The sequence below is a fragment of the Natator depressus genome, chromosome 20 (genome assembly GCF_965152275.1).
Source record: "Natator depressus isolate rNatDep1 chromosome 20, rNatDep2.hap1, whole genome shotgun sequence".
Classification (NCBI taxonomy): domain Eukaryota; kingdom Metazoa; phylum Chordata; order Testudines; family Cheloniidae; genus Natator; species Natator depressus.
In genome coordinates this window covers 20,159,056-20,447,413 of record NC_134253.1, presented here as the reverse complement: position 1 = coordinate 20,447,413, position 288,358 = coordinate 20,159,056, and the positions used below count along the sequence as shown (strand labels likewise).

Below are 288,358 nucleotides of genomic sequence, written 5' to 3'. Positions count from 1 at the left end.
ACAATCGATACCACACACCACAGACACAAGGAGCCAGGTGTACGCACACACAAGTGCTGTAACTACTGTGGCGGCTGCACGCAGGGCGATTTGATTTTGTAGTGTAGCCATGGCCTGTGTAACTCCCCCAACAGGGGAGAAGCATGAATTAGTGTAAAGTGCTGGGCCTGCCCTTTGAAACCAAACGAGCCATTGTGAAACATCCTTACTGATTGCCTCTGTTGTTAGATATTTCACTGCGTGTGTGTGTGTTCTCCCTGTGTGCTGCCCCAGCTTTGCGCAGACAGCCAGCACAGCAGACCTTGAGTGAACCGCCCAATGACCACAAGATCCGTTAAGGGACGAAGGCACCCGGCCAGGTTTATTGTTGACAAGGCATGGTAATAGCACCTGGCAGACTCTACGAGGATACTAAGACATGTATGCCTGTGACAATGGACGCAGCTCAGTGAATGGCGGGACTTTCCATTTCCCCCTTGGCTGGACAAACACATTCTCTCAGAGATACCCTGATACAAACAAGCTGCCCCTCTGACTTAGATACTGCCCTCTGACCTGGCTAGTTATTGTCCACTTTTTTGTACATGTTGGTTTGATTAAAACATTTGTATTTATTACTTTGTTATTTGACCTTATCTTTTAGGAGGGCTCAGTGTGTTCCTGTTATCCTTGGAGAATGTTTTTGTGCCATTCTTGATATTGTGGTTTTTGTACCACGCTTCTGGAATGTGTTTGTGTGAGTCCTTTGTGCCGAGCACTGTCCAGGACTGCACGTTTCTGCACGATCAGCGCTGGGCTGGCCAGATTCTGGGGACGTGCAAGTGGGCAGGGCCTGACGTTTGCTCACAGCAGGGAGAGGGGATACTGGGCTGGATGGGCCCTGTAGGAACCAGCCAGGCTGAGTTTCCTGCAGGGCAGAGGGAGGTGAGTGGGCCTCATTAGATACAGCCTGGGGGGCTGGCTGTGGTGAGGGGGGTCTCGGGCTTTGGGGGGGTTCTCTCCAACAGGCTGTCTCTGTGACTGATGCTGATCACACTACGCTGCCCCCTTCTTAAAGCCCAGCCCAGCCCAGCAGCTGGAGCCCACCCAGTAATTAGGAAATGTGATTTAATTTCAGGCAATGAAATGCCAGGAAAGTGGCGGGTGAGCCGGCTTTGGGCTGCGTGGTAAGATGATAAGCAGCATCACATGGGCTGGTTGCATAATTGTGAACTTGGCTCAGGCCGGTCGCCTTCCCCACCCCCCACCCAGCCCTGGAGGTTGGGGGCCGACTCTGGGGAGGGCTGGGGGACGAGATGCTGGGTCCCTGCCTGGGAGAAGGGGTGTGCGCTGGGCATCATTCTGGGATCGCTCAGACCCCAGCATGGCCAGGCCCAGGGCAGGGGACACCGGGCTGCAGTCCATACCCACAAGGGATGGGCAGGTTGGGGACAGGGCTAGCTCAGCCTGGGTTTGGTGAACTCCGATCTTTAGACAATATTTCCTCTAGGGCCAATTGGATGCACCCGTGCTGCCTACAGGGGGCACTGCCGCTGCATGGGGGTATCACCCACCCGCACCTCCTGCCTCCCACTTCCCCACCCCAAATCACCCCCTGGCCCCTCAACCCATCCACTGTATACAGCTTGCAGTTACTGTAAACCTCTCCCCCTCCCTGCTACCCCCATTGCCTCCCCCCAGCCCTGCTGTAAGCCCCCCAAGTCACCCTGCTCTGCCCCAAACAATCTCCCTCCAGCAGGGTCTGCATGCAGGTCTCTGCAGGATGAGCTCTTCTGCAAGCCTGGTGCAGCTTCACCTGTCCCTGGGTCTCAGCTCCACCCTAGTCATGATCCCCCCCAATCCAGGCTCAAAGGTCTTGGGGGCCCTGGCACAGCTGACACTGGGAGCTTATGCTCAAATAAATTGGTTAGTCTCTAAGGTGCCACAAGTACTTCTTTTCTTTTTCCAAACCCAAATGTATCCCATTGGCTACAAGGAGTTCCAAGCTGGGACAAGTTCACCTTGATGTCTTTCTCCAGCAGGCAGATGGTTGCAGAATCTCTCCTGGGTTGCAGAATCGCTCCTAGCCAGGGCTGGCTTTGATGCAGCAGCCTGGGGACGGTGCCCCATCCTAGCTGGGCAGGGCTCATGCCCTCCTTGCCTGGCCAATCCCATCGGGCTCCCCTTGAATATGTCCAGGACACGATGGCTGCAGCCCTGCAGCCGCTGTACAGCCATGGGCACAGTAGGCCTGTGTGTGGGTGTTCGTCTGGCTCCAGGGCTGGGGAGGGAGGAGGAGACCCGGGAAAGAGCAGCAGCAAGCCGTTCGCTGAGTAGACGGGACTGGGCTGGCAGCTCCAGGCGCGTTCCCAGCTCCGCGGAGAGGGACGTCAAGGCTGGCTGGACTGGGTCTGCGCTTCCCTCCGAGCCAGGCTCCGGGCAAAGCGTTGGTGACTGGGAGACCCAGCGTGTGTGTGATTACCCCAAACCTTCCTGCAGGCGCCGGGGGACTGGGTGGCACCTGGAAAGACCGTGGAGGTGTTTCCTTTGGGCCAGCTCCAGCCTGGCCAGGCTCCAAGCTCAGCGCTCCCCTGCCAGCCTCGTGAAGGGTCCTGGAGGAGCCAGAACACAGGGCAGGGGAGGAGAACGTAACCCTGCCGTGGGGCTGGGGCTGCTTTGCAGCCGAGGGTGGTGGGGGGCTGCGTGGGTGCTCCCGCATGGGCACTGCTGCCCGCCAGGGGACGGACGGCTGGGCCTGCACAAGGGGGCCTGTGTTTATAGCTGGCGCAGACACAAGCGCTAGCGCTGCACAGCAGCTCATGAGGATCTGACGGGCTCCATCCCCAGCCGCGCCCTGACGTGGCCCAGCTCTGTGCCTCAGTTTCCCCCTCTGTAGAACGGGAGGATAGCGACACCAACCCTCCGGCTGTCCCGCTGCAGGACTGGGCCCTTGGTGGCATGGTTCTGGAGGATAGCTTCATGCAGCCAGGGAAGGCTGGCATCAAGCTGTCTGTGTTTTCAAAGGCCCTCCAGCTCCCTCCCCTCCCCCTGCACTCTGGTGCGGATTACAGGGATCCCGGGGCGGTTGTTGATTGGGAACGCTTCCCAGCCGCTGCTCCAGGCCCAGAACACGGTGTGTTGGCTTTCAAACCTCGCACTGCATCTGTTAGCCTCTTAGAACGCCAAGACAAGAGCTGGGGAGGCAGCCAGGGCTGGAGCTCTTCTCCATGTTCCTTTCCCGGTGTGCCAACCAGACGGCTGCACCGTGTCACCGCCAGCAAGTTCCTTTCCCTTAACGCTCAGTGGAAACCCTTCCTGCTGCCCCTTGCCAGCCACGCCAGCGTCACACCCACAGACCCTGGTCGTCGGTGGGTGGGGATCCAACCTGGGGCCTCTGGAGCTTAGTGCATGAGCCTCTATTGCATGAGCTAAAAGCCCCCTGGCTGTTAGCGACGGCTGCAGAGCAGACTCATCTTCTCTCTCTCTCGAATGGTCTTGGTGCCACTCGATGGGACACAACACCACACCCAGAAGGCGCGTGGGTTACGTCAGCTGGCGGAGGATTAACTTCATATCCAGCTTCAGATCCCCGTCTTGGGCTTTGATTGATTGGGGAGGGGAGTCCCCAGGCATGCTGGGGTGGCTGGGAGGAAATCAAAAGGAGCTGTTTGTGCTGAATTGCCCCTCCCTCCCCCGTCACCCCACATTCTCCATCACAAACTCCGGGGCAGCAGCAGCTTCCAGTACACTGGGCTCCCCACAGCTCCCATCGGGGCAGACCTCGGCTGGGGCAGTTTGTCCCAGCCCTGTTCAGGGGCACAGCACATTCTCCAGCCCCGTTCCTGGAGCCGTGGTCACTGACACGAGCAGTGGATCTGCCCCAGTGACTTCAGTGCAGCTGTGGGACTCAGCGCTGCAGAACAGGAGGCCCTAGGTCACTAGCAGCTGAAGCGCCAGGGTGAACCCTGGGCCCGAAAGCCGCCCTGTATGACGTCCCCATCCGCTGTCCAGAGGAGAGCGCTTGCCCTGGCTCTGGGACTAGGGCTTTTAATCCGCTCCGAGTGGCTCCGTTCCCCAGCGGCGCAGGCTCGTTCCTACCAGAGGGGTTTATTGCAGTCTCTGTTTGCCTCCCGTTAACAGCAGGCGGGAGGGAGGCAGAAGCTAGGAATTGCACACCCGCCCCGCAAGGCAGGTCAGTCTTTCCCAGAGGCTTGGGGAGTGGCTCTCCTTTCACTTTGGCCCGTTCGCTCCATCTGATGCTGTTGTGGGCCGGATGTAAACCAAGCTGGCTGGGTTTCAGCCCAACACTCATTGCAGGGCCTCTTGGCGAGGCACCAAGTCCCAGGGTTAACCAGGGCGCCCTGGGGCTCCCAGCTCCCTGCACAAACAGCAAAATCTCATACCCAATGTGACGAAGTGGGACTGTTCTTAATGTTTCCTCTGAATAGTGTGGGGGTGCCTCGGTTTCCCCAGGCAGTTCTTAAGGATCTAGGTGGTGGGGTAAGGGTGTATGATCACTGCAGAGCCCTAGAGGGCAGGTGTGTGCAGGGGTCTGGACACAGAGAATGGCCGACACCCTGTTTCCTGGCAACTGATGGCCTGGGCCCTTCCCCCCTGCAAGGTGAGAGCTAAAGGGTTGGAGAACAAAGGAATCAGGTGCCCTCCTGGTCGGGGAAAGGGACAAAGCCCAGAGGAGGAGGGGCTGGAGGGAGTTTCAGTTTGGGGCTGGCTGGGACATGGAGTGAAGGGCAGATGTGGTTCTCTGGCTCACTGCCCCCCAAAATGGACCCCCCCCCAGCTGAAGGGTCCGGTTCTCTGCACCTACAAGCTCTGTATTAGACCATGTTCCTGTCGTCCAATAAACCTTCTGTTTTACTGCGGGAAGCAGCGCGGGGCGAGGGATGTGCTGGCCACGGCTTCCTGCAGCCCCCGTTGGCCTGCAGTGGGGATCCGCGATCGGCCAAACCTGCGGATGCGGCAGGTAAAAAAACTGGCCCGGCCCGCCAGGGGGCTAAACCTGGGGGGCTGCGTGCCAAACGTTGCCGACCCCGGTGCTACAGCAATCTCCCGTACAGCAATGGCTGTTACAAGACAGCATAATTTAGAACAACCCAGAGTCTAAAGCTCAGGTGTATTTGAGGATCTGGGCCAGTACTTGGCTGTTTCTATAGTAATGACCCCTGAGCAAGCAGTGTAATGTACATGCTTATCACTGAGCGTGTCCAGAGGCTGTACGTCCATCAGAATGACTAGATGTCCTGATGTGTAATAAAAACACTTCGAGTCATAAAAAATCAACCCAGCCTACTTTACAGGGCCTGATCCTTCTCTCCCTTACAGCATCTGAGCAGTAGGAGAATGGCTAATACGGGCCAGCGTTATGGTTGTTGTATTCTATTTATAAAAGTATAATACTGGCCAGTATTCTAGTTGCTGCATTGTGTTATAAAACAACAACAAAAATAGAAAAATAAAAAATACAAATTAATGTTTTGAATTAATTTAGGGAAAAGAATTTACAGCACAGTACAAGAATTTAAAACATTTAAAACATTCCTTTCTTTCTCTCCAGTATTATAGTCTCTCTTGTTCCAATTTTGGGTAGCGGGAGCGAGTAGTATAAGGGCCCTACCATCAATCAAACGTTAACCCCACCCCTTGGCCCCGTAAGCCCTGCACACGGGTCACTGGAAGTCCCACCTCATGGGAGTATTACTTCCAGGGTCAAGGCGGACACATGTCCGGAAGCAAGGTGTGTCATGTGACCCCTGTAAGAACTCCTCCCACTGTCCTCTGCTGATCAGGATGGATTTTGCCCCCACAGGAACGCCTCGAGAGAAGATTTGACCAATCAGGGGGAGTTACGGGGTTTGTGTGACCCTTCTAAGAACTCCTCCCACTGCCCTCTACCAATCAGGAGGGTTTTCAGCCGCTGGGGACCACCCCGAGAGGAGATTTGTCCAATTGGGGGGAATTCTGGGGCGGGGTGACCCATCAGGAAGTGGCTCGTGTGACCCCTCTAAGAACTCCTCCCACCAACCTCTACCAATCACGATGGGTTTTGGCCACATTGGACAGCCCCAAAAGGAGATTCAACCAAAATAGGGTGGGTTCTGGGACGGGGTCAACCGCCCAGAAGAGGGTCGTGTGACCCCTCTAAGGACTCCTTCCAACACCCTCTGCCAATCAGAGTGCAGCACCATCACCTCATAAGTCCCAGCGCTGGGAAGAGGAGGCCATCTCTTACCAAGAAGACGTGGTTTAGAAATTGTGGAAAGGCTGAGAGGAAACATGGACTCCTTTACCACCCCTGTGAGAACTTCAGACTTTGTTTTAGCCCCGAGGACCTTTGGAGTTGTGTGGAGAAAGCGCTACAGCAGCGACAGTTCTGAAGAGGATGAGAGAGAAGCCAGGGGGATTCCTTTGGCCCAGCCATTGATGGATATGCCAGAATCCGACCCTGAAGCCCAACCGCTCATGAGACACCCCGATGAGCATGGTGGCCTCTCATCATCTGCCACCCTGGAGGAGGAAGGCGATCATGGCTTGGGGGAGGCACTGGCAGACAAGGTGAATGGAAAAGACGTAGCTCAGGTAAATGAATGATTAAGAAGCGACGGTCGATGATTGGGTGTAATGGGGTTAGGAACCAGGGGTTGTGTAAATCTAAAAACAAGCAGTGGGAACTTACGCTTGTTTCTTGTCTGAAAATCTCTTGACAGCTTGACGATGCCTTTCCAGAGGACCCGGAGGCCCTGGACGGCGTTGCATCAAGCAGGAAAGGTGAACCAGGCCCGTCTTGTTTTTGCTCAACGCCGCTAGAAATTGTGGAAGATGACTCCGAGGAGGACGGCTAGGAGGAGTTTAGGAGGAGGCCTGGCATGGAACTCGCTGAGCCAGTGCCACGTCACGAGCGTAAAAATGTTATGCGGACTATTGTACGCGTTGCTGTTTATGCTGTTCTTCATCACTGTCTTAGGGAAAAGCTTTTTGAAAATTGTGAGGGCTGTGTCATAGATGCCCCAGCCCAATGGCACCATGACTGTGACTTGGACTTCAATGGCTAGAAACTGCAAGTTCTGGGGCCTGTGTGCTGAGCTGTGTTTGGAAAGCTTATTGAACACTATTATTGCCATAGGTTATGTTATGCAACGTCTGTGCCTAACCCAAGAACATTTAGCGCAAGGGGTGACCTTGAGAAATGCTGTGCAATTCAGTGGAGACCCTGACCGTGTTTTAAAGAAAATGTCCAAACCGGAAGATGCCTGCTTACAGCGTTACATTGACTGCCTGGTCCACACAAAAAGGGACAGAACCCTGCTTAAGAAAAAGACTATTTGTAAGAAATCTAAAAGGATTAATTGAGAGAATGATGAGGGGACAAACATGCAATATAAAACTTGGTCGCTGTACATTTTAAAAAATTGAATGAAAAGGGCTTTGTGATTATCTGTGTTTCTCTTAGAAGGTCTCTGGCCCTTAAGTGAGCTAAAAGTTTTTATGGAGCATCTGGGTTTGTTTTCAAGAAGCTGTATGATTTTTAAATTTAAAAAAATGGTTTGTGAGAACCTAGGTCTTGTGTCTTTGTGTAAAAGAGACCCATTTATAGCAAAAAGCTGTGAAGTGGGAGGGGAACAAATCCTAAAAATGTGTTTACAGTGTAACCCTTCTGCCCATCAGAGTTGGCCACAACAGGGGCTGGGTTCAGTATCTAGGAGTTCCATTCCAGTAACATGACGCAAAACCGGGTCAAGCCCCCACCAGTGGGGCACTGAAGCTCCCCTACAACAAGTTGAAATCACTGAATACTGTGTTAAGTAGTAGGGGGGCCTCAGAGCTGGGGCACCATGAACCCAAAGTGAATTCAGCTCTGCAGTCTGTAACCAACTCCTAATAGAATCAAAATTACCTCTGACATTACACAATGGAGAGAAAGTGTAATTGGTGTTTGGAGCCCTCAGAAGGAAGCTCACACCACTAGGCACAAACCTCCAAACTCTCTCAATTCACTGGCTTTTGGAATCCTTGTCCCTTGCCTAGCGAGTGCTACTTAGTTGATGGCGAGTCCCTCCGTCATAAAAGGCCAAGGACAGTTCCACTGTCCTTGATTCACATCATCAGGATAACAACACTTTATTCTTCCTGCCCCAAGAACAGAGAAACTGGGGATCCCACAGCAGCCAAAGTGACCATTTGGGCTCCTGTGGGCTCATGCTAGGTGGGGTGAGTCTCCTGTGCAAAGGAGATCAGCTCCTGAAGTCCTTTTCCACAACTCACCACCAGATGTCAGGGTAGAGCTCATCCTGCCTCTGCTTACAACACGAAAACAAAACAGGGATGGTTCAGACATGTGTTTGAGTACAATAGAGTTGACTCATCCTGTTGAACTGAATGGTTTTAACCACACCCCCACTGAATAGCGAAGGTAACTGTGATTCCTTACCCTTGTTGCTATAGGGATAAATTTGATGGGTGTGCACCCATAGTAAGGGAGGTGGGTGGGTGAGTTCGGATTAATATGAAATGAAATAAAACCTCAGGAATTCGCAGATGCTATTGGGCAGTTTAAATATAATCCCTGGAGTTGGTAGAGCACTACTGGACAGTGAAAATGACCCAGGAACTGGCAGAACTCTACTGGACAGTTTAAATATGACCCAGGAGTTGTTTGAATGCTATGGGTCACTCTTTCTAGCAATTCAAAGCCATTAAAAGTTTAAAATACTATATTTACCCAAAAAACCCAAAACAACCAACCAAAAAATCCCACCACACACACACACACACACACACACACACACACACACACACGGGTCTAACCCAAAACTGAAATGTTTGAAGGGTTCACAAATCTTCACCATGCTTTAGAACAATCATTTGCTCGAAAGACAAATTTTTAAAAGGTGTGGGTGCTTATTATGGTTGTGATACAACCATTTTATTTCAACCCCCCACCCTAAACTTTAAGCATGAAAGAAACATGTTTAAAAAACAAGCCCCAAAGACATTTACTGAGATCTGCAAAGGGTCCCCACTTGGAAATGGGTACAGTTACATTACGGATTGGTGATTTACTGTTTAATACTGTAAGAAGGCCCAACAGAAAAATGTGTTTTAACTAAAAGGAAAAAAATGTGGCCAAAAGCAGCTTGGTTGTGCAGACAGCTTAATTTGTTGGATCATACTAAAGAAGTTCTGAATTAAAATCACAAATGAGTTTGATTCCCCATAGTTTAAATTCCAGGGTATTACTAATTAAGAGGTCTCTTGGGTTTTGGTACTGTTTCTCTCCCTCGCCGTGTGAAAGTTGCAAGCTGCTAATTGTGTTGGTACATCCAAGACAGAGTCTGTTCTCAAAGCAATACTTTGTAACAACAGAAACAGCACACAGAGACTCCCCGCCCTTTTGTTGTATTTATCCGGCTTTGTTAACAATTGTGCTTTAAAATAGAGATAGAGGATGTATGTGGATGGATGCTTGGTGTGGATAATAACTGAATGATCAGGGAGGTGCCAGCCTAAGAATCCAGTGTCCGTCGGCCAAAGAAGGCGTCAACCAGAGGACCCCCGGAGGGCAGACTGGAATCCACCCAACAGCCTCAAGGATGGGAGAACCGAAGAACAAGACGGAGCCGTCAGGAATGTGCCATCTGCTGATTGATTCAGCAACAGCATGATGAAGCAATTCCCATTGGCTGGCATAGGAATAAATTCCTATAAAAATGGACTCTAGAAACGGAAAACTTTGGGGTCTGATTCTGCAAACCAACTTCCAGGAGCGTCAGATGTGCATCTGACAAGGCCCTGCTCCCTCCTCGTCTCCAGGTCACCTGGCCAGTGGCTTGGCATGAGCAACTCTAAGGCTGGTAACTCTGATAACAACTTTGCAGAACCTCTGTGTGTGTGTGTGTGTATGAATGAATGTGTGAATAAATATGAAATTGAATGGAATGTTATAGCTATAACTAACTGCTTACTATGATTCTTTCTGTATTCACAATAAATGTGGCATTTTGCCTTTTCCCTTTTAATAATATCCTGCTGGCTTTTACTTTATTGGTATAACAAATTCCCCCACCCCAGATCACAAAAGGGAATGTTAGGGAGGGGTGCCTAACATCCTTAAGTAGCTATTATTTGAGAGTCGTAGCGATCAAATCAACCTGCTAGCTCCTATTTTGAAGTCTGTTTGAAACAAAGGCTTAGGATGGTGTAAAAACCTCAGGTATTTTGGAGACTCTTTCAACAGAAACTCTCTTGAATGGCTGCTGGACTGCAAAAGGAGCCATGCTCCCTGTTTTTAACTCTGAAAATATATATTCTATTCTATCACTCGTTGGCCATGCTGTCTTAGTAAATAATGGTGCCTATGTTTCTTGCAGTGTGATCTGTTTAGCATGGAACCAGTCACTTTAAACTGCATTTCATCACCGGGCCAAGGTAAAAACCATTTTAACTGGAGTTTTGCTTAATAACTTCAGGTATTACACAGGTTGGATAGGGATTTGGGGGTAATACTAACTAACATTTTTGCTTGTTCTTTAATCCAAAGGCCCAAACACACATGGGGGTGGGGTGGGGGGCGCGCGTAACTTTCTGCAATTGGCTTTTAAATGCATGTGGGTTTATTGAAAAGTATTTTGTTGCAAACTGTGTTTTAAACTCTCTCTCTCTCTCTGTAAAAAAATAGGTAATTTTTTTTTAAAGTATATGGCTGCAAACTGATGGTAATGGTGTGTTTCAAACTAACAGGGTGTTTTTTTACTGTGCAAAATGTGTTTTAAACTGGATTTTAAAAGTTGATTTTAAAAGCAGTTTGGTTTTTATTTTGCAAAATGAGGTGTATTTAAAAAAATGTTTGCGGGTTTGTTGTTTTTTGTTTTAAAGTGGTAGAAATAAACTCAAAACTCCTCTTTGTTGTACAGCCTGAAATGGATTATTTTGTTTTAAAGCTCTGACTTTTTAAATAGAAAAACACCCTAATGAATATTTTATTTTTAAGTTTACAAGACAGTTTCATGTGATTTACAATAATAATAATCATAATAATATTGTCTGCTCCAGAGTACGGTCAAAACATGAGAGACCCTTAGACCAGAGGGTAAACAAGCTTAAAAGAAAAAGAAAAGAGACAGCTGAAAAGAAAAATTCACCAGATGGATGGATGAAGCCCAGTCAATATACTGTGTTTGTGAGGTTATGAGGTTTTGTATTTTAAGTAAATACATCGGTGTGGGTGAGAAAGATGGTAAAGTTAAGTTTTGTTATATGTTCCTTCCCCCCTAATCGGGTATGTGCAGTTCTCCTGACAATGCTGTAGTCAGAGCTACAGGGACACCTCCACCAGACCAGCCAAAGAACCAGAAATCTGCTTTGAGACCTTTAACAACTCAAAACAGCCCAAGAGTGCAGATGTAGCATCAGGGCAGTCCAAACCTCAAATACGTCAAACCCAAGGACAAAACCAAAGACTCTGGTAAAAACCAACCACGCAAACACAACTCCAGTTCCTCAGCGGCCACCTCCACACCAAGCCCTGAGAAAACCGTGAGTGAAAACGCCCACCTACGATGCTTCCTTCAGAAGACTGAGGGACGCTGTATCCTCGGAGGTTCTAAAAGAACGGTATTCTAAAAAGGTTTGGGGAAAATATGATGCTTCGTTCAGAATACCGGTGAATGGTGTATCTTCAGGGGGTCTAAAAGAAAGGAGGGCTGGAAAGCACATCAACAAAGCAAAAGCTTTGGTGGGTGACTTTTTGAAAAATACTTCAATTTTTGGCTCTGCGCAGGCGTGACTAGTCGTGGAAAGGGGCCTGGGTAAAAGGGGCACCTCAAGGATACACATCAGCTCAGGTGTAAACAAAAGGGGGGACAAACAAATGGCTGCCAAAAAGTTCCAGGCCAGGGTCGTTGTAAAAATTTTAAAAAGGGCTAAAGAGATAATGGAGAGGGAGGACAAAAAGAGACGCCCTCGACTGGAGGCTCTCAAACTGGCATGTCTGAAAATGGGGAGGTGGAATCAGACTCTCACACAGAGTCTGGTTTAGAAAATTCCCCAGAGGGCTCTCTAGAATGATGGGTCCCCATCTCCTCCCAATGACCCTCACAGAGGTGCCTCAGAGTCTGACTCTCAAATAGCACCTGATGTAGAAGATGCCGCTGATGGTCCCGTAGAGGAACCCCCAAGTAACCCTGAAAATGCAGAGGTGTGTATGGAGAGAGTGAGAAGTTGGCAACGTGAATTACCTAGATTTGGGGGGGTCGGTGTACTGTGAGGAATTTCATTTTGTCAATCTTGAGCAAATAAATTCAGCTCAGCAGGTTGTTGAAGCCATACACAGGGGGATACAGTTAGTTCTCCATGACGTTAATGGTAGGGTAGGCCCTGATGATTATGTTCAGTTACATTTAGAGAGCCGTAATTTAACTAACCCATTATTTTCGGTCTGAAGAACGAGGGATGAGCTGTCTGCTGAGGATTTCTTCAATCAGACCTCAAAGCTGCCACAGAGCAATAGAGTTGCATGTCAATGGGACATTGCACCTCGTTGTGACAGTTGTAAAAAAACAGGGGTGGGGGCCGCTCGTAGAGTTTTAAATTCTATCCTCAGTAGTCAAATCATCCATAAAAAAGAGACAATGTTTAGTAGACCTGACTTACACGGCTACCAATCTGTGTTTTGCGCGTGGGCTCTTGGCCGTCATGTCCGACCATAAACCTACGGACGCGGAATCGTTAGCGGGGGCAAGAAAGTTGCATGAGAAACTGGGCTGGTCAGATCAAAAAAAGATTATGCTCAGTGACGTAGCAATGTCTGAACAGCATTTAGGAGTCAACATACAGGTGGTGCTGTATGCGGAGAAAGGGGCTTTTTTTAAATGGGGGGGGGGCAGTTTACCCCAAGACTTATTTCATCCTGTTGCACGATGAGCATTACTATGGGGTTCTGGTTGTGAAAAAGTTGTTCAGAGCAAAAAATTATGGTGAGTTTTGCCCCACGGTGCACAGTCACGGCCACTCTTGCAGGTCCAGCTGCTGCCTCTGCTTGAGCGTAACATGCTCAGACAGCGTGGACGTGCAGCTGAGGTGTCCTCGCCGTAGACTGTATTGTCAGTCCAGAGAGCGTTTAGACAGACACATCGACTGGGAATCGACAGAACAAGCTGAATGCCTGTCTAAAACGTTGTGCAATAAGGGTCAGTCTTACGTGGACAAGCTGCACAGGTGTAAAGGGAGGCGCTGTAAGCAGGGTCAGGGTTTGATCACTGGTGATGTAGACGGTCACCTTGGTTTTATGGACAGCCTTAGAAAGCCCGAATCCTCAGAAAAGTGTATTTGTTATGATTCCAAACACACACAGGAGACTGGGTTGCACACTCCCAATTACATTTTTGCTATGTCCCTCAAGCCGGAAAAGTCCTGGGAATTTAAGGGTGATGAGTGTCTTTCTATGTTTGTTCAGACCTTTATTGGCAAAGAGTTCCGGGTCTACATGTTCCAGGCGCACAATTCCAAAGGTTACGATCCATACTTCATCATTAGACAGTTACTGAAGGAAAAGATGTGCCTAGAACTGATCACTCAGGGTAGTAAACTAATGTGTGTGGAAGTTAAGGCCCTGGGCATTCGTTTTCTAGACTCTTTAAACTCCTTGCCAATGAAGCTTGGTAAGCTCCCACAGGTGATGGAGTTTGAAGGGTGCAAAGGGTATTTTACACATCTTTTGAACACTTTAGAAAATCAAAATGACGTGGGGCCTATGCCCGGTGTGGAGCACTATGGTGTAGAAAGCATGATGCCCAGGGAAAAAGCAGAGTTTCTCGACTGGTAGCAGGCCCACAGGGAGGAGACGTTTGACTTGCAGAAAGAGCTCGCGTATTACTGTCAGCAGGATGTCAAAATTTTGAGACAGCCTTGTATCCTATACAGAAAAGAGATTATGAAAATGATGGAGAAGGGAGATCTAGTAGAGAGAGAACCTGGTAAATTCACCGAGATAAAACTGGGTATAGATCCATTCTGGTACATAGCACTGGCATCTGTCTGCATGGCTGTGTACAGGTTTATGTTTCTGGAGCCTAACACGGTAGCTCTTCTCCCTCCAGACAATGATCACAGGCAGAAAAAGATATTCGACCCCATCTGTTCAGTGGCTGTTGTATACCTCTCACAGAGAAACTATACAAATACGGCATGCTTTACAGGGTGGGGAACTACAGGTAGGTTCCTACTCTTTAGAGGGTTATGCCAGTGTTGACAGGGTACACACAGCCTTAGAGTTTAACGGGTGTTCTTTTCCACGCTTGTGCCACCTGTCATTGTGAAAAAGCACAAAACCCTATGACGGGGACAACTTTTGGGTTTCTTTATTACAAGACGCAGCTCAAGACCGACTATCTGAAACAACTTGGTTTTGTAGTGAGGACTCTTTGGGAGCAAGAGTGGGAAGTGAGGAAAGAAACAGACAGGGAGCTTGCAGGCATTTAAAATGAGCCCAGTTGCCCTAGCCTCTCCTGCCTAGGGATGCTCTTTTTGGGGGGAGGACAAACGCTATCCGCCTATATTACAAACTTAACTCCGGGGAAGAAATCCACTATTATGATTTTACCAGCTTCTACCCTTTTGTAAAGAAAACCAAAGAATACCCTATCGGACACCCCGATAGAGTTTATGACAAATTTGGACCCCTTGCAAATTATTTTGGAATTGCAAAAGTTAAAGAGTACCCCACACAAGGCTTCTTTTTCCCATTGTTACCTGTCAGAGTGGGTGGCAAACTTATGTTCCCGATATGCCGAACCTGTGCGGAAACCGAGCAGCAGGAGATGTGCATCCATACTGATGAGGAGAGGGCCATCCTGGGGACTTGGTGCACGGTGGAATTGAACGCAGCCATAGCGAAGGGGTACGCGGTGGCAAAAATATATGAAATCTGGCTTTTTAATGAAAAATCTGATGAACTCTTTTCAGAGTACATCAAATGACACCTCCGCCAAAAACAAGAGGCTTCAGGGTATCCCAGCTGGTGCACAGACGAAGAAAAGCAAAATAAGTACATGAACTATTTCTACCAGAAAGAAGGCGTGCGTTTGTGCCAACACAAGATCAGGTTTAACCCCGCTAAACACCAAATCGCTAAACTCTTTCTAAATTCCCTCACGAGCGAGATCCCGCCAGATCAACACATCACCGAGTTTGTGTCGGCAGGCCCGAAAACGTACGGGTATAAGCTGTCGGGAGGAAAGGCCTGTATGAAAGTCAAAAGTATTACCCTGAACTTGGCAAACTGTCAAAAGATCAACTTTGACAGTTTGAAAGATCTAGTCCTGGACTATTGCACAGGCCTGCGAGAAAACACCTCAAAAAAGAGAGAGGTGCAGCAGCCCTCTATCATAAGGAACAAAAATCAGTGGTAAATAGAGACCAAAACCCTTAAGAAAACACAGAAAGTCATTTACAACAAGAGGGTCCTAGGAGAAGGGTTTAAAACCCTGCCGTACGGATTTTAAAATGGATACGAGGTGGAAAAACCCCTTTTCTGCAATTCTCACAGGGCCTAGCAACAGTGGGAAAAGTTACTTTATAAAAAATGTGTTGGATAATGCCAAACAAAACATTGTCTGTTATGCCTGAGAATATTGGATAACATGGCTATAAAAAGCATTGCAAGATACACATGTCTGGGCTTGTTGAAACACATTTTGAGCAAGGCTAGGCATGCCCAAGAATTTAAATGTATTTTCTACAAAGTTCATCACCATCCGGTCGTTTTGCACTAAGTCATTAGAATACAATTTTAAAGTCCGGTCACAAGATAAACCCTTGCTCCGATGATGTCAGAAAAACACTCAGTGATAGCCGCAGGCGACAAAGCAGGGGTCTTGTAATTGTCTATTGTGAAACACAATGCCTGTGGCATTTTTGTTTAAAAATTTCATAATGCTTTTAGGAAACAACATGCTCTTCGGGGGGTGCCCGTATGAGTCTAAAAACTCTCCACAGTTACACTCCGCCAGACACAAGGCAAGCCAGTGTTCACCAGGTTGGTTGTGTGGATGCACGATACAAACCTAGGGGTCTCTGAGACAGCTTGTCGCCAGGGAGCCAAATCACAAGGGAACACATCTAAGAAATTCTCTTTTGTGTAAGGCACCTTGATAAGACACACGAGAGCTGCACGGTGTCCATGTTCACATATGGTCAAGCAGAACGTCTCTCCTCTGATTTCTCTCCATGATGTTGTCAAAAACCCCATGCACGATCAGATTGATGGTGATGGTTAAAGCCTTCCCAAAACGTATTTCTGCTCTCAGGTTCCCGGTTTGAATCAGGGAATAGTCATCGGCGCATTCCTGGTCGGGAGACAGGTCAAAGGCAAACAAGGTGTAACCCTGTGGAAACTCCTCACGGTCGATTAACAGAGAACGATCTGTCATGTGTTTACCAGTGTCTGTACCAGATTCATGTATTCTCTCACGCAGCATCCTGCCTCGAAGTCTGGTTGCAGAGGCTTGGTTGGTATCTGTTCACCAGCCACATACAAGGCCACAAAATTAATATCATAATGTTTAAAATGAAAGGGATTTTTAGTGTAACTTCCACTCAAGGCATAAGACAAAGCCTAGGACAAGCATTTTGGGTAACTGTCCCAAAAAACAGGTTCTCCTGGTTATTGACCCTGCTGCCCACGGGAATGCTAAACACTTTCATTCCCACACGGTCCACGGGATATTTAGCATTTGTGGTAAGCAGGGACTCCGCGTGCCCCAGACGAACGCTCAGGGCCACCCATACTTTCTTCACAAAAAGGGATGCTGATACAATGCGCAATTTAAAGCCTTCGGCTGCACTGCCCATTAAACAGAAAGCATCTTATCTGCGCGTCAGTTTAAATTTTCACATCCACTCCGTTCAACAAATGAGATGTATCTGTTCTGATCTGTCTTTATTTCAATGGTAATGGTATCGATGTGGTGTTTTCTGACAGGAACGTGATGAGGTTTATCGTAGGTGATGGTGACAAACTCATTGTTCCTTCCTCAGACAGGGACACAGCGTAACAGGGGAACAGAAAAGTCCCTCACAAACTGGTGTTCTGCAATATCTGTGTGCAGATACAAGGAATTAACTCCCCCTGTGATGTCTGCCCAGAAGGGGAATTTTTGGACGCTGCGCTTGGGGCCCAAACCTAGAATGTGAGCTAGCTCCCTGCTGGTAGAAAACATAAAAGTAAAATCAGCAGATTTAAGGCTAACTTTTCTACCCACAGGGTCATCGTTCATGACCACCTCAGGCGGTGGGGGATGACGAGCCACGGTACTGTTCATATGATCCAATCATTCGGGTATGGACGAGTAATAACCTCATCGTAGGATAAAACTCTATGCCATATCTTCAAAGGTGATTTCAAAAGGGGTGTCCTCGTTGATAGCGTTCCAGCTGTGCGGGTGTTGTATTTCCACTAACCCCACCTCCCACGCACCCGGGAGATCCAAGGGTTTAATTAGCTGTATTGTAAAGTTCGAGCTGGTGTTTTGAGGAAAAACTGCAGAGCTGGCATTGCTGGGCAAAGTCATGTAAAACCCGCTGTCGCTCATTTTTCGCTCCCTCAGTCTTTGCAGGAGGAATCTTTTTGTTTGTTTGTGTCTAAACGTCAGAATTGAGAAGCTTCCACCCAGCTGGTAAACTTATTGCCCCCCCCCCCCAGCAAACCATTTCACCAGTAGCTGCTTTTTTCTCCCTTTTCCTTTCTCCGCTAGAACTTTTTCGATCCTGCAAATCTTGTCTTGTTTGGGGTTTACTTTTTGTAAATCTTCAGGGTAAAAAGATCCAGTAACTGTCTCACCCTCGTAATCTTTTAATCGGTATAAAGGTCTCGGGCTCCTGGTTAAGGCTTCATCCACTATAAATATCTCATTGGTAAACGTCTGTTCACAACCTTTTTCAAAAGCTCCTTTGGTTTTAGATAGTCTCATGTGGTCGCCTTTTCTAAAAGGGGCAACAACCGGTTTTATTTTAAAACCGTCTCTATCAACCGGTTTCCATATCTTCAGAGAATTGGAAGGGTTAACATCAGCGGGTCTGGTACGTAGAGTTCTGTAAAAGCTCTGGTTGTAACTCTTCATAAAGTCAGGTAACAGGTCAATGTGGCGAAAGGCGTTATGGGCTGTAAAATATCGCCACATCCTCCACATCTTTTTCAAGTTCTGTTAAAATCGCTCCACAACCCCTGCTTTGACTTCATTATCAGTAACAAAAAGCGTTAACGCTGTGCCGTTTCAACAATCTGCTAAAAGGTTTGTTTCAAAATTCTTTCCACCGATTAGTTTGTCATTTTTGAGGCACGCGACCTTGGCAAGAAATAGCTTTAAAGGCCTTGGATTCCTCACCGCTCATCTTGTCTTTTAGGCCTAAGGCCCAGGCATATTTGGATAGAATGTCTATCACTGTTAAGATGTACTTAAAACCGCTGTTGTGTTTGGAGAAGCGGTGCATACGGACCAAATCTGCCTGCCATTGTGCGTCCACATCTGAAACAACGGTCCTGGTTCTTTTAAAACGTATTTGAGCTGGTTTGTGTAAAGTGTAAGCATCCTGGTGTGAAAGCCAAGCTCTTACCTGTCTTCTATTTAAAGTTTTAGGATGCTTTTTGGCCACTTGAAAAAGAAGATTGACCCCGTCAAAGCCCCCAACTTTCCTGGGGGTTTAACAGATTTTCTTTAACAGAGCTGTCTGTGGAGACATGACTGTTCCTGGGACCGTCTTTTACGAACACAAGTATGGAGGGGGACACGTTCATTCTGACACATTTAAATAAGTTTTATTAATCGCCTGGTTTAACACAATCTTTTACAGCCGCCTGAAACAAAGGACGCCATGATCCCTACCATGAGGGAGTCTGAGCTGGTTCATTCTTCCATTTTTGTCCTTTTCTGGATTTTCTTCTTGAGATCTGGGTCTCAGACAGGAGCAAAAACAGCTGATGCGCGATGGATTTACTCCCACAGGGCTACCGATGTGCAACTTCTCAAAGGCCTCTAGAAAGGCATCGTCGAGCTGTTGAGAGATTTTCAGACAAAAAACAGTGTAAGCACCCCACCCCACCCCACTGCCCCCACCCCACTGTTTTTAGATTTATGCAATGCCAGGTTGATTCCTAACCCCATTACACCCCCATGATCGACCGTCGCTTCTTAATCATTCATTTACCTGAGCGCCATCTTTCCCGTTCACCTTGTGACTCCCCCAAGCCACAATCGCCTTCCAACTTTAGGGCATGGACAATGAGAGGCTGTCACACTCATCGGGGTGCCTCACAAAGGTTTGGATTTTGGGGTCGGGTTCCGACGTATCCATCAACGGTTGAGTCAAAGGGCCCTCCTCGGAACCGTCACTGCCGTAGCGCTTTCTCCACACAACTCCAAAGGTCCTCGGAGCTAAAACAAAATCTGGAGGTCTCACGGGGTGGTAAAGGAGTCCATGTTTCCTTTCAGCCTTTCCACAATTTCTAAAACATGTCTTCTTGGTAAGAGATGGCATCCTCTGCCCAGCGCTGGGACTTATGGGGTGATGGTGCTGCACTCTGATTGGCAGAGGGTGTTGGGAGGAGTTCTTAGAGGGCTCACATGACCCTCTTCTGGACGGTTCACCCAATCCGAGAACCTGCCCCATTTTGGTCAAATCTCTTCTCGGGGCAGTCCTCTGCAGCCGAAACCCATCGCGATTGGTAGAAGGTGGTGGGAGGAGTTCTTAGAGGGGTCACACGAAGCACTCCCAGACGGGTCACTCCACCCCGGAACTCCCCCCAGTTGGTCAAATCTCCTCTCGGGGTGGTCCCCAGTGGCTCAAACCCCTCCTGATTGGTAGAGGGCGGTGGGAGGAATTCTTAGAGGGGTCACACAAACCACTTCCAGACAGATCACCCCACCTCGCAACTCCCCATGATTGGTCAAACCTCCTCTCGGGGTGGTCCCCAGTGGCTCAAACCCCTACTGACTGGTAGACAGTGGTGGGAGGAATTCTTAGAGGGGTCACACAAACCACTTCCAGACAGATCACCCCATCCCGCAACTCCCCATGATTGGTCAAACCTCCTCTCGGGGTGGTCCCCAGTGGCTCAAACCCCTACTGATTGGTAGATGGTGGTGGGAGGTATTCTTAGAGGGGTCACACGAACCACTTCCAGACAGGTCATCCTGCCCCGGAACTCCCCCGATTGGTCAAATCTTCTCTTGGGGCGTTCCTATCAGGGCAAACCCCATCCCGATTGGTAGAGGACAATGGGAGGAGTTCTTAGAGGGGTCACATGACACACGTTGCTTCCGGTCATTTGTCTGCCTTGACCCTGGAAGTAATACCTCATGGCTTGGGACTTCCAGTGACCGGTGGGCAAGGCTTACGAGGGCCAAGGGTGGGGTTAACGTTTGATTGACGGTAGGGCCTTATACTACTGGAGCGCCTTGTTCTCTTTGTCTCCCGCTTCATTCCCCAAGCACTCGGCCAGGACAGATGTCATTTAGGACCTCAGTTGCCACCAGCTGGACAGAGGGACTTGGGTCTTTCTAGAGGACCTGGAGAGCTGAAATGACAGAGGACAACATGTTAGTGTACAGACTGTCAAATCACAGCTAAGTGTGATCACAGAATCTTGAAGTACCAGAGCAGAATGATCACATGGTAAAATGTGAAACTGGGCTCAGTCCTTCTATTGGGATGGAAAATACATGAGAGATGAATATGCCTCACTTGTCACCTGTGCCTGAAATAGCTGGAGACTTACTACCTCTGAATACCACGCTACACAAGCTCTCCAATAGAAAGAAAGCTTTAGGTTCCTCCATTGGCTCCCTTCCGTGCTACCAACAAGCGGGGAGACCCTGACTTGACCAGAAAGTCATCCACTCTGCTGTAAATGGAAGAAGGTCCATTGTTTCAATAGCTTCCACTTTTCAGTTTATTTTCCATCTCTATTCAGGAGCCACGGTCTGAGCTCCAATAACCCTGGAATTGAACAGAGGCCAAGTCCAAGCTGCTTTGTGCAGGATGCAGGGCACCTACTGGAAGAAAAATTGCTGGTGGGAAATTTGGGGTAGCAGAAAGTGGCTACAATTTCTCCTCATCTGGGGAGTCCACAGAGAGCCAATAAAGCCCAAAGAGTGGATAGCACTGGCTGCGGAGGGGGCCTTGCCAGGACAACCAGGAGATGCACGGACTCACATCATACCCTCTGCAGCTGCCTCCTTCAGGGGAAATTAAAGCTGACTTTCTACTGGGCGAGAGTGAATTTGTCCCTTGATGTGTGGCTGATGCACTTTGCACCAGCGGTATCGGTTACTGCTGCTTGTCAGCTAAATTCCTTTAGAACTCACGGATGAGCAGAACTTCAGCTGTATTTATTACTTACACATCAGCAGATGTTCCAGGTCCAGCCATTTCATACGCTGCCTGTCTGTGTGTTCCAGGATGATGCCTAAATACACAATGGAAAACAAACAACAACAATAAAACCTTCCCTTGTTGAATGCAAAGTGATATTAGCAGCCCCTAGACAGGTCTTTGGCCTCTCCTACTGTGGGCCTAAGGGTGAGCTGTGGGCAAGAGGATGCTAGTGCAGTTTAGAGTCCACACTGAAGAGAATGAGAAAGACTTTTTTTTTTTTAAGAATGTTTACACAAAACCCATTTGCTTTAAAGAGTCTGTGTTCCTCTTGCCATTGCTGTCACTTATTGGAGACATACTAAGCTAGTGTCTTGGTCTAGTGGTCTGAGCAAAGGACTGGGGCCAGGAATAAGTGAGTTCTAAGCAGGGATCCCACAAGGTGACTGATAGGTGAGACTTAGGCCACAATGCCTGCCTGTCTCACCTGGGTATGCTTGGGAGAAGAGGGCACAGGGCCAAAGCGGAGGAACCTTTTGCCTCCTTGACAAGGTGGTGTGGCCAGGAACCTGAACAGCACGCGCTGAGGGCATGTGGGCTGCATGCCTCCCAATGATGAAGTAGTAGTGAAGAGCACTGAGCAACACTGTGGGTGGGTCTGCACTTTGAGCGAGGGGGATCACTCCCAGTTCAATGGGACAGGCCCACACTAGCTCGCACAGCGCTCGCATGCTAAAATTAGAATGTAGCTAAAGCAGCACGAGCAGTGGGAGGAGCTAGCCACCTTGAGAATCGACTTTGGGGTTTGGATGGGACATACTTGGGGTGGTTAAACCTCCTGCTGCTCCTGCCATCGCAGCTACTCTCTATTTTTAGCACTCAGGGCTAGTGCGGGTATGTCTCATCAAGCTGGGAATTAGACCCCCAGCTCCAAGTGTAAACATGCCCTATGAGACAGTGTCCCAGCCTCTACTACTAAATGACTGCACCGTGCTTTCCCTGCAACAATCCCAAAGCACTTTATAGCAAGTCATGATTTCCTCCGACCACCACACTGGAGAGGTAGGGATATTAACCTCCCCATTTATGTATGGGAAGCTGAGGCACAGAGAGATTAATGGCAGCTCAGTGCTGCACTGTGGGATTTTTTTCTCTCTCCCTCAATGGGAATACCAAAAGGGACACTGGGCATCATCTCTCACCAGCTAACTTGGCTGCAACTGCCCGGATTTCTTCCCAGCTGCTAAAGAAGTACGTGATGGTGCTTTTGTACAAGTTCTCCAGCAGCTCAGCATTCTCTTTGGCCTAGAGGAAATCAGGGACACATGAGCTCTCTCTGGCTAGAAGTGCCCTTTGACTGCCAGCACATGCTTTTACGAGCCACAGGTAAATCAGAGAAAGAACAGGTGACTGGGTGGACGTGGGAAAAATGGGGATCTGTGGCAGATTTACATTTCCCGTCACCCTCAGTCATATATCCCACTCTGACCGTTATTTCCATTACCCATCACACATCCCCCCCACACCTCTATACCACCACATGCCACTCCAGTCAAGAATCTCAGACACTTCAACAGCTCACTCACAAGGTGTCTGCAAATGTCCACCTGGAGCTCTTCAGGCTTCAGCTTGGCTGTGCCATCAAGGTGTTGATTCACGGCAGTTTGGAGCCTCTTCAGTCCCAAAAACGGGACACAGAGGTGAAACGTAGCTCTGCATTCCTGAAAAAAAGAAAGCGTGTCACACCATTTAATTGTTCCCTACTGAGCGCCTTGGTCATTCAAAGGGAACTCATCTGCTTGACTGCTCATCTATTCCAGGATAAAAAGGGATTCATCTGGATGTAATTGGCAGAAAACATGCAAGAATGACTAATAGAGGGGAGAGCTTCCACTGCAACCTGGAGGTAGCATCAATGTCTTTTTGGAACAGATCTACTTATGAAAGCTGCTTCACCAGGTCTCTCTTCTGTTCTGGGGAGGCAGGGGGCTGGGGTGCAGAGACAGACAGGAATAGAGAGCTGTCGGGCTCAGACCCATGACCTATCCTGGATTCTGGTGAGGCAGCCATGGAGCAACCTGGCGGGAACTGACTCAGCAGGAGGGCAATGAACTGAGGGGAGAATTTGGGCCTCCACAGCAGGCAGGAATAGCAGAGCTCCCCTGGCATTGGGAGGAAGATTCCTTTGGCTTAGTAAATAAGTCACTCTCGGTCTTACCACTGAAACCCTGGGGTTCGGGTCTTGCAGGTGAAGCAGAAGTGTGCCCCAGCTCTGTCTAACCTGCTCGGCGAAATAGCCCTTCCATTTTCTTTTGGTCAGGCGGGCCAGGATGCCAAACAGGACAAAGGACAATAAACGAAGAGCATCGTCCTCCTACAGCCAAGAAAGCCCCACAAGTTAGTAACTAAGGGACAATCACATCACGTACTTCGCACAGCCATCTCTTCTACGCTAAAGTCGAGGGATTCCAACTACAGCTAGTCGGAAACACTTTCATGAACTAATTTTTGATTCGAATTTGCTGATTCATCAAACTATTTTAGCGACAGTTCCATTTGGATGAAATTCCTCCAGAAGCCAGGCAGGGGTCCTTAGAAACCTGCCTGCTGTCTTGCCAGTGCACCCATTCAGCTCCTTGGAAGCCCATCTAGCAGGCTGACTGGGATCGTGGGCTTCCAAACCCCCAGCGTCTGGGACCCCAGCTCTCAAATTGGCAACTCCCTGGCACTTCTAGCTCCCACAGTTTCCTGGGTTCCCAGCACCGGGATAGTCTGAGAGCAGACTGCCCGGACCCAAGGCTTTCAATAGAGCTCGGCTGAGAATAGTCATTCTGTTTCACAAAGAGTTTTGAAGTTTGGGGAGAGGGATTCCCACAAATAGGAACAAAACCAAAATTTGAAATCTCAGAATTCTCTGCAAAATGGAATCATTCCAACCCTCTCATGTAAAAATGGTATAGAGCAGGCCCAACACTCTCTATTGTACCTTGGAACCCCCTTTTCATGGTTATCTAGCTACCTAATCTAGTATTCAGACTTTCTTTGAGGTTCTCAGTGGCAAGAAAGAAGAACAGAACAGAAGGGGGAGACTGTGGGAGCAGGGATGTCATCCCCATCCTCCTAATGTTCTCCTCCTCCGTAAAACACCTCTCTTCCCTGGGGCCGAAACATCTCTTCACTCTGACATGAGCAATGCCCAGGGAGTAAATGGAGTCTAATCAAGATCGGTTGAACTGGGGCTGGAGAGTTCTGGTCACATACGTTGTCAAAGTAGGTCCGGATCTGTTGGTGAGGTCTCTGAAGGAAGAACCTATGTCCTTCTCTTTCAGCTCCTTCAGGACTTTGGCCACTGCTTTCATGCTCTCGCCAATGACTTCAGAACTGAAAGGGTCACTTAAGGCCCTGATCAGTATGACCATAAGAAACTTCTTGTGCTTTTTCACCTGGACAAACATACGACATTAAAGAACACTTATCACTGATCACACTTCTAATACGTTTTCTTTAGCATTATGAAGCTGTGGGAATTTCATCTCCCCCTCCCACCCCCCGGGAGACCTATAGCTATATTTCAGACCAGGTTCCAGCTACAATGAGCCAAACTCGGGGCCATAATACACCTGTGTCATCCTATTATTAGATTCCTAGTTACTTAGATTCCAAGGCCAAAAGGAACCCTTGTGATTATCCGGTCTGACCTCCTGCATAACATTGAACTTCCCCGAAATAGACTCTGTTGGAACTAGAGTGTATCTTTTAGAAAAACGTTCAATCTTGATTTTAAATTTGCTAGTGACAGAGAATCCACTACAACCCTTGGTAAATTGTTCCAATGGTTAATTAAAATTACCATTAAAAATCAATGCCTTATTACCAGTCTGAATTAGTCTAGCTTCATTTTCCCCCATTGAATCTTCTTATCCCTTTGTTTGCTAATGGGAAGAACCCATTCTCAAAATGTGCTCCCCATGTGAGTAGTTCTAGACTGTCCTCAAGTCACTCCTTAACCTTCTCTTTGTAAAGCTAAATAGATTGAGCTCCCTGAGTCTATCACTAGAGGTATCTTTTCCAATCCTTTGAGAATTCTTGGGACTCTTCTCTGAATCCTCTCTAATTTATCAGCATCCTGCTTGAATTGTGGACACCTGATCTGGACACAGCAGTCCAGCAGTGCTCACATGAGCGTCATATTCAGAGGGAAAAGAACTTCTTTACTCTTAGTCAAGATTCCTCTCTTTATGCCTCTAAGGATCATTTCAGCCCTTTTGGCCACAACTTCGCATTGGGACACCTTATGCTCAACTGATTCTCTGCCATGACTCAAGTGGTTTTCAGCATCATTGCTTCTTGGGATAGAGTCTCTCATCCTGTAAGTATGGCCTGCATTTTTCGTTCCTAGATGGAGACATTTACACATGGTCATATTAAAGTGCACAGATTGTTTGCTTATGCCCAGCTTAGCAAAGGATCTAGCTTGCTCTGTATTGACTGCAAAGAGGTTACTCGGGTATGCGGGAGAGCAGAATTTGGCCTAGTGCATTGTGTGCAGCCTCTGTAAACTCCGAACAACTGTTTCCCTTGGTTTCTCTAGTTATGCTGCATTCTAGTCAGTATTCTCTCTTACCTTCTCAGGCGCCCCATAGACTAAATTTCCCAGGCCTCTTACAGCCATCTGCCGGACAATGCTGTTCCTATCATGGGACTTTTCTTCCAAGATGTGTAAGACTGGCTTAAGGAACTTCTTCTCCCTGAGCATGGGATCACTCATTAGCTGAAAGAAAATCAACCTGTCCATTAGCCCCAATAGGATCGTTAAGATTGGGAATAGAATTTGAGCCGACATGTCATACACTAAAAACAACAAGGAGTCCTCCTACAGCCCCAGTCTTGAGGATACAGACAAATATGGCTACCCCTCTGATACTTGGCACATAATACACTGTAACTTTAGTATTCCACACAAATGAGAAAGGTCTACAAAACATGGAGCTTTCCTTTTGGGCACTAAAATAGGGATCCACTCACCTCTTGAGAGCCTCTTAGTGGATGGGTATGGTATCACAGTCCTTTTCTCACCCCTGGTGCACCCTGCCAGCCGACCTCAGTGAGTCTTCTGTGGCTCAGGCCTCTGGCTGAGTCCCAAAGTCCAAATGAACCCCTTCTGGGGTAGTCCAGAACAGTCCCATTGCCCTCACTAGGGTCTCCAGCCCCAGCTCCGGGTCCTTTACATTCTGCCCTTTGTTCAAGCTCTCCATTAGCATTGTCCTCTCCATGGGGCTTATGCCACTGTTGGTGGTAGGGGAACCTGGGCCTGCCCCTAACTCTGGGTTCCAAACCATGGATCCTATAAACAGGAGCTAGGCACTGCTTGATTTCAGTTCATTGTCGCTTCTTCCTACCGGCCACTTTTAGCTTCACCCTCACCTCAGGGTTAAAGTTCTTCGGGACTCTCTTCCTGAAAACCCAGCTTAAGTAAAGGCTGCCAGAATCAAACTATGGCTGTCCCCTGAATTTCTGTGGCCAGAGAGCAGCGCCCTTTCTTGCCCCTCCAGTTCCTGCCAGAAACTGACCTGCTAAAGCCCTTCATAGAATCATAGAATCATAGAATATCAGGGTTGGAAGGGACCTCAGGAGGTCATCTAGTCCAACCCCCTGCTCAAAGCAGGACCAATCCCCAATCAAATCATCCCAGCCAGGGCTTTGTCAAGCCTGACCTTAAAAACTTCCAAGGAAGGAGATTCTACCACCTCCCTAGGTAACGCATTCCAGTGTTTCACCACCCTCCTAGTGAAAAAGTTTTTCCTAATATCCAACCTAAACCTCCCCCACTGCAACTTGAGACCATTACTCCTTGTCCTGTCCTCTTCTACCACTGAGAATAGTCTAGAACCATCCTCTCTGGAACCATCTCTCAGGTAGTTGAAAGCAGCTATCAAATCCCCCCTCATTCTTCTCTTCCGTAGACTAAACATTCCCAGTTCCGTCAGCCTCTCCTCATTCAGCTCCTTTTAGCCGAGCCTGATGGGCTCGGATTGGCTGCTTTCATGAGGCCTCTCTAGACAGACCCAGATTGGGGGCTTCTTTTCCTGGGGCAGGGTGTAATAGGACCACGGGGCCTCTTGTAAGGAGCCTTAAAGCCCAGGTACAGCCCGTCATAGGCACAGAGAGGTTGTTTTTCTTAGAACCAGATAAGCTCCGAAGATAGTTGCTTAGCATTAGTGGGAAATATGATGCAGATGTTGGAGGAAGACTGTGGAAAGGGAGGATGCTCCAGCAGGTATCCCCACACTAGCCTAGGACTTAGGAGACCCAGGTTCCATTTCCTGCTCCCTCAAAGACTTCCTGTGTGACCTTGGGCAAGTCACTTAGCCCTTCTGTGCATCAGTTCCCTGCCTGTAAAATAGGAAACATAGTGCTTCCCTACCTCACAGGAGTGTGGTGGGGATACAGACATTAAAGAGTTTGGAGGTCCTCAGATACTAGAGTAATGAGAACCTAAGATAGACATTAATGTAGTTGTAGGTTGCTTGGTTGGTAGTATTAGGACGCTCGGTTCATTCAGAAGATGTGCTGAGCTAAACCAAAATCAGGAGCTGTTGGTTAGGATCAGCACTAGGACTTGGCAGAAGAGGTCCACTCATCCAAACTCTGTCCGTATCTCTCTCAGCCAGCACCTGTGGTTGTGTAGCTAGTATAGGCAATGACGGCAATAAAAACCACAGAGAGAGAAGGACTCAGAAAGGTATCGTGAAGTTCCTGGTGAGGTTTCCATATAAAGGAGGAGCTATTCTACTGTCTAAAATGACAATTACTCCTATGAACTGAACTGTACAACTCCCGAAAGAAAGGCAGACAAGAGTCTAATGGTGAAACTGCTCTTCAGAGCCCTGTGTCTTACCTGGGCAAGGAAAGCTGTGCTGGTGACTCGGTGGTTTTCTGAGGGGGAATTCACCCAGGGGAGGAGGCTCTGTATGATCTCAGGTGTTATGAGTCCAGATCTTAGCAGAAGACTGGAAGACAAAAGAAACCGCTCATGGGCTAGATTGCACACTTCAAAAACTCAGCTGCTCTGAGCATACAGCTCTGATAGCTAGGAGTGGGAGCTGTGTGTTTCCACCCAGGACACCCCCGCACCCCCTGCCCACAAAACTATAAACGGGAGGTTCCCTCTCAGCCACTCTATTGGCTACTCATTCCCAAGGATAAAATGATGCCTCCTAGATCTCTTACCTCACCAGCAGACACACTCCCTCATGGTGAGTCTTGGGGTTTTCCACAAGAGTCCAAGTCCTCTGCTTCCTGAGCGCTCTCACCAGTCTCTCATTGCCACCCTTGAAAAGCACAGATTCTAATGCTTTGATAGAAAGCCTGGGGAAAGAGAGGCACAGAACTGCAGCAATCAGGAGGAAGGTGCAGCTTGAACAGAGAGTCAGGAAGCTCCAGTTACTTCTCAGGTCTGCTGTTCAATCGGCAGTTCATCCATTGGCAATGTCCTGGACACCAGTGTCCCTGGAAGGACTTGATGCTGGGAGGTAAGTTTCAGTCTCATACATCTCATAGTTTTGCTAGGGACAAAATTTTGCAGTCCTTTTTCTCTTTCTGCAAGCAGTATGGGCACTAGCAGAGTACAGTGATATGGAAAAGATACATGATCAGGACCCAGAAACAGGGGGCATAGAGTGTGGTGATCACTAATGGACATTTTGGGGTCATATCTCCAGATATGAGGTGACAGAGTGCTGAGGGTTTGCACTTGAGTCAGTACTCTGGTCACTATTTGTACTAATTCGGTTCCTCACAGAAGGCCTAATTGGATAGAGGTGTACCCGATTACGAGGTCAGATTGGGGCTAGTGAGTCAAGGAACCAATCATTCCATTAACAGGGAAACTGTATAAAAGGATATGGGCAGGAGCCCTTTGAGGGGAACAGACAGAGAAAGAAACTTGGGTGACCAGATGTCCCGATATTTGGGGCTTTATCTTATACAGGTGCCTATTCCTTCCCCCGCCCCCCGCTTCCACCCCCGTCCTGATTTTTCACACTTGCTGTCTGGTCACCCTAAGAGAAACAGAAAGACAAAAAGCTAGGAGAGCCTGACAAAGTGAGGTCTCTGAGTGGAAACACCTTACCCCCCACCTGACTTTTGGAGAAGAGTTTAGAAAGTTGAGATACAATATAAAGGTGCTATGTATTGGTCGGGGGATTAAATAGACTATACGTTGGTGTTTACAAGCAAAAAAGTCTCAACGCAGTCTGTGTTTGTGGAAGATGTGGGGGTGCAACACCCCTCTCTGTCACAGCTGGGGGCTCATCAGGGATTTCCCTGTTATCTATGCAAATGGAGAGCCTGTTGGAGAAGCCGGTGTAGAGGTCTGGCAGTCCGGGTGATGGAGGGAACACTGAAATGGGTGATGAAGCAGCAAAGAGAAGTGTAAAACAGGGGTTCTCAACCTTTCCGTTTCTGAGCCTCCCCCCACCCTCAACATGCTAAAAATACTCCATGGCCCAGTTCCAGGCCTCTGCCCCGCCAGGCATCAGAGTTTGGGGCTCCTGGCTCCAGATTTTAACCCCACAGGGTGCAGGGACTTGGGGCTTTAGTACAGGTGCTGGGCTCAAGGCTTCAGCTTTCTGCCCTGAGCCCCAGCTAGTCTAAAGTCAACCCTGCTTGGCAGACCCCCTAAAACCGGCCCGGTTGAGAACTGCTGGTGTAGAACAGTGGTCTCCAAATGTTTTGGCTCACGCACCCCCAGGGTGACCTGCCGCAGACTCGCCACCGATGGAAGACCTGCCGCAGGCGGGCCGCCAGAGGGGAGCACCAGCCGTGGACGTGCAGAGCTGCTGCCGAAGGAAAAAAATGGCGGAGTGCAGTCCGGCGGCGCTACTGCTGCCACGCACCCCCCGGGATCATCCCACACACCCTAGTTTGGAGACCACTGGTGTAGAAGACCCGACAGACCTTCCAACAATCCCAGCAGACAGAAAAACAGCCTTTCCTTGTCTGGTAGGTTTAACAGCAAAAGAGTCGGCAGGAATTTATACGGGAGCAAGCCCAGGTCTGGCAACAACTCCTCCAAAGTTTGGTGAGTCCCGTGACAGGAAATGGAAACCAGGCACAGGAGATCAGACTGTAAAATGGGACCTGCGAACAACCCCGATGTGTTTTTGGTTACTCTTCAAGGAGGAGCAGTGAGACCTCTTAGGGACAGAACAATGTGGGCCCTTCAACTGACACCCTATTTAACCGGGGAAGCACATATAGGGCTTTTAGTGATGAGCAGGCAAGAGATTATGACATGATTAAGGCAGCCATGCTGGACGAGGTGGGGCCTGTCCACGGAAAAGTACTGCCAGAAATGTAGAGTTGAAAGATGGATTGAGGGATTATGCCTCTGTGCATTTGGACAGAAATTAAAAGATTGGGCCACTCATTGGTAAGGCCAGATACTCAGACTGTGGGGGAGATCATGGACTGCATGGTTCTGGAAGTTTCTTCAGAGTCTCCCTGAGCATACCCGAGTATGGGTTCTGTGGCGCCAGCCAGTTCATCTGGACCCCACAGTTCAAGTGAGAGGAATTTGCAGAGGCGGACATTCCCAGAGTGAGTCAGTGGTTTAAGGGACTAGATTTGAGAAGGACCAGAGTGCCTACAGCTGGGAAGGGCAGCAAGAAGAAGAGGGAGGAGCCTCAAGGAACTGTAGTGGGAGCTTGGCCTACGGTGTGCTTCCGACATGGACCTGAAGGACATCTAAAAAGAGACTGTCCGAAAATGGACTGTGGGTTTGCCCAGTTTTGTGGTTGGGACAAGACTCCCAGGCAGGGAAGAAAAAAGAAAGTACCTACCATATCGGTCTGGGTAGGGAGGAGCCACCAAAGGGACTAATGGACACAGCTTCATCCTGTTTGCTAATCAGGCAGGAGTTAGTGAAACCCCACTGGATACTTCCCAGAGGTAGGATCAAAACTGAATACCAGGTCCATGGGGACAATAAATTCTGCCCAATGGCAGAGGTGACTCTGAAAATTAAGGGGAAGTTTAGGCAGAAACATGTAGGGGTAGTGGATGGATTGCCCCACTGCCTTCTACTGGGCATGGACTGGAATCCCTTTCTAACAGGGACACCAAGGCAGGTATGGAGGCCCAGGAGGGCGGAAATAAAACCTGAAGGGCCAGGTAAAGAGGAAATATAGGTAAAGGGGCTGGAGGAACCTAGACACGAAAGTATAGACTAGAGGGAGGAGAAAGAAAACAAAGGTCAAGCGTAAAGGTGACTTAAGATCATCCATTGGGGTCAAACAGTCATCAGAGCCCTTACCACCAGGATCTCAGGAGCAGGCATCCCTAGAACACTTTGGAGGGACTCAGAGCAGTCTGTGTCCATGGAAGAGGCCGGGGCACAGCCTACCACCCCGTCACATATAGGTACCTAAAATGGGCCTGCACATGGGCCAACAGCATGAGCAGAATATATACTCGTGTCTGCAGCGCCAGCAATCACATAGCTAGGTACCCATCCATCTGAACAAATTCAAGTTTTGTGGACAAAACTGAGGCACCCATCTTGAAAACCTGACCCACTGTGGCCACTACATAAGATCAGCCTTACTGGGTCAGTCCAATGGTCCATCTAGTCCAGTACACTGTCTTCCAACAGTGGTCTATGCCAGCTTCTTCAGCAGGAATGAACAGAACAGGGCAATCATGAAATGATCCAATCCCTGTTCTCCAGTCTCAGTTTCTGGCGGTCAGAGGCCTAGGGACACCCAGAGCTTGGGGTTGCATCCCTGACCATCTTGCCTAATAGCCATTGATGGACCTGTTCTCCATGAACTTATCTCATTCTTTTTTTTTTTTTAAACCCAGTTATACTTTTGGCCTTCACAACACCCCTTGGCAATGAGTTCCACAGGTTGACCGTGTGTTGTGTGAAGTAGTACTTCCTTATGTTTATTTGATACCTGCTGCCCATCTGTGAACAGAGCTGAGATCCTGGTTTCCTAGGAAAATTCAGAGACATTATAAAACCATGAAGTCTGTAATTTGAGCACCTTGTTGGCAGTGAATAAAGAAACACAACAAGAAGAGAAACTAATAATGTTGTGAGATTGGTGGGAAATGTACATGAATGTGCTACCAGAGCTGAAGTCAACTGAGGACTCAGGAATGTTAGTGTTAACTGGCGAGGGGCACAGAGTGGGTGCCGAGGGGCCTGGTACGTACATTCTAGCTCACTAAAAGATTGCCCCATGAGTCTCAAATAAAAGCCCATGTCACCAACATCATTGTGAAATGCATGTACAGATGCTGTGTCAAGAGTCATGGATATGCGTTGAAAATTACATTCTTAGGATCTGTGTCTCGGGACTAGTCACCAGGAAAGGTGACAAATGGTTTTCTTTCAGGCAAGAAATGTTTATCCATCTCTTTGTTTACATGTACATTAAGCATGCAGGGTTCACATTCAGTTGAGAAGGACTGTGAGAACTTCAAAGAAAGAAAAGTAGCAGGAAGTAGACAGGGGGTGGGGACCCAATTTTGGGGTACACATCAAAGGTTTGCTCTAGTCTATTTGGGGGACATCTTTCACTTAGGAAGTAGATGGACCGCGAGTTTGCTTCATGAAAGAGGGGTCACGATCAGGCTTGGTTGAGAACTTTGGGTGAGAAACATCTTTAGACAGGAGGTTAACCTGTTGGTTAAGTTTAGTTTCTAGGAGCAGGATATGATTTCATTTGAAATGTAACCATTTTTTGCTTGCATTCTTACTCACGGTCACTGGAATCTCTGTTCTTCGAGAATCTCGGTTCTTGTTTTCACTAGAAATATATCTAGGTGCTGTGTGTTTTGCAGTACAGAGTATAAGTATCTAGTGTAGAGTCTAAAGTAGAAGTAATAAACTGGTGTGTCCTGTTCCATTGGGAACAGCAGGCCTGATCATTCTGTGGGAGTTCAGTGGATAAAGGTCTGGACACTCTACGGAATGGTCAGAAGACTCGGGGGTTGGTGTGTGCCTATCATTAACCTGTACAAAGAGACTGAGGTCTGAGGAGGCCTGGGTGGCAGCGTTTGTTTTGCCAGCGTTTGTTTCAGGGAACTGACCCACAGCAGGCACAGACAAGACTTCCTCACTCGAAGGGCATATGATGGTAAGGTGCCTCGTAACCCTGGGAGCTCCTGGGGAGCGTCACACAACTCTACTGGAATTCTCTTTGTTTCTCTCCCTTCCTTCTAATTACCGGCAAGGGTTCCCCTCAGTAAGTTGTAGCCCTCTTCGCAATTGGCTCGGGCTGCTTCTCGTTGGCAAAGGCAGCTTTTGTCCGAGGGTTTGGCTGACCTGCTGCAGGAGAACAGGAAACAACTCTGGGAGCAGTTCCTGCACAGCTTTGCTCGACTGCAGGGCTGACACCACCTCAAAGATGGCACATGTTGCCTGAAAGGAGAGCATGGTAAAAAAGGAGATCTCTTCCCAACGCCATCACACCCTGTCTCCCCTTCTGATATCTGCTGTACTAAATTCTCCCTTCTGCCAGTAACTTGAATGACAGCGAGCAACTTGCTTAACTCGTGGCTTACTTTCCCACATCTGTACAAATGTGTATGACCTCCCAAGGCATGCTGTGAGTCCAAACGAAGATTTTCAAAGCACTGTGAGAAACCTGCTCCAAAGACTTTCTAATGGCCAGAGAGTATTAAGTAAATCAGTAACGTATCTAAAACTGCCGTATTTGTTCCACAGACAGCAGAGCCGGACTCAGGGAAACAGTCCATCAGAGGAGATAGTGCCCACACACCAATATTATACCACACTTCCCGCTTTCCATCAGCGGGATTGTCACAGGGCACAGGAAAGCCTGAAAGACGTGTCTGTCATCTAACTTACTGAGAGAGGTTCAGCAGCTGCCAAATGCCTGTCAATTTCTGTCTGTGAGGTGATGCTGCCTTCTGTTCTTGTTGGAGTCTTTATCTTCTCTATTAGGGCTTGTAGGACTTGAGTGGCAAGCAAGGGGTCTCCCCCCAGAGATCTCCACAGATCAGCGGTGTCACTGCAGTTTAACAGAAGTTACAGGTGAGCCCTGGACACTTTTGTGGCTCACACTGAATGCGTCATATTTTAGTAAAGACCAAATGTTCTCCTTGCCTATGATGAGAGAGTTAGGAGTCCTGTCCTCCTTTAACGCTCCTCGTGTTTAAATATGGAGTTTCCAGTTACAGAACTAAGTTAAGTGACCTAGTCTTCCTGCAGCCTAACCATTAATACTAGACTTCAGAAGAACAGGACACAGAGCGCCAACCTCACTTCCTGTTTGCTCCACTTCCCAGTCAATATGGAATCATGAGCATGTGGCTCCCGAAGAGCTATGGTTTGGAAGGCAAGTGGATGAAAGAAAAGCCAGATTCCTACTAGATGGACATACAACTATGAGAACGAATATTCATGGCCATCCTAGGTCCCCTTCACAAATGGTGTCCCTACCCTCTGTTTGCCAGAAGCTGGGACTGGGCAACAGGGGATGGATCACTTGACAATGACCTGTTGTGTTCATTTCCTCTGGGGCATGTGGCACTGGTCACGGTCGCAAGACAGACTACTAGCCTAGATGGCCTTTTGGTCTGACCCAGTATGGCCGTTCTCATGATCTTAGATTCCAGCACTGATCACTGATAACTCAGTTAGGGATCTTTAAATGAAATGATGGATCTGCTTCCAGTCCACTTTTAAGTACCAAGGGTGGCAATTCTGCTCTGGCGGCCACACCCTCACTGATGCCAAGCAGAGGTCTGATGATAATATTGGCCCTAGTCTTTGCAATCAGCCAGGGATTTGCACCTGAAGCTGTCATGCTACCAGGAAACCAATAGCCACTGCTCATTTCCAGAGTGAGCTCAATTCAGGCGTCTAGAGAGGTAGATGTTTCCAACAATACACTCCAGTTATACCAGTAAAAATAGGTCTTTAGGATGTCAAAGCAGCTATTAATGAATGGAAACAGGATGACACTTAATTTCTCTCCGCACCCCACCTTAACATGTTCTTGGACCTTCCTGCAGAAAGAGCCAGGCTATTAACCCTTAGGAATGATCCCAAACTGTCTGCTGCTTAAATGAAGCCCTACATCTCCTAGTAAAGCTGTGGGATCCATGTTTTACCAAGATGAATGCAATAGGTAGCGGTATATACCTGTCCATCGGCAGACCTTTGCTGAGGAGGCTGGAGATCACTGCCTCTTGGTGATGGTGAGCTAAAATGGACACTGCCTCCACCAGGAACTGCCTCAAGCCGCCCTCCTGGATAGTAGGCATGTGGCGATATAGTATAGCCAGGATATCGGGCACCTGGAAGGAACAAAACCAGAAAGAAATGTCCCTTTTTCTTTCTCTCCATTCAGTCTACAGAATCAAAACCTTTCTTTAGCCATTTGCTGCTTTTTTAAAAATGCCTCACTTCAAGAAGCAAATGTTCAAATACGTCTGCGTAACTTGAACCCACACAAATTGCCCACACACGGCTGTAAAAATTAACACTGACACACACATAGACATACCAGGTAATTGAATGTGGTGGTGCCCAGTTATGCATTACATAAACCAGTTCACATGCACAAAAGGAGGCTTTGCTTGCCCAGATTTTGCAGGTGTGATTTAAGCAGCCAAATCTGACCATTTGCCTCGAAGAATGCAGAGCTCATCAACAACCACAAGCACAAAATATGCAAGTGCTTTCAAGACAGTGTGTAAATGCCTGGGACTGTGAACAGGGGACTACCTCTCATATTCATTCCTAGCCCTTCACATCTTCAAAACACTGTGCAAACATGGCAGTTCTGCTGCGAGGGTTCCCTGTCCTGAGGCCTTTCACCAGCCTTGTTAGAAGATTTGTGGAGAGCTCCTTTCATCTAGCCCTAATGCACTGGGCTCCAGAATAAGGCATATAAATAGTGGATCCCAAAGACACTAGAGTTTTCTCCCTCCCTCCTTCTCTTCTTAAAGGGAGGGTAGGTCTACACAGCAAAAAAATCCCACAGCAGTGAGTTTCAGAGCTCAGGTCAACCTGGGCCTGTGGGGCTTGCACGATGGGGCTAAAAGTGGAGCTGTTCCTGCTCGGGCTGGAGCCCAGGCTCAGAAACCTGGCAAGACGGTGGCAATAGCCCAGTGCTCTTTTTAATCCATGTAGCCCTTAGCCATAGGCCTCCTAATACCTGGAGGCCTCCAAGTGCCAGTCATTCTGTCTTCTTGTATTTTCCCCAGAGTCTGTTTTCTCAAGCCTTTCTTGGCTGAATACTGTGGCAACAAGCTAGACCAATAAATAACCAACCATCTTCCTTTTCCCTTGGATTATCTCAGTCTACTGCTGTTGATTCGGCCATTGCCTATCTTAGGGTAGGAACAGAGATGGAATCGACTCTATGTCCGAGGGGGAGAAACAGCAAGATTTTTCTTCCTTACACATGAGGGCAAAGATCAAAAAGCCTAGAGTTTAGGCAGAAAAGCTCTCCAGTTCCCAGTTTTACCTTGTCCAGCATGGCATCTCCACACTCCTTCAGGATGATCTTCATCCACAGTCCAGCTGCCGTGGCACAGGTGGGGCTAGCAGACAGCAGACCACCCAATGTGGCCTCAGTAAAGTCAGTGGCCTGTTCGGAGGGAAAGTACTCACTAACAACCTGGGAACAAATCAAAAACAGGAGAGACCGCAATAATGTTTGGCTCCAGCACTTTTAAAAATGGAAAAATATATATACCTGCATCAGCAAATGGCGAATTAGCCTCCTGTCTAGCTCGCCATTTGGGATTACAATTCTCTCTCTAGTCTATAGACTACATTTTTGTCTTCTACACTAATGATATCAGGTTAGAGGCAAAGACTCTGTTGCACAGTCAGCACAACATTGTACTGGATATGCAGGAGGTAAGTTTCCCCTTTGTAGTCTCTTACATACACTGCATCTTTTTACAGCACATAGAAGTCAGTCAAGAGAGGCGTGCACACAAATATCGGCGAAGGCAAACCCAAAAGGTGACAGAATGAATCCTGGGTGGTTTCTCAGCTTGATGTTCCACTAACACAGTTTTTCTCCTGGATGGCTGGATGGCAGGGCCGGCTCCAGGCACCCGCCGAGGAAGCTCGTGCTTGGGGCGGCAGATTGCAAGGGGCGGTGTTCCGGACAATCTTAGGGCGGCATGGGGGCTCTTTTATTTCATTATTTTTTTGTGCTTCACCGCTCCGGATCAGTGAAAAAGCAAGAGCCGGCCCTGCTGGATAGTTACATGTGTGTGCATCCGCGTGCGCATTTTCATGGGTGTGCAACGTTCTGTGGAATCTGGTTTTTACGCGGCATTCAGAGCACACATCTATGAAAAGCATCTTGCTGGTTACTAGCAACCAACGCCCCGCTCCCACAGCTCGCTCCGAGTACGGAAAGGCATCATGAAAGAGCAAATGTCAAATGAACGGTGCCCGGTCACTCGCACATCCGCACAAGCTTTTTGAGTCAGTTACCCTGGCCATTTTGGAAGATGCCTGAAACAGAGCCTCGGGGTCTGGAGCTGTTACTGCTTCACGGAGACATCTCAGCTCCTCGTCTGCTGAGCCCAGGTTTATGGACTGGCCTGGAGTGGAGAAAAGGAGAAAAAGTACTGTAACGATTAAGGAAACTGAACCCCTACTGCATGGTTCTTCATACGGGAGGATCCATGTGCTATGTTGTCATCAGCATAGTGTAAAATCTTGGCCCCACTGAAGTCAATGGCAAAACTCCTGGTGACTGGAATGGAGTTGGGATTACACCCTGAAATGTCTGAACGTTACCAGTCGTGGTATGTTATTGTGAATGATCCAGGATTGAACAAGCTCTGTGTTCAGCTTGGAGCAGCTTTCTGTGGGTGTCTGGTTTCAGTAGTCTCTCTGCTCTCACTATTTACATCTCAGCTCCTATTCAAGTACAACTCATGCAGGTAGATCAGAGGTTCCAGTTCAGAGGTGAATCCCTCCCCCAAACTCTCCTTGTAAAAGAGACGGGGATAGACAAAAAACTTCGGCAAGAAACCCAGGCTCATCAGTCACTTCTAAACAATGCTGGGATTACTATGTCGTACATTCAAAGGTTGGAGTCCTTTATTCTGTTTCTGAATCACCAACACTGTTTTTAGGACTGATTAAGAATAATTGGAAATAGGGTGACCAGGGGTCCCGATTTTATAGGGACAGTCCCCATTTTGGGGTCTTTTTCTTATATAGACTCCTCTTCCCCCCCACCCCCTGTCCCGAGGTTTCACATTTGCTGTCTGGTCACCCTCATTGGAAATGGCCTTAAACGATAACCAAGCTCTATCCCTTAACATCTAACCATTAGGTGAAGAGAATATCCTACTCTTTCACAGAGGGGAAAAATGGCCTCTACTTACTCCAATAGCTCTGAATGCTCATGACAGAGGGCTGCTGGAAGAACTTTTTGTTTACAGAATTATTCCAGGAAACCCCTCCAATCCAGCCAGTGGCAGGGGAAAGAGAATGAAAATGTTTAGTACCAAGGGCTTGTCTCCATGGAGATATTCAAGAAAGCTAATCCACATTCATTTTCAAAATGCATTAGTTAAACTTCATTCAACACCTATGGGGACACACTTATTTAGAATTAAAGTGGCCTTCATTCAGGTTAGTTTCATTCATGGAATTCACTACAATTAATAAGGCCCATTTTAATTCAGAATCCGAGCATCCACACATGTGTTTAATGCCATTTACCTCATGCACTTTAAATGGACACCTTTAGTTCATTTGGATTAACTTTCCTTAGTGTCCCTGTGTAGACAAGCCCGAAGGAATTTAGCGCTTATCTACCTGTATGCAGACCATTGATTAGTTGTACAGTTCCCAAAAGTGTGCTAGGCTCTTTACACATCAGAATCTTCTCTTCTAATGAGGTATTTACAAGATGCCCACCATTCTGTTATCTAAGCGACAACAGACAGGACAGAAAGAACTAGATAGGCAGACAAATGGACATTACAACAGTGAAAGAAGGTGAAGAATTCCTTATACCTGCTAATGGTCTCCTCACCTTGTATACAGAGAAGGCAGCTGATACAGTCAACCACCCACTGACGGGACGTGGCCAGCGAATCACAGCTGTATGGTGCTATGAGTCCAATCAGAGATCCAAACCCATCAAAAGTTCCCTGAGTCTAATGAAAAAAGAACGAAAAACGAAGAATGAATGGTCTCCAGTTGGACTAGACTTCACTTGCCATCCTTATTGTTCAGACCAGTCAGCTCTGTGTTTTTGGGGAACCAGGGCACAGTATCTAGCCTGTCTGACTCATGAAAGACACCCCCCGCCCCCACCAGTCTCTGTTTGATCCAAAACCCATCAGAGAAAAGGCTTGCAGAGAACAATGAAGGGTGTTGGGAGACACACCTAGACCCCTCCTGAGAAGGGTGACAAGATTAAGACATCTCTATTTGCATACAGAATGAAGAACAGAGACAACTCCCCTAGCCTCATCTGCATGAAAGATGGGATAGGAATTAGCATGAAGAATGAGGAACAGAGAACCGCACTCAACATGTTAGGAACCCTTAGGAAAGGGATCGATAAGAAGACAGCAAATATCATTATGCCACGATATGAATCTACAGGACCCCCACACCTTGAGTACTGCGTGCAGTTTTGGTCATCTCATCTCAAAAAAGATGTGTTAGAATGGGAAGAAATACGGAGAAGAGCAACACAAATTAGGCCTATGGGATAACTTCTCACCCAAGGGAGATTAAAAAAAGAGCGACGTTTCAGCTTGGAAAAGAGACGACTAAGAGGGAATATGCTAGAGGTCTATAAAATCATGGCTGGTGTAGAGAAAGTCAATAAGGAAGTGTTATTTAGCCCTTCACCTAACACAAGACCAAGGGGTCCCCCAATGAAATTAAAAGGCAGCAGGTTTAAAACAAACCAAAGGAAGCATATCTTCACACAATGCAGTCAGAAGACAGGATACTGGGCCAGATGAACCATTCTTTTGCGGGAGGCAGGTTAGCCATTCTTATGTTTTATGTTCTTAGCTGGTTAAATAGAAATTTTCCTTTACCACCCTGGGAGCATAAGAACCAAGAATGCATTTGTGACACTGGCAGACCAGGCAACCTGTGTATGACCCATAATTACTTAACAAGAGGCACTTCCACTGTATCAAGACAGTTCACTTGCATGTGAATTTCAAGGAGAGGGATTAGACTAGCAAACATCAACTCATTCAAAAATGAACAATAGATGCTAAGCCTATTTGTCTGTGTTGATCTATACGTGGTTAGAAGTTTCACTATGTAACCAAATTAGCTTGTAGATGCTCATTCCCTTTCAGGTCTTCATTATGTATGCAAGGTGTTCAGTTAACCTTAAAATGAAAGATGTAAGATACTGCAGGAAACTAATAATTTCTACATTGTCTTCAGCTTAACTCTCTGTGTTATAATGGAAGAACGGCTAATCACCTTATGCGAATGAGTAACTAGTTTACTGTGTATGCACACGCAATAGAAGATTAGCTTCAAAGCCAAGTACAGGAGGCGATCTGCATTGCCTAGTCTTTCTCGGGGGAAGGTCCTGCTGTAACCATTTTTGTGAGGTAGGCTTGTCAGCCTGCTAGAATAGCTAGAAAAGAGAAGGCTTGGGCCTCATCCTGTCATCTCTAGTCTGCTGAAACTTTGAACAGGGAAAGTGTAAGCCATAAGACAGAGAGCTTCCAAATCATCATTTGAAAGAACCTGGAAAATGCATGGAAAAACTAACAGACTTTACATCTAAGCTGCCTTTGGATTCTGATCTGTTGGGATGATTCCAGAGAGACTTGTACAAGCCAGCAGTTTATTCCATCACTGTTGTGATCCTGAACTATGAACATTGACAGTCACTTATATGGATATTGATCTTTTAACCATTTGTAACTCTCTTCTTTCTTTTAAGAAGAAATCTTCAATTTAGTTATTAAGGATTGGCTGGCAGCATGCTATTTGGGAAAGACCTGAGATTCACATTGACCTGGGGATAAGCATCTGGTCTTTTATGATGGGTGAACCTCACATATGGTGAATCAGGTTTTCAGTAACCCCTCACTATATTAGACTGGGCTGTTTAGATGGGAGCCTAGGTCTGGAATGCCAAAAGGGGACCGTGTTTGGCGTTTTGTTAACTAGGGTGGAAGCTCTTTTGCTGTTGACTTGGTGAATGTAATTCTAGAATAAGCCATCAGTTTGGGGGATTGTCTGCCCTTTACTTCTTGCAGTCTGCCCGGAGTGTGGTCACAGCATTGTTGTGTAAACCTCTCTCTTATGGAAGCAGAGGGATCTTAGTCACTTTGAGATCCTAGCTGCTGCCCTGGAAGTGTTTTTCATGCATTTGCGTTGAGTGTCAGATCGGATATAAGCAGGGAAGTCAGCTCAAGGAAGAGGAAGGCTATACTCACTGTGCTATGAACTGTCTCTTGATAGGCAGTCAGCAGCTGGATGGTGGCCTGCAAGGCCCTTTCTCTCTCCCACTCCTTCTCTGAACGGAGCCATGTCTCTAATAGCTGTTGGTAGAGCAGGGGAATGGACAGAGTTAGTACCAGAAAATCCCTCCCAAAAGTTCCTCTTAAACAGGTTTAATTGTCACTAAAATCCCTCTCCAAAGCATCCGACCTCCATGGAGCGAAGGAATTACATGTCTAATGGAAGTCCCAGGGACCAGATTCACCTCTGAGTGATTGAAGCCAAAGGAGTTACATGAGAGATGAATCTGGGCCTGTGTACGTGATGTCTCCTGTAGACTGTCTGACGGGAGCTGTCTACCACATTGCATGCTGTTTGATGTCTGCTGCTGTGTTCTGTTTCCTGGGCAACTTCTCCCACGTGGAGTGGCCAAATGACAGAGAGGAGCATTTCTTTTTATTAATTTGAAGAAGAGCAGAGAAGTCCCCCCCTGCCCAGCTCCTTTTAGAACTTCATTTTTATACTGAAGGTGCATCAAACTCCCCACCCCTCAGCTCTTCAGGATATTCTGTTCATGTCTGAGGAACAGGAAGTCTCCTCTGGATGAGTTTCCATACACAGGGCTTAACTCAATATGAATGAATTCCTCTTTGAAGAAGTGATCAGTTTCAACTGGTTCTCTTGGATTTGGCTACTGCAGTGGTGATTTTCTTGCCGGTCCAAGTAGTGTCAACTACATTGTAAGAAGTTGGTCCCAATCCAGCCCTGGCATAAAATGGCATAGCTTCTGTGGATTTCAGCGGGGCACATGCCTGCTTATCCCAGGAAGAATTTGGTGCTTTTTCCCCCGACAATTCACTCCATTGTGGAAAATTCCTCCACAACTGAAGCTTGACCCCCTAAATCTCTGACTCTTCCCTGCAGTAACACAACAAACAAACAAACAAACAAACAAACAAACAATCTCCACCATGGTTCAATGGTCTACTCACTTGAAACATTTCCTGGAACCAGTGTGCGGTTGGTTCTTCCTCCAGCAAAGTCTTCATTAGCTTGCCAAGGGCTTCCAAGGACTCTACGTACAGTGACTGAAACCAGAAGAGAAGGAGTGAGACTCAGCACAGATAATTTGTGTGTGTGTGGGGGGGGGGACGGGACTGGGGGCTGGGGAAAGCTAACCATAACCTTGCCAGGGAGGCCATGTGTGACTGCCATCACCCAGTGCCTGCTGGGCAGAAATACAGTGGATGGTGCCTGAGGAGAATTGTTGTCACGTACCTGTATAGGCAGAGCATCCTTTGCTGTCTCACCTTCCTCTTTCATCATCTTCTCCAAGGGAGGGAGGGGAAACAAACTTTTGAAACACTGATGAAGGAGCTCACGGTTTTCCTTCAAGGTCAAAGACGGTTTGAGTTTGCTGGCAGAAGAAAGAGAGAGAGAGAAAAGTCATGCATTAGACTCAGTACCACCTCCAAGTAAACGAAATGGGTCCAATGACTGGAAATTGTCTCAATCTAAAACCCCAAATGCAAACAACCCTTCACTTTGCAGCTGAGCACCTCTTTGCACCTCTATTAAGTATTGGCTCATCGAGAAGTAAAGCTAAAGCTTCAAGTCCCCTTTTTAGAGAAACCCACAAGCTTCCTTCCCCCTGCCAGCAAGCCAGACACCTCCCTCCCCATCTGAACTCTCCTGCATTGTACTGCATGCCCCACAACCTCCAAGTTTGTGTCTTTCAAGCACAAACCTCCAAATGGACACATTCAAACCCTCAAGAACTAAAGTTCTGCTGGTGAGCAGCATGTGAGCCAAACTCGGCAGGCATCAAACTGCTCCCAACCTGGCACTCATGAACTAACAAAGACGACATCACAGTGCCAGGAAATATGGCAGAAAATAGCCTACCTCAGATGTCTAATGGCAAGAATTGCCTTGTAGCGAACTGGAGATGCCAGGGAATCCAGTGGTTCCTTTTTAATGAAGTCCTGAAATGCATGAATAGGGAAATGAAAAAAATGGGAAATGGGTTTGAAAGGCAGAGAGGCTTTCCTCTCACACCCTGAAACAGGGCCATATGCCAGACCTGTAATAAACAGACACCGTGCTCGGCAGGCTCTCTGCCTCAGAAATGGACCGTAGGGCCATCTGCAGGCTATACAGAGGACAGAAAGATAACTCGCCAGACGCAAGCCATTCCTGCCACTAACAGCCCACAATAGGTCGGCATCCCTGACAAGCTCAGAGTGGACCCAGCAGCATTCTGGGTGCCATGCAGGTAGCTTATGAGACTGCAGTGGTACAGTCACAGCCAATGGATAAAACAACATCTACCTGGAAAACCAGTCTTATGACATTACAACAAACTCCTTTGTACTTCAGTCCTCAAAGCTCCTAATCACTCACCAGCATGTAGCCAAGGAGCTCCAGTTTGTAAGAGAAGTTGAACTTCTGGGAGTCTCTGGTCTCCAAAATGGCACAGCTAATCTCCGTGACATTCTGGATGAGGGTTAATTTTAGGTGCATGTCCTACATAATCCAGAAGGAGAAACAAGAGGATGTGGATGAGAAACGGAGAGAAGAACCAGAGTCCAGAAGATAAAGATCAGGAATTAAATCTAGCCTCAGGAGAGGAGAGAGGTGTCCACAGACTCCAGAAGGCAGAGGACCCTGGCTCTGCACCCACCTCAGAAGAAGAGAAAACCCAGGTTCATGAAAGAAATCCAGGGCCACTTACACCAGAGCAGCCAGGACTCCTGCTTGATGTAGCAAGGAAATCAAGCTCTATGCAATTTAAACAAGCAACTTGTGGATAGAAAAGGCAAGAGCTGAGGGCAGATTATTTAGAATTTACCTTGTTTGTAAGAGCGATGCCCAGCACCTGAAAAACGAAATGCAAAACAGCTATTAGCAATGTCTATAGCCCCACATAACACACATCCTCAAAATGGCCTGGCTGGTGAATATGGAGCAGAGAGAAATCATGATTGTTAAATCTTCCAAAAGGCAGGAAATGTATTCAGAGGGGGTGTTTTGCAGAGGTCAAGATCAGGGGCCATCCTACGGAATATTTGCATTTGTGAACTTCTGGAAGATATCCGTTTGGTTCAACTGTGATCAACTTTTTTGACAAAGGCTAAATGAGATTCTCACTTAGACAGGACAGAATTGAATGGCAAAGTGACGTGGCGAGGTTGCACTGAGAGGAGAGTCAGTACCAGCAGTCAGACACCTAGGGAACAGAAATAACGAGCGCACAGACAAACAAGACGACAGAGAAGAGGTAAGGGAAGTAGTGAGTCCAAGAAACAGAGTGACAGCAAAGAAACTAAATACAAGTTAGCACCATTCTCTCTTGGTTAGCAAAAGATAGAGCTAGATATACATACATATTAGGGGAGTTAGAGTGTTATTCTGAATAGCCTGAGCGTGACTGCGTCTGAATTACTGTGTAGCTGTGCTCGACAGAATTTCAGAAGAATATAGAAAAACTAGAGAAAACACAAAGAAGAGCGACAAAAGTGATACAACATGTGACAGCTCACGCTCCACCCATTACAGTTTTAAATTTCAGTTATGTGACAAATTATTGCTCAAAGGAGAGTTTTAGAAAATACAAGCCCTCTCTCTATAAACTGAGAGGCAATGCTGTAACTTCAGGGTAATGCCCCTCACAGTTGTCACGCAAAAGCTCTTACCTGACAACTGGTTCTGTAATGGTGAAGGACGTTCCTTGTGATGTCTGCCTCTACTCGGGAGAGAAGCTGCTCTTTTGGAGCATGGACAGCCACGTTGCTGTATGTCAGCATCAGGGTGCGGCGAGTCTTGCCTCTTGTCCCATGCTGGTAATCCTAGACAATAGGAAACATCACTAGAGACAAGTTCTTCTGATTCATTTGGCCTTGGAATGAATCAAACATTGGTGGAGCCGGGCCCCCGAGCCTTGAATACTGCTGGAGCCCGGGCACCATGAGCCCATAGAACTCGCCGCCCCGTCGCCATCATTCCCACTGGGTAACTCTGACCCAGAGAGCCGAAAAGGCTGAACCGACAGCAGTGGAGTACACGGGAGCTTAGTCATTGACACTGGTGGGTACAAGATCAGGCGCTAAATGTCTTGCCTAAGGCTGCACAGTGAGTAAATGGCAGAGCCAGCAATGGGAGCCCAGAGGCCTAGTCTCCTGCTCTATCCTCTAGATCAGTGGTGTTCAACCAGGGGGACTTCTGTACTCCTGAGGGTCTGCAGGGGTCTTCCAGGGGGTATATCAACTCATCTAGATATTTGCCTAGTTTTACAGCAGACGACAAAGAAAGCACTTGCAAAGTTACTAACTCAAATTTCATACAATGGCTTCTTTAGACTACTCTATATACTGCCCACTGAAATGCAGGTACAATATTTAGATTCCAGTTGATTTATTTTCTAATTCTAGGGCAAAAATGGGAAAATAGGCAGTCTTTTTTTCAGGAATAATGTGCTAGGACACTTTTATAATTTTATGCCTGATTTTGTAAGCAAGTACTTTTTAAGTGAGGTGAAATTTGGGGTACACAAGACAAATCAGACTCCTGAAAGGGGGACACTAATCTGGAAAGGTTGAGAACCACTGCTCTAAATCAGAGGTTCCCTAATTGTCATCCATAGACCACTGGTGGTCTACCTAAAGCGGGTTGATAAGCCACATGCTGCTTGCAACACCTCCTCATTTCCAGCTACTAACCTGGAATAAAAAACAGCTAAAAATACCTTCAATGCTTTTCCATGCAAGCAACTGATGTAGTTCCCACACATTGTGCATGGGAGGGGCGCTCAAGCCATGAGACATCAGACCATAAAAATCATTTGAGAGAACCCCAGCTCCACATTGTGCTCCTGTCTGCTTAACGGCAGGCATCACGTAGAACGCATACATTGGGGGACAATGCTAGCTGACCGGAGCAGACACTACCGCGGGGCTGCTGCCCCTGCTTTAGAGGGAGAGGAAGTTTGAGAGAACCCCCTGGCTCCTTTACCTTCAGGCGGCTGACGAACCCAGAAATCTTAACCTGGCTCATTGCAGCCCCAAACTCCTGAAGTGCCTTCAAGGTGAGGTCCAAGTGGCTCGCAGCACAGACTGCGAGGATGGAAATGACTCCCTGTCACCCAAGAGAAATACAGGTTAGGATCGAACCAGGTGTCTGATCGAGCCCACAAGTCCATTCCTTTCACCCAAAGTGGTGTAAAGTGCCAATCAGGCCTGAGACACATGGGGAGCGGGCGCTGAGTGAAATAGCAATCAAGAGGATAGGAAGCAAAATGGCATCTGTCCCAGGCCAACTCAGAGCTGAGCCCCACAGGGAGCATTCAGGGATTACTTGGTAAAATGGGGAGAGGGACCGAGGCCTCACCTGTCTCTCAGGGGCTTCCATATAATCTGCTGTCGTCAGAAGTGTATGAATCTGTGATTTAACATGGACCAGGTCCCGACAAGCTGCTAAGGACGTTCCTAGCGCCTTATACAGGAAACTCTGAAAGAAAGAGACCAGCCCTGGGATATCAGGAACACAACGTGCCTGTCAGTACAGACCCAGCTCAGCAACACTCAGGAAGGAACAAGACAGCCAAGTCCAAGCACCCATGCTGCAGAAACATCCCATCGTCTAGCCCAGCCAGAGAACCAACAATGCAGTACAGAGAAGCAGCCTGTCCAAGCAAATATTGGAAGGGCAGGGGGGCAAGAGAGCAGGGAAGAAGTACAAACACATTTTATACGCAGAATAAAATATCAAATAATGAAACCTTGAGAGAAGCCTTATGCAGCCCTCCAATCAGAATTTCAGGGGAAAGTAACTAGAAACTAAACCTTAACAGAGAACAAACCTTCTCTTTGGAGGGGCTGGCATAGCCGCCCATCTGCCAGCTCAACTCAAGGGATATCTGGCTGCTCCAGGCACTGTCGTCTATCATCTCCAGAGATGTTCTTAGGAACTGAGTGTAAAACCAGAGTTAAAGCAGATGGTTAATTGCAAGAATGTGGGGGTTGTTTTGGGGTTTTGTTTGGTTGGTTGGTTTTTGCTTCCTTGTTCTGTTGTAAACTTTCCAATATTCAGGTGTCATGGGAAGATTATTTCCCTATGAGAACTATAAACATTGACAACCCAGACTTCCTCTGCCTCTTGTTCTTGAACCTTTGCCTGAGGATTCCTCTCAGTCCCCAAACCCAGATGGACAGTGAATTGGAGAATGAGATGGAGCCAAGACATCTGACCATGGAGGAGTGATTTTCGAGTGGATGGACGATGGGTCTAGTCAACTTGAACAAAGGGCCCTGGACTACGAAGGACCAGGCACCTTCTCTGAAGTGCTATGGACCCTTTAGGACACCTCCCGAGGGTACCCAGGGTTGTGAGGGACCTCACTACCACCTGCCCTTAGCACGAGGAAGCCTTCTCTGTACCTGCCAAGTGTCAGCTCCTGACTCTGCCAGTCACAGGAAACACAAGCACACCCTTCTCACCCCATCCAGGCTCCACTCTCCTTCTACAGATAAGCAATCGGTACACTCCACCCGCCCAGCCCTCTGGGCATCCCCAGAATGTCCAGCCCCTGTTCCACTGGACACTCACAGAATTCAGAGGTTTGCTACACGCCACCTTACCAGTTTCACCTCAGCATCACCGCTCCATTTCACACACTTCGATACATTGACAGTGAAAACAAGTAGAGTTTAATTCACCAAGATCAGAGATTTGAGAAGCAGCAAGAAAAATTAATGGAAACAAATGGTTACATAAAAATAAAATCCTAACACACTTCTAGAGCTTCAACTTAAAGAACCAAACAGTCCCCTGTCTCACAAGGGATAGCTCCCCCAAATCTCTCTCCCAGCAGGAAACACCCAGACCAAATGTGATCCTCCATTCATAAGCCACTTGGCAATTTGTCCAATAGGTGAAGGATACCTGGTGCAGGATACCTCTGGACCTCCAGATATAGTTCCAAGCATCCATTGTCCGCTTGTAAACAGGGTACCCCCTATTGTTTGTTTGTTTTTCTTGTCTCGAATCTCCTCTGGAGACTTTGCAATCACTTGATTAGAATTTTGCTCTATTGATTAGCATCCACTGGGAATAATTACTCAGTCTACATACAGCCATTCAAGCAGGTAAGCATCTTCTGCCTGAAAGAAACTTCTTTATCGCCTTCTGGTGACCAGCCCCAACGCACAGACCTTCAAAGCATCAATTTCAGTCGACAACCACAACGCCTTAGATATTATCCATCCAGTCACTGTGCAATGATTATGAGGATTATGCCGTGTGGCACAGGCATCCAGGAAAGGCTTTACATGACACCCTTTGATGATATAGAGATCAGATCCAGGGAATCCTGGGAACCCTATGCACTCCTGTGGCCTCTGCCAGTGGGTACCCAAAGGACCCGGGCTCACACCCTCAACTCCCATTGAAGTCAGCCAGAGGTTAGTAACTCTCAGCACTTTGCTGTTTCAGGCCCGACTTTTGAACAGCAGCCAGGAAATATCAGAAACCTCACAAGAGAACCTAATCTTAGTTGATTTTTGAGCCCAAAGAATTTCAAATGAGGCTGGATCTGGACTGGGAAATTCTAGAGTGTAATCCAACCCCAAATGGAACTCCAAACCTTCTGGGGCTTCTTTGTCACTAGGTCCTTTCCTTTCATTTTCAGCCCTCGCCATAAAAATCTTCCTTCTCTGGATTTACATGAGGCTGTAAAGAGCTCTTTCTGACCACAAAGGCTTCTCCATGAGATACAGACACCAAACCTTGTCTTGTCTCTTTTCCTTTTTGGGTTTCTCAGAGCAAGTTTTCTTTTGAGTGGCAAATAGAAAAAAAAAATCCTTTAGACGTCCCCCAGTGATGCATTAGCACCATTAGCATGCTGGGTTTCTGGTTAAGTTTTGTGTTGTTCCCAGGGGTAATACAGAGGGATTTATAACTAGAGCTGGTTGAACAATAGTAAGTCCATTTCACAAAACAAGTGGGATTTTTTTGTTTTCTTGATTTTTCAACATACAAATGAAAAGTGAAAACACAAAAATATTTTGCTTTTCAAAATCAAAAATGACCATTATTCCATTCTTTGTTTTCCCCATTTCCTTCCCTTTATCCCTCGTCCCCGTGCTTTTTCCCCCCTCTTCCACTTGTGATTGAAAAGGTGGGGGGGGGGGAATGGGGAAGGAGACAAACAGCAAAGCAACTGGAAAAAAAATCAGCTTCAGTTTCAAAAAACTAAACATTTTCTATTTGGGTTGGGCTTATTTTGTTTTGTTTTTTTTGTGTGTGTGTTTAAAAAAAAAAAAAAAGAACCCTGAAAAATTTGAAAATGTCCCATGAAAATAAAAAGGCCATTTTTAATTGAACAAAAGTTGCAAATGAAATGGTTTGACCAGCTCTGCTTATAATGAATAACTTATCATTATTTTTTCCCCAGCTGATACATTTGGAGGGGGAAGGGAGGACTGTGACAATACATCTGAAAGCCATCCTCTACCTGAAGCAGCATGTGCTCCCACCGTGCATGGTCCAGGGAATTCTCTGTGTTTCCTATAAAGCAGGAGGCAAAACAATAATGTCACCTAGATTAGCAAGAAGAGTCATCCCAGGTATCTCCTTTGCAATGAGTCCTTCTAAAACTCCTGGTCTGCCAAGCTGTAACATACCTGGGCTTTCAAGGCGAAATGGGACTGTACCTATTGGGTTCTGGGAGAGTCACCCCGCTCCTGTCCTGAGGGGCTTAAAACAGCCCTGGGCGAGGGCTGTAGGAGGGAAAGAGGTGAGAGGTTTTTTGCAGGAGTGGGTGGGTGAGATTCTGTGGCCTGCGTTGTGCAGGAGGTCGGACTAGATGATCATAATGGTCCCTTCTGACCTTGCTATCTATGAATCTATGAAAGGGATTAACAACAGCTGGGCTGACGGGGAAAGCAGCCAGAGCTGTAGCCAGGGTAATCAGGGCCCAGCTGGCCCTTATAAGAGGGCCGTGGGCCAGTAGGAGAAGGTCTTTCTCTCTAGTTTTGAAGGGAGCAGGGCCTGCCTGCAGAAAGGGTACTGGGAATGAGGGCGGGCTGGGGAAAGGCCAGAGGAGCAGGGAAGCTCTAGGCTGGCAACTCCCCAGGCTATCGGGCCTGGTCCAAGGCCCATAGGGGTACTGGGTTGCAGGGAAAGGCAGCAGACCCAAACCCCCTTGCCTGTGGTGACTGGCTCTTACACTGCAATCTGCCCCAAGGTGCAGGGGCTTGATAATGATGATGCGCAGTAGCCCAGACTGAGGCAAGGTGGGGATTAGAGGGTTGGGCGTTCCCCAGAGAAGGGAGACCCATAGAGACTGAGGGGGTACTGCCAGGGGGCAGCACCCTGGGTAAAAAGGGCACCAGGGTCTGAGAGGGACATGGGCCTGCAGAGGGTGCTCTGTGCTGGAAAGAGTTAATTCCCAGATGGCCAGCAGGAGGCGCTGCAGGGGTGAGTCGTTGCGCCGTCACAGGGACCTGCGCCAACGTTCTTTGTTGGACCAACAGAAAATGTCCTGTTTCAGAGTAGCAGCCGTGTCAGCCTGTATCCGCAAAAAGAAAAGGAGGACTTGTGGCACCTTAGAGACTAAGAAATTTATTTGAGCGTAAGCTTTCGTGAGCTACAGCTCACTTTGTCAGATGTTACGTACCCTGCTGGCATTTTTATTCAGGGTCCGTCAACCCACCAGGAGTGAGATGCTGAGCCCTCCCAATTCCTCTTGACTTCAATGGGAGCTGAGGGTGCTGAGCACCTCACAAAACTGTTCAGCACATCAGAAGACTGGGTTTAATAGGAATACAAACTTTTCCTGCAGAATCAGAGATTCTGGACTTGATCCGAACTGGATGTAAATCGGTGTAGCTTCACTGAAGTCAATGGAATTATACTGATTTACATCAGCTGAGAATCTGGCCCTGTTTCTGAGTGTCCAGCTCTAACCTAGCCTTCTTTAATGTCAGCACAATGTAGCGCTGGGGACTCTGTACAGCCACAGCAAGGAGGGAAGATACAGCTCATTTTTTAAAATCTTTTTTGGAATATCAAACCCACTTGTCCATTGGGGGGTTCGACGTTCATGAGAAACATATCGGGCTTGTGCTGCACTTAGGGTCTGTCCTGCTCCACAGAGACTAGACAGGCGCTGCTACGTCACTGGAGCTCTGCTGGCATAACGCCATCGTGTAGACGCAGCCTACACTGACTGAAGGGTTTTTTCCATGGACGTCAATAGATTCATACCACTGTAAAATTGGGGAAAGACATTATTAGGCCCACAATACCTAGATTCTCCCTAGGGCACCCACTTGGCCAACCTAGCTTTTATGGCTTAGGTTTCCTTACAGAAAGACAAACTCTGGGTTTTTTAATTGAATCCCCCTTGAAAGTAAACATGGGGTTTAATTTTCAGAAAAAGTCCGTTTGCAAAATCAGACTCTATATGTAACCCCAAAATCTTTCACTAACCTCCAGCTTCATGCGTATTGACCTTCCCAAAAAATAACCTAGCAAAGGTGTGGGGGAAACTGCTGTGAAATTTCCATTCAGCTGAAACCTTCCTGGCCTGATTCTGCCCTGTTTGAATTGGCCTCAGTGGTTCACAGTTATCCAGAGGAAGGAAAAGTGTGGGCCTAGAAGCCCCATTTCAATTCCCCACTGTTCCCACGTACTGCAACGGGAATGGCACAACACACGTCAATACGAAGCTGCTTTTTCTGGCTTCCCTTCTATTCTCCATGGACCACACTCCTCCTAACTAGCACTTTACCTTCAAGGTACTGCAGCAGAGATGGGATCTTTACTCCCCACATCTCACCCACTGCTGCATGGATAGTTTGGTGCAGGGCCTTTAGTAACTGCAAGGCAGCACATCCGTGTCCTTCTCTTTCATAAGGGGATGAGGCTACTACCTGTCAATGAAAGAGAAAAAACAGGCTAAGTTTTGTCGGCACAATACCCGTTTGTTCCTGAGGGAGGGAATAGTTCAGAGACTCTCATTGTGGAGACAATCCAATGGAGTTGTTGCTTCTACTGCAGTGCCTTCCTGAAGAAGAAAGCATTCTAGCTAGTAGGAGGATGCAGAACAGTGTGTCTCAGGAGAGGCCGGAGAGAGAGAGACCCAACCATACACATTCCTCAGCCTAAGTCAAGCATCTAGCTACAAAACCAATTTGTATAGTTAACTGTCCCATTCCACAGAAAACCTATTCTCATGGTCTACTCACCAGGAGTCGCGCCAGCAGCCCCTGGGGTGTAGGGAGTTGCACTAGGGAAAGAAACAGAATAGCGTTAATTATGCCAGGCTTTGCAGAGAGTCCTGCTGATGTTCTTCACCTATCCATTTCCAACATGCCCACCAATGTGGAATACAGCTGATAATAATTTGCATTTCCATAGTGCTTTCAGTCTGAGCATCTCAAAATGCTCTACAAACATGTATGAATTCCACCTCACAGCACCTCTGTGAGCTTGGCATGAATTACTCCTTCATTTCACAAGTGGGAAAGCTGAGAGAGAAAGATCAAGTGATTTCCCCAAGGTCACATCAGAATTTTGGTGGCGAGCTGGGAAAAGAACCCACATTTCCTAGCTCCCTCCCATGGCCGTGTTGTAATCACAAGACCATCCCTCATTCATTTGAGCCTCCTGATCACAGATGAAAGAACTGGAGAAGACTGAACCTGTTCATTTCATAGTGCCTGGAGAGAAGAAATGAAAGAGTTTCTGTTATAAACCTCGTCCACTGTAGTCGAGGCAAGCAGCTGCTTCTCCTTCCTGCTGCTTTTTCTCAGCCAGTAACCTCAGGCATCTGCAGAGAGGCTTCAAAGTACCCGTGTACTGAGCTGGCACCACATACTCCAGCAGCCTTGGCCATAACACCTGCAGAGAAGAGCGAGACTGTTCAGTACGGAGCTATTTCCGTTCCCCCACCTCCAGTATCCTTCTGTCTGAATCCCTCCCTGTCATGTAGCTTCTCCTTTGATTCATCACGGACCCTTCCCTAACCTATCACCTCATCTCTCTCTCCCCATTAGCTCACTCTACCTGTCCGCTGCCCCCTCACTCTGTCTTTTAAAGACACTATCTTGTTTGGTGAGCAATTGGGCTCTCACCCAGAGATGAATCCTCTTTCCCAGCATTAGAGCATTATGGAGATATTTCGATAGTACCATAAGCTTACCCAGAACTTGACAGACCTATATAAGGCACAGTCCCAGCCCCAATATCTCTTCAAATCCAGGATCACCAACTCTACATTTCAGAAGTATTCATGGGGGATCTAAGGGGAAGTCACACTCAGACAGTGGAAAGAATTAAGAGACGATCTCTGCAACATGATTCCTTCCAGTTATGTTGCTTTATAGCTTTTCTCTAATGTGAACCGCTTACTCCATGATGAAGGGGTCACATCATCCCTGGCATGAATTTGACATGCTGATCCTCCATTATGCTGACTTTCAGAAAGCTTCCTTGTGGAGGGGTACAAGGAACGTAAGGAAGAAGGTCCCTATTTCAAGAAGCAGTAGCAAGAGGTCACTTACTTGGGTCATTCCATTGACTGAGGTGTCCAGACATTGCAGGATGTCAATGCACAGGGTTTGGATCGTGCTTTCTTCCTCAACACCCTGGGCGAGAAGTGTTGTTCCCTGCTGTGAGATAGCTACATAGAACTTATTCGCTAGTAGTAAGACACTGGCAATAGAACCAGTGTCCTTCTCTTACAAAGCCATCTTGAGCATTGACTTGTGCCTGCTTTTCTACGGCACTGGAAGTGCACAAACGTCTGAAGGGAAGAGAATAATAGAAACTCCCAACTGGTGGGTCAGATCCCAGGCTTAGGAAAACCCTAAAATGAAGGGAATGATTCACTGAACACAAAAGAGTTCCCCCAACAGTGTTCAATTTTTTAAAATTTGAAAAACTGTTTCATCTTTTGATCTCTGAGGAAAAACATTCCGATTCTGCCCAGGGGAAACAAATATGCAGAACCAGGGGGATCCAATCTCTTTCTTCTGATGCCCCAACCAGCTTGGTCATTCTGTGTGTAGTGAGTGTGATTCTATCAGTGGGCCTAATTCTCTACTGATTTCAGTTTAAAGGAGACCAAAACTGGCCTGATGAGAAAAAGCAGCCTTCTTTAAGGTGTGTGTGTGTGTGTGTGTGTGTGTGTGTGTGTGTGTGTGTGTGTGTGTGTGTGTGTGTGTGTGTGTGTGTGTGTGTGTTTTGCCACAAGCTCCAGCTTTGTAGAAAAGGGGCCAGGCAGAGCTAAGATCTTCAACAACTTACTGTCAAGTTGAACTCTTTATGTTCATACGTATCATGGATTCGGTCATGGAGCACAAAGTGTCTGGAGCCCGGGGCTGTGTCCATGGATAGAAATACGGATTGAAGATATTTTTAAACTAGTACATGTAGAGTCGAGCATGTAGTGAGTGAAAGATGCAGCAAGCTTGTCCAGGCTCCTGAGACAGTCTGTGATGCAGCCTGCATAACTGAGTGTTTTGCTGATAGTTTAGGTCTGCTGTGACAGCCACAGAACGGGGCATCGTTCTGTTTTTTGGAGAGTCTATTTGAAACAAAAAGATGTGCTTCCTTGTACAAGAACATTGCACTGAAGAATGGTGTTTTCTGACTGTTCAATGACTCATCAGAGGTTGGAGCAGCACAGATAACTCTGTTAGATGGAAATACCCAGTGTGAGATTCTGGTCTCTGTTACACTAGCATAAATCCAGAGTAACACCACTAAAGTCAGTGGAGTTACCTTGACTTTACACCAATATCACGGATCCGATTCTGGCTCTATTCATTCAGTCCAGCTGTCCTGGAGTCAAAACTCCCACTGAAGTCAAGGGGAGCAATCAGCATGCAAGAATGGTAGGACTGAGTCCTGAGTGATAAGAACTCTCCTTACCAGTTTGCTGGTGGACACACTGAACTCGCTGAAAACATATGCTACCAGATCCCATGCTGCACAATTCTCCACACTTCCTGAACTGAGCAGCGTCCTGATGAAATGCAGAGCTGCCTTCCTCACCTGCAAGGGTAGAGATTACACACAGCACTTCTTGTTAGCCCTTCTGCCTGAACTAGGAGCTAGGATATGATAGGAGAGTCCTTATGCTTTTGATTTTGTCTCCTTGGATTAGAAACATGGATACATTTAACACCGGCAGGAGAATGACATGCCTTCTCTATTCTGCAGTCTCTCATCTGGATCGGAATGAAAGCTCCACCCCGATATCCATTCATCCCATAACACTGAAAAAGTTGAAATAGTTCACTGTTCCACACACAATCTTACCGTAGCATTCTGATCACTGAGAGTGGATTTCACTGCCTTCACAATCAGAAGCTTTTTACCTCTTGTCTCAGGCACTGAAAGATAAGGAGAGGTGTACAGTACTTCTTTGTTCCACACACACTCACTTTCCACACTGGAATTAATCCTGGATTTCAAAGGGCCCTAGTTAAGAATAGTACCAAGCTCCTCTCCTCTACAGAATCAGTGGGAAAAACGTAGGACCAGATTCTGGTCTCAGTTGCACCAGTGTAAATCTAAAGTAATTCCATTTCTCTAAATAGTGCCATCCTACTACCATGATGGAAATATTATAAAGGAGTTTGATAGACTGAGGAGACTGAAGTTAATCTGTGTTTACACCGGCATAACAGGACTCAGAATCTAGTCTAGAGTGTATAATACTTAGGATTCTCAAGTCAGGAGTATTATTCTATTTTTATCTGATTATTGTTATCATGCATTAGCCCCAAGTTAACTTCTAATTTGGAAGTTGAAAAAGACCTTGACAAATATCTTGGGCTACATTCAGCACTTAGTTGAACCTGTTGATTTCCATATGGGGTCATATGGGGGTAACTTAGGGCAGCATTTGGTCCCTTAGTGGATCTCCAAACCACTGGTGACTGTGTGTTCTAGAGCCTCTGTGCCCCAGGTGCAGAGGTGATGAGTCTGTTGCAGCCCTGCCGTGCCTACAGAGCCTTGGTTCTTTAGCTCAATCTCTAGTAGCTCAAGCTTTTAGCTCTGGATGTCCTCAACTCAACCCTCAGCATGTCGGCCAAGAGGGCAGCTGGCACAGTTGCTCCTGTGTTACTTACAGTCAGCCCCAACAATAGCTCTCAGGAGCTCTAAAGACGCCACACGAACGGCCTCATGCTCAATCTCCAGCTGCTCGTGTAGGAATGCTAGCAGGTCATCAGGAGAAGAACGGGCTGCAAGGGAAGAAATCACATCCTCACTGTCTGCAGAACTCTTCTTCTTACCGTACCTCACAAAGGTAAGGAAGTTACAAAGAAACCACTGTGCAACTCAGAGTCTCTTCCCCTTACCTAGCAGAAGTACACAATGGAAGAGCTCTTTGTGGTTTTCTATGCTGAGCTGCTTAGCTGGAGAACAGATCTGTGGGAAGAAGGGAAATGGTCAAAGAAAAACTAATCAGAAGCAATGGAAAAGAAAAATGTTCAATTAGTTTCTAAGCTTCCACTTCCTGCTTGTCCAACTAGAGGTCTGAACCGCAGGGAGATGGTCCTGCAGGCACAGCAAGACTCAAAGACAATGACCAATCCATTAGATAAGAGAAGCTAAAGTGTTTTGAGCAGCAGAGCTGACCTAATCAAGACACAGCCACAGTTTTCACTTTACAACTCTGACTCCCCCTGGTAATCGGCTTATGGTGAAATTGCTTTACAAACTGAGCTGGATAGTAGCTAAGAAAATGAGAGCGCTCCCTGCTTACTCTTGAGCCTGCAGAAATCAGTAAGGCATGAGGAGGTCCCCAGGCTCTGCACGATCATTCCATCGATTTTTCAGTGTTAATATGCTTCAGATCTGCTGTGCCTAAGCTCAAGGGATCCAAGCAAAACCACCCCTCACCTGGTTGTGCAGAGCACTGCAGATGGCTTGAAACTTCCCTTTAGGTAGAGGGATCTTATATTCACCAGAGACCTCCAAGAGCTGGCTCAGACTCTGCAACAGAGGGCGAAAGTCAGATGGTGGGCACACAAAGGAGCCATATGTAGTGACTGAAGCAGATTCAGGGGATTCCTAGATTCCAAAGCGGAACCGGATTCTTGCCATCATCTAGTCTGACCTCCGGTCGGTATGACACAGGCCATAGACCTTGCCCAGAATAATTCCCAGAGCAGAGCTTTTAGAAAAACATACCAATCCTGATTGAAAAATCGTCAGAATCCGCCTCGGCCCTTGATAAATGGCTCTAATGTTTAATTATCTCACCATTAAAAATGTACACCATATTTCCAGTCTGCAAGTGTCTAGCTTCAGTTTCTAGCCATTGGATCAAGTGACACCTTTCTCTGCTAGACGGAAGAGCCCATTAGATAATAGGAGTCCCTCATGTAAGATATTATAGACTGTAATTAAGTCACCCTGTCACAGGATAGGTCCACCCCGTCAGGGTGGTATCAGGTTGAGGAGGAATTGAAGTAGATCTGGAGCGGCCCAACTGGCCTAGTCTCCCTAGCCACCACAGCAGTCCGGGCTCCTAGGGCAGCATCGCCTAATGGTCGGGATCAGTGCAGCAGCCCTTGGGTGAGGGTCCGCGGCCCAACAGCCTGAGTCACTTGGGCTGCCCTCCTAGGGATGGCAGTGCGGCCTAGTGGCCAAAGTCACTAGACCCACCCTTGGCTGCAGGGCAATGCGGCCTAGTGGCCAGAGTCGATAGAACCACCTTTTGCGGCAGGGAAGTGTTGCCTAGTGGTGAGCCCTTCTCCACTGGGTCCTACCTATTCCACAGGGCCCCAGCCCAGGGCGCAGGGGTATCTGCCACCAACTCAGCGGGGATCCTTCCAAAGCATGCTGAGTCAAGCCTGCTACCTCAACTGGATCAATGCTTCGTCCACCTAGGCTGCTTCCCACCCGTTCTTCCGCAGCTGGGAGTCTCAGGGATTCTGGGGTCTCTCCTCCATCTCTGGCATTGGGTGCCTGGGGGTCAGCTGCAGCCACAGTCCGGCTGGCCTCTGAATCCTGGAGCTCTGGCAGTCTCTCTGCAGGAGCCTGCAATGCGCCTCCGCTCCCTTCGGCAGCCATCCCAGCCTGAGCTGAGCGGCTCTCTTTTGTATCCTGGGTCCAGCTGAAGCATGCCCAGCAGAGATGAGGGGGCATGGCCTCCTCGGCCCACAAAGCATGATTAACCCCTGCTGAACCAAGGCGGGGTAGGTAAACCCCATCACACACCCTTTTACTTTCTGTGTATTAAACTAAATAGATTAACTTCCTTGATTCTCCCTCTGTAAGGCATAGTTTCTAATCCTTTCATCACTGTGGCTCTTCTGCCAATTTATCAACACCCTTTTTGAATTGTGGGCACTAGACCTGGACACAGGATTCCAACAGTCGTCAGACAAGTGCCAGACTTAGAGGTAAAATAACCACTGTGCTCCTCCTTGAGATTCCCCTTTTTATGCATCCCAGCTTTCGTTTTTTTGGCCACAGCATGAGTTCATGTTCAGCTGATTATGCCCCATGACCCCCAAAATCTTTTTCAGAGTCACTGCTTCCCAGGACAGCATCCCCCATCATGTATGTCTGGCCTAAATCCCTTGTGCCTAGACGCATACATTTACATTCAGCCGTATTTAAAGGCATATTGTTTCTTTGCGCCCCGTTTGCTAAGTGATCTAGATCACTCTGAATCCGTGAGCTGTCCTCTCCATTATTTACCACTCCCCCATTTTTATCTCATCTGCCAACTTTATCAGGGATGATTTTATGTCCTCTGCCAGGTTATTGATTAAAAAAAAGGTGAAAATCGAATTCCTTCCTGCATCTAACTCACTTTTCTCCTTTGCTGCTTGAAGCTTCCCGAATGTCTCGGATGCCATCTACATATTTTACTATGTTTACACAGTTGTGTAGTGCCCTGATGCTATCAAACAAGTCCATGATGCATTGGTTCCCTCCAAATCATGGTTATTTCAACCCCCAAAGTGACCACATACTCTGTACTAGAAAGCTTCAACCAACATAGACGGTGAGTAAATATCACTACCAAGAAGTCAGAGCTGTCTCATGACTTCCTTTACAACTGTGTAGCCGCACGGAAGACAGAATATGGCCCCTTACTTCTCGCTCATGTGGTACTGAGGGGGGATGAAATAGAGAGACAAGGTGAGTGAGACAATATCTTCAATTAGATTATCACACCCACCTTGTCGCTCCCATATCTTGGACCAACATGGCTACAACAACACTGCAAAGAACGGTAGATGAAACAGACGGGCAATGATTTTATATCTGTCGAGTTATGCAGTGCAAAGCAATGACCCTCAAGCCTCCTTATTATTAATTTTCAACCCTTGACAGTTGGCTGGGTACCGACCAGAGACAACATATGGTAGCCCCTGCTCTGAGGAGCTTATGATCTAAAAGAGAGACACAGAGTTGACAGGATGTTTTGGGAAATCACAAGGAGGGAGTATCTTGTTGTGCAGGTGTTTTGTTTTTTAGCTCCTTCTCCTCCTCCCCAGGAAACAGAGGATGCTTTTCATCAGAGGCAGTTACCTACAAATCTTGTTGCCTGGGTCACCATGTGTATAAACCCAGAACTTGTGTGCATATTTATTATCTAACAAGTCACTATCTAGACCAGGAAACCCCACTGGCAGCAAATTCCTCCTGCAGTTCACACATGCACACACAGAGACAGTTACCTTAATGAGTGGTACCTCACCTTGGTGACGTGAAAAACATCAATTTCCTCCTTATATTGCTCAAGGAGCCATGAGATCTCTTTAAATATGGGTTTTTGTGGCTCCTTTTTGTGTAGCAGGATGCCCATCATGGGACCAAGGGCTTTGATAATGGCCTGCTTGAGCTGCATAGATGAGAGACAGAATTTATGTTCCTACGAATTCATTCAATATCTTCCAATAGGCACACCTTTTCTACTTCTAATGAGTGCAATTTCCCTTGTTCCACTGTCGGAACGGTCCTATCCCAATATTTCCTGGTAAAGAACCAGGACTCGTAGGGTTGGTGTCAGGATTATATTCTAATGCACCTCACAACCAGACCAGGTAAAATATTTCCCCAGATTAGTATGCGTTCTAGGCCAACTCATCCCTGCTGTAACTCCACTGGGGCTGAATGGACTTAGACCAGGAATTAATTTAGCCCACTATCCCGGGTTCATCTGCACATTAGGTGCACAAAACTAGACTCCATGTACACTGGGTACAGACAGAATTTCCATGATGTGGTGACATTATAAACGTATGGGTTTTCGATGTTTTCCATGACAATCTGTTCCATCCAAAAGGACCTACCATTAAATGCCATCATCACAAAGAGTGCCAGACACACAGAATGTAACATCACAATTTCCGCTAAAGGTTTAGAAAGCCAGCAATTCTCACCTCCAGCTCCTCACAAGTCAGCCAGCTGCTGGTCACATGACAATATAAGGGAAGAATTTGACGGCAGAATTGTGATTCACCCATTCTGGGGAATGAGCACTTTTCCCAGTTCGTAAAATATCCATTCACTGCCCTTGACCATTTTTCCAGAACTGCACGGAAGGAGAGAAGACAGGCAATGTGAAAAGGACATAGTAATAATGAGAAGTTGCTTTCTCAGAGAAGACACCCAGGCCTATCGTTTACTCCAATTCCATGGCAACTCCTATCAGGACTAGATGCTGAAATCCCATATCAATCTGGAGCTATTTCTCTTTCCCCCATTCCATTTCTTGTTTCTTAAAAGGCTTTTTTCTTTGTACATCTCTCCATCTTTTTTCAATGACCATCATCTGAAGACTCGCGTCCTCTGCAGTTGTTGTTTGTTCAACCCGAACACTGTATGATTTCATCTTGAGTTACAGTTTGTCTGAAAGATGTTCAGTGCCCCTAACTGCCATTGGCTTTCCTGGGATTTGAAGGTAGTGGGGAGCACTTTGCCCTAAAAGTAGGTGTATCTAGTGTCCTTGCTAAGACGAATTAGGGCCCAATCCTGTTCTCTATGAAGTGGATGGCAAAATTCCCATTTCCCTCAAGGGCACAGGATTAACCCCTTACTGAGCATCACCTGAAAAGCAAAGGAAGAGAGAAGTGGAGAAGAAGAGAAGACAGAGAAAGAGGGTGAAAGGAGATGATGATGAGGAAGAAACTAAGGAGAGAGAATGGGTGGAGGAGTGGGAAACAGGGGATTTTTAAATGTACAGTAATGAAATCTGCTCCCTTCACCTCCTCCCCCAGGAGCCTCCTGGCAGAGGGACAGCTTCAGCCTTTGTGTCTGTTTATTTTAAACGATATGCGTGAGTCACAAAGGGCCTGAACTTACAAATGCTCAGCACCTCCTGCAAAGTAAGGAGCACTCTCCACTTCACTGAGTGCCACGGGAGCCAAGGAACGCAGCACCTGGTGCAATCCAGGGAAGGGAGCACAGTTCAGGGCCTGTTTGCAAACTTGGTCAGTCACTTAAATCTGTACCAAGACCCCCTAAATATCCATTTGGGGCACCTACAGGAAGTGCTGGCACTTACCACCACAAAATGCTTGTCTCATCCTGCTGTCCTTGACTAACTCCAACATGGAGATCATGTCGTTCAGGATCACTCCCACAAAAGGGATACACTTAAGTGCTGCAGAGAAAGGCCAGAAGAGAAGGAAGACAGACAATCAGCTGCTCTCTGCCTTCTGACAACACACTTAGAAACACTGTGGGGCAGGATGCTATGGGTTCCGAGGCCATTGGCGCTGCGTAAGCAGAGCAGAATGGCTTTAAAGCAGCCATTGAAAGCCAGTGGGGGATTCACCCTGAAGAGAGGAATCCTCCACAAGTGTACAGCTGTGCCCAATGCCCAACTCACTCCCAGAGTAAAGGGAGAGGGCACTGGGGCGGGATGGGAAGTGGGGTGGAGAAGAGCTCCACTAGACCTGATCTTCCACTCATTCCCATCCTTAAGGTACTTCACTCAGGGGCATAAGTTAGAGCTTGCACCTCCAGCTGGATCGCTCATGATCTGGAGGCCAGAACTAGCAACAGCAGTTAATCTTGTGTTTCTACACACACACACACACACACACACACACACTCAAACAGAGCTCTGTTTAGCGGTAACATTTTTAGGTAGAGAGATAATCCCCTGTCCTTAAATGAAAAAGAATCACTTTGAAAGAAAAGAGGGAAGTGACCATACCATAGGCGGATGACAGGTTGCCCAACGTAATGAAAATAAACTCTTCAGGCAGCTCCAGACGATACATCAGCTCAAACATGACATCATCGAAATAGCAGCGTGCCAGAGTCACTAAGGTGTTGCTAGCTGCCACTTTTAGTTCATTTCTTGCTTCCTAAAAACAAAAACCAAAAGAGAGAGACTGAGGTGACTGAAGCCGGTTGCACTAGCCAGAGTTGTTTACATGAGTCAAGTCCTTCTTTCTGTGCACAAGTTGTGAATGAACCAACCCAACTTTCTGAGGGTAGAGTCATTCGTCATAAATATTCCTTGAGTCACTTGGCGAAACAGTTTTCAGCCTTTGAGTTGCTTGCAAGCTGCTTCGTTAGCCTATTCGCTGTTAGCTACTTGTGGTGGGTGACTGGTCACCATAGTCACATGATATTTTCCCTGCCCTTCCCTGAGGCGGTAAGTGAGACACAGACTGGGCAGCTTCACGATATTCCGAGAGCTTTCCTGGAATAAACTGTCCCCCAAAAGGAGGCTGACTTCCTTTGGAACAAGAGAGGGATTTTTCCATGGGTTTTCCTGCTGGCAAACTATATTCTAAATCCAATGTTGCTTCTTTTGGAGATAGCTCAGATTCTGTCTGTCTTGGGGCTTTATACTGCCACTTATCGCTACAGTATCAGAGCGCCTTCCACATAAAATCAGTATCAATAATGAAATCCCGAGTAGACTTCGGGAAAGACTTGCTCCTTAAGACACCATAGGCCTGTCTCTGGGTCTGAGATCATGTGTCTCAGGTCCTGATCCTGCAAAGCACTTCAGCACATGTGTAACTTTCAGCATGTGAGTTGTCCCATCTTATGCATGTGCACAAGTGCTGTCTAGGACCTGGGCTTTGGTCTGGAGGAAGGTGTGGACCTCTAACAGAAGAATACATTTTCATTTCAGTATATAGTTTATCCCCCAAAAAGAGAGTTTGGGATCCTTTGATTGGTATCTCAGGAGAACTAACTTACCTGAGTCTCTGTCATGTGGTTTGAGGCTAGTGTTATTATTTTCTCCAGAAGCCGTCTCTCTAGGCCCTGGGTGTCCTGCTGTAAGACTTTCTCCAGGACACAGTAAATGTCTACTCTGTTTTGCTGGGGACAAAACATAAAAGAGAAGAATTGGGAAAAGTTTTTCTTGACGACCAGACAGTAATTTGGCTAATAAGCCCCTGCCCTAATTGGTGGCTTAATTGGTGTAAAACATGCCCTGCCCTCCACAAGCACCGCATTTAGCAGCGCTTCAGAAGCAGCCGAGCAACTGACATCGTTTAATCTTCCTGGAGAGAAACGAGCCAGAGGAAGCGCCCTTCACTGCCCCCTTCTCTAGTTTCATTTATTCAGAACAAACAATAAAAATGAGCCCCTTGCCCTTGCTCTAGTCACTCCAGGCAGAATTTGTAAATGTCGAATGTAAAATACCCAACTCCTGCAGTAAGTCCTCAACAGCTCCCAGGGGCAATGAGCTCAGCCGTTAGATCTACACTGACAGTAACACGCTCGAAGGTGTCTTTTATGCGGCCCATCAGTGTAGAACTTCACAGATGAGACTAACTATGGAGGAGTTGTAGGATCAGTTGGGACCGAGAAAAAATAAAGCGGGACACAGAGCAATTAAAAGCCTGAGGAGAGAACAAGATTCATTTCAGAAAACTGCAAACTAGCACCTCTGGAAAGGAGGTAGAAGTAACTGACAGAATGGGAGGGAGACAAGTGGGAAGCAACAAGTGCCCTGGGGGTGACAGTGGAAAACAAAGTCAACAGGTATATGCAAGGTGTGATGGCTACCACAAAGAGCCATGTGGGTTGGGTCTTTTACACACAGGGATCATGGCACAAAGCAGGAAGACAACAGTTCCTCTCTGTTCAGCTGAGCTGTGACTGCATCTGGATGAGTGCCTTTTCTAGCCCCACATTCCCAGAGAGATCAACAAATGGGAAGTCATTCCTGGGAGAGCAAAAAAGAATGCAGGGGGCTGGCAGAAGTGACTTCTGGATAGAGCCCTGCAACCTGACCCAAATCCTAGGGGACCTGACCACAGGCGTCCGGGTCAGGTTGGATGAGAAAACAACTGGACCCTCTTGGGCTCGGGTCAGGTCGGCTCTCCTCCTTTAGCCCCTGGGATCGGCACAACCGTGACTGCGTGTTCCTGCCAGCCACCACCTCCTTCCTGCGCTGCACGCACTGTGGAGCGAGGATGCCGAGGAGTCACAGCGTCTCCCTCTCTCTCTGCAGCGCAGACCCAGCGCAGCAGGGGCCGTGTCAGAGGATGGAGCCATCGCTGCACACAGTGGCCGCTGCACCAGCCCCATGAGCAGAATGCAGCGGCAGGATCCGGTTGTGGGGGAAGGGTTGGGACCAGGATGGAAAATGATTCAGCCCTCTCAGGGTGAGGTGAGTGGGCCGGGGGCCAGTTCAGGTTGGGCTTAAAAATTGGGCCCGAGCAGACCCCTACTTCTGCAGACAGACGGAAAGAGCTGTCTGTGTCCGATGCGGCCAAGGGATGACTCTGAGGGAGAGAGGATAATACCATACAACTACCTGGAGGGTGTGAACACCAAGGAGGGAGAGGAATTTTTTAGGATAATACATTTCGGTAAAAGTAGCGGTAATGGGATTAAGCTAAAAAAGGACATTCAATTTAGACTTTGATAACAGGAAAAATGCCCCAACTGTGAGACAGGGCTATTAGGTTATGACATAGTCTTCCTAGGAAAGAGGCGGAAGTTCAGTCCTTAGGGGCTTTTCAAATTAGTTTGGCCAAAACAGTGGAAAATGGCTGCTGGGAATGCTCCTGCATTAGCAGGGAAATGGACTGGATGATCCAATAGGTCTTTTCCATCTCTGTCTCCTGTGAGTCTAGACATCTGTGTGACCTGCATGCCAAGGTCATAACCCACTTTGGAATGTTCAAAGCCAATCAGATCTCTGAATGGGAGAGGTTAGGGGTCAGACAGGGTCTGCATCAGATCTCTTGATTGGCTGAACATTCCAGTGGTTCTGCTTTAAAAGGCATGCTTCTGCAAACTGCAATCATAACAGACAGCTCCACTGGGGAGAAGCCCCTTCCATTCATTTTTAAATGTAAGGAGGATTTTTTTAATTGAAAATTGTCACTGATAACTTATCAATACATAAGCACTACATAATTCAAGTAATTAATCAAATGAATTAACATAATTAATCACTCTCCTTACAGTGAGTATGATAACACCCATTTTTTCATGTTCTGTGTGTATATAAAGCTCCTCACTGTATTTTCCACTGAATGCATCCGATGAAGTGAGCTGTAGCTCATGAAAGCTTATGCTCAAATAAATTGGTTAGTCTCTAAGGTGCCACAAATCCTCCTTTTCTTTTTATAATTAATCAAGTAATTCAAATAATTAAAGGAGTCGGAGGCCAAGACAAGCAGTTCAGTTGGCCTCCTAGTACTTTAATGGAAACTAAAATGCCTTCTGTGTTGGCCCTTAATAGAGAAATGGACTTTGTCGGATGCAAGTATTAATCAATGGAAAAAAGGGGTCTGAATATTCCTCCTGGGGCAATTCTGCACTACTGCACAGGTGCATAATTAATGAGCCCCGCATATTTTTATTTTTTTGCACAGTAAAAAGCTTCTGCTGAAATGCTGCTGCCGTTCCATCTCTTGCCCACCAAAGGGTGCTGTGGCAAAAGAACAAAGCAGCAACTCCCTATCAGCGCAGGAAGAGAGAGAGCCTGTCTTCTTCACAGCAGGCCAGGTCAGGAGACAGGGGCTATGGGGAGACAGACAGTGTGGGATGCTGGGGTGGGGTCAGTCAGGGGCTCATAAGGGCTCGTGGGGGAGGACAGACTGGGGCAGGGGCTGAATGGGAGTGGAGGCACAGAGTTAGAGGAGGAGGGAGGTTCAGGGCCCCGTAGAGATGGGGGAGGAGGTGCAGAGTTACACAAGGACAGGGGGTGGTTGGCTGGGGGCACAGAGACACATGGGGACAGGGGGAGGGGGTACAGGGACACATTGTTAGGATATAGATGTTCAGGCCTGTCTGTAAAGGCCTATCATCTAAGAATTTAGGTGTATTCTTATCACTTGGCTAGTTCTAGAGGTATAAAAGAAAGAATCAAAATCACTGTCTGCCAGGGTAAGGTCCTTCTCTTACTGTGACAGTCTGAGGCCCTGTTCTTAGGCTAAGGCCTTTGGCTAAGCAGCAGAGGCAGCCATAAGCTGGGAAGTGACAGGTCACCTCCTCACATTCCCAACTAGTCACATTGAAATAAGGTGCTATTGGGCTTTTAGGAACACAATCCTGTCCTGATAATGCCTATCGCCTCCAGAGAAAGGGAAGGGCCTAGAAGATGTAAAAGGAAACTTAGTTTGATAGCATCCTGTCTGGCGAGAACTCACTTATCACTAGCTGGGATGTGAAATCCTCATTTCTGTATTTGTTCTATCACTGTAGTCCCCATTGTTTGTCTGTATAATCTCTGTCTGGTTCTATGATTGTTTTTCTCTGCTGTATAATTAATTTTGCTGGGTGTAAACTAATTAAGGTGGTGGGATATAATTGGTTAAATAATCATGTTACAATATGTTAGGATTGGTTAGTTAAATTTCAGGAAAAGGATTGGTTAAGGTATCGCTAAGCAGAAGTCAAGTTTTACTAGATAGTCTGCAGTCAATCAGGAGGTGAGGGGGTGGGTGTGTGGGTGGGGGAAATGGGAACAGGGAATGGGGGTGGGGAAATTGGAATCATGTTTTGCTAAAGGGGGAAACGGGAACAGGGAATGGGGTGGGGAAATTGGAATCATGTTTGGCTAAGGGCAGGAATGGGAACAGGGACACAGCTGTAAGGCTCTGTGGTGTCAGAGCTGGGAAGGGGGACACTAAGGAAGGAAACTGGAATCATGCTTGCTGGAAGTTCACCCAATAAATATCGAATTGTTTGCATCTTTGGACTTCGGGTATTGTTGCTGTCTGTTCATGCGAGAAGGACCAGGGAAGTAAGTGGGTGAAGGAATAATCCCCCTAACACACATGGGGATGGGGGGAGTGGGTTTCTGAGTGGGGGTGGAGGGACACATGTGGACAGGGGGTGCAAGGACCCATGGGTGTGCAGGAACACATGGAGACAGGGGCAGATGTACCTTACTGAATGGGAGAGCTTAGGGGTCAGACAGGGTCTGCATGGGGGGAGCTGCCTGACAATTCCTCCCCGCCCCTCCCAAAAAAACTGTTCCATACTTTTCCCACCCATACCCAGCAACGCTCCAAGTTCACACCCAGGCTCCTTCTCAGCAATTTACTTCCCTCTCCCTCAGCTCCTCCATTACCCCTGACTCTACCAAGCCTTTGCACTGCGCCTAAGGGGTGCAAGAAATATGATTCTGCATTGAGTTTAAATGAATTATTACTCAGAGTTCTCTATTAACATGCATAGTAAGGAATTGGTTTGTCAAAAAACATTTCCTGAATCCTTTTTGGTGTCTGTATTCATACAGACATACTTGCTGACAGGTATTTTGAAATAAATAACCAAAAATAATTTTAACGGGTGTAATTATATTGTATTATTTTGACAAACAAAATATGCAGAATTTTGCAGAACTTCTAAAATATTGTAAGCATCATTTTTATTTTTTTCTTGCAGAACTCCCCCAGTAGAAAATATATAGATAAGGGTCTCTTCAATGCTATAATCTCAATAATATGTCATCATAATAAAGGAGAGTTGGCTGGGATTTAGAGCAGGGAGTCAGTTCACTTGGGTTTTATTCACATTCTTTGACTAACTTGCTAAGTGGTGTTGAGCAAGTTACTTAATTCCCTGTGACACAAGTCATCCGTAAATGGGGATAATGCTTCCCATTCTCACCAGGGTGCTGTGAGTCTTAATTCATTAGTATTAGGGAAGTGCTTTGAGATTTTTGGATGAAGATGCTAAAGAAGGGCAAAGTATTATTAGAAGAGATTTCTGCTAGTCCGATCGTGTACTTTTACTGTCTACAGCCCATGTACTCCACTGTGTGTAAAAGGACAATGCTCTCTTTAGAGAGCATTATATCATCCTGATCTGTAAGAACAGCATTTTGCATGATGAGTTTACGCCTGAGGACAGAAGGGCGAATACTGATTCTCCTGATGGTGCGCCAGGCCAAGTTCTACACTGAATTACCCCCGTGCAGTCCCCTGTACCCCCATGAAGTCAGGCAGAATTTGGTGTGGACACCTGGAAAGCGGATGTAATTTCATGAAACTGCCCTACCTCATCCTTTTGCAGTTTCTCGAGCAGAACTGTCAGAACGATAGCCCGCTTGATCTTGGCTATAAAGGCAATCCTGAGGGCAATTTTGTCCTTATTTTGGTCATCCATATGTGCCAGGAGGGAAATAACCTCATTATAAACAACTGAAATTAAATAAAAGGATTCGGCTGGTTACCACTGATAGCAGAAATTGTTACTGGCCTCTTTAATTCACTATCCAGTAAAGATTCTGCAGGAGCCCAAACACTGTGAGAAGGAGACCTGGGAATCCTGGAAATCCTCTTCCTTCCTCCTCATGACCAGGTTTGTTTGCTGAACTACCCAGTGTGCTTGGGGGGAAATCATAATGAAGCAACTTTGCTCCTTTCAAGTAGGTCCCCACGTAAAATAATCTTCCTTTCCCTCTTTACTGTCAATTGATGAGTTTTGATAGCATACAGAATAATAATTTAACTCTAAGCCAAGAAATAGAGCTAAAGTTAAGCACATGCTTAAGAGTTTTGCTTAGTCAGGGCCTCATTTTCAAAAATCCTGAGCACCCAGATGTACCTATTAGCTATGCTGGGAACTTTTGGGGCTCGGTATCTCTTGAAAATCAGGCCACTGTTGGAGACCTCAGTATGAATTTAGAAGCCTAACTTTAGGCCCCTTGTTTTGAAGAAATCCTTTAATCTTCTTTTATGGTAGTTGAAATACTTGCAGAGAAGACTCATGGAAGGGAGTTCATCCAGTTCATAGAATATCAGGGTTGGAAGGGACCTCAGGAGGTCATCTAGTCCGACCCCCTGCTCAAAGCAGGATCAATCCCCAACTTTTGCCCCAGATCCCTAAATGGCCCCTCAAGGATTGAACTCACAACCCTGGGTTTAGCAGGCCAATGCTCAAACCACTGAGCTATCCCTCCCCCCTGTACAGTTGCCTGTAGAGGTCATAAAGGAATTCCCCCACCCCCGCCCCCCCTACCCCCATGCACAATTGGCGAGGTGTATGCTGTGAGTGGGGTGGGGTGGGTCCCTCCAACCTTCATCTGAAGCGTCAGGGATTGACCATAGCAGGAGACGGGACACTTGCTAGGGTGGACCAGTGCTCTAAGATGGTTCAGAGAATCTGTTTCCTTAGCTGTCCTGCTCACATGCTCAGGGTCCAACTGATCTCCAGAGTTGTGGGTGGGAAGGAATTTCCCCCTGGTCGGATTGGCAGGGACCTTTGAATGGCAGGATGGGGCACTGATCACCTGCTAGGATAATCTGAGTATATCTGACCTAATCAATTCTCGACCATGGCAAGGGCCTCAAGCATTGGTGGAACCTCAGTCTCTCCTGTCCTCTGCCGATGGCACACAACAGTTTTGTCTCCTAAAGACTGAAATGGTTTCATCCAAGACAAGTTTTGGGGTTCAGTGTAGGGTTGCTAGGTGAAATTTAGTGGCCTGTGAAATACAGGAAGTCAGACTAGATGATCTAATGGTCCCTTCTGGCCTTAAACTCGAGGAAACAATGAAATAGCTGGTGTATGAAAAAAATCAGGATTTGATCTCCCATGTATCTCTTCGCTCTGGGCAGAAATTCTCCAGGAGACTTAATATTTCACAAGAAATCTGAAAGGCCGTATTTATCTGACTCCATTGTAACAGCATTCCAAGCATGAAGGAGGAACTAACAAGATTTCCCCTTCCCAGGAAAGACTGCTTGAGGTTAGGTGATTGCCCATCCATTATGCAAATTGCATCCTTCAGTTGTAACACCCAGATGCAAACGGAATCATAACTGTAACCTACTCTGCCCATCTGTGTGGGATGAGGAGCACTAGTGTTGCTAAGAAATGTGACCCCATGCTTTGTTCTCCCTCATTTAAGATATTAGCAGAGCTTCATTTAGACAGCTAGAGGAGAAGTCCTTCTGCCTTTTTTGTTCTAATTTCCCCTATCTCTGATGGAGTTGGCTCCATGGATGCAGAAGACACAAAATGAGGACCCAGAACAAACATAAAACAACTGGGAGAAAAGAAGGAAGACCTCCCCCATAACATTCCCTAGAAACTCAGATTCTCAGGAAAGTTTCCAGGTCCAGAGGCTGTAGGCCAACTCCTCAACTGGTGTAAATCAACACAGCTACAAGGAAGTCAACAGAGGGACACTGGTTTACAGCAGCTGAGGTTCTGCTCATACAAATGGAGAACATTACAGCTAATCTGTATGCCTATGCTTTCTAAATGTGTGTGTGAATATAGACTGGATATAGAGAATACAATGCTGACCCTTACCTCTGTCGGTTACCTCCTGCTCACTCACAAATTTATTCATGTTTTAATCTTTCCTCAACACTTCCTCCAGTCCTTTCTCCAAAGAGCTCCAGTACTGATAGGCAGCTGGCCTCTCAGGCTGTCCTGTCCAGGATAGCCAGTTCAGATTATGCAAGCACTATTATGACATCGCTGTGACTGTGGCATAGCACATAAACTGCCGCTGACCAGGTAGGTGCTGTGATGACATGGACAAGAGCCTCAAAGGTATTTAGGCTCCTAACTCGCACTGAAATCAATAGATGTGAGGAACCTAAATACATTTCAATATCTGGGCCCATCCATGTACGCAGTCCAATAGGTGGCTACATTTGCTCCAGTGTAGAATTTCTCATTCACTCTAAATCATTTTGAATTTTGGTTCCGTCCCTCTCTCAGTTTGCCACACTTTCCAATATTGGTTTTATTGGACAATCTGCTCCTGGTTGAATGGATAGAAAATAAAATCACCGAACAAAGAAAGAGAAGAAACTGCCTTGGAGAATGCACAGTGACACTTGAGTGTGGTTGGTTGGTTGGAATGCACAGTGACACTTGAGTGTGGGTGGCTGGTTTCCTTTGCTTTTTAATTCGGTTGATTAAAAAGCTTGATGAAATCTTATTGGACTGTATTACAAATATTGATGTTTATATTGTTTTACAATGAATTGAAATTTATTCTTCATTTCCATGTCCCGCCAAACAAATCAACTAAATTATTTTTTGTTGTGTTATAACAGTGTGGTGTCATATGTATGGCCATATGTAGAGGCCACACTTGATTTTGGAGATGATGTTGCCTTTAAAGCATTCAGAGTGATGACACTCTTTGCAGTAAACCATATGGAAAAAGAATTCCAGTTACATGTGTCCTTTGCTATGTATAACTGATTTTGTGCCTTACCCTTTCTGATTTTGCCCTTACACGGACATGCTATTCTTTTGTACTCCTCCTTAGTAATTCGTCCATGTTTCCCCATTTTGTAGGATTTCTTTTTGATTTTCAGGTCATTACAAAACTTCTGATGGAGCCATTGGCCTCTTACTATTCTTCCTCTCTTTCCTTTGCATTGGCAGTTGTACCTTTAATATTGTCTCCTGGAGAAACTGCCAGCTTTCCTGAACTCCTTTATGCCTTAGACTTTTTCCCCATGGATCGCTACCTACCAATTCTCTCAGGATGTTAAAGTCTGCTTTTGGCAGTCCTTCTCCTGTCATTCTCATTCCTTCCTTTCCTTAGAATCATGAAATCTATCATTCATGACCCCTTTCACCCAAATCACCTTCCACCTTCACATTCACCACCAGCTCCTCCCTGCTGGTCAGAATCAAGTCTAAAATGGCTGTCCCCCCGGTCACTTCCTCCATTTTCTGAAACAAAGCATTGTCCCCAGTACATTCCAGGAACTTATTGGGTAATTTTGGGTTTTACCATATTCCTTTTTCAGCAGATGTCTGGGTAGGTAAAGTCCCCCATTACGATCAGGATTTGTGTTTTGCATATTTCTGTTGTTTGTCCTAGAAATGCCTCATCTCCCTCCTCTTCCTGATTTGGTGGTCTGTAATAGACCCCTACCAGGACCTCACCCCTGTTTATTCCCTCTTTTATCTTTACTCAGAGACTTTCAACTGGTCTGCTTCTCACCTCCTTCTGGACCTCAGAACAGATTTACAATGCAATATGTCCTCTCTTTTTTTTCCTGCCTGTCCTTCCTCAACAAGCTATAGCCCTCTACACCAATAGTCCAGTCATGAAATTTATCCCATCAAGTATCTGTGATGCAGTTAAGCTCAGTGAAGATTTATGTACTAAAACTCCCAGTTCTTACTGTTTATTTCCCATTATTATTACTCCTTGCTTGTGTGTACAGACATCTGAGATGTTAAGCAGATGCCCCCATGGATTTCCCTCTTGTTTCTCCGATAATTCTACTGCAGTTTTCCACATCTACTTCTCCCCACGCAGCTAGTCCTCTATTAAGGCCACCTTTTTTCACCTGCCCCCTCTGAACTTAGTTTTAAGCCGAGGTCTGCCCCGATGGGAGCTGTGGGGAGCCCAGTGTACTGGAAGCTGCTGCTGCCCCGGGGTTTGTGATGGAGAATGTGGGGTGACGGGGGGGGGGGAGCAATTCAGCACAAACAGCTCCTTTCGATTTCCTCCCAGCCACCCCAGCATTCCTGGGGACTCCCCTCCCCAATCAATCAAAGCCCAAGATGGGGATCTGAAGCTCGATATGAAGTTACTCCTCCGCCAGCTGATGTAACCCACACGCCTTCTGGGTGTGGTGTTGTGTCCCATCCAGTGGCACCAAGACCATTCGAGAGAGAGAGAAGATGAGTCTGCTCTGCAGCCGTCGCTACCAGCCAGGGGGCTTTTAGCTCATGCAATAGAGGCTCATGCACTAAGCTCCAGAGGCCCCAGGTTTGATCCCCACCCACCGACGACCAGGGTCTGTGGGTGTGACGCTGGCGTGGCTGGCAAGGAGCAGCAGAAAGGTTTCCACTGAGAGTTAAGGGAAAGGAACTTGCTGGCTGTGGCACGGTGCAGCTGTCTGGTTGGCACACCGGGAAAGGAACATGGAGAAGAGCTCCAGCCCTGGCTGCGTCCCCAGCTCTCTTCTTGGCCTTGTAAAAGGCTAACGCTAACAGTAGTGCGAGGTTTGAAAGCGAACACACTTGTGTCTGCGCCAGGTATAAACACAGGCACCCTTGTGCAGGCCCAGCCGTCCGTCCCCTGGCGGGCAGCAGTGCCCATGCAGGAGCACCCACGCAGCCCCCCACCGCCCTCGGCTGCAAAGCAGCCCCTGCCCCACGGCAGGGTTACGTTCTCCTCCCCTACCCTGTGTTCTGGCTCCTCCAGGACCCTTCACGAGGCTGGCAGGGAAGCGCTGAGCTTGGAGCCTGGCCAGGCTGGAGCTGGCCCAAAGGAAACACCTCCACGGTCTTTCCAGATGCCACCCAGTCCCCCGGCTCCTGCAGGAAGGTTTGGGGTAATCACACACACGATGGGTCTCCCAGTCACCAACGCTTTGCCCGGAGCCTGGCTCGGAGGGAAGCGCAGACCCAGTCCAGCCAGCCTTGACGTACCTCTCCGCAGAGCTGGGAACGTGCCTGGAGCTGCCAGCCCAGTCCTGTCTACTCAGCGAACGGCTTGCTGCTGCTCTTTCCCGGGACTGCTCCTCCCTCCCCAGCCCTGGAGCCAGACGAACACCCACACACAGGCCTACTGTGCCCATGGCTGTACAGCAGCTGCAGGGCTGCAGCCATCGTGTCCTGGACATATTCAAGGGGAGCCCGATGGCATTGGCCAGGCAAGGAGGGCATGAGCCCTGCCCAGCTAGGATGGGGCACCGTCCCCAGGCTGCTGCATCAAAGCCAGCCCTGGCTAGGAGCGATTCTGCAACCCAGGAGAGATTCTGCAACCGTCCGCCTGCTGGAGAAAGACATCAAGGTGAACTTGTCCCAGCTTGGAACTCCCTGTAGCCAATGGGATACATTTGGGTTAGGAAAAAGAAAAGGAGTACTTGTGGCACCTTAGAGACTAACCAATTTATTTGAGCATAAGCTAAAGCTCACTTCATCGGATGCTTATGCTCAAATAAATTGGTTAGTCTCTAAGGTGCCACAAGTACTCCTTTTCTTTTTGCGAATACAGACTAACACGGCTGCTACTCTGAAACCTGTCATTATTTGGGTTAGGGTGAATATATGTCAAGAAGGCAAAACCACTCCTTGAGAGGGGCATGGCAGTGATCTAGGCCCGGCCTGAGGGCCTCAGAGACCCCCTTGTCCCACCCTCTCTGCCTAGCTTCGGAACAGTCTAGCGGGTTCTCTGTGTATGAAATTCCTCTCACTCTGCCTTCATTACCGGGGCTGGAGGGGGGCTGGAATATTTAGCTGCATGCAGCACATTGGCTTCTTGGGATGAAGTCCCATCACAGAGAGGTGCACACAGGGCTAGGGAATGGGCAGCTCCATCAGACAGTCACCGTATTCCCTGAATCACACATGCAACACGAAGGGCCCATGAGAGTGCTGAGTCCTGAGAGCACCACGGCTCCAGCTGGACTGGATCTCCTAGCTCTCTCCCTTCCCCCAGAAGATGGGGGTGAGCAGCTCTCAGATCACAATGGATGCTTTGCCAGCTTATACAAGGCTATTGTAATGCATTGTTTATTGGTGGGAGAAAATGACCTAGAGAGGTGCGGTTGATGGGCCAACAGGCTTTGAAGTCTGCACTGGGTTTGAGTGCTGATGCCACCATCAGTGAGACCAGGGACAGCACACGCACGGGGCTGTGGACAGCTCTGGCCCACGGGCTGGGCTGGGCTCAGAAGCATCCAGCGGAAGGAAGGCTTTGGTATTTCACTAGAAGGGGGGATAGGTCAGAGGCGAATTGCCGATTGGAGCTGGCTCGCTCGTGTTGGCAGGCCCCGACCTTTACAGACACGCGACTCCATCCTCGTGTCCATGCTCCCCGAGCCCTTTAAAACAAGGGTAGCCAAAGGCAATGTTTCCATGGCTGCCCCAAGGAGCTTGGCTGCTGGAGGTTACAGGACACAGGCAGCAATGCTCTACCTTGAACCAAGCGGCTAGGCCAGGAGCAGGACATGCCAGAGACCCAAGGTCTCCACCAGCCACACCACCTACTAAAGATGATGCAGCTGGATTCTTTGCAAACTGAGCAAGGCCCTCAGGTCCTCTCACCCATCCCCTCCTGCTCCCTGGGCCTCCCCGCAGATGCTGCTGACTCTGCATTCCAGTGCTGGGGAATGGCAATGCTGGATGGAGACTCCCCTACTGGGGCTGTGCAGGAAGGTCTAGCAGCGTGGGGGCATTTATCGTGGGTCAGTGCTCCTGCTCTGTGGCTGATTATCAGCTTCAGTGACCAATTTCTTGCTCTAACAGCACCCAGAGAGCACAGGATTTGCTGTGCTAGCTCACTGCAGCGCCCAAAAGCCAGGTATCCTGTCTCCATAATCAGAGGCTTCAAGGAAGGTACCAGAGACCCTGCAGTGTGTAATTATGGAATAACCTTCTCTTTGGGGAATGTGCCCCCCTGTAGTCAGTGGTTGGCTCCTGGCCCATGGAGATGGTTTTATAGTCCTGGTGTCTCCTGCCCTCTCTAGCTGGTGATATTTGGATTATCCATATATATGTCTCATCCTTTTTTGAATCCCACTAGACATTTGGCCCCCTCAATATCCTGTGGCAGTAAGTTACGCCGATGAATTATGTGTTGTTAAGAAAGCCTTTCATTGGTAAGTCCTGAAAGCCCAAGGTGCCAAGGTGGCTGTGACTGGCTCATGGCTGCTGTGTTCCCTGTTGGAGGGTCAGTGGGGCATCATTCAGGCTGCCTGCCCGCACCCCCGGGTAGAAGTATGGCCGCAGGGGCTCCAAGAAGATGTCACTGAAGGTGTAGATGCGACAGCTGCCAGTCACATTGTAGAAGGACACCTCTCCGGCCTCAAAGTCCAGGAGGATGCCAATCTGCCGAGGCTTCACTCTCAGCATAAGCTCGGGCAGGGGGGAAGTGAGCGCTGCATACTCATCCCCATTGTGCAGCCACACTGTCCAGAAGCCAGTCGCTGGTGAGGGCATGAATATTCCCTGCCTGCTCACACACTCCTCACAGACCCCCAGTGTCCAACATGGCTTGTCCCCCACTTCCACCTCCCACTAGTGCATCCCGGCTGTGAACCGCTGCCGGGCCAGAATGCAGGTGCACGTGTCAAACCGCTTGGGGTTACTGGGGACGTCCCGCCTCTTGTTGCCCACCCTCACGCTCCGCTGATCCCGGGACAGGAGCAGGTAGGCATTGGCTGTGTTGGGGTCCACAGTCACATGTGCTAGGGACAGAAAGAGAATCACATGGTGCACCCCATTAGTGTCTGTTGGTTACTTATGTCCTGCCCTTTCCTAGCATCTCCCTCAGAGGTGCTGTATAGGCTGGAATGAATCCAGCCCCAACCCCCAGGAGCTGGGTCGGTGTCATTATCCCTGTATGACTGAGGCACGGGGGGGATGGGGGGAATTGCCCTCAGTCACACAGGGAGTCAGCTGCAAAGCCAGGAGGAGTCCTGACTCTCCATCTCCTGATCTAAACAGTAGACAACCCTCCCTCACAGATCCAGAAATAGAACCCAGGAGTGCTGACTCCCACCCCCAGCCCCCCCACTCATGCCCACTAGACCTCTAAGTGTAACTTACAAATGCAGATTTTTTTTTGGTTACATAACCTACTTCTTATTCTGCCAATCGCTCAGACAAACGAGTTTGTTTACATTGACGGGAGATACTGCTGCCTGCTTCTTATTTACAATGTCACCTGAAAGTGAGAACGCATGGAACTTTTGTAGCCAGCGTTGCAAGGTATTTACATGCTAAATATGCTAAACATTCGTATTCCCCTTCATGCTTCAGCCACCATTCCAGAGGACATGCTTCCATGCTGATGATGCTCATTGAAAAAATAATGCATCAATTACATTTGTGACTGGACTCCTTGGGGGGAGAATTGTATGTTTCTGACTCTGTTTTACCCACATTCTGCACATATTTCATGTTATAGCAGTCTCGGATGATGACCCAGCACATGTTCCTTTTAAGAACACTTTCACTGCAGATTTGACAAAACACAAAGAAGGTACCGATGTGAGATTTCTAAAAATAGCTACAGCACTCGACCCAAGGTTTAAAAATCTGAAGTGCCTTCCAAAATCTGAGAGGGACAAGGCATGGAGCATGCTTTTAGAAGCCTTAAAAGAGCAACACTCTGATACGGAAACTACAGAACCCAAACCACCAAAAAAGAAAATCAACCTCCTGGTGGCATCTGACTCAGATGATGAAAATGAACATGCGTCAGTCCACGCTGCTTTGGATTGTTATCAAAAGCAGAGCCCATCATCAGCATGGAAGCATGTCCTCTGGAATGGTGGCTGAAGCATGAAGGGGAATAGGAATGTTTAGCATATTTAGCATGTAAATACCTTGCAACGCTGGCTACAAAAGTTCCATGCGTTCTCACTTTCAGGTGACATTGTAAATAAGAAGCAGGCAGCATTATTTTCTGCAAATTGTAACCAACCTTGTTTGTCTGAGCGATTGGCTGACCAAGAAGTAGGACTGAGTGGACTTGTAAGCTCTGAAGTTTTACATTGTTTTATTTTTGAATGCAGTTATATATATATATATATATATATATATATATATATATATATATATATATATATATATATAATTCTACATTTGTAAGCTCAACTTTCATGGTAAAGAGACTGCACTACAGTACTTGTATGAGGTGAATTGAAAAATATTTTTTTTTGTTTTTTATAGTGCAATTATTTGTAATCAAAAATAAATATACAGTGAGCACTGTACACTCTTTATTCTGTGTTGTAATTGAAATGAATAGATTTGAAAATGTAGTAAACATCCAAAAATATTTAAAAGAAATGGTATTCTATTGTTGTTTAACAGCACAATTAATCGCGTAATTCCTTTTTGAATCGCGCGGTTAATTTTTTGAATCGCGCAGTTAATTGCAATTAATTATTTTAATTGCTTGACAGCCCTAATTTTAATATGGCTAATGTAAACGTAAACATCCAGGAACAAAATCTGTAGGCCTTAGTTAGAGGATGGGGGACTCTATCCTGGGAAGCAGTGACTCTGAAAAAGATTTGGGGGTGCAAGTGAATAAGCAGCTGAACATTTCCACAATATGCTATGCATCCGATGAAGTGAGCTGTAGCTCACGAAAGCTCATGCTCAAATAAACTGGTTAGTCTCTAAGGTGCCACAAGTACTCCTTTTCTTTTTTCTTTTTACGAATACAGACTAACACGGCTGTTACTCTGAAACCAGTGTGATACAGTGACCAAAATAGCTAGAGTGATCCTGGGATGCATAAATAGGGGAATATCGAGTAGGAGTAAAGAGGTTACTGTACCTCAATAGTGGCACCGGTGTGATCCCTACTGTGTCCAGTTGTGGTATCCACAATTCAAAAAGGATGTTAATAAATTGGAGGGTTCAGAAAAGAGCCACAAGCATGATTAAAGGACTGGAAAACATGACTTCTAGTGATACAGGCAAGGAGCTCAATCTATTTATCTTAACAAAGAGAAGGTTAAGGGGTGATTTGATTACAGTCTCCAAGTACCTACATGGGGAACAAATATTTAATAATGGGCTCTTCAATCTACCGGCGATTGGTATAACATGGAAGTTGAAGCTAAACAAATTCAGACTGGAAAAAAGGTGTAAATGATTGACAGTGAGGGTAATTAACCACTGGAATAATTTACCAAGGATTGTGATGGATTCTCCATCACTGACCATTTTAAAATCCAGATTGGGTGTTTTCCTACAAGATCTGCTCTAGGGATTATTTCTGGGAAGCTCTCTGGCCTGTGCTATACAGAAGACCAGACTAGATGATCCCTTCTGTCACTGGAATCTATGAATCTATGATTTGCCTGATTTTGAGACAAAGCCGGAGCCAGTAGCCCTGGGGATGATGGAGAAAGGAAGGGAGAATTGAGGCTGTGCAGCTCAAGCCAACAACCCTTAATCCAATGACTGCTTCATCTTGAGCAGATACTTTTGAATAACAAATTCCCTTCCAAACTAAGGTGGCACCCCCTCTTCTCTCCCCCAGCTGATACACTGGAAAGGAACCAGGATGTCTGGCTGCGACAGGCCCGAGGATCACAGCCCTTCAACAGCTGCGCCAGGCCCGGGGCTCGCAGCCCTTCAGCCTCTAGGCTGGGCCCGGGACACGCAGCCCTTCAGCCTCTAGGCTGGGCCCAGGGCTCGCAGCCCTTCAGCGTCTGCGCCGGGCCTGGGGCTCGCAGCCCTTCAGCATCTCCACCTGCCTGCAACTCACAGCCCTTCTGCTCAGCTCTTTGGGACTCAGCCCCAGCCACTGAAAAGTTGGAATTCTTTTTTAAGCAGAAAGTGGATTTGTGCCCATGACTCAAAAGCTGCAGGACAGATTCTGTCCCAGCCTGGCCCCGAGCACAGTTTCCCCTGGGATTTGGCTGAGATGGGAGAGGAGGAACGTCAATGTCTGAGGGGATCTGGAGAGCAGCGCAGGACAGGGGTTGAGAGAGATGCTCTTTCTCAGCTTTGCTGCCAGGACTCTGAGTTGTCTGTAGCTCATATCTGGAGGCTGGGCACTGCCTGACTGCGGGACAGGCTGATGGCACTGCTCTACTCACCCGAGACAGGCTGTGTTCTTGGAGCAGGGCTCTTCCCTGCACAGGTTCAGACCCTGCCTCACAGTGTCCTTACCTTTTCTGAGTTGGCGTTTATATTCCCTAGCCCTGGGCATGTTTCACTGGCCCTCATTTTCCCTAATAAGGGAGGGGTTTGCTCCTTCCTCTCTTCCCGAAGCCCTGAGGATCGTCCAGCACTGCTGAGCTCTCGATGGTTCTCTTGGCCTTGGCCTCACAGCCTATCACATTTCCCACTTCTGGTTTGGAAGAAACGTGCCTGCGAACATACAGCCGGTCTGGGCTTGGCGAGATGCCGGGAGAGGTCAGTGCAGGATCTCCGGAAGGGCCATTTTCCAGTTACATAATTTCACAGAATTTAATGGGACATTGGACCATCAAGTCTGACTTCCTGTATAACACAGGCTAGACAGTCCTTCCACCCTGACACCCCTTCCACCTGGACACCCCAACACCCCAATGGTAGGGAATCTACAAGTTTAAAAATATTGACAAAGTTTAAAAGCTTCAACTCTTCTCCAGGCTGCTCCTTCCCATAGCAAGAGCCTCACAGAGAGCCTGAAAAGAGAGAGAGAGAGAGAGAGAGAGAGAGAGTGAGTCAGGAATGACAACAATACAGGCGGGGAAGGTACTACATTTATAAACAGCAGGTCCTGCTGTAATGTCACATGCTATGCTCGAGTTATGTCCAGGTTACAGAAGATGACGACCATGTTTTCAGAGTCAGAAGCCAAGGCATCCAACAGAAGGGTTGAGCCACTGGCTATCCCAGCACAGTGAAAGTGAGGCACCCCAGTGTTGAGGCAGTTATGCTGGTGTAGGAGTGCTAGTCCTGGGATCGCTGTTCCTATAGGAGAAGCGGAATAAGCTCCACTGGTATAGAGATGTAGAACTGCAACCACACTAGGCCCTGGTCCACACTAGGAGTTGAGGTCGAATTTAGCAGCGTTAAATCGATTTAACCCTGCACCCGTCCACACGATGAAGCCCTTTTTTTTGACTTAAAGGGCTCTTAAAATCGATTTCCATACTCCACCCCCGACAAGGGGATTAGCGCTTAAATCGGCCTTGCCGGGTCGAATTTGGGGTACTATGGACGCAATTAGATGGTATTGGCCTCCGGGAGCTATCCCAGAGTGCTCCATTGTGACCGCTCTGGACAGCACTCACAACTCAGATGCACTGGCCAGGTAGACAGGAAAAGGCCCGCAAACTTTTGAATTTCAATTTCCTGTTTGCATGGTCACCTGCAGCTTGCCACGCTGGCCACAGCTCATCAGCAGAGGTGACCATGATGGAGTCCCAGAATCGCAAAAGAGCTCCAGCATGGACCGAACGGGAGGTACGGGATCTGATCGCTGTATGGGGAGAGGAATCCGTGCTATCAGAACTCCATTCCAGTTTTTGAAATGCCAAAACATTTGTCAAAATCTCCCAGGGCATGAAGGACAGAGGCCATAACAGGGACCCGAAGCAATGCCGCATGAAACTTAAGGAGCTGAGGCAAGCCTACCAGAAAACCAGAGAGGCAAACAGCCGCTCCGAGTCAGAGCCCCAAACATGCCGCTTCTATGATGAGCTACATGCCATTTTAGGGGGTTCAGCCACCACTACCCGAGCCGTGTTGTTTGACTCCTTCAATGGAGATGGAGGCAACACAGAAGCAGGTTTTGGGGACGAGGAAGATGATGATGATGAAGTTGTAGATAGCTCACAGCAAGCAAGCGGAGAAACCCGTTTTCCCGACAGCCAGGAACTGTTTCTCACCCTGGACCTGGAGCCAGTACCCCCCGAACCCACCCAAGGCTGCCTCCCGGACCCGCCAGGCGGAGAAGAGACCTCTGGTGAGTGCACCTTTTGAAATATTATACATGGTTTAAAAGCAAGCATGTGTAATGATTAATTTGCCCTGGCATTTGCGGCTCTCCTGGATGTACTCCCAAAGCCTTTGCAAAAGGTTTCTGGGGAGGGCAGCCTTATTCCATCCACCATGGTAGGACACTTTACCACACCAGGCCAGTAGCACATACTCGGGAATCATTGTAGAACAAAGCATTGCAGTGTATGTTTGCTGGCATTCAAACAACATCCGTTCTTTATCTCTCTGTGTTATCCTCAGGAGAGTGATATCATTCATGGTCACCTGGTTGAAATAGGGTGCATTTCTTAAGCAGACATTCAGAGGTGCCCGTTCCTGCTGGGCTGTTTGCCTATGGCTGCACAGAAATGTTCCCCTCTGTTAGCCACGGGGAGGGGGGAGGGTCTAGCCACGTGGTGGGGGGAGGCAAAATGCGACCTTGGAACGAAAGCACATGTGCTGTGTATGTAATGTTAACAGCAAGGTTTACTGTGAAAGAGTGTAGCCATTGTTCAATGTGTTTTTTTAAATACCACTGTCTCTTTTTTTTTTCTCCACCAGCTGCATGTGTTTCAAGGATCACAGGATCTTCTGCTTCCCAGAGGCTAGTGAAGATTAGAAGGCGAAAAAAACGCACTCCTGATGAAATGTTCTCTGAGCTCATGCTATCCTCCCACACTGACAGAGCACAGACGAATGCGTGGAAGCAGACAATGTCAGAGTGCAGGAAAGCACAATATGACCGGGAGGAGAGGTGGTGGGCTGAAGAGAGTAAGTGGCGGGCTGAAGAGAGTAAGTGGAGGGCTGAAGAGAGGGCTGAAGTTGAAAGGTGGTGGCAGCGTCATGAGAGGAGGCAGGATTCAATGCTGAGGCTGCTGGAGGATCAAACCAATATGCTCCAGCATATGGTTGAGCTGCAGGAAAGGCAGCAGGAGCACAGACCGCCGCTACAGCCCCTGTGTAACCAACCGCCCTCCTCCCCAAGTTCCATAGCCTCCTCACCCAGATGCCCAAGAACGCGGGGGGGGGGGGGGGGGCTCTGGCCACCCAGCCACTCCACCCCAGAGGATTGCCCAAGCAACAGAAGGCTGGCATTCAATAGGTTTTAAAGTTTTAAACTTTTAAAGTGCTGTGTAGCCTTGTCCTTCCCTCCTCCACCACCCCTCCTGGTGCTTCTCTCCTCCACCACCCCTCCTGGGCTACCTTGGTAGTTATCCCCCTATTTGTGTGATGAATGAATAAAGAATGCATGAATGTGAAGCAACAATGACTTTATTGCCTCTGCAAGTGGTGATCGAAGGGAGGAGGGGAGGGTGGTTAGCTTACAGGAAAGTAGAGAGAACCAAGGGGCGGGGGGTTTCATCAGGGAGAAACAAACAGAACTTTCACACCGTAGTCTGTCCGGTTATGAAACTGGTTTTCAAAGCTTCTCTGATGCGCACCGTGCCCTCCTGTGCTCTTCTAACCGCCCTGTTGTCTGGCTGTGCGTAACCAGCAGCCAGGTGATTTGCCTCAACCTCCCACCCTGCCATAAACGTCTCCCCCTTACTCTCACAGATATTGTGGAGCGCACAGCAAGCAGTAATAACAGTGGGAATATTGGTTTCGCTGAGGTCTAACCAAGTCAGTAAACTGTACCAGCACGCTTTTAAATGTCCAAATGCACATTCTAAGACCATTCTGCACTTGCTCAGCCTGTAGTTGAACAGCTCCTGACTACTGTCCAGGCTGCCTGTGTATGGCTTCATGAGCCATGGCGTTAAGGGGTAGGCTGGGTCCCCAAGGATAACTATGGGCATTTCAACATCCCCAACCGTTATTTTCTGGTCTGGGAAGAAAGTCCCTTCCTGCAGCTTTTGAAACAGACCAGAGTTCCTGAAGATGCAAGCGTCGTGTACCTTTCCCGGCCATCCCACGTTGATGTTGGTGAAACGTCCCTTGTGATCCACCAGTGCTTGCAGCACTATTGAAAAGTACCCCTTGCGGTTTATGTACTCGCCGGCTTGGTGCTCTGGTGCCAAGATAGGGATATGGGTTCCGTCTACGGCCCCACCACAGTTAGGGAATCCCATTGCAGCAAAGGCATCCACTATGACCTGCACATTTCCCAGGGTCACTACCCTTGATATCAGCAGATCTTTGATTGCATTGGCTACTTGCATCACAGCAGCCCCCACAGTAGATTTGCCCACTCCAAATTGATTCCCGACTGACCGGTAGCTGTATGGCGTTGCAAGTTTCCACAGGGCTATTGCCACTTGCTTCTCAACTGTGAGGGCTGCTCTCATCTTGGTATTCTTGTGCCTCAGGGCAGGGGAAAGCAAGTGACAAAATTCCATGAAAGTGCCCTTACGCATGCAAAAGTTTCGCAACCACTGGGAACCGTCCCAGACCTGCAACACTATGCGGTCCCACCAGTCTGTGCTTGTTTCCCAGGCTCAGAATCGGTGTTCCACCGCATGAACCTGCCCCATTAGCACCATGATGCCCACATTGCCAGGGCCTGTGCTTTGAGAGAAGTCTGCGTCCATGTCCTCATCACTCACGTCACCGCACTGACGTTGCCTACTCGCCTGGTATCGCTATGCCAGGTTCTGGTGCTGCATATACTGCTGGATAAGGCGTGTGGTGTTTAATGTGCTCCTAATTGCCAAAGTGATCTGAGCGGGCTCCATGCTTGCCGTGGTATGGCGTCTGCACAGGTAACTCAAGAAAAAAGGGCAAAACGATTGTCTGCCCTTGGTTTCCCGGAGGGAGGGAGGGAGGGAGGGAACGGGGGCCTGATGATATGTACCCAGAACCACCCGCGACAATGTTTTAGCCCCATCAGGCAACTGTATAAAAACGCTTTCTACAAAACCGACTTCTATAAATTCGACCTAATTTCGTAGTGTAGACATACCCTTAGAGACTAACCAATTTATTTGAGCATAAGCTTTCGTGAGCTACAGCTCACTTCATCGGATGCATTCAGTGGACAATACAGTGAGGAGATTTATATACACACAGAACATGAAAAAATGGGTGTTATCATACACACTGTAAGGAGAGTGATCACTTAAGATGAGCTATTACCAGCAGGAGAGCGGGGGGGGGGGGGGGAAACTTTTGTAGTGATAATCAAGATGGGCCATTTCCAGCAGTTAACAGGAACGTCCGAGGAGCAGTGCGGGGTGGGGGAAGACACTGGCAAGAAGATTTTGAATGGCCCCTAACTTTGGGTGCCCACGCTGAGACACCTGGCGCCTAGATTTCAGAGGTGCTAAATACCCGCAACTCCCAGGGGGGCTTGTGGGCACTTAGGGTGTGTCTACACTGCAGTTACGTGCCCACGGCTGGCCCGGACCAGCTGACTCCGGCTCACGGGGCTCGAGCTGAGCAGCTGTTTATTTGTGGTGCAGACGTTCTGGCTTGGGCTGGAGCCCGAGCTCTGGGAACCTCCCACCTCGCATCGTCCTAGAGTCGAAGCTCCAGCCTGAGCCCCAAAGGCTACACCGCAGTTAAACAGCCCCTTAGCCCGAGGCCCGGGAGCTGGAGTCAGCTGGCCTGGGCCAGCCGCAGGTGTGTAATTGAAAATCAGCCCACAGCCGTCTCTGGGTGGGCACCAAAACTTGAAGCATCCAGTGCTGGCCATTTACTCCCTACTGAATCCCTAGACCTGAACTCCATGGGCGAAGCCACCTTGCCTGGCCTGAGTTTGGCTCTAGGCTGCATCTACTGGGAGCCTAGCAGGTCCTCTAGGTTTCATGTATCGTGAGGGCAGCACCTGGCTCTGGGAAGGCTCAGTAATTGGATGAGTCTGTTCAATTACACGGATCTGCTTCTAGCCAGGTTGCCGGTTGCGTTTTGCTTGGGTCTGTAAAACAAAATGAAATCAAAGTGGCTGGTGGAAGCAGCGCAATGAACATTTAAAAAGAATCAGTGGCAGAGGTAATAGCGGGCCGGGGGGCAACTGCCCCCCTCGGCAGCCATTAGGTATACGTGTGGTGCCTTTTCAAGACAATAGGTAGAACTGAAGGTGGAACCACCAAAGACCCAGCTGCCTCCTGGTTCCATCACTGCTCAAAATGTAGCTCCGCTGATGCTAAGAATCCAGAGTCTATTGAGCAGGGACATGGGACAGACAGCACCCTTGCTTGGAGAACCCATGCTTTGCAAAATGAGACATGGACTTTCATTCACCCTGCACTGAATTGCAGCCACTTCTGGAGTGGAGCGTAGTAGCTGCATAACAACACATGGATTACTCGCCCAGCACTGAAATGCAGATACCTCTGGGGTGGAGCGCAGCAGCGTATCATAGAACATCAGGGTTGGAAGGGACCTCAGGAGATCATCTAGTCCAACCCCCTGCTCAAAGCAGGGCCAATCCCCAATTTTTGCCCCAGATCCCTAAATGCCCCCCCCCTCAAGGATTGAACTCACAACCCTAGGTTTAGCAGGCCAATGCTCAAACCACTGAGCTATCCCTCCCCCCCACAACACAATACAGGGATCACTCACCTGGCATTGAAATGCAGACATCTCTGGATGGAGCATAGCTGATGTGCAACAGCACTCAACAACACTACACAGGGATCACTCACCCAGCACTGAAATGATGCCACCTCTGGGGTAGGAATGCAGCAGCTGTTGAACAGCCACAGAGCGACACTACTCACAGTTTAGAGCAGGATGTGAAGAAGACTCTCACTTCCATTCGAAAGCTCTGGGGGAGTTTACAGAAACAGACCATGCTGTTAACCTGAGCTGAACAGCAGCCAGGACACACTAGATTGGGTCTGCACTGCGGGTAACCAGACAACAGCTCCGCCACGAGGGATTCATTCTGATTGATGGAGGGAGAGATGGGGCAGGGAGCCAGTCAAGCTTGGGGAACAAATTCCTTCTCCAGGACGCTTTGCTCCAGGATCTTAGAGCCCAGACTCTACGGCCATTAATTCCCGCACCACCCAGCCGGAAGGGAAGGGCTGGGGCAGGTCTCTGCGCTCCACATGTCACAGGAGGACAAGGCAGAACGAACCATGTCACAGAATGAATCAATTGCATAGCCTGGACTAGAACCCAGGACTCCTACCTGCCAGCTCTCTGCTCTAACCATTAGACCCCACTCCGCCCGCAGTCAGGATAGACCCCAGGAGTCCTGATTCCTAGACACACACACACACACACACACACACACACACGTTTCTTTAACCCAGTGGTTCTCAACCCGGGTTATGGGTGCCCCTGGGGTACACAGAGGTCTTCCAGGGGGTACACCAACAGGCTACACAAAAAGCATTAGCGAAGTCAGGACAAACTAAAATGTCATACAGACAATGACTTGTTTCTACTGCTCTGTATACTGTTGGGTGTGTTTTGTTATAGGATTATAGTCTGTTAAAATATGTGTATATTAAATTCAATATGGGGTTTGTGAAGACAGAGCAGCAATCCAAGATGGCGTCTGAACTGCCATCTTGTGACCGCCATCTTGTTGTTTACGGTGATCATGGCCCAGTCATAACTGGATCCAACCGGTTTTTCCCACCATTGGCAGCTCCCAGGACAATTTTACCTCAGACTGTTTCCACCCCGCTGGGACTGTACCATGTTTTCCCGCCACTCCGTGCAGGAAGGGCCGGGACGGGCTGAGCAGTGGTACAGTCCGTTCCCTCCGGCCCTCCCCGCCCCCGGCAGCGCTGAAGGACGCCATTCCCGACGGGGCGAGACGGGCAGCGGCCGCTCGCTCCATTCGACCTGCTCCTGTTCCTGGTACCACACGGGGCCTGGCTGAGGGGGGCTGGGTGGAGGGGGGGCGAGGGGCCTGGCTGACGGGGGGGGGCTGGTTGGAGGTGGGCAAGAGGCCTGACCGAGGGGGGGGCGAGGGACACTGCTGGGGGGGGACGCTGGTTGGAGGGGGGACTTGCAGCTCAGTGGGGGGCCCTGACTGGAGTGGGCTGAGGCCCCACTACCCCAACCCAGTCCTCGCCTTAACCCTGCCCGAGGCCCCCGCCTCCCTCTGCGCCCCACGTGACCAGGTGGGGGTTCAGTGGGGACCTGCGTGGCCCTGTCACCGGGCGCCCGCCCACTGGTGCCCAGGCCCAGCCCCCGCAGCTCCAGAAGTGGGGGGCTGCGACGTTCGGCCGTCGTCAGCCTTGCAGACATCGACCCTCCAGCACCCCAGTTGATTTATACTGAAATCAGTCACGGGGGCTGGGCCCGTCCATCAGTGACACAAGGGGGGGCTGGGCCCGTCCACCAGTGACACTGGGGGGGCCGGGCCTGTCCACCAGTGACTGATTTCAGGGTCACTAGGGGCCGTCGCCCAGCCTCATAGACACTCCCCAGAGCATGGCAGGGAGAGGCTAGGGCGCGCCCAAGGTCAGGAGCAGAGCCGGGGCAGAACCCAGGAGTCCTGACTCCAGCCCCACCCCGCACACAGCTGAGTCCCACTTCTACCCACAGGGCTCGAGGGGACGTGGCAAGAGGCAGAGATGGCCCCGTCCGGGCTGAAGGCTGTGGTGCGCGAGAGTGAGTGCAGAGCCGGGGGGTCTGAGCCCGGTCGGGGGCAGGGTCTGGTTGGGTGTGGGTCTAGGGGGGCAGGGCCCAGTTGGGGGGCCCTGGGAGGGGCGCTCCTGGGGGTGTCACACCCTCAGGGAGGATTAGGAGTCAGTCGGAGCAGAGAGCTCCCCCCCCACCCGCCTGTCACACACCAGGAGGGGGAGGAGGGTGTCTGCCCCATCCCCAAGGGCTGCCCCCTCCCGTAGGAGCTGCACTTTGCGGGGGCGTCATCGTCCTCATCCTCGTCTCTTTCCATCGGGATGACTCCCGCCAGGGCCGGTGCAAGGATATTTTCCACCCTCGGCGAAACTTCCACCTTGCGCCCCCCCCCTCCTCCCTCCGACAACTAGTAAAGTTAGCATTATAAACAGCCTGTCAGAACAGGTAACGGCTGCACGTGAGGAGAAAAATGATGTCATAGCCACCCCCCCGTAGTGAAGCAGTACACTTCTGCCCTGCCCCAACAAAGAGCTGGGGTTGGCTACAGCTGTAATGTAGGAGAGAACAAGTTAAAGCCTTACACTTGATGAGCATGGCCTCCACTGCCTTGTGCATGCTGGACTCTGAGGTGTTAGTTGCTATGTGTTAGTCATTGTCTTCTGGCCACACCCTGACCCACTGTGAGGGCTGTGTTACTTCAGAAGCCCAACCCACTGCTGAATCTCCAGCCCAGGCTGCAGTGGACGGGGCCTGTGGCTAAATTCAGACCACAGACCTAGGGTTTAAAAGACCCTTGGAAAGTGGATTAAGTTCTGATGTTTCATGGTTTCCCCCAGAACTGGGACAGAGGAAAAGTGGCCCACAGCTCAGGATGGCCGGTGGTGCTAACAACCCTTAGCTCTTCTCTTAGCTTTTCCTCCCTAAATTGCACAATTAGGAGGTCCTGACAGGTGACTTTTGAATACTTGGGGTGGGCCATACTGCCCTGGTTCAAGAGGGGTCTCTGAACAGGAATAGCAGGGTGCTGCGGGTCAGGAGTGAAGGGCATCTGCAGAGCCGTGACGGGGGGAACCCAGGACTGGAATAGCTGCGGGTCAGGAGTGAGGGGCACTGGCGGAGCTGGGAATGGGGAGGGGAGCAAAGGGCTGGGATAGCAGGGGGCTGCGGTCAGGAGTGAGGGGCATCTGCAGAGCCGAGAGGCAGGGATCCCAGGACTGGAATAGCTGCAGGTCAGGAGTGAGGCAGAGCCGGTGGAAGACAGACCAGGGCTGGCATAGCAGGGGGCTGTGGACAGGAATGAGGGGCACTGGCGGAGCCGAGAATGGGTGGGAGCCCGGGGCTGGGATAGCAAGGGCTCCAGTCAGTAGTGAGGGGCACTGGCACAGCTGGTGGGGGCAGTCCAGGGCTGGCGTTGGGGGGGTGTAGCTGCAGTTTCAGGGTCGAAATGCCTGGGCGGAGATGCGTGGAGAAAGCAGGTCCGTGTCTGCCTTCGCCATGTCTGGATCCAGTCTGTGCTGCCAGCCCCTTACCGTGCACTCGAGCCCCACGTGCCCCAGTGAACGGGGCGTCTGCATGCCACAGGTGTAAAGGAACTGCAGGAAAGCAGCAGGGAGGCCAGTGCGTCCTGGTGCAGAATAGCCCCTGGAGCCTCATTGGGACCGAGCAGCCAAGTCCTGATGGGCTAGAGGTGGGGTAGGGAGAGGCATTACTTGAGTTATGGGGGAAACATAGTGTGTTGGGCAGTGCACTCACGCACGCCCGCTATCGGGAGGGAGCGTGAGAGTGAGAGCACAGGTCAGGGTCTCGGGGCTATTGCCCTATGGGGCCAGCCAGAATCAGGTGCTTCGTAGGGATAAAACAAACAGATGTATTATGGTAGCACCCCGGAGCCCCAGTTATGGACCAAGGCCCCATTTTGCAAGGTGTTGTACATTATTCATTAGGTGTATTACGGTAGCACCCAGGAGCATCAGTCATGGGTCAGGGTACCATTGTGCTGGGCACAACAAAAAGATGGTGCTTGGCCCGAAGAGCTGACTATCTAATTGCTTCGCTTGGCTGTGGAAGGTGCCCAGGAGACAGGCCGGCAGTTCCCTGAGCGGGGCATGCCTTGGAGGGGTTCTATGTGCAGGACTCAGGATTTGAAGTCTTTGTTGTGTTGCTGTCCCCCACATGCAGTAGAGGGTCCCTGGATCCCCTCCAGTCGAGGGGTGCTGGGCAGGATCTGTTCTCTTCTTGCACGGGGCCAGATCCTTAGTTCAGCTGCACTCGTATCCAGCCTGACAGAAAGAAAGGGGGATCAGACCCATGGCCCATCTAGCCTGTCACCCCACCACGATCGCTGACTGGGGGCTCTGCTAGGAGCACAACGCTATCTGGCCTGAAAGCAGCCTCTGAGCCACTTCCCCGAGGGGTCCTTCCACCAGCCAGTGGGTCCTGGCTCAGGGCACAGCCGTCCCGTCCGAGCCCCACCGCTAATCCCTGTCTCTTTCCCTTGCAGAGATCCTCAGCGTGGTCCTTCGTAGCGTGAAGAAGGAAAGAGAATGGAAGGTAAGCAGGCCGGGCCCCCTGGGGATATGCTGTATCCATATATCGTGCTCCTCCCCCTCCAGCCTCTTGGGATTCATTAGGAACCTGAGGTTTTCCAGGCTGGATCAGATCCCTGCTGTCTAGTTCATCATCCGTCCCCAGCTAGGCTTGGGTATGTCTGCCTTCCCACTGCGCTGGATCAGACCCAGCTTGTCCAGCTAGCCCCATATCTCCCCCCACACACACACACACCGGATCAGACCACTGGGCCCAGTCAGCCAGCCTGGGTGGGAGGAGGAGCAGGAGAGCGCCAAGCATGGGGGCAGTATGCACCATTGGGCAGGCAGGTTATTGAGCCCCCGGCATGGACTGGGCTGGGGGGTATGGAGCAGTGGGCTAGGCCGGTGCAGCAGAGCTTGCTCAGTGGCCGGATTTGGTGCAGCGGGATGCTGGACTGCACAGAGCAATGGGTTCATTCAGCACGGCAGGAAGGTGGTGGAGATATTGGGCTGATGGCCTACAGGGCTTTCCTAGGGGAACACGGAACTAAATGTAAAGCGTAATTTGTGCACAGTGCATCCATTCCCCACATTTCAAGATTTTGAGACTTTGGATATGAGCAGCTAAGGTTCTTATGAAGCACTTTTCAGTTTCTCCTCTGTACACTGCATTCATTTTATTTATTTATTTTTTGTTTTTGCAGTTATATAAAAAAGCTTGAAATTGCTTATGGGTTTTTTTTAATAAAGCTATTTGCTAGCCGTAGACTTAGAGGCAAATTGTTAAACTGATTAATGGAAGTTGTATTCAGACTTCAGCTACTGTCTGAAGCTCTAGTTTTGTTAAAGTTCTGAGATTCCATTAAATGTGTAATGTGAAAAAAAAACCATGGAGACTCCCCTCATTCCATTTCTCTGTGCCCTGATCCTGGTTCTGTCCAAGGGCTGGGGAGTGGGTATCTGGTGGATCAGAGCAGGGGACTGGGAGCTAGGACTCCTGGGTTCTGACCATGCCTCTTTCACTCACCCTGTCACCTGGGCGAAGAGGCTGATCTCCTCCTGTCTAGGAGGATGGAACCATTCTGAATGGTCAGGTGTCCCAGGTTTGTCTCCTACATCTCGTACCAGCCACTCTGCTCAGAGCTGCTCTTCCAGTAGCTCCTCACGCAGTCCTTAGCACGGTCAGCTCAGCCAAGTGCAGTCTTGGTACCGGCCCTGCTGCTCTGCTGTGGAAGGGCTGGGCCAGGAGCCATCAGCTCTGCTGTTAGCAGTCGCTCTGCTCTCTTGGCTGTGCCGTGGATGATGACGGTGGGCGGCTGGGCTCAGGGCAGTGACTAGTTCATCCGAAGTGGAGCGCTCATCTCTCGCTACCCCAGCTGCTGATCATGGACCACCCCAGCACGCGCATCCTCTCATCGTCCTGCACGATGTCCGACATCGTGGACGAAGGCATCACACGTGAGTGGCCTCTCCCTCCCGTCTGCTCCCCCTGCCAGGGCTCCCCTCCCCCTTGGATACACCTCACAGTCTTGGAGTTGACTTGCCTACATTCATGTTTGCATCTAGTTTCCCTCCTTTGCAGCCCCCTAGACGCCCTCCTTGCTGTTGGTACCTTCCCAGCCAGGTCGGGTTCCCTTAGCCCAGCGCTTTCAGCCCCTGGAGCCTCTTCACTGCTTTTCTCAGACTCCCATTAACTCCTTGCTGCTCCTCCCCCATGCTGTGGGCAGGGTCCTGGCTGGGGAGGGGGAATGCTGGCTCCCTGCTCCAGGGTGGAGGAGCCCTGGGGTTGAGGGGCACAGAGCTGAGCCAGCACTCTAGCGGGGTGCCCCCAGCACAGTACAGAGGGACGTTCCCTCGCTGCTCCGTACTATGGCAGCATCGCAGATCCACAGCCCCACATCAAAGCGGCTACTGCATTGTAGCCCGTGGAACGCCCCAGCCTGCTGCCAGCGAACATCGCTGTGCCCCTTGGCTTTCCCTCCCCCCATCCCGGTGGAGAGAGGCTGGGGCGGGTGGCTAGGACACACTGACCCGCGCCCAGTGTCTGCTCTCTCCTAGTTGTGGAAGATATTAACAAGTGCCGGGAGCCAATCCCCAGCCTGGAGGCCATCTACCTGCTCAGCCCAGTGGAGGAGGTAGGAGCTCGGGCCTGGGGCAGCTGGATGGGGAGCAGGGGAGACCCCGGGGCAGCTCCTAGTGCTGCCTGGAGGTGGCGCTGTCCGGGGCGATGCGCAGCACAACGTCAGGATGGGAATGGGGCCAGTCAGGGCTCCCCAGGAGGCTGCTTCCCCGGAGCTGGGCTTCGTGTTCTTTGCCACGTGAGGCACAGACTGTCCCCCAGACCTCTCCGCAGTGCAGTCCTGTGGGGGTTGGATGGGCAGGTGCAGCAGGCGGAGAGAGGCGACCTCAGCTGAGACTCAAAGCGAAGGAGACTCGCTGAGGCAGAGGCTCAGGGAGCAGGGGCTGTTGGGGAGGAGGCTCCTGAATCTGCAGCAGGGAGGCGAGTGGAGGGAGACCAGGGGCAGGGGGCCCTGACAGAGCAGGGTGAAGCCCAGAACCCGCAGGGGCTGCCCGCGGAGGGAGCGCTGTAGGAGAGGACTGCGAGCTGGGGCCTGGGACTTGGAACAGGACAGCCAGGTTCTCACCTGTCACAATGGCTGGTCGAGGAGTCCGAACATCTTCCGAAAACCCTGCCTGGCTAGCTGGCGTGGCGAAGCTGCAGGTGCCCAGCCTGGCACCGGGGGAGGGAGAGGGCCCTGATGGCAGCTGCCTGGGATTGCTGCTCGGCCGGCTGTTCCCTGGGCACTGCTCAGATCCCACTTAGTTCAGCAGCAAGGCCAATGCCAGGCCCCATCTGTGGCCGGGCACGGACACTTCTGTGCCAGCAAGAGATGTGGCTGGGCCCTGAGGATGTCCCGGGCACATGGGCACATGCCTTGCTCCAGGCGAGGAGGGAGCCCAGAGCCAGGGGGGTGAAAACCAGCCCACCTCCCGATGGCATCATGCTAGGCCCTGAGTCCCCAGGGGCTGGGCATGGGCTGGGCCCTTTGGGCAGCAGGGAGGGGCCTTGGCTGGTGCTGACAACCCCCCTCTTCTCCCTTTGCAGTCAGTGCAGGCTCTGATCAATGACTTCCAGGGCACCCCCACCTTCAACTACAAGGCAGCTCACGTCTTCTTCCTCAGCCGTGAGTATCGGGGGTCGGGGGATCCCCCAGCTGGGAGCCTGGCCAGCGGCACACTGGAGCCTGGGGGTGGGAGGGGTCTCTCTCTGCTGGCAGGCCAGTGCGCACCCCCCTGATTACGCTCTGCCCTCCTGCAGGGGGATGCAGCCCCAGCAGAGCAGACCGAACGACTCCACCTATCCCTTTCCCCTCTTCTCCTCCTGCCTCCAGCCAGCATTGCTCACAGACACCTGCAGGGTGTGCCCAGAAAGGTGGCCTCTGGCTACTGTTCCCAGCATGCATTGCTCCATCAGTCCCAACTGGGGTGAGGAGGTGGGACACCACCAGAATACCCAGTGTGTCAGGGTCAGATCTGCTTCTCCCCATTACAGCGGCAGGGGGAGCCCAAGTCCCCGTTCCTCTTTGTGCATCATCCTGAGTTGTACACTCCAGTCACTCAGCCCTGTGGGGGGGCTGAGGGCAGGGTGTGAGGCAGGGGCTGTGTAGGAGAGATTGTGCCCCCCCTGCTGCTGATGCTGCAGAAAGCGAGAACCCGGCATGACTCTGGTTCGGGGGGGCTGGACTCATTGTTGACTCCTGTGTGGCACTGCTGGCTTGCTCAGGTTCCCCACAGGTGTGCAGCACTACTGCCCCTGCTATGCCCATCCTGGCCCCGTCCGTGGGGGCTGGCGCTGTGCTGAGGGTCCTGAGCCCTGTGCCTGTCACTCCCACCCACTGCCTTTGCTTTGCAGCCTGTCCTGAGTCTCTGTTCAACGAGCTGAGGAAGTCACGGATCACCAAGGCCATCAAAACCCTCAAGGAGATCAACATGGCCTTCCTGCCCTACGAGAGCCAGGTGAGGGGTGGCCGGGCTTTGGAGGAGCAGGGCCGCGGGGTGGACGGTGATGTACGACACTCCACCCTTAGTGTTTCATGTGGCTCGGCGGGGGGAACCTTTCCCTTCTAGGGCCCTGGGTTTGACGCCAGCACAGGGCAGCATGGACTAGCTGGCTGCTCTCACCCTGTGAGACGTGGAATCACTGGCTTGCACCTGGTGGGGATGGTAGATGTATGGGGGAGGAGGGTCCTGCCTCCCTGGCTTTACCAGCTCTTACTGATGGTTTATACCAGGCCTTCAAGACAGCCCAATACTCCACACACCTGCCCTTTGCCCAACTGCCCCATCCCCTCCTTGTGTCATCAGTGGATTTCCCCCCTCACGCCCCTGAGGGGCAGGGCTGTGTTGTCAGCCCCATTGCATTGATGGGGAAACTGAGGCACCGAGAGACATGAGCCTGGTCTACACACAAAAGCTTTGTTGGTATGGGTTTGTTACAGGGACATGAGAGAAAAAATCCCCCCTGTAACTGATGCAGCTGTGCTGGCAGAGCCCCTGGGTAGATGCCGTCATGCTGGCAAGGCAGTCCTTTCGCCACTGTAGCTGATTTCATCTGGGGTACCGGTGCCAGCTGTGCCAAGAGAAGCTTTGGCTGGTATAAGCTGAGTGTCCATCAGGAGGCTTTGCTGGCTCACCTGTCCCGTTGTGCCAGCAAACCCTTTGTGGGCCGATACTGTTTTATTGGTGTCCAAGCATGTTTGTCCCAGTGGCTCGTTCTTTTCGGCCAGTGAAATAAGCGACAGCGGCAGACGCGCCTTGATGCCGGGTTTGCCCGTGGCTATGCTGGGGCTTTCGCCAGACTAGAAGCGTGGCCAAGCCCCCTCCCGCAACATTGACTTCTCCAGGGCAGAGACACACCCCTGAGGGCACCCGGGAGTCTGCAGCCACGTAAGGACCTGAACCTGGGGCATCTTCATCCCAGGCTGGTGCATGAATCTCTGGGCCACTATCCCTCTACCACAACAGGAGTGGCACTGGCAAAGGGATCTTTCCCTCACTAGGGGCTTGCTACGGCTCCGCCAGGCTGGCCTGGTCCAACAGCGCATCTTAGGGGTGCGGTATGGGGCACAGCTGACCTGGCTGCCAGCAGTTGGCACCAGGGTCTGATCTCTGCTCTCCCCCGTCCCCCAGGTGTACTCCCTGGACAGGCCACAGACCTTCCACAACTGGTTCAGCCCCCACCGCTTTTTCGAAAAGAACAAGCAGATGGAGATGCTGGCAGAGCAGATTGCCACATTGTGTGAAAGCCTGGAGGAGTATCCAGCCATCCGCTACAGGAAGTGAGTGTGCCCAGAGGGAGAAGGGTACCCGGCCATCCTCTATAGGAAGTGAGTGTGCCCGAGGGGAGGGGTACCCAGCCATCTGCTTCAGGAAGTGAGTGTGCCCAGGGGAAGGGGTACCCCGCTATCCCCTATAGGAAGTGACTGTGCCATGGGGAGGTACCCGGCCATCCTCTACAGGAAGTGAGTGTGCCCAGAGGGCGAGGGTACCTGGTCATCTCCTACAGGAAGTGCGTGTGCCCCAGGGGAGGAGCTGTTTCTGACCCACAGGGTTTGTCTTTGCTGCAGGGACCATGAAGATAATTTCCACTTGGCACACGCTGTGCTGGCCAAACTCAAGGAGTTCAAGGCATACGAGCCCAGCATGGGACAGGTGAGCAAGCTGTGCCGGCCACGCCCTCGCCATGGGACAGAGCCGTGGGGGAGGGGGAACACATGAGAAGTAAAAGGAAGGAGGAGTGATTTAGAACCCGCTCGGAGATCCTGGCGAGGGGAGGGGTGAGGGTCTAGACCCCCTTGGAGATCCTGAGGGGTTGGCAGAACAATAGCATTTCCTCTGTGGCTGGACTAATGGCCCCAGCCCTTCTCTAACACTGGCTGTGGGCAGATCTCAAAGCGCTCTACAAAGGCCAGTGTCCTTATCCCCTCTGAACAGATGGGGAAACTGAGGCACCGAGTGAGGAAGTGTGCGCCCAGCACAATCTCTCTGTTTATAAACAGGGCAGTTCGGTCACCGCTTCGCACATAGAGCCTCTTCCACACCTGGACACTCCTGTCTGTGTGTGCTCCTACACCCATCACCATGGTATCGGAACCTCACTAATGAATTCAGCCTTCCAGGGGAGGCAGGGTGGGCTGTGTTACAGATGGGAAACTGAGGCATGCAGGGAGTCTGTCAGAGCAGGAATAGAACCCAGCTCTCCCCAGCCTTAGCCACAAGTCAGCCCTGGCCTGTGGGCTTCCTCCAGCTTCTGCCATCCCCGTCCCACCCCCAGCAGAGGGGAGCTGCAAACCCACCCTGCCCTGGATTCTTACACGGGAAACCCAGTGGCTCCTGTCCCCCTAGGAGAAGCAAAGTGATGTAAAATCCAAGGCCTGCCCAGATCTCTCCCTCCTGTTGCCTCTGCTCTTGCTTCCAGCCTTTGCTGCTGGCAGACTGTGCACCTGTGACCAATTGGGAATGTCTAATATCTTTTATGAAGCCGATGCGTGCCTCAGTTTCCCCTACATATTTCATGGCTTCTCTGGTGGGGGGTGGGGAGGAAGGACTCTCAGGGAAGGTAAGAGTCATGGGCGGGGGTGTCACCTCCCTGTCTTGGTGAAATGAAGGGAATCCAACCCAGATCAGCCTGGGGGCCAGAAAGACCGTGCCGGCTCCAATGGCTCCTGGCTGGATGCTCCCAGCAGGGAATTGGAGCAGGGCCCCCAGCTCGAGAACACAGGGTTGGGAAGGTTTGAGCTGGGGGATAAGTGGGGGAAGCTGGGAGCTCTCACCTGAGAACTGACCAAGATCAGGCCGAGGCCTGGTCTACATGAGGCCATTGGGTCGGTGCAACTGCATCGCTCGGGGGTATGGGAAAGGTGGCGTCACTGAAGCGGAGTAGCTGAAGTGGTTTACATGTAGACAGGCCCTGAGCGAGAGACCCGGAGCTGAAAACAGGTTTCTCTGCAGCTCGGCCGGGCTCTGGGCTGACCAGAACGGCCTCTTGCTTTAACCTTCAGTGGGCTGGGCTGCCCGGGCTGGGGTCCAGGTGCCTAAGAAACCCGACTGTTCTGACAACGCTGGGTGAGTGGCCCTGTCACCCGGGCTGAGGGGCGTCGGGCCCTGCGGAGTGGAAGGGTCTCTACCAGGATCTGTCTCAGCTGGACTCGCTGGGCTGGGCTCACGGGGTGAAGCCTAGCGGTTCAGTCTCAGGTGGTGGGGAGGCCATGTGGCCTGTCCCGGAGGGAGAGAGAAACCTGTTGGGGTCTGGCACAGCAAAGGGCTTCCTCCCAGAGACTTCCACAGCTGGGGCCCTGGCACCGACCCTGTGGCTCCATGACCGCACCATTCCTCTCTACTTTCCCATCCACCGAGGCAGTGTTGCCTAGTGGATAGAGCCCTGGACTGGGACGGGAGACCCGGGTTCCATTCCCAGCTGGGTGACCTTGGGCAAGTCACCTCCCCTATTTGTGCCTCAGTTTCCCCATCTGTAAAATGGGGATAATGATACCAGTCTCGGGCAGGGGGGCCCCCCTCTGGGATAGCTGGCTGCCATGGCACAATCGCTCTGTAACTCACAGCTGGCAGCACAGGCCTGCCTCCAGAGGGGAGCCTGGCACACACCTGGCTGCCAAAACCATCTACACAGGGAAGGGCTTGACAGCATGCTTGTTAACCACTGGAGCTACTTGCTGCAGCAGAGCTGGCTCCAGCCTGCAGCCCCAGTCTGATCTGGGCTATTCTCAGGAGCTGACGGCTGCTCTCAGGAGGGCAAAATCCTGCTCTGTGCACACCCTGCTGCTGTTACTCCCGTGAGTCCCCCCAGGGATATTCCTGAGGCTCTTGCCAAGCCTCCCTGTCACGGGTGTAAGCACTATCCCCATGTTACACGGGGGAAACAGGCATGGAGCAGTGTGCCAGGAGTAGGTGGCAGAGGCAGGAATAGGAGCCAGGAGTCCTGCCTGCCCAGCCCCCTTCAATAGAATCCAGACAGCACGCCCACTGCAGGGCAGGGAGTGCTGACTAAAGCCCCTGCTCTCAATGCAATGCTGGCTCCATGCAGCACAATCCCGGCTGGCCAGTCCAATGTGCCCCTGCCTTGCCAGCTGGCGCAGAAAGAACCCCAGGGTCTCTTGTAGCATGGCCTCTAGCAGTCAGATCTCCAAAGCCACCCAGCCCGCGGTCCCAGTGCACTGTGGCCTTGTCTGCACTAGTCCCTCTTGCCTTGATGTTTCCCAGCTGCCAGCCCTGAGGGGTAGCTGGGACAGGCAGTGCTGTGGCACCCACCAGTGCACTAACCACCCCTCTGCTCTGGGCAGGGTGGGGTGACCCGGTGGTTACGCCAGCCCCCATCTGCACTCGGGGATCCCTCCAGCAGAGCCGAACTGGCAAAGGTGTGAGCAGAGTCCCGTGGGAGGTGGGGGTGGGGGCTGGGCATAGCAACCCATCCAGGCTGGGTAGGGCTGGAGAGGAATGAAGGCGCCAGCTCTGGGTTCATGTCCCTGCTCTGCCACAGACTCCCTGTGTGACCTTGGGTGAGTCACCCAGCCCCTCTGGGCCTCCATCCCCCTCTGCAAAGGGGTGACAGCCCTGCCCAGCCCCACGTGCATGGGGGGGCAGGATGCAGCAATGATAGTGCTACAGTGGTGGGGGCCAGATACTCCTCCAAGAGAGGCGCTCCCCCGTCAGCCTCAACCCATTTACCCAGAGGCTGTGGAGACCTGCCAGGCGGGTACGTGGTGGCTGATCCGACGTTCTGCTCCCGAGCATGGCTGAAAATCGGGCCACGCACTGAGGTCGGACAGTTGGGGAAGCGTCAGGGGCTGTATGTCCCCCCCGCCCCCAACTGTCTGTGCTACCCAGCGAAGAGCAGACGCAGCCCCTTGCCGAGGTGCTCCTGGGTGGGCTTGGGTTCCACTGGGGCTGCGGGAGCCGGTTTCAGAGCTGTCTGCCATGAGAGCGCAGGGCTGGTCTCCTATTGCCACCTGCTGTGCAAAGAGGGCAGTGCATGCTGATCAGGCAGGGAGCGAGGGCTGGGCCAGCCTCCCCATGATGTGAGTCTGAGATGCTGACCATTTGAGTGGTCTCTGTCCAACTGGATGCTGGGGGGCCACCCAGGCTGGGAGTGGGGAGCTAGAGCCTCATATGGGGTCCCAGCTCAGATGCAAGGTGGGGCATAGGGATAACGTCCCATCGTCCCCCTCTGGGACCCTGTATCAAAGAGTCTCTGGGCCTGGTGTTGGTTCATGATAGACTCGCCAGGCCCTTCTGGTGTAGTTCCCCCCCTCCCTACGCAGCATATGGGGCAGGGAGCAGTCGGGGGGCTGCCTTGTAAGGGGCATGCTCCCGTTGGTGGAGAGGCACGAGCAGAGAACGTGCTTGGGGGAGGGGGGCATTGCTATTTGCACGAGGGGCAGGTAGCCCGTCCCTGCAGGGTGGGGAGCTCTCCCTGCCAGTCAGGGCAGGACCCCAGGGCACGTCCCAGCTAGCTTGGGGCGTGTCTCTTGGCTTCCCCCTGGGGTTGGGGCTGGGCCACAGAGAGGGCGGGTGGTGAAGTTTCAGGCCACCAGGGCCCATTGGATTGTGCCATGTAAGCCAGGCCAGGAACCCTCCGCCAGAGCAGGGGGTGACGGGTTTCTCTCTCCTTTGCCCCAGGGCCCCGACAAAGCCCGTTCTCAGCTGCTGATCGTGGACCGGAGCTTCGACCTGGTGTCCCCACTGCTGCACGAGCTCACCTACCAGGCCATGGCCTACGACCTGCTCAGCATCGAGAACGACACCTACAAGTAGGGCCTGGCTGCCAGCAGGGGGCGCCCCGCATCCCTCCTCAGGCGGGCTGGGGGGGATGTGACCCAGGCACCTGCACTGCTCCGCAGCCCCCACACTGGGGGGAGGGGTGCCACAGTCTGACCTTGTCTCCCCCCTGCAGGTACGAGACGACGGGCATCAGCGACTCGCAGGAGAAAGAGGCGCTGCTAGACGAAGACGACGAACTCTGGGTGCAGTTACGCCACATGCACATTGCTGACGTCTCCAAGTGAGCGCGCTCAGCCCTGCCCCCTGACACACCCCTCCATGCCCCACCGATCCACCGGACATGCCCCTCAGTGCCCCACCCAGGGCCGGGACCCATCCACCCCCGGACACACCACTCCGTGCCCCACCAAATGCCAGGACACCCCCAGACACACCCCTCCGTGCCCTGCCTAGTGCCGGGACTCGCTACCCCCCACTTTGGCACAGCCCTCCCCTCCCCGCCCACTGCCAGGACCTCCCCCCTCGGACACACCTCTCCCACCCAGTGCCAGGACAGCCCACCCCGTTGACACACCCCTCCCCCTCTTTTCCAGTGCCAGGACTTCCCCCATCCTCCCCTTCAGATACACCCCTCCCCACTCTGGGGCCCCCTCAGACACACCCCTCCCCTTTCCTTCCCATCGAGTGCTGAAACCCCACTCCCCCTTGGATACACTCCTCTCCCACCCAGTGCAGGGACACCCCCCCGCAACACACCCCTCTCCTGCTCAGTGCCAGGACTCCCTCTCCCCCTCCCACCCAGTGCTGGGGCTTGTCCCTCAGACATGCTCCCCTCTGAGTGCTGAGACCCCCTGGACCCAGCCCCTCTCCTCAAATGACCTCTGAGCCCTCCCTTCCAGAGCCACTGTCCACATCTCCTCTTGGGGATTCCCCTGGACACTGTCTTTCCCCAAGCCCAGGGTCTCCCCATGCACCTCACAGATCCCTTGAGTGAGTCCCTCACCGACCTCCTGCTGGGCCTGCCACTGGCCCCAGACCCCCCCAGCAGAGTGCCAGGAGCCCCCTGAGGTGCACTGAACTCTGCCTTGGGGTAACTTAGGAAGAGGAGGTCCACCCGCCCATCTGAGGCTCTCGAGGCAGAGAACCCTGGTGCCCGTGGGGTGGGGCTCCATCCCCTGTAGCATAGGACATGGCACCCCCTACCTCCAAGACAGTGCCTGACTCCGTCCTGACCCCTCTCCCTGCCGCAGGAAGGTGACGGAGCTGCTGCGCACCTTCTGTGAGAGCAAGAGGCTGACCACGGACAAGGTGCGGCGGGAGTTGGGGGGAGCGATTGGGAGTCCGGGATGGGGGGACCCTTCCCACTGCCACTGATGGGGAGGAGAAGCTATCCTGCTGCCCCAGGAGGGGTTGGCGGAGGCGGGGGCTGTCCCATTGCTCTCAGGGTTTGCCTGTAAAGGGCTAAGAGGTGTATATGGAGTCCCCTGCCCCCAGCCAGAGCTCTGGAGCTCCCCACAGTGGGGGAGGGCAGAGGCCCATGGGGTGGGGTCAGACAGCAGGATCGGGACTGCACAGGGAAAGCTGCAGGGAGCCAACGCTGGCATCTCCCCGGCACGCTGCCACTGTACACCTTGAGGGGCGCTCGGGTTGTGGGGCTCCTGTGTCATTCCAGCTGGCCTGGGAAGGGCAGGTCTAACCTAAGCCGCAGCCACGCGTGGCCTGAGTGACCCGCCCTGGCACAAGTGGCTGGGCTGCTGCGGCTGTCCCCAGGAGAGGCCTCTGCCCTGCAGGGGGCTCCGTGCGCTGGGAGGGGCTGGGATCTCACCACCGCTTCCCTCCAGGCCAACATCGAGGACCTGTCCCAGATCCTGAAGAAGATGCCCCAGTACCACAAAGAGCTGAACAAGGTAACAGGGCTGGGGCTGTTAGTGGGCGGGGGGCAGGGCATTCATTGGGGCTGATGGGAGGGGCAGGGTGCTCTGTAGGGCTAGTGACGGACAGTAGGGACTCTCCTGGGGGGCAGGGCACTCTGGGGTACTCCGCTTTACTGCCTGATGAGAGCTGCTGACCTGTCTGGTCGGGCAGAACCATTTTCCCCCCAGGTGCTGTGTGGCACCATGGGCAGCAGCCTGCCTGTCAGTGCCCAGAGCTGCCACGTTTGCCCCACCAATGGCAGCCCTTGGGTAACGCCCGTGCCCTGCTGCTGCAGCTCTCGGGAGAGGGCCTTGGTGGGCTTCCAAACCAGCCCATTGGAGCCACTTCTGGTGCCACTGGGCCATGTGCCAACAGAAAGCTCCTGGCCACTGGCACAGGTACCCCGACACCTGCTGGTCTCCAAGCCCCCAACCTTGTGGTGACTAACAGAAAAGCCATGGGCTGTTTTGGAAGCTGCTCCCTCGTCCTGATCCTCCCCTCCCGCTGCCCCGCTCCATCCCACAGGTGGCTGCACATCAGTGCTGGGCAAAACTATCCCTATATACTCAGCTTCTACAGCCGATTGGGGCTGCCACTCTGGCTGAGGGGCCCTCCTTGTGGGTTGGGGGGTTCAGGTGCTCTGGACCAGCCGGTGATGCAGTAAACTCCCCCCGTGCCCCGGTCTCTCCCCGCAGTACTCCACGCACCTGAACCTGGCCGAGCACTGCATGCGGCACTTCAAAGGGACGGTGGAGAAGCTGTGCAGCGTGGAGCAGGTGGGTCTGTGGGCAGAGCCTGGCTTGGGGGCAGAGTCTGGCTCATGGTCTCAGCCTGGAGAGAGGGGTCTCAGACCCGCAGGTTCGCTGGAGCCAGGGCCAGCCCCCCCATGCAGCACCGGGGATGCAGAAGGGGGACATGGGGCTCGGGTTACTCCCTGGGGCCCCGTTGCTCACCCCAGAGGGAGCTGACCCCAGGGAGGAGGGGGCCCTGGCACGGAGTAGGCGAGCTCTGGGTCATGGGGCCCTCACATCTCCCATCCTGCTGCGGAGGCGGGAGGAAGCAGAGTGGCCTGACCTGGGCCTTGTGTGTGCGCCCCCTCCCCCCACAGGACCTGGCCATGGGAACGGACGTGGACGGGGAGAAGATCAAGGACCCCATGAAGATCATTGTGCCCGTCCTGCTGGACCCCAGCGTGCAGGCCTACGACAAGATCCGCATCATCTTGATCTACATCTTCCTGAAGAATGGTAACGCCACAGGCCTGCAGGGGGAGCACTGGGGGGCCTGCTGCTGCAGGGGGCATTCCTGGAGGCAGGGCCCAGGCCTGTGGGGCTGGGGGGGAATAGCACTGCTCAGACTGGCACGGCCCCCAGCCATGTAGGGCGCCTCCCGGCCAGCCACTTCCCAGGGCCTGTGTCCAGCCTGGCTCTACGGCCCTGTCTCCCCTCTGCCCACCTCTCAGTGCATGCAAGCCTGCCAGTGCGCTATGCCCACGTTCCGCACTGCCCCCTGGGGTCAGACCTGGTGGCCTTTGCACCCTGCTGCTGCCTTCCGAGCAGTGTCCGCTCTCCACACTCCCCCCAGCCCGTTCTCTGCGGGGAGGAGGGACATCCCTCTCTTCCTGCAGGCTGCTCAGATACCATGTTTTGTCTCTGAGCCTCCTGCGACCAGTCCCCTGCCCACCCCTTGTGTCATCCCTGTACCAGCTCCCTGCTTCTTGCTGCATCCAGCCCCTTCCCCAAACTCACCAGGGCCTAGGGAACCTCCCTGACCCTGACACTTGGCACAGTCCCTCTTCCCCCTTCGGTTCCTGCCCCATGCTGGCTTGGTGGGGCAGCACCCTGCTCCGGGCTCTTCCTGTAACCCTGCTCAGGCACTGCCCCTGGGCCCATTGCCCAGGCCAGGGTGCCCTCATGGGGCTCCTCTGGCTGCCTGGCTGCCCAGTTTCCTGGCCAGGGGGCACTGTGGAGTTGCCAGGCCTCCCCGTCTGCACTAAGCAGCAGTAAATGGTTTGGGAGGGCGGGGCGGGGGGGGCCGTTGCCCTCCTTCCAGCTCAAGGCCTCACAGCCTTAAAGAGCCAGGCCTTGGCTCTGACATTGCACCTGACTGGCCGCAGAAGGGGGAGCACAGATCAGGGGGACGGGGGCTCCCATTGTACTGCCAGGGGGAGCTAGAGAGACCCCTGCCCCCAGCGCCCGAGAAAACCTGTTGAGGGAGGAGCAGCAAGAACCTAAATTCGATCATTAACTGTGTGGGGTCCAGTGGGTTAGAGCGGATGATGCTGGGAGCCAGGACTCCTGGGTTCTGTCCTCAGCTCTGGGAGGGCAGTGGGGTCTAGTGGGGGCTGGGAGCCAGGACTCCTGGGTCTACCCCCAGCTCTGAGAGGGGTGGGAAGAGCAGGATCTTAGGATTTGATCAGGGAACTAGGACTCCTGGGGCCACGGACTCATGTGCCTGGGCTGTGGGTGCATCCCAGGGCTGCTAGCGCTGACCTGTCTGTCCCCGTGCAGGTGTGGACAAGGAGAACCTCACCAAGCTGATCCAGCATGCCAACATCCAGCAGCAGAGAGACATCATCCACAACATGCAGTTCCTGGGCATCTCTCTCACGCCTGGGGTAAGGGACTGGGGCCGGGGGCCAGCAGCTGTACCCATGCCAGGGGGCAGATCTGTGCTGCACAGGGGAGCCCAGGCCATCCTGGAGGTGCCCCCCTATGGCAGTGACCTACTCCCAGCACAGAGGTTGCCTCTGTCCCTGTACAGTGGGGTGACGCCCTCCCCATATGAGGGTGACCCCCGAGTTACTCCCCATCTGGGGTGACTTCTTCTGCCCCGGCAGAGGATACTGGGAGTCAGGACCTCAGATCGCCAGGGAGCTGGAGCTGGTGACCACTGCTTGGGGTGGCCATGCGGTGAATGGGGGGAAGCAGCTCTGTTCTCCCATCAATCTCTCTCCCTCCTCTCTCTCTCTCTCTCTCTCTCTCTCTCTCTCGCTCAGTGATCCATTCTGTTCTTTTCTCTGCCTCTCCCCTGCCAGCCTGGCTGGCGCGACTCAGGTAGGCCGCGCTCTCCCTGTCTGCCCCTGTTCCCACCCCGCACCTCCTCCCTGCTGCCTCTCACCCCTCTCCCTTCCTCCCCCAGAGCGGGCAGCTGCGACCGGAGAGGAAGGTGCGGCTGGAGTCCAGCTACCAGCTCTCCCGCTGGACCCCCATGCTCAAGGACATCATGGAGGTACCGGGCCATCTACTTCCTGGCCTTGGGGGCTTCCCCCAAGCCCCCACCCCCTCCACACTGCCCCTTCTCCTCGAGACACCACCCCCTCCAAGCTGCCCCTTCTCCTCGAGACCCCATCTCCTCCACGCTGCCCCTTCCCCCAGCCCCCAACCCCTCCACACTGCCCCTTCCCTGCAGGACCCCTTCCCCACCCTCCTTAGCTGCTGCCGGTGAGGATGCGGATACAGGTAAAAGGCGGCTTGTGGATCGCGGGCTGATGCACATCCACACTTTTGTATCTGCGCAGGGCTCTAGCCATGTGAGGGGCTCATCAGAGAGTCCTCTCCTGCTGCCGTCCTTAGGGGTCTTAAATCCTAGACACGAGTGCAGGGGAGTTGTCTTACCCGGTGCTGAGACGTTGCCACCTCTGGGGTGGGCCATGGGCGGTTTATACAGCGGTCCCTCACCGTGGCTGAATTCTTCCTAAGGAGTGGCAGGCAGCTATTAACAGCCGCCCAGCAGGGCTGCCCGAGAGTCTAGGGCAGGAGGTGATCAGTGTGTGAGGCTGGAAGTGCAGGGGATCCAGGCAGCACACTGTCGTGACTGGCACTGGAATCTGAATGGCTGGCAGGGTCCTTGGTCTAACCTCCAGTGAGGAGCAGCTGTTTGACGCTCATCTAAAGGATGAACTCCTGCAGCACAGTACTGGTCACGCCCCCTGCAGACCCCCCCCGCCCGCTCCCTGCAGTACAGCGCCCCCTAGCGCCGCACTGGGGCAGGACTGACTGCCAGGGGAGAGTGTTCCCTGCAGAGCCCCCTGCCCGCTCCCTGCAGTACAGCGCCCCCTAGCGCCGCACTGGGGCAGCACTGACTGCCAGGGGAGGGCGCCCCCTGCTGAGCCCTACGCCCGCTCCCTGCAATACAGCGCCCCCTAGCGCCGCACTGGGGCAGCACTGACTGCCAGGGGAGAGTGCCCCCTGCTGAGCCCTCCGCCTGCTCCCTGCAGTACAGCGCCCCCAAGCGCTGCACAGGGGTCAACACTGACTGCCAGGGGAGGGCGCCCCCTGCTGAGCCCTACGCCAGCACCCTGCAGTACAGCGCCCCCTAGCGCCACACTAGGGTTATAGAGCACCCTCTGCTGACTCACTAGTAACCCCCAGCACCCAGTAAGCTTTTCCTTAGAGGTCTCCTATCCAAGCACTGCCTGGGCCCAAACCCGCTTAGCTTGTGAGAGGTGACATGGTCACTCCATCCCCTGACCCTTGCTGGGGGCTGAGCCCCTCATCGCCCTGTCCTGTGGGGCACTCCTCAAGGGGGTGGGGGGGCACACTTAGTTGCCTTCAACCTACTGGCTTGGGGCTTCTCCAGGCCAAGAATTAACCCCCCAACCGGAGCTCCTGTCCCTAGCAGATCACAGGCGGGAGGCTCCCAGGCCCCTGTTCCAGCATTGTGATGGTTCCTCCTGCGGGATTTTGGGGCAGGCAGTTGCGGTAGCCTCAATCCCATGCCTAATCCAATCGGGGTGCCCCCTCTCTGCGCCAGCCACAGCTTGGCAGGCCTTAAGCTTCCCTGTACAAGTCAATGCAAGAGACTAATGTAAAAGCCCCTATTATGTGGCATTAGGATGTATCATATCCTGGGCCCCTTGCGTGCCTGGGACACACCTCATGGAGCAAGAGGCAGGGCCTGGATCTGCCCGCAGCAGGAAAGGGGCACTGAGGCAGCCCCCTGCCTTCCCTCCCCCGCCCCCCAAATGAGGGGCCCTGGATCTGGCTGCAGGAGGTCTCCGCCCTCCTCATAACGGTGGATGGGTGGGGAGTTCACAGCAGGGCACTGAGCAGCTGAGGGGGATGTGGGGAGATGGGGGGGCATCACTGGAGGAGTCAGCGTGTTCTTTGCTGGCTCCCCATGCCCCACCCTGGAAAGGGAGCCCCAGGCTGCTCCCCCCAGGGACTGTCAATCATTCAGTGAGGAGCTGTCCCAGCCCCTCCACCCCAATGGAGCCTGGCTTGGCCACCAGATCCGAGGTTCCTGCTGATCTGTCCTCTCTCCACCCCCCCACCCCCTGCCAGGACATCATTGAGGACAAACTGGACAAGAATCTGTGGCCCTTTGTGTCGGACCCGGTCCCCACCACCAGCTCCCAGGCTACCGTCCCCTTCGTGTTGGACCCGGTCCCTACCACCAGCTCCCAGGCTGCTGTCAGGTAAGGCTGAGCCTGGCTGGGCTGTGGGTGGCAGAGCCCTGACACACACACCCCAGGATGTAGGAGCCTCTGTGCCTGGGAGTGTGTGGCCAGGACCCTGCCCTCTACGGGGGAGGGGATGTCCAAGAGCCTGGAGCCCTGGACCCCTCTTACCATGTACCCCGCGCCCCAGCAGTCTCTCAACACACCAGGGCCCAGGATGGAGGAAAGGGACTGGCCGAGCTTTAGACAGCACCCCCAGCCCAGCGCAGGTGCCACCCTCCCCTATTCCCTCTTGCCTGCTTTGGGACTCCTGTCCCACTCCCTTGGGCAGGGCCTGCCCCCCAGCCTCCTCCAGGCCCTGCCCTTTCATCTGGCATTCCCTCAGCGAGCCCCTGGTATCCACACTGCCCCTCTCTCCCCCCAGCGCCCGCTTTAGGCATTGGCACAAGAACAAGCCAGCGGCCGAGTACCGGACGGGCCCGCGCCTCATCATTTACGTGCTGGGTGGGCTGTCCATGTCTGAGATGCGCTGCGCCTACGAAGTGACCCCGGCCACCAAGGGCAAGTGGGAGGTGGTGATCGGTGAGTGGGGCGAGTCCTGGGGGGAAGGGCGGCTGGAATGCCCGGTCAGGGAGAGTTGGGACCCCCTGGGAGGGGGAGACCCTAGAACTGCCTGCCCAGCACCCACAGGGCTCCCATGCTACCCTCTGTCCTCCCGCACCCGGGGGCCTGGGAACAGATGTGCTTGCCCCACATGGCCTGTATCTAGCCACCTGATCTCCTGGCCTCTGGCTCCCCAGGCCTCTCCTTGCCCAGGGACCATGTGTGGGGGCCCAGTCAGACACCCCCAGTAACTCCCATAGGGATATGGCTCACCCCCTGCACACACCCCTCGAAGACCCAAGGGTGAGGAACACTGTCAGCGCGTGGATTCTTGCCTGGCTGTGCAGGGTACAGCGGCACGAGGGGTGCGGTGCCAGGCCATGGAGGGTAGGAGACAGTCCCTCCCCCCCCTGCACTAGAGCAGGGTCCAGCTGCAAGGATGGGGGTGATGGTGATGCCAGCCACATACCTGCCTCACTGTGCCCACCGCTGCCAACCACCTCTCTCTCCCCCAGGTTCCAGTCACATCCTGACCCCCAAGCGCTTCCTGGATGACATCCAAACCCTCAACCAGCTGGACCCCGAGGAGGCCTAGAAGCAGCCCCCTCCCCCCAGAGACTCTGCCCCCCACAGCTTGCTGCCCCCAGCTCCACCTGCTCTTCTCAACAAGGCCCCTTCCCCCCTACTCCTGGCTGCGGTGTCAGTTCTTGGGCGGGGGGAGGACTCCTAGGCTGCTTGGCTGTTCGGGCAGGGGGCAGGCCAGGCTTCCTCCCTCTGGCACAGCCTCTAGGGCTGTTACCCTTTGTGCCCCGTGGCCACCCTGCCCCCGATGGGGTAGGGGGAGAGTCAGGCTCCATTATCTACCAGCTTCAGCCATTCCTACCTCCCCTGCCTGGGACCCAAAGCACAGCCCCTCTCCCTCCCCCTCCTGCCACCCCTCTGTCAGCGATGGGGGGCGCACAGAGGCTGCTACCAGCATCTGGCTTTGGGGGGGGATGTGACCCAGCCACTGAGCCCCAGGCTGTGTCTGTCCAGTCTGCAAAGGGTTAAAGAGAACCCCCCCCCCCCTTCTGCCCCCATATCATCCCCATTCACCGCCTTGGGGTGCTGGCCCAGTCCTGGCTCCGTGCACCCCTCCCATCACAGCCTGGCACCCTGGCCTCTTGGCCCTGTCCCCCGAAGGGGGGAGGGGTCCTAGCAGGAGTTGCAGTCAGAGTGCCCAAGTAAGTGGGGATGGAGCCAGGACTGCGTAGGAGGCGCGTCCAGGGTTGGTCAGCAGCAGGTAGGGTGACCAGATGTCCCGATTTTATAGGGACAGTCCTGATATCTGGAGCTTTTTCTTATATAGGCTCTTATTACCCCCCACCCCTTGTCCCAATTTTTCACGCTTGCTGTCTGGTCACCCTAGCAGCAGGGCAGAGCGGGCTCGCCACCCCGATGGGCCTGGATCAAATGCCCCTGCCCAGTGGCAGACACCTCCCCACTGCCTTTCCCTGGGTATCAGAGCCACGCCCTGGGCACCTGGAGCCCCAGCTCCATCTGAGGCAGCCAGCTCCAGCCCCCTTGGGTCTGATCAAGCCCTGAGCCAAGCCTCACCCCTGAATCCCACGGGCCCTAGAGATCCTCTCCCTCTTGCCCGCCAGCAGGGCTGTGCTAGGGTAAGCACTGGCAGGAGTGATCCCAGGTAAAAGCAGTGACCTCCTTTACCGGGAGTGACCTCCGAGGGGTGGGGGGCGCAGGGGGAGAGTTTGTTTGTTTGCAGCTCTGAGGCAAGTGCATTGCCAAAGGCTGGCCGAGGTCTCTGCTGCTGTTCACAGGCGGGCGAAGGGAGGGCACAGGGCGGGGCGGGTGGCTGAGGGCCCAGGGAGCGGGATCTCCCCAACTCCCCCTCCGGCCCTGCTGCAGGTCCCAGGTGTCCTGGCTCCGAGTCACCAGGCCAGCGCTGCCTCCCCGCACCCAGGAGCAGGGTGGGGCAGTGACTGCTCCTTTCACTGCTAGACTAGGGCCTGGGGGCAGCTCTGCTCTGGCCTGTGGCCGCCCCCTGCTGGTGCAGTGCTGGCTCACCCAGCCGTGCCCCAAAATCTACACAGTTCCCCGTGGCCCCCTGCCCCTACTGCCTTGTTCTGCCTCTGGTCCGTGTGCCAGAGGGACCAGGAGGGAGCCTCAGGAGTCCCCGCAAGCCAGCTATGGGGTCCCCATCAAGTGTGGGGTTGGGGCAGGCACTGAGCGAGCACCAGGTCCCAGCCCCCAGGCTGGCCCCCACAGGGAATCATACCCACCCAGCCCCTGCCCCTCCCAGAATCAGCGCTGGAACCCAGCCCTCTGCGTCCCAGCCCCTGCTCTAACCACTAGCCCCCGCTTCCCGCTCAGATGTGGGAAAGAACACCTGCCTCCTTGGTCCCCCTCTAGGGCCTGGCCTTTGCCCCAACCCCCACCTCCTCCATCCTTCTGTGCCTAGAGCTGCCCCAGGGTCCCGCCACCCCAGCTGCTGCTGGCCCCCAGCTCTTGGGGCCCTATTCCTGCGCTGGCACCTGCATTGTGTGAGCAGCTGTGTAGGCTCGTCCCGCCAGCCAGGCCAGGCCTCCCCTCTGGCACCCTCTAGCCTGTGCCAACAGCTGGGGGTGCAGTGGCAGTGTCCCCAACCCCCCCCCCCCATTGGAGGGTGAAAGGAGACAATGAGGGGCTGTGAGAGAGCCCCATTCTCCTACCCTTCCCGCACCCTGCTCCCCCGGCTCAGCTCGGAGACTCGTCCTGCCTCTGTAGTCACTGGGCATGGGGGTTAGTGCCATCAGCAACCCCACCCCCCACCAGCTGGAGACAGTGAGAGACCAGTGCCACGTCAAGGACCTGCCCCAGGTCCCGGAGGTGTATGGGGGATCAGGGCCCAGACCAGGGGTGACCGTGGTGGGGGATCAGACCCATCACTCATGAGGATTGGGGGTTGTCTAACGTCTCCTCTCACCCTGCTCACAGGCTGTGGCCCCTCCTGCCCTCTCCCAGCCCATCCCCTGCTCCCTTGGTGCCCAGGGGGCACTCAGCTAGCCGCACAGGGTCATGCACCCCATGAGGTGGGAGGGAGGCTGGCTTCAGGCCTGTGAGCTGTGCTGTGCCAAGGACAAAACCTGCCTTATCCAGGACCCGGGAGATTTTCGTGATGCACAGAGTCACTGCTCTGGTTGCCTGTGACCCCTCCCCCCCGACCTGCAGTGTCCCAGCCAGGCCAGTGCGGCGGGGGTGGGGGGAGAGCAGCACTGCTATTGCAGGCAGTTGGGGAGGGTGGGGGGCTGGAGGACACTGACTTGGCCATGCATCCATGGGTTGGGGCCTGGGCTGAGCCAGGTTTGGCACAGGGATGGCCTGGCTGGGTACGCCCTGTTTCTGATCATCTGGGCCTGGCCTAGGCCACGTTAGGCTAGCACCCCTTCAAGCCCAGTGCCCCTGGCTGGTTCACGGGAGGGCAGGCGGCTGCTTCCCAGCCCAGCTGCGGGCTGCCCTGGGTGGGAGACAGGCAGAGGGAGAAAATGTAGTTCCTCTCCGCAGCAGGAGGGGAGCAGCCAGGTCAGGCACTCTCAGCCTATGCGCTCCCTGCAGCCCAGACTCTGCATTGCACCCCTCCTGTGCCCCTACCCATCTCACCCTGCCATGGCTCCCCAGCACCTGCCCGCCTCAGAGTGCCCCAGGCTTGGCAAAAGACAATCCAGGAGTCCTGCCTTCCAGCCCCTGATCTAGACCCTATTTCCCTCCCAGAGCTCAGCACAGAACCCAGGAGTCCTGCCTCCCAGCCCCCCTTGCTCTGCCCATCCTTCTCTCCCCTCATACTCCTGCTAATAATTGCACACGCAGCCTGCTGGGGAAGGTGCCCTGGAACAGGTCAGTCCCTGAGAGCCCAGCAGGCCCTGTTTCCCCTGCCCCCTGGGCCAGCTCCTCTCTCCCTGCTGGGCAAACGAGCACTGCCAGCGTTGTGTGCCTGCTGTGGACGGGGTGAGAGACCCTGGCACCTCGGATCTGCTGCTCGGGCCCAGCCCCAATCTGCTCAGCTGCGGAGCTTTCCATCCCTGATCCCCGTGGGGAATTATCAGCCACAATTAACAGCCATTTGGATAATTGCTGCGCGGCTGCCAGGCAGGTGGGCGGAGAATTGGGGGCGCGGAATTAAAAAGCTCCGGCGGAGACACGTGCCCAACTGTGGGCTCGCCAGCTCCCACCATGGCTGCTCTTACAGCTGGGCTGCCACCGGGGCTCCGTGTGCACCCTAGGCCTGCACCTTGAGCAAGGGGGACCCCAGCCACACACGCTGTACCCCTCAGCCTGCCCCAGAAGCATGAGGGGGGTGCAGGCCTGAGACAGCTGGCCATGGGCCTGGTCGGTGCCAGGAGGGAGGGTGGGTCCAGCAGACAGGCCCAGCCCCTCTGCCCTGGCTCTGCCATGCTCTGCCCCAGGCCCTGGTGAGGGCAGCTGGAGAGGGCTGCACGCATCAGCCCATACACTGGGCCTGGGGGAGCTGATCACTGTGCTGGTCCCAGCCCTGGGGGCTGGTGGGAATGGGGTGCCAAGATGCCCCTGTCTCCCAGTGCCAGCTGTGCCAGGGCCCCCCAAGACCTTTGGGCCTGGATTGGGGGGATCGTGACTAGGGCGGAGCTGGGACCCTGGGACAGGTGAAGCTGCACCAGGCTTGCAGAAGAGCTCATCCTGCAGAGACCTGCATGCAGACCCTGCTGGAGGGAGATTGTTTGGGGCAGAGCGGGGTGACTTGGGGGGCTTACAGCAGGGCTGGGGGGAGGCAATGGGGGTAGCAGGGAGGGGGAGAGGTTTACAGTAACTGCAAGCTGTATACAGTGCATGGGTGGAGGGGCCAGGGGGTGATTTGGGGTGGGGCAGTGGGAGGCAGGAGGTGCGGGTGGGTGATACCCCCATGCAGCGGCAGTGCCCCCTGTAGGCAGCACGGGTGCATCCAATGGGCCCTAGAGGAAATATTGTCTAAAGATCGGAGTTCACCAAACCCAGGCTGAGCTAGCCCTGTCCCCAACCTGCCATCCCTTGTGGGTATGGACTGCAGCCCGGTGCCCCCTGCCCTGGGCCTGGCCATGCTGGGGGCTGAGCGATCCCAGAATGATGCCCAGCGCACACCCCTTCTCCCAGGCAGGGACCCAGCATCTCGTCCCCCAGCCCTCCCCAGAGTCGGCCCCCAACCTCCAGGGCTGGGCGGGGGGTGTGGAAGGCGACCGGCCTGAGCCAAGTTCACAATTATGCAACCAGCCCGTGTGATGCTGCTTATCATCTTACCGCGCAGCCCAAAGCCGGCTCACCCGCCACTTTCGTGGCATTTCGTTGCCTGAAATTAAATCACATTTCCTAATTACTGGGTGGGCTCCAGCTGCTGGGCTGGGCCGGGCTGGGCTGGGCTTTAAGAAGGGGGTAGCGTAGTGTGATCAGCATCAGTCACAGAGACAGCCTGTTGGAGAGAACCCCCCCAAAGCCCGAGACCCCCCTCACCACAGCCAGCCCCCCAGGCTGCATCTAAGGAGGCCCACTCACCTCCCTCTGCCCTGCAGGAAACTCAGCCTGGCTGATTCCTACAGGGCCCATCCAGCCCAGTATCCCCTCTCCCTGCTGTGAGCAAACGTCAGGCCCTGCCCACTTGCACGTCCCCAGAATCTGGCCAGCCCAGCGCTGATCGTGCAGAAACGCGCAGTCCTGGACAGTGCTCGGCACAAAGGACTCACACAAACACATTCCAGAAGCGTGGTACAAAAACCACAATATCAAGAACGGCACAAAAACAGTCCCCAAGGATAACAGGAACACACTGAGCCCTCCTAAAAGATAAGGTCAAATAGCAGTGTAATAAATACAAATGTTTTAATCAAACCAACATGTACAAAAAAGTGGACAATAACTAGCCAGGTCAGAGGGCAGTATCTAAGTCAGAGGGGCAGCTTGTTTGTATCAGGGTATCTCTGAGAGAATGTGTTGGTCCAGCCAAGGGGGAAATGGAAAGTCCCGCCATTCACTGAGCTGCGTCCATTGTCACAGGCTGTCACGGAGTGTGGGGGAGTCCAGGCCCTGCACCCCTCTTCCTGGGATTCACTGAGACTCTCAGCCAGCCAGTAAAACCGAAGGTTTATTGGACAACAGGAAGACAGTCCAAAACAGAGCTTGTGGGGACACCCAGGACCCCTCAGTCAAGTCCTTCTGGGGGAGCAGGGAGCTTAGACCCCAGCCCTGGGGTTCCCTGTGTTCCTCCACCCAGACCCAACTGAAACTAAACCCACCCAGCAGGTTCCCTGCTGCAGCCTCCGTCCACATTCCTGGGCAGAGGTGTTACCTCCCCCTCCCCCTCCAGGCTCAGGTGACAGGCTCTCAGGTCTCCCACCCCCAGGGCACATTCCCAGGTCAACACTCCCCCCTCCCTGCTGCGTCACATCCTCACACAAGCATACATGTCTTAGTATCCTCGTAGAGTCTGCCAGGTGCTATTACCATGCCTTGTCAACAATAAACCTGGCCAGGTGCCTTCGTCCCTTAACGGATCTTGTGGTCATTGGGCGGTTCACTCAAGGTCTGCTGTGCTGGCTGTCTGCACAGAGCTGGGGCAGCACACAGGGAGAACACACACACACGCAGTGAAATATCTAACAACAGAGGCAATCAGTAAGGATGTTTTGCAATGGCTCGTTTGGTTTCAATGGGCAGGCCCAGCACTTTACACTAATTCATGCTTCTCTCCTGTTGGGGGAGTTACACAGGCCATGGCTACACTACAAAATCAAATCGCCCTGCGTGCAGCCGCCACAGTAGTTACAGCGCTTGTGTGTGCGTACACCTGGCTCCTTGTGTCTGTGGTGTGTGGTATCGATTGTACTGTCAGTGTGGGGCATTGCGGGACAGTCGATGTAAGCAATGCAGTATGTACACTGACACTGCATTGACCTAACTACGCTGACTGGGGGAAGTGGCATGATTAAGTCAGCAAAGCAGGTGAGTTACATCAGCGGGAGCCAAATTTTAGTGTAGACGCAGTGTTAGGTGGATGTAAGCTGCCTTGCAAACTCAATGGTGTAGAGCAGTTACAGAGGTTTACGATGCAAACATTCATTCTAACTTTATACCACGGGCTACAGAGGTTATGGGAGAGATCAATCCTGCAAGCAATTCCACAAGTCGAAACACTCCACACACGCTGATCAGCAGCTGTTTTCACACGGCTAACACACAGGCTGGGTCAAGCTCTGCATTTGTCAGTGTTCAGTGAGGCCTAAGGGCCTGGGCATGAGCTGGCACCTGGTCTGCTAGCGTCACAGGGCCCATCTAGCCCAGTACCCCGCCCTCTCCCTGCTGCCTCCTTCCCCAAATCAGATCAATGGGGCCAGCCACCCCAGCACCAGCTACTTCAGAGGAAGGTGCAAGAACCCCCTCCTAGTGGCTAATGATGATATAACCAGTCGGGGGAGGGGGGGGAAGGGGGGCATATCCCCCTCATTCTGACAGTCAGCAGTGTCCTTGTGCCCTCTTTTCTAAATTCTGTCCTGACACCCTTGCTCCCCCACCCCACACCATCCTTGTCTGAATCCTGCCCGGCTCGCAATGTCATTGACATCTAGTGGCAGTGAGTTCCCCTGGCTAATTATGTAACTTCCCTTGACATTTGCTTTCACAGAGCGTCCCATTGCTCTTGCAACACTGGGGCAGGTGAAGGGGGGGCAAATAGGAGCACCCCCCTCCTTTCATTATATTCTGTACCTATTTCAGCCCTGCTTCTTTCGCTCCTCTTTTAACTAAAGCCTGAGCTTTTTTGTTGGTAAATTGGCCTTTTTCTTGACAGTGTTGTAGAAAAAATTTGCTTCTTTCTAAACATTTCAGGTTTTTGATGAGCAATTTAAAAACAGCCTTCGAAAAATTACCCCTCCCTCCCCCATTTCTCTGCCCTTTGTCCTTTTCTCATTTGCCACTGGAAAGTGGATGGGAGGGGATGAAAAAAACCACACACACACACACACACACACATGTACATTTTTGGCTTTTGAAAATTTTTTGCAAGGGGTGAAAACATAAGGGTTCCACACACACCCCCAAATTTCCAAGGCAGCTCAATTGTGGGGCTGCTGCTCTTCCTGCTGCCCTTCTAGTGCCAGGGTAGACCAACACCCTGTCACACTTTAACCCTTAAATGGCCAGCGTTGCCAACGCCCATCATTGCATGGTGAGCCCAGCAGTGGGTGGATGGGTGAGTTGGAATGGGATCAGTAACGAAGACTCTTCGCTTTCATTAGATAAAGTGCCCACCCTCGGCGTGGAGGAGAAGCCCCAGACCTCACACCTCCCAAACACAGCCATGCCAGAATGCAAACAAATATTAAAATCTTGTGATTTTTTAAGCAAATCTCATGATTTTGAGGCCTGACTAGTGACTTCTGAATGTTGGGACACAAGAGGGGCACCAAAGCTGATGGGCCCGCTCGGCCTTTGTGCCATGTGGACAGAGGCACCTGTGTGGGACCCGGGGTGGCTCGTGCCTCCCCACACTTGGGACAGACAATACTAAACATCTCATGGCTCCCCCTGGCAGTGCGTGGAGGGAAAGCCGCTCCCGAGCTATGGCCACAGAGTCAAGAGAGGCAGTGTGGCCTAGTGGGTAAAGAACTGAACTGGGATGCAGCAGACTGGAGGTCTATGGCTGGCTCTGCCACTGGGTGACCTTGAGCAAATCCCTTCCCTGCCCTCTGCCTCAGTTTCCCCATATGTACAGTGGGGATGATGACACTGACCTCCTTTGGGAAGTGTTTTTCTGGACAGTGCTATGTAAGATGAATAATAATATTCTGGGCTGGCTAGGGGGCGTCTCTCCTCTCTGGGGCACGGGTTCGAATCTGTCCCAGGGAAGCAGTGTCTGACAGTGGGTGTTGGCTGTGGAGAGGGGCTCAGTCCAGTTCCTGTTGGGACAGCACCCGCGTTGCCTGCCGGCTGTGGGACTGGCACGCTGGGGCTACAGAGCCTGAGCTCCGCTCTGCCCCTAGATGGGTCCCTTCAGGGCAGGGCCGTTGGCGTGGGGGATGGGGGTGTGACGCAAGCCGTGGGCTCTGGGGCAGTTGAGCTGGCCCTTTCCCCAGTGCTGGAGTCCCCGCCACAAGGCCCAAAGCTCCCCAGGCCTGAATCCTGGCCCCACGGAGCCCGGCTCGAGGGGAGGGGGGGCATTTCCTGCAGCCGCACTGCCTCTCCGGTACAGCCAGTGGCCTTGGCACTCTGGGGCAAGGCAAGTCACTTTCCAGCCCCCACTCCTGGTGCCACAGGGCACAGGCCAGCCCAGGGCTCTGAGGAAGATGGGGCGTGCCCTCCGCCCCTCTGATTTCAACGTCTCTCTGTCCCTTCCCCCCGCTCCATGGCCCCGTGCACAGCTCTCCTCTTTCTGCATCTTCCCCTCCTGCTCTTTAGGATCTCACCCCCTGGGGTACCCAGGTGTCAAGGAAACCTGCTCCCGGCTGGGGAGCCATGGTTGGCTTTTGGGACCCAGGCTTCTGCATGGCCCTGGCTAACGAGCCCCCTGGGAGGGCAGCGCTGCCCTGCGTGGGCCCTGGGGCCTCGGCAGGAGCTGCCACAGAGAGCCAGCGGCAAAGCTGCCAGTGGAGGCTTCTCCAGTGCCCTGATGTGACGATGTGACGCAGCAGGGAAGGGGGAGTGTTGACCTGGGAATGTGCCCTGGGGACGGGAGACCTGAGAGCCTGTCACCTGAGCCAGGAGGGGGAGGGGGAGGTGACACCTCTGCCCAGGAATGTGGATGGAGGCTGCAGCAGGGAACCTGCTGGGTGGGTTTAGTTTCAGTTTGGGGCTGGGTGGAGGAACACAGGGAACCCCAGGGCTGGGGTCTAAGCTCCCTGCTCCCCCAGAAGGACTTGACTGAGGGGTCCTGGGTGTCCCCACAAGCTCTGTTTTGGACTGTGTTCCTGTTGTCCAATAAACCTTCTGTTTTACTGGCTGGCTGAGAGTCTCAGTGAATCCCAGGAAGAGGGGTGCAGGGCCTGGACTCCCCCACACTCCGTGACAACTGGTGGCAGCGGTGGGATCTACTGCACCCCGTGAACGGCGCTTCCTGCAGTAAGTGACTGGGGAACAGTAAAACGAAGGGGGATTGACGGGGACCAGGCGTGCTGAAGATTCAGAGAGAGACGGTTTCAGGGGGCGGTTAACCCCTGGGAGTGTGTGACCAGAGAGAAGGACTTTTGCAGTAACAGGGTCCCCCGGGGGATTGCAGCGAGCGGTCCCAGGGGCGGAGGAGTCTGCAGCTCTACCCTGGCAAAGAGGTGGTGACCTCAAGAAGGACTGGCACACTAGGGGCTTTTCCTGGAAACCGTGGACAGCTGCCCGGCCTGCGAGTGGCCAGCCGGGAGATGTACGCTAAACGCCTTAAGAGCGACCTGGTGGAGCTGTGCAGGCAGAGGGGGCTGCGCGTCGGGAGGTCCACCAAGGAACAGCTGATTGCCCAGCTGGAGGAGAGGGATCGCTTGGATGACCCGATCCCTGTCCCTGAGGGAAGCCGCCCGGCGGACGCAGCGTGGGCCCTGGGGCCTGACCAGGCTGGGAGGGGTCAGACTGCTGCCCAGGACACCCCGAGACCCTTCCTACCTATGCCTGGGGGAGGGGTTGTGGGAAGCCCAGCGAATACCGAGGGCCCCCTGACCCCAGCAGCCAGCAGGGGATCCTCCCAGCGGAGCTCCACATCCCTGGAGCGGATACGGCTGGAATGGGAGAGGGAGAGGAAAATGAGGGAGCTGGAGGATCATGAAAAACAACGTCAACATGAGGAGAAACAACGTCAACATGAGCAGGAGGAGAAGGAGAGGGAGCGTCAGGAGAAGGAGAGGGAGCGTCAGGAGAAGGAGAGGGAACGTCAACATGAGCAGCAGGAGAAGGAGAAACAAAGACAGCATGAACTGGAGCTGGCCAGGCTGAGGAGCAGTGGGGCCCCGGCTGCGGTGAGTGAGGGGGGACCCAAGACTGCAAGGAGCTTTGATAAGTGCTTCCTGGCCCAGCGGAAGGAGGGGGAGGACATAGATAGCTTCCTGACGGCCTTTGAGAATGCCTGCGAGCTGCACAGGGTTGACCCTGCAGACAGGCTCCAGTTCCTCACCCCCTTACTGGACCCCAAAGCCGTGGAGGTCTACAGCCGGATGACAGGGGCAGAGGCAGGGGACTATGAACTGTTCAAACAGGCCCTGCTCCGTGAGTTTGGGCTGACCCCTGAGATGTACCGGAGAAGGTTCCGGAGTCAGCGTAAAACGCCTGAGGTCACCTACCTACAACTGGTCAACAGGATGCAGGGATATGCCCGCAAGTGGACAGCGGGGGCCCAAACTAAAGAGGACCTGCTTGACCTGTTTGTACTGGAGCACCTGTATGAACAGTGCCCTTCCGACCTGAGGCTGTGGCTGGTGGACAAAAAGCTCGCGAACCCCCAGCAGGCAGGGCAGCTGGCCGACGAGTTTGTGAACAGTCGGTCAGGGGGTAGCCGGGAGGAGTCCCAAAAGAACAGGCCCCCCCGATGCAGAGAGAGAGTCACCATGGGGCCTCCCAGCGGGGAAATAGGGAGAACCCCCTCCAAAGGGGAACGCCTGGTGTCGGGCCCCTCCGACCCGTTCGAGGGGACCAACGTGACCTGAGCTGCTATCACTGTGGCCAGAGAGGCCATGTACGGGCCCAGTGCCCCGGGCTCAGGGACAAACTGAGCAGACCCAACCTACCCAGGGTTAACTGGGTAGGGACTCAGCTGGACGAGGGGCAGGCGACCCAGGAAAGGGGGGCTACCAGTTTGCCACCTGCTCAGGAGGGAAGAGTACCCCCAGCCAGCCCCGCCAGAGGGCTGGAGGCTCTGGACTCAGGGTGCTCGGTTTACAGGGTGGGTGCGGGGCTGTCCCTCCGGAGAGAGTGCCTTGTTCCCCTGGAGGTGGATGGGAGGAAGGTCAATGGATACTGGGATACGGGCGCGGAGGTGACGCTGGCCCGGCCCGAGGTGGTGGCCCCAGATCGGGTGGTGCCCAACACCTACCTGACCCTGACGGGGGTGGGCGGGACCCCATTTAAGGTGCCCGTGGCAAGGGTACACCTGAAATGGGGGACCAAGGAGGGCCCCAAGGATGTGGGGGTACACCACCATTTGCCCACTGAAGTTTTGATGGGGGGAGACCTAGAGGACTGGCCAAGCGACCCCCAGACCGCCCTGCTTGTGACCCGTAGCCAGAGCTGGCGAGGGGCACTGCGACCTGACCCTGGGGAGGGTACCACACTGGAGGCGCGAGACCCTACTCGGGTGGGGAGGGAGCGCCGAGGGGCACGGCTCAGAGAGGCTGCGGCCTCAGACCTGGCCACGGAGGGGGAACCGGGCCCCATCCCTTCCCCAGCCGCTGAGTTCCAGGCCGAGTTGAGGAAAGATCCCTCCTTGCAGAAGCTCAGGGACCTGGCCGACCTCAGTGAGGGACGGACCATGAGGAGAGGCTGCCAGGAGAGGTTCCTGTGGGAGAAGGGGTTCCTGTACCGAGAATGGGCTCCCCCAGGGGAAGGGGAGTCCTGTGGGATCAGGAGGCAGCTGGTGGTCCCCCAGAAGTACCGCCGCAAGCTCCTGTCCCTGGCCCATGACATCCCCCTCGCAGGGCACCAGGGAATCCGGCGCACCCGGCAGAGGTTGCTACAGAACTTTTACTGGCCCGGGGTCTTTACCACCGTCCGGCAGTATTGCCGATCCTGTGACCCCTGTCAGAGGGTGGGGAAGGCCCGGGACAAGGGGAAAGCGGCGTTGAGACCTTTGCCCATCATAGAGGAGCCTTTCCAGTAGGTGGCCATGGACATCGTGGGGCCTCTCAGCAAGACGACCCGGTCGGGGAAGAAATACATTCTGGTGGTGGTAGATTTCGCCACCCGCTACCCCGAGGCAGTGCCCTTAGCTTCCATTGAAGCAGACACCGTGGCAGATGCGCTCCTGACCATTTTCAGCCAAGTGGGGTTCCCCAGGGAAGTCTTGACTTACCAAGGCTCCAACTTCATGTCGGCCCTGCTCCGGTGCTTGTGGGAGAAATGTGGGGTCCGGCATGACTGGGCCTCAGCGTATCACCCCCAGTCCAATGGGCTGGTGGAGAGGTTTAACGGGACGCTAAAGATGATGCTGAAAACCTTTATGAACCAGCACCCGCAGGATTGGGACAAGTACTTACCTCACCTGCTGTTCGCGTACAGGGAGGTGCCCCAGGAGTCTACCGGATTTTCGCCTTTCGAACTGTTATATGGAAGGAGGGTGAGGGGCCCCCTGGACCTGATGAGAGACGAGTGGGAGGGGAAGGCCACTCCCGATGGAGAGTCAGTGGTGGAGTATGTCCTGACCTTCCGAGAGAGACTGGCTGAACTCATGGGCCTGGCCAGGGAGAATCTGGCCAGAGCCCAGAGGAAGCAGAAGGTCTGGTATGACCGCACGGCGCGGGCCCGTGCCTACGCCACCGGGGATCAGGTGATGGTTCTCATCCCCGTGAGAAAGAACAAACTACAGGCCGCCTGGGAGGGCCCGTTCAAGGTCGTCAAGCAGCTCAATGAGGTAAACTATGTGGTGGAGCTGTCGAACCGGGCCCACCACCGCCGGGTGTACCATGTGAATATGATGAAGCCATATTATGCCAGGGGGAATGTGGTGTTAGCTGTGTGTGGTCAGTGGGAGGAGCAGGGAGATGACCCTTTAGTAGATCTATTCCCTGGGACCAGAGCTGGTTCCCCCCTGGAAACAATCCCCCTCTCGGATCAGCTCACCCCTGCCCAGCAAGCTGAGGTCAGGGGGGTGCTGCATCCGTACCGACAGCTGTTTTCCAACCAGCCTGGACGCACTAATCTGACTGTCCACCGGGTGCAGACAGGGTCGCACCCGCCGATAAGATGCTCCCCCTTCCGAGTCACAGGGAAAACTGCTCAGGACCTGGAAAGAGAGGTCCGGGACATGCTGGCTTTGGGGGTGATCCAGCCATCGGCCAGCCCTTGGGCCTCGCCGGTGGTGCTGGTCCCCAAAAAGGATGGGTCAGTCCGGTTCTGTGTGGACTATCGGAAGCTCAATGCCATCACTGTATCGGATGCCTACCCCATGCCCAGGCCGGACGAGCTCCTAGACAAGCTGGGAGGAGCTCGGTACCTTACCACCATGGACCTTACAAAGGGCTACTGGCAAGTGCCGCTGGATGCAGATGCCCGGCTGAAATCGGCCTTTATCACCCCTCTGGGGCTCTATGAGTTTCTGACCCTGCCTTTCGGCCTCAAGGGAGCGCCGGCCACCTTCCAGCGCCTGGTGGACCAGCTCCTGAGGGGGATGGAGAGTTTTGCCGTGGCGTATATTGACGACATCTGTGTCTTTAGCCAGACCTGGGAGGACCACGTGTCCCAGGTTAGACAAGTGCTGGACCGACTCCAGGGGGCTGGGCTGACTGTCAAAGCGGAGAAGTGCAAGGTGGGGATGGCTGAAGTATCTTACCTGGGCCATCGGGTGGGGAGCGGCCGCCTAAAGCCGGAACCGGCCAAGGTGGAGGTGATCAGAGACTGGCCCGCTCCCCACACCAAAAAGCAGGTCCAAGCCTTTATTGGGATGGCAGGATACTACCGAAGATTTGTGCCCCACTTTAGCGCCATAGCCACCCCCATCACTGAGCTATGCAAGAAGGGGAAGCCAGACAAGGTGGTCTGGACCGAGCAGTGCCAGGAGGCTTTCCGGGCGCTGAAGGAGGCTCTGGTCAGTGGCCCAGTTCTAGCAAACCCAGACTTTGACAAGCCCTTTGTGGTGTTCACCGACGCCTCCGACACGGGACTGGGGGCGGTGTTAATGCAGGAGGATGAAAAGGGGGAGAGACACCCCATCGTGTACCTGAGCAAGAAGTTGCTACCCCGGGAGCAACACTACGCGGCCATCGAGAAGGAGTGCCTGGCCATGGTGTGGGCCCTCAAGAAACTAGAGCCCTATCTCTTTGGGCGACACTTCACCGTCTACACCGACCACTCTCCCCTGACCTGGCTGCACCAGGTGAAAGGAGCCAACGCCAAGCTCCTGAGGTGGAGCCTGCTCCTGCAGGATTACGACATGGACGTGGTCCAGGTGAAGGGAAGTGCCAACCTGATAGCAGATGCGCTGTCCCGGAGAGGGGGCCCCGAACTTCCCCAGGTCACTGGTCACAGTGACCCCGCTCAGTTCAGTCTCGAAGGGGGGAGAGATGTGATGATGTGACGCAGCAGGGAGGGGGGAGTGTTGACCTGGGAATGTGCCCTGGGGACGGGAGACCTGAGAGCCTGTCACCTGAGCCAGGAGGGGGAGGGGGAGGTGACACCTCTGCCCAGGAATGTGGATGGAGGCTGCAGCAGGGAACCTGCTGGGTGGGTTTAGTTTCAGTTTGGGGCTGGGTGGAGGAACACAGGGAACCCCAGGGCTGGGGTCTAAGCTCCCTGCTCCCCCAGAAGGACTTCACTGAGGGGTCCTGGGTGTACCCACAAGCTCTGTTTTGGACTGTGTTCCTGTTGTCCAATAAACCTTCTGTTTTACTGGCTGGCTGAGAGTCTCAGTGAATCCCAGGAAGAGGGGTGCAGGGCCTGGACTCCCCCACACTCCGTGACACCTGCAGAGTGGGGGAACTGGGCTGAACTGGGGCCAGCGTCAAGGCCATGGGAGGTAGCAGCCTGGTAAGGGGCTGGGTTCCCCACTGTTGGGCCCTAAGGGGGTGCTGGCTGAGGGTCCCTGTGCCCATGGCGTTAGAGGGATCGCAGGGACGAGGCCCTGGGGGCTGCTGGGCGTTTGGAGAGGGGTCTGTGTTCAGCTCCCATCTCCCCACACACGCTTCTGATCCAGAATGGCCTGGGTGCGAGACCTTCCCCTGGCTGGTGCCGAATGGCCAGTGTTTGCTGGGATGCTTTGGACCCGGCAGCTGCTCCCTGCCCCTGGGGGAGGTTCATTGCTGGGGCAGTGCTGCCAGCCCCAGAGACTGAGGGCCTGGGCCCCACAGCAGATCTCTCTGCACCCCACCCCTTGCCCTGCCCGAGAAGGCGGGGAGGGCACTCTTGGCCAGTCCTTGGCTGTCAGCTAATGCCCGTCAGAGCATGGACCCATCCCCCTAGGGATGCGGTTGAGACCCCCAAACTCATGTCACACATAGGCCTGCTGTGCGCTGGCAGTGGGGCAATCCCTTCCCTGCCAGGGACTGCGGGGGGAGGCTCTTGGGGCAGAGATGAGACCAGCGGGGCATCCCTGGCACAGCAGGGGAGCAGGTCTGTAGTCCTGGCCTAGAGAATCCGTTATCCACTGCTCATTACCCACTGCCCAGTCGAGGCACCGAAAAGAAACCGTTTGATTGTAGGTGTCCTATCGAGTGGCACCTAGTGCGACTCAAAGCGACATGGCTGGCACGAAGGGCTCGGTGAATGGGGAGGGCTGGCTGGGAGCGGGGCACTGACTGAGTCACTGGGCTCCTATGGCCAGAAGAATCTCGGCCCCGGCCTTGCACCACCCCAGGGCCCCAATCTCTGCTGAGGCCTTGCCCACCTCCCTGGCAAGAGGCCCAGCAGCCCTGCTCACTCCCAGGACTAGAGTCACTTGTATTCCAGTCACTCAGTTCATCCCTGGGGTTGAGATGTAGCCACCTCTGGGGTGGGGTGCAGGGGCTATTTATACAGGGATCCTTTGCCCAGCACTGAGATGCAGCCACCTCTGGGGTGGGACGGAGCAGCTGTTTAACAGCCACACAGCACAGTAGATTAGGACAAGTGAAGAATCCCACATCTAGTTGCACTGCGCTGCACAGAGCGTGGGGAGCTGGGCCAGGGAGCCGGGTGGGAGGGATAGCTCAGTGGTTTGAGCATTGGCCTGCTAAACCCAGGGTTGTGAGTTCAATCCTGGAGGGGGCCATTTAGGGATCTGGGGCAAAAATTGGGGATTGGCCTTGCTTTGAGCAGGGGGTGGGACTAGATGACCTCCTGAGGTCCCTTCCAACCCTGATAGTCTATGATTCTATGACCAGGCTGCCCTGCACATGGGCTCCTTAGTGACAAGCGCTCAGGAGCTTAGATTTACAACCCCCAAAATAGCACAAATTGAGCCCTATGCTGGGGCCGGCACAGACTAGAAGGGGCGAGTGCCCCCTACTGGGTCCTCCCACCCCACTCACTGCAGCCCCTAGCACCCCATAAGCTCCATCCATGCATAGTAAGGGGACTGGCACATGGAATTGCAAGCCCAATAGCAAGGATTTCTGATGACTCTGTAAACTCGGGGCGGGGGAGTGGAGAATTACTAATATAGTTCCTATTTTTAAGAAATGGAAAAAAACGTGGTCCAGGTATCTACAGGCCTTTTAATTTGACCTCAACTGTCTGCCAGGTCTGGGGACAAATTCTGAGAGAGAAAGTAACGAAGGACAAAGGGGTGAACGGTAACTGGGATAAAATACACCCTGGTTTTACAATCGGTAGGTCCTGCCAGGCCAACCTGAGCGGTGTCTCTGCGAAGATAACTGAGGTTTCAGACAAAGGAAACGCAGTAGATCTAATCCAGTGGTTCTCAAACGTTTTGTATTGGTGACCCCTTTCGAACACCCAGCCTCTGAGTGCGACCCCCCCTTAAAAATTAAAACCACATTTTTGATATTTAACACCATGTTAAATACTAAATTTAAACCCTATTGCTTAAAATGAATTGACCTTTACTCACTGCTTTTAAATTAAGACTAAAACACAGTGGGTGGCGGGGCTCGGGGCTGACAACCCTGTGCGTGCTCCCGGCTGATAACCCTCAGCATGGCCGGGCTCCGCCTGAAACCCCATTACAGGGGTCGGGGCTCCCAGCGTCCTGGAGGCCCCAGCTCAGGGCTCACAGCCCCACTCCTGGTTGGGGTCAGGACTTGCAACCCCATGTGGCAGTCGGACTCAGGGATCACAGCCCCGCTCCTGGCCAGGGTTGGGGTCTGGGCTTGCAGCCCTGTGTGGGGGTTGGAGTCGGGGCTCGCAACCACGATTCCCTGTCGGGGTCGGGGCTCACAGCCCGGCCCAGGGGTTGGGGTCAGGACTCACAGCTGCACACCGGGGTCAGGGCTCACAGCCCGGCCCAGGGGTTGGGGTCAGGACTCACAGCTGCACACCGGGGTCGTGGCTCACAGCCCGGCGCAGGGGTCGGGGTCGGGACTCACAGCCGCACACCGGGGTCAGGGCTCACAGCCTAGCACAGGGGTCGGGACCCACAGACGTGTGCCCGGGTTGGGGCTCGTAGCCCCACAGCTCCACACAGGGGTCGGGGCTGACAGCCTGGCGCAAGGGTGGGGGCTCGCAACTTACAGCCGCGCGCTGGGGTTGGGGCTCGTGATCCCCCCACTTAACCGGGTTGTGACCCCCAGTTTGAGAACCAATGATCTAATCCACCTGGATGTCAGTGAGGCATTTGATACAATTGGGAAATTATTAGTTCAATTGGAGAAGATGGGGTTTAATATGAGAATTGAAAGGTGGATAAGGAACTGGTGAAAAGGACCTGCAGAAAAGGACCTGGGGTTACAGCAGATGAGAAGCTGGAGATAAGTCAGCAGGGTGCCCGTGTTGCCAAAAAGGCTAACAGCATATTGCGCTGCATTAGTAAGAGCATTGCCCACAGATCGAGGGAAGTGATTATTCCCCTCTATTCAGCACTGGTGAGGGCCTCATCTGGAGTATTGCGTCCAGTTTTGGGCCCCCACTACAGAAAGGATGCAGACAAATTGGAGAGAGTCCAGCAGAGGGCGATGAAAATGAATAGGGAGCTGGGGCACGTGACTTATGGGGAGAGGCTGAGGGAACTGTGGTTATTTTGTCTGCAGAAGAGAAGAGTGAGGGGGGATTTGATAGCTGTCATGGAGTCCCTGGGCGATGCTCTGGAACTGCTCCCCATGAAGCCAGTCAGGACTCTGGGGAAGTCTCCTGTCTGTGAGCAGACTGTCTGCAGGACACACGGCTCACACAGCTTCCTGGGTCTGACCTCGGAGCATTCAGCATCCTCTGCCCCTCCGTGCGCTTCCCACAGCGAGTCCGCTCAGGCAGGGCTCCTGGGGAAGCCAGAGGGTCCTGCACCCCAACTTCACAGTCCGATGTGACTCTCAGCCAGCCAGTAAAACAGAGGTTTATTAAACGACAGGAACATGGTCTAAAACAGAGCTTGTAGGTGCAGAGAACAGGACCCCTCAGCTGGGTCCATTTTGAGGGTCAGTGAGCCAGACAACCACGTCTGCCCTTCACTCCATGTCCCAGCCATCCCAAACTGAAACTCCCTCCAGCCCCTCCTCCTCTGGGCTTTGTTTCTTTCCCGGGCCAGGAGGTCACCTGATTCCCTTGTTCTCCAACCCTTTAGCTCTCACCTTGCAGGGGGAAGGGCCCAGGCCATCAGTGGCCAGGAAACAGGGTGTCGGCCATTCTCTGTGTCCAGACTCCTGCACACACCTGCCCTCTAGGGCTCTGCAGTGATCATACACCCTTATCCCACCACCTAGATACTTAAGAACTGCATAGGGGAAACTGAGGCACCCCCACACTATTCAGAGGAAACATTAAGAACAGTCCCACTTCGTCACATCAGCGCCCCCCCAACTTGTCTAGGATTTTATCAGTGGTAGGCATCGGACACGGTGATGGCACTGAACTTCCGATATCCACACAGAACTGGATTGACCCATCCTTCTTGGGGACCAGCACCATGGGAGAGGCCCAGGGGCTGGAGGACGGCTGGATCACCCCTAAAGCCAGCATGTCTCCAACCTCTCTCTCCAGGTCCTGGGCTGTTTTTCTAGTGACCCTGAATGGGGAACACCTGATGGGAAGATTGGCTCCTGTTTCCACCCGGTGAACAGCCAGGTTAGTGAGCCCAGGCCGGCTGGAGAACAGCTGCCGGTGTGAAGGCAGCACCTCTCTGATCTCTGCCTGCTGGGCAGGGGTTAGCTGGTCTGAGGGGAGAATTGATTCCAGCGAGGGGTCAGCCCCCACCTCAGGGAGGAGTCCCACCAGGGGATCCTCTCCCTTCTCCTCCCACTGCCCACACCCAGCCAGCCCCAACTTCTCCCTGTCCCAGTATGGCTTCATCATGTTGACATGGTGCACCCGGTGGTGGTGTGCCCAGATGGATAGTTCCACGACATATTTCACTTCATTTACCTGTCTGATGACCTTGAAGGGGCCGTCCCAGGCAGCTTGCAGCTTGTGCTTCCTCATGGGGATGAGAAGCATCCCCTGGTCCCTGGTAGCCTAGAAGCAGGCACGTGCTGAGCGGTCGTACCAGACCTTCTGCTTCCTCTGTGCCCTGGCTAGGTTTCCCCTGGCCAAGCCCATGAGCTCCACGAGCTTTTCCAGAAAGGTCAGAACATACTCCATCGGGGGAGGCCTTCCCCCCGCACTCGTCCCTCATCAAGTTGAGGGGTCCCCTCACCCTCCTCCTATTTCTGAAAGGGGAAAACCCTGTGGATTCCTGGGGCACTTCCCTGTATGGGAACAGCAGGTGGGGTAAATACTTCTCCCACTCCTGTGGGTGCTGGTCCAGAAAGGTTTTCAGCATCATCTTTAGGGTCCCATTGAACCTCTCCCCCAGCCTGTTGGACTGAGGGTGACACGCCGAGGCCCAGGTGTGTCAGACCCCACACTTCTCCCACAAGCACTGGAGCAGGGCTGACATGAAGTTGGACGTCTGGTCTGTAAGGACCTCCTTGGGGAACCCACTCTGCTAAAAATGGTGAGCAGCGCGTCTGCCACGGTGTCTGCCTCCATAGAGGACATGGCCACTGCATCGGGGTAGCGCATAGCGAAATCTACCACCACCAGAATGTATTTCTTCCCCGACTGGGTTGCCCTGCTGAGGGGCCCCACTATGTCCATGGCCACCCTCTGGAAAGGCTCCTCTATGATGGGCAGAGGTCTCAGAGCTGCTTTACACTTATCCTGGGCCTTCCCCCCCCACTCTGGCAGGAGTCCCAGGCCCTCAATACTGTTGGACGGCATCAAAGGCCCCGGGCCACTAAAAGTGCTGCAGCAGCCTCTGCCTGGTGCGCCAGATGCCCTGAAAGGGGAATATTGTGGGCCAAATACAACAGTCTGTGGTGGTCCCTCTGGGGGAGGACCACCAATTGCCTCCTGGCTTTCCAAGGTTCAGTTGGCCCTGAACCAGCCTGTCATAAATATAAAGGGAAGGGTAAACCCCTTTAAAATCCCTCCTGGCCAGAGGAAAAATCCTCTCACCCGTAAAGGGTTAAGAAGCTAAAGGTAACCTCGCTGGCACCTGACCAAAATGACCAATGAGGAGACAAGATCCTTTCAAAAGCTGGGAGGAGGGAGAGAAACAAAGGGTCTGTGTCTGTCTGTATGCTGCTTTTGCCGGGGATAGAACAGGAATGGAGTCTTAGAACTTTTAGTAAGTAATCTAGCTAGGTATGTGTTAGATTATGATTTCTTTAAATGGCTGAGAAGAGTTGTGCTGAATAGAATGACTATTCCTGTCTGTGTGTCTTTTTTGTAACTTAAGGTTTTGCCTAGAGGGATTCTCTTTGTTTTGAATCTAATTACCCTATAAGGTATCTACCATCCTGATTTTACAGAGGTGATTCCTTTACTTCTATTAAAAGTCTTCTTGTAAGAAAATTGAATGCTTTTTCATTGTTCTAAGATCCAAGGGTTTGGGTCTGTGGTCACCTATGCAAATTGGTGAGGATTTTTACCAAACCTTCCCCAGGAAGTGGGGTGCAAGGGTTGGGAGGATTTTGGGGGGAAAGACGTGTCCAAACTACATTTTCCCAGTAAACCCAGTTAAAGTTTGGTGGTGGCAGTAGAAATCCAAGAGTAAAATAATTTTGTACCTTGGGGAAGTTTTAACCTAAGCTGGTAAAAGTAAGCTTATGAGGTTTTCATGCAGGTCCCCACATCTGTACCCTAGAGTTCAGAGTGGGGAAGGAACCTTGACACAGCCCATTCCCGGTACAGGAATCCTTTCTCCCACAGAAATCTCTCCCGGCAGTCCTCCCCCTGGGATCCTGCACCACTGTGGCCAGCAAGGGCCCTCAGCTTCTCTAAGGAGGGATCCTCCTGCAGCTCCATCTGGAATTCGGCTGCTGGGTTTGAGGGTACAGCCCTGGTTCGCAGTGCCTCAGTTTCCCCACCTTGGGACAGAGGCTCTGGCCCAGCACTGTCAAGCCCTACTCTCGGTGCTTCGGTATCTCCCCCCCACCCACCCCCAGCATAGCCCTATCGACTGCGGCCCCCTGGACCTGAGGTGCCCCCTCTTGGTGGGCTTCGGTTGACACCCCCCCGCCGGGTTCTGCTCAGCTGCCATTTCCTCCATCTTCAGGCATTGAGCCACCTTGTGTCCTTTTTGGCCACAGTAATTACATTTCAGGTCCCTCAAGTCCCACGGGGGATTGGCCCACCCCGACCTTCAGGGGCACCTGTGAGTTGGGCTTCCTGGAGTCCCACCTTGGAGAGGTCTCTGTGTGACTCCCCTTCTGAGTCATAGAATCATAGAATATCAGGGTTGGAAGGGACCTCAGGAGGTCATCTAGTCCAACCCCCTGCTCAAAGCAGGACCAATCCCCAACTAAATCATCCCAGCCAGGGCTTTGTCAAGCCTGACCTTAAAAATATCTAAGGAAGGAGAGTCCACCACCTCCCTAGGTAACGCATTCCAGTGCTTCACCACCCTCCTAGTGAAAAAGTTTTTCCTAATATCCAACCTAAACCTCCCCCACTGCATCTTGAGACCATTACTCCTCGTTCTGTCATCTACCACCACTGAGAACAGTCTAGATCCATCCTCTTTGGAACACCCTTTCAGGTAGTTGAAAGCAGCTATCAAATCCCCCCTCCTTCTTCTCTTCCGCAGACTAAACAATCCCAGTTCCCTCAGCCTCTCCTCATAAGTCATGTGTTCCAGTCCCTTAATCATTTTTGTTGCCCTCTGCTGGACTCTTTCCAATTTGCCACATCCTTCTTGTAGTGTGGGGCCCAAAACTGGACACAGTACTCCAGATGAGGTCTCACCAATGTCGAGTAGAGGGGAACAACCACATCCCTCGATCTGCTGGCAATGCCCCTACTTATACATCCCAAAATGCCATTGGCCTTCTTGGCAACAAGGGCACACTGTTGACTCAAATCCAGCTTCCCGTCCACTGTCACCCATAGGTCCTTTTCTGCAGAACTGCTGCCGAGCCATTCGGTCCCTAGTCTGTAGCGGTGCATGGGATTATTCCCTCCGAAGTGCAGGACTCTGCACTTGTCCTTGTTGAACCTCATCAGATTTCTTTTGGCACAATCCTCCAACTTGTCTAGGTCCCTCTGTATCCTATCCCTACCCTCCAGCGTATCTACCTCTCCTCCCAGATTAGTGTCATCTGCAAACTTGCTGAGGGTGCAATCCACACCATCCTCCAGATTATTTATGAAGACACTGAACAAAACCGGCCCCAGGACCGACCCTTGGGACACTCCACTTGATACCGGCTGCCACCTAGACATGGAGCCATTGATCACTACCCGTTGAGCCCGACAATCTAGCCAGTTTTCTATCCACCTTATAGTCCATTCATCCAGCCCATACTTCTTTAACTTGCTGGCAAGAACACTGTGGGAGACTGTGTCAGAAGCTTTGCTAAAGTCAAGGAACAACACGTCCACCGCTTTCCCCTCATCCACAGAGCCAGTTATCTCGTCATAGAAGGCAATTAGATTAGTCAGGCATGACTTGCCCTTGGTGAATCCATGCTGACTGTTCCTGATCACTTTCCTCTCCTCTAAGTGCATCAGAATTGATTCCTTGAGGACCTGCTCCATGATTTTTCCAGGGACTGAGGTGAGGCTGACTGGCCTGTAGTTCCCAGGATCCTCCTTCTTCCCTTTTTTAAAGATAGGCTAATGTAGTGCCCTTTTCCAGTCGTCCGGGACTTCCCCCGATCGCCATGAGTTTTCAAAGAGAATGGCCAATGGCTCTGCAATCACATCCGCCAACTCCTTTAGCACTCTCGGATGCAGCGCATCCGGCCCCATGGACTTGTGCTCGCCCAGCTTTTCTAAATAGTCCCGAACCACTTCTTTCTCCACAGAGGGCTGGTCACCTCCTCCCCATGCTGTGCTGCCCAGTGCCGTAGTCTGGGAGCTGACCTTGTTGGTGAAGACAGAGGCAAAAAAAGCATTGAGTACATTCGCTTTTTCCACATCCTCTGCCAGTAGGTTGCCTCCCTCATTCAGTAAGGGGCCCACACTTTCCTTTACTTTCTTCTTGTTGCTAACATACCTGAAGAAACCCTTCTTGTTACTCTTAACATCTCTTGCTAGCTGCAACTCCAGGTGTGGTTTGGCCTTCCTGATTTCACTCCTGCATGCCCGAGCAATATTTTTATACTCTTCCCTGGTCATTTGTCCACTCTTCCACTTCTTGTAAGCTTCTTCTTTTTTGTGTTTTAAGATCAGCAAGGATTTCACTGTTAAGCCAAGCTGGTCGCCTGCCATATTTACTATTCTTTCTACACATCGGGATGGTTTGTCCCTGTAACCTCAATAAGGATTCTTTAAAATACAGCCAGCTCTCCTGGACTCCTTTCCCCCTCATGTTATTCTCCCAGGGGATCCTGCCCATCAGTTCCCTGAGGGAGTCAAAGTCTGCTTTTCTGAAGTCCAGGGTCCGTATTATGCTGCTCTCCTTTCTTCCCTGTGTCAGGATCCTGAACTCGAGCATCTCATGATCACTGCCTCCCAGGTTCCCATCCATTTTACCTTCCCCTACTAATTCTTCCCGGTTTGTGAGCAGCAGGTCAAAAAGAGCTCTGCCCTTAGTTGGTTCCTCCAGCACTTGCACCAGGAAATTGTCCCCTACACTTTCCAAAAACTTCCTGGATTGTCTGTGCACCGCTGTATTGCTCTCCCAGCAGATATGGGAGACTTCAGTCACCCTGATGAGAACCAGGGCCTGCGATCTAGTAACTTCTGTGAGTTGCTGGAAAAAAGCCTCGTCCACCTCATCCCCCTGGTCCGGTGGTCTATAGCAGACTCCCACCACGACATCACCCTTGTTGCTCACGCTTCTAAACTTAATCCAGAAACACTCAGGTTTTTCTGCAGTTTCAATCTTGAGCTCTGAGCAGTCATACTGCTCCCTTACATACAGTGCAACTCTCCCACCTTTTCTGCCCTGCCTGTCCTTCCTGAACAGTTTATATCCATCCATGACAGTACTCCAGTCATGTGAGTTATCCCACCAAGTCTCTGTTATTCCAATCACATCATAATTCCTGATGTGGAACTCCCTCCTGCCCCCTATCTGCTGTTCACAAACTCATCCAATAGTGCCCCTGCACTGCCCAGATCTTTAGGCTTCCAGTCCACTAACCACATCCTAAGGTCTGGAGGGCAGATGTCATACAGCTGCCCCAACCCCACCAGGTTACACCCCTCCTCTGTGGTAGTGGCCCCTGTGCCCTTCCCACACCTACAGGGATATTCCCCCAGCAGATTGGCAACCTCCTTGTAAGTGACACCTGGGGTCTTGCGTACACCCCGGAATCGTTTCCTGTACGCCTTGGGGGTCAGTTCATACTTCAGCAGCAAAGCCTCTTTGAACAGGTCATAGTCCCCCATCTCAATACCATCCATTTGGCTGAATGGCTCTATGGCCTTGGGACCCAGTAGGGGGGTCAGACAGTGTCATAACCATACAGCTAAGGGTAGCCTAGAATTCCTCCTTACCTATTGTTGGCCCATTCCCAGCTTCTGGCAAACAGAGGCTAGGTACACTTCAGAGCTTGGGTTTGCATCCCTGCTCATCCTGACTAATTCATGAATTAATCTAGTTCTTTTTTAAACCCTGTTATAGTCTTGGCCTTCACAACTTCCTCTGGCAAGGAGTTCCACAGGTTGACTGTGCATTGTGTGAAGAAATACTTCCTTTTGTTAGTTTAATAGGCAACAGGCTTAAATTTCATTTGGTGATCTCTGGTTCTTGTGTTATGAGAAGCAGAAATAGCACTGCCTTATTTAGTTTCTCCACACCAGTCATGATTTTATAGACCTCAATCATATCCCCCCCTTAGTCGTTTCTTTTCCATGCTGAAAAGTCCTAGTCTTCTCTCTCCTTATAAGGAAGCTGTTCCATACCCCTAATCATTTTTGTTGCCCCTTTCTGTATCTTTTCCATTTTCAATATATGTTTTTGAGATGGGGCCATCACATCTGCACACAGTATTCAAGATATGGATGTAGTGTGGATTTATATAGCGGCAATATGATATTAATTCTGTTAATGTTGCATTTGTTTAATCACTATACAGTGCCTAGCACAACAGATCTTTGTCCATGACTAGGGCTCCTGGGCACTATGCTAATACAAATAAATAATAACAATGATGATGCAGAATAGACCTGAGCTCTCCCTCCTGTAGCTGGGCTGGCTCTGCTGAGTTAAAACGAGCAAAATGCAACAAATCCTCCCCCTTCTCATTTTTGTCACTACCATCACAGCTCTGATTCCCACACACACACACACACACACACACACACAGGCCAGCTAAGGAGATGCCATTTTTAGCCAGTCACGTTTCAGAGCAAAAGCACATCATGGTACTGAAGTGACAACTTCCAGAGGCCCCAGCATGGGCCGGGCAGCTTAGTCTAAGCAGGGCAGCCCATACTCATAAGCAGACACCCCTCCCTACTTGCCCACACTCCCAGCATACATAGGGTTGCCAGGTGTCTGGTTTTTGACTGGAACGCCCAGTTGGAAAGGGACCCTGAAAAGGGTCCCGTTAAAAGTCCGGTCGGCGGTGCTGCAGGGCTAAGGCAGGCTGGTCCCAACCTGTCCTGGCACTGCGTTGCGCCCCAGAAGCGGCCAGCAGGTCCAGCTCCTAGGCGCGGGAGCCATGGGGCTCTGTGTGCTGCCCCCACCCTGAGCACCAGCTCCACATTCCCATTGGTTGGGAACTGCAGCCAATGGGAGCGGGTGGCGGGGGGGGGTGTCAGTGCTTGTGGGTGAGAGCAGCGCACCGAGCCTCCTGGCCCCCAGCCTAGGAGCTGGACCTGCTGCTGGCCACTTCCAAGTCAAGCGCAGAGCCAGGACAGGCAGGGAGCCTGCCTTAGCCCCGCTGACTGAGGTAAGCATGTGCCCCAACCCCCTGCTCCAGCCCTGAGCCACTCCCCCAAACCCAGAGCTCCGTCCTGCACCCCCAGCCCCACCCCAGAGCCTGCACCGCCAGCTGGAGTCCATACCCAATCCTGCACCCCAACCCCCTGCCTCATCCCACAGCCCCCTCCCGTACTCTGAATTCCTCAGCCCCAGCCTGGAGCCCCTCCTGCACCACAAACCCCTCATCCCCGGCCAGAGACTTCAGCCCCAGCCCTCACTCTCTCCCACACCCCAACCCCTTGCCTGAACCCACAGCCTCCTCCCACACTCTGAATCCCTCGGCCTCACCCCCCAGCCCGGAGCCCCCTCCTACAGCCCAAACCCCTCATCCCTAGCCCCACCCCAGAGCCCGCACTCCAGCTGGAACCCTCACCTCCTCCCGCACTCCAGCTCCCTGCCCCAGCCCAGAGCTCCCTCCTGCCTGAACCCCTCATTTCTGGCCCCACCCCAGAGTCTGCACCCCCAGTTAGAGCCCTCACCCCTCCCATACTCCAATCCCCTGCCCCAGCCCAGCGAAAGTGATTGAGGGCAGGGGAGAGCGAGCCACCGAGGGAGGGGGAATGTAGCGAGAGGGGGGCAGGGGCAGGCGCAGGGGCAGGGTGTTTGGTTTTGTGCAATTAGAAAGTTGGTAACCCTAAGCATAAACAGCTCCCAGACCCTCAAGCTGCACTCCCAGAGTGCACTGCTCCCCTCTCAGCTGATGTCCCAGCATACACTGCTCCACCCCTGACCCACATTCCCAGCATGCACTGCTCCTGCCCCTCCTCTGCTGCCCCAGCCTGCACCGCTCCACCTCGGACCCACGTTCCCAGCACGCACTGCTCCTGCCCCAGCCTGCACCGCTCCACCTCTGACCCACATTCCCAGGGTGCACTGCTCCTGCCCCTCACCTGCTGTCCCAGCCTGCACCGCTCCACCTCTGACCCACGTTCCCAGCATGCACTGCTCTACCATCCAGGCTGTGCTCCATCCCCTGCCACCACTGCTGTCCCAGCCTGCACCATGGCCCCTTAGCCACACTCCCCCGTTCGCCCCGCCCTCCCAACACGGCCTGCTCCAATCCAAGCCCGACCCTGGGGGGCGCCAGCTAACCCCTGCGCCGAGTGCCCAGGCCCCTCCCTCCCCGCCCCTTCCGCGGGCGGGCTGACTTGAGCAGCCTCGCTGGGGTGCCTGAAGGGGGGCGGGTGGGGGGGGTTGGAGCCTCGCTGGGGTGCCCGAGGGGAGGGGAGGGGGGTGAGCACCTCGCTGTGGTCTCACAGTGCAGGACGAGGGAGCTTCGCCGTGCCTGCTCCGGAGCTCCAGGAGCCGCCTTCGCACTGAGACCACGCGCCTCCGGTTCGGCGCAAAGTCTGCTGGGTAACGCCTCCTGCCGGGTTCCCCTCCCCTCCCCCGGGCCGGTAACCTATTCCCTCTTCCCTCCCCCCGGCCGGGTAGCCCTTCCCCCTCCCCCCAGCCGGGTAGCCCTTCCCCCTCCCTCCCCCTTCCCCTTTCCCTTTCCCCGGCGGGGTAGCAAACATATTTTCTGATGGGCAACCAAATCTGAGATTCAGGTTGTCTCTAGACTGTGCAGTCCTTTAAATTCTGTCTTATTTAGACTTATAATCTTGGGGGGAAGGATTTTTTTTTTTTTAGAGGACCGATGCATTCAAATTGTGTGAATTGCAGTGAAGACAGGAGAGAATCTAACTCTTTGTGTTGTCTGTTTGTTTGTTTTAACTAAAACATCAGGAACCAAGTTCTTCATACAGATCATGAGCCACAAGGTAGGTGTAAAAGTGTTGACATCTCAGGCAGGTGGAGGGGCTCAAGTGTGTTTTACTTTGTTTGTATGAAAAAAGATAACTGAGCTCCCCAAATACATGGCTTAATTTTTCTTGGGAACTGGTTCTTTGAATCCTCTTAAATGTATTGGGTAAAGAGGATGTTTCAGACAAAGATCTGTGGTTTTTAGCATCTTGAAGGAAACCTTTTCTCTGTGGAGCACAAGAATACATGGTTCCCGGTACCCTACATTATACGTGGGCCCCCAAGAATAAGCTTGTATCCTATGCCTGCACAGCGTAGCTGTAAAGTCTACCACTTGCTGTAGTGCAGTTGATCTTTGACACTTAATAGCTGTGATGGATAAATTGAAATGACTTTAAAGTTATTTCCAGTGCCTGGAAGTTGAAGCTAGAAAAATGCAGAATGGAAATAAGGTTTATTTTTAACAGTGAGGATAATTAACCATTGGAAAAATTACCAACTGTTGTAGATTCTCCATCAAATTTTCGAAAGACATCCAATTTTGATTTCAAAAAGATCTGCTCTAGGTCAAATGGGAATTAATTCCTGGCAGTCCTATGCCTTGTGTTCTACAGAAGGTCAGCCTAGATCAGTAGTTTTCAACTTTTTTTCATTTGAGGACTCCTAAAAAATTTTGAATGGAGGAGCAGGACGCCTTTGGAAATCCTAGACATAATCTGTGAACCCCCAGGGGTCTGCCAGTGGCAGGTTAAAAACCACTCCTAGATTATCATAATTCTCTTCTGGCCTTAGAAATCTGTGAATCTCCTCATTTTTCATCTGTAGGGTTGATATTTTTAGGAGGAGAGTGACACTCAGAGACTGGCTCAAAGCGTCCTCCAACAAAGCTTCAGTTCTTTCAGCATCAGTCAAATGGATTTAGAAGGCAACTATGGTAAGTGTTTCTTTGCTGGCTTCTAATATTCATGCAGGGAACTGGACTAGATGACCTCTCGAGGTCCCTTCCAGTCCTGCAATTCTCTGTTTCTATTCATGGTTTCTGCAAAGATACAGTGAGAGATCGCTTCGATCTTTGAAAGTATCTTAAACTTGGTTAAAGGAGGGAGTGGAGTAACTTTCCGCTATAGGCATTAAGTTTGGTGAATATATGCTTCTGTGTATTAGAGCAGCAGTTCACAACTTCTTTCATTCTGGGACCCAAAACGAGGTGCAGTGGTGGTCTTGCAATTCAAAACCACACAAACTTTAGAGGCAATAAAGGATGATGTGGGTCAATATCACAGCAAGAAACAATACCTAGGTTTTTCAAGGTGGGTGTGAGACCGGCTGGGTAATATGTAGTTGTTGGGTCGGGGCCTGGATGTTCTGAGACAAATGCTTCTAGGCAGTGTATTGGGTGCAGATACTCTACATCATGCCCCAACCTTTGTGAGCCAGGAAGGCTGGAGTGGGGGCGTAACTCAGCTGTGTGTGGTTCGTTTTATTAATTTAGTGTATGCAATCCGGCCAAGCCGCAGCGTTCTTATCAGTGATGTTCAAGGCATGAAGAGCTCCAGGAAGTTGCCATTTTGCAGTCCTCCACAGTGTGCATCATGGTTTGTGAGTTCCCACACTGACCTAGTGGACTATGTCCCCCAGCTGCAGCATGTCTGTGGTCTGGAGAAATGGATGATCCAACTAGCAGATCAAATTTGCTGTGTGGGGTACAAACTGGTTATAAAGCTACAGTCATGTCTTGTGCAGCCAGGGCCTAAATCAATTTCCTGGGGATCATCCCAGTGAAGTGACGGTTCTTATTAAGGCCCTGTCCTTGCCATAATTCATAATAGACTTTATTCCCAGTGGCTGGCTCCAAAATGCGTTTTGCTACAGACGCAACATGGTTAATATCCTGTTAGTACTAGGGCTGTCAAGCAATTGAAAAATGTAATCGCGCACTTAAAAATAATAGAATACCATTTAAACATTTGTGGATGTTTTCTACATTTTCAAATATATTTATTTCAATTACAACACAGAATACAGAGTGTACAGTGCTCACTTATATTTATTTTTCATTACAAATATTTATACTGTACAAAAAAACAAAAGAAATAGTGTTTTTCACTTGACCTAATACAAGTAATATAGTGCAATCTCTTTATCATGGAAGTTGAACTCGCAAATGTAGAATTATGTACAAAAAAAATTGTTTTGTTTGAGAATGCAATGTAAAACTTTAGAGCCTACAAGTACACTCAGTCTTGCTTCTTGTTCAGCCAATTGCTAAGACAAACAAGTTTGTTTACATTTGCAGGAGAAAATGTGTCCATGCTGATGATGAGTTCTGCTCAATAACGATCCAAAGCAGTGTGGCCCACACATGTTCACTTTCATCATCTGAGTTAGATGCCACCAGCAGAAGGTTGATTTTCTCTTTTGGTGGTTTAGATCTGTAGTTTCCACATTGGAGTATTGCTCTTTTAAGACTTCTGAAAGCATGCTCCACACCTCGTCCCTCTCAGATTTTGGAAGGCACTTCAGATTCTTAAACCTTGGGTCGAGTATTGTAGCTATCTTTAGAAATCTCAGATTGGTACCTTCTTTGTGTTTGGTCATATCTGCAGTGAAAGTGTTCTTAAAATGAACATCATTTGCTGGGTATTCATCTGCGACTGCTATAACAGAAAATCTGTGGCAGCATGCGGGTGAAACAGTGCAGGGGGCGCACCGCTCTCCCCCAAGGAATTCAGTCACACGTTATTTAACCCATTATTTTTTTCACAAGTGTCATCCTCATGGAAGCATGTCCTCTGGAACAGTGGCCGAGGCATGAAGGGGCATACGAATGTTCAGCACCTCTGGCATGTAAACACCTTGCAATGCCGGCTACAAAAGTGCCATACAAACCCCTGTTCTCACTTTCAGGTGACATTGTGAATAAGAAGTGGGCAGCATATCTCCCATAAATGTCAACAGACTTGTTTCTCTCAGTGACTGACTGACTGAACAAGAGGTAGGAGTGAGGAGACTTGTAAGGCCTAAAGTTTTACATTGAGTTTGTTTTTGGGTGCAGTTATGTAACAGAAAAATCTATATTTGTAAGTTGCACTTTCACGATAAAGAGATTGCACGTCAGTACTCGTATGAGGTGAATTGAAAAATGTGATTTCTTTTGTTTATCATTTTTACAGTGCAAATATTTGTAATAAATAGAATAGAGTGAGCACTGTACATTTTGTATTCTGTGTTGTAATGGAAATCAATATATTTGAAAATGTAGAATACACCCAAAAATGTTTAATACACACACACACAATAGAATACCAATTGAAATGTAACTGTGCGATTCATTTTTTTTTTTTAATTTTTTTTTTGAGTTAATCGCGTGAGTTAACTGTGATTAATCGACAGCCCTAATTAGTACCATGGTCAGGTAAGGGTGCTGCCCTCTCCAGAGGCCTAGCCAGGTATATGGTGTTGGTTTGAGGCATTGGGGACTTTTTTCCCCCCATAGTAGTAGTTCATGGGTGCACGGGCTTGGTGCTCTGGAACCATTGAATGAAGTTCAGGGCTTGTCTACGCTTCCGCTTAAGTTGTTGTCACTTATGTCAGTCACGGATATGAAAAAGCCACCCCCCTGAGCTGTCCGCATCAGCACTAAGTCAGTGGGACACACTCTCATTCTGTCATAGCTTCCACCTTTCGCTGAGGTGGAGTATTTATGCTGACAGGAAAGCGCTCTCTGGTCTTCATAGTGCGTTTACACTACTGCCCTACATTAGCGCAGCTGCAGTGAGTCTGGTGAAGACTAGCCCCCAGACCAGGACCCTCTTCCAGTGTGACTACCCCTTGGGGCACACTCTCACTAGGACAAGCCTCCTGGGCTTCAGCTCCTCCTTGGTCTGACCTCGGAGCATTCAGCATCCCTGTCGCACACCATAAGCTCCCTGCAGTGAGCCACCTGAATAGGACACCTGGGGAAACCTTACACGCCTTTCAAAGGGGCCATGCACCCCCGACTTCAGCAGTCAGGAGTGACTCTCAGCCAGCAGTGTAAAACAGAAGGGTTTATTAGTCGTCTGGAACACAGCATAGAGCAGAATCTTGTTAGCACAGAAAGCAGAAAGTTACAGCAAAGTTCAACTTGAGGAGACCCAGAGCCATGGGTGTCTCCTCCTGAGTCCCAAACCAGGAGTCTGACTAGCTGTCAAGGTTCCTCCCCCACTCTGAACTCTAGGGTACAGATGTGGGGACCTGCATGAAAACCTCCTAAGCTTACTTTTATCAGCTTAGGTTAAAACTTCCCCAAGGTACAAATTAATTTTATCCTTTGCCCTTGGAATATCCACTGCCACCACCAAACTCTAACTGGGTTTACTGGGAAACGTAGTTTGGACACGTCTTTCCCCCCAAAATCCTCCCAACCCTTGCACCCCACTTCCTGGGAAAGGTTTGGTAAAAATCCTCACCAATTTGCAGAAGTGACCACAGACCCAAACCCTTGGATCTGAGAACAATGAAAAAGCATTCAGTTTTCTTACAAGAAGACTTTTAATAGAAGTAAAGAAATCCCCTCTGTAAAATCAGGATGGTAGATACCTTACAGGGTAATTAGATTCAAAACATAGAGAATCCCTCTAGGCAAAACCTTAAGTTACAAAAAAGACACACAGACAAGAATAGTCATTCTATTCAGCACAGTTCCTTTCTCAGCCATTTAAAGAAATCATAATCTAACACATACCTAGCTAGATTACTTACTAAAAGTTCTAAGACTCCATTCCTGTTCTATCCCCGGCAAAAGCAGCATACAGACAGACACAGACCCTTTGTTTCTCTCCCTCCTCCCAGCTTTTGAAAGTATCTTGTCTCCTCATTGGTCATTTTGGTCAGGTGCCAGCGAGGTTCCCTTTAGCTTCCTAACCCTTTACAGGTGAGAGGATTTTTCCTCTGGCCAGGAGGGATTTTAAAGGGGTTTACCCTTCCCTTTATATTTATGAAACCAGCCTCCAGCAGTCCACCTACAGTCACACCCAGTTGCCCCCTCCTCCATCTTGTATGCTGTTCCCCAGGCAAACCGGTCACCTGGCCTCCACCTCCCTTTGTTCTCCAATTCCTCCAACTGGCTCTTGCAGAGGATGGGCCCCGGCAATCCGTTGCCAGGATACAACTATTGTCTGGGCCCAGGGAGCTAGACGGCACTTGCACCTTCCCTCTCGGGGTATCTGCAAAGGTCCCACACCCTTATCCCCCCACCTAGATACTTGTGCAACACATAGGGAAAACTGAGGCGCGCACAGTATTCATACAAACACTAGGACACTTTCCACTTCGTCACAAGTAGCCATTTGTCCTAAGTATCTGTGTCAGTTTTTCTCAATGGCCTGTCCCTCAGATCTCCCTGATACTGTTTAGAAAGGCTGCAAGCCTTGGATTCACCAAGGGCAAGTCATGCCTGACCAACCTGATTGCCTTCCAAGATGAGATAACTGGTTCTGTAGATATGGGGAAAGCAGTGCATGTGATATATCTTGACTTTAGCAAAACTTTTGATACCATCTCCCACAGTATTGTTGCCAGCAAGTTAAAGTAGTGTGGATTGGATGAATGGACTATAAGGTGGATAGAAAGCTGGCTAGATTGTCGGGCTCAACGGGTAGTGATCAATGGCTCCATGTCTAGTTGGCAGCTGGTATCAAGCAGAGTGCCCCAGGGGTCAGTCCTAAGGCTGGTTTTGTTCAACATCTTTATTAATGGTCTGGATGATGGGATTAATTGCACCCTCAGCAAGTTTGCAGATGACACTAAACTGGGAGGAGAAGTAGATACGCTGGAAGGTAGGGAAGGGTCCAGAGTGACCTAGACAAATTGGAGGATTGGGCCAAGAGAAATCTGATAAGGTTCAACAAGGACAAGTGCAGAGTTCTGCACTTAGGAAGGAAGGAAGGAAGGAAATCCCATGCACTGCTACAGACTGGGGACCGACTGGCTAAGCAGCAGTTCTGCAGAAAAGGACCTGAGGATTACAGTGGATGAGAAGCTGGATATGAGTCAGCAGTGTGCCCTTGTTGCCAAGAAGGCCAATGGTATAATGGGCTGTATTAGTAGGAGCATTGCCAGCAGATCGAGGGAAGTGGTTATTCCCCTCCATTTGGCACTGGTGAGGCCACACCTCGAGTGTTGCGTCCAGTTTTGGTCCCCCCACTACAGAAGGGATGTGGACAAATTGGAGGGAGTCCAGCGGAGGGCAACGAAAATGATTAAGGAGCTGGGGCACATGACTTACAAGGAGAGGCTGAGGGAACTGGGGTTATTTAATCTGCAGAAGTGAAGAGTGAGGGGGAATTTGATAGCAGCCTTTAACTACCTGAAGGGGGGTTCCAAAGAGGATAGAGCAAGGCTGTTTTCAGTGGTGGCAGATGACAGAACAAGAAGCAAAGGTCTCAAGTTGCAGTGCGGGAGGTCTAGGTTGGATATTAGGAAACACTATTTCACTAGGAGGGTGGTGAAACACTGGAATGGGTTACCTAGGGAGATGGTGGAAACTCCATCCTTAGAGGTTTTCAAGGCCCGGCTTGACAAAGCCTTGGCTTGGATGATTTAGTTGGTGTTGGTCTTGCTTTGAGCAGGGGTTGGACTAGATGACCTCCTGAGGTCCCTTCCAACCCTGATATTCTATGATTCTAAGCTAGTCCCTGGTAGCAAAAAGGTTGAAAAACACTGATTTATGTAATCAATTTGGCCCGTCCCCCTTACTTCCAGCTATCTAGAAAACCTCCCACAGTCCATTGGCCCATGTTCCTTTCTGTGCATGCCCTCTGCACACTGATACAAACGCGGATAAATAGCATGGAAGGCGTGAGGGGAGACACATTTGTGATGGCAAGAAAGCTGCTGCATGAACACAAACTGAATCCTGAAGAAGAGGTGTATGTATGCTTGAAAGCTTGTGTCTCTCACTATCAGAAGTTGGTCCTCCCCTACCTTGTTCCTTCTGTGTAACTGTTAAGTGATTAAGGTGACTCGTGCCTGTCTCTGGGTCATAGTATGGACTAGGAGGGAACATTTTCAAAAAGTGCCTGTGACTTAGGCCCTCACTATGTTCAGTGAGTGTTGGGCTCTTAAGCACCTGCCAGCCTCTGCACTTTACAGGACCAAGGGCACTGTAGTGCAAATTGCATCCTTAACTCCAGACATGTTTGTTTCAGTTTGATTTTTTTCTTAATCCAGCAGAGATGGCCTTGGAGTCTGAAGGTAAATGCAAAAGGATTTACTTCAGAATGCCGTGCTTCTGCCAATCCTTAGCATGTCACTACTGTACAACTAGCTAATTTTGTAGCTTCAAGGGTTTTTATAGTAATGTTTATTTCTAGCTCACTGTTCTGCATAAGTATAGTCATTAATATGTACTGGCCACTCTGCACTACTGATTGCGCTTTCCTCATTTTTAATTTAATATTCTACTCACCCAAAATCCGAAGTGAATTTGGTTGGGTACACACAGTGAGTGCCAACTTAGCAGTTTAGCATTTTTGTCTCGGCTATTAAAAATTGATGGCTTAACCCCGTTAGAGGGCTGCTCCAGTACCTAGTATGTTTCCACTCTTGTGAATTGTGTTGATGATGAACTTAGATCTTGTTTTACAGAATGTTTTTTCCTTTGTCTTTTTATTCCTTCTCTTCCAGTTGATGCTTTGGATCCAGAGAGGTTAATACAATGTCCCTATGATAAATATCATCAAATCAGGGCCTGTCGGTTTCCCTATCATCTTATAAAGTGCAGGAAGGTAGGATGGGATGTTAAGGTCTCTAATGCACTTTGGAAATCATATTTTTGCAAATGCTAATGCATGGTGAGCTCAGTATGCTGTGCTGCCTTTTGCTAGAAGGATGCATTCACTTGCTATTAGGCTGGAAGAAGCCGTCTTTATTTCATATTTATATCGCTCCTCCATTTACCACTTCGTAAAAGCATCCAGTTCATATTTAGTAATGCCCTTCGGATCAGTGCATTTACCCTGAAGAAAGGCGAAACAGGTTCTTCAGAATACCTAGCTCAGTGATGGGATCCTATTCTCTTCCAACAGTTCACTCATGGGACCAGGCTATTTACTTCCCACTTCAGGCCATGGAACAAATGCAGCCAGTGTTATATGGATGCCTTCTGGCTGGCCAAAGCAGAAGTGATCTGATGTTGCAGTTAATTCTTTTAGTCTGCAATCAGAGCAGTAGAGCTGCTAAGCTGTCTTTTTTTTTTTTTTTATATTGTTAATAACTCTATTCAGTGTACATCTGTCTGCAAGTCCCTCTTCGCAGTCTTCTATCCTGGGCGAGAATGCTGTATATTTAAGAGGAGAATCTGCTCCTTTCTTTTGTCCTCTCAGTCTAGTATCTTATTTTAAGCTCTCCAGTGCTAGTGTATATCAGTTGTACTGGTATAAGCGCACTTATACCGGTATAACTGCATCCACGTGTAAAGATGATGTACTGGTCTGATTGTATTGGTGAGGAATCACACCCCTAGCCAACATAGCTCTAGTAATATAAAAGCCATGCAGAGCAAGCCTGAGCAGTGGGTTCTTCCTCTTTGTATTCTTGCTCTTTTCTAAGGGTAAAGGCTCTTCATTCAGTGGGGGCCAGTAGTGCTCTTTTATGTCCACACTAGTTTACCTATACTGGCAAAATGCTCCCAATATAGATGTGGCCTCAGCTGGAACATTGAGTAACTTCCCTCCTGTTTCAGGAGGGTTAAATTAACTGCGAAGACTTAAGCTCTAGCGCAGGCAGAGACTTATCATAGAATATCGGGGTTGGAAGGGACCTCAGGAGGTCATCTAGTCCAACCCCCTGCTCAAAGCAGGACCAATCCCCAACTAAATCATCCCAGCCAGGGCTTTGTCAAGCCTGACCTTAAAAATATCTAAGGAAGGAGAGTCCACCACCTCCCTAGGTAACGCATTCCAGTGCTTCACCACCCTCCTAGTGAAAAAGTTTTTCCTAATATCCAACCTAAACCTCCCCCACTGCAACTTGAGACCATTACTCCTCGTTCGGTCATCTGGTACCACTGAGAACAGTCTAGATCCATCCTCTTTGGAACCCCCTTTCAGGTAGTTGAAAGCAGCTATCAAATCCCCCCCTCCTTCTTCTCTTCCGCAGACTAAACAATCCCTGTTCCCTCAGTTTCTCCTCATAAGTCATGTGTTCCAGTCCCCTAATCATTCTTGTTGCCCTCCGCTGGACGTTTTCCAATTTTTTCACATCCTTCTTGTAGAGTGGGGCCCAAAACTGGACACAGTACTCCAGATGAGGCCTCACCAATGTCGAGTAGAGGGGAACGATCACGTCCCTAGCTCTGCTGGCAATACCCCTACTTATACATCCCAAAATGCCATTGGCCTTGGCAACAAGGGCACACTGACTCATATCCAGCTTCTCGTCCACTGTCAGCCCTAGGTTCTTTTCTGCAGAACTGTAGCCGAGCCATTCGGTCCCTAGTCTGCAGCGGTGCATGGGATTCTTCCCTCCGAAGTGCAGGGAAGACTCTGCACTTGTCCTTGTTAAAGCTCATCAGATTTCTTTTGGCACAATCCTCCAACTTGTCTAGGTCCCTCTGTATCCTATCCCTACCCTCCAGCCTATCTACTTCTCCTCCCAGTTTAGTGTCATCTGCAAACTTGCTGAGGGTGCAATCCACGCCATCCTCCAGATCATTAATGAAGATACTGAACAAAACCAGCCCCAGGACCGACACTTGGGGCACTCCACTTGATACTGGCTGCCAACTAGACATGGAGCCATTGATCGCTACCCGTTGAGCCCGACAATCTAACCAGCTTTCTATCCACCTTATAGTTCATTCATCCAGCCCATACTTCTTTAACTTGCTGGCAAGAATACTGTGGGAGACCATGTCAAAAGCTTTGCTAAAGTCAAGGAATAACACGTCCACTGCTTTTCCTTCATCCACAGAACCAGTTATCTTGTCATAGAAGGCAATTAGATTAGTCAGGCATGACTTGCCCTTGGTGAATCCATGCTGACTGTTCCTGATCACTTTCCTCTCCTGTAAGTGCTTCAGAATTGATTCCTTGAGGACCTGCTCCATGATTTTTCCAGGGACTGAGGTGAGGCTGACTGGCCTGTAGTTCCCTGGATCCTCCTTCTTTCCTTTTTTTAAGATGGGCACTACATTAGCCTTTTTCCAGTCGTCCGGGACCTCCCCCGATCGCCATGAGTTTTCAAAGAGAATGGCCAGTGGCTCTGCAGTCGTATCCGCCAATTCCTTTAGGACTCTCGGATGCAGCACATCCAGCCCCATGGACTTGTGCTCGTCCAGCTTTTCTAAATAGTCCCGAACCACTTCTTTCTCCACAGAGGGCTGGTCACCTCCTCCGCACGCTGTGCTGCCCAGTGCAGTAGTCTGGGAGCTGACCTTGTTCGTGAAGACAGAGGCAAAAAAAGTACATTAGCTTTTTCCACATCCTCTGTCACTAGGTTGCCTCCATCATTCACACTTCCCTTGACTTTCTTCTTGTTCTCTAGTTTGTCGCTTACTTAATTTAAAAATAAAGTGGCTGAATTATTTAGGGTTTCAAAGCACTTACTCCCCAGGTCGGCTTCTTAGGGCAATTTCATCTGTGCATTGAACCATGCCAGTGCTGACACTGCAACAGTTTCACTGTGCTTGTTCTGGGGCTGATCTTCAGTCAGATAAATTCAGGGCGTAGTTTAAATGTAAAAATAAACAAACATAGGCTGTATCATAAAGGATGCGTATGCTTTGCTGTTTTTCCACTGCTTTTGTGCTCAGGACCTGAACTAAGTTTGACTTTCCTTGTTTTAATTTTTTCAACCTATTTCAGGATGCAGATTGCACAAACCCTTCACTAGTGATTAGAAAACACAAGGGTTTGGGTGAATTCAGTGAGATAGCACATGCTTTTTCTGTTTCTCTAGAACCACCCTGAAATTGCAAAGCAGCTAGCCACATGCCCCTTTAATGCCCGCCATCAGGTTCCCCGAGCTGAGATCAGCCGTCATATATCAAGCTGTGATGACAAAAGCTGCATTGAGGAAGACATTGGTGAGAAAATAGTAGACTCCTTTGGCTCTGTAAACTCACTTTGGGAACTCTTGGGCTAACGGAGTTCTAACGTAACTTTTGCTGTTAATGTTAGATTGTTTTAATGCTCTATTATTCCATAAGCAACCCTTTACCTGTAGTGCTTCATGATCCTGAAGTAGCAGGAGTCCTTGAAGGCTTGAGTTTCATTCATTCTGTGTCCATGGAAATTCTCCTAAGCATCGGAGAGGCAACTGGCTTGCATTACATGTGTTATCTGCCAGAGATTTTAGCATTAAAATGGGAATTGTGCATTATGCCATAAACTGTGTGTGTTGAATGAGATCTAGTTGGGAATCTGGATGGCTTAGAGAGGAAAGATAGTGGCCATGAGAGAGGTGGGTCTCCAGTGCAGATCTGACCTGATAGTGACCGAAAATCTTTATAGCCTGTCTAGTGGCATATGTGAAATAAATTGGTCTCAGTCCAGTTCTTAATGGACAAGTGTCTAGATCATAACAATCCTCCCTTCTGTTACATCCTACTTGACTATCTTAGCAGAAAAGCCATGACTGAGCCAGGGAGGCTGAATAACTTTCCCAACAGGAGTTGGGTTCCTCCAGTTCAGAGTGGGGCAAGTTGGGGAGGGGACTATGGAGAAGCTTCCCTACCACTGCCCATGCTGTCTGCTCTGTGATGAGGAGTTCACTATCCAGGTCTGTCAGCCCAGCACCTAAATCACTTGGTTATGTGGGTTGTGTTCCAGTTCTTCCCCCCCACTGATATCTATACGGCTATCACTACACTGGAAAACATACCTATTCTCTGGCAAATGTAGAGTTGTACTGAAGATAGCAATGATGTGCATGTTAATGTAGACAGGGCTTAGAGCATGACAGTAGTGAAAAAACCCTGAGAAGATTTTTGTGACATGACAGTAGAAACACACCTGAACCCTCTCCCAATTCGTATGTTGGAGCAGCTGCACCATTGCTGAAAGATGTGTGCAGAATTGTTTAGCTTTAGAAAAGGCCTAAAACAGGCATTGGCAAATGGGGGCCACATCCACCCTGCCAGATCATTTGATTTGGCTTGCCAAACATTCGGTGTTGTAGCAAACCTTTCTGAGTTAGACAATATATAGCCTCTTAAGGTATGGCCCACCAAAGGGTTCTCATGGATTTTGTATCCCTTTGCTACCTTCAAAATGCCCATCCCTGGCCTCAAGAGTTTTGCTCCTAAGACTAGGGGAGTACCTGATCAGCTTCCAGTGTATGCTGCTCCTCTCCAAGGCCTAGAGCTATTCTACAGCTAGGTCAAAAAATGATTAATGTACCTAAAATAGGATTTTATTTTATCCAAAAAGATTTTCTCACTAAGACTCTTCTTTGTTTTAAGTGAGTCACTCAAATAACTGCCAGGGAGAGAAGATGAACATTGTCAGCATGTGGCAGCCGCCCCCATGTGACGAAGATTGGGATAGAGGTAAGGAAGTAGGCTGAGGACACGGGCTGTCAGCGCCTGCTATTCCCTTCTTCTTGTCCCCAAAGAAGTCACATGGACTAGGAGAGAGAGGTCCCATAGATCCTTCTGCACAGATCATGTGTTGGGACACCCAATTATACTGTCCCTGAACAAATTAAGTTCCCCTGCTTCACAGGCTCTTCCACATGCCTTCTATTCTTTACAGAACTTCTGTTGTTTTCCATATAGTCTGTTGCACCATCTGTGCTTTGATGAAAATGGAAATTGATGATAACCTTTACACTTTATATTTCTCAGTTAAATGTCTGCTCTGCTGTCACTTATGCCAAGCCGTAGAAAATTCTCATTCCGTTTTGTAAACCTAGCAACGTCTCTGTCGTATTTCTTATTTGATGTTGCTATGACGCTTGCAGAAGTTACTCAGTACTGAGCCACAGTGATGTCTGTTTCCTCTTGGCAGATCTACAGGAGCAATCAAATTCTACTTTCGTTTGGGGCACGTTCAGTAGTGGCGTAAACAACAGGTAGCAAAAGGTGTATTTCTTGTGACAGTGCTTTCCATAAATGATGTGCTTTCAGACTACTTTGAACTCATGCTGCTGTGTTGTTGGGAAGATGCAATTTACTTCATGAATCCTATTTTTGGGGTGATGGTGGGGGCGTTCCCACTGGCATGACTCAACAGTCCTGTGCCCCTGGGTCAATGTTTCCTGTTTCCTTTTAGTGGCAGATCCATATGAGAGTATAAGAACATACGGTTGCTACCAGATAATGGTTACTCCTCTAGTTCTACTGTAGTATTATTAGTGCTGATGGTCGTGGGTTCAATCCCCACTGGTTCTGTATTTGTGGGGGGGGGGTTATTAAACGCTAAACTGTTACGCTGGGCTTGATAGAAATGCAGACTGATGTCAGCTGTTAAGCAATTTAGGCTTAAACTTCTGACAGCTAATCTAATCTCTCATGACCTGAGTCAGAAATAATCATTTTGTTGTTTGTGTAATCACAATGCGGGATTGGAAAATGAAGCATAATGTGTCTGGTCATTATCTCTGTCTCACCCCTGAACACCCAAATCATTGTACTGCGCCTTACCTGTCTAATCAGAGGTCATCAACATATGAACTTCTACAGCCTGTAACAGTGACATAGAATTGTAGGGCTGAAGGGACCTCGAGGTCCTCTAGTCCAGTCCCATGCACTCATGGCAGGACTAAGTATTCTCTAGACCAGTGGTTTTCAAACTGCGGGTCGTGACCCAGAACTGGGTTGCGGAATGAAGGGCACTGGGTCGCGGCGGCTCTCGTCAGCACTGCTGACTGTTAAAAGTCCCGTCGGTGGTGCTGCCCAGCTAAGGCAGGCTAGTCCCTAGCTGTTCCGACACTGCACTGTGCCCTGGAAGCGGCCAGCAGCAGGTCCAGCTCTTAGGTGGGGGGTGAGCCCCAGGGCTCCATGCGCTGCCCCCGCCCCGACCACCGACTCTGCACTCCCATTGGCCAGTTCCCGGCCAGTGGGAGCTGGGTGGGGCAATGCCTGTGGGCGAGAGCCATGCGGAGCTGCTTGCACCCCTGCGCCTAGGAGCCAGACATGCTGCTGGCTGCTTCCGGGGTGCAGTGTTGTCCGCGGTGCCAGGAAAGGCAGGAAGCCTGCCTCTGCACCCCAGCTGCACCGCTGACCAGGAGCCTCCCGAGATAACACCACACCCCTGCCCCAGCTCTGAACCCCCCCAACCCAGAGCCCCCTCCTGCAGCCCCAGCCCAGAGCCCTGACCCCCTCCCACACTCTGAGCCCCTCATTCCTGGCCGCAGCCCACACCCCAGACTCCTCATCCCCAGCTCCTTTGGATCGCGGGCATCAACAATTTTTTTTCAACTGCGTCACCAGAAAAAAAGTTTGAAAACCACTGATCTAGACCATCCCTCACAGCTGTCTGTCTAACTTGCTCTTAAAAATCTCCAGTGATGGAGATTCTGCAACCTCCCTAAGCAATTTATTCCAGTGCTCAACCACTTGGACAAAAGGAAAAACTTCCTGTCAAACCTAAGCCGCCCTTGCTGAAATTTAAGCCCATTGTTTCTTGTCCTATTCTCAGTGGTTAAAGAGAACAGTTTTTCTCCCTTTTCCTTGTAGCAACCTTTTATCTACTTGAAAACCGTTATGTCCCTCCTCAGTCTTCTCTTCTCCAGGCTAAACAAACCCAATTTTTTTCAATCTTCCCCCATAGGTCATGTTTTCTAGACCTTTAATCAGTTTTGTTGCTCTTCTCTGAACTTCCTTCAATTTGTCCACATCTTTCCTGAAATGTGGCACCAATCATTGGACACAATACTCCAGATGACATTTAATCAGCATGGAGTAGAGCAGAAGAATTACTTCTCATGTCTTGCTTACAACACTCCTGCTAATGCATCTCAGAATGATGTTGACTCCTATTTAGCTTGTGATCCAGTATGACCCTCAGATCCTTTTCATCAGTACTCCATCCTAGGCAGTCATTTCCCATTTTGTATGTGTGCAACTGATAGTGGAGTACTCTGAATTTGTTCCTATTGAATTTCATCCTGTGACGGGTTCCCCCAGGGGTGCCACCTGGGACTGGGGTTCCACTGAGCCCACTGACTCACCAGCCTGGGCTCCCTCTCAGCACTGTGCTCCTGTGACAGGCTATAGACTGCTCCTGGACCTACACTCCCAGCAGCATTCACACAGGCAGGGACACACCCAGCTGCAGTTTCATGCAGGCTTTGGACAGCCACTGCATGATCCAGCAATAGAGAGGCTACAGCCAAAATAACCCCCAGTCTGGGACCCCAGAGCTGTACCATCCCGCCCTGATCAAAACCCCAATCAGTATGAATTTATTACCCAGTTCGCCATTCCTTCAATGTGGAGAGGACAATGCATACTTGTGTTAACCAGGCTGAGATTTTTCCCCAGACACTTTGGTCACAGGCATACCAGTTTAGATAAAGCAAAAAAGTTTAACTACAAAAGAGAGATTATAAATGATAGAAAACAGACCAAAGCAGATTACCTCGTAAATAAACAGAACTGCAAACTATAAGCCGAAAATACTAGAAAGATTGGATATGAATTAACAAATTCTCACCCTGGCTGATGATAGTCAGGCTTGCAGATTCTTAAGGGACAAGCTGCATTTGTTTTGCAGCTTGGGATCTCCTACCCTGTTCCAAGACTTTTTCTTTTAGAGCTTCTCTCTGTTGAGTTGTGGGGAAGTGAAGAACAACCAACGATGTCACTCCTTGCCTTATATAGCTTTTTCATATGGCAGGAGCTCTGTTTCAAACTTGGTTCCCAGACCAGTTTGTGGAAAAATTCAGGTACCCCAAATGGAGTCCAGAAGCATGGTCTGGTCACGTGCCCTTGCAGAGTCATAGCAGCCATAACTTACAGAGTGGCCTTCCACAGGAAGGCTAAGCTATTCCACAGCCCATTTTCTTTGTTGATGAGCCATTAGCACTGTTTGGCTTCTTCACTGTTGTACCTGAAAGGCTGGCTGTGGGTGTTTTCCAGAGTAAGCCCCTTTGAAATACAGATACCTAGTCAATATTCATAACTTCAGATACAAAAATGATACATGCATACAAATATGATTTGCTGAATATGATTATCCTAACTTTTCCAATGACACCTTACATGACCGATCTTGTACAAAACATCATAATTATGCCATAATCAATGATCCTAATAATAACACTATGATGAATATGGAGTGTTGCACATCCTATTTACTTCAGACCATTTCTCCAGTTTGTCCAGATCATTTTGAATTTTAATCCTATCCCCCAAAGTACTTGTAACCCCTTGCAGCTTGGTATTGTCTGCAAACTTTATAAATGTGCTCTCTATGCCATTATCTAAATTGCTGATGAAGATACTGAACAGAAGCGGACCCAGAACTGATCCCTGTGGGACCCCACTCAATATGCCCTTCCAGCTTGACTGTGAGCCACCTACTCTCTGGGAACGATTTTCCAACCAGTTATTCACCCACCTTGTAGGAGCTCCATCTAGGTTGTATTTCCCTAGTTTGTTTATGAGGAGGTCATGCGAGACCATATCAAAAGCCTTATTAAACTTAAGATACACCACATCTACCATTACCCTCCCCCATCCACAAGGCTTGTTACACTGTCAAAGAAAGCTATTAGGTTGGTTTTGCCACGATTTGTTCTTGGCAAATCCATGCTGACTGTTCCTTATCGCCTTATTATTTTCTAGGATTCGGCAATTTGATTGCTTAATTATTTGCTCCATTATCTTCTCGGGTACTGATGTTAAGCTGACTGGTCTGTAATTCCCCAAGTTGTCCTTATTCCCCTTTTTATAGATTTGGCGCTATATTTGCCCCTTTTCCAGGCCTCTGGAATCTCCTTTCTTCCATGACTTTTCAAAGATAATTGCTTATGGCTCAGATATCTCCTCAGACAGCACCTTGAATATTTTAGGATGTATTTCATCAGGCCCTGCTGACTTGAAGACATCTAACTTGTCTAAGTAATTTTTAACTTGTTCTTTCCCTATTTTAGCCTCTGATCCTATCTCATTTTCACTGGCATTCACTGTTAGACGTCTGCATGTATAGAGATGACTAGGGCATGTGTGCTGAGATGCCATTTACAGTTGAGGGCAGTGCAATACTGATAATCAAGCTTTAACTCTGGTTTTTCTTGCTGTCTTTGGCTTATTTCTTTCTTGTCTGGATGACTGATTCTGGGGATTTTAGTCAAAGTAGATGGCATCAACATGTTGCACACTTTTCTCTAGCCTTTGCGAGGAGAAGTAACTGTTCTGATTGCATGAAGGTTTGTTTAAATTAACATACTCTGTCTTCAGTTTTAGAAAAATACTTGAATATTTATAGTAAAAGGTACTTGGCTAAAAGAAGTACACATGTGTAGGATAATTTGTATTTGATCTCTTTCAGCCCTGGGTCCAGCGTAGTAATGGAACAGAAGAGTAACCTAATGTCAGGAATGAGAGCACCTAAGTCCTTACCATATAGCCTATCCTGGAAAAGCAGTAAGTACAACGGCTGGTGGTCTCCTCATGCTGTAAGCTGGGACCTACATGTTAGCTCAAAGTGGAACGGGATAACTTTTCTCTGTATTTTTATTCCGTGTGTCAGCATTCCCCTACATAAACTGAAATGCTTTTATTACCACCATCAGCAAGTGGAGATGGAGAGCTCTGTAACACAATCCTCCCTAGAAGCAGCTGCATTTCTGTAGTGGATGGAGTGTCTTCTGTATCCAGGTTTTATTTTGCTGTAGGTGGCATTGTGTCAAAGGTTGTCAGGCTCCATGTATTGCCCCCATTACTGTAGCATCTGACATTTAAATTGTTCACCGCTCTTGGTTGAACAAAAGTCGAGGCTTACAAACAGGGCTGAGTTTGGCACAGTGGAGCTCAGCACAGTTGTAGCTCTTCGGGTTCAGCTGCTACTGAAGTCAGTGGACGCTGTACACGTGTGCAGCAGCTGTAGCATTTGGTTGGTTTTGCAAAACTTGATTGAAATCTCAGAGCTAGGGTGTGTCTATCCAGGAAAACCTACCAGTGTTACTTCCAAGGGGATGTAATCTAAACTAAAAAGGCCATTGTTTGGAATAAGTGTTCACGTAGGAAGTCACCCACACAGTGGTGTAGTAATGTGTATTCCTTAGGGAATTCTGCACTAAAAAATTAAACATTCTGCACACAATCTTTTAAAATTCTGTATATTTTATTTGTCAAAATAATAATATAATCACACCAGTTTCAATTATTTTGGTATCTTATTTCAAAATACCTGTCAGCCAGTATGTCTGTAACAATACAGACAGCAAAAAAGATTCCCCCAGGAGTAGAGAGTCAAAGAAACTCCTACAGCAACCCAGTTCCTGTTTCTCTGTTATGCTTTTGTTGGGCACCTGTCTGAGTGTGTCACACACATCAGCTGGGCCCATCTTTGGGAGAAATCTCTGTCCCTCCAGTCTTAGGCATCCACACCCCCTACCCTCCCAGAGTCCAGCTGTGGGGGACTAAGGGGGTGCCCCAGACACCTGCACCCCCTACCACCCAGAACCCAGGGATCCAGAGGGAGAAACAGCCTGATGCTTGGTCCCAGGCTTGTACAGAGTTTCCTGCATGCCACTTTCTTCCTTCAGGACATGCTGGGAACTGCACCTGCATGGAAAAGTCCAGCTCCCCCCCCCCCCCCCCGGCAGTGTCATGTATTTGCAAGCTGGAGAGCCAGGCTCTGCTGGGTCCCTCATCTGCTACTGACAGCCAGCAGCTTTGCAGCACTAATTCTGCTCTGGGGGGAGGGGGGGAAATGAAATTATGTGCAAATTCTGCACTGTGTTGTGGCACAAAATTCCCCCTGGAGTAAATGTTGGTAATTTCCCCTATATACAAGCCTGGGTCTGTTCCCAATGGTGTCTATGGATGAGTCTATTGTAGTTGTTGGGGAGTGTGGGCTCAAGACTTGGCATTTTTCTGAGTCATCTGAGTCCATCTCTGATGAGCTGAAATGGCTGTTATCCCTCCCAAAGTCAGATCCTGAGCTTCTGCTCCATGCCTTACTCTGAATGCCCTGTCTCAGCCCTTTGCTGCATGGCTGCCGTGCTTTCCTGTCCACCACATGTCCTGCTAGTGGAGGGGACGTGGATCTCCGATCCGCAGATGTCAGGCTGTGGGGACTGGAAACGGCTCAGAAAAGAGAAGCAAAAATTACCCCGGGTCTGGAATGGCTTCCATACAAGGAGAGACTAAAAAGATGACTAAGCGGGATGTGATAGAGGCCTATAAAATCATGATTGTTGTAGAAAAAGTGAATAGAGAAGCATTATTTACCATTTCACACAATACAAAAACCAGGGGGTCACCTGATCAAATGAATAGGCAGTAGGTTTAATACAAACAAAAGGAAGTACTTTTTCACACCGTGCACAACTAACCTGTGGAACTCATTGACATGGGATGTTGTGGTGACCAAAAGTGTAACTGGGCTTAAGCAAGAATTGGATAAGTTCATGGAGGATAGCTCCATCAATAGCTATTAGCCAAGATGATAAGGGATGTTACCCCATGCTTTAGGTGACTCTAAATCTGTAACTGCTAGAAGCTGGGAGTGGAAGAGAGGGGTGGATCACTCCATAATTGCTCTGTTGTGTTTACTCCCCTTGAAGCTCTGGTAGGGGCCACTGTTGGAGACAGGATACTGAGCAAGATGGAATATGATCTGACCCAGTATTGCAGCTCTTATGAGCTCTTGCCACATATGACTCTTCACAAGGTTTTGTTCTTTAAAAACTGATTCAGTTGCCCAGTGTCCCAAGAGCCCGATTCCCAAAGCATTGAGTTCAGGGTAACTATTATTAAACAGCCTGGTGGTATTCCATGCCATTTGGATCTTAGGGAGGGAGTTTCATGTACTTACGCTATACTTAATTGAAAATCTTTTACCCCTTAAACAGCAACAAGCATTAACTGGAAGGAGGTGTGATCCATTGAGCGTTTTTCTTGGTCCCCTTGTCAAACTGTAGCCTTGACGGACTGGCCATAAAGCTGCCCTGTTCCGGGGATGCCTGTGGCTTGAAAGAAAGCAAGATTTTGCAAGAGAATTCCTTTGAAGTAGCCATTAGTTTAAACATTAGGGAGGATTATGGTCTTTTACTTCTGAGTATATGACAGAGTTTCTGTGATCTGAGCATCTGTTCCCAGTGTGAGCCCCACTTGCTACAGAGACTGTCTCCTTGATCTTGGGCAAGTTACTTAAGCTCCCCGTGCCTCAGTTTCCCCATCTACAGAATGGAGGGATGGTAATACTTACCCTGCAAGTTAAGTATTACTAGTTAGCTGAGAAGATAAACATGCAACTTATAACGCATCCTCAGATGAAAGGTGATGGAGAAGCACAAAATAGCATTATTACAGTTTACACTTTGGGTAGGAATTTGCCAGTTTAAAAAAAAAGGCCTCCACTTTTGCAGGAGATCCCCATTGAAATACACACGTTACTTGACGCCTGCTGTAAATTGCCAGGCAAAAGCATGAATGAACTGAGAATGCAGCATCATGGACACAGTTATTTGCAGTACAAAACACACTCCACATAAATGGGGGCTTGGTGTGAAGCTTATTTCTGTAGTTTATTTTTATCACTGTATTTTGAGCTAGTAGGTCAGGATTCATGTAACTGTAACTCTGAGGTGCTGAGCGATGAGTACGTTTCAAAAGCATAACGTCTAATAGTCTGGTTGCAATCTGATTTAAGAAAAATCTGAAAATTGTAATACACTATGCTAATCGACTCCTTCTTTGCACCAAGCAGGGTATTTTTTTTTTTACCCTTTAAGTGCAGTTGTCTTGTCAAAAGCAGCCTTACATAAAACACATGGGCGGGGGAACAAGAGAGAGATGATTAATTCCCAAGTTTTCCTCAGGTGTTAGGCCAGAAAATTCATGATATTATTTATATCATTGTTACAACCAGGATCTCATGGTGCTAAGGGCTGTACAAACAGAGAACAAAAAGACAGTCCCTTCCCCAAAGAGCTTAGAATCCAAGTAAGAATCTGAAAGTCACGCTGGCTTGTGCATTGCCAAGAATTAGAGATTCTGCAGCTAGAACTCAGTTTGACTAATCTGGCTATACGCAAGCCAGCTCTCCCTCTCAGCTTTGCTGGCTTTGCAGTGCTAGCAGAAGTAGTTTGGTCAGTAAAGTAAGCAGAAAGATAACAAACAAATGCACATAAGTGGCAGGTCAGAGTAAAGGGAACTGTCTAATATCCTCGCTTTTCAAGCCAGAACTAAACTTTAAAAATGTTCCAGTACTTCGAGCAGCAGTGAAGCTTGCATTTTGCCTTGAAAACACCTCTTTTGGACTCCTTTTTAAGCAGACCGATTAGGTACAACCAGATGCTTAATCACCTCCCATGATTAAAAAGCCAGGCAGCCCAGGATATTGTACCAATTTCACAATAAAATCTGCTGGGTGCATGTGTCTAGGGAGTACAGGGTGCGTTGTCGGCAGCCCTCTGCTTTTTTTTTATGCTGAGGTGCATGGATGGGAAATTGGTACTTGAAAAATGACTGCTCATCAGCTTTTGCTATGGTCATCACTATGGGCTGGCTGGCTGTGGTATGGAATAGTCGACCATTTCCAGATGCTGGACAGTAGGTGTCCTGATTTCAGGTGGAGAGTCCACAGGTATCATTGGACAGGTACTGGAACATTTCACAGACAAAACCTGCAATCAGTCTTGTCGCTGTATGGGCAGGCCACCTTGGGATTGTGTGCACCTGTATCTGATTAGATTTTCTAGTATATTAATCTTGTGAGATGAGGTTTTCTAAGGAGGATACTTGGGTGAAAGGGGGAATGGCTTAGCTCAGTGCCTGAAGGTCACAGCATTGATAAACACACACTGGAGATGAGTTCAGATGTGTCTGTGTACATTTGGATTGGCTGAGAGTGAGCTAAAGCAGAAGGACTTACTCCAAGTCTGTGGTAACGACCCTTAACGTGCCCAAATAGAGCAGCTGGTCATATAAAGCTTTAGCCAGCTTTCTAGCCAAGGTGTGGTGAGGATCCAGTCTAGCAGGGCTTCCTGGAGACCTACAGAACGTACCTGTGCTTCATATTTGATCTTTCTTAATGAATCATTGCACTATGGGCTGATGCATGGCATCAGCCTTGTTCTGCTGGGTCAGCTCCCAAAGACACAGCAGTAAGGACGGTTGCTTGGTTTTCATTCCACTGAAGGTGTTGGAGCTCCAGCCAGACAGGCTGGGTCTACTTTTGGGAAGGAACTAATGCTGAGCTCTGGGCTCAGGTTGGGCACTAGTCCTGATCTTGCATGAGCACAGCCAAAGGGGCAGGAATAAGAGCATCGTCACCATACACTGGGACTCTATATAGAGCAGGTTTCAGAGTAACAGCCGTGTTAGTCTGTATTCGTAAAAAGAAAAGGAGTACTTGTGGCACCTTAGAGACTAACCAGTTTATTTGAGCATGAGCTTTCGTGAGCTACAGCTCACTTCATCGGATGCATAGCATATAGAGCAGTGAGACATCTGCTTCTCCCAGTTAAGGAGCTTTTCCTGCATGTTGCTTGTAAACAGAGAACAGTTTGTCTAATAAACTGCCCCCTTCTCTGTGTATATGAAAGGGCCCCTAAGCCCTTATCCAGGCCTCCAGTCCCATTCCCCTACTCCCTGGTGTGCTGACCAAGGAGCAAAACGCTAGCTCCCTGTGCTAGTACAGGAGTTGCTTGTGCTCTGGTGGTGGTAGCATGAGGAGTGCTGCGTCGCTGCTTTGGGGAGACCGCAAACTGCCTGGCTGTGAGCACGAGTGTGGAAGAACAGTCCAAGTGTCTGCGTTTCAACACAGTGATTGACTTTGGTGAGGGGGTAGCTTGTGGACCTAGACTGAGTCCAAAGCAGCTTGTCTGTTGCTTACAACTGGGGGATGATGTTAGAGCTGCTATTGTTGACTATCTAAAATGTCTTGCTTTTTAATCTAATTGCAGGACCCGGTAACTGAAGACCAGAGAAGAGGCTGCTATTGAGTGCTCATCATCTGTTTCCTTTAGAAATGTGAGGTGCTGGTTAGGAGACTCAGACTTATAAATTCCCTCTGTGTTGGCTAAGCACTCGCAGCCCTAACCTTCCTGCAGAACTGTCCTTCACATATCGGCTGCTGTCCCAAAATTATCCCGACCAAGGTAATTAGACAGAATGCTGTTAACCCTTGATATCAGAGATCAAACCCTCAAAAACTAACTCCACACACAGCAAAAGTGGATGGGAATCTGGGAGGCAGTGACCATGAGTTGGTTGAGTTCAGGATCCTGACGCAGGGAAGAAAGGTAAGCAGCAGGATACGGACCCTGGACTTCAGGAAAGCAGACTTCGACTCCCTCAGGGAACGGATGGGTAGGATCCCCTGGGGGACTATCATGAAGGGGAAGGGAGTCCAGGAGAGCTGGCTGTATTTCAAGGAATCCCTGTTGAGGTTACAGGGACAAACCATCCCGATGAGTCGAAAGAATAGTAAACATGGCAAGCGACCAGCTTGGCTTAATGGTGAAATCCTAGCGGACCTTAAACATAAAAAAGAAGCTTACAAGAAGTGGAAGGTTGGACATATGACCAGGGAAGAGTATAAAAATATTGCTCGGGCATGTAGGAAAGATATCAGGAGGGCCAAATCGCACCTGGAGCTGCAGCTAGCAAGAGATGTCAAGAGTAACAAGAAGGGTTTCTTCAGGTATGTTGGCAACAAGAAGAAAGCCAAGGAAAGTGTGGGCCCCTTACTGAATGAGGGAGGCAACCTAGTGACAGAGGATGTGGAAAAAGCTAATGTACTCAATGCTTTTTTTGCCTCTGTTTTCACTAACAAGGTCAGCTCCCAGACTGCTGCGCTGGGCATCACAGAATGGGGAAGAGATGGCCAGCCCTCTGTGGAGATAGAGGTGGTTAGGGACTAGTTAGAAAAGCTGGACGTGCACAAGTCCATGGGGCCGGACGAGTTACATCCGAGAGTGCTGAAGGAATTGGCGGCTGTGATTGCAGAGCCCTTGGCCATTATCTTTGAAAACTCGTGGCGAACGGGGGAAGTCCCGGATGACTGGAAAAAGGCTAATGTAGTGCCAATCTTTAAAAAAGGGAAGAAGGAGGATCCTGGGAACTACAGGCCAGTCAGCCTCACCTCAGTCCCTGGAAAAATCATGGAGCAGGTCCTCAAAGAATCAATCCTGAAGCACTTACATGAGAGGAAAGTGATCAGGAACAGTCAGCATGGATTCACCAAGGGAAGGTCATGCCTGACTAATCTAATCGCCTTTTATGATGAGATTACTGGTTCTGTGGATGAAGGGAAAGCAGTGGATGTATTGTTTCTTGACTTTAGCAAAGCTTTTGACACGGTCTCCCACAGTATTCTTGTCAGCAAGTTAAGGAAGTATGGGCTGGATGAATGCACTATAAGGTGGGTAGAAAGCTGGCTAGATTGTCGGGCTCAACGGGTAGTGATCAATGGCTCCATGTCTAGTTGGCAGCCGGTGTCAAGTGGAGTGCCCCAGGGGTCGGTCCTGGGGCCGGTTTTGTTCAATATCTTCATAAATGATCTGGAGGATGGTGTGGATTGCACTCTCAGCAAATTTGCAGATGATACTAAACTGGGAGGAGTGGTAGATACGCTGGAGGGGAGGGATAGGATACAGAAGGACCTAGACAAATTGGAGGATTGGGCCAAAAGAAATCTGATGAGGTTCAATAAGGATAAGTGCAGGGTCCTGCACTTAGGATGGAAGAATCCAATGCACCGCTACAGACTAGGGACCGAATGGCTAGGCAGCAGTTCTGCGGAAAAGGACCTAGGGGTGACAGTGGACGAGAAGCTGGATATGAGTCAACAGTGTGCCCTTGTTGCCAAGAAGGCCAATGGCATTTTGGGATGTATAAGTAGGGGCATAGCGAGCAGATCGAGGGAAGTGATCGTTCCCCTCTATTCGACACTGGTGAGGCCTCATCTGGAGTACTGTGTCCAGTTTTGGGCCCCACACTACAAGAAGGATGTGGATAAATTGGAGAGAGTCCAGCGAAGGGCAACAAAAATGATTAGGGGGTCTAGAGCACATGACTTATGAGGAGAGGCTGAGGGAGCTGGGATTGTTTAGTCTGCAGAAGAGAAGAATGAGGGGGGATTTGATAGCTGCTTTCAACTACCTGAAAGGGGGTTCCAAAGAGGATGGCTCTAGACTGTTCTCAATGGTAGCAGATGACAGAACGAGGAGTAATGGTCTCAAGTTGCAATGGGGGAGGTTTAGATTGGATATTAGGAAAAACTTTTTCACTAAGAGGGTGGTGAAACACTGGAATGCATTACCTAGGGAGGTGGTAGAATCTCCTTCCTTAGAGGTTTTTAAGGTCAGGCTTGACAAAGCCCTGGCTGGGATGATTTAACTGGGAATTGGTCCTGCTTCGAGCAGGGGGTTGGACTAGATGACCTTCTGGGGTCCCTTCCAACCCTGATATTCTATGATTCTATGATGCCAAGGAGCTAGCAGAGTTCAAACTGTCTGGATCAGCATGTTCTACAAGTAACCTCCTGTAGGGTGTTTGTGTAAATCCATTGCTCAAGCCCTGCATGTCTTTGGATTTAAATGCGTTGCAGCTGTTTACCACTGCATGGTGCTGATGGTACGTCCCTCTCATAGGGATTGCTGTGCCAGGTCAGACCATTGCTCCATGTGAGCCCACACTGGGGGTAAGCTCTCGGTGGTACATCTCTCCCCGATGGGGAGTTAGGCACCTGAATGTTTGGTTCCCTCTGTTTCCCTCCAGAGACCTTGAATGTGTTTGTGTGTCCCAGGATCAGATCAGCTGTAGCTCTAAGGCCTGCCTGTTATGCGCACCCACCTAGATGTGAAAAAGGAGCTGCCATTCAGACTGTAGATGGTGTATGGGGGAGTCAAAGCAAAAAGTCTTAAAACAAAATATTCTCATTGCTGTTTAGATTAGGCCTAAAAGTTCATCTGTAAGAGAGCTGGGATGGGGGATTCTGCTGAAAAGTGGCTGCCTTATCAATAAAACAGTTGCACTGTGCCCTCCCACCGTGGCAGCCCTAACACCACACTTCACATATGTGATGCCCAGTGCATGCCGCTGCTTGAGCACCTCTGGCCTGGTGCCCCTCTCTAGTCTCGCTCAGACTCTCTTGGGCTGTGGGGACTTGCAAATGATTTTTGTACTCCGTCACAGAGAGTGCCATTTAGTTCTGAGCAGGGGCATGTGTGGGTGTCCTTGTGCTTCATGGAGAAGGTGAGGGAATGTTAATTGTTGTAAGAACAGGGCTGGGGTGGCAGGAACATTACGCATCCTGGAACATCCACCCAGTCTAACACCTGGTGTCACGTGATCTGGACAACATTAAAGCGTGAGAATATCCAGCCAGATCCTGGTCTGTAGCTCTGTCCCATCTGTGTCTGTCCAGCAGAGCAAAGGGAACAGAGGGCAGCCAGGAATTTCCCTGACATCATAACGAGTTTCATGCTACCTGCTCCCTTCTCCTGGGCAGAGAAGTGCTGGAGTGGGCCTCCCTAAAGCAACATACGCTCCAGCCATTCTTGGCCCAAAGAGCAGTCTCGGGAGAACTGTGGTAGTCAGCATAATTTCAAGTAGTCCTTAGCCTGCATTAATTACACTAGAAGATATTTCTATCCCCAGCTGGCTCCAGCATCTGCATGTCAGCCAGACATAGGATCTGGCCATCACATTCTCGTCAAACCTGTCTTGTCCTGTTCCCCTCCACCGCACAAAAGAGAAGATTTGATATTCTGAGTAAAGAGCAAAGGCCCCTCCTTGCTCTTAGCCGAGCATCACTGCTTGATCCTGTACAGGAAGAATAATCCTGCGCCTGACATCCGCTTGTCACCGTGGAAACAACTATAGGGCTGGCCCTTTGAGGGAGTGAAGTGTGTTTGGTCAGAAGGCAAGTGTAGCAAAATCCGCTTTTGCCACCCTGCCATTCTGACAAGAAATAAATATGTGCTCTGGTTAGTGAGCTCTTCATACACCCATTGTTGTATCCACGAGATACTCTCTTGGGAGGGATTTCAGTGTTCCACTCCTGGCATTGTGGTTTAGTAGGTCCCACTTGCAAACCTGATGAGAGCAATGTCTAAAAAGTTGTGATAACGGGTAATAGCACCTTCCCCTCCATTAGCAGCAGCTCTGTGATAAAACTTGTTGCGTAGTTTTTTTAAGTCTTTGCAACTTGAACATATTTCTCTTGAGGGCAGAGTTAAGTAGTCAGCTTCTTAGCAGCAAAGCAAACTATACATCTTTAGTTTGGCCATTAAAACTAGTCTGTGGAGATCCCAGTGTATGCAGAATAACTCTCCCTAACAATTGTACATAGTGGCAGCATGTCACTAACCTCCGCACTCCAGATTGGCGCAGTCTGTAGCGCCTCCATAGAATACATTCTGCGTGTCCTGTTAGGTCAGCATGTTCACCTCCAGAGGACAGATGTCATGGGACTTCTTTTAGGCTAGCTATTCTGATGCATTGCCTCAAAGATTTGTGGAGGCAGGAAGGTGCACAGACCTCAGACACTGAGCGTGCCCATCAGCACCAGGGCAGGAACTGAAACAGCGTTGCGTGGAGCTACCGCTGGGATTTCCCAAAGGGCTTGGTGTTGGCCTTCAAGCTTGTCTACAGTGGGAAAGTTATTGAAATAGCTGTTCCGGATTAACTCCCTGTGTGGACATTTACTGCTGAATAAGAGTATCGTTTTCTAATTTAGTTTAAAACGTAATCCACCTCCAAAGTGGATTAAGCTAAATGAGAAAAAGGCACTCGTATTCTAGAACAGTATGTCTGCATGGGGCCTGAGACAGATGTCGCTATTCTGGGAGGCTTCCGTGTGTAGAGACCCTGACTGCTCCTGGTGACGCTAGTGGAAGGTGCTGTCTTCAGTGGAGCAGTTAGGCCAAAGCTGCATGTGTCTCAAACTCCCACTCTCCAGTATTAAAGGGCAAGAAAATTCTCAGCTGGGTTTAGGGCAGAGTACCCCTTCCCCCACTGTGTGATCATGGAAATAATCCCCTGTTGTCAGTCAATGCTGTGTCTTGTCCCAGCCTGTCACCTGCAGCACTCATACTGACAAGCTCTGACCTTACCCTGCCTGCCCCACCTTAGTAGGGCGTTAACAACATGTACATGTGACCTTACAGCTAACTTGTTATCAGAAGCTGGGCTGAGTTTTGATCTAAAAGATCCATGCAATAAATAACCAACATGCGCACACACACACACACACACACCCCTCCCCCTTTCAAAGCATACCCAAAAGGGGTCTGGCAATTTGGGGGAGCCTAACTGCAATAGAAGCAAGCTGTTTATAACCTTTTATCTAGTAGATTGCAGATAAGGTACTGCAACTGCAAGGGGACATCTTAGAGAAAAGGAAACCTACTCTGATGTCCCCTCTGCTCTGGCAGAGTTAGGCAAAGCGCTCCTGAACTCTGCACTCAGCTGCTCTTGTCTCTTGAGGTTACAAGCTCTCTGCTGCTCTAACACCTGCACATTTTTCATTTGTGGGTTTGGATTGTGAGGAATCAATCCTATTGATTCTTTTCAACCCTCTCTCCATGTTAGTTAGGATTAGTTAGGACCCACCAAAGACACTTGTACCTGAGCTGGAAACCAGGGCTATGCTGTCAGAGACTGCCCAGCACCATCTGCCTTGTGTAGAAATATAGCCCTTTTCCAAAATCGGAGCCAGATCTGGTGTTTGGAGAGTGCCTCCTGCAGAGAGAGACGGGGCCCAGTTCCTTGGTGCCCTTGCACTTGTGGTAGCATGTCGCAGCAGCTTCGCGGTGGTGGGAGTGACTGTCTCAAGGCACAGGACAGCAGTGAGCTGGGGCGGAATGTCTGTATGCAGGATAAATCAGTGGTGGTCTTCCTTACAAGAAAGCTTCACCTGACCACCCAGTAACTTGATGCTCCTCCAGGGTTAGAAACAAGGGGAAGTTTGAGAAGCCCGTTGGCAAAAGTTACTCTCTGGTTTCCTTTATTGAAAAAAAAAAAAAAAAAACAAGTGCATTGAGCTAAAGTTTTATTTGTGGAAGTGTTCAGGATGGGCTGAAAACCTACAACTTGCTAGTCTGATTATGGGTACATAGGGCCATTAGCAACAGTGGTACTAGCTAATAGCCGCTGGGCCACCATTCCTGCGCTGGTTAGATGCACTTGTGAAAATGGGGTCCCACAACTTGGTAGCAGATTTTCAAGATTACCCAGGAGCGCCCCTGAAGAAGAATGGAGGCTACCGGGAAACCTGGCCAAACGCGCTCAAATCAGCATTGTGGAGGGAGCTGCTTTGGCTGCACTTTAAGTGCTTTTGGGGACATCACTGTGCGTTTGTTTGCGCGTTGCACAGTGCCGTAATGTTACACTGCATAAAGCTAAAACAATGAGCCATGTAGAGAAAAGAGACACCGTTAAGAGTTTAGTTCATTTCTCAGGGGTGAAAATAACCCGAGTTTGAGCTTTTGTTTTGTTCCCCATGTTTTGGAAATGCTGTTCCTAAAAGCTGTCCATGGCTGTAATTTTGTTTGTATTTCAATAAAACCTGCTTTTTGGATTGCTCACACTGCCTTGTCATCTTACACCACTTTAGCAGGCCATTTTATTTCCTTTTCCTTTGTCTTCCGACAAAAATGAAGAGAAAAATAACCTGTTTATAGCATCTCTCTAATCCTATAAGCAGCCCTATCTGCTCTCAAGAATTCCATCGTCTCAGAATGGTAGATTACATTACCTCCAGCACCGACTGGTGAATTCTAGATTGTAGTGAGATTGGTGTGAATGAGCTGTGTATGCCTTTAACAAGGCGGTGCATTGAAGAATAAATCTGATTTTAAAGGAGGTAATTGATCCAGTCTAGCAAGAGGAAAATGAGCCCCCAGTAGTGGCAACCTAGAACAGCACAAATAGATTTTAGGCTGTAGGTAACATTTCCAGTGCTTAAATTACTTAAGAGCCTTTGGCCTTGTTGGTGTGGAAAAATATTTTTTGGTTTAAGTGAATGGTTAAAATTCAGACTTTCTAGCTGCACGGGTCTGATGCTCGTGGACATTGAATTCAGTATCCAAAGGGCCTTGGTTTGGTTTATATCAATTGAGGAAGGGGTTTAAGCTAAACCACCCCCAGTAACCCACTCTTCTACTGGAATAAGAGTGCCCCTGCAGGCGGGTTACACCACTGGCATCACTATTCCCAAACAGCTGCATTGACCTGAGTTCCAGTCATGCCCATCACTCATTTCTCAGTTTCCAATGCAAACAATATTAGGAAATACAAAATTAAGATTTCAACATAAATTCCATTGTCTCGTAAAACAGCAAGACTCCTAATTTATTCTGTCACAAAACCAACCCCACCCCCCCAGCCTTAGCTTGAACCAAATTACCAATTCTAATGAACGTAATGTTGAGTCTGAAGTGCACTAGCTACTGCATCTGTCAGTATCTTCCTCAGTTTGTATAACTTGTGGTAAAGTAATAACAGACACTGACCTTACATGTCAACAAAATACCAATCACAATGACTAACCTAATCTTCAGCCTTGGCAGTCTGCAAAACATATCAGTCAGTTTCATGGGATTCCCTTGATAGCCAAGACCTAAATCCCATTTTCAAAAGTGAATGAGAAACTTGAGTCTAAGCTCATTGAAAATCAAAGGAGTTCACCATCCTAAGTCAGTTATTGAAAATATGAACCTGTTACCAGTTTAGTGTAAACAGAGATTGTTCCTTGAACACTTGTCTGTAATTCTTCACACTTTTCTTTTGGAAGCTATTTCTAAAATCTTTCATGAATGAAAGAAAAAATCCCCATAATTTTGAAGCCTGTGACACACAATTTAAAACAGAAGGACATCATCAGCTAGGGGAAACTGTCAGAACTCTACATTGGAGCGATGGCAATCTATGCCAGCAGCCAGCTGTGGCCCAGAGCTAACAAAGAAGGTGACTTAAACCTGGTTGTATAAAGGCTTATCTAAATGTGCTTCTCTGTAGTCACGTGTGGTCCCATTGAATACATTAAATACATGTTTGCAGGACCCAGGCTTACAAGTCAGCCATGCATGTCACACGAGTTTGGCTTTCAGAAGCAGAGAACTTTTACGTTGGGATAGGTTTGTTCTGTTGCTGTTTGGTGCTGTGCCCTTAGAACTTGAGCTGAAGCGAGAGCTCACCGTTTGAATAGTCCCTAGGACAATTCCGCTTTGGGAAGGTTCTTTAAGAAAGTGTTAAGTTCCCTGGTGCTGCGGTGCATCAGCTCTGCTACCTTTGCTTTGATCACATTTTTTAGCTGTCAGTTTAAAATAGTCTCAAAATTGTGTTTTGGGTACTGCAAAAGGAAACAAACACTTCAAGCACCTGCCAGAATTAATCCAGGTAAAAATGTCTGATTTGGGGAGGTGGGGGAATAAACTTTTAAATAACCCCTCCCAGGTCCCTGCAGAGCTGGGGTTCTCATAACGCGTGCGACTCCTTGTTTATCTTTGCTGCCTGTGACTACATTTTTTAAAGCACAAACGGCTCCAAGGCCTGCAGCTGTGCTTGTCAGACAGGAGTTTGAAATCCCCTTTATTTATGTGCGGAGCATTTAGAGCAGCCTGGAAGCTGAGCATCCATCCCACCAGGCTGGAGAAGCATCTCAAACACTGTTGACCCCTTTATGGCACCTTAAGAAGCAGCATATTTCTGTCAATAGCTTCAGCGAATTGTCTATTTCATGTTGGCTGTGAAATACAGACCGCCTAATGGAAACCTTATTTCAGAATGTCAATGCTGGGACTTTTGAAGGCAAGGCAGCGTTTGCAGCCCTTGCATTCACTCCTCTCACATGCGGCGGGCACCCCACGGGACCGAGAGTTGCTTTTCTTTCCTTCCACGCTTTCCGAGGCGCTGTGTGGCTGGAAGGCTGCAATTGAGGCTTTGCCTGTGCAATCTCCTTCTGGGCTTTGCTTCCAGACTTGTTTAAGTCGGGTTCTTTTCAGACCTGCTTTTCTCAGCCTCATGTTTGTGTTTCAGCCTGAGAGGATAAAAGCATTTAGCCACAACCCACTCCACTGTGGAGTGAATAATCCCCATGAAGCCCTGCAGGCTGCAGGTGCGGGGAGGGTGGCAGGTATACTTCTTAATTGCAAAAATAAAGCATCGACCCAACTGTTAATTTGGCATTTTATCTGTAACCAGCGAGCGCTGGGGCAGGCCTGTTCCTGAGGTAAGCTGCAGCTGATGGGGGAAGGGCAAGCTAGAGGCCTTATCCTGTTACTGCGGATACGACGAGCCGGGGGGGAACAGATTAAACTCTGGGGTGGATGTTGCCCAGTGAGCTGAGCCAAGGTCGGATTCCAAGGCGGGGTGGCTGGCTGGAGTCACTAGGTTTGGGGATGGCAGGATGAGTTTTAGAGTGCCTGGTTTGTTTCTGGGTCCCTGGGGGACTCCCCATTCGCTTTGGCTTGGGAGGGTGGCGAGGTGGCAATTGCCCCTCAAGATGCTGTCCTGGTAGGCATGGCCCTGTGGCATTGTGGGAGACAGGACAGGAGTGACCTCTGGAGGGAGGGTTTGAGTCCGCCCCTTACACCAGCAACCCCTCCCCAGCCACGGCAGAGTGCAGCCCACCCTGTGGGCGTGAGGGGGAGCTGGGATCTGCGTGCCCCTGCGCAGCAGCCTCCCTCAGGGCAAAGCACCCCTGGCTCCTGACGAAATGGCCTGGCTCCTCAGCCTCAGGCACTGTGCAGCCTGTCCCACCCCAGCCCTTGAACACCAGCCCTGGCTATTGGCCATGGTCCTTGCCCCAAGGACAGCACAGTCTGGCATGGCCAGGAGAGGGGGGAGGGGAGAAGAGGAAGAGCCCCCTGCTCTTCCTCCCCCCTCCCAGTCTCAGGGCTAGTCTACACTGGCACTGCTGTGGCAGCGCTTTAACGAGGCTTGTGTGGTCAGGGTACAGCGCTGGGGCTCCCAGCGCTCTAAAAAAACCCACCTCCACGAGGGGAATAGCTCCCAGCCTGGGGCCTTGTCTACACGGGCACTTTGCAGCGCTGAAACTTGCTGTGCTCAGGGGGGTGTTTTTTCACACCCCGAGTGAGCAAGTTGCCGCGCTGTAAAGTGCCCGTGTAGACCAGCCCTCACCCTCTTCTGCCGAGCAGCAGGGCCCTGCGCCGGCTGAGCCTTTCTGGAAACCAGGAGGATGGTGGCGTAGTTCATCTTAACCTCTGAGGATGGGACAAGAAGCCATGGGCTTAAATTGCAGCAAGGGAGGTTTAGGTTGGACGTTAGGAAAAACTTCCTACCTGTCAGGGTGGTGAAGCACTGGAATAAATTGCCTAGGGAGATGGTGGAATCTCCATCACTGGGGATTTTTAAGAGCAGGTTGGACAAACCCCTGTCAGGGATGGTCTAGATAATACTTAGTTCTGCCTTGAGAAAGAAAAGAGACTCAAACATTTTGCCTCCAAAAAAGGCTACAATAAGTTATAATGCCATTTGTTTTGCGGAATCACTCTGTTTTAATATAAACACTTGTTTTGATTTTGTTCTTGTGTTTCATCAAAAAAATTTCATCTTGAAAATAAATGCTTAAGCCAGGGCCTCTGTAAAACAAACCGGGCTCCTGGGGCAGCAGATGGCACTGGAGAGCTGGTATAGGGAATCCCTTTGTCAAGTCTCCCTTGCCTTCTTCACGGGTGGGAGGGCAGGTGGTCAAGTGGTTAGAGCAGAGGGACAGCGAATCAGGTCTCCAGGACTGTGTTCCCAACTCTGGGGTGGAAGTGGGGTCTAGTGATTACAGCAGGAAGGGGGAGGGGCTGAGAGCCAGGACTCCTGGGTTCTATTTCCTGGCTCTGTTGCCTGGGGAGGTGAACACGGCTTCCCACATCAATAACAACATGGCTCTACAGAGTGCACTGAGCACCCCACCACCAGCACCATGCTGGGACGGGTGCCCGAGGGATTGTCTGCCAGGCTCAGGGGGGCTCCATTCCCCAGTGCCCCCCCACCACCAGAACCTGCATTTCCAGGTGCCAGGCATGCCTGGAAACCTAACTCTCCCTGGGCCAGGAGCCTCGGAAACTGCCAGCAAGTGATGGCACCCAGGCCAGCTGGGAGAGGCTGGAAAAACTGGCTGACTCAGAGAGGAGATGGATGAAATGGGACCTGCACTGACCCAGCCCCTACCTTGTTCTGCCCCCACCGCCATCCTGCTTTGGCAGGGCAGCACAGGGAATGGGGCTGGCAGTGCAAGGGGACAGCAGTGGGTTGGGGGTAGCAGTAGCAGCGAGGAGGGGCTGCAGTGCAGCAGTGACTCCGGGACCAGCCCACGTCCTGGGCTGGCTCCCGATGGGGGTGGCTCTAAGGAGTTCTCTCCAGGCTGCAGGCCATGGGGCTGGGCATCCTGCTGGAGAGGGAGAGGGGGGTTCCCTTGGCATCGCTCAGGGTCTCTCCCAGCCCTGCAGGTCTGGGCCATTGTTAGGCAGGCAGCCCAGGGGACCCGCTCCCAGTGGCTGGGCTTTGGTGAAGCATGTAGGAGGGCAGGGCTGGGGGCTTTCTCTGGGGCAGAGCAGTCACACAAACACCTGCCCCAGGGGATGCTTGGAGGCTGCTATCTCCTCGGGGGAGTGGGAAGGGGCTGTCCCTGCCCCAGTGCCCTGGAGCTGCTAGTCACTACAGCTATTACTGATCCCCTAGAGATGAGGTGGGAGCCCATCCCCCACAAGCTGCAGACTTAACTAAAAACTGCTTAAGAAGTGCTCCTGTCTCCAGCACTCAGATACCCAGCTCCCAATGGGGTCCAAACCCCAAATAAATCTGTTTTACCCTATATAAAGCTTATACAGGGTAAACTCATAAATTGTTCGCCCTCTATAACACTGATAGAGAGATACGCACAGCTCTTTGCCCCCCAGGTATGAATACTTACTCTGGGTTAATAAGTAAAAAGTGATTCTATTAAATAAAAAAAGTAGGATTTAAGTGGTTCCAAGTAATAACAGGCAGAACAAAGTAAATTCCCAAGCAAAATAAAATGAAACACACAAGTCTAAGCCTAATACAGTAGAAAACTGAATATAGATAAAATCTCACCCTCAGAGATGTTTCAATAAGCTTCTTTCACAGACTGGACGCCTTCCTAGTCTGGGCACAATCCTTTCCCCTGGTACAGCCCTTGTTCCAGCTCAGGTGGTAGCTAGGGGATTTCTCATGACTGCAGCCCCCTTTGTTCTGTTCCACCCCCTTATACATCTTTTGCACAAGGCAGGAATCCTCTGTCCCTTTCTGGGTTTCTAAATGGAAAAGCACCAGGTTAAAGATGGATTCCAGTTCAGGTGACATGATCACATGTCACTGTAAGACTTCATTACCCACTTGCTAGCACACGTATACAGGAAGACTTACAAGTAAACAGAGCCATTTACAACCAATTGTCCTGGTTAATGGGAGCCATCAAGATTCCAAGCCACCATTAATGGCCCACACTTTGCGTAATTACAAATAGGACCTCAGAGTTATATTTCATATTTCTAGTTTCAGATACAAGAGTGATACATTTATACACATTGGATGAACACACACGGTAGATTATAAGCTTTGTAATGATACCTTACAAGAGACCTTTTGCATGAAGCATATTCCAGTTACATCATATTCACGCTCATTCGCATATTTTCATAACATCATATGAGTGCACCGTCACAGTTAGCAAATGGTGGAAGGGGCCAGGTGCGGTAGAGTGGCCTGTTAACATAGGACAAAAAGGGGGGCTAGTGGTTAAGGCTCAATTCCTAACGGCTAGACACTGAAAATCATGGGCTGAACAGACACTGGCTCTCCGACTTATTACAACCACCTGTAACCCACCAGCCCCCTTGTTCTCCTGCCCCTGCAGCGATGTTAACGCACCACCACACCTCACAGGTCACTTACAACATGTGCTGACTCCTTACGCTGAGCAATCTGTGCACTTGCCCCTTGCTGTGAGCTGGGAGAACTTCACACCCGAAGAAGGGCTTGGTGTGGCTCTGAAGCTTCTCTCTCCAGCAGAAGTTGGTCCAATGAAAGAGATTCCCCCCTGCCCCCCCTCTGTATGCTGGGCCCCACTTGGCTACAGCTACACTGCAAACACTAAGACCCCCGGGCATAGACAGCTGCCCCTTGCCCACTGGCTGTCTGTGAGGGCGCCATGGGGGGAGAGGTAGTCTCCTCCCACCCATTGGGTTCCACTGCACCATGCACCTATCTGGCCTGGACTGGGGACATCAGCTGTAAGTTCAGCCCTGTGCTTCCCCAGCCAAGCTGGTTGCAGCACCATGGAGGCAGGTATCTTGGTACTGCCAACCCAGTCACCTCTACTGCCCACCTCATTCTTCCACACAAGCCCACAGCACCAACTGCCTACAAGACAATCCTTGAGCAACACCGTGAAGACAACCTCTCTCCTCGACTACAACCCCCAGCTTTGTAGCTCCACTACAGCCGAGCATCCCTCCCAGCTCAGCCCAGCCCAACCCTCTGTTGCCCCCCCACCATCCCTCCCAGCCCGACCCTCCATCACCCTCCCAGCATCCTCCCAGCTCAGCCCAGCCCGACCCTCCATCACCCTCCCAGCATCCTCCCAGCTCAGCCCAGCCCGACCCTCCATCACCCTCCCAGCATCCTCCCAGCTCAGCCCAGCCCGACCCTCCATCACCCTCCCAGCATCCTCCCAGCTCAGCCCAGCCCGACCCTCCATCACCCTCCCAGCATCCTCCCAGCTCAGCCCAGCCCAGCCCTCTGTTGCCCCCCACCATCCCTCGCAGCCCGACCCTCCATCACCCTCCCAGCATCCTCCCAGCTCAGCCCAGCCCGACCCTCCATCACCCTCCCAGCATCCTCCCAGCTCAGCCCAGCCCAGCCCTCTGTTGCCCCCCACCATCCCTCGCAGCCTGACCCTCCATCACCCTCCCAGCATCCTCCCAGCTCAGCCCAGCCCGACCCTCCATCACCCTCCCAGCATCCTCCCAGCTCAGCCCAGCCCGACCCTCCATCACCCTCCCAGCATCCTCCCAGCTCAGCCCAGCCCGACCCTCCATCACCCTCCCAGCATCCTCCCAGCTCAGCCCAGCCCGACCCTCCATCACCCTCCCAGCATCCTCCCAGCTCAGCCCAGCCCGACCCTCCATTACCCCCCCAGCATCCTCCCAGCTCAGCCCAGCCCGACCCTCCATTACCCCCCCAGCATCCTCCCAGCTCAGCCCAGCCCGACCCTCCATCACCCTCCCAGCATCCTCCCAGCTCAGCCCAGCCCGACCCTCCATCACCCTCCCAGCATCCTCCCAGCTCAGCCCAGCCCAACCCTCCATCACCCTCCCAGCATCCTCCCAGCTCAGCCCAGCCCGACCCTCCGTCGCCCCCCCACCATCCCTCCCAGCCCTACCCTCTGTCGCCCCCCTGCACCATCCCTCCCAGCTCAGCCCAGCCCGACCCTCCATCACCCTCCAACCATCCCTCCCAGCTCAGCCCAGCCCGACCCTCCATCACCCTCCAACCATCCCTCCCAGCTCAGCCCAGCCCGACCCTCCATCACCCTCCAACCATCCCTCCCAGCTCAGCCCAGCCCAACCCTCCATCACCCTCCCAGCATCCTCCCAGCTCAGCCCAGCCCAACCCTCCATCACCCTCCCAGCATCCTCCCAGCTCAGCCCAGCCCGACCCTCCATCACCCTCCCAGCATCCTCCCAGCTCAGCCCAGCCCGACCCTCCATCACCCTCCCAGCATCCTCCCAGCTCAGCCCAGCCCGACCCTCCATTACCCCCCAGCATCCTCCCAGCTCAGCCCAGCCCAACCCTCCAACACCCCCCAACCATCCCTCCCAGCCCGACCCTCCATCACCCTCCCAGCATCCTCCCAGCTCAGCCCAGCCCGACCCTCCATCACCCCCCAACCATCCCTCCCAGCCTCACCCTCCATCACCCTCCCGGCATCCTCCCAGCTCAGCCCAGGCTGACCCCCTGTAGGCCCCGCAGCATCCCTCCCAGGCTGACCCCTCCACAGCCTGCCTACAAGCCCCACTCACAGGGCATCTGAATGCAGGAGGTGGCTTGAGAGCAGAGAGATGCCTCCCCACTGGCACAGGCGCTGATCCCCCCAGGGGCTGCCCCCCCCAGCCCAGTGCCCCTGGGGCCGAGGTGTCACTCAAAGCTGAGCAAAGTGCCAGGCCCAGATTCAGATTGTGCCTCCCCTGACCCAAACAGCTTCCCAGGGGGAAGGGCAGAGGGGCGACCCTGCCCCAGTGGAGAGTGACCCCGTTCCCCACAATCTGCTATCATGGCCACAGGCCGCGGCTCCTTCTCCCCATGGCTGTGGCTCTGCCCTTCTCGCCGTGACCCCGGGGCTCCCTGCTAACGCAGGGTCCTGGGGTGTCTGTCGTAGGAAAGGGGCACACAGGCCTTTCTGCGCCGGCAGTTTCAGGCCTCAGTAGCCCAGAGCCCAGTGGCGCTGGTGCCCCAGCACAGACAGGCAGAGCTGCCCCAAGTTGCAGCTGGCACTGGGCCACGCCCCGCCGGCTGCAAAGGGCAGGTCCCCGCGGCACAGCTAGCTCAGCTGTGCACCAGGGAGTGGGCGGGTTGTTTTCCTGCACGGTGATGCCAGGGCGGTGCGTTGAACTGGATAAAACCCACAGCGACAACAGTCAGCTTGTGGGCTCTGGGGAGGAAGGCAGAGGTGGCTCTTTGAGCCCTGCTGTAGGGCGCACCCAAACCCAGCACCACTCCCATCCTGCCAGCTCTGGGTAAGGTGGCCCCCATACCTCCAGTGCCTGGGCCCCTCAGGGGCTTCAGTGCCTTTATCCTCACAACCCTCCCCCAACTGCAGGGCCACTACCCTCATCATGTGAGGGAAACTGGGGCACGGGAAACTAAGGGCTGGATTTAGGCACCAAAGTCCCACTGAACCCCAGCAGTTAGGCACCTACATACCTGTGGAAGCCTGGCCTGAAGGGCAGTGCAAGGGCACGGCTCCCCAGGGCCTGCACAGAGCTCAGCAGGGACAAGTTTCTCCCTGCCCCGTGGACTCACCAGCAAAGCTTTGGGGCAGGCTCTTGTATCTGCACTGGCCAGGTGAGCCCCATGGCTCCCTGATGGGGCAGGACCCCTGTGCAGCCAGCAGGAGGCAGTGCAGCACCTGAGGGCTGCACGTGGCTCTGTGGGCAGGGCCTGTGCGCTGCACGGGGGAACAATCCCCTCTGCAGCCAGCCAGAGCAGCCAGCGGCCTGGGCAGGGGGGATTCTGCACCCCTGGGGGCGGAGGGGCAGCTCATGGAGGGGGGGTAATCCGGGGGAAGGGGGGGGCTCTGGAGCCATGTTTGGCCCAGACAATGCCTCAGTAAGGAGATGAACTTGAGGGTTCCCCAGGCTAAACCGAGCCCTGCCATAGCTGTACCCTGTGACCCCCCCCTGCAGATGGGGCTGGCTGGTGCAGAGGGGCTGATCTCTCCTGGAGGGTGACACAGCATCAGTGATCTCCAGCGGCTGCCTCTCAGGGCCCCAGCACGGTGCCTGCTGCTCCCATCCTGGCCAGCTCCTGACGGCTGTCACAGGGTGAATCACGCCCTGAGCCTGCAGCCAGTGGAAGTGACTCTGAGGAAACAGAACAGCAGCCTCCAGCTTCCGGCCCATCAGCTCCCCACTCCCCCAGGCCACGTGTCCCACGTCCAGGCTGCCACATGCCCCATGGCCACGCTGCCCATGCTGGCGTCAAGGGGTCAACCCGCCCCACCAGGTCTGTCCCCCCAGCCCCAGCCAGCCCCGACAGGCAGGGTGCAGGGGCATGGCACTCTTTGGCCTGAGACCCGAGCTAACCCTGTGGAGGGCCAGAGCTCAGGCCTGGTGCCATTCAGCCGCCTGGGCTGGCTCTAAGCACGTTCACTAGCCCGTGCCTCAGTTTCCCCTGTTGTTAAATGGGGGTGACAATCCTGACTCCAGTCCTGTGTGAGAAGGACTGTTATGCACACAATACTTCGTTACTCACACACTCTAGGGGCACCAACCCGTACCCAGTTCCTAGGGCTCAGGCGTAACCTCACGCTCTAGGGCATCCACCATTACCCTTCCGTGGCCCCAGGGCGTAACCTCACACTCTGCAGGTTTGTGGGGTCTTTTACCAGTGAAAGAGCCTTACACAGGAATATCCTTAACCTCTATTTATTGACAGTCACCAAAACAGAATGCACCCGCTCCGCATACAATGCTCACCACTCACTACTCCCAATAAGGCAGCTGACCTTTTCTTGATTGCCAGCCAGGGTCAGGTCATCTGGGGGACTCCAGCTTCCACACGGTGTGATTGGCGGGTGTTGAGGTCTGGCAGCTCCGACCTTGGGGCTGTGTCCTGGAGTTGGTTCCAAAGAACTTCCTTTTGGACCCACCTTTACGTAGTGAAACTTGAGTCTTGCTTAGCTCGACCTTAAACATCATTTTACTAAAATATTACAAAACAATTTTCTAATTAATCCTAGCACATTGCAAAACAATTCTTTAACCAGTCATACCCCAGCACCTTAATTGATTGACACCATCGCTCGCTCTCCCCCACTCTTACTCACTTTCACTAGGCCGGGGCAGAGGGTTGGGGGGCGGGGGTTAGGGCTGCGGTTGGGGGTGCGGCCTTTGGGGTGGGACTGGGGATGAGGGGTTCAGGGGCTCTGGGCTGGGGCCAAGGGGTTCGGAGGACGGGATGGGGCTCAGAGCTAGGGCAGGGGGTTGGTGTGCGGGGTGTGTGCGCGCGGGCAGTGCTTACCTCAGGCAGCTCCTGGAAGTGGCCGGCATGTTCCTGCGGCTCCTAGATGGAAGTGTGGCCAGGCAGCTCTACAGACTGTCCCCAGCTGCAGGATCTGCCCCCACCGCTCCCATTGGCCACCGTTCCTGGCCAATGGGAGCTATGGAGCTGATGCTCAGGGTGGGGGCAGTGCACAGAGACCCCTTGGCTGCCCCTGTGCCTAGGAGCCGGACATGCTGGCCGCTTCCCAAGATCCACACGGAGCCAGGGCAGGTAGGGAGCCTGCCTTAGCCCTGCTGTGCTGCTGACCGGACTTTTAGTGGCCCAGTCAGCAGTGCTGACCGGTGCCGCCAGGGTCCCTTTTCGACCGGGAGTTCAGGTTGCAAACCGGACACCTGGCAACCCTAGTTCTGTCCCGGCTCTGGGAGGGGAGCAGGGTCTGGGGGTTACAGCACGGAGGCTGGGCATCAGGACTCCTGGGTTCTCTCACCAGCTCTGCCGTCCCCCAGCTGACTCACTCAGCTTCCAGGGGGCAAGGGCCTCTGAGGTGTGGCCCAGAAGACACAGAGGTGAGCTGGTCTCAGCCCAGTTCCCCGCAGCACAGGGCTGACAGCGCAGACATCCCCCACCCCCAGCAGAGCCAGAGGGCACAGAAATGCAGCCAGAGCACAGCTCCGAGCTTCTCCCTCGCCCTGGCACCTGGCGCCCCTGCGCCAGCTGGGGCACTCACTGGCTCCTCTTGCAGCTTGTTCAATGGCCTGGTCACCTGGCGGGTGGGGGGTCCTCGATAGGGATGCAGTACACAGGGGTCGGGGGGAATGATTCACTGACTGACATGGAACAACTGACCCACACGCCTCCTCCCTGCACCCACCCCACTGATCCACTGCACTGACCCACACGCTTCCTCCTCCTTGACCCACATGCTTCCTCCCTGCGCCCATCACACTGACCAACGCACCTCCTCCTCCCTGCCCCACCCTACTGACCCACACGCCTCCTTGCCCCAACCACAGCCCCACTCCCCCCTTACTCTTCATGCCCCCCACCCACAACCGCAGTTCCACCCCCTCCTCACCCCTCATTTCCCCCACCCCACCTCCTTACCCCCTGCCCCCATCGCACTGCCTCACCCTGCCCCCCCCCCCCCCACTTCTTCCAGTTTCTCAAGTCAGGTTAAAATGAAAAGCATATGGTGGAAAAAGGGAGGTCGCTGACGGGTGTGACTCCCTGGAGCTGGGGGGACAGGCCTGGGGTAGGGGGCTGATGCAGGGGGCAGACAGAGAAGGCAAACAGGGGACTCTTTACTGAGCTGTTCCCAGGACCTTCTGGGGGCGCTTCAGGCTGGACACTTCAGGAGGGAGCTGCTGGTGCTAGGAGGGGCCTTTGTTTTGGGGGTTGAGGCTGGTGAAAGGTGCTGGGGTTGCAGCCTGTTCAAACTAGGGGCTGCAGCTGTCCTGCTGCATCCCCTTTGCCAGCCCACCCAGCGAGTGCCAAGGGGGTGGATGTTTGTCTCAGCACAGGTCTGGGAGCCAGGAGCACCGAACACTGGCTCAGGCACCCACTGGGCCAGCCCCTCACCTGCTCTGTGCCTCAGTTTCCCCCTCTGTGAAACGGGGGTGATGACACCCATCACATGGGGGAGCCATGTGCTAAGCATCATCTGGGTGGCCCAGCTACATCGGCCTAGCGGGCAGTAGCCTGGGAGTCAGGACACCTGGGTTCTATGCCTGGCTCTGACCTGCTGCTGGGGGAGAGGGCCGAGGGGTTTGTAGTGTTGGAGGGGTCTCCAGGCTGGGGAAGGGGGTGAGGGCTCCGGCTGTGGGGGGGATGTGGGCTCTGGGGTGGGGCTGGGGATGAGGGGTTTGTGGTGCAGGCAGGGGCTATGGGCTGGGGCCAAAGCGTTTGAAGTGCTGGACTGGGCTCAGGGATGGGGCAGGGGGTGGGGTGCGGAAGGAGGGGGTGCGGTCACTCCCCTTCCCTGTGCCTGTTTCCCTCCCCCTTGGTCTAGGAGCTCGCCTCTGCAGCGGCACCCGAAGAAGGATGATGAGACCCACCCAGCTCATGGCACCTATCAGCCAGTGCAGTGTCGCTGATCACTCCTAGCCAGGGCTGGCTTTGATGCAGCAGCTTTACCAGCTTCGGTCAAAACTTCCCCAAGGTACAAAATATTCCACCCTTAGTCCTTGGATTGGCCGCTACCACCACCAAAGAAATACTGGTTACTGGGGAAGAGCTGTTTGGACACGTCTTTCCCCCCAAAATACTTCCCAAAACCTTGCACCCCACTTTCTGGACAAGGTTTGGTAAAAAGCCTCACCAATTTGCCTAGGTGACTACAGACCCAGACCCTTGGATCCTAAGAACAATGAACAATCCTCCCAACACTTGCACCCCCCCTTTCCTGGGAAATGTTGGATAAAAAGCCTCACCAATTTGCATAGGTGACCACAGACCCAAACCCTTGGATCTGAGAACAATGAAAAAGCATTCAGTTTTCTTACAAGAAGACTTTTAATAAAAATAGAAGTAATTAGAAATAAGAAATCCCCCCTGTAAAATCAGAATGGTAGATACCTTACAGGGTAATTAGATTCAAAACATAGAGAACCCCTCTAGGCAAAACCTTAAGTTACAAAAAAGATACACAGACAGAAATAGTTATTCTATTCAGCACAATTCTTTTCTCAGCCATTTAAAGAAATCATAATCTAACACATACCTAGCTAGATTACTTACTAAAAGTTCTAAGACTCCATTCCTGGTCTATCCCCGGCAAAGACAGAATATAGACAGACACACGGACCCTTTGTTTCTCTCCCTCCTCCCAGCTTTTGAAAGTATCTTGTCTCCTCATTGGTCATTTTGGTCAGGTGCCAGCGAGGATACCTGTAGCTTCTTAACCCTTTACAGGTGAGAGGAGCTTTCCCCTGGCCAGGAGGGATTTCAAAGGGGTTTACCCTTCCCTTTATTTTTATGACACCAGGGCTGGCTTTGATGCAGCAGCCTGGGGACGGTGCCCCATCCTAGCTGGGCAGGGCTCATGCCCTCCTTGCCTGGCCAATCCCATCGGACTCCCCTTGAATATGTCCAGGATGCGATGGCTGCAGCCCTGCAGCCGCTGTACAGCCATGGGCACAGAAGGCCTGTGTGTGGGTGTTCGTCTGGCTCCAGGGCTGGGGAGGGAGGAGGAGACCCGGGAAAGAGCAGCAGCAAGACGTTCGCTGAGTAGACAGGACTGGGCTGACAGCTCCAGGTGCGCTCCCAGCTCCGCGGAGAGGGACGTCAAGGCTGGCTGGACTGGGTCTGCGCTTCCCTCCGAGCCAGGCTCCGGGCAAAGCGTTGGTGACTGGGAGACCCAGCGTGTGTGTGATTACCCCAAACCTTCCTGCAGGCGCCGGGGGACCGGGTGGCACCTGGAAAGACCGTGGAGGTGTTTCCTTTGGGCCAGCTCCAGCCTGGCCAGGCTCCAAGCTCAGCGCTCCCCTGCCAGCCTCGTGAAGGGTCCTGGAGGAGCCAGAACACAGGGCAGGGGAGGAGAACGTAACCCTGCCGTGGGGCAGGGGCTGCTTTGCAGCCGAGGGCGGTGGGGGGCTGCGTGGGTGCTCCCGCATGGGCACTGCTGCCCGCCAGGGGACGGACGGCTGGGCCTGCACAAGGGGGCCTGTGTTTATACCTGGTGCAGACGCAAGCGTTAGCGCCGCACAGCATCTCGTGAGGATCTGACGGGCTCCATCCCCAGCTGCGCCCTGACGTGGCCCAGCTCTGTGCCTCAGTTTCCCCCTCTGTAGAACGGGAGGATAGCGACACCAACCCTCCAGCTGTCCCGCTGCAGGACTGGGCCCTTGGTGGCATGGTTCTGGAGGATAGATCCATGCAGCCAGGGAAGGCTGGCATCAAGCTGTCTGTGTTTTCAAAGGCCCTCCAGCTCCCTCCCCTCCCCCTGCACTCTGGTGTGGATTACAGGGATCCCGGGGCGGTTGTTGATTGGGAACGCTTCCCAGCCACTGCTCCAGGCCCAGAACACGGTGTGTTCGCTATCAAACCTCGCACTATATCTGTTAGCCTTTTACAAGGCCAAGACGAGAGCTGGGGACGCAGCCAGGGCTGGAGCTCTTCTCCATGTTCCTTTCCCGGTGTGCCAACCAGACGGCTGCACCGTGCCGCAGCCAGCAAGTTCCTTTCCCTTAACGCTCAGTGGAAACCCTTCCTGCTGCCCCTTGCCAGCCACGCCAGCGTCACACCCACAGACCCTGGTCGTCGGTGGGTGGGGATCCAACCTGGGGCCTCTGGAGCTTAGTGCATGAGCCTCTATTGCATGAGCTAAAAGCCCCCTGGCTGGTAGCGACGGCTGCAGAGCAGACTCATCTTCTCTCTCTCTCGAATGGTCTTGGTGCCACTCGATGGGACACAACACCACACCCAGAAGGAGCGTGGGTTACATCAGCTGGCGGAAGAGTAACTTCATATCAAGCTTCAGATCCCCATCTTGGGCTTTGATTGATTGGGGAGGGGAGTCCCCAGGCATGCTGGGGTGGCTGGGAGGAAATCGAAAGGAGCTGTTTGTGCTGAATTGCTCCCCCCCCCCGTCACCCCACATTCTCCATCACAAACCCCGGGGCAGCAGCAGCTTCCAGTATACTGGGCTCCCCACAGCTCCCATCGGGGCAGACCTCAGCTGGGGCAGTTTGTCCCAGCCCTGTTCAGGGGCACAGCACATTCTCCAGCCCTGTTCCTGGAGCCGTGGTCACTGACACGAGCAGTGGATCTGCCCCAGTGACTTCAGTGCAGCTGTGGGACTCAGCACTGCAGAACAGGAGGCCCTAGGTCACTAGCAGCTGAAGCGCCAGGATGAGAACCCTGGGCCCGAAAGCCTCCCTGTATGACGTCCCCATCCGCTGTCCAGAGGAGAACGCTTGCCCTGGCTCTGGGACTAGGGCTTTTAATCCGCTCTGGGTGGCTCCGTTCCCCAGTGGCGCAGGCTCGTTCCTACCAGAGGGGTTTATTGCAGTCTCTGTTTGCCTCCTGTTAACAGCAGGCGGGAGGGAGGCAGAAGCTAGGAATTGCACACCCGCCCGTCAAGGCAGGTCAGTCTTTCCCAGAGGCTTGGGGAGTGGCTCTGCTTTCACTTTGGCCCGTTCGCTCCATCTGACGCTGTTGTGGGCCGGATGTAAACCAAGCTGGCTGGGTTTCAGCCCAACACTCATTGCAGGGCCTCTTGGCGAGGCACCAAGTCCCAGGGTTAAACAGGGCGCCCTGGGGCTCCCAGCTCCCTGCACAAACAGCAAAATCTCATACCCAGTGTGACAAAGTGGGACTGTTCTTAATGTTTCCTCTGAATAGTGTGGGGGTGCCTCGGTTTCCCCTAGGCAGTTCTTAAGGATCTAGGTGGTGGGGTAAGGGTGTATGATCATTGCAGATCCCTAGAGGGCAGGTGTGTGCAGGAGTCTGGACACAGAGAATGGCCGACAACCTGTTTCCTGGCAACTGATGGCCTGGGCCCTTCCCCCCTGCAAGGTGAGAGCTAAAGGGTTGGAGAACAAAGGAATCAGGTGCCCTCCTGGACGGGGAAAGGGACAAAGCCCAGAGGAGGAGGGGCTGGAGGGAGTTTCAGTTTGGGGCTGGCTGGGACATGGAGTGAAGGGCAGACGTGGTTGTCTGGCTCACTGCCCCCCAAAATGGACCCCCCCCAGCTGAAGGGTCCGGTTCTCTGCACCTACAAGCTCTGTATTAGACCATGTTCCTGTCGTCTAATAAACCTTCTGTTTTACTGCGGGAAGCAGCGCGGGGCGAGGGATGTGCTGGCCACGGCTTCCTGCAGCCCCCGTTGGCCTGCAGTGGGGAACCGCGGCCAGTGGGATCCACGATCGGCCAAACCTGCGGACGCGGCAGGTAAAGAAACTGGCCCGGCCCGCCACGGGGCTTACTCTGGGGGGCTGCGTGCCAAACGTTGCCGACCCCGGTGCTACAGCAATCTCCCGTACAGCAATGGCTGTTACAAGACAGCGTAATTTAGAACAACCCAGAGTCTAAAGCTCAGGTGTATTTGAGGATCTGGGCCAGTACTTGGCTGTTTCTATAGTAATGACCCCTGAGCAAGCAGTGTAATGTACATGCTTATCACTGAGCTTGTCCAGAGGCTGCACGTCCATCAGAATGACTAGATGTCCTGATGTGTAATAAAAACACTTCGAGTCATAAAAAATCAACCCAGCCTACTTTACAGGGCCTGATCCTTCTCTCCCTTACAGCATCTGAGCAGTAGGAGAATGGCTAATACTGGCCAGTATTCTAGTTGCTGTATTGTGTTATAAAACAACAACAAAAAATAGAAAAATAAAAAATACAAATTAATGTTTTGAATTAATTTAGGGAAAAGAATGTATAGCACAGTACAAGAATTTAAAACATTTAAAAGATTCCTTTCTTTCTCTCCAGTATTATAGTCTCTCTTGTTCCAATTTTGGGTAGCGGGAGCGAGTAGTATAAGGGCCTTACCATCAATCGAACGTTAACCCCACCCCTTGGCCCTGTAAGCCCTGCACACGGGTCACTGGAAGTCCCACCTCATGGGAGTATTACTTCCAGGGTCAAGGCGGACACATGTCCGGAAGCAAGGTGTGTCATGTGACCCCTGTAAGAACTCCTCCCACTGTCCTCTGCTGATCAGGAACGCCTCGAGAGAAGATTTGACCAATCAGGGGGAGTTCCGGGGTTTGTGTGACCCCTCTAAGAACTCCTCCCACTGCCCTCTACCAATCAGGAGGGTTTTCAGCCGCTGGGGACCACCCCGAGAGGAGATTTGTCCAACTGGGGGGAATTCTGGGGCGGGGTGACCCGTCAGGAAGTGGCTCGTGTGACCCCTCTAAGAACTCCTCCCACCACCCTCTACCAATCGCGATGGGTTTTGGCCACATTGGACAGCCCCAAAAGGAGATTCGACCAAAATAGGGTGGGTTCTGGGACGGGGTCAACCGCCCAGAAGAGGGTCGTGTGACCCCTCTAAGGCCTCCTTCCAACACCCTCTGCCAATCAGAGTGCAGCACCATCACCTCATAAGTCCCAGTGCTGGGAAGAGGAGGCCATCTCTTACCAAGAAGACGTGTTTTAGAAATTGTGGAAAGGTCAGAGGAAACGTGGACTCCTTTACCACCCCTGTGAGAACTTCAGATTTTGTTTTAGCCCCGAGGACCTTTGGAGTTGTGTGGAGAAAGCGCTACAGCAGCGACAGTTCTGAAGAGGATGAGAGAGAAGCCAAGGGGATTCCTTTGGCCCAGCCATTGATGGATATGCCAGAATCCGACCCTGAAGCCCAACCGCTCATGAGACACCCCGATGAGCATGGTGGCCTCTCGTCATCCGCCACCCTGGAGGAGGAAGGCGATCATGGCTTGGGGGAGGCACTGGCAGACAAGGTGAATGGAAAAGACGTAGTTCAGGTAAATGAATGATTAAGAAGCGACAGTCGATGATTGGGTGTAATGGGGTTAGGAACCAGGGGTTGTGTAAATCTAAAAACAAGCAGTGGGAACTTACGCTTGTTTCTTGTCTGAAAATCTCTCGACAGCTTGACGATGCCTTTCTAGAGGACCCGGAGGCCCTGGACGGCGTTGCATCAAGCAGCGAAGGTGAACCAGGCCCGTTTTGTTTTTGCTCAACGCCGCTAGAAATTGTGGAAGATGACTCCGAGGAGGACGGCTAGGAGGAGTTTAGGAGGAGGCCTGGCATGGAACTCGCTGAGCCAGTGCCACGTCACGAGCGTAAAAATGTTATGCGGACTATTGTACGCGTTGCTGTTTATGCTGTTCTTCATCACTGTCTTAGGGAAAAGCTTTTTGAAAATTGTGAGGTCTGTGTCATAGATGCCCCAGCCCAATGGCACCATGACTGTGACTTGGACTTCAATGGCTAGACACTGCAAGTTCTGGGGCCTGTGTGCTGAGCTGTGTTTGGAAAGCTGATTGAACACTATTATTGCCATAGGTTATGTTATGCAACCTCTGTGCCTAACCCAAGAACATTTAGCGCAAGGGGTGACCTTGAGAAATGCTGTGCAATTCAGTGGAGACCCTGACCGTGTTTTAAAGAAAATGTCCAAACCGGAAGATGCCTGCTTACAGCGTTACATTGACCGCCTGGTCCACACAAAAAGGGACAGAACCCTGCTTAAGAAAAAGACTATTTGTAAGAAATCTGAAAGGATTAATTGAGAGAATGATGAGGTGACAGATATGCAATATAAAACTTGGTCGCTGTACATTTAAAAAAATCGAATGAAAAGGGCTTTGTGATTATCTGTGTTTCTGTTAGAAGGTCTCTGGCCCTTAAGTGAGCTAAAAGTTTTAATGGAGCATCTGGGTTTGTTTTCAAGAAGCTGTATGATTTTTAAATTTAAAAAAATGGTTTGTGAGAACCTAGGTCTTGTGTCTTTGTGTAAAAGAGACCCATTTACAGCAAAAAGCTGTGAAGTGGGAGGGGAACAAATCCTAAAAATGTGTTTACAGTGTAACCCTTCTGCCCATCAGAGTTGGCCACAACAGGGGCTGGATTCAGTATCTCGGAGTTCCATTCCAGTAACACGATGCAAAACCGGGTCAAGCCCCCACCAGTGGGGCACTGAAGCTCCCCTACGACAAGTTGAAATCACTGAATAGTGTGTTAAGTAGTAGGGGGGCCTCAGAGCTGGGGCACCATGAACCCAAAGTGAATTCAGCTCTGCAGTCTGTAACCAAACTCCTAATAGAATCAAAATTACCTCTGACATTACACAATGGAGAGAAAGTGCAATTGGTGTTTGGGGCCCTCAAAAGGGAGCTCACACCACTAGGCACAAACCTCCAAACTCTCTCAATTTACTGGCTTTTGGAATCCTTGTCCCTTGCCTAGTGAGTGCTACTTAGTTGATGGCGAGTCCCTCTGTCATAAAAGGCCAAGGACAGTTCCACTGTCCTTGATTCACATCATCAGGATAACAACACTTTATTCTTCCTGCCCCAATAACAGAGAAACTGGGGATCCCACAGCAGCCAAAGTGACCATTTGAGCTCCTGTGGGCTCATGCTAGGTGGGGTGAGTGTCCTGTGCAAAGGAGATCAGCTCCTGAAGTCCTTTTCCACAACTCACCACCAGATGTCAGGGTAGAGCTCATCCTGCCTCTGCTTACAACAGGAAAACAAAACAGGGATGGTTCAGACATGTGTTTGAGTACAACAGAGTTGACTCATCCTATTGAACTGAATGGTTTTAACCACACACCCCACTGAATAGCGAAGGTAACTGTGATTCCTTACCCTTGTTGCTATAGGGATAAATTTGATGGGTGTGCACCCATAGTAAGGGAGGTGGGTGGGTGAGTTCGGATTAATATGAAATGAAATAAAACCTCAGGAATTCGCAGATGCTATTGGGCAGTTTAAATATAATCCCTGGAGTTGGTAGAGCACTATTGGACAGTGAAAATGACCCAGGAACTGGCAGAACTCTACTGGACAGTTTAAATATGAGCCAGGAGTTGTCTGAATGCTATGGGTCACTCTTTCTAGCAATTCAAAGCCATTAAAAGTTTAAAATACTATATTTACCAAAAAACCCAAAACAACCAACCAAAAAATCCCACCACACACACACACACACACACACACACACACACACGGGTCTAACCCAAAACTGAAATGTTTGAAGGGTTCACAAATCTTCACCATGCTTTAGAACAATCATTTGCTCGAAAGACAAATTTTTAAAAGCTGTGGGTGCTTATTATGGTTGTGATACAACCATTTTATTTCAACCCCCCACCCCAAACTTTAAGCATGAAAGAAACATGTTTAAAAAACAAGCCCCAAAGACATTTACTGAGATCTGCAAAGGGTCCCCACTTGGAAATGGGTACAGTTACATTACGGATTGGTGATTTACTGCTTAATACTGCAAGAAGGCCCTACAGAAAAATGTATTTTAATTAAAAGGAAAAAAAATGTGGCCAAAAGCAGCTCGGTTGTGCAGACAGCTTAATTTGTTGGATCATACTAAAGAAGTTCTGTATTAAAATCACAAATGAGTTTGATTCCCCATAGTTTAAATTCCAGGGTATTACTAATTAAGAGGTCTCTTGGGTTTTGGTACTGTTTCTCTCCCTCGCCGTGTGAAAGTTGCAAGCTGCTAATTGTGTTAGTACATCCTAGACGGAGTCTGTTCTCAAAGCAATACTTTGTAACAACAGAAACAGCACACAGAGACTCCCCGCCCTTTTGTTGTATTTATCTGGCTTTGTTAACGATTGTGCTTTAAAATAGAGATAGAGGATGTATGTGGATGGATGCTTGGTGTGGATAATAACTGAATGATCAGGGAGGTGCCAGCCTAAGAATCCAGTGTCCGTCGGCCAAAGAAAGCGTCAACCAGAGGACACCCGGAGGGCAGACTGGAATCCACCCAACAGCTTCAAGGATGGGAGAACCGAAGAACAAGACGGAGCCATCAGGAATGTTCCATCTGCTGATTGATTCAGCAACAGCATGATGAAGCAATTCCCATAGACTGGCATAGGAATAAATTCCTATAAAAATGGACTCTAGAAACGGAAAGCTTTGGGGTCTGATTCTGCAAACCAACTTCCAGGAGCATCAGATGTGCATCTGACAAGGCCCTGCTCCCTCCTCGTCTCCAGGCCACCTGGCCAGTGGCTTGGCATGAGCAACCCTAAGGCTGGTAACTATGATAACAACCTTGCAGAACCTCTGTGTGTGTGTGTGTGTGTGTATGAATGAATGTGTGAATAAATATGAAATTGAATGGAATGTTATAGCTATAACTAACTGCTTACTATGATTCTTTCTGTATTCACAATAAATGTGGCATTTTGCCTTTTCCCTTTTAATAAGATCCTGCTGGCTTTTATTTTATTGGTATAACAAATTCCCCCACCCCAGATCACAAAAGGGAATGTTAGGGAGGGGTGCCTAACGTCCTTAAGTAGCTATTATTTGAGAGTTGTAGCGATCAAATCAACCTGCTAGCTCCTATTTTGAAGTCTGTTTGAAACAAAGGCTTAGGATGGTGTAAAAACCTCAGGTATTTTGGAGACTCTTTCAACAGAAACTCTCTTGAATGGCTGCTGGACTGCAAAAGGAGCCATGCTCCCTGTTTTTAACTCTGAAAATATATATTCTATTCTATCACTCGTTGGCCATGCTGTCTTAGTAAATAATGGTGCCTATGTTTCTTGCAGTGTGATCTGTTTAGCATGGAACCAGTCACTTTAAACTGCATTTCATCACCGGGCCAAGGTAAAAACTATTTTAACTGGAGTTTTGCTTAATAACTTCAGGTATTACACAGGTTGGATAGGGATTTGGGGGTAATACTAACTAACATTTTTGCTTGTTCTTTAATCCAAAGGCCCAAACACACATGGGGGTGGGGTGGGGTGGGGGGTGGGGGGCGTAACTTTCTGCAATTGGCTTTTAAATGCATGTGGGTTTATTGAAAAGTATTTTGTTGCAAACTGTGTTTTAAACTCTCTCTCTCTCTCTGTAAAAAAAATAGGTGGTTTTTTTTTAAAGTATATGGCTGCAAACTGATGGTAATGGTGTGTTTCAAACTAACAGGGTGTTTTTTTACTGTGCAAAATGTGTTTTAAACTGGATTTTAAAAGTTGATTTTAAAAGCAGTTTGGTTTTTATTTTGCAAAATGAGGTGTATTTAAAAAAATGTTTGCGGGTTTGTTGTTTTTTGTTTTAAAGTGGTAGAAATAAACTCAAAACTCCTCTTTGTTGTACAGCCTGAAATGGATTATTTTGTTTTAAAGCTCTGACTTTTTAAATAGACAAACACCCTAATGAATATTTTATTTTTAAGTTTACAAGACAGTTTCATGTGATTTATAATAATCATAATCATAATAATATTGTCTGCTCCAGAGTACGGTCAAAACATGAGAGACCCTTAGACCAGAGGGTAAACAAGCTTAAAAGAAAAAGAAAAGAGACAGCTGAAAAGAAAAATTCACCAGATGGATGGATGAAGCCCAGTAAATATACTGTGTTTGTGAGGTTATGAGGTTTTGTATTTTAAGTAAATACATCGGTGTGGGTGAGAAAGATGGTAAAGTTAAGTTTTGTTATATGTTCCTTCCCCCCTAATCGGGTATGTGCAGTTCTCCTGACAATGCTGTAGTCAGAGCTACAGGGACACCTCCACCAGACCAGCCAAAGAACCAGAAATCTGCTTTGAGACCTTTAACAACTCAAAACAGCCCAAGAGTGCAGATGAAGCATCAGGGCAGTCCAAACCTCAAATACGTCAAACCCAAGGACAAAACCAAAGACTCTGGTAAAAACTAACCACGCAAACACAACTCCAGTTCCTCAGAGGCCACCTCCACACCAAGCCCTGAGAAAATCGTGAGTGAAAACGCCCACCTACGATGCTTCCTTCAGAAGACTGAGGGACGCTGTATCCTCGGGGGTTCTAAAAGAACGGTATTCTAAAAAGGTTTGGGGAAAATATGATGCTTCGTTCAGAATACCGGTGAACGGTGTATCTTCAGGGGGTCTAAAAGAAAGGAGGGCTGGAAAGCACATCAACAAAGCAAAAGCTTTGGTGGGTGACTTTTTGAAAAATACTTCAATTTTTGGCTCTGCGCAGGCGTGACTAGTCGTGGAAAGGGGCCTGGGTAAAAGGGGCACCTCAAGGATACACATCAGCTCAGGTGTAAACAAAAGGGGGGACAAACAAATGGCTGCCAAAAAGTTCCAGGCCAGGGTCGCTGTAAAAATTTTAAAAAGGGCTAAAGAGGTAATGGAGAGGGGGGACAAAAAGAGATGCCCTCGACTGGAGGCTCTCAAACTGGCATGTCTGAAAATGGGGAGGTGGAATCAGACTCTCACACAGTCTGGTTTAGAAAATTCCCCAGAGGGCTCTCTAGAATGATGGGTCCCCATCTCCTCCCAATGACCCTCACAGAGGCGCCTCAGAGTCTGACTCTCAAATAGCATCTGATGTAGATGGTCCCGTAGAGGAACCCCCAAGTAACCCTGAAAATGCAGAAGTGTGTATGGAGAGAGTGAGAAGTTGGCAACGTGAATTACCTAGATTTGGGGGGGTCGGTGTATTGTGAGGAATTTCATTTTGTCAAGCTTGAGCGAATAAATTCAGCTCAGCAGGTTGTTGAAGCCATACAAAGGGGGATACAGTTAGTTCTCCATGACGTTAATGGTAGGGTGGGCCCTGATGATTATGTTCAGTTACATTTAGAGAGCCGTAATTTAACTAACCCGTTGTTTTCGGTCTGAAGAACTAGGGATGAGCTGTCTGCTGAGGATTTCTTCAATCAGACCTCAAAGCTGCCACAGAGCAATAGAGTTGCATGTCAATGGGACATTGCACCTCGTTGTGACAGTTGTAAAAAAACAGGGGTGGAGGCCGCTCGTAGAGTTTTAAATTCTATCCTCAGTAGTCAAATCATCCATAAAAAAGAGACAATGTTTAGTAGACCTGACTTACACGGCTACCAATCTGTGTTTTGCGCGTGGGCTCTTGGCCGTCATGTCCGACCATAAACCTACGGACGCGGAATCGTTAGCGGGGGGGTGAGAAAGTTGCATGAGAAACTGGGCTGGTCAGATCAAAAAAAGATTATGCTCAGTGACGTAGTAATGTCTGAACAGCATTTAGGAGTCAACATACAGGTGGTGCTGTATGTGGCGAAAGGGGCTTTTTTTAAACGGGGGGGCAGTTTACCCCAAGACTTCTTTCATCCTGTTGCACGATGAGCATTACTATGGGGTTCTGGTTGTGAAAAAGTTGTTCGGAGCAAAAAATTATGGTGAGTTTTGCCCCACGGTGCACAGTCACGACCACTCTTGCAGGTCCAGCTGCTGCCTCTGCTTGAGCGTAACATGCTCAGACAGCGTGGACGTGCAGCTGAGGTGTCCTCGCCGTAGACTGTATTGTCAGTCCAGAGAGCGTTTAGACAGACACATCGACTGGGCATCGACAGAACAAGCTGAATGCCTGTCTAAAACGTTGTGCGATAAGGGTCAGTCTTACGTGGACAAGCGGCACAGGTGTAAAGGGAGGCGCTGTAAGCAGGGTCAGGGTTTGATTGCTGGTGATGTAGACGGTCACCTCGGTTTTATGGACAGCCTTAGAAAGCCCGAATCCTCAGAAAAGTGTATTTGTTATGATTCCGAACACACACAGGAGACTGGGTTGCACACTCCCAATTACATTTTTGCTTTGTCCCTCAAGCCGGAAAAGTCCTGGGAATTTAAGGGTGATGAGTGTCTTTCTATGTTTGTTCAGACCTTTATTGGCAAAGAGTTCCGGGTCTACACGTTCCAGGCGCACAATTCCAAAGGTTACGATGCATACTTCATCATTAGACAGTTACTGAAGGAAAAGATGTGCCTAGAACTGATCACTCAGGGTAGTAAACTAATGTGTGTGGAAGTTAAGGCCCTGGGCATTCGTTTTATAGACTCTTTAAACTTCTTGCCCATGAAGCTTGGTAAGCTCCCGCAGGTGATGGGGTTTGAAGGGTGCAAAGGGTATTTTCCACATTTTTTGAACACTTTTGAAAATCAAAATGACGTGCGGCCTATGCCCTATGTGTGGAGCACTATGGTGTAGAAAGCATGATGCCCAGGGAAAAAGCAGAGTTTCTCGACTGGTAGCAGGCCCACAGGGAGGAGACGTTTGACTTGCAGAAAGAGCTCGCGTATTACTGTCAGCAGGATGTCAACATTTTGAGACAGCCTTGTATCCTATACAGAAAAGAGATTATGAAAATGATGGAGAAGGGAGATCTACTAGAGAGAGAACCTGGTAAATTCACCGAGATAAAACTGTGTATAGATCCATTCTGGTACATAGCACTGGCATCTGTCTGCATGGCTGTGTACAGGTTTATGTTTCTGGAGCCTAACATGGTAGCTCTTCTCCCTCCAGACAATGATGACAGGCAGAAAAAGATATTCAACCCCATCTGTTCAGTGGCTGTTGTATACCTCTCACAAAGAAACTATACAAATACGGCATGCTTTACAGGGTGGGGAACTAGAGGTAGGCTCCTATTCTTTAGACGGTTATGCCAGTGTTGACAGGGTACACACAGCCTTAGAGTTTAACGGGTGTTCTTTTCCACGCTTGTGCCACCTGTCATTGTGAAAAAGCACAAAACCCTATGACGGGGACAACTTTTGGGTTTCTTTATTACAAGACGCAGCTCAAGACCGACTATCTGAAACCACTTGGTTTTGTAGTGAGGACTCTTTGGGAGCAAGAGTGGGAAGTGAGGAAAGAAACAGACAGGGAGCTTGCAGGTATTTAAAATGAGCCCAGTTGCCCTAGCCTCTCGTGCCTAGGGATGCTCTTTTTGCGGGGAGGACAAACGCTATCCGCCTATATTACAAACTTAACTCCGGGGAAGAAATCCACTATTATGATTTTACCAGCTTCTACCTTTTTGTAAAGAAAACCAAAGAATACCCTATCGGACACCCCGATATAGTTTATGACAAATTTGGACCCCTTGCAAATTATTTTGGAATTGCAAAAGTTAAAGAGTACCCCACACAAGGCTTCTTTTTCGCATTGTTACCTGTCAGAGTGGGTGGCAAACTTATGTTCCCGATATGCCGAACCTGTGCGGAAACCGAGCAGCGGGAGATATGCATCCATACTGATGAGGAGAGGGCCATCCTGGGGACTTGGTGCACGGTGGAATTGAACGCGGCCATAGCGAAGGGGTACGCGGTGGCAAAAATATATGAAATCTGGCTTTTTAATGAAAAATCTGATGAACTCTTTTCAGAGTACATCAAATGACACCTCCGCCAGAAACAAGAGGCTTCAGGGTATCCCAGCTGGTGCACAGACAAAGAAAAACAAAATAAGTACATGAACTATTTCTACCAGAAAGAAGGTGTGCGTTTGTGCCAACATGAGATCAGGTTTAACCCCGCTAAACGCCAAATCGCTAAACTCTTTCTAAATTCCCTCACGAGCGAGATCCCGCCAGATCAACACATCACCGAGTTTGTGTCGGCAGGCCTGAAAACATACGGGTATAAGCTGTCGGGAGGAAAGGCCTGTATGAAAGTCAAAGGTATTACCCTGAACTTGGCAAACTGTCAAAAGATCAACTTTGACAGTTTGAAAGATCTAGTCCTGGACTATTGCACGGGCCTGCGAGAAAACACCTCAAAAAAGAGAGAGGTGCAGCAGCCCTCTATCGTAAGGAACAAAAATCAGTGGTAAATAGAGACCAAAACCCTTAAGAAAACACAGAAAGTCATTTACAACAAGAGGGTCCTAGGAGAAGGGTTTAAAACCCTGCCCTACGGATTTTAAAATGAATACGAGGTGGAAACACCCCTTTTCTGCAATTCTCGCGGGGCCTAGCAACTGTGGGAAAAGTTACTTTATAAAAAATGTGTTGGATAATGCCAAACAAAACATTGTCTGTTATGCCTGAGAATATTGGATAACATGGCTATAAAAAGCATTGCAAGATACACATGTCTGGGCTTGTTGAAACACATTTTGAGCAAGGCTAGGCATGCCCAAGTATTTAAATGTATTTTTTACAAAGTTCATCACCATCCGGTCGTTTTGCACTAAGTCGTTAGAATACAATTTTAAAATCCGGTCACAAGATAAACCCTTGCTCCGATGATGTAAGAAACACTCAGTGATAGCCGCAGGCGACAGAGCGGGGGTCTTGTAATTGTCTATTGTGAAACACCATGCCTGTGGCATTTTTGTTTAAAAATTTCATAATGCTTTTAGGAAACAACATGCTCTTTGGGGGGTGCCCTCATGAGTCTAAAAACTCTCCACGGTTACGCTCCGCCAGACACAAGGCAAGCCAGTGTTCACCAGGTTGGTTGTGTGGATGTGTGATACAAACCTAGGGGTCTCTGAGACAGCTTGTCGCCAGGGAGCCAAATCACAAGGGAACACATCTAAGAAATTCTTTTTTGTGTAAGGCACCTTGATAAGACACACGAGAGCTGCACGGTGTCCATGTTCACATATGGTCAAGCAGAACGTCTCTCCTCTGATTTCTCTCTATGATGTTGTCAAAAACCCCATGCACGATCAGATTGATGGTGATGGTTAAAGCCTTCCCAAAACGTATTTCTGCTCTCAGGTTCCCGGTTTGAATCAGGGAATAGTCATTGGCGCATTCCTGGTTGGGAGACAGGTCAAAGGCAAACAAGGTGTAACCCTGTGGAAACTCCTCACGGTCGATTAACAGAGAACGATCTGTCATGTGTTTACCAGTGTCTGAACCAGATTCATGTATTCTCTCACGCAGCATCCTGCCTCGAAGTCTGGTTGCAGAGGCTTGGTTGGTATCTGTTCACCATCCACATACAAGGCCACAAAATTAATATCATAATGTTTAAAATGAAAGGGATTTTTAGTGTAACTTCCACTCAAGGCATAAGACAAACCCTAGGACAAGCATTTTGGGTAACTGTCCCAAAAAACAGGTTCTCCTGGTTATTGACCCTGCTGCCCACGGGGATGCTAAACACTTTCATTCCCACATGGTCCACGGGATATTTAGCATTTGTGGTAAGCAGGGACTCCGTGTGCCCCAGACGAACGCTCAGGGCCACCCATACTTTCTTCACAAAAAGGGATGCTGATACAATGCGCAATTTAAAGCCTTTGGCTGCACTGCCCATTAAACAGAAAGCGTCTTATCTGCGCGTCAGTTTAAATTTTCACATCCACTCCGTTCAACAAATGAGACGTATCTGTTCTGATCTGTCTTTATTTCAATGGTAATGGTATCGATGTGGTGTTTTCTGACAGGAACGTGATGAGGTTTATCGTAGGTGATGGTGACAAACTCATTGTTCCTTCCTCAGACAGGGACACAGCGTAACAGGGGAACAGAAAAGTCCCTCACAAACTGGTGTTCTACAATATCTGTGTGCAGATACAGGGAATTAACCCCCCCTGTGATGTCTGCCCAGAAGGGGAATTTTTGGACGCTGCGCTTGGGGCCCAAACCTAGAATGTTAGCTAGCTCCCTGCTGGTAGAAAACATAAAAGTAAAATCAGCGGATTTAAGGCTAACTTTTCTACCCACAGGGTCATCGTTCATGACCACCTCAGGCGGTGGGGGAGGACGAGTCACGGTACTGTTCATATGATCCAATCATTCGGGTATGGACGAGTAATAACCTCGTTGTAGGATAAAACTCTATGCCATATCTTCAAAGGTGATTTCAAAAGGGGTGTCCTCGTTGATAGCGTTCCAGCTGTGCGGCTGTTGTATTTCCACTAACCCCACCTGCCAGGCACCCGGGAGACCCAAGGGCTTAATTAGCTGTATTGTAAAGTTCGAGCTGGTGTTTTGAGGAAAAACTGGAGAGCTGGCATTGCTGGGCAAAGTCATGTAAAACCCGCTGTCGCTCATTTTTTGCTCCCTCAGTCTTTGCAGGAGGAATCTTTTTTTTTGCTTGTGTCTAAACGTCAGAATTGAGAAGCTTCCACCCAGCTGGTAAACTTATCGCCCCCCCCACAAACCATTTCACCAGTAGCTGCTTTTTTCTCCCTTTTCCTTTCTCCGCTAGAACTTTTTCGATCCTGCAAATCTTGTCTTGTTTGGGGTTTACTTTTTGTAAATCTTCAGGGTAAAAAGATCCAGTAACTGTCTCACCCTCGTAATCTTTTAATCGGTATACAGGTCTCGGGCTCCTGGTTAAGGCTTCATCCACTATAAATATCTCATTGGTAAACGTCTGTTCACAACCTTTTTCAAAAGCTCCTTTGGTTTTAGATAGTCTCATGTGGTCGCCTTTTCTAAAAGGGGCAACAACCAGTTTTATTTTAAAACCGTCTCTATCGACCGGTTTCCATATCTTCAGAGAATTGGAAGGGTTAACATCAGCGGGTCTGGTACGTAGAGTTCTGTAAAAGCTCTGGTTGTAACTCTTCATAAAGTCAGGTAACAGGTCAATGTGGCGAAAGGCGTTATGGGCTGTAAAATATCGCCACATCCTCCACATCTTTTTCAAGTTCTGTTAAAATCGCTTCACAACCCCTGCTTTGACTTCATTATCAGTAACAAAAAGCATTAACGCTGTGCCGTTTCAACAATCTGCTAAAAGGTTTGTTTCAAAATTCTTTCCACCGATTAGTTTGTCATTTTTGAGGCACGCGACCTTGGCAAGAAATAGCTTTAAAGGCCTTGGATTCCTCACCGCTCATCTTGTCTTTTAGGCCTAAGGCCCAGGCATATTTGGATAGAATGTCTATCACTGTTAAGATGTACTTAAAACCGCTGTTGTGTTTGGAGAAGCGGTGCATACGGACCAAATCTGCCTGCCATTGCGCGTCCACATCTGAAACAACGGTCCTGGTTCTTTTAAAACGTATTTGAGCTGGTTTGTGTAAAGTGTAAGCATCCTGGTGTGAAAGCCAAGCTCTTACCTGTCTTCTATTTAAAGTTTTAGGATGCTTTTTGGCCACTTGAAAAAGAAGATTGACCCCGTCAAAGCCCCCAACTTTCCTGGGGGCTTAACAGATTTTCTTTAACGGAGCCGTCTGTGGAGACATGACTGTTCCTGGGACCGTCTTTTATGAACACAAGTATGGAGGGGGACACGTTCATTCTGACACATTTAAATAAGTTTTATTAATCGCCTGGTTTAACACAATCTTTTACAGCCGCCTGAAACAAAGGATGCCATGATCCCTACCATGAGGGAGTCTGAGCTGGTTCATTCTTCCATTTTTGTCCTTTTCTGGATTTTCCTCTTGAGATCTGGGTCTCAGACAGGAGCAAAAACAGCTGATGTGTGATGGATTTACTCCCACAGGGCTACCGATGTGTAACTTCTCAAAGGCCTCTAGAAAGGCATCGTTGAGCTGTTGAGAGATTTTCAGACAAAAAAACAGTGTAAGCACCCCACTGCCTGTTTTTAGATTTATGCAATGCCAGGTCGATTCCTAACCCCATTACGCCCCCATGATCGACCGTCGCTTCTTAATCATTCATTTACCTGAGCGCCGTCTTTCCCGTTCACCTTGTGACTCCCCCAAGCCACAATCGCCTTCCAACTTTAGGGCATGGACAATGAGAGGCTGTCACACTCATCGGGGTGCCTCACAAAGGTTTGGATTTTGGGGTCGGGTTCCGACGTATCCATCAAGGGTTGAGTCAAAGGGCCCTCCTCGGAACTGTCACTGCCGTAGCGCTTTCTCCACACAACTCCAAAGGTCCTCGGAGCTAAAACAAAATCTGAAGGTCTCACGGGGGTGGTAAAGGAGTCCATGTTTCCTCTCAGCCTTTCCACAATTTCTAAAACATGTCTTCTTGGTAAGAGATGGCATCCTCTGCCCAGCGCTGGGACTTATGGGGTGATGGTGCTGCACTCTGATTGGCAGAGGGCGTTGGGAGGAGTTCTTAGAGGGCTCACATGACCCTCTTCTGGACGGTTCACCCAATCCGAGAACCTGCCCCATTTTGGTCAAATCTCTTCTCGGGGCGGTCCTCTGCAGCCGTAACCCATCGCGATTGGTAGAAGGTGGTGGGAGGAGTTCTTAGAGCGGTCACACGAAGCACTTCCAGACGGGTCACCCCACCCCGGAATCCCCCCAGTTGGTCAAATCTCCTCTCGGGGTGGTCCCCAGTGGCTCAAAACCCTCCTGATTGGTAGAGGGCGGTGGGAGGAATTCTTAGAGGGGTCACACAAACCACTTCCAGACAGATCACCCCACCCCGGAACTCCCCATGATTGGTCAAACCTCCTCTCGGGGTGGTCCCCAGTGGCTCAAACCCCTCCTGATTGGTAGAGGGCGGTGGGAGGAATTCTTAGAGGGGTCACACAAACCACTTCCAGACACATCACCCCACCCCGGAACTCCACATGATTGGTCAAACCTCCTCTCGGGGTGGTCCCCAGTGGCTCAAACCCCTACTGATTGGTAGAGGTGGTGGGAGGTATTCTTAGAGGGGTCACACGAACCACTTCCAGACAGGTCATCCTGCCCCGGAACTCCCCCTGATTGGTCAAATCTTCTCTTGGGGCGTTCCTATCAGGGCAAAACCCATCCCGATTGGTAAAGGACAATGGGAGGAGTTCTTAGAGGGGTCAAATGACACACGTTGCTTCCAGTCGTTTGTCTGCCTTGACCCTGGAAGTAATACCTCATGGCTTGGGACTTCCAGTGACCGGTGGGCAAGGCTTACGAGGGCCAAGTGTGGGGTTAACGTTTGATTGACGGTAGGGCCTTATACTACTGGAGCGCCTTGTTCTCTTTGTCTCCCGCTTCATTCCCCAAGCACTCGGCCAGGACAGATGTCATTTAGGACCTCAGTTGCCACCAGCTGGACAGAGGGACTTGGGTCTTTCTTGAGGACGTGGAGAGCTGAAATGACAGAGGACAACATGTTAGTGTACAGACTGTCAAATCACAGCTAAGCGTGATCACAGAATCTTGAAGTACCAGAGCAGAATGATCACATGGTAAAATGTGAAACTGGGCTCAGTCCTTCTATTGGGATGGAAATTACATGAGAGATGAATATGCCTCACTTTTCATATTGTCACCTGTGCCTGAAATAGCTGGAGACTTACTACCTCTGAATACCACGCTACAGAAGCTCTCCAATACAAAGAAAGCTTTAGGTTCCTCCATTGGCTCCCTTCCGTGCTCCCAACAGGCGGGGAGACCCTGACTCGACCAGAAGGTCATCCACTCTGCTGTAAATGGAAGAAGGTCCATTGTTTCAATAGCTTCCACTTTTCAGTTTATTTTCCATCTCTAACCCTGGAATTGAACAGAGGCCAGGTCCAAGCTGGTTTGTGCAGGATGCAGGGCACCTACTGGAAGAAAAATTGCTGGTGGGAAATTGGGGGTAGCAGGAAGTGGCTACAATTTCTCCTCACCTGGGGAGTCCACAGAGAGCCAATAAAGCCCAAAGAATGGATAGCACTGGCTGCGGAGGGGGCCTTGCCAGGACAACCAGGAGATGCATGGACTCACATCACACCCTCTGCAGCTGCCTCCTTCAGGGGAAATTAAAGCTGACTTTCTACTGGGCGAGAGTGAATTTGTCCCTTGATGTGTGGCTGATGCACTTTGCACCAGTGGTATCGGTTACTGCTGCTTGTCAGCTAAATTCCTTTAGAACTCACGGATGAGCAGAACTTCAGCTGTATTTATTACTTACACATCAGCAGATGTTCCAGGTCCAGCCATTTCATACGCTGCCTGTCTGTGTGTTCCAGGATGATGCCTAAATACACAATGGAAAACAAACAACAACAACAATAAAACCTTCCCTTGTTGAGTGCAAAGTGATATTAGCAGCCCCTAGACAGGTCTTTGGCCTCTCCTACTGTGGGCCTAAGGGTGAGCTGTGGGCAAGAGGATGCTAGTGCAGTTTAGAGTCCACACTGAAGAGAATGAGAAAGACTTTTTTTTTTAAGAATGTTTACACAAAACCCGTTTGCTTTAAAGAGTCTGTGTTCCTCTTGCCACTGCTGTCACTTATTGGAGATATACTAAGCTAGTGTCTTGGTCTAGTGGTCTGAGCAAAGGACTGGGGCCAGGAATAAGTGAGTTCTAAGCAGGGATCCCACAAGGTGACTGATAGGTGAGACTTAGGCCACAATGCCTGCCTGTCTCACCTGGGTATGCTTGGGAGAAGAGGGCAGACGGCCAAAGCGGAGGAACCTTTTGCCTCCTTGACAAGGTGGTGTGGCCAGGAACCTGAAACAGCAGGCGCTGAGGGCAGGTGAGCTGCATGCCTCCCAATGATGAAGTAGTAGTGAAGAGCACTGAGCAACACTGTGGGTGGGTCTGCACTTTGAGCGAGGGGGATCACTCCCAGTTCAATGGGACAGGCCCACACTAGCTCGCACAGCGCTCGCATGCTAAAATTAGAATGTAGCTAAAGCAGCACGAGCAGTGGGAGGAGCTAGCCACCTTGAGAATCGACTTTGGGGTTTGGATGGGACATACTTGGGGTGGTTAAACCTCCTGCTGCTCCTGCCATCGCAGCTACTCTCTATTTTTAGCACTCAGGGCTAGTGCGGGTATGTCTCATCAAGCTGGGAATTAGACCCCAGCTCCAAGTGTAAACATGCCCTATGAGACAGTGTCCCAGCCTCTACTACTAAATGACTGCACCGTGCTTTCCCTGCAACAATCCCAAAGCACTTTATAGCAAGTCATGATTTCCTCCGACCACCACACTGGAGAGGTAGGGATATTAACCTCCCCATTTATGTATGGGAAGCTGAGACACAGAGAGATTAATGGCAGCTCAGTGCTGCACAGTGGGATTTTTTTCTCTCTCCCTCAATGGGAATACCAAAAGGGACACTGGGCATCATCTCTCACCAGCTAACTTGGCTGCAACTGACCGGATCTCTTCCCAGCTGCTAAAGAAGTACGTGATGGTGCTTTTGTACAAATTCTCCAGCAGCTCGGCATTCTCTTTGGCCTAGAGGAAATCAGGGACACATGAGCTCTCTCTGGCTAGAAGTGCCCTTTGACTGCCAGCACATGCTTTTACGAGCCACAGGTAAATCAGAGAAAGAACAGGTGACTGGGTGGACGTGGGAAAAATGGGGATCTGTGGCAGATTTACATTTCCCGTCACCCTCAGTCATATATCCCACTCTGACCGTTATTTCCATTACCCATCACACATCCCCCCCACACCTCTACGCCACCACATGCCACTCCAGTCAAGAATCTCAGACACTTCAACAGCTCACTCACAAGGTGTCTGCAAATGTCCACCTGGAGCTCTTCAGGCTTCAGCTCGGCTGTGACATCAAGGTGTTGATTCATGGCAGTTTGGAGCCTCTTCAGTCCCAAAAACGGGACACAGAGGTGAAACGTAGCTCTGCATTCCTGAAAAAAAGAAAGCGTGTCACACCATTTAATTGTTCCCTACCGAGTGCTATGGTCGTTCAAAGGGAACTCATCTGCTTGACTGCTCATCTATTCCAGGATAAAAAGGGATTCATCTGGATGTAATTGGCAGAAAACATGCAGGAATGACTAATAGAGGGGAGAGCTTCCACTGCAACCTGGAGGTAGCATCAATGTCTTTTTGGAACAGATCTACCTATGAAAGCTGCTTCACCAGGTCTCTCTTCTGTTCTGGGGAGGCAGGGGCCTGGGGTGCAGAGACAGACAGGAATAGAGAGCTGTCAGGCTCAGACCCAGGACCTATCCTGGATTCTGGTGAGGCAGCCATGGAGCAACCTGGCGGGAACTGACTCAGCAGGAGGGCAATGAACTGAGGGGAGAATTTGGGCCTCCACAGCAGGCAGGAATAGTAGAGCTCCCCTGGCATTGGGAGGAAGATTCCTTTGGCTTAGTAAATAAGTCACTCTCGGTCTTACCACTGAAACCCTGGGGTTCGGGTCTTGCAGGTGCAGCAGAAGTGTGACCCAGCTCTGTCTAACCTGCTCGGCGAAATAGCCCTTCCATTTTCTTTTGATCAGGCGGGCCAGGATGCCAAACAGGACAAAGGACAATAAACGAAGAGCATCGTCCTCCTACAGCCAAGAAAGCCCCACAAGTTAGTAACTAAGGGACAATCACATCACGTACTTCGCACAGCCATCTCTTCTACGCTAAAGTCGAGGGATTCCAACTACAGCTAGTCGGAAACACTTTCATGAACTAATTTTTGATTCGAATTTGCTGATTCATCAAACTATTTTAGCGACAGTTCCATTTGGATGAAATTCCTCCAGAAGCCAGGCAGGGGTCCTTCGAAACCTGCCTGCTGTCTTGCCAGTGCACCCATTCAGCTCCTTGGAAGCCCATCTAGCAGGCTGACTGGGATCGTGGGCTTCCAAACCCCCAGCGTCTGGGACCCCAGCTCTCAAATTGGCAACTCCCTGGCACTTCTAGCTCCCACAGTTTCCTGGGTTCCCAGCACCGGGATAGTCTGAGAGCACACTGCCCGGACCCAAGGCTTTCAATAGAGCTCGGCTGAGAATAGTCATTCTGTTTCACAAAGAGTCTTGAAGTTTGGGGAGAGGGATTCCCACAAATAGGAACAAAACCAAAATTTGAAATCTCAGAATTCTCTGCAAAACGGAATCATTCCAACCCTCTCACGTGAAAATGGTATAGAGCAGGCCCAACACTCTCTATTGTACCTTGGAACCCCCTTTTCATGGTTATCTAGCTACCTAATCTAGTATTCAGACTTTCTTTGAGGTTCTCAGTGGCAAGAAAGAAGAACAGAAGGGGGAGACTGTGGGAGCAGGGATGTCATCCCCATCCTCCTAATGTTCTCCTCCTCTGTAAAACACCTCTCTTCCCTGGGGCCGAAACATCTCTTCACTCTGACATGAGCAATGCCCAGGGAGTAAATGGAGTCTAATCAAGATCGGTTGAACTGGGGCTGGAGAGTTCTGGTCACATACGTTGTCAAAGTAGGTCCGGATCTGTTGGGTGAGGTCTCTGAAGGAAGAACCTATGTCCTTCTCTTTCAGCTCCTTCAGGACTTTGGCCACTGCTTTCATGCTCTCGCCAATGACTTCAGAACTGAAAGGGTCACTTAAGGCCCTGATCAGTATGACCATAAGAAAGTTCTTGTGCTTTTTCACCTGGACAAACATACGACATTAAAGAACACTTATCCCTGATCACACTTCGAATACGTTTTCTTTAGCATTATGAAGCTGTGGGAATTTCATATCCCCCTTCCACCCCCTGGAGGCCTATAGCTATATTTCAGACCAGGTTCCAGCTACAATGAGCCAAACTCGGGGCCATAATACACCTGTGTCATCCTATTATTAGATTCCTAGTTACTTAGATTCCAAGGCCAAAAGGAACCCTTGTGATTATCCAGTCTGACCTCCTGCATAACATTGAACTTCCCCGAAATAGACTCTGTTGGAACTAGAGTGTATCTTTTAGAAAAACATCCAATCTTGATTTTAAAATTGCTAGTGACAGAGAATCCACTACAACCCTTGGTAAATTGTTCCAATGGTTAATTAAAATTACCATTAAAAATCAATGCCTTGTGACCAGTCTGAATTAGTCTAGCTTCATTTTCCCCCATTGAATCTTCTTATCCCTTTGTTTGCTAATGGGAAGAACCCATTCTCAAAATGTGCTCCCCATGTGAGTAGTTCTAGACTGTCCTCAAGTCACTCCTTAACCTTCTCTTTGTAAAGCTAAATAGATTGAGCTCCTTGAGTCTATCACTAGAGGTATCTTTCCCAATCCTTTGAGAATTCTTGGGACTCTTCTCTGAATCCTCTCTAATTTATCAGCATCCTTCTTGAATTGTGGACACCTTATCTGGACACAGCATTCCAGCAGTGCTCACATGAGTGTCATATTCAGAGGGAAAAGAACTTCTTTACTCTTAGTCAAGATTCCTCTCTTTATGCCTCTAAGGATCATTTCAGCCCTTTTGGCCACAACTTCGCATTGGGACACCTTATGTTCAACTGATTCTCTGCCATGACTCAAGTGGTTTTCAGCATCATTGCTTCTTAGGATAGAGTCTCTCATCCTGTAAGTATGGCCTGCATTTTTTGTTCCTAGATGGAGACATTTACACATGGTCATATTAAAGTGCACAGATTGTTTGCTTATGCCCAGCTTAGCAAAGGATCTAGCTTGCTCTGTATTGACTGCAAAGAGGTTACTCGGGTATGTGAGAGAGCAGAATTTGGCCTAGTGCATTGTGTGCAGCCTCTGTAAATGCCGAACAACTGTTTCCCTTGGTTTCTCTAGTTATGCTGCATTCTAGTCAGTATTCTCTCTTACCTTCTCAGGCGCCCCATAGACTAAATTTCCCAGGCCTCTTACAGCCATCTGCCGGACAATGCTGTTCCTATCATGGGACTTTTCTTCCAAGATGTGTAAGACTGGCTTAAGGAACTTCTTCTCCCTGAGCATGGGATCACTCATTAGCTGAAAGAAAATCAACTTGTCCATTAGCCCCAATAGGATCGTTAAGATTGGGAATAGAATTTGAGCAGACATGTCATACAATAAAAACAACAAGGAGTCCTCCTACAGCCCCAGTCTTGAGGATACAAACAAATATGGCTACCCCTCTGATACTTGGCACATAATACACTGTAACTTTAGTATTCCACACAAATGAGAAAGGTCTACAAAACATGGAGCTTTCCTTTTGGGCACTAGAATAGGGATCCACTCACCTCTTGAGAGCCTCTTAGTGGCTGGGTATGGTATCACAGTCCTTTTCTCACCCCTGGTGCACCCTGCCAGCCGTCCTCAGTGAGTCTTCTGTGGCTCAGGCCTCTGGCTGAGTCCCAAAGTCCAAATGAACCCCTTCTGGGGTAGTCCAGAACAGTCCCATTGCCCTCACTAGGGTCTCCAGCCCCAACTCTGGGTCCTTTACATTCTGCCCTTTGTTCAAGCTCTCCATTAGCATTGTCCCCTCCATGGGGCTTATGCCACTGTTGGTGGTAGGGGAACCTGGGCCTTCCCCTAACTCTGGGTTCCAAACCATGGATCCTATAAACAGGAGCTAGGCACTGCTTGATTTCAGTTCATTGTCACTTCTTCCTACCGGCCACTTTTAGCTTCACCCTCACCTCAGGGTTAAAGTTCTTCGGGACTCTCTTCCTGAAAACCCAGCTTAAGTAAAGGCTGCCAGAATCAAACTCTGGCTGTCCCCTGAATTTCTGTGGCCAGAGAGCAGCGCCCTTTCTTGCCCCTCCAGTTCCTGCCAGGAACCGACCTGCTAAAGCCCTTCAGCTCCTTTTAGCCAAGCCTGATGGGCTCGGATTGGCTGCTTTCATGAGGCCTCTCTAGACAGACCCAGATTGGGGGCTCTTTTCCTGGGGCAGGGTGTAGTAGGACCACGGGGCCTCTTGTAAGGAGCCTTAAAGCCCAGGTACAGCCCATCACAGGCACAGAGAGGTTGTTTTTCTTAGAACCAGATAAGCCCCGAAGATAGTTGCTTAGCATAAGTGGGAAATATGATGCAGATGTTGGAGGAAGACTGTGGAAAGGGAGGATGCTCCAGCAGGTATCCCCACACTAGCCTAGGACTTAGGAGACCCAGGTTCCATTTCCTGCTCCCTCAAAGACTTCCTGTCTGACCTTGGGCAAGTCACTTAGCCCTTCTGTGCATCAGTTCCCTGCCTGTAAAATAGGAAACATAGTGCTTCCCTACCTCGCAGGAGTGTGGTGGGGATACAGACATTAAAGAGTTTGGAGGTCCTCAGATACTAGAGTAATGAGAACCTAAGATAGACATTAATGTAGTTGTAGGTTGCTTGGTTGGTAGTATTAGGACGCTCGGTTCATTCAGAAGATGTGCTGAGCTAAACCAAAATCAGGAGCTGTTGGTTAGGATCAGCACTAGGACTTGGCAGAAGAGGTCCACTCATCCAAACTCTGTCCGTATCTCTCTCAGCCAGCACCTGTGGTTGTGTAGCTAGTATAGGCAATGACGGCAATAAAAACCACAGAGAGAGAAGGACTCAGAAAGGTATCGTGAAGTTCCTGGTGAGGTTTCCATATAAAGGAGGAGCTATTCTACTGTCTAAAATGACAATTACTCCTATGAACTGAACTGTACAACTCCCGAAAGAAAGGCAGACAAGAGTCTAATGGTGAAACTGCTCTTCAGAGCCCTGTGTCTTACCTGGGCAAGGAAAGCTGTGCTGGTGACTCGGTGGTTTTCTGAGGGGGAATTCACCCAGGGGAGGAGGCTCTGTATGATCTCAGGTGTTATGAGTCCAGATCTTAGCAGAAGACTGGAAGACAAAAGAAACCGCTCATGGGCTAGATTGCACACTTCAAAAACTCAGCTGCTCTGAGCATACAGCTCTGATAGCTAGGAGTGGGAGCTGTGTGTTTCCACCCAGGACACCCCCGCACCCCCTGCCCACAAAGCTATAAACGGGAGGTTCCCTCTCAGCCACTCTATTGGCTACTCATTCCCAAGGATAAAATGATGCCTCCTAGATCTCTTACCTCACCAGCAGACACACTCCCTCATGGTGAGTCTTGGGGTTTTCCACAAGAGTCCAAGTCCTCTGCTTCCTGAGCGCTCTCACCAGTCTCTCATTCCCACCCTTGAAAAGCACAGATTCTAATGCTTTGATAGAAAGCCTGGGGAAAGAGAGGCACAGAACTGCAGCAATCAGGAGGAAGGTGCAGCTTGAACAGAGAGTCAGGAAGCCCCGGTTACTTCTCAGGTCTGCTGTTCAATCGGCAGTTCACCCATTGGCAATGTCCTGGACACCAGTGTCCCTGGAAGGACTTGATGCTGGGAGGTAAGTTTCAGTCTCATACATCTCATAGGACTAGTTTTGCTAGGGACAAAATTTTGCAGTCCTTTTTCTCTTTCTGCAAGGAGTATGGGCACTAGCAGAGTACAGTGATATGGAAAAGATACATGATCAGGACCCAGAAACAGGGGGCATAGAGTGTGGTGATCACTAATGGACATTTTGGGGTCATATCTCCAGATATGAGGTGACAGAGTGCTGGGGGTTTGCACTTGAGTCAGCACTCTGGTCACTATTCGTACGAATTCGGTTCCTCACAGAAGGCCTAATTGGATAGAGGTGTACCTGATTACGAGGTCAGATTGGAGCTAGTGAGTCAAGGAACCAATCATTCCATTAACAGGGAAACTGTATAAAAGGACATGGGCAGGAGCCCTTTGAGGGGAACAGACAGAGAAAGAAACTTGGGTGACCAGATGTCCCGATATTTGGGGCTTTATCTTATACACGTGCCTATTCCCTCCCCCCCACCCCCACCCCCGTCCTGGTTTTTGACACTTGCTGTCTGGTCACCCTAAGAGAAACAGAAAGACAAAAAGCTAGGAGAGCCTGACAAAGTGAGGTCTCTGAGTGGAAACACCTTACCCCCCACCTGACTTTTGGAGAAGAGTTTAGAAAGTTGAGATACAATATAAAGGTGCTATGTATTGGTAGGGGGATTAAATAGACTATACGTTGGTGTTTACAAGCAAAAAAGTCTCAACGCAGTCTGTGTTTGTGGAGGATGTGGGGGTGCAACACCCCTCTCTGTCACAGCTGGGGGCTCATCAGGGATTTCCCTGTTATCTATGCAAATGGAGAGCCTGTTGGAGAAGCCGGTGTAGAGGTTTGGCAGTCCAGGTGATGGAGGGAGCACTGAAATGGGTGATGAAGCAGCAAAGAGAAGTGTAGAACAGGGGTTCTCAACCTTTCTGTTTCTGAGCCTCCCCCCACCCTCAACATACTAGAAATACTCCATGGCCCAGTTCCAGGCCTCTGCCCCGCCAGGCATCAGAGTTTGGGGCTCCTGGCTCCAGATTTTAACCCCACAGGGTGCAGGGGCTTGGGGCTTTAGTGCAGGTGCTGGGCTCAAGGCTTCAGCTTTCTGCCCTGAGCCCCAGCTAGTCTAAAGCCAACCCTGCTTGGCAGACCCCCTAAAACCGGCCCGGTTGAGAACTGCTGGTGTAGAACAGTGGTCTCCAAACGTTTTGGCTCTCGCACCCCCAGGGTGACCTGCCGCAGATGCGCCACCGATGGAAGACCTGCCGCAGGCGGGCCGCCAGAGGGGAGCACCAGCCGTGGACGTGCAGAGTTGCTGCTGAAGGAAAAAAATGGCGGAGTGCAGTCCGGCGGCGCTACTGCTGCCACGCACCCCCCGGGATCATCCCACACACCCTAGTTTGGAGACCACTGGTGCAGAAGACCCGACAGACCTTCCAACAATCCCAGCAGACAGAAAAACAGCCTTTCCTTGCCTGGGAGGTTTAACAGCAAAAGAGTCGGCAGGAATTTATACGGGAGCAAGCCCAGGTCTGGCAACAACTCCTCCAAAGTTTGGTGAGTCCCGTGACAGGAAATGGAAACCAGGCACAGGAGATCAGACTGTAAAATGGGACCTGCGAACAACCCCGATGTGTTTTTGGTTACTCTTCAAGGAGGAGCAGTGAGACCTCCTAGGGACAGAACAATGTGGGCCCTTCAACTGACACCCTATTTAACTGGGGAAGCACATATAGGGCTTTTAGTGATGAGCAGGCAAGAGATTATGACATGATTAAGGCAGCCATGCTGGACGAGGTGGGGCCTGTCCACGGAAAAGTACTGCCAGAAATGTAGAGTTGAAAGATGGATTGAGGGATTATGCCTCTGTGCATTTGGACAGAAATTAAAAGATTGGGCCACTCATTGGTAAGGCCAGATACTCAGACTGTGGGGGAGATCATGGACTGCATGGTTCTGGAAGTTTCTTCAGAGTCTCCCTGAGCATACCCGAGTATGGGTTCTGTGGCGCCAGCCAGTTCATCTGGACCCCACAGTTCAAGTGAGAGGAATTTGCAGAGGCGGACATTCCCAGAGTGAGTCAGTGGTTTAAGGGACTAGATTTGAGAAGGACCAGAGTGCCTACAGCTGGGAAGGGCAGCAAGAAGAAGAGGGAGGAGCCTCAAGGAACTGTAGTGGGAGCTTGGCCTACGGTGTGCTTCCGACATGGACCTGAAGGACATCTAAAAAGAGACTGTCCGAAAATGGACTGTGGGTTTGCCCAGTTTTGTGGTTGGGACAAGACTCCCAGGCAGGGAAGAAAAAAGAAAGTACCTACCATATCGGTCTGGGTAGGGAGGAGCCACCAAAGGGACTAATGGACACAGCTTCATCCTGTTTGCTAATCAGGCAGGAGTTAGTGAAACCCCACTGGATACTTCCCAGAGGTAGGATCAAAACTGAATACCAGGTCCATGGGGACAATAAATTCTGCCCAATGGCAGAGGTGACTCTGAAAATTAAGGGGAAGTTTAGGCAGAAACATGTAGGGGTAGTGGATGGATTGCCCCACTGCCTTCTACTGGGCATGGACTGGAATCCCTTTCTAACAGGGACACCAAGGCAGGTATGGAGGCCCAGGAGGGCGGAAATAAAACCTGAAGGGCCAGGTAAAGAGGAAATATAGGTAAAGGGGCTGGAGGAACCTAGACACGAAAGTATAGACAAGAGGGAGGAGAAAGAAAACAAAGGTCAAGCGTAAAGGTGACTTAAGATCATCCATTGGGGTCAAACAGTCATCAGAGCCCTTACCACCAGGATCTCAGGAGCAGGCATCCCTAGAACACTTTGGAGGGACTCAGAGCAGTCTGTGTCCATGGAAGAGGCCGGAGCACAGCCTACCACCCCGTCACATATAGGTACCTAAAATGGGCCTGCACATGGGCCAACAGCATGAGCAGAATATATACTCGTGTCTGCAGCGCCAGCAATCACATAGCTAGGTACCCATCCATCTGAACAAATTCAAGTTTTGTGGACAAAACTGAGGCACCCATCTTGAAAACCTGACCCACTGTGGCCACTACATAAGATCAGCCTTACTGGGTCAGTCCAATGGTCCATCTAGTCCAGTACACTGTCTTCCAACAGTGGTCTATGCCAGCTTCTTCAGCAGGAATGAACAGAACAGGGCAATCATGAAATGATCCAATCCCTGTTCTCCAGTCTCAGTTTCTGGCGGTCAGAGGCCTAGGGACACCCAGAGCTTGGGGTTGCATCCCTGACCATCTTGCCTAATAGCCATTGATGGACCTGTTCTCCATGAACTTATCTCATTCTTTTTTTTTTTTTAAACCCAGTTATACTTTTGGCCTTCACAACACCCCTTGGCAATGAGTTCCACAGGTTGACCGTGTGTTGTGTGAAGTAGTACTTCCTTATGTTTATTTGATACCTGCTGCCCATCCGTGAACAGAGCTGAGATCCTGGTTTCCTAGGAAAATTCAGAGACATTATAAAACCATGAAGTCTGTAATTTGAGCACCTTGTTGGCAGTGAATAAAGAAACACAACAAGAAGAGAAACTAATAATGTTGTGAGATTGGTGGGAAATGTACATGAATGTGCTACCAGAGCTGAAGTCAACTGAGGACTCAGGAATCTTAGTGTTAACTGGCGAGGGGCACAGAGTGGGTGCCGAGGGGCCTGGTACGTACATTCTAGCTCACTAAAAGATTGCCCCATGAGTCTCAAATAAAAGCCCATGTCACCAACATCATTGTGAAATGCATGTACAGATGCTGTGTCAAGAGTCATGGATATGCGTTGAAAATTACATTCTTAGGATCTGTGTCTCGGGACTAGTCACCAGGAAAGGTGACAAAATGGTTTTCTTTCAGGCAAGAAATGTTTATCCATCTCTTTGTTTACATATACATTAAGCATGTAGGGTTCACATTCAGTTGAGAAGGCCTGTGAGAACTTCAAAGAAAGAAAAGTAGCAGGAAGTAGACAGGGGGTGGGGACCCAATTTTGGGGTACACATCAAAGGTTTGCTCTAGTCTATTTGGGGGACATCTTTCACTTAGGAAGTAGATGGACCGCGAGTTTGCTTCATGAAAGAGGGGTCACGATCAGGCTTGGTTGAGAACTTTGGGTGAGAAACCTCTTTAGACAGGAGGTTAACCTGTTGGTTAAGTTTAGTTTCTAGGAGCAGGATATGATTTCATTTGAAATGTAACCATTTTTTGCTTGCATTCTTACTCACGGTCACTGGAATCTCTGGTCTTCGAGAATCTCGGTTCTTGTTTTCACTAGAAATATATCTAGGTGCTGTGTGTTTTGCAGTACAGAGTATAAGTATCTAGTGTAGAGTCTAAAGTAGAAGTAATAAACTGGTGTGTCCTGTTCCATTGGGAACAGCAGGCCTGATCATTCTGTGGGAGTTCAGTGGATAAAGGTCTGGACACTCTACGGAATGGTCAGAAGACTCGGGGGTTGGTGTGTGCCTGTCATTAACCTGTACAAAGAGACTGAGGTCTGAGGAGGCCTGGGTGGCAGCGTTTGTTTTGCCAGCGTTTGTTTCAGGGAACTGACCCACAGCAGGCACAGACAAGACTTCCTCACTCGAAGGGCATATGATGGTAAGGTGCCTCGTAACCCTGGGAGCTCCTGGGGAGCGTCACACAACTCTACTGGAATTCTCTTTGTTTCTCTCCCTTCCTTCTAATTACCGGCAAGGGTTCCCCTCAGTAAGTTGTAGCCCTCTTCGCAATTGGCTCGGGCTGCTTCTCGTTGGCAAAGGCAACTTTTGTCCAAGGGTATGGCTGACCTGCTGCAGGAGAACAGGAAACAACTCTGGGAGCAGTTCCTGCACAGCTTTGCTCGACTGCAGGGCTGACACCACCTCAAAGATGGCACATGTTGCCTGAAAGGAGAGCATGGTAAAAAAGGAGATCTCTTCCCAACGCCATCACACCCTGTCTCCCCTTCTGATATCTGCTGTACTAAATTCTCCCTTCTGCCAGTAACTTGAATGACAGCGAGCAACTTGCTTAACTCGTGGCTTACTTTCCCACATCTGTACAAATGTGTATGACCTCCCAAGGCATGCTGTGAGTCCAAAGGAAGATTTGCAAAGCACTGTGAGAAACCTGCTCCAAAGACTTTCTAATGGCCAGAGAGTATTAAGTAAATCAGTAACGTATCTAAAACTGCCGTATTTGTTCCACAGACAGCAGAGCCGGACTCAGGGAAACAGTCCATCAGAGGAGATAGTGCCCACACACCAATATTATACCACACTTCCCGCTTTCCATCAGCGGGATTGTCACAGGGCACAGGAAAGCCTGAAAGACGTGTCTGTCATCTAACTTACTGAGAGAGGTTCAGCAGCTGCCAAATGCCTGTCAATTTCTGTCTGTGAGGTGATGCTGCCTTCTGTTCTTGTTGGAGTCTTTATCTTCTCTATTAGGGCTTGTAGGACTTGAGTGGCAAGCAAGGGGTCTCCCCCCAGAGATCTCCACAGCTCAGCGGTGTCACTGCAGTTTAACAGAAGTTACAGGTGAGCCCTGGACACTTTTGTGGCTCACACTGAATGCGTCATATTTTAGTAAAGACCAAATGTTCTCCTTGCCTATGATGAGAGAGTTAGGAGTCCTGTCCTCCTTTAACGCTCCTCGTGTTTAAATATGGAGTTTCCAGTTACAGAACTAAGTTAAGTGACCTAGTCTTCCTGCAGCCTAACCATTAATACTAGACTTCAGAAGAACAGGACACAGAGCGCCAACCTCACTTCCTGTTTGCTCCACTTCCCAGTCAATATGGAATCATGAGCATGTGGCTCCCGAAGAGCTAGGGTTTGGAAGGCAAGTGGATGAAAGAAAAGCCAGATTCCTACTCGATGGACATACAACTATGAGAACGAATATTCATGGCCATCCTAGGTCCCCTTCACAAATGGTGTCCCTACCCTCTGTTTGCCAGAAGCTGGGACTGGGCAACAGGGGATGGATCACTTGACAAGGACCTGTTGTGTTCATTTCCTCTGGGGCATGTGGCACTGGTCACGGTCGCAAGACAGACTACTGGCCTAGATGGCCTTTTGGTCTGACCCAGTATGGCCGTTCTCATGATCTTAGATTCCAGCACTGATCACTGATAACTCAGTTAGGGATCTTTAAATGAAATGATGGATCTGCTTCCAGTCCACTTTTAAGTACCAAGGGTGGCAATTCTGCTCTGGCGGCCACACCCTCACTGATGCCAAGCAGAGGTCTGATGATAATATTGGCCCTAGTCTTTGCAATCAGCCAGGGATTTGCACCTGAAGCTGTCATGCTACCAGGAAACCAATAGCCACTGCTCATTTCCAGAGTGAGCTCAATTCAGGCGTCTAGAGAGGTAGATGTTTCCAACAATACACTCCAGTTATACCAGTAAAAATAGGTCTTTAGGATGTCAAAGCAGCTATTAATGAATGGAAACAGGATGACACTTAATTTCTCTCCGCACCCCACCTTAACATGTTCTTGGACCTTCCTGCAGAAAGAGCCAGGCTATTAACCCTTAGGAATGATCCCAAACTGTCTGCTGCTTAAATGAAGCCCTACATCTCCTAGTAAAGCTGTGGGATCCATGTTTTACCAAGATGAATGCAATAGGTAGCGGTATATACCTGTCCATCGGCAGACCTTTGCTGAGGAGGCTGGAGATCACTGCCTCTTGGTGATGGTGAGCTAAAATGGACACTGCCTCCACCAGGAACTGCCTCAAGCTGCCCTCCTGGATAGTAGGCATGTGGCGATATAGTATAGCCAGGATATCAGGCACCTGGAAGGAACAAAACCAGAAAGAAATGTCCCTTTTTCTTTCTCTCCATTCAGTCTACAGAATCAAAACCTTTCTTTAGCCATTTGCTGCTTTTTTAGAAATGCCTCACTTCAAGAAGCAAATGTTCAAATACGTCTGCGTAATTTGAACCCACACAAATTGCCCACACACGGCTGTAAAAATTAACACTGACACACACATAGACATACCAGGTAATTGAATGTGGTGGTGCCCAGCTATGCATTACATAAACCAGTTCACATGCACAAAAGGTGGCTTTGCTTGCCCAGATTTTGCAGGTGTGATTTAAGCAGCCAAATCTGACCATTTGCCTCGAAGAATGCAGAGCTCATCAACAACCACAAGCACAAAATATGCAAGTGCTTTCAAGACAGTGTGTAAATGCCTGGGACTGTGAACAGGGGACTACCTCTCATATTCATTCCTAGCCCTTCACATCTTCAAAACACTGTGCAAACATGGCAGTTCTGCTGCGAGGGTTCCCTGTCCTGAGGCCTTTCACCAGCCTTGTTAGAAGATTTGTGGAGAGCTCCTTTCATCTAGCTCTAATGCACTGGGCTCCAGAATAAGGCATATAAATAGTGGATCCCAAAGACACTAGAGTTTTCTCCCTCCCTCCTTCTCTTCTTAAAGGGAGGGTAGGTCTACACAGCAAAAAAATCCCACAGCACTGAGTTTCAGAGCTCAGGTCAACCTGGGCCTGTGGGGCTTGCACGATGGGGCTAAAAGTGGAGCTGTTCCTGCTCAGGCTGGAGCCCAGGCTCAGAAACCTGGCAAGATGGTGGCAATAGCCCAGTGCTCTTTTTAATCCATGTAGCTCTTAGCCATAGGCCTCCTAATACCTGGAGGCCTCCAAGTGCCAGTCATTCTGTCTTCTTGTATTTTCCCCAGAGTCTGTTTTCTCAAGACTTTCTTGGCTGAATACTGTGGCAACAAGCTAGACCAATAAATAACCAACCATCTTCCTTTTCCCTTGGATTATCTCGGTCTACTGCTATTGATTCTGCCATTGCCTATCTTAGGGTAGGAACAGAGATGGAATCGACTCTATGTCCGAGGGGGAGAAACAGCAAGATTTTTCTTCCTTACACATGAGGGCAAAGATCAAAAAGCCTAGAGTTTAGGCAGAAAAGCTCTCCAGTTCCCAGTTTTACCTGGTCCAGCATGGCATCTCCACACTCCTTCAGGATGATCTTCATCCACAGTCCAGCTGCCGTGGCACAGGTGGGGCTAGCAGACAGCAGACCACCCAATGTGGCCGCAATAAAGTCTGTGGCCTGTTCGGAGGGAAAGTACTCACTAACAACCTGGGAACAAATCAAAACCAGGAGAGACCGCAATGATGTTTGGCTCCAGCACTTTTAAAAATGGAAAAATATATATACCTGCATCAGCAAATGGTGAATTAGCCTCCTGTCTAGCTCGCCATTTGGGATTACAATTCTCTCTCTAGTCTATAGACTACATTTTTGTCTTCTACACTGATGATATCAGGTTAGAAGCAAAGACTCTGTTGCATAGTTAGCACAACATTGTACTGGATATGCAGGAGGTAAGTTTCCCCTTTGTAGTCTCTTACATACACTGCATCTTTTTACAGCACATAGAATTCAGTCAAGAGAGGCATGCACACAAATATCGGCGAAGGCAAACCCACAAGGTGACAGAATGAATCCTGGGTGGTTTCTCAGCTTGATGTTCCACTAACACAGTTTTTCTCCTGGATGGCTGGATGGCAGGGCCGGCTCCAGGCACCCGCCGAGGAAGCTCGTGCTTGGGGCAGCAGATTGCAAGGGGCGGTGTTCCGGACAATCTTAGGGTGGCATGGGGGCTCTTTTATTTCATTTTTTTTTTGTGCTTCACCGCTCTGGATCAGTGAAAAAGCAAGAGCCGGCCCTGCTGGATAGGTACATGTGTGTGCATCCGCGTGCGCATTTTCATGGGTGTGCAACGTTCTGTGGAATCTGGTTTTTACGTGGCATTCAGAGCACACATCTATGAAAAGCATCTTGCTGGTTACTAGCAACCAACGCCCCGCTCCCACAGCTCGCTCCGAGTACGGAAAGGCATCATGAAAGAGCAAATGTCAAATGAACGGTGCCCGGTCACTCGCACATCCGCACAAGCTTTTTGAGTCAGTTACCCTGGCCATTTTGGAAGATGCCTGAAACAGAGCCTCGGGGTCTGGAGCTGTTACTGCTTCACGGAGACATCTCAGCTCCTCCTCTGCTGAGCCCAGGTTTATGGACTGGCCTGGAGTGGAGAAAAGGAGAAAAAGTACTGTAACGATTAAGGAAACTGAACCCCTACTGCATGGATCTTCATACGGGAGGATCCATGTGCTATGTTGTCATCAGCATAGGGTAAAATCTTGGCCCCATTGAAGTCAATGGCAAAACTCCTGGTGACTGGAATGGAGTCGGGATTACACCCTGAAATGTCTGAACGTTACCAGTCGTGGTATGTTATTGTGAATGATCCAGGATTGAACAAGCTCTGTGTTCAGCTTGGAGCAGCTTTCTGTGGGTGTCTGGTTTCAGTAGTCTCTCTGCTCTCACTATTTACATCTCAGCTCCTATTCAAGTACAACTCATGCAGGTAGATCAGAGGTTCCAGTTCAGAGGTGAATCCCTCCCCCAAACTCTCCTTGTAAAAGAGACGGGGATAGACAAAAAACTTCGGCAAGAAACCCAGGCTCATCAGTCACTTCTAAACAATGCTGGGATTACTATGTCATACATTCAAAGGTTGGAGTCCTTTATTCTGTTTCTGAATCACCAACACTGTTTTTAGGACTGATTAAGAATAATTGGAAATAGGGTGACCAGGGGTCCCGATTTTATAGGGACAGTCCCCATTTTGGGGTCTTTTTCTTATATAGACTCCTCTTCCCCCCCACCCCCTGTCCCGAGGTTTCACATTTGCTGTCTGGTCACCCTCATTGGAAATGGCCTTAAACGATAACCAAGCTCTATCCCTTAACATCTAACCATTAGGTGAAGAGAATATCCTACTCTTTCACAGAGGGGAAAAATGGCCTCTACTTACTCCAATAGCTCTGAATGCTCATGACAGAGGGCTGCTGGAAGAACTTTTTGTTTACAGAATTATTCCAGGAAACCCCTCCAATCCAGCCAGTGGCAGGGGAAAGAGAATGAAAATGTTTAGTACCAAGGGCTTGTCTCCATGGAGATATTCAAGAAAGCTAATCCACATTCATTTTCAAAATGCATTAGTTAAACTTCATTAAACACCTATGGGGACACACTTATTTAGAATTAAAGTGGCCTTCATTCAGGTTAGTTTCATTCATGGAATTCACTACAATTAATAAGGCCCATTTTAATTCAGAATCCGAGCATCCACACATGTGTTTAATGCCATTTACCTCATGCACTTTAAATGGACACCTTTAGTTCATTTGGATTAACTTTCCTTAGTGTCCCTGTGTAGACAAGCCCGAAGGAATTTAGCGCTTATCTACCTGTATGCAGACCATTGATTAGTTGTACAGTTCCCAAAAGTGTGCTAGGCTCTTTACACATCAGAATCTTCTCTTCTAATGAGGTATTTACAAGATGCCCACCATTCTGTTATCTAAGCGACAACAGACAGGACAGAAAGAACTAGACAGGCAGACAAATGGACATTACAACAGTGAAAGAAGGTGAAGAATTCCTTATACCTGCTAATGGTCTCCTCACCTTGTATACAGAGAAGGCAGCTGATACAGTCAACCACCCACTGACGGGACGTGGCCAGCGAATCACAGCTGTATGGTGCTATTAGTCCAATCAGAGATCCAAACCGATCAAAAGTTCCCTGAGTCTAATGAAAAAAGAACGAAAAACGAAGAATGAATGGTCTCCAGTTGGACTAGACTTCACTTGCCATCCTTATTGTTGAGACCAGTCAGCTCTGTGTTTTTGGGGAACCAGGGCACAGTATCTAGCCTGTCTGACTCATGAAAGGCACCCCCCGCCCCCACCAGTCTCTGTTTGAACCAAAACCCATCAGAGAAAAGGCTTGCAGAGAACAATGAAGGGTATTGGGAGACACACCTAGACCCCTCCTGAGAAGGGTGACAAGATTAAGACATCTCCATTTGCATACAGAATGAAGAACAGAGACAACTCCCCTAGCCTCATCTGCATGAAAGATGGGATAGGAATTAGCATGAAGAATGAGGAACAGAGAACCGCACTGAACTCTGGGACCAGAAAAGCAGGGACGCACTGCATCATGGGAATCCCTGCTCCAGATGCTAATGAACCTACGCCTGCACACACCTAGCTCAGCAATTATCAGACCAATTCTAGTAATAAATCTTTATTATCCTAAAATACTGAAGCAGCCTAGTTGTCTTGTGAGCTCCCTGGAAAAAACCACCACCCATACCCAAGAGCGATCAGCTCCTATTGTCTAGCCTAAAGAAAACCCTTGAAAACCCATCAGTTTACCCATAAACAAATCTAGTGTTCTCCCTTGAACCACTGTATTTTCTCTACAAACCCCCCTACCTATGCCCAAGTAAGGGTTCTGATGTATAGACCCAAACTCTGCATCAGTTCCACTGGGATTCCATCTCCTGACTGATCGTGGTGGGGGCTCTGCCTGTCTCCAGCACTCAGGAACCTGAGCTACCACTATCACCTGGGAACCCCGCCGAGTTCAAGCCTCATGGAGTGGGTGAGATTCCCCCCCCCTCGCCCCTCCGTTTTCTTTTCTTCCTCAGGTATTAACCTTTCAAATGTAACCATTATGTTTGTTTAGCCCTCCTTGTGTAGTTATCACTATTATTCAATAAATAACTTTTATGGTTCAGCTGGTTGCTTCTCTCTCTCTCTCTCTCTCTCTCTCTCTCTCCAAATTTTACTCTGTATTTTCCGCTTCCCCCATTTACTCTGCAGCAAACCTTCTTTTACCTAAGCTAAAGATCCCGGTAGCGCCCAAAAATACTGTGGGGTTTGCTCATGAAGTGGGTTACTACCAGTACAATTGTAACGTGAAAGTGGGATAGGGATGTGTTAAACTTGGGGCACATAAGAGGGGATGTCATAAATATAAAGGGAAGGGTAAACCCCTTTAAAATCCCTCCTGGCCAGAGGAAATCTCCTCTCACCTGTAAAGGGTTAAGAAGCTAAAGGTAACCTCGCTGGCACCTGACCAAAATGACCAATGAGGAGACAAGATACTTTCAAAAGCTGGGAGGAGGGAGAGAAACAAAGGCTATGTGTGTCTGTCTATATTCTGTCTTTGCCGGGGATAGACCAGGAATGAAGCCTTAGAACTTTTAGTAAGTAATCTAGCTAGGTACGTGTTAGATTATGATTTCTTTAAATGGCTGAGAAAAGAATTGTGCTGAATAGAATAACTATTTCTGTCTGTGTATCTTTTTTGTAACTTAAGGTTTTTGCCTAGAGGGGTTCTCTATGTTCTGAATCTAATTACCCTGTAAGGTATCTACCATCCTGATTTTACAGGGGGGATTTTTTTTTATTTCTATTTACTTCTATTTCTATTAAAAGTCTTTTTGTAAGAAAACTGAAGGATTGTTCATTGTTCTTAAGATCCAAGGGTCTGGGTCTGTAGTCACCTAGGCAAATTGGTGAGGCTTTTTACCAAACCTTGTGGTTTTGGGAAGTATTTTGGGGGGAAAGACGTGTCCAAACAGCTCTTCCCCAGTAACCAGTATTTGTTTGGTGGTGGTAGCGGCCAATCCAAGGACAAAGGGTGGAATATTTTGTACCTTGGGGAAGTTTTGACCTAAGCCGGTAAAGATAAGCTTAGGAGGTTTTTTTCATGCAGGTCCCCACATCTGTACCCTAGAGTTCAGAGTGGGGGAGGAACCTTGACAGGGGAGCAGCTGAAAGTGCTGCTTAACCCAGCCCAGTGAGTACAGGGACATACGAGAGGATCAGCTGGAGAGGGCTGATGGACCTGGTCCGCTCAGACTTGCTCTGCTAGTGTGTGCGTGCGTGCGTGCGTGTTCATCTAGTTCTAGGGCTGGAGGGACCCAGCCCTGGGGAACCGAGGTCCTGCAGGGTAGCTCCATTGGGAGGGCACTTGCAGAAGGAAGGAGTAGAGCTCCATAGGAACACACAAGTGACATAAGCAGCACAGTAATAGAATTACAGACCCCGCCCCCAAGAAGAGTAACCCTAATCAATGAGCCTACCCCAAAGTAACACGTACATCTGGTAACATTGTGCCCCTGATTCCTGTACCGTACTGGGTAATGCACATTGGAAAACATAATCCCAATTGTACATAGAAATGGATGGGGTTTAAATTAGCTGTTATCACTCAAGAAAGAGACCTCAGAGTCATTGTGTACAGTTCTCTGAAAGCAGCCGCTCAACATGCAGTCAAAAAAGTTAACAACATGTTAGGAACCCTTAGGAAAGGGATCGATAAGAAGACAGCAAATATCATTATGCCACAATATGAATCTACAGGACCCCCACACCTTGAGTACTGCGTGCAGTTTTGGTCATCTCATCTCAAAAAAGATGTGTTAGAATGGGAAGAAATACGGAGAAGAGCAACAAAAATTAGGCCTATGGGATAACTTCTCACCCAAGGGAGATTAAAAAAAGAGTGACGTTTCAGCTTGGAAAAGAGACGACTAAGAGGGAATATGCTAGAGGTCTATAAAATCATGACTGGTGTAGAGAAAGTCAATAAGGAAGTGTTATTTAGCCCTTCACCTAACACAAGACCAAGGGGTCCCCCAATGAAATTAAAAGGCAGCAGGTTTAAAACAAACCAAAGGAAGCATATCTTCACACAATGCAGTCAGAAGACAGGATACTGGGCCAGATGAACCATTCTTTTGCGGGAGGCAGGTTAGCCATTCTTATGTTTTATGTTCTTAGCTGGTTAAATAGAAATTTTCCTTTACCACCCTGGGAGCATAAGAACCAAGAATGCATTTGTGACACTGGCAGACCAGGCAACCTGTGTATGACCCATAATTACTTAACAAGAGGCACTTCCACTGTATCAAGACAGTTCACTTGCATGTGAATTTCAAAGAGAGGGATTAGACTAGCAAACATCAACTCATTCAAAAATGAACAATAGATGCTAAGCCTATTTGTCTGTGTTGATCTATAGGCGGTTAGAAGTTTCACTATGTAACCAAATTAGCTTGTAGATGCTCATTCCCTTTCAGGTCTTCATTATGTATGCAAGGTGTTCAGTTAACCTTAAAATCAAAGATGTAAGATACTGCAGGAAACTAATAATTTCTACATTGTCTTCAGCTTAACTCTCTGTGTTATAATGGAAGAACAGCTAATCATCTTATGCGAATGAGTAACTAGTTTACTGTGTATGCACACGCAATAGAAGATTAGCTTCAAAGCCAAGTACAGGAGGCCATCTGCATTGCCTAGTCTTTCTCGGGGGAAGGTCCTGCTGTAACCATTTTTGTGAGGTAGGCTTGTCAGCCTGCTAGAATAGCTAGAAAAGAGAAGGCTCGGGCCTCATCCTGTCATCTCTAGCCTGCTGAAACTTTGAACAGGGAAAGTGTAAGCCATAAGACAGAGAGCTTCCAAATCATCATTTGAAAGAACCTGGAAAATGCATGGAAAAACTAACAGACTTTACATCTAAGCTGCCTTTGGATTCTGATCTGTTGGGATGATTCCAGAGAGACTTGTACAAGCCAGCAGTTTATTCCATCACTGTTGTGATCCTGAACTATGAACATTGACAGTCACTTGTATGGCTATTGATCTTTTAACCATTTGTAACTCTCTTCTTTCTTTTAAGAAGAAATCTTCAATTTAGTTATTAAGGATTGGCTGGCAGCATGCTATTTGGGAAAGACCTGAGATTCACATTGACCTGGGGATAAGCATCTGGTCTTTTATGATGGGTGAACCTCACATATGGTGAATCAGGTTTTCAGTAACCCCTCACTATATTAGACTGGGCTGTTTAGATGGGAGCCTAGGTCTGGAATGCCAAAAGGGGACCGTGTTTGGCATTTTGTTAACTAGGGTGGAAGCTCTTTTGCTGTTGACTTGGTGAATGTAATTCTAGAATAAGCCATCAGTTTGGGGGATTGTCTGCCCTTTACTTCTTGCAGTCTGCCCGGAGTGTGGTCACAGCATTGTTGTGTAAACCTCTCTCTTATGGAAGCAGAGGGATCTTAGTCACTTTGAGATCCCAGCTGCTGCCCTGGAAGTGTTTTTCATGCATTTGCGTTGAGTGTCAGATCGGATATAAGCAGGGAAGTCAGCTCAAGGAAGAGGAAGGCTATACTCACTGTGCTATGAACTGTCTCTTGATAGGCAGTCAGCAGCTGGATGGTGGCCTGCAAGGCCCTTTCTCTCTCCCACTCCTTCTCTGAACGGAGCCATGTCTCTAATAGCTGTTGGTAGAGCAGGGGAATGGACAGAGTTAGTACCAGAAAATCCCTCCCAAAAGTTCCTCTTAAACAGGTTTAATTGTCACTAAAATCCCTCTCCAAAGCATCCGACCTCCATGGAGCGAAGGAATTACATGTCTAATGGAAGTCCCAGGGACCAGATTCATCTCTGAGTGATTGAAGCCAAAGGAGTTACATGAGAGATGAATCTGGGCCTGTGTACGTGATGTCTCCTGTAGACTGTCTGATGGGAGCTGTCTACCACATTGCATACTGTTTGATGTCTGCTGCTGTGTTCTGTTTCCTGGGCAACTTCTCCCACGTGGAGTGGCCAAATGACAGAGAGGAGCATTTCTTTTTATTGATTTGAAGAAGAGCAGAGAAGTCCCCCCCAGCCCAGCTCCTTTTAGAACTTCATTTTTATACTGAAGGTGCATCAAACTCCCCACCCCTCAGCTCTTCAGGATATTCTGTTCATGTCTGAGGAACAGGAAGTATCCTCTGGATGAGTTTCCATACACAGGGCTTAACTCAATATGAATGAATTCCTCTTTGAAGAAGTGATCAGTTTCAACTGGTTCTCTTGGATTTGGCTACTGCAGTGGTGATTTTCTTGCCGGTCCAAGTAGTGTCAACTACATTGTAAGAAGTTGGTCCCAATCCAGCCCTGGCATAAAATGGCATAGCTTCTGTGGATTTCAGCGGGGCACATGCCTGCTTATCCCAGGAAGAATTTGGTGCTTTTTCCCCCGACAATTCACTCCATTGTGGAAAATTCCTCCACAACTGAAGCTTGACCCCCTAAATCTCTGACTCTTCCCTGCAGTAACACAACAAACAAACAAACAAACAAACAAACAATCTCCACCATGGTTCAATGGTCTACTCACTTGAAACATTTCCTGGAACCAGTGTGCGGTTGGTTCTTCCTCCAGCAAAGTCTTCATTAGCTTGCCAAGGGCTTCCAAGGACTCTACGTACAGTGACTGAAACCAGAAGAGAAGGAGTGAGGCTCAGCACAGATAATTTATGTGTGTGTGGCGGGGGGGGGACGGGACTGGGGGCTGGGGAAAGCTAACCATAACCTTGCCAGGGAGGCCATGTGTGACTGCCATCACCCAGTGCCTGCTGGGCAGAAATACAGTGGATGGTGCCTGAGGAGAATTGTTGTCACGTACCTGTATAGGCAGAGCATCCTTTGCTGTCTCACCTTCCTCTTTCATCATCTTCTCCAAGGGAGGGAGGGGAAACAAACTTTTGAAACACTGATGAAGGAGCTCACGGTTTTCCTTCAAGGTCAAAGACGGTTTGAGTTTGCTGGCAGAAGAAAGAGAGAGAGAGAGAGAAAAGTCATGCATTAGACTCAGTACCACCTCCAAGTAAAAGAAATGGGTCCAATGACTGGAGATTGTCTCAATCTAAAACCCCAAATGCAAACAACCCTTCACTTTGCAGCTGAGCACCTCTTTGCACCTCTATTAAGTATTGGCTCATCGAGAAGTAAAGCTAAAGCTTCAAGTCCCCTTTTTAGAGAAACCCACAAGCTTCCTTCCCCCTGCCAGCAAGCCAGACACCTCCCTCCCCATCTGAACTCTCCTGCATTGTACTGCATGCCCCACAACCTCCAAGTTTGTGTCTTTCAAGCACAAACCTCCAAATGGACACATTCAAACCCTCAAGAACTAAAGTTCTGCTGGTGAGCAGCATGTGAGCCAAACCCGGCAGGCATCAAACTGCTCCCAACCTGGCACTCATGAACTAACAAAGACGACGTCACAGTGCCAGGAAATATGGCAGAAAATAGCCTACCTCAGATGTCTAATGGCAACAATTGCCTTGTAGCGAACTGGAGATGCCAGGGAATCCAGTGGTTCCTTTTTAATGAAGTCCTGAAATGCATGAATAGGGAAATGAAAAAAATGGGAAATGGGTTTGAAAGGCAGAGAGGCTTTCCTCTCACACCCTGAAACAGGGCCATATGCCAGACCTGTAATAAACAGACACCGTGCTCGGCAGGCTCTCTGCCTCAGAAATGGACCGTAGGGCCATCTGCAGGCTATACAGAGGACAGAAAGATAACTCGCCAGACGCAAGCCATTCCTGCCACTAACAGCCCACAATAGGTCGGCATCCCTGCCAAGCTCAGAGTGGACCCAGCAGCATTCTGGGTGCCGTGCAGGTAGCTTATGAGACTGCAGTGGTAAAGTCACAGCCAATGGATAAAACAACATCTACCTGGAAAACCAGTCTTATGACATTACAACAAACTCCTTTGTACTTCAGTCCTCAAAGCTCCTAATCACTCACCAGCATGTAGCCAAGGAGCTCCAGTTTGTAAGAGAAGTTGAACTTCTGGGAGTCTCTGGTCTCCAAAATGGCACAGCTAATCTCCGTGACATTCTGGATGAGGGTTAATTTTAGGTGCATGTCCTACATAATCCAGAAGGAGAAACAAGAGGATGTGGATGAGAAACAGAGAGAAGAACCAGAGTCCAGAAGATAAAGATCAGGAATTAAATCTAGCCTCAGGAGAGGAGAGAGGTGTCCACAGACTCCAGAAGGCAGAGGACCCTGGCTCTGCACCCACCTCAGAAGAAGAGAAAACCCAGGTTCATGAAAGAAATCCAGGGCCACTTACACCAGAGCAGCCAGGACTCCTGCTTGATGTAGCAAGGAAATCAAGCTCTATGCAATTTAAACAAGCAACTTGTGGATAGAAAAGGCAAGAGCTGAGGGCAGATTATTTAGAATTTACCTTGTTTGTAAGAGCGATGCCCAGCACCTGAAAAACGAAATGCAAAACAGCTATTAGCAATGTCTATAGTCCCACATAACACACATCCTCAAAATGGCCTGGCTGGTGAATATGGAGCAGAGAGAAATCATAATTGTTAAATCTTCCAAAAGGCAGGAAATGTATTCAGAGGGGGTGTTTTGCAGAGGTCAAGATCAGGGGCCATCCTACGGAATACTTGCATTTGTGAACTTCTGGAAGATATCCGTTTGGTTCAACTGTGATCAACTTTTTTGACAAAGGCTAAATGAGATTCTCACTTAGACAGGACAGAATTGAATGGCAAAGTGATGTGGCGAGGTTGCACTGAGAGGAGAGTCAGTACCAGCAGTCAGATACCTAGGGAACAGAAATAACGAGCACACAGACAAACAAGACGACAGAGAAGAGGTAAGGGAAGTAGTGAGTCCAAGAAACAGAGTGACAGCAAAGAAACTAAATACAAATTAGCACCATTCTCTCTTGGTTAGCAAAAGATAGAGCGAGATACACATACATATTAGGGGAGTTAGAGTGTTATTCTGAATAGCCTGAGTGTGACTGCGTCTGAATTACTGTGTAGCTGTGCTCGACAGAATTTCAGAAGAATATAGAAAAACTAGAGAAAACACAAAGAAGAGCAACAAAAGTGACACAACATGTGACAGCTCACGCTCCTTCCATTACAGTTTTAAATTTGAATTACGTGACAAATTATTGCTCAAAGGAGAGTTTTAGAAAATACAAGCCCTCTCTCTATAAACTCAGAGGCAATGCTATAACTTCAGGGTAATGCCCCTCACAGTTGTCACGCAAAAGCTCTTACCTGACAACTGGTTCTGTAATGGTGAATGACGTTCCTTGTGATGTCTGCCTCTACTCGGGAGAGAAGCTGCTCTGTTGGAGCATGGACAGCCACGTTGCTGTATGTCAGCATCAGGGTGCGGCGAGTCTTGCCTCTTGTCTCATGGTGGTAGTCCTAGACAATAGGAAACGTCACTAGAGACAAGTTCTTCTGATTCATTTGGCCTTGGAATGAATCAAACATTGGTGGAGCCGGGCCCCCGAGCCTTGAATACTGCTGGAGCCCGGGCACCATGAGCTCATAGAACTCGCCACCCCGTCGCCATCATTCCCACTGGGTAACTCTGACCCAGAGAGCCAAAAAGGCTGAACCGACAGCAGTGGAGTACACGGGAGCTTAGTCATTGACACTGGTGGGTACAAGATCAGGCGCTAAATGTCTTGCCTAAGGCTGCACAGTGAGTAAATGGCCGAGCCAGCAATGGGAGCCCAGAGGCCTAGTCTCCTGCTCTATCCTCTAGATCAGTGGTGTTCAACCAGGGGGACTTCTGTACCCCTGAGGGTCTGCAGGGGTCTTCCAGGGGGTATATCAACTCATCTAGATATTTGCCTAGTTTTACAGCAGACGACAAAGAAAGCACTTGCAAAGTTACTAACTCAAATTTCATACAATGGCTTCTTTAGACTACTCTATATACTGCCCACTGAAATGCAGGTACAATATGTAGATTCCAGTTGATTTATTTTCTAATTCTAGGGCAAAAATGGGAAAATAAGCAGTCTTTTTTCAGGAATAATGTGCTAGGACACTTTTATAATTTTATGCCTGATGTAATTCCCACACATTGTGCATGGGGGGGGGCGCTCAAGCCATGAGACATCAGACCATAAAAATCATTTGAGAGAACCCCAGCTCCACATTGTGCTCCTCTCTGCTTAACGGCAGGCATCACGTAGAACGCATACATTGGGGGACAATGCTAGCTGACCGGAGCAGACACTACCGTGGGGCTGCTGCCCCTGCTTTAGAGGGAGAGAAAGTTTGAGAGAACCCCCTGGCTCCTTTACCTTCAGGCGGCTGACGAACCCAGAAATCTTAACCTGGCTCATTGCAGCCCCAAACTCCTGAAGTGCCTTCAAGGTGAGGTCCAAGTGGCTCGCAGCACAGACTGCGAGGATGGAAACGACTCCCTGTCACCCAAGAGAAATACAGGTTACGATCGAACCAGGTGTCTGATAGAGCCCACAAGTCCATTCCTTTCACCCAAAGTGGTGTAAAGTGCCAATCAGGCCTGAGACACATGGGGAGCGGGCGCTGAGTGAAATAGCAATCAAGAGGATAGGAAGCAAAATGGCATCTGTCCCAGGCCAACTCAGAGCTGAGCCCCACAGGGAGCATTCAGGGATTACTTGGTAAAATGGGGAGAGGGACAGAGGCCTCACCTGTCTCTCAGGGGCTTCCATATAATCTGCTGTCGTCAGAAGTGTATGAATCTGTGATTTAACATGGACCAGGTCCTGACAAGCTGCTAAGGACGTTCCTAGCGCCTTATACAGGAAACTCTGAAAGAAAGAGACCAGCCCTGGGATATCAGGAACACAACGTGCCTGTCAGTACAGACCCAGCTCAGCAACACTCAGGAAGGAACAAGACAGCCAAGTCCAAGCACCCATGCTGCAGAAACATCCCATCGTCTAGCCCAGCCAGAGAACCAACAATGCAGTACAGAGAAGCAGCCTGTCCAAGCAAATATTGGAAGGGCAGGGGGGCAAGAGAGCAGGGAAGAAGTACAAACACATTTTATACGCAGAATAAAATATCAAATAATGAAACCTTGAGAGAAGCCTTATGCAGCCCTCCAATCAGAATTTCAGGGGAAAGTAACTAGAAACTAAACCTTAACAGAGAACAAACCTTCTCTTTGGAGGGGCTGGCATAGCCGCCCATCTGCCAGCTCAACTCAAGGGATATCTGGCTGCTCCAGGCACTGTCGTCTATCATCTCCAGAGATGTTCTTAGGAACTGAGTGTAAAACCAGAGTTAAAGCAGATGGTTAATTGCAAGAATGTGGGGGTTGTTTTGGGGTTTTGTTTGGTTGGTTGGTTTTTGCTTCCTTGTTCTGTTGTAAACTTTCCAATATTCAGGTGTCATGGGAAGATTATTTCCCTATGAGAACTATAAACATTGACAACCCAGACTTCCTCTGCCTCTTGTTCTTGAACCTTTGCCTGAGGATTCCTCTCAGTCCCCAAACCCAGATGGACACTGAATTGGAGAATGAGAGGGAGCCAAGACATCTGACCATCGAGGAGTGATTTTCGAGTGGATGGACGATGGGTCTAGTCAACTTGAACAAAGGGCCCTGGACTACGAAGGACCAGGCACCTTCTCTGAAGTGCTATGGACCCTCTAGGACACCTCCCGAGGGTACCCAGGGTTGTGAGGGACCTCACTACCACCTGCCCTTAGCATGAGGAAGCCTTCTCTGTACCTGCCAAGTGTCAGCTCCTGACTCTGCCAGTCACAGGAAACACAAGCACACCCTTCTCACCCCATCCAGGCTCCACTCTCCTTCTACAGATAAGCAATCGGTACACTCCACCCGCCCAGCCCTCTGGGCATCCCCAGAATGTCCAGCCCCTGTTCCACTGGACACTCACAGAATTCAGAGGTTTGCCACACACCACCTTACCCGTTTCACCTCAGCATCACCGCTCCATTTCACACACTTCGATACATTGACAGTGAAAACAAGTAGAGCTTAATTCACCAAGATCAGAGATTTGAGAAGCAGCAAGAAAAATTAATGGAAACAAATGGTTACATAAAAATAAAATCCTAACACACTTCTAGAGCTTCAACTTAAAGAACCAAACAGTCCCCTGTCTCACAAGGGATAGCTCCCCCAAATCTCTCTCCCAGCAGGAAACACCCAGACCAAATGTGATCCTCCATTCATAAGACAAGCCACTTGGCAATTTGTCCAATAGGTGAAGGATACCTGGTGCAGGATACCTCTGGACCTCCAGATATAGTTCCAAGCATCCATTGTCCGCTTGTAAACAGGGTACCCCCTATTGTTTGTTTGTTTTTCTTGTCTCGAATCTCCTCTGGAGACTTTGCAATCACTTGATTAGAATTTTGCTCTGTTGATTAGCATCCACTGGGAATAATTACTCAGTCTACATACAGCCATTCAAGCAGGTAAGCATCTTCTGCCTGAAAGAAACTTCTTTATCGCCTTCTGGTGACCAGCCCCAACGCACAGACCTTCAAAGCATCAATTTCAGTAGACAACCATAACTCCTTAGATATTATCCATCCAGTCACTGTGCAATGATTATGAGGATTATGCAGTGTGGCACAGGCATCCAGGAAAGGCTTTACATGACACCCTTTGATGATATAGAGATCAGATCCAGGGAATCCTGGGAACCCTATGCACTCCTGTGGCCTCTGCCAGTGGGTACCCAAAGGACCCGGGCTCACACCCTCAACTCCCATTGAAGTCAGCCAGAGGTTAGTAACTCTCAGCACTTTGCTGTTTCAGGCCCGACTTTTGAACAGCAGCCAGGAAATATCAGAAACCTCACAAGAGAACCTAATCTTAGTTGATTTTTGAGCCCAAAGAATTTCAAATGAGGCTGGATCTGGAATGGGAAATTCTAGAGTGTAATCCAACCCCAAATGGAACTCCAAACCTTCTGGGGCTTCTTTGTCACTCGGTCCTTTCCTTTCATTTTCAGCCCTCGCCATAAAAATCTTCCTTCTCTGGATTTACATGAGGCTGTAAAGAGCTCTTTCTGACCACAAAGGCTTCTCCATGAGATACAGACACCAAACCTTGTCTTGTCTCTTTTCCTTTTTGGGTTTCTCAGAGCAAGTTTTCTTTTGAGTGGCAAATAGAAAAAAAAAATCCTTTAGACGTCCCCCAGTGATGCATTAGCACCATTAGCATGCTGGGTTTCTGGTTAAGTTTTGTGTTGTTCCCAGGGGTAATACAGAGGGATTTATAACTAGAGCTGGTTGAACAATAGTAAGTCCATTTCACAAAACAAGTGGGATTTTTTTGTTTTCTTGATTTTTCAACATACAAATGAAAAGTGAAAACACAAAAATATTTTGTTTTTCAAAATCAAAAATGACCATTATTCAATTCTTTGTTTTCCCCATTTCCTTCCCTTTATCCCTCGTCCCTGTGCTTTTTTCCCCCTCTTCCACTTGTGATTGAAAAGGTGGGGGGGGAAGGGAAGGGGGAAGGAGACAAACAGCAAAGCAACTGGGAAAAAAAATCAGCTTCAGTTTCAAAAAACTAAACATTTTCTATTTGGGTTGGGCTTATTTTGTTTTGGTTTTTTTGTGTGTGTGTTTAAAAAAAAAAAAGAACCCTGAAAAATTTGAAAATGTCCCATGAAAATAAAAAGGCCATTTTTAATTGAACAAAAGTTGCAAATGAAATGGTTTGACCAGCTCTGCTTATAATGAATAATTTATCATTATTTTTTTCCCCAGCTGATACATTTGGAGGGGGAAGGGAGGACTGTGACAATACATCTGAAAGCCATCCTCTACCTGAAGCAGCATGTGCTCCCACCGTGCATGGTCCAGGGAATTCTCTGTGTTTCCTATAAAGCAGGAGGCAAAACAATAATGTCACCTAGATTAGCAAGAAGAGTCATCCCAGGTATCTCCTTTGCGATGAGTCCTTCTAAAACTCCTGGTCTGCCAAGCTGTAACATACCTGGGCTTTCAAGGTGTCACGGAGTGTGGGGGAGTCCAGGCCCTGCACCCCTCTTCCTGGGATTCACTGAGACTCTCAGCCAGCCAGTAACACAGAAGGTTTATTGGACAACAGGAACACAGTCCAAAACAGAGCTTGTGGGTACACCCAGGACCCCTCAGTGAAGTCCTTCTGGGGGAGCAGGGAGCTTAGACCCCAGCCCTGGGGTTCCCTGTGTTCCTCCACCCAGCCCCAAACTGAAACTAAACCCACCGAGCAGGTTCCCTGCTGCAGCCTCCGTCCACATTCCTGGGCCGAGGTGTTACCTCCCCCTCCCCCTCCTGGCTCAGGTGACAGGCTCTCAGGTCTCCCGTCCCCAGGGCACATTCCCAGGTCAACACTCCCCCCTCCCTGCTGCGTCACATCATCACATCTCTCCCCCCTTCGAGACTGAACTGAGCGGGGTCACTGTGACCAGTGACCTGGGGAAGTTCGGGGCCCCCTCTCCGGGACAGCGCATCCGCTATCAGGTTGGCACTTCCCTTCACGTGGACCACGTCCATGTCGTAAGCCTGCAGGAGCAGGCTCCACCTCAGGAGCTTGGCGTTGGCTCCTTTCATCTGGTGCAGCCAGGTCAGGGGAGAGTGGTCGGTGTAGACGGTGAAGTGTCGCCCGAAGAGATAGGGCTCTAGTTTCTTGAGGGCCCACACCATGGCCAGGCACTCCTTCTCGATGGCCGCGTAGTGTTGCTCCCGGGGTAGCAACTTCTTGCTCAGGTACACGATGGGGTGTCTCTCCCCCTTTTCATCCTCCTGCATTAACACCGCCCCCAGTCCCGTGTCGGAGGCGTCGGTGAACACCACAAAGGGCTTGTCAAAGTCTGGGTTTGCTAGAACTGGGCCACTGACCAGAGCCTCCTTCAGCGCCCGGAAAACCTCCTGGCACTGCTCGGTCCAGACCACCTTGTCTGGCTTCCCCTTCTTGCATAGCTCAGTGATGGGGGTGGCTATGGCGCTAAAGTGGGGCACAAATCTTCGGTAGTATCCTGCCATCCCAATAAAGGCTTGGACCTGCTTTTTGGTGTGGGGAGCGGGCCAGTCTCTGATCACCTCCACCTTGGCCGGTTCCGGCTTTAGGCGGCCGCTCCCCACCCGATGGCCCAGGTAAGATACTTCAGCCATCCCCACCTTGCACTTCTCCGCTTTGACAGTCAGCCCAGCCCCCTGGAGTCGGTCCAGCACTTGTCTAACCTGGGACACGTGGTCCTCCCAGGTCTGGCTAAAGACACAGATGTCGTCAATATACGCCACGGCAAAACTCTCCATCCCCCTCAGGAGCTGGTCCACCAGGCGCTGGAAGGTGGCCGGCGCTCCCTTGAGGCCGAAAGGCAGGGTCAGAAACTCATAGAGCCCCAGAGGGGTGATAAAGGCCGATTTCAGCCGGGCATCTGCATCCAGCGGCACTTGCCAGTAGCCCTTTGTAAGGTCCATGGTGGTAAGGTACCGAGCTCCTCCCAGCTTGTCTAGGAGCTCGTCCGGCCTGGGCATGGGGTAGGCATCCGATACAGTGATGGCATTGAGCTTCCGATAGTCCACACAGAACCGGACTGACCCATCCTTTTTGGGGACCAGCACCACCGGCGAGGCCCAAGGGCTGGCCGATGGCTGGATCACCCCCAAAGCCAGCATGTCCCGGACCTCTCTTTCCAGGTCCTGAGCAGTTTTCCCTGTGACTCGGAAGGGGGAGCATCTTATCGGCGGGTGCGACCCTGTCTGCACCCGGTGGACAGTCAGATTAGTGCGTCCAGGCTGGTTGGAAAACAGCTGTCGGTACGGATGCAGCACCCCCCTGACCTCGGCTTGCTGGGCAGGGGTGAGCTGATCCGAGAGGGGGATTGTTTCCAGGGGGGAACCAGCTCTGGTCCCAGGGAATAGATCTACTAAAGGGTCATCTCCCTGCTCCTCCCACTGACCACACACAGCTAACACCACATTCCCCCTGGCATAATATGGCTTCATCATATTCACATGGTACACCCGGCGGTGGTGGGCCCGGTTCGACAGCTCCACCACATAGTTTACCTCATTGAGCTGCTTGACGACCTTGAACGGGCCCTCCCAGGCGGCCTGTAGTTTGTTCTTTCTCACGGGGATGAGAACCATCACCTGATCCCCGGTGGCGTAGGCACGGGCCCGCGCCGTGCGGTCATACCAGACCTTCTGCTTCCTCTGGGCTCTGGCCAGATTCTCCCTGGCCAGGCCCATGAGTTCAGCCAGTCTCTCTCGGAAGGTCAGGACATACTCCACCACTGACTCTCCATCGGGAGTGGCCTTCCCCTCCCACTCGTCTCTCATCAGGTCCAGGGGGCCCCTCACCCTCCTTCCATATAACAGTTCGAAAGGCGAAAATCCGGTAGACTCCTGGGGCACCTCCCTGTACGCGAACAGCAGGTGAGGTAAGTACTTGTCCCAATCCTGCGGGTGCTGGTTCATAAAGGTTTTCAGCATCATCTTTAGCGTCCCGTTAAACCTCTCCACCAGCCCATTGGACTGGGGGTGATACGCTGAGGCCCAGTCGTGCTGGACCCCACATTTCTCCCACAAGCACCGGAGCAGGGCCGACATGAAGTTGGAGCCTTGGTCTGTCAAGACTTCCCTGGGGAACCCCACTCGGCTGAAAATGGTCAGGAGCGCATCTGCCACGGTGTCTGCTTCAATGGAAGCTAAGGGCACTGCCTCGGGGTAGCGGGTGGCGAAATCTACCACCACCAGAATGTATTTCTTCCCCGACCGGGTCGTCTTGCTGAGAGGCCCCACGATGTCCATGGCCACCTTCTGGAAAGGCTCCTCTATGATGGGCAAAGGTCTCAACGCCGCTTTCCCCTTGTCCCGGGCCTTCCCCACCCTCTGACAGGGGTCACAGGATCGGCAATACTGCCGGACGGTGGTAAAGACCCCGGGCCAGTAAAAGTTCTGTAGCAACCTCTGCCGGATGCGCAGGATTCCCTGGTGCCCTGCGAGGGGGATGTCATGGGCCAGGGACAGGAGCTTGCGGCGGTACTTCTGGGGGACCACCAGCTGCCTCCTGATCCCACAGGACTCCCCTTCCCCTGGGGGAGCCCATTCTCGGTACAGGAACCCCTTCTCCCACAGGAACCTCTCCTGGCAGCCTCTCCTCATGGTCCGTCCCTCACTGAGGTCGGCCAGGTCCCTGAGCTTCTGCAAGGAGGGATCTTTCCTCAACTCGGCCTGGAACTCAGCGGCTGGGGAAGGGATGGGGCCCGGTTCCCCCTCCGTGGCCAGGTCTGAGGCCGCAGCCTCTCTGAGCCGTGCCCCTCGGCGCTCCCTCCCCACCCGAGTAGGGTCTCGCGCCTCCAGTGTGGTACCCTCCCCAGGGTCAGGTCGCAGTGCCCCTCGCCGGCTCTGGCTACGGGTCACAAGCAGGGCGGTCTGGGGGTCGCTTGGCCAGTCCTCTAGGTCTCCCCCCATCAAAACTTCAGTGGGCAAATGGTGGTGTACCCCCACATCCTTGGGGCCCTCCTTGGTCCCCCATTTCAGGTGTACCCTTGCCACGGGCACCTTAAATGGGGTCCCGCCCACCCCCGTCAGGGTCAGGTAGGTGTTGGGCACCACCCGATCTGGGGCCACCACCTCGGGCCGGGCCAGCGTCACCTCCGCGCCCGTATCCCAGTATCCATTGACCTTCCTCCCATCCACCTCCAGGGGAACAAGGCACTCTCTCCGGAGGGACAGCCCCGCACCCACCCTGTAAACCGAGCACCCTGAGTCCAGAGCCTCCAGCCCTCTGGCGGGGCTGGCTGGGGGTACTCTTCCCTCCTGAGCAGGTGGCAAACTGGTAGCCCCCCTTTCCTGGGTCGCCTGCCCCTCGTCCAGCTGAGTCCCTACCCAGTTAACCCTGGGTAGGTTGGGTCTGCTCAGTTTGTCCCTGAGCCCGGGGCACTGGGCCCGTACGTGGCCTCTCTGGCCACAGTGATAGCAGCTCAGGTCACGTTGGTCCCCTCGAACGGGTCGGAGGGGCCCGACACCAGGCGTTCCCCTTTGGAGGGGGTTCTCCCTATTTCCCCGCTGGGAGGCCCCATGGTGACTCTCTCTCTGCATCGGGGGGGGCCTGTTCTTTTGGGACTCCTCCCGGCTACCCCCTGACCGACTGTTCACAAACTCGTCGGCCAGCTGCCCTGCATGCTGGGGGTTCGCGAGCTTTTTGTCCACCAGCCACAGCCTCAGGTCGGAAGGGCACTGTTCATACAGGTGCTCCAGTACAAACAGGTCAAGCAGGTCCTCTTTAGTTTGGGCCCCCGCTGTCCACTTGCGGGCATATCCCTGCATCCTGTTGACCAGTTGTAGGTAGGTGACCTCAGGCGTTTTACGCTGACTCCGGAACCTTCTCCGGTACATCTCGGGGGTCAGCCCAAACTCACGGAGCAGGGCCTGTTTGAACAGTTCATAGTCCCCTGCCTCTGCCCCTGTCATCCGGCTGTAGACCTCCACGGCTTTGGGGTCCAGTAAGGGGGTGAGGAACTGGAGCCTGTCTGCAGGGTCAACCCTGTGCAGCTCGCAGGCATTCTCAAAGGCCGTCAGGAAGCTATCTATGTCCTCCCCCTCCTTCCGCTGGGCCAGGAAGCACTTATCAAAGCTCCTTGCAGTCTTGGGTCCCCCCTCACTCACCGCAGCCGGGGCCCCACTGCTCCTCAGCCTGGCCAGCTCCAGTTCATGCTGTCTTTGTTTCTCCTTCTCCTGCTGCTCATGTTGACGTTCCCTCTCCTTCTCCTGACGCTCCCTCTCCTTCTCCTGACGCTCCCTCTCCTTCTCCTGACGCTCCCTCTCCTTCTCCTCCTGCTCATGTTGACGTTGTTTCTCCTTCTCCTCCTGCTCATGTTGACGTTGTTTCTCCTCATGTTGACGCTGTTTTTCATGATCCTCCAGCTCCCTCATTTTCCTCTCCCTCTCCCATTCCAGCCGCATCCGCTCCAGGGATGGGGAGCTCCGCTGGGAGGATCCCCTGCTGGCTGCTGGGGTCAGGGGGCCCTCGGTATTCGCTGGGCTTCCCACAACCCCTCCCCCAGGCATAGGTAGGAAGGGTCTCGGGGTGTCCTGGGCAGCAGTCTGACCCCTCCCAGCCTGGTCAGGCCCCAGGGCCCACGCTGCGTCCGCCGGGCGGCTTCCCTCAGGGACAGGGATCGGGTCATCCAAGCGATCCCTCTCCTCCAGCTGGGCAATCAGCTGTTCCTTGGTGGACCTCCCGACGCGCAGCCCCCTCTGCCTGCACAGCTCCACCAGGTCGCTCTTAAGGCGTTTAGCGTACATCTCCCGGCTGGCCACTCGCAGGCCGGGCAGCTGTCCACGGTTTCCAGGAAAAGCCCCTAGTGTGCCAGTCCTTCTTGAGGTCACCACCTCTTTGCCAGGGTCGAGCTGCAGACTCCTCCGCCCCTGGGACCGCTCGCTGCAATCCCCCGGGGGACCCTGTTACTGCAAAAGTCCTTCTCTCTGGTCACACACTCCCAGGGGTTAACCGCCCCCTGAAACCGTCTCTCTCTGAATCTTCAGCACGCCTGGTCCCCGTCAATCCCCCTTCGTTTTACTGTTCCCCAGTCACTTACTGCAGGAAGCGCCGTTCACGGGGTGCAGTAGATCCCACCGCTGCCACCAGTTGTCACGGAGTGTGGGGGAGTCCAGGCCCTGCACCCCTCTTCCTGGGATTCACTGAGACTCTCAGCCAGCCAGTAACACAGAAGGTTTATTGGACAACAGGAACACAGTCCAAAACAGAGCTTGTGGGTACACCCAGGACCCCTCAGTGAAGTCCTTCTGGGGGAGCAGGGAGCTTAGACCCCAGCCCTGGGGTTCCCTGTGTTCCTCCACCCAGCCCCAAACTGAAACTAAACCCACCGAGCAGGTTCCCTGCTGCAGCCTCCGTCCACATTCCTGGGCCGAGGTGTTACCTCCCCCTCCCCCTCCTGGCTCAGGTGACAGGCTCTCAGGTCTCCCGTCCCCAGGGCACATTCCCAGGTCAACACTCCCCCCTCCCTGCTGCGTCACATCGTCACACAAGGCGAAATGGGACTGTACCTATTGGGTTCTGGGAGAGTCACCCCGCTCCTGTCCTGAGGGGCTTAAAACAGCCCTGGGCGAGGGCTGTAGGAGGGAAAGAGGTGAGAGGTTTTTCGCAGGAGCGGGTGGGTGAGATTCTGTGGCCTGCGTTGTGCAGGAGGTCGGACTAGATGATCATAATGGTCCCTTCTGACCTTGCTATCTATGAATCTATGAAAGGGATTAACAACAGCTGGGCTGACAGGGAAAGCAGCCACAGCCGTAGCCAGGGTAATCAGGGCCGTGGGCCAGTAGGAGAAGGTCTTTCTCTCTAGTTTTGAAGGGAGCAGGGCCTGCCTGCAGAAAGGGTACTGGGAATGAGGGCGGGCTGGGGAAAGGCCAGAGGAGCAGGGAAGCTCTAGGCTGGCAACTCCCCAGGTTATCGGGCCTGGTCCAAGGCCCATAGGAGTACTGGGTTGCAGGGAAAGGCAGCAGACCCAAACCCCCTTGCCTGTGGTGACTGGCTCTTACACTGCAATCTGCCCCAAGGTGCAGGGGCTTGATAGTGACGATGATGATGGGCAGTAGCCCAGACTGAGGCAAGGTGGGGATTAGAGGGTTGGGCATTCCCCAGAGAAGGGAGACCCATACAGACTGAGGGGGTACTGCCAGGGGGCAGCACCCTGGGTAAAAAGGGCACCGGGGTCTGAGAGGGACACGGGCCTGCAGAGGGTGCTCTGTGCTGGAAAGAGCTAATTCCCAGATGGCCAGCAGGAGGCGCTGCAGGGGTGAGTCGTTGCGCCGTCACAGGGACCTGCGCCAACGTTCTTTGTTGGACCAACAGAAAATGTCCTGTTTCAGAGTAGCAGCCGTGTCAGCCTGTATCCGCAAAAAGAAACGGAGGACTTGTGGCACCTTAGAGACTAAGAAATTTATTTGAGCGTAAGCTTTCGTGAGCTACAGCTCACTTCGTCAGATGTTACGTACCCTGCTGGCATTTTTATTCAGGGTCTGTCAACCCACCAGGAGTGAGATGCTGAGCACTCCCAATTCCTCTTGACTTGAATGGGAGCTGATTGTGCTGAGCACCTCACAAAACTGTTCAGCACATCAGAAGACTGGGTTTAATAGGAATACAAACTTTTCCTGCAGAATCAGAGATTCTGGACTTGATCCGAACTGGATGTAAATCGGTGTAGCTTCACTGAAGTCAATGGAATTATACTGATTTACATCAGCTGAGAATCTGGCCCTGTTTCTGAGTGTCCAGCTCTAACCTAGCCTTCTTTAATGTCGGCACAATGTAGTGCTGGGGACTCTGTACAGCCACAGCAAGGAGGGAAGATACAGCTCATTTTTTTAAATCTTTTTCGGAATATCAAACCCACTTGTCCATTGTGGGGTTCGAAGTTCATGAGAAACATATCGGGCTTGTGCTGCACTTAGGGTCTGTCCTGCTCCACAGAGACTAGACAGCCGCAGCTAGTGTCACTGGAGCTCTGCTGGCATAACGGCACCGTGTAGACGCAGCCTACGCTGACTGACGGGTTTTTTCCATGGATGTCAATAGATTCATACCGCTGTAAAATTGGTGAAAGACATTATTAGGCCCACAATACCTAGATTCTCCCTAGGGCACCCACTTGGCCAGCCTAGCTTTTATGGCTCAGGTTTCCTTACAGAAAGACAAACTCTGGGTTTTTTAACTGAATCCCCCCTGAAAGTAAACATGGGGTTTAATTTTCAGAAAAAGTCCGTTTGCAAAATCAGACTCTATATGTAACCCCAAAATCTTCCACTAACCTCCAGCTTCCTGCATATTAACCTTCCCAAAAAATAACCTAGCAAAGGTGTCGGGGAAACTGCTGTGAAATTTCCATTCAGCTGAAACCTTCCTGGCCTGATTCTGCCCTGTTTGAATTGGCCTCAGTGGTTCACAGATATCCAGATGAAGGAAAAGTGTGGGCCTAGAAGCCCCATTTCAATTCCCCACTGTTCCCACGTACTGCAACAGGAATGGCACAACACACGTCAATACGAAGCTGCATTTTCTGGCTTCCCTTCTATTCTCCATGGACCACACTCCTCCTAACTAGCACTTTACCTTCAATGTACTGCAGCAGAGATGGGATCTTTACTCCCCACATCTCACCCACTGCTGCATGGATAGTTTGGTGCAGGGTCTTTAGTAACTGCAAGGCAGCACATCCGTGTCCTTCTCTTTCATAAGGGGATGAGGCTACTACCTGTCAATGAAAGAGAAAAAACAGGCTAAGTTTTGTCGGCACAATACCCGTTTGTTCCGGAGGGAGGGAATAGTTCAGAGACTCTCATTATGGAGACCATCCAATAGAGTTGTTGCTTCTACTGCAGTGCCTTCCTGAAGAAGAAAGCATTCTAGCTAGTAGGAGGATGCAGAACAGTGTGTCTCAGGAGAGGCCGGAGAGAGAGAGAGCCAATCATACACATTCCTCAGCCTAAGTCAAGCATCTAGCTACAAAACCAATTTGTATAGTTAACTGTCCCATTCCACAGAAAACCTGTTTTCATGGTCTACTCACCAGGAGTCGCGCCAGCAGCCCCTGGGGTGTAGGGAGTTGCACTAGGGAAAGAAACAGAATAGCGTTAATTATGCCAGGCTTTGCAGAGAGTCCTGCTGATGTTCTTCACCTATCCATTTCCAACATGCCCACCAATGTTGAATACAGCTGATAATAATTTGCATTTCCATAGTGCTTTCAGTCTGAGCATCTCAAAATGCTCTACAAACATGTATGAATTCCACCTCACAGCACCTCTGTGAGCTTGACATGAATTACTCCTTCATTTCACAAGTGGGGAAGCTGAGAGAGAAAGATCAAGTGATTTCCCCAAGGTCACATCAGAATTTTGGTGGCGAGCTGGGAACAGAACCCACATTTCCTAGCTCCCTCCCATGGCCGTGTTGTAATCACAAGACCATCCCTCATTCATTTGAGCCTCCTGATCACAGATGAGAGAACTGGAGCAGACTGAACCTGTTCATTTCATAGTGCCTGGAGAGAAGAAATGAAAGAGTTTCTGTTATAAACCTCATCCACTGTAGTCGAGGCAAGCAGCTGCTTCTCCTTCCTGCTGCTTTTTCTCAGCCAGTTCCCTCAGGCATCCGCAGAGAGGCTTCAAAGTACCCATGTACTGAGCTGGCACCACATATTCCAGCAGCCTTGGCCATAACACCTGCACAGAAGAGCGAGACTGTTCAGTACGGAGCTATTTCCGTTCCCCGACCTCCAGTATCCTGCTGTCTGAATCCCTCCCTGTCATGTAGCTTCTCCTTTGATTCATCAAGGACCCTTCCTTAACCTATCACCTCACCTCTCTCTCCCCATTAGCTCACTCTACCTGTCCGCTGCCCCCTCACTCTGTCTTTTAAAGACACTATCTTGTTTGGTGAGCAATTGGGCTCTCACCCAGAGATGAATCCTCTTTCCCAGCATTAGAGCATTATGGAGATTTTTAGATAATACCATAAGCTTACCCAGAACTTGACAGACCTATATAAGGCACAGTCCCAGCCCCAATATCTCTTCAAATCCAGGATCACCAACTCTATATTTCAGAAGTATTCATGGGGGATCTAAGGGGAAGTTGCACTCAGACAGTGGAAAGAATTAAGAGACGATCTCTGCAACATGATTCTTTCCAGTTAAGTTGCTTTATATTTTTTCTCTAATGTGAACCGCTTACTCCATGATGAAGGGGTCACATCATCCCTGACATGAATTTGACATGCTGATCCTCCATTATGCTGACTTTCAGAAAGCTTCCTCGTGGAGGGGTACAAGGAACGTAAGGAAGAAGGTCCCTATTTCAAGAAGCAGTAGCAAGAGGTCACTTACTTGGGTCATTCCATTGACTGAGGTGTCCAGAGATTGCAGGATGTCAATGCACAGGGTTTGGATCGTGCTTTCTTCCTCAACACCCTGGGCGAGAAGTGTTGTTCCCTGCTGTGAGATAGCTACATAGAACTTATTCGCTAGTAGTGAGACACTGGCAATAGAACCAGTGTCCTTCTCTTACAAAGCCATCTTGAGCATTGACCTGTGCCTGCTTTTCTACGGCACTGGAAGTGCACAAATGTCTGAAGGGAAGAGAATAATAGAAACTCCGAACTGGTGGGTCAGATCCCAGGCTTAGGAAAACCCTAAAATGAAGGGAATGATTCACTGAACACAAAAGAGTTCCCCCAACAGTGTTCAATTTTTTAAAATTTGAAAAACTGTTTCATCTTTTGATCTCTGAGGAAAAACATTCCGATTCTGCCCAGGGGAAACAAATATGCAGAACAGGGGGATCCAATCTCTTTCTTCTGATGCCCCAACCAGCTTGGTCATTCTGTGTGTAGCACAGATAACTCTGTTAGATGGAAATACCCAGCGTGAGATTCTGGTCTCTGTTACACTGGTATAAATCCAGAGTAACACCACTAAAGTCAGTGGAGTTACCTTGACTTTACACCAATATCACGGATCCGATTCTGGCTCTATTCATTCAGTCCAGCTGTCCTGGAGTCAAAACTCCCACTGAAGTCAAGGGGAGCAATCAGCATGCAAGAATGGTAGGACCGAGTCCTGAGTGATAAGAACTCTCCTTACCAATTTGCTGGTGGACACACTGAACTCGCTGAAAACATATGCTACCAGATCCCATGCTGCACAATTCTCCACACTTCCTGAACTGAGCAGCGTCCTGATGAAATGAAGAGCTGCCTTCCTCACCTGCAAGGGTAGAGATTACACACAGGACTTCTTGTTAGCCCTTCTGCCTGAAATAGGAGCTAGGATATGATAGGAGAGTCCTTATGCTTTTGATTTTGTCTCCTTGGATTAGAAACATGGATACATTTAACACCGGCAGGAGAATGACATGTCTTCTCTATTCTGCAGTCTCTCATCTGGATCGGAATGAAAGCTCCACCCAGATATCCATTCATCCCATAACACTGAAAAAGTTGAAATAGTTCACTGTTCCACACACAATCTTACCGTAGCATTCTGATCACTGAGAGTGGATTTCACTGCCTTCACAATCAGAAGCTTTTTAACTCTTGTCTCAGGCACTGAAAGATAAGGAGAGGTGTACAGTACTTCTTTGTTCCACACACACTCACTTTCCACATTGGAATTAATCCTGGATTTCAAAGGGCCCTAGTTAAGAACAGTACCAAGCTTCTCTCCTCTACAGAATCAGTGGGGAAAACATAGGACCAGATTCTGGTCTCAGTTGCACCAGTGTAAATCTAAAGTAATTCCATTTCTCTAAATAGTGCCATCCTACTACCATGATGGAAATATTATAAAGGAGTTTGATAGACTGAGGAGACTGAAGTTAATCTGTGTTTACACCGGCATAAGAGGACTCAGAATCTAGTCTAGAGTGTATAATACTTAGGATTCTCGAGTCAGGAGTATTATTCTATTTTTATCTAATTATTGTTAACATGCATTAGCCCCAAGTTAACTTCTGTATTTGACGTTGAAAAAGACCTTGACAAATATCTTGGGCTACATTCAGCACTTAGTTGAACCTGTTGATTTCCATATGGGGCCATATGGGGGTAACTTAGGGCAGCATTTGGTCCCTTAGTGGATCTCCAAACCACTGGTGACTGTGTGTTCTAGAGCCTCTGTGCCCCAGGTGCAGAGGTGATGAGTCTGTTGCAGCCCTGCCGTGCCTACAGAGCCTTGGTTCTTTAGCTCAATCTCTAGTAGCTCAAGCTTTTAGCTCTGGATGTCCTCAACTCAACCCTCAGCATGTCGGCCAAGAGGGCAGCTGGCACAGTTGCTCCTGTGTTACTTACAGTCAGCCCCAACAATAGCTCTCAGGAGCTCTAAAGACGCCACACGAACGGCCTCATGCTCAATCTGCAGCTGCTGGTGTAGAAATGCTAGCAGGTCATCAGGAGAAGAACGGGCTGCAAGGGAAGAAATCACATCCTCACTGTCTGCAGAACTCTTCTTCTTACCGTACCTCACAAAGGTAAGGAAGTTACAAAGAAACCACTGTGCAACTCAGAGTCTCTTCCCCTTACCTAGCAGAAGTACACAATGGAAGAGCTCTTTGTGGTTTTCTATGCTGAGCTGCTTAGCTGGAGAATAGATCTGTGGGAAGAAGGGAAATGGTCAAAGAAAAACTAATCACAAGCAATGGAAAAGAAAAATGTTCAATTAATTTCTAAGCTTCCACTTCCTGCTGCTCCAACTAGAGGTCTGAACCCCAGGGAGATGGTCCTGCATGCACAGCAAGACTCAAAGACAATGACCAATCCATTAGATAAGAGAAGCTAAAGTGTTTTGAGCAGCAGAGCTGACCTAATCAAGACACGGCCACAGTTTTTACTTTACAACTCTGACTCCCCCCGATAATCGGCTTATGGTGAAATTGCTTTACAAACTGAGCTGGATAGTAGCTAAGAAAATTAGAGCGCTCCCTGCTTACTCTTGAGCCTGCAGAAATCAGTAAGGCATGAGGAGGTCCCCAGGCTCTGCACGATCATTCCATCGATTTTTTAGTGTTAATATGCTTCAGATCTGCTGTGCCTAAGCTCAAGGGATCCAAGCAAAACCAACCCTCACCTGGTTGTGCAGAGCACTGCAGATGGCTTGAAACTTCCCTTTAGGTAGAGGGATCTTATATTCAACAGAGACCTCCAAGAGCTGGCTCAGACTCTGCAACAGAGGGCGAAAGTCAGATGGTGGGCACACAAAGGAGCCATATGTAGTGACTGAAGCAGATTCAGGGGATTCCTAGATTCCAAAGCCGGACCGGATTCTTGCCATCATCTAGTCTGACCTCCGGTCGGTATGACACAGGCCATAGACCTTGCCCAGAATAATTCCCAGAGCAGAGCTTTTAGAAAAACATACCAATCCTGATTGAAAAATCGTCAGAATCCGCCTCGGCCCTTGATAAATGGCTCTAATGGTTAATTATCTCACCATTAAAAATGCATGCCGTATTTCCAGTCTGCAAGTGTCTAGCTTCAGTTTCTAGCCATTGGATCAAGTGACACCTTTCTCTGCTAATGGGAAGAGCCCATTAGATAATAGGAGTCCCTCATGTAAGATATTATAGACTGTAATTAAGTTACCCTGTCACAGGATAGGTCCACCCCGTCAGGGTGGTATCAGGTTGAGGAGGAATTGAAGTAGATCTGGAGTGGCCCAACTGGCCTAGTCTCCCTAACCACCACAGCAGTCCGGGCTCCTAGGGCAGCATCACCTAATGGTCGGGATCAGTGCAGCAGCCCTTGGGTGAGGGTCCGCGGCCCAACAGCCTGAGTCACTTGGGCTGCCCTCCTAGGGATGGCAGTGCGGCCTAGTGGCCAAAGTCAATAGACCCACCCTTGGCTGCAGGGCAATGCGGCCTAGTGGCCAGAGTCGATAGAACCACCTTTTGCGGCAGGGAAGTGTTGCCTAGTGGTGAGCCCTTCTCCACTGGGTCCTACCTATTCCACAGGGTCCCAGCCCAGGGCGCAGGGGTATCTGCCACCAACTCAGCGGGGATCCTTCCAAAGCATGCTGAGTCAAGCCCGCTACCTCAACTGGATCAATGCTTCGTCCACCTAGGCTGCTTCCCACCCGTTCTTCCGCAGCTGGGAGTCTCAGGGATTCTGGGGTCTCTCCTCCATCTCTGGCATTGGGTGGCTGGGGTCAGCTGCAGCCACAGTCCGGCTGGCCTCTGAATCCTGGAGCACTGGCAGTCTCTCTGCAGGAGCCTGCAATGTGCCTCCGCTCCCTTCGGCAGCCATCCCAGCCTGAGCTGAGCGGCTCTCTTTTGTATCCTGGGTCCAGCTGAAGCATGCCCAGCAGAGATGAGGGGGCCTGGCCTCCTCGGCCCACAAAGCATGATTAACCCCTGCTGAACCAATGCGGCGTAGGTAAACCCCATCACACACCCTTTTACTTTCTGTGTATTAAACTAAATAGATTGACTTCCTTGATTCTCCCTCTGTAAGGCATGTTTTCTAATCCTTTCGTCACTGTGGCTCTTCTGCCAATTTATCAACACCCTTTTTGAATTGTGGGCACTAGAACTGGACACAGGATTCCAACGGTCGTCAGACAAGTGCCAGATTTAGAGGTAAAATAACCACTGTGCTCCTCCTTGAGATTCCCCTTTTTATGCATCCCAGCTTTAGCTTTTCTGGCCACAGCATGAGTTCATGTTCAGCTGATTATGCCCCATGACCTCCAAAATCTTTTTCAGAGTCACTGCTTCCCAGGACAGCATCCCCCATCATGTACGTCTGGCCTAAATCCCTTGTGCCTAGACGCATACATTTACATTCAGCCGTATTTAAAGGCATATTGTGGCATATTGTTTCTTTGCGCCCTGTTTGCTAAGTGATCTAGATCACTCTGAATCCGTGAGCTGTCCTCTCCATTATTTACCACTCCCCCATTTTTATCTCATCTGCAAACTTTATCAGGGATGATTTTATGTCCTCTGCCAGGTTATTGATTAAAAAAAAGGTGAAAATCGAATTCCTTCCTGCATCTAACACACTTTTCTCCTTTGCTGCTTGACGCTTCCAGAATGTCTCGGATGCCATCTACATATTTTACTATGTTTACACAGTTGTGTAGTGCCCTGATGCTATCAAACAAGTCCATGATGCATTGGTTCCCTCCAAATCATGGGTATTTCAACCCCCAAAGTGACCACATACTCTGTACTAGAAAGCTTCAACCAACATAGACGGTGAGTAAATATCACTACCAAGAAGTTAGAGCTGTCTCATGACTTCATTTACAACTGTGTAGCCCCACTGAAGACAGAATATGGCCCCTTACTTCTCGCTCATGTGGTACTGAGGGGGGATGAAATAGAGAGACAAGGTGAGTGAGACAATATCTTCAATTAGATTATCACACCCACCTTGTCGCTCCAATATCTTGGACCAACATGGCTACAACAGCACTGCATAGAACGGTAGATGAAACAGACGGGCAATGATTTTATATCTATCGAGTTATGCAGTGCAAAGCAATGACCCTCAAGCCTCCTTATTATTAATTTTCAACCGTTGACAGTTGGCTTGGTACCGACCAGAGACAACATATGGTAGCCCCTGCTCTGAGGAGCTTATGATCTAAAAGAGAGACACAGAGTTGACAGGATGTTTTGCGAAATCACAAGGAGGGAGTATCTTGTTGTGCAGGTGTTTTGTTTTTTATCTCCTCCTCCTCCTCCTCCTCCCCCCCAGGAAACAGAGGATGCTTTTCATCAGAGGCAGTTACCTACAAATCTTGTTGCCTGGGTCACCATGTGTATAAACCCAGAACTTGTGTGCATATTTATTATCTAACAAGTCACTATCTAGACCAGGAAACCCCACTGGCAGCAAATTCCTCCTGCAGTTCATACATGCACACACAGAGACAGTTACCTTAATGAGTGGTACCTCACCTTGGTGATGTGCAAAACATCAATTTCCTCCTTATATTGCTCAAGGAGCCATGAGATCTCTTTAAATATGGGATTTTGTGGCTCCTTTTTGTGTAGCAGGATGCCCATCATGGGACCAAGGGCTTTGATGATGGCCTGCTTGAGCTGCATAGATGAGAGACAGAATTTATGTTCCTACGAATTCATTCAATATCTTCCAATAGGCACACCTTTTCTACTTCTAATGAGTGCAGTTTCCCTTGTTCCACTGTCGGAACGGTCCTATCCCAATATTTCCTGGTAAAGAACCAGGACTCGTAGGGATTGGTGTCAGGATTATATTCTAATGCACCTCACACCTAGACCAGGTAAAATATTTCCCCAGATTAGTATGCTTTCTAGGCCAACTCATCCCTGCTGTAACTCCACTGGGGCTGAATGGACTTAGACCAGGAATTAATTTAGCCCACTATCCCGGGTTCATCTGCACATTAGGTGCACAAAACTAGACTCCATGTACACTGGGTACAGACAGAATTTCCATGATGTGGTGACATTATAAACGTATGGGTTTTCGATGTTTTACATGACAATCTGTTCCATCCAAAAGGACCTACCATTAAATGCCATCATCACAAAGAGTGCCAGACACACAGAATGTAACATCACAATTTCCGCTAAAGGTTTAGAAAGCCAGCAATTCTCACCTCCAGCTCCTCACAGGTCAGCCAGTTGCTGGTCACATGACAATATAAGGGAAGAATGTCATTGCTAAAAAAAAAAAGCTAATGTACTCAATGCTTTTTTTGCCTCTGTTTTCACTAACAAGGTCAGCTCCCAGACTGCTGCGCTGGGCATCACAGAATGGGGAAGAGATGGCCAGCCCTCTGTGGAGATAGAGGTGGTTAGGGACTATTTAGAAAAGCTGGACGTGCACAAGTCCATGGGGCCGGACGAGTTACATCCGAGAGTGCTGAAGGAATTGGCGGCTGTGATTGCAGAGCCCTTGGCCATTATCTTTGAAAACTCGTGGCGAACGGGGGAAGTCCCGGATGACTGGAAAAAGGCTAATGTAGTGCCAATCTTTAAAAAAGGGAAGAAGGAGGATCCTGGGAACTACAGGCCAGTCAGCCTCACCTCAGTCCCTGGAAAAATCATGGAGCAGGTCCTCAAAGAATCAATCCTGAAGCACTTACATGAGAGGAAAGTGATCAGGAACAGTCAGCATGGATTCACCAAGGGAAGGTCATGCCTGACTAATCTAATCGCCTTTTATGATGAGATTACTGGTTCTGTGGATGAAAGGAAAGCAGTGGATGTATTGTTTCTTGACTTTAGCAAAGCTTTTGACACAGTCTCCCACAGTATTCTTGTCAGCAAGTTAAGGAAGTATGGGCTAGATGAATGCACTATAAGGTGGGTAGAAAGCTGGCTAGATTGTCGGGCTCAACGGGTAGTGATCAATGGCTCCATGTCTAGTTGGCAGCCGGTGTCAAGTGGAGTGCCCCAGGGGTCGGTCCTGGGGCCGGTTTTGTTCAATATCTTCATAAATGATCTGGAGGATGGTGTGGATTGCACTCTCAGCAAATTTGCAGATGATACTAAACTGGGAGGAGTGGTAGATACGCTGGAGGGGAGGGATAGGATACAGAAGGACCTAGACAAATTGGAGGATTGGGCCAAAAGAAATCTGATGAGGTTCAATAAGGATAAGTGCAGGGTCCTGCACTTAGGATGGAAGAATCCAATGCACCGCTACAGACTAGGGACCGAATGGCTAGGCAGCAGTTCTGCGGAAAAGGACCTAGGGGTGACAGTGGACGAGAAGCTGGATATGAGTCAACAGTGTGCCCTTGTTGCCAAGAAGGCCAATGGCATTTTGGGATGTATAAGTAGGGGCATAGCGAGCAGATCGAGGGATGTGATCGTTCCCCTCTATTCGACACTGGTGAGGCCTCATCTGGAGTACTGTGTCCAGTTTTGGGCCCCCCACTACAAGAAGGATGTGGATAAATTGGAGAGAGTCCAGCGAAGGGCAACAAAAATGATTAGGGGTCTAGAGCACATGACTTATGAGGAGAGGCTGAGGGAGCTGGGATTGTTTAGTCTGCAGAAGAGAAGAATGAGGGGGGATTTGATAGCTGCTTTCAACTACCTGAAAGGGGGTTCCAAAGAGGATGGCTCTAGACTGTTCTCAATGGTAGCAGATGACAGAACGAGGAGTAATGGTCTCAAGTTGCAATGGGGGAGGTTTAGATTGGATATTAGGAAAAACTTTTTCACTAAGAGGGTGGTGAAACACTGGAATGCGTTACCTAGGGAGGTGGTAGAATCTCCTTCCTTAGAGGTTTTTAAGGTCAGGCTTGACAAAGCCCTGGCTGGGATGATTTAACTGGGAATTGGTCCTGCTTTGAGCAGGGGGTTGGACTAGATGACCTTCTGGGGTCCCTTCCAACCCTGATATTCTATGATTCTATGATTCTATGCAGAATTGTGATTCACCCATTCTGGGGAATGGGCACTTTTCCCAGTTTGTAAAATATACATTCACTGCCCTTGACCATTTTTCCAGAACTGCACGGAAGGAGAGAAGACAGGCAATGTGAAAAGGACATAGTAATAATGAGGAGAAGTTGCTTTCTCAGAGAAGACACCCAGGCCTATCGCTTACTCCAATTCCATGGCAGCTACTGCTCAGTTCAGGACTAGATGCTGAAATCCCATATCAATCTGGAGCTATTTCTCTTTCCCCCATTCCATTTCTTGTTTCTTAAAAGGCTTTTTTCTTTGTACATCTCTCCATCTTTTTTCAATTACCATCATCTGAAGACTCGCGTCCTCTGCAGTTGTTGTTTGTTCAACCCGAACACTGTATGATTTCATCTTGAGTTACAGTTTGTCTGAAAGATGTTCAGTGCCCCTAACTGCCATTGGCTTTCCTGGGATTTGAAGGTAGTGGGGAGCACTTTGCCCTAAAAGTAGGTGTATCTAGTGTCCTTGCTAAGACGAATTAGGGCCCAATCCTGTTCTCTCTGAAGTGGATGGCAAAATTCCCATTTCCCTCAAGGGCACAGGATTAACCCCTTACTGAGCATCACCTGAAAAGCAAAGGAAGAGAGAAGTGGAGAAGACAGAGAAAGAGGGTGAAAGGAGATGATGATGAGGAAGAAACTAAGGAGAGAGAATGGGTGGAGGAGTGGGAAACAGGGGATTTTTAAATGTACAGTAATGAAATCTGCTCCCTTCACCTCCTCCCCCAGGAGCCTCCTGGCAGAGGGACAGCTTCAGCCTTTGTGTCTGTTTATTTTAAACGATATCCGTGAGTCACAAAGGGCCTGAAGTTACAAATGCTCAGCACCTCCTGCAAAGTAAGGAGCACTCTCAACTTCACTGAGTGCCACGGGAGCCAAGGAACACAGCACCTGGTGCAATCCAGGGAAGGGAGCACAATTCAGGGCCTGTTTGCAAACTTGGTCAGTCACTTAAATCTGTACCAAGACCCCCTAAATATCCATTTGGGGCACCTACAGGAAGTGCTGGCACTTACCACCACAAGATGCTTGTCTCATCCTGCTGTCCTTGACTAACTCCAACATGGAGATCATGTCGTTCAGGATCACTCCCACAAAAGGGATACACTTAAGTGCTGCAGAGAAAGGCCAGAAGAGAAGGAAGACAGACAATCAGCTGCTCTCTGCCTTCTGACAACACACTTAGAAACACTGTGGGGCAGGATGCTATGGGTTCCGAGGCCATTGGCGCTGCGTAAGCAGAGCAGAATGGCTTTAAAGCAGCCATTGAAAGCCAGTGGGGGATTCACCCTGAAGAGGGGAATCCTCCACAAGTGTACAGCTGTGCCCAATGCCCAACTCACTCCCAGAGTAAAGGGAGAGGGCACTGGGGCGGGATGGGAAGTGGGGTGGAGAAGAGCTCCACTAGACCTGATCTTCCACTCATTCCCATCCTTAAGGTACTTCACTCAGGGGCATAAGTTAGAGCTTGCACCTCCATCTGGATCGCTCATGATCTGGAGGCCAGAACTAGCAACAGCAGTTAATCTTGTGTTTCTACACACACACACACACACACACACACACACACACTCAAACAGAGCTCTGTTTAGCGGTAACATTTTTAGGTAGAGAGATAATCCCCTGTCCTTAAATGAAAAAGAATCACTTTGAAAGAAAAGAGGGAAGTGACCATACCATAGGCGGATGACAGGTTGCCCAACGTAATGAAAATAAACTCTTCAGGCAGCTCCAGACGATACATCAGCTCAAACATGACATCATTGAAATAGCAGCGTGCCAGAGTCACTAAGGTGTTGCTAGCTGCCACTTTTAGTTCATTTCTTGCTTCCTAAAAACAAAAACCAAAAGAGAGAGACTGAGGTGACTGAAGCCGGTTGCACTAGCCAGAGTTGTTTACATGAGTCAAGTCCTTCTTTCTGTGCACAAGTTGTGAATGAACCAACCCAACTTTCTGAGGGTAGAGTCATTCGTCATAAATATTCCTTGAGTCACTTGGCGAAACAGTTTTCAGCCTTTGAGTTGCTTGCAAGCTGCCTCGTTAGCCTATTCGCTGTTAGCTACTTGTGGTGGGTGACTGGTCACCATAGTCACATGATATTTTCCCTGCCCTTCCCTGAGGCGGTAAGTGAGACACAGACTGGGCAGCTTCACGATATTCCGAGAGCTTTCCTGGAATAAACTGTCCCCCAAAAGGAGGCTGACTTCCTTTGGAACAAGAGGGGGATTTTTCCATGGGTTTTCCTGCTGGCAAACTATATTCTAAATCCAATGCTGCTTCTTTTGGAGATAGCTCAGATTCTGTCTGTCTTGGGGCTTTATACTGCCACTTATCGCTACGGTATCAGAGCGCCTTCCACATAAAATCAGTATCAGTAATGAAATCCCGAGTAGACTTTGGGAAAGACTTGCTCCTTAAGACACCATAGGCCTGTCTCTGGGTCTGACATCATGTGTCTCAGGTCCTGATCCTGCAAAGCACTTCAGCACATGTGTAACTTTCAGCACGTGAGTTGTCCCATCTTATGCATGTGCACAAGTGCTGTCTAGGACCTGGGCTTTGGTCTGGAGGAAGGTGTGGGCCTCTAACAGAAGAATACATTTTCATTTCAGTATATAGTTTATCCCCCAAAAAGAGAGTTTGAATGAGTTAAAGCTTTGGATCCTTTGATTGGTATCTCGGGAGAACTAACTTACCTGAGTCTCTGTCATGTGGTTTGAGGCTAGTGTTATTAGTTTCTCCAGAAGCCGTCTCTCTAGGCCCTGGATGTCCTGCTGTAAGACTTTCTCCAGGACACAGTAAATGTTTACTCTGTTTTGCTGGGGACAAAACATAAAAGAGAAGAATTGGGAAAAGTTTTTCTTGACGACCAGACAGTAATTTGGCTAATAAGCCCCTGCCCTAATTGGTGGCTTAATTGGTGTAAAACATGCCCTGCCCTCCACAAGCACCGCATTTAGCAGCGCTTCAGAAGCAGCCGAGCAACTGACATCGTTTAATCTTCCTGGAGAGAAAAGAGCCAGAAGAAGCGCCCTTCACTGCCCCCTTCTCTAGTTTCATTTATTCAGAACAAACAATAAAAATGAGCCCCTTGCCCTTGCTCTAGCCACTCCAGGCAGAATTTGTAAATGTGGAATATAAAATACCCAACTCCTGCAGTAAGTCCTCAACCGCTCCCAGGGGCAATGAGCTCAGCCGTTAGATCTACACTGACAGTAGCACGCTCGAAGGTGTCTTTTATGCGGCCCATCAGTGTAGAACTTCACAGATGAGACTAACTATGGAGGAGTTGTAGGATCAGTTGGGACCGAGAAAAAATAAAGCGGGACACAGAGCAATTAAAAGCCTGAGGAGAGAACAAGATTCATTTCAGAAAACTGCAAACTAGCACCTCTGGAAAGGAGGTAGAAGTAACTGACAGAATGGGAGGGAGACAAGTGGGAAGCAACAAGTGCCCTGGGGGAGACAGTGGAAAACAAAGTCAACAGGTATATGCAAGGTGTGATGGCTACCACAAAGAGCCATGTGGTTGGGTCTTTTACACACAGGGATCATGGCACAAAGCAGGAAGACAACAGTTCCTCTCTGTTCAGCTGAGCTGTGACTGCATCTGGATGAGTGCCTTTTCTAGCCCCACATTCCCAGAGAGATCAACAAATGGGAAGTCATTCCTGGGAGAGCAAAAAAGAATGCAGGGGGCTGGCAGAAGTGACTTCTGGATAGAGCCCTGCAACCTGACCCAAATCCTAGGGGACCTGACCACAGGCGTCCGGGTCAGGTTGGATGAGAAAACAACTGGACCCTCTTGGGCTCGGGTCAGGTCGGCTCTCCTCCTTTAGCCCCTGGGATCGGCACAACCGTGACTGCGTGTTCCTGCCAGCCACCACCTCCTTCCTGCGCTGCACGCGCTGTGGAGCGAGGATGCCGAGGAGTCACAGTGTCTCCCTCTCTCCCTGCAGCGCAGACCCAGCGCAACAGGGGCCGTGTCAGAGGATGGAGCCATCGCTGCACACAGTGGCCGCTGCACCAGCCCCATGAGCAGGATGCAGCGACAGTATCCAGTTGCGGGGGGAAGGGTTGGGACCAGGATGGAAAATGATTCAGCCCTCTCAGGGTGAGGTGAGTGGGCCGGGGGCCAGTTCAGGTTGGGCTTAAAAATTGGGCCCGAGCAGACCCCTACTTCTGCAGACAGACGGAAAGAGCTGTCTGTGTCCGATGCGGCCAAGGGATGACTCTGAGGGAGAGAGGATAATACCATACAACTACCTGGAGGGTGTGAACACCAAGGAGGGAGAGGAATTTTTTAGGATAATACATTTCGGTAAAAGTAGCAGTAATGAGATTAAGCTAAAAAAGGACCTTCAATTTAGACTTTGATAACAGGAAAAATGCCCCAACTGTGAGACAGGGCTATTAGGTTATGACATAGTCTTCCTAGGAAAGAGGCGGAAGTTCAGTCCTTAGGGGCTTTTCAAATTAGTTTGGCCAAAACAGTGGAAAATGGCTGCTGGGAATGCTCCTGCATTAGCAGGGAAATGGACTGGATGATCCAATAGGTCTTTTCCATCTCTGTCTCCTGTGAGTCTAGACATCTGTGTGACCTGCATGCCAAGGTCATAACCCACTTTGGAATGTTCAAAGCCAATCAGATCTCTGAATGGGAGAGGTTAGGGGTCAGACAGGGTCTGCATCAGATCTCTTGATTGGCTATACGTTCCAGTGGTTCTGCTTTAAAAGGCATGCTTCTGCAAACTGCAATCATAGCAGACAGCTCCACTGGGGAGAAGCCCCTTCCATTCATTTTTAAATGTAAGGAGGATTTTTTTAATTGAATATTGTCACTGATAACTTATCAATACATAAGCACTACATAATTCAAGTAATTAATCAAATGAATTAACATAATTAATCACTCTCCTTACAGTGAGTATGATAACACCCATTTTTTCATGTTCTGTGTGTATATCAATCTCCTCACTGTATTTTCCACTGAATGCATCCGATGAAGTGAGCTGTAGCTCACGAAAACTTATGCTCAAATAAATTGGTTAGTCTCTAAGGTGCCACAAATCCTCCTTTTCTTTTTATAATTAATCAAGTAATTCAAATAATTAAAGGAGTCGGAGGCCAAGACAAGCAGTTCAGTTGGCCTCCTAGTACTTTAATGGAAACTAAAATGCCTTCTGTGTTGGCCCTTAATAGAGAAATGGACTTTGTCGGATGCAAGTATTAATCAATGGAAAAAAGGGGTCTGAATATTCCTCCTGGGGCAATTCTGCACTACTGCACAGGTGCATAATTAATGAGCCCCGCATATTTTTATTTTTTTGCACAGTAAAAAGCTTCTGCTGAAATGCTGCTGCCGTTCCATCTCTTGCCCACCAAAGGGTGCTGTGGCAATAGAACAAAGCAGCAACTCCCTATCAGCGAAGGAAGAGAGAGAGCCTGTCTTCTTCACAGCAGGCCAGGTCAGGAGATAGGGGCTATGGGGAGAAAGACAGTGTGGGATGCTGGAGTGGGGTCAGTCAGGGGCTCATAAGGGCTAGTGGGGGAGGACAGACTGGGGCAGGGGCTGAATGGGAGTGGAGGCACAGAGTTAGAGGAGGAGGGAAGTTCAGGGCCCCGTAGAGATTGGGGAGGAGGTGCAGAGTTACATAAGGACAGGGGGTGGTTGGCTGGGGGCACAGAGACACATGGGGACAGGGGGAGGGGGTACAGGGACACATTGTTAGGATATAGATGTTCAGGCCTGTCTGTAAAGGCCTATCATCTAAGAATTTAGGTGTATTCTTATCACTTGGCTAGTTCTAGAGGTATAAAAGAAAGAATCAAAATCACTGTCTGCCAGTGTAAGGTTCTTCTCTTACTGTGACAGTCTGAGGCCCTGTTCTTAGGCTAAGGCCTTTGGCTAAGCAGCAGAGGCAGCCATAAGCTGGGAAGTGACAGGTCACCTCCTCACATTCCCAGCTAGTCACATTGAAATAAGGTGCTATTGGGCTGTTAGGAACACAATGCTGTCCTGATAATGCCTATCGCCTCCAGAGAAAGGGAAGGGCCAAGAAGATGTAAAAGGAAACTTAGTTTGATAGCATCCTGTCTGGCAAGAACTCACTTATCACTAGCTGGGATGTGAAATCCTCATTTCTGTGTTTCTTCTATCACTGTAGTCCCCATTGTTTGTCTGTATAATCTCTGTCTGGTTCTGTGATTGTTTTTCTCTGCTGTATAATTAATTTTGCTGGGTGTAAACTAATTAAGGTGGTGGGATATAATTGGTTAAATAATCATGTTACAATATGTTAGGATTGGTTAGTTAAATTTCAGGAAAAGGATTGGTTAAGGTATAGCTAAGCAGAAGTCAAGTTTTACTAGATAGTCTGCAGTCAATCAGGAGGTGAGGGGGTGGGTGTGTGGGTGGGGGAAATGGGAACAGGGAATGGGGGTGGGGAAATTGGAATCATGTTTTGCTAAAGGGGGAAACGGGAACAGGGAATGGGGTGGGGAAATTGGAATCATGTTTGGCTAAAGGCAGGAATGAGAACAGGGACACAGCTGTAAGGCTCTGTGGTGTCAGAGCTGGGAAGGGGGACACTAAGGAAGGAAACTGGAATCATGCTTGCTGGAAGTTCACCCAATAAATATCGAATTGTTTGCATCTTTGGACTTCGGGTATTGTTGCTGTCTGTTCATGCGAGAAGGACCAGGGAAGTAAGTGGGTGAAGGAATAATCCCCCTAACACACATGGGGATGGGGGGAGTGGGTTTATGAGTGGGGGTGGAGGGACACATGTGGACAGGGGGTGCAAGGACCCATGGGTGTGCAGGAACACATGGAGACAGGGGCAGATGTGCCTTACTGAATGGGAGAGCTTAGGGGTCAGACAGGGTCTGCATGGGGGGAGCTGCCTAACAATTCCTCCCCGCCCCTCCCAAAAAAACTGTTCCATACTTTTCCCACCCATACCCAGCAACGCTCCAAGTTCACACCCAGGCTCCTTCTCAGCAATTTACTTCCCTCTCCCTCAGCTCCTCCATTACCCCTGACTCTACCAAGCCTTCGCACTGCGCCTAAGGGGTGCAAGAAATATGCTTCTGTATTGAGTTTAAATGAATTATTACTCAGAGTTCTCTATTAACATGCATAGTAAGGAATTGGTTTGTCAAAAAACATTTCCTGAATCCTTTTTGTTGTCTGTATTCATACAGACATACTTGCTGACAGGTATTTTGAAATAAATAACCAAAAATAATTTTAACGGGTGTAATTATATTGTATTATTTTGACAAACAAAATATGCAGAATTTTGCAGAACTTCTCAAATATTGTACGCATCATTTTTATTTTTTTCTTGCAGAACTCCCCCAGTAGAAAATATATAGATAAGGGTCCCTTCAATGCTATAATCTCAATAATATGTCATCATAATAAAGGAGAGTTGGCTGGGATTTAGAGCAGGGAGTCAGTTCACTTGGGTTTTATTCACATTCTTTGACTAACTTGCTAAGTGGTGTTGAGCAAGTTACTTAATTCCCTGTGACACAAGTCATCCGTAAATGGGGATAATGCTTCCCATTCTCACCAGGGTGCTGTGAGTCTTAATTCATTAGTATTAGGGAAGTGCTTTGAGATTTTTGGATGAAGATGCTAAAGAAGGGCAAAGTATTATTAGAAGAGATTTCTGCTGGTCCGATCGTGTACTTTTACTGTCTACAGCCCATGTACTCCACTGTGTGTAAAAGGACAATGCTCTCTTTAGAGAGCATTATATCATCCTGATCTGTAAGAACAGCATTTTGCATGATGAGTTTACGCCTGAGGACAGAAGGGCGAATACTGATTCTCCTGATGGTGCGCCAGGCCAAGTTCTACACTGAATTACCCCCGTGCAGTCCCCTGTACCCCCATGAAGTCAGGCAGAATTTGGTGTGGACACCTGGAAAGCGGATGTAATTTCATGAAACTGCCCTACCTCATCCTTTTGCAGTTTCTCGAGCAGAACTGTCAGAATGATAGCCTGCTTGATCTTGGCTATAAAGGCAATCCTGAGGGCAATTTTGTCCTTATTTTGGTCATCCATATGTGCCAGGAGGGAAACAACCTCATTATAAACACCTGAAATTAAATAAAAGGATTCGGCTGGTTACCACTGATAGCAGAAATTGGTGCTGGCCTCTTTAATTCACTATCCAGTAAAGATTCTGCAGGAGCCCAAACACTGTGAGAAGGAGACCTGGGAATCCTGGAAATCCTCTTCCTTCCTCCTCATGACCAGGTTTGTTTGCTGAACTACCCAGTGTGCTTGGGGGGAAATCATAATGAAGCAAATTTGCTCCTTTCCAGTAGGTTCCCACGTAAAATAATCTTCCTTTCCCTCTTTACTGTCAATTGATGAGTTTTGATAGCATACAGAGTAATAATTTAACTCTAAGCCAAGAAATAGAGCTAAAGTTAAGCACATGCTTAAGAGTTTTGCTTAGTCAGGGCCTCATTTTCAAAAATCCTGAGCACCCAGATGTACCTATTAGCTCTGCTGGGAACTTTTGGGGATCGGTATCTCTTGAAAATCAGGCCACTGTTGGAGACCTCAGTATGAATTTAGAAGCCTAACTTTAGGCCCCTTGTTTTGAAGAAAGCCTTTAATCTTCTTTTATGGTAGTTGAAATACTTGCAGAGAAGACTCATGGAATGGAGTTCATCCAGTTCATAGAATATCAGGGTTGGAAGGGACCTCAGGAGGTCATCTAGTCCGACCCCCTGCTCAAAGCAGGACCAATCCCCAAATTTTGCCCCAGATCCCTAAATGGCCCCCTCAAGGATTGAACTCACAACCCTGGGTTTAGCAGGCCAATGCTCAAACCACTGAGCTATCCCTCCCCCCTGTACAGTTGCCTGTAGAGGTCATAAAGGAATTCCCCCGCCCCCGCCCCCCCCACCCCCATGCACAATTGGCGAGGTGTACGCTGTGAGTGGGGTGGGGTGGGGTGGGTCCCTCCAACCTTCATCTGAAGCGTCAGGGATTGACCATAGCAGGAGACGGGACACCTGCTAGGGTGGACCAGTGCTCTAAGATGGTTCAGAGAATCTGTTTCCTTAGCTGTCCTGCTCACATGCTCAGGGTCCAACTGATCTCCAGAGTTGTGGGTGGGAAGGAATTTCCCCCTGGTCAGATTGGCAGGGACCTTTGAGTGGCAGGATGGGGCACTGATCACCTGCTAGGATAATCTGAGTATATCTGACCTAATCAATTCTCGACCACGGCAAGGGCCTCAAGCATTGGTGGAACCTCAGTCTCTCCTGTCCTCTGCCGATGGCACACAACAGTTTTGTCTCCTAAAGACTGAAATGTTTTCATCCAAGACAAGTTTTGGGGTTCAGTGTAGGGTTGCTAGGTGAAATTTAGTGGCCTGTGAAATACAGGAAGTCAGACTAGATGATCTAATGGTCCCTTCTGGCCTTAAACTCGAGGAAACAATGAAATAGCTGGTGTATGAAAAAAATCAGGATTTGATCTCCCATGTATCTCTTCGCTCTGGGCAGAAATTCTCCAGGAGACTTAATATTTCACAAGAAATCTGAAATGCCGTGTTTATCTGTCTCCATTGTAACAGCATTCCAAGCATGAAGGAGGAACTAACAAGATTTCCCCTTCCCAGGAAAGACTGCTTGAGGTTAGGTGATTGCCCATCCGTTATGCAAATTGCATCCTTCAGTTGTAACACCCAGATGCAAACGGAATCATAACTGTAACCTACTCTGCCCATCTGTGTGGGATGAGGAGCACTAGTATTGCTAAGAAATGTGACCCCATGCTTTGTTCTCCCTCATTTAAGATATTAGCAGAGCTTCATTTAGACAGCTAGAGGAGAAGTCCTTCTGCCTTTTTTGTTCTAATTTCCCCTATCTCTGATGGAGTTGGCTCCATGGATGCAGAAGACACAAAATGAGGACCCAGAACAAACATAAAACAACTGGGAGAAAAGAAGGAAGACGTCCCCCATAACATTCCCTAGAAACTCAGATTCTCAGGAAAGTTTCCAGGTCCAGAGGCTGTAGGCCAACTCCTCAACTGGTGTAAATCAACACAGCTACAAGGAAGTCAACAGAGGGACATTGGTTTACAGCAGCTAAGGTTCTGCTCATACAAATGGAGAACATTACAGCTAATCTGTATGCCTATGCTTTCTAAATGTGTGTGTGAATATAGACTGGATATAGAGAATACAATGCTGACCCTTACCTCTGTCGGTTACCTCCTGCTCACTCACAAATTTATTCATGTTTTAATCTTTCCTCAACACTTCCTCCAGTCCTTTCTCCAAAGAGCTCCAGTACTGATAGGCAGCTGGCCTCTCAGGCTGTCCTGTCCAGGATAGCCAGTTCAGATTATGCAAGCACTATTATGACATCGCTGTGACTGTGGCATAGCACATAAACTGCCGCTGACCAGGTAGGTGCTGTGATGACATGGACAAGAGCCTCAAAGGTATTTAGGCTCCTAACTCGCACTGAAATCAATAGATGTGAGGAACCTAAATACATTTCAATATCTGGGCCCATCCATGTACGCAGTCCAATAGGTGGCTACATTTGCTCCAGTGTAGAATTTCTCATTCGCTCTAAATCATTTTGAATTTTGGTTCCATCCCTCTCTCAGTTTGCCACACTTGCCAATATTGGTTTTATTGGAAAATCTGCTCCTGGTTGAATAGATAGAAAATAAAAGCACCGAACAAAGAAAGAGAAGAAACTGCCTTGGAGAATGCACAGTGACACTTGAGTGTGGTTGGTTGGTTGGAATGCACAGTGACACTTGAGTGTGGGTGGTTGGTTTCCTTTGCTTTTTAATTCGGTTGATTAAAAAGCTTGATGAAATCTTATTGGACTGTATTACAAATATTGATTTTTATATTGTTTTACAATGAATTGAAATTTATTCTTCATTTCCATGTCCCGCCAAACAAATCAACTAAATTATTTTTTGTTGCGTTTAATACAGTGTGGTGTCATATGTATGGCCATATGTAGAGGCCACACTTGATTTTGGAGATGATGTTGCCTTTAAAGCATTCAGAGTGATGACACTCTTTGCAGTAAACCATATGGAAAAAGAATTCCAGTTACATGTGTCCTTTGCTATGTATAACTGATTTTGTGCCTTACCCTTTCTGATTTTGCCCTTACACGGACATGCTATTCTTTTGTACTCCTCCTTAGTAATTCGTCCATGTTTCCCCATTTTGTAGGATTTCTTTTTGATTTTCAGGTCATTACAAAACTTCTGATGGAGCCATTGGCCTCTTACAATTCTTCCTCTCTTTCCTTTGCATTGGCAGTTGTGCCTTTAATATTGTCTCCTGGAGAAACTGCCAGCTTTCCTGAACTCCTTTATGCCTTCGACTTTTTCCCCATGGGTCGCTACCTACCAATTCTCTGAGGATGTTAAAGTCTGCTTTTGGCAGTCCTTCTCCTGTCACTCTCACTCCTTCCTTTCCTTAGAATCATGAAATCTATCATTCATGACCCCTTTCACCCAAATCACCTTCCACCTTCACATTCACCACCAGCTCCTCCCTGCTGGTCAGAATCAAGTCTAAAATGGCTGTCCCCCCGGTCACTTCCTCCATTTTCTGAAACAAAGCATTGTCCCCAGTACATTCCAGGAACTTATTGGGTAATTTTGGGTTTTACCATATTCCTTTTTCAGCAGATGTCTGGGTAGGTAAAGTCCCCCATTACGATCAGGATTTGTGTTTTGCATATTTCTGTTGTTTGTCCTAGAAATGCCTCGTCTCCCTCCTCTTCCTGATTTGGTGGTCTGTAATAGACCCCTACCAGGACGTCACCCCTGTTTATTCCCTCTTTTATCTTTACTCAGAGACTTTCAACTGGTCTGCTTCTCACCTCCTTCTGGACCTCAGAACAGGTTTACAATGCAATATGTCCTCTCTTTTTTTTCCTGCCTGTCCTTCCTCAACAAGCTATAGCCCTCTATACCAATAGTCCAGTCATGAGATTTATCCCATCAAGTATCTGTGATGCAGTTAAGCTCAGTTAAGATTTATGTACTAAAACTCCCAGTTCTTACTGTTTATTTCCCATTATTATTACTCCTTGCTTGTGTGTACAGACATCTAAGATGTTAAGCAGATGCCCCCATGGATTTCCCTCTTGTTTCTCCGATAATTCTACTGCAGTTTTCCACATCTACTTCTCCCCACGCAGCTAGTCCTCTATTAAGGCCACCTTTTTTTACCTGGTGGCTTTTTTCACCTGCCCCCTCTGAACTTAGTTTTAAGCTCTTCTCCTAAGGTTGGTGAGTCAGTGCATGAAGATGTTCTTCTCCTTCTTGGTCAGACGGACCCCATCTCTTCCCAGCAAACCTCCTTGCTGCAATAGCATCCCATGGTAGAGGAAGTCAAAGCCTCCCAGAGACCCATCTTCATAACCCTATTCCGTGGGCATGCCTACCATTGAGTGTGTATTGAGCAGAAAGAACACTCAGTGCAGGAGACAAGGGGACTGAGTTAAACTGCAGATGTCAGGTTCACAAACTTCCATTTTCTGTGATTAATCTCTTAAGCTAGTGGGGATGGCCACGGTATAAAAATATTTCTGGAGATCAGCATGTGATTATTTGTATTGCAGTCCTGCCTCACAGTCCCAGTCACAGAGCAGGATCCCATTGCGCTAGGACCTGTACAAACAGAGAACAAGATGGTCCTTAACTGTCATTAATTAATTAACACATCTTAACAGCACAACAAACAGACAAGAGGATAATAAAGCAAGCAAAAAAGCCCCCTTTGACCAGGTATCAGCAGATAACTAATATAGTGCTACCTATTTCGGGAACTTTCTTCCTGATTCAGGGTCTGATGTGACTCAGCCCCTGTTCCATGCCATTGTGTAAACTGGGGACTCGTACATTTGCACAAGATGGAAAGTATCCAGTGGCACACCGTTGAGGCCTACTCCATGTTTAGTACATAAACAGTAGGCCACTCTGCAAGAAGCTAAGGGCCTGGTCAGCACAGAGAGTTTGCCTGTCTCTGTGCTGGTGTTCTGCACCCCTCACTGTCTACACCTGGCTCCATAAAGTCGGGCCTTTCCAAAATGCAGCATCAGGTAGGAGCACAGGTAATTGTAAGAATGCTTGCTCATTGCAGCTGTTAACATCCGGGCAAGGCATCCACATATAAGTCCACGACGGATGGACCAGTGATGGGAAGAGTGTTCATGCATGTGACAAGTAACACCATGAACTATGTAATGCCACAGAACAAATTAAGATCAAGAACAGAACAAGAGTATGTGTGGCAAAGCCATGACAAACACTGTGCAGGCATCAAGGAGCTCATAAATTAGCACCTCATCACCCCAACACCGCCTCAGCTTGACTTAGAGCTTGGGCAACAGTAGACCCTCAAAAGGAGGAGGCCACAGCTTTACAGCCGTGGTCACTGTGATGTTAACTGGCTGCATTTGACAAGAGCTGGATCAGAGGTTGACTTTGAGTGTATTTACAGGGGGCAAGGTTTTCACAACACAAGCCTTGTGCACACACACAAATAGTGTTCTGCAGCAGTGCAAGCTGAGCTGCAGCAATGAGCAGCGGGATCCTGCTTGGGCTCGTAATTCATACACTTCTCTCACTAATGAGGATCAACAGATCAACCCATACTGAATGCAGCTTGACAATATACCATCACTTAAAACACATTACAGTCAGAGAGGATGATAAATATTCCATTTATACACATTATGTACAAGGCCCAAAATGACTGAGGATGCAAGAAAACAAAGCTGGTAAATTCAGAAAATGCATTTGTCATAAATATAAAGGGAAGGGTAAACCCCTTTAAAATCCCTCCTGGCCAGAGGAAAAATCCTCTCACCTGTAAAGGGTTAAGAAGCTAAAGGGAACCTCGTTGGCACCTGACCAAAATGACCGATGAGGAGACAAGATCCTTTCAAAAGCTGGGAGGAGGGAGAAAAAACAAAGGGTCTGTGTCTGTCTGTATGCTGCTTGTGCCGGGGACAGAACAGGACTGGAGTCTTAGAACTTTTAGTAAGTAATCTAGCTAGGTATGAGTTAGATTATGATTTCTTTAAATGGCTGAGAAGAGTTGTGCTGAATAGAATGACGATTCTTGTCTGTGTGTCTTTTTTGTAACTTAAGGTTTTGCCTAGAGGGATTCTCTATGTTTTGAATCTAATTACCCTGTAAGGTATCTACCATCCTGATTTTACAGAGGTGATTCCTTTACTTCTATTAAAAGTCTTCTTGTAAGAAAACTGAATGCTTTTTCATTGTTCTAAGATCCAAGGGTGTGGGTCTGTGGTCACCTATGCAAATTGGTGAGGATTTTTACCAAACCTTCCCCAGGAAGTGGGGTGCAAGGGTTGGGAGGATTTTTTTGGGGGGAAAGATGTGTCCAAACTACGTTTCCCAGTAAACCCAGTTAAAGTTTGGTGGTGGCAGTGGAAATTCCAAGGGCAAAGGGTAAAATTAATTTGTACCTTGGGGAAGTTTTAACCTAAGCTGGTAAAAGTAAGCTTAGGAGGTTTTCATGCAGGTCCCCACATCTGTACCCTAGAGTTCAGAGTGGGGAAGGAACCTTGACAGCATTACTGAAAGAACAGCTGCAGATTGACTCCTGCTAGCAAGAAGCTTCTGTACAATGTACAGTAAGATATTGGGCTTAACCCAACGCAGGGCTAGGCTGAATTAAAGTCAGTCAAAGTTTTGTCTGAGTAGGGTATGAGGCCCAGCTCCTCAAAGGTCTTTCGACTCCTAACTTCCACTGAAATCAGTGGAAGCTAGGAGCCTAAATCCCTACTGTAGAATTTGACCCAATAACAACAATAATAATAATTTGCATTTCTAGAGAGATTTTCTTCTTCAAAGCATTTTACACACATGTTTTCTAACTCTCTGCTTCAAATAAAAGCCATTATTGACAGACAATTATATTCTTCTGTCACAGCACAGACAAATAGGAGAGTGAAGAGAACACAGTTTATTAATGGGATTTTAAGCAGGTTCTCGTATGGAAAAAAAATTAAAGATCCAGCACGCAAAAGATGACTCTGCTTAGCTGTGTGCCTTGTGGCTTAAAGCAGAATTCCAAGAACATTACTTCGCTTTTTGAAATGGTTTCTCAATTAATGACAACTCAGAATATCTGCTTCCACCTACTGGTGCGGGTTTGCATAACAGGTGTTGTTTGTATTCCCTGTTTTCGATATCTTTGCCTAAAAGATACAATACATCAGAATCTACTGAGACAATTCACACTTCTGCACAAAGCCACAACAGCACTAAGAATGTATGTATTTGTTAGCAAATAGGATCATTAGGGAGAAGGAAAAGGATAATCTCAGAAAGAGGCTCTCTCTTTCTCCTTCACTTTATTCTATATAGGTTTTTCTACTGATCTCATCAATGAAGTATCTGAGCAGCTTCCTCTAGTACATTAATAATATGACTCACATCTGTCATGGTAATATCTTTTATTGGACTAACTTCTGTTGGTGAAAGGACTGCACAGAGTTCTCCTTCAGGTCCTTGAAAGGTTATTTCTTTCACCAACAGAAGTTGGTCCAAGAGAAGATATTACCTCAGCTAGGGTGACCAGATGTCCTAAGTTTATAGGGACAGTCCAGATATTCGGGGTTTAGGCGCCTATCAATCCCACCCCACCCCCATCACGATTTTTCATACTCACTATCTGGTCACCCTATCCCTCACCCACCTTGTCTCTCTAATAGCCTCGGAATGACATGGGAGTTTGTTCTCCTGTCACAGACTGTCCCCTGAGAAAGCTCTATCTACTGCACAGACAAGCCTCATCCTTATAGTAGAACACTTCATGGTGCCTGAGAAATAGGCCCTGTCAGCCACAACCCTAATCCCAGGGATTTACCTGATATTTTAGATATACTGGGCCCTGGCCACTGAGCCCCTGGAAGAGAAGGACTGCGACCTGGAACCTGACTTGATGGGGTCACGTTGCAGAAGTATGTACACAGTGTCTGAAGGCAAACAACACTTCAATGGTCACAGAATGAGGGGCCTGTGGAAAAAAATAGTACAATTGTGCAATTAAAGACTGTGTCAAAATGCACGTGCGCAGTACTCAGACTCCCTGAATCCTAACATTTCTGAACTTTCCATTGCTCAGTTTTGCAAACTTACTAATTGTTATTTTAATGCAGATTTTTATATATTTGTTGGGCGTCTAAAGATATAAAAATACAGACATCGATTCATATCATTGTCGTGCAAACATCCCCATTTCATTGTTTGTTTTTAAAGAAAAAAGTACAGGACTAGGTTCTGGCAATTTCTGAATTGAGCTGTAAAGAAAGATATTTTTAAGGGTTTTGAACTGTCGAAACAGAGGCACAGAGATTGTCTCACACAGGGAGGAGTGGGTGATGCAGTGCACACTTTCCCAAGCCAGCAGAGTTGCTGGACCCCAAGAGATTCCCCCTCTATTCCTGAATCAACCTTTGCCAGAAGCAAGCAGACAGAAGGACAAAAGTAGCTCTCCATTTTAATAAAGGCTCTTGTAACTTCCTGGGTAAACTGGTCCCTTTCACTCTTTAGCTGACTATTACTCAGGCTCTTTTCTTACTGGCGATCTTGAATTTTGATTTTTCTACGTCATGGCCAGTCTTTATCGTCTCTCTTGTAAACTTGAATATGCCAATCCCTGAGAGGACATACTTTCTTGTTTTTTCCTGATTCGGCAATCATAGCTCTGGGGATTGAGCTCCCATTTAAGGTACTTTTAATGATGACCCCCAGTCCTTTATTTCATCTATCAGGATGTTCAAAGAGAGCAGCTACCCTTCACTGAATGCCACTGCTCTGACTTTGGATTCCCTTGTAGAATGTGTGGGGCTGGGGTAGTTGTCTCAGCTGGATTCTTAATCCAGAGGAAAGACGCTCTCCCCTGTTCAATCAAGATCAGGAATGGCACATAGATTTGGGAGAAAAAGTACATTTTACTTTTACTCTATTTTCTTATTTCTCAAAAGGAACAGTACAACAAAGATAAAAACATTGTGAATAATCAATATAGGTATTGATGTATCTTGTCTGAAATGGGACAGCTGCTCTTCTACTCTCGGGATGGATGCCATATCAATAGATAAGATAAAAAGACAGGCCTAACTGAGAGACTGAACCCATATGAGGGCCAAATTCTGCTCCTCGGTTACATGAGTACGTCGCTCCCCGACTAGGGCCCAAATCTGTGTAAAGAAGAGTAAATCTGGTCCCGAGGGAGTATCGAACAACTTCCAAACTGTATAAGAAGGGTGGTTGAGTCTAAACTATAAAGACAGTTCCAAATATGGACCGCAGTTCAGGAAAGCAGCCTTATTCATCCGAGCATGTGAATGATGTAAGAAAATTCTGAAAATGTGGATCTTAGATCATGGTCATAATTTAAAAAAATTAATTGACACAGCGGACACCATTCACATTTGAAACATAAAGTAAGGACACCTGGGCCTAGTGCGAGGGGGCTTCATCGACACTCGTGGTCTTCCATCCCCTCGAGTTACCTAGTGGCCATGCCCCAGTGTCCCCAACAACTCCCTCCCTTGAGAACACTCAACAGCCTTGGCTCTGAGTTTTCTCACTTGGGCTACTTATTTCTTTACAATAGGACTTTGCATAAGCACTTTGTGATAGCCCTGAAGAGAATGACTTATTAACTTTTGCAAAAGGGCCCTAACACATGATACTGCACAGCATAATACCAGTAATACAAGCAATACAGGAAAGAAAAGTTTCAATAACAGGCTAAATATACCACCATGCCAAGACAACAAACCCCAGCCTGAAAACAAGGTTTGCAACCAATCGCTCTCTGGAACAGTATAGGCAACCTGTGCTCCGGCTCAGGCATGGGCCTCAACCTGTACCATCTTTTCATAGATCTCATAACTGCTATCACTGACATATACACAACATCGGGGCCCGACGAGGGCACAAACCCCTCCTTGGGATGCCAAGAGATTAGTCCAAAGCCAGCCTTTTTTGGAGGGAAAATGTCCTGAGCTGCTGTACCTCTTTATTTAATGTTTTTACTGCTGATCCTAAATCACTAACCAAGTCCTCTAACTCAAAGGCCACTTTCTCAAGTACCACTTGCAGCCTTGCAGTATAGCGGCCTATGCATGCCATGGCTGGCCCAGTAAACAGTGACGCTATTCCCAGTACAGAGCACCCTACAAGCTTCTCGGTTGTGAGGGAATTCTTCATATTGCCCTCCAATGCCGTAGTCAGTCACCGCAGGGTCTTTTCTCGTGACTCAACAGAGGTTTCTCGGGCATTTCTAATCTTTCCTTTGGGCAGTGTGGCATTTATGGAAAGATGAGGAACTCCACGAGCTATATAACAGCTACCTGTCCAGTTGGCTGGCAGCACCTTGTAAGCCTTTCGGCCACATACAAAATAGTGACCCTGTAGGGCCCAGTAAGGACTGTTTCTTAAGGGGATTCCTGGGATATTTAAAGCTGCTTTGGCTGCTTTTCCAAACGGTTCATATGCCCCTAAAGGGACATCCCATCCTCCTGATTGGGTACAAGTGGGGGCGTTTCTAATTGTGCCGTTCAAATTACACTCGCCATAGGGACCACTACAAACCCACCATTGGCTTGCTACGTTGGAGATATTAACTGGACGGGAAGTTCTATTTCCAAACCTTTCTTTTGTGGTAAGATTATTTGTAAGAGTTTCCCTAAAAGGGGAGGAACCATTACACCCACACTGTTGGCCTCCCCTTTTGGTCTTTACCCAATACCCATCAGCCCACTGTGTAATAACACAGGAGCTTTTTCCCACAGGACGCCCATAGTGATCAGATTGGTTTCGGGTAAAACATAACGCTCCCTCAGTGAGTACTGCAACTGAATACTCCTGGTCCTGATAGGTGGCCTGCTGTAAAGAGGTCTTATTCCAGAACGGCGAGTCCGTTCTTTCCTGCTCTTTGGTGGCGGCTAATTCTGCTAGGGTCAAGGGCAGCATGTCAAGGGGCATTCCCGTTTTGGGGGACCGTGGAGTCGGAGCACATACCCAGCAATCAGTCTGGTTTGTTAAAGTAGCAACATGGTGCGCAAGCGAAACAAAGGAGTTATGCTCCCGATATGCACAGTTTGGAAATAACAATACAGAGAATAACAATGTTACCCAATTAATTATCACCAGAGTCTTCCCAACCCAGGGTCTCCAGTACCTGGGTGGGCCCATTTTAGCGTTAAGATGCCCACTATTTGTGTCTTTTAAACAGTAGCTTTAGCCCGAGATCGTCACTAGATGAGGAGTCAGCAGGTTGGACAGTCCACTGTTCTGCTGACGAGGGGGCGGGTACTGCCTTCAGACGAGAGTGATGGATCCAGTTTTTGTGTCCCTCGATCTTTGCCGCTGTATGGGAGACCAGCAGGATGGTATAGGGTCCTTTCCACTTTTCCTGGAGAGGCTCGTCTTTCCAGGTACGAACAAGCACAGAGTCATCGGGCTGTAAGGAGTGGAAGGGAGAGTCCAAGGGGAGAGGCTGGGAATCCTTGGTATACCTGTGAAGAGACAAGAGAACAGCAGACAGGGAACACATATACTGTAACAAAAAAACATTACCCAGCTCCCATTCCCCTGACAGAACCGGGGTACCATTCATAGGCCATGCCCTTCCAAACATAATTTCAAAGGGACTAAGCCCTAATCTACCCTTAGGAAGAATGCAGATACGAAGTAGGACGAGGGGCAAAGCATCAGGCCATCGCAGTGAGGCTTCTTGGCACACTTTTGAGAGATGCCGTTTAAGGGTCTGATTGGTACGCTCCACTACCCCACTGGCTTGCAGTCTCCAGGGCGTATGGAGTTTCCAGGGGATCTGTAAGGCATGTGAGATGCTTTGAATGATTTTTGACGTGAAATGTGTCCTGTTGTCAGATTCCATCCACAGGGGGAGTCCAAAGCGAGGAATGATCTCCTTAACAAACTTGAGGGCCACTGTTCTGGCAGTGCAATTACGGCATGGGAAGGCTTCTGGCCATCCGCTGAACCAATCCACTATGACAAGGAGATATTTGAACCCTTGGGTCCGGGGAAACTCAGTAAAGTCTATTTGCCACATTTGTCCGGGGCCCGGAGTGGGTTCTAGGGCAGCTGGTGGCACAGGATGTCCCGGTCGGGGGTTATTCTTTTGGCAGACTAAGCAGTCCGCTTGTACCTGGGCAGCCAGGGGTCGGAGTCCGGAAGTGATAAAGTATTTTCCCATTAGCTGGATAAGTGCTTCCCTGCCAGCATGAGCGGTTTGATGTAGTTTCTGCAGCACCGGCTGGATCAGGCCCTTTGGTAAGAGGACCTTCCCTTCTGGGGAATGGAGCCATCCTTCCTTTTCCCGGAGACCGAGTTTGTCAGTTAGCTGTCTCTCCTCCTCCGAGTACTGAGGGGTTGGAAGCTCCCCTACTGATGGGATAAGGGCATGCATATGGGCATTCTCAGTCTGAGGGGATGGCAGGGTGGCAGCATGCTTAGCCTCTCTATCTGCCCGGGCGTTACCTCTGGCCACATCTTGATCTTCCCTTTGATGGGCCTTACAGTGTACCACCGCCACTTCCGAGGGAAGCTGTACAGCTTCTAGGAGCCGGAGGATTTGGGGCCCGTACTTGACTGGGGAGCCTTGGGCTGTCAGCATTCCCCTTTGCTTCCATAGGCCAGCATGAGCATGTAGCACACCAAAAGCATACTTTGAATCAGTAAAAATGTTGACCTGCTTTCCTTTTGACAGTTCAAGTGCACGGGTCAGGGCTATTAGTTTGGCAAGCTAGGCAGAGGTCCCAGCAGGCAAACCTTCAGCTTCCACAGTGTCATGGAGGGTCACAACAGCACAACCCGCCCTCCTTTGCCCATCTATTACAGTACTGCTACCGACAGTGTACCACTCATAATCCCTTGAGGGTAAATCACTTGGTTGCCACTCCTTACCACCATCAAACAAATGGCATGGTGGAGAAGTTTAATGGAACTTTGGTGGCCATGATACGTAAATTCGTAAATGAGCACTCCAATGATTGGGACCTAGTGTTGCAGCAGTTGCTCTTTGCCTACAGAGCTGTACCACATCCCAGTTTCGGGTTTTCCCCATTTGAACTTGTATATGGCCGTGAGGTTAAGGTGACATTACAGTTGGTGAAGCAGCAATGGGAGGGATTTACACCTTCTCCAGGAACTAACATTCTGGACTTTGTAACCAACCTACAAAACACCCTCCGAACCTCTTTAGCCCTTGCTAAAGAAAACTTACAGGATGCTCAAAAAGAGCAAAAAGCCTGGTATGATAAACATGCCAGAGAGCGTTCCTTCAAAGTAGGGGTCTAGGTCATGGTCTTAAAGGCGCTCCAGGCCCATAAAATGGAAGCATCGTGGGAAGGGCCATTCACGGTCCAGGAGCGCCTGGGAGCTGTTAATTATCTCATAGCATTCCCCACCTCCAACAAAAAGCCTAAGGTGTACCATATTAATTCTCTAAAGCCCTTTTATTCCAGAGAATTAAAGGTTTGTCAGTTTACAGCCCAGGGAGGAGACGACGCTGAGTGGCCTGAAGGTGTCTACTACGAAGGGAAAAGTGCTGGTGGCGTGGAAGAGGTGAACCTCTCCATGACCCTTGGGCGTATGCAGCGACAGCAGATCAAGGAGCTGTGCACTAGCTACGTGCCAACATTCTCAGCCACCCCAGGACTGACTGAACGGGCATACCACTCCATTGACACAGGTAATGCTCACCCAATTAGGGTCCAACCTTACCGGGTGTCTCCTCAAGCTAAAACTGCTATAGACCGGGAGATCCAGGATATGTTACAGATGGGTGTAATCCGCCCCTCTGGAAGTGCATGGGCATCTCCAGTGGTTCTAGTTCCCAAACCAGATGGGGAAATACGTTTTTGCATGGACTACCGTAAGCTAAATGCTGTAACTTGCCCAGACAACTATCCAATGCCACGCACAGATGAACTATTAGAGAAACTGGGACGGGCCCAGTTCATCTCTACCTTGGACTTAACCAAGGGGTACTGGCAGGTACCGCTAGATGAATCTGCCAAGGAAAGGTCAGCCTTCACCACACATCTCGGGCTACATGAATTTAATGTACTCCCTTTCGGGCTGCGAAATGCACCCGCCACCTTCCAAAGACTTTTAGATGGTCTCCTAGCGGGATTAGGAGAATATGCAGTCGCCTACCTTGACGATGTGGCCATATTTTCGGATTCCTGGGCAGACCACCTGGAACATCTACAAAAAGTCCTTGAGCGCATAAGGGAGGCAGGACTAACTGTTAAGGCTAAGAAGTGTCAAATAGGTCTAAACAGAGTGACTTACCTTGGACACCAGGTGGGTCAAGGAACTATCAGCCCCCTACAGGCCAAAGTGGATGCTATCCAAAAGTGGCCTGTCCCAAAGTCAAAGAAACAGGTTCAATCCTTCTTAGGCTTGGCTGGTTATTACAGACGATTTGTACCGCAATAGAGCCAAATCGCTGCCCCACTGACAGACCTAACCAAAAAGAAACAGCCAAATGCTGTTCAGTGGACCGAAAAGTGTCAGAAGGCCTTTAACAAGCTTAAAGCGACACTCATGTCTGACCCTGTACTAAGGGCCCCAGACTTTGACAAACCGTTCCTAGTAACCACAGATGCATCCGAGCGTGGTGTGGGAGCAGTTTTAATGTAGAAAGGACCTGATCAAGAATTTCACCCTGTAGTGTTTCTCAGCAAAAAACTGTCTGAGAAGGAAAGCAACTGGTCAGTCACTGAAAAAGAATGTTACGCCATTGTCTATGCTCTGGAAGAGCTACGCCCATATGTTTGGGGACGGCGTTTCCACCTGCAAACCGACCATGCTGCACTGAAGTGGCTTCACACCGTCAAAGAAAATAGCAAAAAACTTCTTCGGTGGAGTTTAGCTCTCCAAGATTTTGATTTTGACATCCAACACATCTCAGGAGCTTCTAAGAAAGTGGCTGATGCACTCTCCCGTGAAAGTTTCCCAGAATCAACTGGTTAAAATCGTCCTTGAGATGTGGAAAATATTGTTAGTCTTTATGTACTTGGTAGTATATTTAGAGATGCATGTGTCTTATTACCTCTGTTTTTCCTAGAGCTCCAGGAAGAAATCCCAGCCAGTGTTTCACCCTAGCTGAGATTTGGGGGGCGTGTCATAAATATAAAGGGAAGGGTAAACCCCTTTAAAATCCCTCCTGGCCAGAGGAAAACTCCTCTCACCTGTAAAGGGTTAAGAAGCTAAAGGTAACCTCGCTGGCACCTGACCAAAATGACCAGTGAGGAGACAAGATACTTTCAAAAGCTGGGAGGAGGGAGAGAAACAAAGGGTCTCTGTCTGTCTATATGCTGCTTTTGTCGGGGATAGACCAGGAATGGAGTCTTAGAACTTTTAGTAAGTAATCTAGCTAGGTATGTGTTAGATTATGATTTCTTTAAATGGCTGAGAAAAGAATTGTGCTGAATAGAATAACTATTTCTGTCTGTGTATCTTTTTTGTAACTTAAGGTTTTGCCTAGAGGGGTTCTCTATGTTTTGAATCTAATTACCCTGTAAGGTATCTACCATCCTGATTTTACAGAGGGGATTTCTTTACTTCTATTTACTTTTATTTCTATTAAAAGTCTTCTTGTAAGAAAACTGAATGCTTTTTCATTGTTCTCAGATCCAAGGGTTTGGGTCTGTGGTCACCTATGCAAATTGGTGAGGCTTTTTAATCCAACATTTCCCTGGAAAGGGGGAGTGCAAGTGTTGGGAGGATTGTTCATTGTTCTTAAGATCCAAGGGTCAGGGTCTGTAGTCACCTAGGCAAATTGGTGAGGCTTTTTACCAAACCTTGTCCAGGAAGTGGGGTGCAAGGTTTTGGGAAGGATTTTGGAGGGAAAGACGTTTCCAAACAGCTCTTCCCCAGTAACCAGTATTTGTTTGGTGGTGGCAGCGGCCAATCCAAGGACAAAGGGTGGAATATTTTGTACCTTGGGGAAGTTTTGACCTACGCTGGTAAAGAGAAGCTTAGGAGGTTTTTCATGCAGGTCCCCACATCTGTACCCTGGTGTTCAGAGTGGGGAAGGAACCTTGACAGAGTCAAACAACACGGCTGGGGTAGTGGTGGCTGAACCCCCTAAAATGGCATGCTGCTCATCATAGAAGTGGCATGTCTGGGGCTCTGACCCGGAGCGGCCGTTCGCCCCTCTGGTTTTCTGGTAGGCTTGCCTCAGCTCCTTAAGTTTCACGCGGCACTGCTTCGGATCCCTGTTATGGCCTCTGTCCTTCATGCCCTGGGAGATTTTGACAAAGGTTTTGGCATTTCGAAAACTGGAACAGAGTTCTGATAGCACGGATTCCTCTCCCCATACAGTGATCAGATCCCATACCTCCCGTTCAGTCCATGCTGGAGCTCTTTTGCGATTCTGGGACTCCATCATGGTCACCTCTGCTGATGAGCTCTGCATGCTCACCTGCAGCTTGCCACGCTGGCCAAACAGGAAACGAGATTCAAAAGTTCGCAGTTCTTTTCCTGTCTACCTGGCCAATGCATCTGAGTTGAGAGTGCTGTCCAGGGCGGTCACAATGGAGCACTCTGGGATAGCTCCTGGAGGCCAATACCGTCGAATTGTGTCCACAGTAGCCCAAATTCGACCCGGCAAGGCCGATTTAAGCGCTAATCCACTTGTCAGGGGTGGAGTATGGAAATCAATTTTAAGAGCCCTTTAAGTCGAAATAAAGGGCTTCATCCTGTGGACGGGTGCAGGTTTAGATCGATTTTACGCTGCTAAATTCGACCTAAAGTCCTAGTGTAGACCAGGGCTTAGTGACATTGGTGCAAAAACTGAGGCAGAGCAGCCCACAGAGAGGCGGCGGAGCCAAGCCAATCATTTACCTGCTGGCCCAGGTGAGATCTTCCTTTTCCTCTTCCTCCGCTGGGTTCCCCTCTCAGCCCAGTTTTCAGAGGTATTCTGCAGCTCTGTCACTGGCAGTGTCTCTGTCCTGAGCAATCTTGGCGTTGGAGTCAGCCAGCTGGAGATGAGAGCCATTTCTTGAGGAACAGACGATTATTATTTATTTGTATTACAGTAGCATCTAGGAGTCCTGGTCAGGTACCAGAACCCAAGATATCATCCCCTTTCTTAGAACTCTACTCAGAACAGAACTCCCTGAGACACCAACATCACTGTTACAGTCTCTGGGCTGGAGAGATGATTTTGCATCTCTAGGGGCCAGATACCTTTGAAAATCTGGCCCCAAGTGCCTTTTGAAACTGGGATTTATGCTCCTAAATTACTTAGGGTACGTCTACACTGCGATAAAAAATCCACTGCACTGAGCCACAGAACTGGGGTCAATCGACTTGGGCTTCTGGGACTTGTGCTGTGGAGCTAAAAATTGCAGCATAGACATTTGGGCTTGGGCTGGAGCCCCGGCTCTGAAACATGGTGAGGGGCAGGGTCTCAAAGCCTGGGCTCCCACCCGAGCCCAAATGTCTACACTGCAATTTTTAGCCCCTGCAGGCTGCATCCCACAAGCCTGAGTCAGCTGACCTGGGTCAGCCGCAGCCATGCCGCATGGCTTTTGCTGCAGTGTAGACATCCCCTTAGGTGCTTTTGAAAATATTCCCCCTAGTGATTTTAGTTACACAAGTTGTTTCAGCTCCTACTCCTCCCCCGGGTACTCCTGCCAATTTTTGTACTTTTACCATTACATTTTCCTTGTTTTCCCCTCCCTGGTGCTGTGAGAGAGACCAATGCAAACAACAGGGGAACCCGACACACAGCCTATGCAGGGCTGCAAACCAGTGAAACTGACAAGATGCCAAGTGCCATCAATGGCACAAAGACCCTGAAAAGAGAGAAAGATGTTGGTGCCCTTTGACAAGTGACTTTTCAGGCCCTTGCAGATTGGCTTCCTGTTTGGAGCAGAAATCGGTGACATGGAGTCAGGTGTTTTCTTAGTGCCGTTTGTTTATTTGCAAGATGTTCACCATTCTGTTTCCCTGAACAGCAATGTTCACAGACTGCACACGCGAGAACCCCTCTTGCCGGGCCCAGGGTAAGGACATGCCCAGCTCCGAAAAGATCCTCCCACTTAAAGATTGTCTGTGCCCCTTGGGTCACTGGGTGGGTGGCTATTATTTGTCAGCTGCACCAGGAATCCTGGTTGGATGAAGGCTCCCAGCTGCTAGAGGAGAAGTGACAGGGTCACAGATCTCTGTGTTCTGAAGAGAGGAAGAGTGGCTGGGTACATGTGTTTCCTTTTCCAGGAAAGATGCTCAGAGCCTCAGCTGGTATAAAAGCCGCTGGAGCCATTGGGGTAGGAAGAGGCTCAGATGCAGCATTTACCAAAAGTGCGAAGAGTCCAACCAAGGGACGCTCAAGGAACAGGAGACAGAAATGGCTTTTGGGAGAGCAGGCTGCATTAGTGGGAGAGTGCGCAATCATTTCCTGCTAATCAGCTCACTCCTTGATAACACGTCCTGATCCTGCAGACTTCACACCCCAGTGAAGCCAAGAGGAGGGCGGTGTCAGCGAGGTTTGCAGGATTGGGCCCTACTTATGGAGTGGCATAGTGCTCAGCAGCGAAGTCAGACTCGAAGGCAGGTCTGTACTTTGGGAGGGTGGCGTTTCATACGTCACAGCAGGAGGTGCTGGGCAGAGCCAGGCTGAGAATTCCAGGCTTGTCTCAGCAGCATTTCATCAGATGTTTATGTTTGGTGCTTGCATACTATGGCAATGAGGGGTTTAAAAGCGGGGGAGTGAGAGAGAGAGTGTGTGGGGACGGAGGGGTGCTGTATGATGATAGATAGATAGATAGATGTGGATGAACTGGTGTGTATGGAGATTGTGAGATAGATAGGGATGGATGTGTGTGTATGGGGATGGATAGATGGATGGGGGGGTATATGGAGATGGATGGAGGGGGGTGTATGGGGATGGTTGGATGGAGGGGGGTTTATGGTGATGGGTGGATGGGGGGTATATGGAGATGAATGGAGGGGGGTGTATGGGGATGGATGGATGGATGGACGGATGGAGGAGTATGGGGATGGCTGGCTGGGGTTGTATAGGGATGGCTAGCATTTATGGGATTGAATGGATAAATGGATAAATAGATCCATTTTGCATCCATATTGCACTCAGGACTAGTGTCCACAATGCACGAGTTGCTGGGCGCTGGAGCCCGTCGTACACAATTGCAGGTTATACCATCAGGAGCCTTGGCCCTGATCCCTGTCCCAGGCCCAGGGGTGGACGTGTTACGAGAGGCATTTCGGAGCCAGAGTTCTGCTGATCAGGCGGACTGTCCCTGCATTGTGCAATAGGAACATGCCTCGTGCAATTCTGTGCTTACAGCAGATTTGTGCTTCTTTTCTTCCTCTTTTTTTACTTTCATTCCTGGGAAGTGAAGGGGGATATGTGCATGTGTGTGTGGGAGGGGGCGCTGATTTGAGATGTAGGCGTTGGAGACACAGCTGCTTCCTTCCCCTCCCCACTGACAGCAGCACAGTGGGCTGAGGCAGTGGAGGAAGGGGGGTTTGGCTGGTGAGTACATGGTACTGTGCATGGAGCAACGCTCTGAACCAAGGGCTTGTCCCTGCCTGGAGGAGGCTACAGTGGATGGGACAGAGCAGCACAGAGCGGGGGGCAGCCTTTCTGCCTGGCAGGCTTCATGGCGCATGAGTCTGCAGCAAGATGGGGAGGAATCTTAGAGGACAGTGTATGGGAGAGCATAGGGCACTGGGGGGGAGGCCAGGGCTGGCAATAGGGAGGTGGTACAAGCAACCATCAGGAGGGGAGCACGGACTGAACAGGGGGTGAGGGGGAGATGTAGGCAGGGGTTGCAGCCGCGGAGCTGTATCCTGATGGTGGAAGGCAGTCAAAGCAGAGAGAAGAAAGGGTGGGAGGTGAAACCCCAGGGAATCATCCCAGCATCTCACATGGATCTCATGGCCTGGCTCCCCCAAAGGATCCTTGGGAAAACAGAGGGGACTCCCAGGAAATGGGGTTCTCTTACTTCTGGGGCTTAGGCTCAATGGAAATCCAGGTGGGCAAATGATAGATAGATAGGGTGGATATAAGGAGCAATGGTCGCAAGTTGCAGTGGCAGAGGTCTAGGTTGGATATTAGGAAAAACTCTTTCACTAGGAGGGTGGTGAAGCACTGGAATGGGTTACCTAGGGAGGTGGTGGAATCTCCATCCTTAGAAGTTTTTAAGGCCCGGCTTGACAAAGCCCTGGCTGGGATGATTTAGTTGGGGATTGGTCCTGCTTTGAGCAGGGGGTTGGACTAGATGACCTCCTGATGTCTCTTTCAACCCTAATATTCTATGATTCTATAGGGATAGATAGATAGAGGGTGTGAATTCCCCGGCATGCTCTGTGCTGCACAGAGATTCCTGACCCCAGTGGCACGTCCATCACTATTTATGAATTACAATAACAGTGAATTCTGAATTCCCCTAGTGCCTTCCCCGCGAGGCTTCGAGCACACCTGCCCCCGCAGCACTGGTTCGCCAGAGGGCAGGGACCGATGCTCTAACCCCCGCTGTCTCTGCTCCTGCCTTCCAGGGAATTCCTTGCTGCAGTGCGGTAGGGGCCTGAATGGGGAGGAAAGGTCAGTATTAACCCTTTACGCTGTGCACGCCGTGTCGTTTGTGTTATGGGTCATCCTCCTCGCCATGGTGATTGGAAAGTGTAAGTATTCTGGAGTGCATTTAGGACTATCACACAGGAATGGACCCGTGGAAAAGACCGGGGTGAAATCCTGACTCCATTAAGTCAATGGCCAAACTCTCATTGGCTTCAGCAAGGCCAGGATTTCAGGCCAAGAGTCCCTCCCAGCCAGGTCCCCTTATGTCTGGCAATGGCTAGTGTCAAGACACTGCAGGAGAAGGGATATAGGCCCCCGCAATGTGTTTCATTGTGCCATAGTGCTGCTAATTGTAAGACAAGGCTCATTAAGTCAGGCCACCTGCCCTCCAATTCACAGCAGTGGGGCACCTTCCCAGAGCCCACACTGTGAGCAGGAACACGCTGGTGTTTGACTCTTGAATGTATTCACAGGTACAAGTGAGTACAATGTGTGTTGGGATGCCCTCTAGCAGCTGCTCCACACAGGATAACAGCCTAACTACTCCTGCCAGCTAACAGAGTAGCTCCTGTAGCTCAAAAGGTCTTTGCTGTGGCAGGGATTCACGTCCTGCTGAGGAGCCTTGGTGGGTGTCATTACACATAGCAGCCTCAGCGTTGTGAACTCTAGGTGGTGTTTGAATTGAAGCCCCGGCTCCAGGAGTCTTGTGATTAGGTGAGAATCTGAGCTTTCATTTAAAAATACTGAGACGGATTCTAGTTGCACAGAAAAACTTGGGAAAGCGATGTAATGGCTCAGAAACCAGGAGGCAAAGAAAAGAAAAGAAAAGTCTATTATTTTTCACAAATCTCATGATTTTTAAGCCAATCTTGTGATTGGTTTTTAACCTCTGGAGTTGGCCAGACTGCGCCAGGGCAGAAGTCATTCAGAGGGGACTCTGGGTGAAATCCTTGAAGCCAGTGAGGCACCTAAGTCTCCTACTGCAATCCACAAAACTCCCACTGAGCACTGTAGGTGCCTAAACTCACTCGACACCTCTAGGCATGCGCACTCCTGCCTCCCTCGAGGCATCTGGATGCTTGTCTCCCACCTAAGCCCCTATACAAATCCTTTCTGCTCCTCTGCCAGGGAGGAGGGATTTGAACCCGGGTCGAACACATCCCAAGTGAGTGTTCTGACCATTGGGCTATAAATTATAAGGTGGGCAGCAGCACCTCCTCCCCTGCATTTTGTGTAGAATGAGGCAGGCACCTAACTCATTCCCAAAAGACACTACCTAGGTGCCTAAGCCAGGAGAGGAGTTCCTGTCTGTGGATCACTAGAGGAGCTAGATACTTCCCATTCCTGCAGCCTGGATTAGCATGCCTAGCTCTGAGAAAAGGGTGGGGATGGCTCATCAGTATCTCCCATTGGCTACTTACACAGCTCCCCGCCTAGCGTGCTGGGTTTTGGGGATTGCACTCAGATGCATTGCTCTCCCCAGTCATTGTATCGGAGCCTGGGCATGTAACTCGGCTTTGTGGGTGTTCCTGGGATTTTCTAGGCACTGTGGTGCTCAGCATTGCAATGCCGAAATCCCTTTGGGGATATCACCCTCAGAGATTATCTCCACAGGGGGAAGTTGGAAAGTAGAAATGCAGCATGTCGCTCTACGCTGTGAACCCAAATCGAAAACTCAGCCCCCTCCCCCCCCCCAACCATATAAACAACAGCTGGCATCTGTCCTTCTGTCTAGACTCGGAGATGTCCAAGGAGCTGGAGCAGTTGCGGACTGGTCAATCCGTGCTGAGAGGCAACGGTAACAATTCAGTTTACTTATGAGTGTCCGTGTATTTGTATTACTGATGTTGCCCCTTTGGCAGAAGCCAAAAATCAGAGGTGCTGTCAGGTTTGTTCCTGTTAGGGGGAGCAATCGCTGCTCCCAAGCAGGTCTGTTCTCGCTGTGATCTTGTTTAGTTAGAACATCTTGTTCCCTTGAACACAGCAGGAACAAACAGCTGCAGGCTGTTCCCTGCCTCGGAAATCCCCCTTCTGCCCCTTAAGCTCTGTGCCCAAGAAACTCCATCTCTGCTTCCTGACAGGGTCCCGCTCACAGCTCCTTCAGCCTCCCTCACACACAGGCTGCTCCGAACACCTGGGGCTACAACCAGGGTGCCCCTCGGCCCACACGGCTCTTTCCTGCCATGCAGCCTGGTGCCTTGGGTGGTCACTTTCATTATCTGCAGCTGTTTCACTACATAAATGAGGTTGATAGCTCCTCCTGTTGTGTCTAAAAGTGGATACTTGGCACTCATTGGCTATAACAAGGACTGTGATTGTCTATGGATCCCAGACTCGCCTGTTAGGTGTATTATGGCAGCACCCAGGAGCCCCAGTTATGAACCAGGACTCCATTGTGTGAGGTGCTGTACAAACACAGTACACAAAGCCAGTTCCTGCCCCAAAGAGCTTCCAACCTAAGTGTAAGACATGGGGTGATAGGTGGAGACAGACAGACAGGCAGAGGGACACAGGGAAACAAGAAATTCCAAACCTCTCTTCTTTTCTGTTCTGCTCCTATTAACTAACTAATGGTTTGATCTGAAACCCACCGAACCAATAGAAAGGCTCCCATTGTCTTCAGTGGTGTTTGGCTCAGGGTCTATCTAACTAGCTAGGTTCCTGTCTGCATTAGGGAAGTTTGCACCATCGTTGCTCATAGATGTTACAGCCAGAAGGGACTGTTATGGGCCTCTAGTCTGACCTCCTGCATAGCAGAGGCCACAGAATCCCACCCAGCGATTCCTATATCCAGCCCATATCTGGCAGTCAAGCTGGAGTGGAACTTTTAGGAAGAGACAGACAATCTTTTAATAATTCCAGGTGATGGAGAACCTGCCCCTTGTCTACAGACCGTGTCCTGATAGGTAAATGCTGATGCAAACCACTAATGTAGACACACACTGGGATAATGCAAAGTAGGACTCACATCAGTGGGTCTAATCCTGGTAACCTGTGCAAGCCTTGTGCCATGTGTCTGCACTAGGGATTTGCACCAGTCCACGGTGACACTAGTACAAATTTCCCTAGTCTGGATGGGCCCTAACTAAACTCACTAACAAGCTGTCCCCAGGCAGGGCTGGTAGCTGGAGGTGGGGTCTGAGGGAATGAGCACAAGTCAGGGAGCCCCGAGTTCTAATCTTGCTTCACTACCTGGCCTGGGGCAAGTCGCTCTCCATCTCAGAGCCTGAGTCATGGACCGTCATGGCCAGGGGATGAAAGAAAATCCACCCGCGCCGCCTCTTCCCAGGAAGGAAACCAGCCCCAGGAGACCCCAGTACCTGACAGACCCGCTCTGCTAGGGAACACGGCCCTGCCCCACGAGATGAAGAGAGGGGTAGTTCCCAGCTCACCGGCCTCTGTCTCTTCCAGGCTCCAAGACAGCGAAGCAACTGGAGACACTTCATTTCAACCAGTCCGCCATGCACAGCACTGGTACGTACTGAAGCCCTCACAGACCCACAGCCCAGCATCACCTCTGCGAACCTCCTGCACCCCAGTCACGTCACTCCTCCTCCTTCCAAGCTCCCCCCAACATCCCCCATTCCCTGGCCACCTCCTTGTTCCCGCTGAGCCCTGGGTCCCCTCTCAGGAACGTGATCAGCCCTGTTTATCTCTCAGAGGTGGAGCTGGCCACGGAGCTGAAGAGGCTGCAGTCGGACCAGGCCACGCTGAGAGTGGAAGGTGAGTGCCCATGGCGGGGTGGGGGGCAGGGAGCAGGGCTCAGGCAGAGGAGGGGGTGGAGAACAGCAGAAAGAAGAGAGCGGGGTGGAGAATCCCAGTGCCAGGTTCCCATGGCGATTTGGGATCCATTCCACCCTACCCCGCCAGGCCAGCCCGCGCAAGCAGCATTTGGGATCAAGTCACCGAGGCCGGAAACCAGGGCCCTGCCCTACTCTGGGTGACCCACCGGAGGGGCGGGGACACAGCCAGTGCCCACAGAGCCTCTGCACTCAGGGCTCCTCTTGTACCAGGCTCAGGGTGTGTGACTAGCTGGGGTGAACTGGGGAAGCCAGTTCACTCTTCAGTTCCAGGGATTCTCACCCCAGGTGCATTCCCGGTCACTGCAGGAGTCTCTGGCCTTTAGGGACTCCCATGGGCTGGGCTGCTACAGAGGGGGGATCTGGCCGTTTCTTTCTCCCTAGGTTCACTTGGGACTGCTAGGAGAGGGGATATGTGTTTTGGAAGCAGGGGAGGGCCGGGGGGAGGGAAATAGGGATGGTGACTCATTAGTGGCTGAGGGGAGGCAGATAGATTAAAGGGCTGGGCAGAAGATGGCCCAGGTGTAATAAACTGGGGAGCCAGAGGTAGGGAATTGTGGGGCAGGGCAGTGTGCCTGGGTGTGAGGCGAGGGCAGGGCTCCTGCTGAGGTTTGGGGGTGGGGACCTGGTTTTAGATGAATGATTTTGACCCTTGTGAAAGGTTCAGGTTCAGCTGGTGATTCCGGCCAGGTCTCCAGTCCCTAATGACTGTATCAGACTGACCGTGTAACAAGCTCTGTGACTCCTGCTGCTGGGATACGGGCCCCACTTCAGTGTCACAGCCAGGCCCCAAGTCCTAGTGTTTACGATCTGCACACAGGTGTGCCAGGCCTAGCTGCACACACCCGCTGCTCTAGCTGGCTTCTGGCAGCTTCTGAAGTACAGAATATGGTGAGCGCCACTGGAGGCTCACAGACTGTTTAAAGGGATACAACCCTATTCCTACATGTGACATGTGTTGTGTTTGCAGTGTCGGAGGGTCTGGCCAAAGCGAAAAGTGACAGAGATGACATCAGGGCTGAAGCCTACAAGATTCTGGATGCTGTCCAGAAAAGGAACGGTGAGACACACGCCAGCCTCGACTTGCTGAGACTGTCAGCTCTTCACGGCAGGGACTGTCTTTCTGTTTTGTGTTTGTACCATGCCTAACAGAATGGGGCCTGATCTATGACTGCGGCATCTAAGCACTGCCATAATTCATGTAATAAATAATGTACAGCACCCAGCAAATGGGGGCCTGGGCCATGGCACCTCGTGCAGTTAGGATTCCTGCTCCTTTTCCCCACAAGCAGTGATAATGTTCAGGGGGCTAGCTGGGATTTCCCCTAGTTTGTCAAGGAGTCAGTTTTGTCTAATAGTTAGAGCAGGGGACTGGAATGCAGGACACCTGGCTTCTATTCCCATCTCTGGGAGGTATATGAAGTCTAGTGGTTAGAGCAGAGGGCTGGCCACTGGGACTCCTGGCTTCTATTCCCAGCTCCTTGAAGTCAATGTTGTCCAGTGCAGTGGCTTTCAACCTGTGGTACACGGATCCCTGGGGGTCTGCAGACTATGTCTAAGATTTCCAAAGGGGTCTGCACCACCATTAGAAATGTTTTAAAGGGCCGTAAACGAAAAAAGGTTGAAAACCACTGGGCTAGTGGTTAGGGCAGGTGAGGCCGGAAATCAGGTCTCCTGAGTTCTCTTCCCAGCTTGGGAATGGTCTTGAGCAAGTTACTGCACCTCTCTCTGTCTCAGTTTCCCCCCCTCTGCAAATTAAGGGTGACGCTTCCCCACCTTGGCTACGCGCGTTGAGGTCATTGGCTAAAGGGCACTAGGCAGACGCTATTATTGTCTGTTGCAGTCCAGCGCTGAGAGTGACCTCTGCTTGTCTCGCATTGCAGACTCTGCCTGCAGCATTTGTCCAGCTGGCTGGCTGCTGAATTCAGGGACCTGCTACTACTTCTCCACAGTGCGTAAACACTGGTCCTATGCCAAGCAGGCCTGCAAAGACCAAGGTGCCGAGCTGATTATTCTTGATAACCCACAAAAGCAGGTAAGTCAGGCTCACTGAGTCCAGCCACACAGCCCGGACAGGGGGTGGAGATGGTCTCCCAGCAACTGGGAGGCTCTTGGCATGAGAGAGATGCCTGGGGACAGGATAGTAGCTGATGTTTCTCTGCTCAGTGCCTAGGAAATACATTATGCACCAGTGTAAAGATGTGCACAAGAAGGGCAACAAAAATGATCAGGGGGCTGGAACAGCTTCCAGATGAGGAGAGATTAAAAAGAGTGGGACTGTTCAGCTTGGAAAAGGGACGGCTAAGGGGGATGTGACAGAGGCTATAAAACCAGGACGGGTGCGGAGACAGTGAATAAAGAAGTGTTATTGACCCTTCACAGAACACAAGAACTAGGCGTCACCTGATGAAATTAATAGGCAGCAGGTTTAAACCAAACCTAAGGAGGTATTTCTTCACACAGCACAAAGTCAGTCTGAGGAACTCACTGCCAGGGGATGTTGTGGAGGCCAAAAGTATAACTAGGGTCAAAAAAGAATGAGATGAGATCCTGGAGGACAGGTCCAACAATGGCTATTAGCCAAGATGGTCAGGGACGTAACCCCATGCTCTGGGTGTCCCTAAGCCTCTGACTGCCAGAAGCTGGGAGTGGATAACAAGGGATGGATTACTCAATAATTGCCCTGTTCTGTTCATGCCCTCTGAAGCACCTGGCCCTGGCCACTGTCGCAAGACAGGACACTGGGCTAGATGGGCCATTGGCCTGACCCAGTATGGCCGCTCTGAGGTAGCCATTTGCAGTGCACAAGAAATTGTCTTGGCCCTACAAAACCCAGGGAGCATGCTACATATACTTGAGCACCATCTATTGGCACAGGACCGAGTAGCAAACCGCTTCCCAGAACACAGACTTCGGGCACTCCCCCAGCTCCCAAGAGTTACTGCACAATTCATCCCAAGCGCCAGTCAGGCTGCTGGGGACCCTCAGGCAAGTCAGCCTGACAGCTCCAGGGAAGCTCCCTGGGAAGCAAACCTTTGCGGGAGTCGAGAGAGACCCCTGATTGTAAGGAGTGATGGGGAAAGGACACACAGCGTCTGGTGGAGGACTGGGATCCATGAGATCATGGTCACTTGGGAGCTCCCTGATGTTTCCTGCCTAGCCTCCATGTCCACAGGGTGCTTCCACATCCATCCAGAGCCGCAGCTCCCTCAGCAGGTCCTTTGGGAGGGGAGCCAGCCTGGTCTAGTGATGCAGGACAAGCCTGGGAGCCAGGACAGCTGGGTCCTACTCGCTGCTCTGCCACTGACCTTCTGTGTGACCTGGCACAAATCACCATGCCTTAGTTTCCCCTCTCACCCTTGGTTTTGTCTGTTGGATTGTAAGCTCTTTGGGGCAGGGAGCGTCTTTCACTAGGTGTCTGTGAAGCACCTGGCACAATGGGGCCTCGATCTCAGTCGCTGCCTAACCCAATGGGCCACATCTCGGCACAAGGAGAACAACAGAGAGCCAGAGAGGAGTACGGGCTGTGTGAGGTGGGATTGGGGTGGTGCCTTAGATTTGGGCCATATTTTATTGCAATCAATTATTTTCTTTTTTCAGGAGTTTTTGACAAAGAACGCTAACGGCAAGCAGTACTGGCAAGCAGGACTAACTGCCCCTGCTGCCCGAGCCCTGGGGTAGGGGTGGGGGGGCTCTGGCGGGGATTTAAAGAGCCCCGGAGCTCCAGTCACCGCTACTGCCCCGGCCCTTTAAATCCCCGCCGGAGCCCTGCTGCCGAAGCCCTGGGGTAGCGGCGGTGGGGCTCCGGTGGGCATTTAAAGGGCCGGGGCGGTAGCGGCGGCTGGAGCCCCTTAAATCCCCAATGGAGCCTGGCCACCGCTACCCCAGGGCTCGGGCAGCAGGGCTCAGGTGGGGATTTAAAGGGCTCGGGGCTCTGGCAGCTGCTACCACAGCGAAGCCCCAGGCCCTTTAAAGCTCTGCCAGAGCCCAGAGTCCCGGGGTAGCAGTGACAGCCGGGAGCCCCCAGGGCTCCTCAGTGATTTAAAAGGCCCAGGGCTCAGCTGCGGTAGCTGGAGCCCTGGGCCCTTTAAATCGCTCCCGAGCCTCCCAGCCGCCTCTGCAGCTGGTAGCTCGGGTGTGATTTAAAGGGCCCCGGGCTCCCAGCCGCCACTACCGCAGCTGGAGCCCTGGCCTGGGGAGTTAAGGCCCTGCCTCTTCCAGTTGAGGCCACACCCCCTGCTCAGGACTCCGGCGTACCGGTAAGTCCTCTAACTTACTTTCACCCCTGGGGGCGCCCCAGCGATGTGGGGAGCTCAGGGACTAGTGGGTAGGGTTGCCAGGTGTCCAGTTTTTGACTAGAACGTCCGGTCGAAAAGGGAAACTAGCAGGGTCCAGTCAGCACAGCTGACCGGACACTAAAAGTCCAGTTACGTGCAGTAACCCGCCTCTGCCACCGGGGAGCGGGAAGAGCAGCAGCTGTTGCTGGAGAAGCGGCTCCGCTCAGCAGCTGCTGCTCTTCCCGCCCCTCCAGGCCTGACAGACAGAACTGATTGGCTCCTGGATTGGTCTCCAAAGTAGATACCAGTGCCGTCCAGGGGGGGGTTGGGGGGTAACCTGTCTGCCTCCCACCCCGATTTCCCCAGCCCCTCACTCCAGGGGCCGACCTCCCTCACTCTGCTGTGCCCTGATTTCCCCTCCCCAGCCCCTCGCTCCAGGGACCCCCCCCACCCCACCCCACCCCACCCCACTGTGCCCCCCAAAAGTTATGGTTTGCTGAATAGGATTATCCTATCTTTTTATATCTAACGTTATGAATATTGATTGTATACCTGCATTTCAAATGTGTTTGCTCCTGTGGTCACACCCACAAGACATCTTACTTCTAGTCTGGCCAGCACATTGTGAAGGGATTATACAAGTTGAATGGCCCATCAAAGAACACTTAACTCACACTGGACCATAGAAAAGGCTTATCCCTACCTGATGGACTTTCCAGCTAGAATATGGGTCATGGCCTCTGATATGACTCATCGAAGCATGCATGGGCATGTGACTAGATCATGGGATACTAAACTCCATCTTGTGTGCCTGTACTTTTCCACAAACTGTGCTGAGGGCTTTGCTTAGAACAATGGGTTTCCCTCCACACAGCAGAAGCTATAACAGGCCCAAGAAACATCTCCATTTTGCCTCGTCCCTGCTGTAATGTCTGGGCTATGGAAGCATTCTAACCAAAGGACTGAGGACCTTCCAAGTCATTTGGAAGCAACCAGAGATTTAACAAGCCAGCAGTTTAGTGCATCCCTGCTTCAAGCCTGAACCAAGAACTTCACAATTATTATATGTATTTGATTCCTTTAACCAATTTTAACTCTCACCTCTTTCTGTAAATAAACCTTTAGATATGAGATACTAAAGGACTGACAACAGCGTGATTATTGGGTAAGATCTGAGTTATATATTGACCTGGGTATGTGGCCGCTCCTTTGGGATCAGAAGAACCCTTTGTTTGATGAAATTGGTTTTAAATAATCACTCATCATTAAGTCTAGTGTCTGGATGTTGAATCCAGGACTGGAATATCTAAGGAGGCTAAATTTCTGACTTCTTGTTAGCCAGTGTGGTGAGACAGAAGTTTACTTTTGTTGCTGATTTGGTATATTTTATGGAAGAATAGCCACCAGTTTTGGGGCGTATCTGCCCTATTTCTCAGCCGTTTGGTCTGAATTTGGTATTCAGTTGTGACCCACTGAGGCATGGTGACAAGGCAGCAGGTGAGTCCTGGGGGCATGAGTCATGGGGGCTGGGGTGGAGAGCAAGTGATGGAGTGGGGGAGAGGTGGGGCAGGGGTGTTTGGTTTTCAGGGATTAGAAAGTTGGCAACCCTACTAGTGGGGAGGAGGAGGGACACAGTGGAATTGTGGGG

General features: G+C 50.1%; 2 protein-coding genes across 2 annotated transcripts; both read left to right on the top strand.

Annotated features, from left to right (window-relative positions):
* Nucleotides 1-89,154: 89,154 nt before the first annotated feature.
* On the top strand, nt 89,155-110,034 carry LOC141974880 (syntaxin-binding protein 2-like). The gene is made up of 19 exons (XM_074934910.1): nt 89,155-89,191; nt 91,662-91,711; nt 93,066-93,147; nt 93,748-93,824; nt 94,796-94,874; nt 95,603-95,706; nt 96,880-97,028; nt 97,317-97,401; nt 101,386-101,516; nt 101,660-101,767; nt 102,738-102,795; nt 103,278-103,394; nt 104,097-104,177; nt 104,510-104,648; nt 105,912-106,018; nt 106,543-106,632; nt 108,687-108,820; nt 109,227-109,384; nt 109,921-110,034. The coding sequence occupies exons 1-19, from the start codon at nt 89,155-89,157 to the stop codon at nt 109,998-110,000; spliced, it is 1,866 nt and encodes a 621-aa protein (XP_074791011.1). The 3' UTR covers nt 110,001-110,034.
* A 29,866-nt stretch (nt 110,035-139,900) lies between these two features.
* LOC141975320 (uncharacterized) lies at nt 139,901-286,114 on the top strand. The gene is given in 15 exon segments (XM_074935613.1): nt 139,901-139,907; nt 145,977-146,077; nt 149,250-149,376; nt 150,754-150,840; nt 151,301-151,364; nt 155,789-155,915; nt 277,630-277,743; nt 277,746-277,761; nt 278,612-278,737; nt 280,369-280,431; nt 282,045-282,107; nt 282,294-282,356; nt 283,404-283,493; nt 284,317-284,468; nt 286,034-286,114. Coding segments are annotated over 15 exon segments (1,281 nt in total).
* Nucleotides 286,115-288,358: the final 2,244 nt, after the last annotated feature.

Excerpts from the sequence above, each read along its gene's own strand:
- LOC141974880 (XM_074934910.1), top strand. The coding sequence starts at position 89,155 with ATGGCCCCGTCCGGGCTGAAGGCTGTGGTGCGCGAGA. Across the intron at positions 89,192-91,661 it reads GAAGGCTGTGGTGCGCGAGA|AGATCCTCAGCGTGGTCCTT; the intron begins GTGAGTGCAGAG and ends TTTCCCTTGCAG. Across the intron at positions 101,517-101,659 it reads ATCGAGAACGACACCTACAA|GTACGAGACGACGGGCATCA; the intron begins GTAGGGCCTGGC and ends TCCCCCCTGCAG.